Source organism: Pseudopipra pipra, chromosome Z (genome assembly GCF_036250125.1).
Source record: "Pseudopipra pipra isolate bDixPip1 chromosome Z, bDixPip1.hap1, whole genome shotgun sequence".
In the NCBI taxonomy this organism is placed as follows: Eukaryota; Metazoa; Chordata; class Aves; order Passeriformes; family Pipridae; genus Pseudopipra; species Pseudopipra pipra.
In genome coordinates this window covers 65874544-66162901 of record NC_087581.1, presented here as the reverse complement: position 1 = coordinate 66162901, position 288358 = coordinate 65874544, and the positions used below count along the sequence as shown (strand labels likewise).

The following is a 288358-nucleotide window of genomic DNA, read 5'->3' as shown; positions in this document are numbered from 1 at the left end:
AATATACGCCTTCAAAATAAACAGCAAAATTCCCCAGTGTCCTTGCCCTCTACCACTCTGTAACACATGACAAAAGGAAATAATTTCTCTGGCTTCTGTTAAAACTGAGCCCTTGTGTGCTGTGTAGTGGCAGCTCTCTCCATGCTCAGCATGCACCTTGGGAGCAGCTTGCTCCCAGGCAGCCTGCTTGTGGTGTGAGCAAATGGACCAAGGGGCAGTAATGCCCTGGGAGGAGGCCAGGGATGGGTAACAGCACACAGTGCCAGATGACCTTACACAGGGAATTTCCCTTCTCTCACTGAAGCTCTCTTGTGCGTCCTGTGCTAGCAGATTTATCCGCAAAAGCTCTGGTTTGTCCTCAGCAATGGGATTGGGAAAGCCAGCTCCCACTACCCATCCATCATCTGCATTCGTGTAAGTCACCAGCAATGCTGACAGGTCCAATAACCACATGATTGGCAGTCATGCTGGTGTGCAGATGTGTAAAAGAAATTTCTGCAGGAAATATTGGCTGTAGGCTTAAAAGTAGTCTCTAATTCAATGAGTTAAAGGACAAAGGTGAGCACATTTTATTATTTAATCTGTCATAAATGCAATTCAATGCAATTCAAGGTTATTGTAATAAATAGAAATGTTTATCTAATCTTTCTCCATATGATTCCTCGTGAATTGTGTAATACGTTCTCAGTGACACAGAAACATGTAACTATAACCATGAAACAAGCAGATAAGTGTTTTAAAGAGTATATATCTGGTTTTATATCAAACAGCACATAAAGGCAGGCATGTCCTGGGATACAGGTCTTTATGTATACTCCACTGACAGCGTGCTGTGCAGATGTATTTTCACACAGCAACCAAACCCCACAGAAATTCTTCAAAATGTCATCCCGAGAAATTTCACAGACAGCATTTCTCTCTCTCTCTTCTCCCCCCTCTCTCAGTAAGGGATTTCTATAATACCCTTGAGTAAGAGACAGCAATACTGAGAACAATCTGGCTGATGTCATTCACCCTATTTGACCACAGCAGAGGATGTTATTTTGAGTCACTACGAAGAAAAAGCCTTGGTTCTTCATCAAGAGTAAAGATTTGTGTCAGAAGGTGTTTCAAACTACTTATGGAGTGTGAAAGTCTACACTGTGCCTTTTCTCAAGTCTAATTTTATCAGTAAATTGATCTGGTTGATGGTTTTTGAAGAGAATAATCCTTTGCAAAACGCTTTATTTTAACTGAAGCTTTCCATAAGAAAAAGTTATTTATAACAAAATTTTTCCTTTGAAAACTATTTAGTTTTCTTTCTAGTTGTCAATCTTTATTTCTAAAAGAATATTCATTTAAAGATAATTTTGAATTAAGTCTATGATTAAACATTCAGACATTGGAGATTATTGAGAGTAAGTCTATTGTCAAAATCAAACCAAAACTCGTGATGACATTTGGAATTTCCAACTTTTTCCTTTTAATTTTGCTTTTTTTTTTTTTTTTATCTTTTGTCCTAACTAGGTTTGGGACTTTGTATTACACGTTGAAAACTTGATTTGAAGGCAGGAACTATTTTCCTCTTGGGATTTCAAGTTTAGAGAGGAGGTATTTACTTGGTAATTGCACAAAAAGGCACACACACAGAGCAGCAATAAGCAACCGGAAGAGTGACTCAAAACATCTTGCAGATCCAGAGTTTTTTCCAAGATCTCAGTCCTTTTCTTCTGGAGAGTTGCCTTGTTTAATATAAACTAATGGTTGGTCAGGAGAACCAAGAAAATTAATTCTTGGGAAGGCTGACTCTTCCCAAACACCCAGTGAATTTTAAGACATCTAAAAGCTATCTGAAAGCTACCTTTAAGCCCACCGAAGCAAGCCGCACCTTTGGTCTCATTTTTCCTTCTCCAAGAGCAGTGGCAGTACCCTTTAACTGGCAGAAATCCCAGCTGTCAACCATTAAAGCACGATGGGATTGTGGAATGCGGTGGTCTGTCCAGAGCTAAGACCTTTGTTGGACTAGGGTAGGACTTGGATTGTGTGCAGAGTGCACGCTAAGAAGAGGCTGCTTCTGGAAGAGATATGGTATTCCTACACTGTCCCAGGTTGCTTTTTTGGTCTGTTCAAATGCACTGTCAGAGCATATGGGCAGCAGTTGTTTCCAAACCAGAGTGGGGAGAGTCATAGGGCGTAACAGTATAACTGTGATTAAACCCATCTCTGCAAGTGGGGAAGCAGAAGATAATAGCTGTGCAAACTGAGCACCACTTCTCTTATAGATAGATAGATGTATCTTTTAATAAAAAAAAAATCCAGAAAATCCTTTTAGAAGTAAAAGAAAGAGAGTTTTTTCTGTTTTTTTTTTTTTTTTTTCCGGAAAGCTGGAAATCACCTGGAGTAGTTGGAGAAATTACTGTTCAAACAATCTGAAATTATCAAAAAGCTCAGCTGCAACATGTGGGAATAACCTGGGATTTCAAATTGTCTGACTTGAAACAGATAATTGGATTTCAGGGTGCCAAAGTGAGAATATAATTTTAAAGGTATGAAGAACAAATTATAAAGATGCAAAATGAAAATAGTACTACTTCTTGCATAACAAAACAACCCCTCTTTGCTTTTTAAAGAATTCTGAGTCTTTATCACCTCAGGTGTTTCAGCTCTGAGAAATGGCACAAAATTGATGACCTGTAAGCACCGATGTTTTGTGGACCTGTACAACCACAGTCTTTAAAGTGGCTATTCTTTTTCTTTCCATAAAATCAAAGAAAAATAACAGAGGCTAAAGACACAGCCACAGAAATCTACTAGCACATCAACACTGAAAAAGGAGATGAAGAGGTAGGATACTTCAGAAAACATAAACAAAACGTGGTATTAACTCTGCCATATGACGTGAAAAAAAAAAAGTATAAATAGAATGCTATGCATCAATTTTTTTCTTCTATCTTCTCTGATTCCACTGCTGGTACACTACAGAGCAGCAGTTCATCACATGTAATACATGTGATATAGAAAAAACATACTATGACTAAATTGGTGTAAAATTAAAAACTTGTTAATTATTTACATGCAAAGAATAATTAACATTACAATTACACTACTTACACTACTTTGAAATGTCCTAAGCACCTAAACACATTCTACTGGAATAGGTTACACAGAAAATGTAGATTGCCAACCATCTAAGTCTGAATTCATACTGCATTAACAGACATTTGTTTTGGCTGTAGTGCTCTCACACAGAAAAAAGGAAATTCCTCCTCTGAGTGTTTAAAATATGAACTTAAAGATGTTAAGAATGCCACAAGTGTGAAGATATACAGTTTATTTGAGTAAACACTTCTTGTGTTCTCTTTGGTTTTGCATGCTTTTGTTCAACTACTTTTCACCCAGCAGGGATATTCTAACAGTACTATCATCTCTTTAAGGCAGGGACTTCTGGCCAAGAATATGTAATATTATCCAGAGAATATGTAGTAATACCCAGAGCAAAGGTAAATTAATGCCAACCATGACTGCTACATGGTTTTGTAACATAAATAATAAGATTACCATGCAGTCAGTGATTATACCTCCAACTATGCACAAACCAAATTCCTACCAGCTCTGTTTAATCAGTTCAAATCCTCTCCCCATTGCTTTTACGACCTTCTATGTAATACACACAAGCTGTTCCTCAGCTCTTTTCAACATTAAAACACCATCCTCACTCCAGCAAAGTCTGCTTCTCTAGAACAGAGAGTCTTTCGAGCATGCTGCTACTTTTGCAGAAGACAATTTCCCTCCACCCACAGCCCTGACCCTTCCCTCTGTCAGCTAGCTATCATACTGCCTTTGGGTAGGAGAGCGAGGATTTTCCACACTACCTCAGCACTCATTTCATCCTCTAGATTTGCAATGCCTGTGGTGGCAACATGAAGATTCCTGCCAGGAAATAGGGGAATTTTCACAACAGTTGTCTTTGTACTCTGCTGGCGACCGCCTTTCTGGGTGGGGGTTCCTGGCAGCCCCCTCAGGAGAGGGGAGAGGAGAGGAAGAACTTGGGAATGCACAGAGGTTTGGCAGTCCAATTTGGGGGAGAGGTTCTGTCAGACGATGGCATCCCCAGACCAGCAGGAGGGTGGGAGGGGGGGACCCCCCTGCTTGGAGGGTCATGGGTGGGCAGTGCTAGGAAAGACCTGTAGTAACTTGGTGGTGGAAGGTAAGGTCAGGGTGGGTAATGGGTTTCTCTGGGGGTTGGGGGGCTCAGGCTGTGCTGAGGTCTGGGAAGCTCCTGAGCCCTGGGCGGGTGCGGGGACTGGAATGGTTTGTTTTAGCTCAACTGCGGCTACTGCCCAGGAATGGTTTGTTTTGGAAGTATAGCATCCTGAAAGGATGCTCAGGGCAAGGGAATGTCCCTGGGAATATCCCTGGGTCTGAGTATAGGTGTCTGGGGGAAAAGTAGGGAATGAAAGGCTTGCCCTAACCATTTCAGTAGGGAAGTAGCTTGTGTGTCCCTATGAGGTTGCGAGCTATGCCGGTGATGGTACATACCTTCGGCAGGGTCTCCCATGCCAGACAGGTCAAAACTGAAGGGTCAGTTAAAACGTCTTCATGGGCAGGATGGGCTCACTAGCCTCCTGGCAGTCATCCTAGGAGAAGGACAGCTCTAATTCCAAACCCAGACAGATGGAGCTCACTTAGCCCTGTAAGGCCATCCATCTAAGAGAAGGTCACTCTAATTAAACCTACGTCCTGAGGACCCCACCGTCCAAGCTTGCTGGGCCCTGACAGATGAACCTTAGGATTAAAGGGTGGGCCCAGTTCCGCGCATACTGTGTCTCACCCAAAAAAATCTATTGCACAGGCTCAAAGGCCTTACCCACATCTGTAAAGCCCTGTAGCAACAGGCAAGGGTCGAAACGGCAGGTGAAAGGTGCACTGGAAGCCGCAGACCCAACCCTGCATACAGGCAGTTCAGTACATTGGTCATCTGAGACTGATCCTGGAGACGACAGTCTCTTTGGGCAGCACCCTGAATGACCAAGCAGCCTTTTTCAAGGAGAGCACTGCTTGCTCCACTCAGAGAGGGGCCTAGAAAAGGTGGCCTAAGCAAAGCTCATCTCCTTTCTCCACCCAGTTGGTTAACTGCGGCCAACGGGCATCTTCTTCTAATGCGGTCACACAAAGATCAAGAGACAAAGGCATACATCTGCCTCCAAAGGTGTACCTAAATTGACTCTCGCATGCTGGAACATCAGAACCATGCCTGATACTGTGGATAGTGGACGTCTTGAGCGTCGCTCTGCCCTAATTGCCCATGAACTATCACATCTCATTATCTTCACGAGGAAGGCAGCCTTAGAGAACATGGTGCCGGTTACACCCTCTTTTGGTCAGGTAAATCTAGAACTGAAAGGCATCTTTCAGAAGTTGGCTTCATGATCAAAAACTCTATTGTTCCTAAACTCAAAAATCTACTGACAGGTCATTCTGACCGCATTATCTCCCTACGCCTTCCATTACACAACAACCAACACGTTGTCCTCTTTAGCATATATGCCCCAACTCTCCAAGCTGACCCTGCCAAAAAAGATAAATTTTACGCTGACCTGCGCCGCCTTACCGAAAAGGTGCCTGCAGATGATAAGATCATTATCTTCGGTGATTTCAACGCCAGAGTAGGTAAGAATTTTGAAGCGTGGAAAGGTATATTAGGCAAGCATGGTGTTGAAAACTGCAACGGCAACGGTCAACTCCTGCTAGAATTCTGTGCGGAGCAACAACTCACCATCATTAACACTATCTTTCAGCAGAAAGATAGTCTGTAGACAACCTGGATGCACCCCAGGTCTACGCGTTGGCACCTTATTGATTATGTCTTGGTGTGATGGAGAGATGTCCGCGATGTCCTCCATACCCGCGTGACGCCCAGCGCAGAATGCCAAACAGACCATCGTCCTGTGTGCTGTAAACTCAACTTCAATCTCACATTCAAACGCAAAAGGCACAGTATCCCAAGGAGAAGACTCCAAGTTAACAATCTCCAACCAGCTACAGTAAGAGAGAGATTCCAGGCTAACCTTCAAACTAGGTTCGAAAACCATTCCACAGATTCTGCAGATTCCTCCCCTGAATCAACTTGGCACCATATTAAAAACAGCATCCTGCAATCCTCTGAAGAATCCTTAGGGTTCTCCCTCAAGAAGAACAAGGACTGGTTTGATGAAAACAATCAAGAAATCCAGGACTTGTTGAGGAAGAAGAGAACCGCCCACCAAGCACACTTTGCACTGCCATCCTGTCACACAAGAAAAACAGCCTTTTGTCTTGCATGCAGCAAGTTCCAACAGAAACTCCGTGACATCCAGCATAAGTGGTGGATCGATCTAGCTGAAAAAACTCAATTATGTGCAGATATGGGTGATCACAAAGGATTCTATGAGGCCCTGAAAACAGCATACGGGCCTACATACCAGGTCCAAAGCCCCCTACTCAGCACAGATGGTCAAATGCTTCTGACAGATAAAACCTCCATTCTGAATCGATGGTCTAAACACTTTCAGACTCTCTTCAGTACCAACCATGTAGTTCGAGACTCAGCAATTCAGTACATTACAAAACAACCAGTGAGGAATGAATTGGATATTGCCTCCACTTTGGGAGAAACCCTCAAGGCCATACAGGAGGTGAAAATTGGCAAGGCAGCTGGGGTTGATGGAATTCCACCTGAAGTCTGGAAACATGGGGGCCTTGCTCTCCATGCTAAATTTCATGAGTTTGTGGTGTGCTGTTGGGAGCTCGGTGAACTACCATCAGACCTTCGTGATGCAGTCATCATCACTTTGAATAAGAAGAAAGGAATTAAATCAGATTGCTCAAATTACCATGGTATTACTCTGCTCTCCATTGCTGGCAAAATCTGGCAAGAATACTTTTGAACAGATTATTACCTACTATAGCAGAAGGAATTCCACCTGAAAGATAATGTGGTTTCAGAGCCAACAGGAGTACCACAGACATGGTATTTGTTCTCAGACAACTGCAAGAGAAGTGTAGGGAACAGAACAAAGGCCTTTATGTAAGCTTTGTTGATCTCACCAAGGCCTTCGATACTGTGAGCAGAAGAGGTCTGTGGCAGATTTTCGAACGTTTAGGTTGTCCCCCCAAGTTCCTTAAAATGATCATCTCACTCCACGAGGATCAGCACGGCCAAGTCAGATACGGCAATGCACTTTCTGAGCCCTTTCTGATAAAGAATGGTGTGAAACAAAGCTGCATTCTCGCTCCTACCCTATTCACAGTCTTTTTCAGCAGGATGCTCCAAAGGGGCACGGCAGACCTCGAGGATCAGGATACCGTACTGATGGAAGCCTATTCAGCCTAAGGCGACTGAAGGCCCACACTAAGACCTTAAATGATCTTGCTTGGGAGTTGCTTTATGCTGATGACGCTGCCCTTGTTGCCCACACAGAAGCAGCCCTGCAGCGTTTAACATCCTGTTTTGCAGACACTGCTGAGCTCTTTGGGCTGGAAGTCAGTCTAAAGAAGACAGAAGTCAACCTGCACCTCAGGAAGCCTTCCATCATCCCCACATCACCATTGGCCAATCAGAGCTCAAATCAGTCCAGCAGTTTAATTACCTAGGCAGCCTCATCTCCTCGGATGGTAAGATTGACAGGGAGATAGACAACAGGTTAGCAAAGGCACACAGTGCTTTTGGAAAACTTCATAAAAGAGTTTGGCAAAATAAACACCTGAAGAAAAGTACAAAGATCAGTGTTTACAGAGCCATAGTGCTGTCTACTCTCTTATATGGATCTGAATCATGGGGCATCTACTGCCACCACCTGCGACTCCTAGAACGCTTCCATCAACGCTGCCTCTGTACAATCCTAAACATCCACTGGTCAGATTATGTGACCAATACATCTGTTCTAGAGAAAGCAGCAGTCACAAGTATTGAGGCCATGTTGCTGAGAACACAGCTGTGCTGGGCAGGGCACATCTCCAGGATGAAGGACCACCACCTCCCTAAGATCTTGCTTTATGGTGAACTTATCACTGGCTGCCGCAAGAGAGGAGCCCCAAAGAGAAGATACAAGGACTCCCTGAAACAACATCTCAGCCTTGGCCATATTGATCACCATAACTGGTCTACTCTGGCCTCAAATCGGGAGGCCTGGAGACACACTGCTGATGCCTTTGAGAACGCACGCAGGATCACCCTTGAGGAGAAAAGACAATGCAGAAAGAATCGTGCCTTGCAGAATATACCATCTAAGGAGTCTTTCTGCTGTGCCTTTTGCAACCGGTCATGCCTGTCTCGTATTGGCCTTTTCAGCCACCAACGCGCTTGCAACAAACGTGGGTAGAGCCCTTCCCAAATCTTCGTTCGTGAAGCCCAGCCATGATGGTGCAAGCTCAGTATGTGCTACCAAAGTCTGCCCACACTTGGCCTCGGTCAAAAGCTATTGGGTTTGGGAAGATAGCCTCTGTGCCGCTATTTCCCCCAGACACTTCTAGCTATTTATGTTCTTTGATTAATGAAGTAAGTACAAAATTATTGTATGATTCATATATCAAGCTTCATGGATTTATTAGTTTCAAGTGGATGGGCCTCTCTTTCAAAGGCACTAAAATCTTAGCTTGCTGCTCCCACATGTGTTGGTGGGACTGAGTACATTGCTGGCCGTCGTTAATAGATTGGATATCCATTACCACTATATGAACTAATGAAGCCTTCCATTGATTGGTCACACAGCCTAAACTTCTGAGCAATGTGAGGCTGAGATAAGTAAGGACAAACAAGACAGACATTTGCATACAGAAAATCTGTAGGCAAAACTTTTTTTCTCCTGTTAACACTGGTTCTTCAGCTTCCAACACTGTAACTTCTAACTTTTAGTATCAATGGTGGTTCTTCTCCTGCTTGCATGTTTCATAATTTCTCCTTGGCTATGTACTAGCAGTGCCCCTCTCATCAGACATTGCTGTCAGTTGGCAAATGGAATTGGAAAGGCATTTATAAAAAACAAAAATGACTCTGAAGGACTGACCACAAGGCTGTGGGTGGCTACATCCGTTTATATTATTATTGAGAGACAAATATCCAGAGGTTTCAGTGGAAAAAAAGAGTCAGGAGGAGAGAGGAAGTTCAATGTACTTAAAAGATCTGCTAAGCCCTCAAAAATTGTAAAGGAATGATCCGACAAACAGGTAATAGAGGGGGAAATGAGCATAGGGGTTTTTAGTCGTATCCTGTGATTTAGTTTATAAAACATTTAATTTTAGGTAATTTTACTGTAAGTTTTTCTTTATGATATATAAAGAGTTTCTGTTTCAGAAAGTTTTTATTGACAGATCTGGGTTTCCTTGATTCTGTCCCTGGGTGTGTGATCTTTTAGGAAGGACAGAAGATTTAAGACATGTTCTGGCAGATCACACTTTACACTGGGGTCCTGGTGTCTCAAATCTCAAGGAAGCCCCTTCCTCATGTGTTGAACTTAGGCTCAATGTTGTACAAATGGCCATAAACAGCCAAATCACCTGTGTTCAACAGTTCAGTTGAAGATGTTTTCCAGTCGGCCATTGAAGATAAGCAAGAAGAATCCACGGATCATGATCCCTAGTCTTACATTCTCTTTTAACACACGAGAATGAAAAGATAATACAAATCTGGAAAATTGAACATTTAGTGGCTGAATGACTTAAACATAAACTCTTTACTGCTGGAGTTGGCTACAATTTGTATCACGTTACAGGGTCATTAGACACCTAAGCAAAATGCAAACAGGTTTAGTTGGAGAGCTGTTAAGTAACCTGAACTATTTGTATTTACTCCTTATTAGCTGCGTTAAACTAGTTCCACACAGGTGTGGAACCTCTGTGCCTGACACTGCAGAACTGAATGGCAAAAGAGAGATGATCCCAGCCCCAAATCCTTCTGTCTGTAAGTGGATGCTGCCTAACCCTTATGGCTATACATTTCAGTGGGCTCAGAAGAAGTGGCACTCCTGGAAGCTGATGAAAGCCATGGGCTCAGCCCTTGTGGGACAAGCAGACAGAGAACAAACAGAAAATCAAAGCAAAAAGTTCATTCAAAAACTATATAAGATTTTAATGGAATGTCCAAAGTTATTGATTACGTATGCAATGCTTTTACTTTCTCAGATCTCATCTTAGTGAGGAAGCTACGTGGAACACAACTGTGAAAGGTGCTTGTGGATGAATGAGCAAGGCAGTTTTGCATCACAAAGAAGGTGAGAAATAGCTGAATAAGGGAAAAAAACAGAATAATAACAGTGTTGGGACAACTCTCAGAATAGGAAGTCAGCAAGACTTTATATTGGGGTTAGATAACATAACGTAAGAGACTTGGAGAAAATTATAAGTTTGGAATATTATCTTGACCTGGCATTTTGACTGGCCTTGTAGACTGAGAGACAATCAAACAGGAGGGATCTTCAGCATTCAAATTAACACTTCAGGCCTCAACAAGAGGCCGGGGATGGAGGTCAGTGGATTAAATGAAAAGAGAAAAAAGGAAGTAATGGCTTACATATTCAGAGCAAAATAAGCCAAAGATATAATATATGACATGGGAGGGGATAAAGATAATAAAAATAATTGAGAAGGATGTCAGGAACTTCAGAAGATGAAAAAGGAACCAAAATTTAATCTGTCTGGAGCAGAAGCTAAGTCAGAGGTGCTTATGGGTAGAATCTACAGGATGACACAACTGATTCTATGGGCTAAGGAGAAGGCAGTTGCACAAGGGGGGTGGGGCAGGGGGAAAGAACCCAGCTCTAAAGGACAAGTGCTAAATGTTGTAAGTGTGAAAGTGAACTTTGTCATATAAGATATGAAGGAGCAGCAAGATGTCACAAAAGACTGAAACAGAAGAGGAAAAAAAAAGAAATCTACAGCAGGTAATGATTGATAATCAAAGAGAAAAAAATACTTGGAAAGCTTTCCACTCAAAGTACATAAACAGCATTTAATTATAGTGAGTAACAGGAAGAAAAATCCCAGGACTCTCTTTAAATCCAAAATAGGTTGTAAATCCAAAACATAGGAAGAGGAAGAAAGCATGTACAATATTGTTTCCTAAAGCAGTAAAAATTAGACCCATGAGATACATCGAGTGCAACAAGGCATTTGCTTGCATTAATTAAATTTGGATAATGTGTATTGTACTTTCTATTCAGTCTGAGAGCTACCTAGCTAGTGTTTTCTTGACTCTCCTTCCTGCTGTACTTGCTGTCTGGTCACACAAGTGTTCCAAGTCACCAAAATTCTATGTATTGCTGTCATGTCTTGACCTGTTCTTGACTGTCTTTGTGTCTGTGTGTATTCAACTCTGAGTTTCACCCAAGGAAAGCCAGTTGGCAGCAGACAGCTGAATTTAGCTCAAATGCAGATGTTCAGGATGACACACCCTTTATGTAGTAGTACCAATGAACAACTCTTCTGAGAATCCACAGTGGTGGGTAGATCGTTGAGTTTACTTCAGAAGCTAGAAACGGGCAGGTGTTTGATAAATAAGCTTTCATGTGTGTGGTTAGTCAGGGAAGTGGTTGTTATGGTTACTAGTTATGATGACTGTCATTTACTCCAGGCTTTTACGCAGAAGACTAATTTCTGTGGATTGATTGCAGATATGATCACTTTGCAAGTTCAACAAAGCTAAATTTACAAAATCTCAGGTGCAGTGTAAAGTGGATGCTAAGGAGAAAGGAGTGTCTGACTCTTGACCACAAGGCAGCACATCCATAGTTGTAACAGCACACAGACACTGGAAACTATACCTGGATGAACAGCTTCCCTCTCCACCTCCTGCCCCTCTCCATGCTGGGGAGAGACACTGTAGTTTCAAAGCAGTGATGGAGATTGATGAGAACCTCGGTTAGAAGAAGGTGAGGCAGCTTTTAATACAGGGTGCAAATACTGAGGGAGAAGAAAGAGAAAATAGGGCTAGTCAGAAAGCTAGGGACTGTGGAAAGCCTGGTGAGAACCACAATGAGCCAATTATCTGACTGGTTTATTTTATGTCTTATAAAAAAATGAAATCCTTTCTCAGTGAGCCCATTCACCCTTAACAACCTGTAAATCTTGATTTTGTAAGGAAAAGACACAGTTTGAATCAGTCTGCCATCCTACACCCTAGACATGATCATGTTCAAAGACATTTCTTGAAGATACTCACTTTGTCTGATCAAAAGAATGGGACAGTGTAAAATCCTGTGCAGTATAGAATTGAATCCAGTACAGATCTGCTGAGACCCTGGTGCTGTTGTACTAGTTTTATGCCAAATTAAGCACATGAGGTTTTTTTTATACCTGCTTTTTCTACAGGGCACACAGTGCTACCGTGGAGTTACTAAAAGGTAGTTATGAATAGTTAACAATTAAATAGACTTACATAACGAGAATAAGTCTCAGCATAAATTGCCAAGAAAGACAGAAGGTTGTTTTCATCTGGCAATCTCAGGATAATGCATTTTAATAACTTTTGCTGACTTGTCAAAACATCCAACATGTTTCTAGATCTATTTCTCTGACAGACATGTAGCTGTAAAATCAAAAAAAGCCCACAAGAAGCTAGACACATTAAGTGGGCTTTTTTGACACTGCCCTTGGTTTCCTTTGTGCAGGAATTATTGAGGACATTCTTTGAATCTTACAGACAAGGGCTGGACCTCAAATTAATCTGCAATGCTTCTGAAACTACCTGTGCTCTGAAATGCGTGGGCTATTCCCTTGGAACGGATCACTCGATATTGCCCATGGTCCCACCTACTCATGGAAAAGGTAATGGCAATCCAACACTTATTTTGAGAACACTTGTTACTATTTAGGAAGCTCTTCGGATATTTGCATAGAGCCAGGTGATTAGCCAAACTCAAGGTGACTGAAACCCAGTGTTTCTAGAGATATTTGCTTAAATTTATTTTAATACCTTTTATTGCATTATTTTCTGGTTCCACCAGATGAAGAAGATTTGGAAAGTCAGTCGTGCAAGTTTTGTCTGAGTCTTGAGCCAAATTATTGTTGCAAAATTTATCTGAATCAGTAATTTTGTCTGCCTAAAGGAAAACTTAACAATGGAAGAGTTTCATTCATTGCCAACATCCAAATATTTGGATGAATGCACAAAATATGTAAGAGGGGAAAAAAAGAAGACAGAGTCTCTAAAGATGCTTATAGATAATTATGTGAAGGATGGTACTTTTGTGACTTAGCAAATATTGCTAATATTTAGCAATTATTTGCATGTGTGAAGAGGTGTGTGCTCTGACAGTGAGTTTTAGTTACTTATTTCAGGATTTCTCTTTTTCCTTTGTGATGAAAAAACATGCATCAGAAGACAAACAATTTGCAGTGATACACAGGGGAGAGTCTTAAAAGCAGGTCTCTCGACTTGCTGCTTGTATCTAGTGTGATGGTTCATGGAGCTGTCTGTTGTGTAATTTTTTTGAAATTGCTTCAAATAAGTGACAATATTGATGTGACTATCTGTGAATACAGGAATCTTGAAAGAAGGAAGAGGAAGCACAGACTGAAGACAGTGGATAACATAAAAAAACATATCACCACTCACAAAAAAAAAAATATTAGTAGCTTTGACTACTTAGTTGTGTTGTGGACCCAAAATTTTCAAGTGACGTGTTTAGGGTCTGGTGAGAATAATTTTCAAGGAGGAGTGCTGGCATTGAGCAGTATTGCACCAAGTAGGTCTTCTGTGGTAAATGTGAAATCAACAGGGCAGTTCAGTCTTCATGAAGTTGGTGGGATTGGCCAACTGTGAGAGGAGGAACTTTTGCTACCCCTTGACACCCACACACTTCCCCATCAGCACTGAACTCGATAACATGGTGTGTAAGAGACCACTGTCTTCCCTGCCCCTTGCTGATAACAGCATGTACTCCCTACCTAGCACTGAGCACTGCAAACCCCATGAAGACATGAAAATTGTCCTACCAATCCCCCTCTGTTTCACTGCTACTTGGCAGTGATTCCCTTTGCTGTGGAGACATGATGTCTGTCCTGAAAAACTCAAGGAGGAAGAGGAAGGAGCCCAGATCTCCTGTTTTGCTGAAGGGGCAAATCTGTGGGAAGACTTAGAGATGACTGTGGTGACCTCTGAAACAAGAAAGGAGAAAATCAAAAGAAAAACTCTACCTGCTCTTCTGGAGATAACAGAAAGCACACTGTCCTGGGGGCAGCTCAGATTTTCCCATTTGGACCATGCCCCTTGGCTTTCTCGTTCACCCACGCAAAATGCTGGCTGCAGATGTGAAAGACTGGGGCAAGGCTGATGGTCCTGTGGGGGTGAAAAAAACAGCTGTCAAGTTTACTTTCGTTTGCCTGAGCTAGTTATGGGCTCTACAGGCAGCCTCCAGGCAAGGAAGAGGGAAAGGATCTGATGGGGTATCCACAGCACTTGGTGTTAAGGGAGCAGCGCTGTGCTGCGGGATGGTGCCTCTGCAAGGTACCAGGAAGGCTCTGGAGGGAGATGTGGTGGGAATGGGGGGACAGGTAGCACAGGGCTATGATTATGCATTCAATGCTGCTTTTCTTTTGCCGCTAGCTGATGTGTCCTGTTTGTGACTGGAAGTGTACAGCTGGCTGAGTTTCTCTGCCCTGGTGAGGTGGTGTTGTTCTGCAAGCAGGCACGATAAGGCATGTGAATCACACCATCCCAAATGCTTGGCATCCGTGTGAGTCATTGTTTTCCTACCATGTATTACAATTCCTTCCTGTTTTGCAGCATCTGGGGGTTTGTTGTCCTTGTGACCAGCCCACAGTACTTTGAAAACTGACCGAGGTTCAAATGTAAGAGTCGGTTGGGTACAGTATTTTTTGTTTTGTAGGAAATCTGACACTTACAGTCTGTTTCAGAGGAAAATTAAATAAAGAAACCTTTGAAATACCCAGCGGGAATAAATATTTTGAAAGCACCTCCGGCTGATTGGTTTTTTTACAAATTTTGGGCCCTTTTTGATAATAAAATATTGCCTTCTGATAGTAACTATCTTAAGTTTTCTAAACTTCTCCTAAATAAATGCTGAGAATTGCTTGAATTGAAAAATCAGAGTTTCCTTTATTAAAATGTCAATAGCAAATTTTGACACTACCAAAACACAACACATACAAAATCCTAACAATATGGGCCCCGTTTTGAAGTGTGATTTTGACCAAAAATCCCCATTATTTCTATCAAAAGGATCAATCAACACATTTTTGGGCTATCTCTTTGTATATAGAGGCATACATGCAGAGACCTGCAAACAGAAAAATTTGTCAGAAACAAAACACAATAATTCAGAAACATAATAATTGAAATTGAAAACTATCACTGTTTTATATATTTTGAAGCAATTACTGAAATACTTTTCCCATTTTCATTCCATTAAGCTTAAATCTAAAACATTTGACACATCATCTGCTACTTAGGAAAAAAAATAAATAAAATGGCTAGTATTTAAATTCTTCATAAGATAAATATTGGAGAATTACTGAACTGTGAAGAGACTGCATTATGGATTTAACAATCAGATCTAAATATATAGATAAGTGTGACATTGTATGTTAGCTCAGAGTGAGAATGTAGGCAACACAGTTAGATAGGAACAACTGATGAGGTATTTGTGGGTTGTATGTAAGTTCCCCCTGTAATGCCAGTGCCAAAATAGCTTAAGAAATGTATTGGAAAGTATCAAGTTGAAATAAAACTTTTGCCTTTTTTTTTTTAAATTATTTAACATGTGCCACTGATGTAACTATTTCTGCAATACTATTAAAGATGTTCATAAAGCACAGTGTTCATGGAGGAGCCACAGCAGTGAGTAATGGCTTGAAAAACATGTCCCATACTAGGAGACTCAAAATAGTTGGTTTACCAAAGAGGAGGTCAGGAGATGATCTGATCCCAGCCTGCCTGCACTCGCATAATGACCAAGCCTTTGACTTTATCTCTTAAACCTGGCAGATGACAATATCACAGGAACCAGAGAATGACAACTGAAGCAAGACAGGTGAAGATTAGAAATAAAGTGCAGATTTTCGGCAGCAAAGTTAAATACCTTTGAAGCAATGTTTTAAAATATGTGCCAGGTTTTTCAGCTGAAATTTTTAATCTGGAATTTTGGTATTTAAAAAGAAAAAATATGCTTTTGCCAGATAAAAAATATTGCAGAGAAATTTGGTGATCTATGTTATTTAAGAGTCTAACCCAGACATCAGGAGTGATTCCTTTTGGTCTTACACTCTGGAAATTCTTGGTCCTTGTTTACTGTCATCCTAATTTTTTATTCTTTCCACCCTGAAGGTGTGATGGATGGGGTTTGCGTTGCTTGGGTTTTTCAGTGATATATTTTGTTCCATTAAAAAGTGGAGAGGTTGACTTCAATCCTGTGGAAAGAAAAGAGTTGTAGGTTGCTGTTGCCTAGGGAGAGACCAGACCTCCGAACATTGGAGGGTTGGAAAAGAAGAGGGAACTTCCTAGAGGGTAGTGGGAAAAACCTACTACTACTGAAAAAGTCAGTGAGTTGGCTGCAACCACCCATGGACAACAGGATCTGCCTGCAGAGACACAATGGGTTGAGGAAGAAATGCATATACCTTTCTATTCCTAGACCATCTGACTTAGTTGCTTAGAGTTTTCCCAATTATTAAAGTGAAGTGTTTTAATTCTACTTCCATTAAAACTAAGCGTATCTCACTGAAATTGATTTTTAGTGTTTTCAAGGACCTAATTTTGGAGGATGGTCTAGGCACGTGGTCTTCAAGACTCACCAAATTAAGACACCCTTGCATTTTGTCTTTGTATGTTTAATCCACCCAATCCTTCCAGAACTACTAAAAACTTTTATACTGCTTCTCTACTGTGTGGTGCCTATGTGACATTTTGTAAGGTCTAGCAAGTTCAAATGCAAATCATGATCACCTCCTTCCACCTGACAATTATTTGAGAGGACTATTTATTGATTGTGTTTACAATGATGTTTGGTGGAGAGCCTTCACAAACTCCTCAAGTGACCTGAGACATCCAGACCCAACTGATCTTCACATCTCTTAGTGCAGTTTCCCTAACCTTGTGTCTCCTACTCTTTTCCTAGCCTCCCTTTAATCCTCTCTCAAGCAGATGGCTCTACATCTCAAAGTCTTTCTTTATCAGCTTTATTTTCTAGCCCTCTGATCACCTTCATTCTTCTCTTCTGGATCTCTGGTTGTAATGTATGTAATTGTGTGTATATTTCACCTTTCTTAAGGCAGGATGCCAAAAGTTGAGCACAAAAGTAATTTGAAGATGTCTCAGTGGAGCTTGAGCAATTTCTCCCTAGGTTTCAAGTTAGTCACCTGACCTCATGACCCAGGGGGAGCTCTTTTGATTTCGAAACCACCTCCCTGCAGATGCCTTTCTGCAGAGCTCCCAACACTTCCCACCCTGCATTTGTACTATTTGATTGGCATTGTTTTGTCTAGAATTTTGCATTTGTCACAACTGAAAGCTGAATCCAGTGTTCAAAGACCTTTTCTTTAATGTTCAGAACTTACACTGAACTCTAACCTTGCTTTCCAGCACATCTAACCTTGCAGCTCATATCGCACTGATGGTGCAAGAAACACATTCACTCTTCCATCATCGAAGTGGTTAGCAACAATATTGAATACCTGAGTGGGGTAGACCCAAGGAAAACTTACTCCATACATACATCCTGCTTGACACTTGTGTTATCATTACTTGAAGTAATTCAAGTAATTTCCAACTTTCAACTAAATGCTTAGCAACCATCCTAGAATAGTATAATCCAAGCCATATTCACTTAAAAGAATGTCATATAGGACGGCGTTTCTGAAGTCTTACTTAAATCAAGAGCTCTAAAAAACTGAAATGCATGCAATAGTACACCTAGCATGCTTTTAATTTTTTCCAGGACCTAATGTCCTGTTATGTCATGCACATACCCACTTTTGCTTTAATATTAAGTTTATGCTACTTTCAAATATCTAAAATTATGCAGATTTTGAACTACCAAATGGGATACAGAAAACAGAGAACTAACAGTTGGCCCTGCAACCATTGCTTTTTGTTATCTACATGATAAGCACACATGAAAAGCAGGTTATGATTTCGGTTTCTTAGGAAAATTTTCATATAGGGAACAATTTGGATGGCAGCTTAACACAAATAGGATAAAGAAATCCACTGCTCCAGTAATAATACCACGCATTTATAAAATTATTTATAGATCTTATATAATAATTGTACCAAAATATGCCTGAATGGATAAAGGAGAAAGAATGACCGTTACTAACTTGGAATGGGATGAAAAGTTTTAAAAACAGGAATGCCAATAGGAAAACCCTTTTAAATCTTTCATGCAAGGTGTTCTATCTACCCTGAATTTTACATTGATATTTTTGAATAATAATAATAAAAAGCTGTATCAGTTGCAGTCCCATTAGCTGCAAATGCAACAGATAGAAGGAGGAGAGTGAGCTCAGTAATTCTCTGTGGGAGAAGCAAAAGCACAAACAGCAGGATGCACTCATCACCCCAGAGAAACTGTTATTATCTCCTTTCTGCACACCAATAAAAATAGGGCTGTCAGTTGGGTGGATAAAGTTGCTTATCATCCTTTTAAAGGCTGAGACCTCCTGTGTCTTGTCTTCATTGTAAGCTTACAAGGCCTGTACTCTATCCCCACAGTTTTCCTGTCAATCACACAGAGGTTCCCAACAAACATGTGTCATCCTACCCCACAATCCACCAATCGCCCTTGCTTGGTATCCCAAATGGTCTATTCTTGTTACAGAATTGTACAAATATGAGGGGTGCAGTCTGCTCGCTGTAACACCTACCTCTGTCCTCAGTGGTGGAGCTGCAGTCAATAAGGGGCTGGTACCTGGGGACTACAGCATACACAAATTAAGTTCAAATTACTGGAGGCAGTGCACTTGCAGCTGCAGAGGGTGAAATTCAGATAGCAAAACTTGAGGTCCCCTATAAATCCATGGGTATCTCACTCTGCAGTTCTGAAACTAGCTCAGCAGCTCAAAGTTCTGCATGACTCGTTCACACCTTTTCCTCAAGGCAGGCATTCACTCTTGCACAGGACATTTGAGAATGCAGGTCTTTTTCTGGCCCTTGCTGTTTGTTTGAATCTGAAATTTACTATTTTGCAAACCATTTGCACTTATCTGGTCTATTTTCTTGAGCTTCCACTGGCACATTTCCATTGAAGTCCAAGCATTGACCTGAGAAACTGCTAAGTTCAGCTGACCAGTTACTTCAGGGATATTCAGTCTTTGTTTTGAGAAAGACGTGGCTGAACAAGCTTCATTATTTCCCATATAATGCAATTTAGGTGTTAAACAGAAAGTGAGTGCAATGGAATATCTTCAGAGAAGCACTGTGGAAGTGCCAAATGGCTTTACTGAGAGCAGCAGCATCAGACTGTACTTTCGATCCATGTGTATTTAGTCTCACCAGACATCTTTCCTTTAAAGTTTTCCTATGAGGACTCCTGTACATTACAGAGCATTGAGCTCAGTGTTTTTACTTTGGAGGATGCCAGAGCTATAGGATTTATCTTTGCAGTTTCAAGAAGAGAGAACTTCACTTTAATTTTTAATGTATCATTTATGTTAGACCAAGAGATTGACAAGTGAGGAGCTTATAATGATAAAGGTCAAACAAAGACAAAACAAATTACAGGTCCTGTCTGAAGAATACTCAAAATTTCAGCTCCATCACCTGTTCTGCTGATCATCAGCCAAGATAGGGATTATATCCTTGCATCAAAAAGTCAATATTGCACCTTTCTGTGCAAACACTTTCACAAGTGTATTTTTGCTTTCAACTGTGATTGTCAAAAAGGAAGTGTATGGCAAACAGGATGCAATCAGACAGTTCATAAGATGGGCAACACTGTCTCACTGGAACGGTTACAATGAGGTGAATTTACTGTTGTTGCTAAAACTTTGTCCAAATATATTCATGTGTGCTTAGTCTGGGGCTTTGGCAGGAAGCTTTAAAGCAGAAACAGCATGCCCTTCCGTTCTCTGTGTGTTTGAAAGCTCTTTCAGTGTGAGTCATCGGAACCCTGTGGTTTGTGTATCCTGAGAGGAGAAGAGTTCTCTATGATTATCAGACACCATGAAAAAGTAGCAGTTTGGAAATAAAATGATAAGGAAGTTCATTATTTCATAGGAAATATCTACTAATGGCTTTTTTTTTTTTTATTTCTCCTGTAGGTTTACTGGAGTAAACCTTGCGAGTGTACATGGTCCTCTGAACATGGATAATACATGTACATTAATACATGGCTTCAGAGGCATGCATTAATTTTCAGAAGGATGATGGAAGGGGGCTCTCCTTGTAAGCTGAAGAAAAGATTTACAAATTTAGGCTCCTTAAAACAAGGGAGTCACCCTGAATGGCAGTCCAGTTGCTGAACAGACGTGCAGATCTGTGCCACTGTGTAATACTTTTCAGTATCTGCCAAGGTGCATCTTATCTCACAAGACATGACAGAAAAGATGTCCACTGTTACCAACTTTCTGTTAGTGCCCCAGTGACACCTAAGTGGACTAAACCAAATAAGTTTCCCCAAAGTGATGTGGATTTCTTGTTGTGTTTTCTCCAGATGGTCCGCAGCAATCTCACTGATTTGTTTGTCTTTATATCCTGATAAAATCAGGCAACTCTGGCTGTGTTAGATTGTTGAGACAGAAGATATTAACAAAATGTTCAAATGGGATGAAGAATTAAAAATTTAGAATTTTTTCAATCTTCCGTTATGTCCAGAGTGAAACTATCACTGTGTGGGATCTCCAACTTTCAACAAAACTATTTCACAAAAGAGCATTAGAAGAGCACTCTCATTGACACATTTGGAGTGTGTTTGCCTGAGGGGCAGCTCACTGAAGCAGCAGAAGTGCCTTTCAAGAAAATTCTCCTTTTCCTGGAAGAGGAAGAAAAGAGATATAAAATAACTCCATGGAACTACTCAGTGCTGACTAGTTCAGCAAGCTTGTGAAGCTGAAAAACATGTAGGAGAATTGTGTTATGTGAGTTTATTTAGAAAAATAAAGGTCTCATAACCTTTCTAAAGATCTTTCATCCCACAGAAGGACACCTAAAAATTTAGAGAAAACACGAATTCTAGGAAGTGCCTGGAACACCAACACACACATAATACTTGAAGGAAGATTTGAGGAGTCTGTTGGCTGAACTTGAACTGATGTCTCTAGTACTCTTTTCCTGTACTTAAAAGGATAATTTATAAATAGCAATTGAGTTGCTGTTTCACTGGGGAATGTGTGCATGCACCCCTCTTGTTCCCTACCCAAGCACATAGGCTCACTAGCATTAACAATAACTTTGGGAAGGAGCTGATGGCCAGAGCAGGGTTGCAGTGGCATGGACTGCACACTGCTCTGTTGTAAGCAACACCTACACAGGTATTCGGACAAACTTAATGAAGTCTATGGCATTTAAGTTTGAAGCAAAGCTATGTTATGCTATATTATTTAAGTAGGAGTCTCTTAATATGAGAATCAGTAGTCTGCCCAGTATAGTAAATTGTGTTGTAGTTTGAATCAGTAAGAGTCTTTCTTTATGTTCTGAACCTTAGAAGAAGCTTATTCTCCATATGACCTCTATCTTGACAGTCACTTTATCAATAACAATAAGAATGTACATCTATTCTAGAAAATATGATTAGAGATTCAGGGTTATAAGAGGCTGCCAAGTCTTTTTATGGCCATAGGGCATCAATGAGGTCAGTGTCAAGTAAAGTAAAATATAATTTATGTGAACATCTGGATGACATCCAAAGCCTTTGGTTAAATGGAATTGCATGAAGAGAGTTGCAGCCAACAAAATTCTACTAATAACAAAGTTAGGTACAGTTCATGAAATTCTTCTCACATGAGCTAAAAATGGCAGACTACCCTTTAATTTTCATTTAGGCAGCATTTCACTTTAATTCCGAACCCAGCAATTTAGGGAAGAGAAACTTAAAAGATGGTTGATTTGGAAAAAGACAAAAAGTTTTATGAAGCACTACCCAGGAGGATGAAAATGAACTCTGTTTAACCCAGGATCTTGTATAACTCTATTCCATTACAGAGGACTGAACAGTTTTCTACAGGATATTGATTCATTCTTAAATGAAACAATTACCTCCCAAGACATACACAGAAAACCAGTCACGTGCTGTGTTAGTCTTCTTCAGTAACCTTAGAAACTGTAACTTAACACCTGATTTCTCACACAGAGACTGATGTACTCAAAATGTGCATCAGCGTTTGCAGTGGCTTAGCTGTTCATTGTTCTTCCAAACACATAAAACTCACTTTTGCAATCTTATAAACTATTTAGAAATATTATGTAATTGTTAATCACCTGCATCACGTACATTGGTGGAGAATTTGGCATGAAGTGGTTTACAATCTATTGTACATTTTGGAGAAATTTGAAGTTATAAGCTAAATGTCAGCCTTAGAAAGGCCTTTGCTATGGTTGTAAGCAACTGTGTTTGATCTTGTCATATTTTATTGCCAATTAATTAATTCTGAATCACAGAACACAGAGCTCCTTCCTATTTTGCACAAAGTATTTTCCTGATTTGAGTGTTACAAGTGTGCAGGCATGTTTGATTCAGATTCAGTAAATATTGCAATAAGTCATGGTATTTTATCAAAACTGGCCTTCATGTTGACAGTCAGAACTACTCCACCTCTGAATCCTCCAAAATGCCTGACATATGTTGGTGGGGTTCTTTTTTGTCCACATCTCTACCAGACTGATATTTTTACAACTTTCTGTTCCACTCAGAAAGAATATTCATGGAGAATATATTTACGTTCTGTAAATTATCTCCTAGTGGAAAACCTTAGAAGGCAAGTTGCAGACATCAAGCATCTTGCTGAAACAAGAGAAGTGAGATTTGACTCCGAGCTCTCTCCTTCCTTACAAGCAAGGTAACATAAAGCACAAAAGGTGCCTGTAGTCAATGGCACAATTACATAGACCAGTTTTCGACAAGATGCTGTAACTCGTCATTGAGGGTTTTAATGTTAGTACTTGAAAAATCGCACCAATTGCCAACTGATGCAGAGCCTCTGGAGATACCTTGTGATTAGAAGGCATTTAGAAGGACAGTAGACTACATTTTTTGGTAGTTATAATATACTCGCTTTTATGTACACCATTTTGTGACCCCATAGCATGCTAAGTCCCATTTCTTTTGGAGGATTTCCTTCAAAGTGAAATTCCTCCTATCAATAGAAGTGCTTTTCTCAACATGCCTTGCAGAAGAGAAGTGTTGCTTTAAAGCTAAATTTCTTCTGTTTTCAAAAATTAACAGCAGGTAGGAACAAGAAAATCCTACTAATTTTGAAAGAGTCTGAACCAGAGCAGAAATCTTTCAGGGCATATATATTTATATATATGTGGTTGTCTGTTACAAGTGGAGCGTCTGATGCTTCTGTCAACAACCAAAGCAAAACTTCAATGAAAGATATTTTTCAGACTTTGCTGAACTCCTTCTTATAGCCTTCAGCTTGATTCATAGAGTGATCTTTCATCTATCTTTGGTCATGGACCTCTGAGAATCTCTCTTAAGGGCCCCCAGTCCCTTGTATCTCTGTTAAAAACAGAAAGTCATACGATAGCCAGGGCCATGAATATCCCTGCCTTCGATTTCAGTCACCTGTCCTGCTTATAACCTTCAAATCTTCTTTCGTTTAACTAGACATACCAAATTCAAGAGTTCATGGATTCTTTTCCTTGTCTTTCCCCACACTTCTTCTTAGGTGCCTGACCAGTTTCCACAGCAGGATATAACCCTCCCTTCCATCACATGAATTGGTTGTCCGGGGTTTTCTTCAAAAAGCACCAATCTTCCTCAATAAAAAGCTGCGTCCAACCTGTTCATTTGTGCTTTGGACAGAGGAAGAGCGGGACTTGCAGTTAGCTACTGCATGAGAGGTGCAGTGTCCAGAAAGATGAGCAGAGACAGAACCATGTGCACTCTGTAAGAGCATAGAAGGAAATCAAGGATGTTCAGCAAAGTGCAATTAAAGTATGAGGAGCAAAACCAAGAAGTCAACACGGTTAATGTGAAGGAAAGTAAAGAGTTAAGTTTTTGACTTCACCCTGGCTGTCTGAGTGGAAATCAGTTTGCTTTATGATTAAGAACGTTCTTTTCAGGTGTTTGTGAGAAGAATGTGATACTCAGCAATAGAAAGATGAATCACAGTCTGTTGCGGTTAGTTTGTAAATTCCCACTCTGTAGCGTAAGATAACACTCCAAGCCCTGAATTCCTCCACACTGAGGAAGCCCAACAACAAGATCAAGGCAGGCTTATTTCTGCACATATGGATGTACGTGCCTTGAAATCATGGATCAAATTCCTCATAAAGCAGGATCGAAAAGGTTATATGAGAGATCAAATGGGTCACAGAGAAATTAATATACAGTCTGGTGAATATGAAAGTGTATTGTTGTGAGCTGCTTCGTAAAGGGCAATAGATTTTTGTGGGAGACAAGTCTTGTGAATAACAAACATGAAAGATATCTATGAGAAGGATTTGCAGTGTATAAAAATGATACCAATTAGATCAGTCATAGTTTAAAAATATAGGGCATACGTCCCTGAAATGTGTGAAACTCTAAGGCTCACAATAACACACAGTATTTCCATTAATGCTGTGTTAATTGCTGCAATAGTTGACTGAGTACATTTTAGCGGGTTTAAAATCTTGTTGCTAACTTAGGTGTTAGTGTCTACATTACCAAGAATCTTGTAAAATAGATGACTTCCCTGAAGATAACTTCAGACACAGAGACACTCAAGGGAAAAGAACATAAAAGAAACAGTTCATTAAGGACATTTTAGGAAGGTAGCACAACAAACAAGAGTATGAAATACTGGAATAGTACCTGCAGTGTGTTAGATTAATAACCATTGACTGTTTTCTCTTGTACTAATCTAAAAACTGTATCACTTTATAATTTTTGTTGTACCCCAAAGCCCTAAGTTTTGCAGAGTAAAAAGAATCTGAGTTAAATGTTCAATAAATATTAAAGCTTTAATATTCTTGAATCTCTTTGGCCTCAAATTTTGCTGTGGATTCTTCTTTTACAGTCTCCTCATTTTCAGCCACCAACTCCCCCAGGCAAAGAAGGAAGACTTTGCAGTTGGAAGTTCATGCTAGATTAAAAAGAATTATTTTGGCAGCTAAAGTGGGAACTAAAGGTCAACTACATACCGTGTTCTGTCCTCTAGTACCCAGTCTCCAAGTTTCTTGTGCATTTTTACCAAGTTTCTTGTGTATTTTTACCTGAAAGTTTTTAGGAGCCAGGGGTTGCACCTCTGAGCAGCCCAAGACCAAAGCTAATGTGAGGTGAGCTCTTTTCCATGTATTTCACACCTCACTCAAGTCCAGAAATGTGACCTGTCTACTTTGCTGGGGGATCCTGATTCAGAAGCCGCATTCAAACACACTTGAACATGTGATGTTGCACCAAAGAGCATGTACGAGGACAGAGAGGGAAAGAGACATGATGAGTGTGGCCTTCAGACAGAATAAGAAAGAATATCCTTCTTAAAAAAATTACTCATTTTAATCCAAGTCTACTTAATGTAGAATAAGGAAATGATAGTTGAATCAGGGCTGAGAAGAAGAGTTATGCACTCTTTATTTTCCACCAGAACTGTTTTGAGGCAGCATTTTCATTTAAGGGGTGGAGGTACAAGAAAAATAAGGTTCATGACTAAAATGTTGTGTCCTCTGTCTCTGACCTGTGTTTAGTGTTGCTGAAGGTGGGCAAAAAAAAAGGGCATGTGCAAGGGTAAAACTGAGCACTGAACTCTTTTTCACCCATTGCATTCCATCTCCTACTGGTGGTATTTACTCAGACAAATCCTCAAATAGCCATATAACAAACAATCTTTTGTATGATGTCACACTTTCTTATTATTTGTTCTTGTTTTCACACCAGCTTACCTTTAACATAAAGATCTTTTTACCAGTCTAGCCAGGTGCTGTCTGCCTGGCAGCAATATGAAGCAACAAAAATTCCGTCCTGTTATGTAGCAACATTTAACCTGTTCATTAAGGGAAAAACAATATTTGTTTGAAATGCAGGTGCAAGTCTCTGCAGTGGAAGCTATGTGACACCTGTAGGATTTCAGTGGAAACCTGAAGTACACCCAGAACTCGCGGTGCTCTGATGCAGCAAATTCAGCTGTCACCTCTTCAGGACACAGATCCCTGCATTGGGTGTGATAAAAATTGTCAATCATAATTAGAAAAATTGTTCCAGGTAAGGGCTGGGCGATTAATTCTCCTTTGTCATGCTGACTGAATGGGAAGAATTGCTGACTGAACAAGGAATAGAAACCAACCGAAGTCTAACTGAAACAGAACTACTTTCTGCAAAGCAAAACGATAACTACCCCAGATTTAGTTGGGTTCTACCTCAAACCAAACATATTACTTATTCCTACTAACACCTCCTCCTTATTTCTAGATTATTTAACACCTTTTTTTTTTTTACTTCTTAAATTAAGTCCCATTTTCAAATTAAAAAAAAAAAGCATTTTCAAAACTAAAAGTGGGCATTTTTTGAATAGAGGTAACAAATGCAGAACTTTTCTAAATAGAATACATGCAGAAAAGCAAATTGTTTTGAAGTTTTAAAAATCTTTCTGTGCTCTTTTTTAAGACGTGTTTTGATAAATTTACACATGATTTGTGAACAGCTTTTCTCCCTGTGCTACTTCTTTTGAAAGTGAAGTGATAATTTTTTTGACTGTTTAGCCCAGCTTTGTTCCACCCACTTGCTTGCCACATGCAAAGCTGAAAGACACCTAAGCAATTATCTGTGGATCCTTGTTCCTTGGATGTGGTGCAAAGCAAGAAAAGAGAAATCGTCTTACGTGAAGAGCTGTGTGTTAGTTACTATTAATTTCCTGCAAAAGTGTAGCCTAAGCATATCCAACAAACCTCTCTTTCTTGTATGTATTATTCCCAGCTTGATTGTTAGTTTTCCTGCTGCACTGGGCTTTAGAAGATGCTCAGGCAGTGTGCTGATATTCAGGGAAACCCCTAGATTTCCTTCCTTATTATTCATGGGGATTTCCCAGTCTGCTGCAGAAAAACAAGGATTAAAGTGTTTTACATGCTGTCACATGTCTCCAGATTCTTCATCTCACTGAAATGCTTAAGGAGATAAGTGGCCATAAATAGAATTATTGAAACAGTAGAAATGGGAGGAACACAAGCATATTTTACGAACTGTTTTATTAAAATAGCATTCATAAAATAGTTTAAGGCTTTATTTAAGTACTGGGGAACAAAAGAAAGTAAATCTGTTGTTTTATAAGTGTATTTTTTTTCTTATTTTAGCAAAACAAGTAGGAGGGAGACACTACAGCTAGGAAGATGTCTTAAAACAAAATGAATTAGAGACAGGCCTGTGTGTGCTGTTTGAGATCTGTCTGTGTGATCAGCTTGTTTAAAGACAAGGTATTCAACAACATAGATCTTAGAAGCCAAACAGGACATTGGGTTAGAGTGTGGATCTCTGTCTGCTTTGTTTGTAAATACAGCAGGAGAAGAGCCCAGGGTTGCTCTGGATTTCAGGAATCACAGGTCTCTCACCTATGCATCCAGGGTGCCTGACCCTGCCTCCTGTAGCTCACCAAACTGGTTAAATAAATGGCATGTTTAATGCACAAACACACTTAAATGTTCTCTACAACTTAAATGTTGTAAAAAAGAATGCAGTGCCCAGAGAAGGTATTTTCACATCTAGTGGGTAACTGATATCTTGTTTTCCAACAGCAACAATATTGAAAATGCTGATTTTTGATCAATTGCCAAAAGATGGTAGGTCTGTCTTAGAAATACTAGGTGGAAAAAGAAACAAGACAGAAAATTCACCAGACCAAATCTTGCATTCCATTAATTAGTACCAGATAGCTCTGAATTTCAAATTATTTACCTATTCAACCTTGTGTTTGACACAGGTATTAGTTAGAGCAAGAGTAAATGAATATTTAAATAAATAAATAGATAAATAAATAAATAAATGTATCAGTGCTTTTATGGTCCATTAGAGGTGGGAACTCACTGTAGATGTACAACTTATTTGCTCATGTGTTTAGAACAAATGTGAAGTCATGATGAAAGAAGTCAATTTCCCAGCAAAGTTTGATGTGAGCATGACAGACCATATTTCTGTCTAGCATTATGGTGGTTTTACTCCCTGCTAATTTCAAACTTGGCCTTTTTTTCAATGACTCTCATCATATTTTGGTATCAAGTTAAAAGTCAGGAAGCCTATGTGCATACACAATTGATCATAGTCATTATTGTTCAGTTTTTCAGCAGTATAATGATGGTTGCAGTCCATCTGAGAAGTGTGCAAAACCTATCTTGTTTGTCCTTGAATAACACATATGTGCCTGTAATCACACCTAACTTTTTAAAACATGAGAGATTTGAAAATGAAAGAAAGATAACAACTTTGATTCTAGATGAAAATCTGGCCTCCTAAGGGCTGAAATTCACTGCAGTCTGCTTGAAACATATTGAGTTAAATTTCAGAAAAGTTCATTTACATATTCAAGAATAAAAATAGCACATCTTAAATATTCTTCTTTTTTTGCATATTTTGAGAATAATGGGGCAAGTAAATCTTAGTAAGTCAGATTTTATTGGAGTTAATCATAGGCTTGGTAAGTTTTTCCCTCTTGCGTTTGATTCTGCTGAGTTCTGTATATACAAATAACAAAAAGTTACAGTTCTATGCTAAAGTATTAGAGGAATTCCACAGGACCTACTTGTATATATCTCAGGAATGTGAGGGTTTAAAATTATGTTCATTTATTAATTAATTATTTAAGTTAGCCACAAGGAATTCTTGTTCAACCATTTGTCATTGACTTTCCTATTTGTCTTGGTGTTGCCTTCTGCTCTGTGCACAGCCCAATCTCCTTGGCCCTGTGCTTTCATATTTGAATCCCTTGTATAGATTTCTGCAGATGCAGAGCAAACCAGGCTGACCTCACTCTGAGATGCCTGGTGGGAGAGGTTTTTTCCGAGCCTTTATGTCCTTGACTGCTAGTCTTTAGACTAAGGATAGTGTTGGAGTGCCTGGAAAGAGTTTCAAAACCCTTGGGGAAAGATGTAATAATGCATAATACTAATTATTTTTTTAATTTTGGCCTTTACATTTTCTTAAATTACTTGGTCATCAGCATCTTGTTTTCTAGTACAGATTGAAGGACATGGCCTGGCGCATATCTATCAACAAAAGAAACAAAACCATGGGGGACATGAATTATACTGTGGCTTTGAGCCTTTCTGTGTCCATACTCAAGACTGCTTGGGACAGAAATGTCAAAGAAATCTAACTGTACAGCATATTTCCAGGCTGTGGAGAAAGGCTGGAATAAGCTACCTCCACTCACAAGTGCTGCAGGACCAGGAGCGCTTTGCTTTTCTCATATCCCTTCCTAACAGGGTCGTTTAGACTCTCAGACCTCTGTGCTAATAAAGTAACGAGGCTGCAGAACTCCCTCTTCTTGGTGGCACCCTCTGAGGTCAGTTTAGTGAATAGCAGCAATATTCCCAGGCTTGTTCTCTGTGGTGAGGGGACTGAAGCTGGGAAAAAGACCTTTTTCTTGCTCTAATGCTGATTGCTCTGTGCACAAATGTACATATAAAATACACTGCTCGTGTCAGACTTAGCTCTAAAATCTGCATGCATTCAGATGTCATTCTAATCCTTAGAATTCAGAAATTATGAGAACAAACCTTCTCATTTCTTTTAAGTAACAAAATTAAAGTGGTGAGAAAACTCTTATCCTTCAGATGAAGGCATCATTGAGACCAGTCTGGACAGTAAGCTCAAAGGTCAAGAAAGCAAGCCAGGTCCAAGCCTGGCAGCTGCCTGATTTTGGTGAAAGGTGAACACTAAAATTGCCAAGGCATTGTATCTCATTCCTGGAAAGATGGGCTCTGGTATGTGTCATATGTTGTCATACAAGTTGTTCACTTTACACTTAATACCGATGAAGGATGTAGTTACATATTTGGCACCTCTTCCAGTCACCTTTTTAGCTGTTCCACAGTGGTGGGACAAGAGTTTAAGGGTCTGGGACACAATGTGCTTTTTCCAAGTAACAACGCTAGATGGTGTCCCTAAACCTCCCGAAAAACCACTCAGCCTAGTTCGACTTGGAAATCTAAGAGTGAAAACTGTGAAGTGACGTGTTAGGTTTGTGTGTCTCTGTGTTTTAATTCTCACACACTATTTATGTGCTTAGTTAATGACACGTGAAACTATTTTCTCTGTTAGTCCCTGGTAATAACAATTTAAGCACAGGCATGCTTTTCCTTTCCTGTTTTCCGCAAACACCCACGCGGAACCATTGGACAGTTGATTTGAGAACATGTTAACAATATTTCCAGAAGACAGGACAGATGTTAGGGGTTCTGGTCCCAATCAAGGGAATGCTCTCTGTTTAAGGGGCAGTTCTTCTAATGCAAGTTACCTTGAATTTCAATGCAATGTTTACGTGCATGTATCTCTGCCAGACTGTGACCTGCCTGTCCACAAACGTCTGTCTAATGAAATCTTTTCTGCACACTGTGCTGAATCTAGTGACAATATGAATCAATCTAAAGACTTGATTCTGCTTATGCCTGGGAAAACCACACAGAACTTAATTTGTGAGAGAAAAATCCAGTCTGAAAACTTGGATATGAAGGACTTTCGTTTTATAGTGCTTGCGTTTTGTTGGGTTTTTGGAGGTTTTTTTGGGGGAAGGCGGGGGGTTATTTTTTTATTTCGACAGGGAGCACAGAAATTGCAGGAAGACAGTGTGGTCAAATGAGAAATAGACATATTGAACTCCTCCTGCAGCACCTTGCAAGCTCTTGTCCCAAAGATGGATCAACCCAGGACTCTGTTGTGATTCTGGCTCATTCATCTGGGAGCTCTCTCTGTTGCCTGTGCGGTCCTGAAGGAAGTGATGGGAAGAGAGTGACAGAGGCTAAAACGCAGATAGGTCCTGAACAATGGCTTGCTATGACTAACACAGTAGATGGCAGGTCTGCATTTTCTTTAGCATCTTCGCAGGCTTTTCTGTAGTTGTGCTGTAAACTGCAGAGTGTCCTCTGCTGGCGGCGCAGTGGCAAGGCCGGGTGACAGCTCTGGATGCAAGCCTGGAGTCGCGCTTCCAGTGCCCGTGAAAAACAGCGGTCAGCGGCTGGGTCGGGTGCGTTTTGGTTCAGTTCCTGCCCCTGTGCATGGCTGGCACTGCCAGGCGTGCTGAGGGCTCCCTTCCCTGTTCCCACACATCGCGGCCACGCAAGCCCTTTGCGTGCCCGTGCCAGGAGCTTCAAAGGGTGGTTAATTCCCCAGCGGATTGTGGTCAGAGTGTGAGACATGCTGAGGCCAGGGCTGGTGCCTTCTGATTTCAATACTTCCGCTGTTCATACAGCCTGCGGCTTGGTGCTCTGGGGCTAAACTTCATCCATGAGTGCTACTCGAATGAGATAATTATTCTGGACCTCAAGGGGAGGTGAAGTAACTGCTGCAAGGAGAGGATGCTAACAAGCTGTGCAGCTGCTTCCCCTGGCAGCACTCACTGCTGATGCTAGCAAATACAACTAGTTTATATACCTAAGGTTAAGGACATGGTGAGCTTTAGGGAAGATAGAAAGTGTGAATCCAGATAATTTATTTTAGTTTTAGAAGGCGGAGTCAGAATAAGGTTGAGAAAGCAATGCAATCTGATCACAGCATACTTGGGAATGAAAGGTGCTCATGTCTTAGAGGAGGTGACTATGCTGGTCACCAAGATCTTTGTAAGAACTGGTCTTAGGGACAGAGAAGGAATGAACAGAAGAGCAGGTTTCACTTGTATTTTCTACCAAAAAACTGTTTCCTTGCAGCCCTGTCTTCCAACTGAGTAGGTAAACTCTATGGTTGAGATTGCAGTCTGGATTACTAAAGTACTCTGAAAAGTAGAGGCAACCCTAATTCAGGACTATTTTTAGTTAAGAACGCTGAGCAAGGTCAGACCTGGGCTAAAATAGCTTATTATGCGTGAACTATTTCTCCTTTGAAAGAGAGGACCATGGGGAGGGGCAAGAAAGGGCTGGCATACCTGTAAAACTGATCTCCTCTGCTGTGGTGAAAATTTCTCCATGGAAAATGCAATTCCAAGCGTTAGTAACCGAAAATAACTTTACTTCTTGTCTTTTGAGCTCTTGTCATGTTCTTAGTGCTGGTCCACAAAGATAGGCTTATCAGCCATGAACAAACCAAAATAATGAGTGAAATGTTCCTAGCTGTACATTACTCCAGAAAGCTAGAGATGGTCTCCTTATTTTGTTGAGTGAGACATATGTAAGTAGGGTTCAGTCTAATTTTCTATCTTTTAAGTCCCCTTGCTGCAGATTTGTCTTATCCATGTGTGGTGTAATAACAGAGGATAAATGTATATTCCGAAAATTCACTAAAGACCTATTAGAAGTTATCTGTGTGTGTCTCTCTTTAAATACAACCATGCAAACTTGTTTAAAGTCCTGAAAGGCTCTGCCATTTGAATTTCTAAAAGATAGATGAACAAAGAAGGGAATAAAGTAGAAATATTAAGTACTCTGCAATCATTGAATTGTATTCTCAAATGGAAAAAAACCAACTGGGAAGACGCGATGTTTCATAGAAAAAAAGTCCCCTAACTTGCGTTTTGCTGCTCTGTGTGATTTTAAGAGAAATAAATCAAATATTTAGAGGTATAGATGGTTAGATATGTAAGTAAAGAGTCAGATTCTGCACAATAGTGTCCAGTGAAAAGACAAGAGGCAATGGACACAAAGTAAAATTTAGGAAATTCTACTTAAACGTAATTAACATTATTTGCACTGTAAAGCTAATTCAGCACTAGACTAGAGTCTTAATTCGAAAACTGCATAGGACAACCTATCCTGGTTGAGCCTGTTTTGACTAAAGAACTGAACTAGGTTATTTCCAGAGGTGCTCCCAATCTCAGCTATTCTGTCATTGCACAAAATACTTGTTCATACGGAATAACTTTTATGACTTCAGATTAACCACAGTAATATAAAAAGAAGAACTCTCAATACACTAATAGTAAATCGACAAGGGAATTGAGAATGTAACAAATTTAAGAATATATGATTGAGGTTTCAAGACCTAAGTGTCAAAAATCTGTCTTGAAAGCTCAACATATGCCCCATCTGGTTCTATATAATTTGCAAATCTGGACTTGATTTGCAAATGCCCTTGATCGTTTGCTTTATTTTGAAAAACATAGTTCAAAACTGCTGCTTTTCTGGAGTTGGGTGGAAATTGAGCTTTACAATGAAGTTCTGCTCTGATAATTGTGCACACTTTTTAGGCATGCTCTAACAGCTTGGTGTGGTGCCAACAAGCATGAACTGCTACTTCATTCAACCCTAGCTCGGACTGTAACCATTTCTCCTCACTCTATCACCAGATGTTGTGATGCTTAAAAGGATTAGCTGATTACTTTGGGCTTTGCAGTTTGTTCAGAAAAGTTTTTACAGCCACAGACTTGGTCAAAAGAATCAGATTAAGTGTACTTCAATGTTTTCTTCTAGATAAGCTTTTTCAGAAGGTTAACAAACTGTCTCCTTAATTTTATTTGCCATTAAAAACTCAGTAATATTCAGTCAGCACATTAAAAATTCTTGTGATTATAGTATTACAAAATGAGGGGGTACTTTCCCATGTACAAATGCCTTTGTGTAATTGAGCAAGAGCATTGTGCAATGATGTCAAGGATTCAAAGTTCAAAGTGTTTTTGCTGGCTGGAAAATAAGTTATGACTTTTGTTGTTGTTGTTAGAAGTATTACATTACAAGAAGACTGTTGCTTCAGTGCCATGGAATATACACTCATTCATCAGTGTCAGTGTGGGTAACATCATGCCTTACACATGAAAATTTATCCCAGTGTTTAATTCATGCTCCCAGTGAGGTGAGGTTGGTCACCTGTGGGCAGGTATGTCCTCAGGGAGTGCCTTTGCCAAACACTGCAGGTGTGCTCTGGACCACTCCCCTGCTGCAACATGGGAAAGCAGTGCTTGCACCACGGGAGCAGGGAACATGGAACCTGCTGCCTCCTCTTCCCTCACAGATCTTTCAAATCTTCCGTGCTCACAGCCAATTTCTTGACACGTTTTCTGTCAGGAGGACCTTGCCTCGTAGATATGTTGAAATCAGCTATGTAAAAGCCACTGAGACCAGCATGTACCATTTTTTGCTTAGTTTATAAGTCCATAATCCATGTCATGGCACAGATTTCTGTCCAGCAGACCACTGTGAACATGAATTACATGATTAGTTATTTCTGAAATGCACCAGCAAACAGAAGTGGGTTAGCAATTACAAGTCAATGTCAACAAAACCGAAATTCCACATGTTTTCGTAGAATGACACTTGTTTCACAAAGTAGTTAGTTTTCAGGCTGTGGTACTTCTGTAAGCCACCTCTTTGTAACTGAGCAGTAGGATCATGGGGGAATTCAGGAAATGTGACAAGGTCCTGGGTATGTTCATTCAATGAGAACTGTGCATTTATCCTTATAGCGAGAAATTTTTTTGGACGATACCAACATATGCTCTCAGGGCAGTACAACACAGAGATGGTCATTGCTGAGGGACCTTGAGACTGCTTCTCGACTTGCTGCTTGGATTGGAGGTTAGAGATAAAACCACTGAGGTCAGTGGTGTTGCATCAGTGCAAACGTAGCCTGAGAGGATAATCACAGGTTAAAGGACTTGAGAGATCCATGTGAGTCATCCTGTGCTTAGTCCATGGACTAAGGAATTAAAAAGGCTTAGGAGGAGAGGCTGAGGTCACTTGGTTTGTGTACCTTGGAGGAGGTTGAGGGGTGACACTATCACAGTCTGCACCTTCCTCAAGGTGGGCAGCAGCGGGGAAGGTGTTGGTCTCTCTCTGGTGACCAGTGATAGGACCTAAGGAAAGAGAATGAAGCTGCATCAAGGGAAGTTCAAATTGGACATTAGGAAAAGGTTCTTCACTGAAAGGCTGATTGGCCACTGAAACAGGCTCTCCAGGGAAAAGGTCACGGCACCAAGCCTGACAGAGTTCAAGGAGTGTCTGGACAATGCTCCTAGTCACATGGTTTAATTTTTAGTCCTTCAAGGAGCCGGGAGTTGAATTCTATGATCCTTATGGGTCCCTTCTGATTTGAGATACTCAGTGTTTCTAAGAAAAAAACACTTTACCGCGGTCTGTGGACTGGAATTAAGAGTTTCCTGAAAAAATCAGCAATATAAACTGTTTTCTTTTTTTCCTGTAAGAGGAAAACTGAATTCTGAGACTAAAATATGTGTGTGCATACATCATTGAGTTGAACAGAATAGAGTGAATTTCACAGTTTAGGGTGTAGTACTAAAATAAAAGGTCCAGAGGTGTTATTTACATATGACCAGCTTTCTACCAGTTTTAAATATTTCACAGTAGACTGAGGATGTTTGATCTTAGACAAAAAAAAGTCTTTTGACCTTCAAATGAAAGCAAAAACTACCTTTGACATTTGCATAATGAAAGAAGCTGACTACACTGGCAGCTGCAATTTTCTGTTTCCAACTTCTCATAACAGAAGCTGTACAGTTTGTTCTCTCTGTGTCAAAGCTGTGTCCCTTCTGTGTTATGGCTGCACATTACAATTGCATTCTAATCATCCAACCACTCTATTGAAGGATACAAGTCAGAAAGTGGAGAAAAAAAATAGGGTTTTCCATGAACTCCACAATCAAATCAAGTCATTACTGATTTTAAGTATTTATAAATTATATATTTAGTGGACAAGAGTTTTGTGTCATACAATTTTTAAAATAGGGCTATGCAAGAAAGCAATTATGCAGTTTATAGTATAATGGCCAATATTTCTTTATTTTTGACTTAGCAGCAATATAAGGCATCTTTGTTTCTCTGGAATCTTTGGTGTTTGAGTAAACATGTACTTTGCTTGTTCAATGTAAGCATTTCTCATTCATTCACTCAAAGATGAACCCAAAGGTGGGTCAACCAGACACGATTATGTTGTTACATGTAGACATGAACAGAATTATTGTGTGAGTGTTGCTGCCCTTGAGAAGGGTGGTAGAACTCCTGCTGACTTCCACAGCAGCAGATTTTACCCTGAGTCCAACTGAATTATCCTGTGATCAATAGTTTGGTGCAAACAGAACCAACGTGGCTGTACACGACTCCAGTGGTTGTGGCATTGCAGTGCACCCAAAGTCTTTGTTTATCGGCTGAGCACCTGCCCTGCTTATGGTGCCTGTGGGAATCAAGTGTTTGCATGGGTGCAGGTGGGCTTCAGCATCGTGAAAACACTTGATCTGCAGGAAACTTAGCCTCAATGCACCTATGTGGTCAGCAAGACTGTGCCAAAAGCACTGAGACTTGAAAACATGACTGCCTGTGTATTAGGATCCTTGGACCAATGGCTTAGAGCAAGTGGAGGCTGCCAGAGAGACAGCAAATACTGCTGCAATGCCACTAGCCCAGTGCTGCACGTTATCTTGAAACATACGTGTCTTCTGCAGTAACGAAAGGATTAGAACTTGCAGCCCTCCTTGTCTGCTGTTCTCTATCAGAACTTTATGCACTTCTCCTGCCGCAATGGAACCTACCATCTGGTCTCACATTACATTAATTACAATTTAATAATTACATTTATTTAATATTTTCTAATTTATTATTCTCTACACAGTGGATGATTATTGAGGAACTTACGGAAATGGGCAGTTTTAAAAATCACCTTAGATACCTTCTGTAGAAATAAAACTACACTCAGAAAGCTGCTATTCACTTGACTTTTAGTCAAATCTGATACAAGTCTTGATCACCAGAGGGAGTTCCAGCCTAACTTATTAAAACATTTCTCAGGCACATACACAGCCTATTTATCTTCCACAGCAAACACGGGGGACTTAACAAAGCTAATTCATTTTGCATTGAAATTCTCACTTAACGTGTCTTAGCCGCTCACTGTACATACAGTGTTATGCTCTCAGGACCACCAAAGAACTCTTTTGGGTCTCAATGCCAAAGCAACCCTTGCTCCTGTGTATTTTACTTTCATCAGCACTAGGCATGGAAAAACCTAGGCAGGAGTCTGTGCATGTTGCAGTCAAGGACAGTGCGAGGAGTGTAGGATCCATGGGCAGTAAGGTAGGGATGCATGCAAAGAGCCATGCCGAGAAAAGGGCACTCTGGCTCCCACAGGGACCTTGCTTGCTGCCAGGTCTCGCCCTCAGCAGCCCTGCTTCTGTATTTGGAGGAAGTCTAGTCCTTAAACAGAGGCATCAACCCACAAGAAGCCTTCTTACATAAGATTACAATGATGGAAAGAAGGCCTCTGCAGTTCCTGGGTTTTCTTATTGGGATATATGAACGTCCTCTTGGCTTACAGGAAATGCAGTTACCCATGGAAGTCCTGCTGCCCTTTCTCTACCCTGTCACAGCAATCCATGTGCTGCTCTGGCTCATGCTGTCTGACATCAGATTTACATAGCAAAACATGCCAAAGGTTTTTGCAAAGCTCCCCAAATCTCTCTCAGGAAAGGAGCTAGGGAAGGAAGAGCGATGCAGAACAGACATGACATTACCTTATCACCTTTTCACAAGCTGTCAGTGTACGTATCAAGCCATAGAGCAGGATTCACAGACAGGATATATTCCTCCTAAGGAAGCAGTAGTATTTCCCTACCTGCCACAGAACTGCTCTCCTTGACAGAGGCAACAAACAAATATACTCAGAGGCCTCTCTCTTACTTCTGACCATGATCTCATGTTGCCTCTTCAATAATTGCGTCCTCAGGTATTCTGATTAGTTAGTCCTACTTGACATCTTTTGTCAATAAAGGCAATATAATCAGAAAGTACTTTATTTACTCTGAAATCACAGAATCACAGAATCAAATAGGTTGGAAAAGACCTTTAATATCAAGTCCAACCTATGACCAAACATCACCATGTCAGCCAGATCATGGAACTAAGTGCCACGTACAGTCTTTTCTTAAACACCTCCAGGGACAGTGACTCCACCACCTTCCTAGACATTTAACTCCAATGCCTCATCACCCTTTCTCTGAAGAAATTACTCCTAATGTTCAGCTTAAACCTCTCCTGTCACAGGTTAAGACTGTGTCCTCTCATCCTGTCACTAGTTGTCTGGGAGAAGAGACTGACCCCTTTCTTGCTAAAACCTCCTTTCAGGGAGTTGTAGAGAGCAAGAAGGTCCCCCCAAGTCTCCTTTTCTCCAGGCTAAACCAGTCCAGCTCTCTCAGCCACTCTTCAGAGGACTTACCCTCCACACCATTCACCAGCATCGTTGCCCTTCTCTGGGTTCACTCCAGCACCTCAATATTCTTCCTGACCTGACCTGAGGGGCCCAGAACTGGAACAGAACTCGAGGTGCCAAGTGTGAGGGGATAATCTCTACCCTGATACTGCTGGTTACACTCTTCCTAATGCTGATAAAGACCAGGATGCCACTGGCCTTCTTGGCCACCTGGGCACACTGCCGGCTCATGTGATGAGCAACCCCACATCTTTTTCCGCTGGGCTGCTCTCCAACCACTCTTCCCCCAGCCTGTAGCACTGCATGGGGTTGTTGTGGCCAAAGTGCAGGACCCAGCATTTGGCCTTACTGATCCTGATACCACTGGAATCAGCCCATCAACCAGCCTGTCCAGGTCGCCCTGCAGAGCGTTTCTGCTCTTCAGCAGATCAACTTGCCCATCCAACTTAAGTGTCTCATGTGGGTGCAATTGATCCTATCATCCAGATCCTCAATAATGATATTAAAATGGACCGGGCCCAACACTAAGCCATGAGGAAGCCCACTAGTGACTTGCTGCCAACTGGATGCAGCACCATTCACCATCACTCTCTGGGCCTGGCCAGCCAGCCAGTTCTTAACCCAGAAAAGGGTACACCTTTCCAAGCCGTGGGCTGTCAGCTCTTCCAGGAGAATGTCATGGGAGATGGAGGCTTTGTTGAAGTCCAGGTAGACAACATCTGTAGCCTTTCCCTCATCCACCAGGTCAGTCACCTGGTCATAAAAGGAAATCAGATTTATCAGGCAGGACCTGTCTTTCCTAAACTCATGCTGGCTGAGCTGGATCCCCTGGTTGTCCTGTATGTGCCATGTGATCACACTAAAGATGATCTGCTCCCAATAACTAATATGACCAATTTGCTGAATCAGAACCACTGATTATCTGGGTAGACAATATACAAATTGTGAGAAAACAGAAAGGGAATAATTTAGTAAAAGGAAACAATGGAATAATAGAGTCCTACAATAAAGAGCAGTATAACATATTAGAGGTGAGTGAGCAGAACACAAGAACAGGTTACCTCATTTGGACATGGATATGTGAGAATATGTGGTCCTGTTCTTTGTTTATTATGCTGGGGTATCATTTCACAGCAAGAGATTCACTGTGAGCTATGGGCATTTTTTACTGAAATCAGTATTTTTATGCTGACAAATGCATCCACCTCGTAACATGGGAAAGATGCTCTAATTCATTTTGCTCAAAACAAAAGTCATGTAACCCAAGACAAATGGCAAAAGGTACCTGAGGCCCTGATAAATTGTCTTTTCCCTTCACTATCTTGCTCTTTACAACTCTGCCATTCCCCAAGGCATTCTGATACCATATTAACATCAGCATAACGTGTGTTACCCCGTGGAATGGGAATGAGAAGGTTTGACTGCCTGTGAGGAATGACATTTCTCCCCTTCATGGTCATAGGAACACTGGACAACTCAGGCTGTCAGTATCTCAAATTCTAAACTGTGGGCCCTTCCTCTATGTGTCTGACAATAAAACTGACCTGAAACGCAAGCACTGCTTGGAGGAGCATGCCAGCTGTATGCAGACAATCTTGTGAAGCTTTTAGCCTGGAGAGAAAATTCATGGGTTCACTGCAGAACTAGATATCTGTAGGATAATTAAATTCTCAGAAACGGCAATATTTAAGCCTGCTGCAAATTTCGGAAGAGATGTAAATGCTATGCTTCAGATCTGTCTAATCTCTAGCACTTAGAGATCTGGATGAGACACTCAGCTGTCTAACATGAGGGTCTTGCAACTTCCAGTGAAATGGTACTACATGGTGCTGGAAGCAGGATGCTGGACTAAACCAACCTCATATTTCATCTAACATAATAAATCCCAGAAAATCTTGGGACTTAATTTCACCATTTCTTCTTAGACTCAGGGTTTATGGTTATTATCCATTATTTCTTTTGTAGGATAGAAAAGACTAAGTGAAAAAATGAACAACTATCTTGTTACTTCAGTTGCTGCAACCATATTTTTGTTTATGTCTTTTCATCTCATTCTGCATCTTGACCTATTACCTGAAGAAGCTGCAATTACAAGAAACTAAGATAAATTTTTCCTTACCTTTATCTAGGCTGGCCTTTATTTTTTTCTTGTCAGGTCCAATGAAGTCAGACTGAGACCTGCATTCTTTGTTAATTTGTATGGAAAGATGAGAGTTGAATTGGTAGATGGAAAATTAGCAAAGATCTTCCACCACTGCTTTAAACTACCTATGGCAGCTGATAGGCAGCACCTTACCACTGAAATGTCAAAGATTGCAAAATATGGACATTTATCTCCGGGAATTAATTATGTTTTAGTTTCATCTTCATAAAATTAGGGTGATATGAAAGTGTTGTGAAAATGATTGGGATTTAAAAAGTAAATAAGACAGGGAAACCGTATGGGTTTTTTTTCTATCTATGAAAACCTGGTTGAATATTCAAGAAATACTCAATTAACAACCTTATGGAATAATTACAATTCCTGTTGAGATTAAAATAAGAGATGGGTGCTTGGTCTCTTGGAAAAAAGGATGCAATAGCAACAAAAGTAATACTGCAGCTGAAGGAAACAATCCTCCCCCCCAGTGAGGGATTTGTTTTGACATGAGTACTCAGGAATTTTCCAGACACCACAGAGGAAAAAAAATCAATCCTACTGATTTTTGTCTGCATTGCATAGACAGTTGTGTAAAGATTTGAACTGCCTTAATGCTGCTTACTATGGATGTCCTGCCTTCATCACAAGTGTTAAGTGTGATTGCGAAGATCTGTCTGGTTTTTTTTCATCTGTTCTTCTCTCAGTGGTACATTATGAAACCTGCTTCTTGAAGCAAAAGCATATCTCATACTTCACAGTTTCTAAGGAATACTGTTCTTCATATAAATAAAGCTTATTTACATTTTGCAGGTACCATGCACAAAACAGCATACTTTCCCAGCAGCTGAAAACACGTAAGAGAAAAAGAAATTTTAGCATTTTAATGCCACTACCATTTGCTGTGGGACCGGAATTTTCCCACTGGCAGTTATACAGACAATAATTATGTGGACGTCCTTGACTGCAAAGATGTTCTCTTGATCATGCTTCTTAATGGCTTGGCAGTGAGCGCTTATGAAATGACAATATTCTTTTGAAATCATACCTTGCCCCATTTTTGTAAATGAAGTATGAAAGAGTGCACCTCTCCTTCTTTTCCTGCTTTTGTCTGCCTGTGTTTCAAACACCAGGTTTGCCACCTGCTGCTGTGACTAGTTGTTTGTTTCATTAAGGCTTGCAAGGAATGAGGGAGAGGTCTTTAGGACTAATTCATGCATAATGATGTCACATAAAATCTCAGTAGGAGGTTGAAGTTAATATAAAGGATATACCTTCTCAATGTAATAGACAGACTGTATTACAGGTCTTTTATTTCTGTGTAGCCTTAAGGGAAATGGGGTTGACCCGCAGAGTGACAACTGCCAGTTTCAAAGCCTTGGCATTCCCATTTAGTTTTGGTATTCACTCCCAACGTGCTAGCCTTCAGCACCGCTTAAAAAATGGGTCTTAGCAATTCAGCTACATCCCTCAAGACAGCACCATACATCTTGGCAGCCCTGGCAAATTGGCGTGGAGGCTGCTGGGCTATGCAGATACTCATCTGTTCATAGAGACAGGAGCTGCCAAGGCTGCCCCTTGCTGGGCAGCTCTGGAAATTGGGCATTTTTTAGCCCACCAAAACTAAACGGGAATGTCAGGATCCCTTATCTAATAAATATCAAGTGTCAACTAAGAAAAAAAAAATTAAAAAAAATTTTAAAACATCATGAGAATCTTAGAAACTAGCAGTGGAACAGATAATTTTGTTATGTCCTTGTGCAGCTCCATTGTGTGCCTGGATTAATTTCCAGGGTAGTTTTCAGAGATTCTTATCAACATTTTCTTGAGTTTTATTCAAATATGCTTGTTCATGAACTAAGTTTGAACAAAGTTCAACCTCATATGAGGTCGTGAAATCGTCACTTCAGTTTTAATGATAAGACAGAACCTCCCACGTTTTTCTTTATATGTTGTGACTCCAGGTAAACTACCAAATACCTGAGCTTTCATTTTTCAGTGGTGTGCTATTAGGGTTTGTATTGGCCATAGTCACAATCTATTAGCAAGTTCCATCAGGGCTTTGTTGTTGTATAAGGTTTAGTTGGGAAAAAAAACAACCCAGTTATTCTGATTTCAGGTCTGATTCTGATTAACTCCTCCAAAAAAGGCAAGGTACTAAAATAGTATGGGGCAGGCCCTCACCTCTGATAAGTTAATGGAACTTTAATAGGGGTACCTGGAGGAAAAAAAGATGTCAGGAAATGGTTAACTATGAAAGTGACTGCTTCAGGCAAGTTCTGGGAAGGGCTGAGCAAGTTTACTTGCTCAAAACTGAAGGAGTTTTGGGCAAGGATATTCAGTATCTGACACCTCGGAGATACACAGCAGCTATTCAGCAGAAATTTCGATTTCTGAAGAATAAGCATGATATTGTCTTGGTTAGGCGTCATACTTTGGGCTCTAGGCTTTTTCCTTGCTTATTAATGTTAGCCAGTAGAATATTATAAAGCTTTTCTCTTCAGAGGCTTTTTATTGTGCAACAGGTAGCCAAACCTTGGGAAGACCTACAGAAGAAGAGTTGGGACTCTTCAGATTAGAGAGGAGAAGGCTCTGGAGAGACTTAATTGCTGCCTTCCAGCAGTTAAAGGGGGCTACAAGAAGGCTGGAGACAGACTTCAGACAAGGGTATGTAGGGACAGGACAAGGGGAAGTGGCCTTAAGTTGATGGAGGGCTAGTTCAGATGAGATGTTAGGAAGAAATTCTTTACTGTGAGGGTGGTGAGGCACTGGAACAGGTTCCCCAGAGAAGTTGTGGACTCCCTGTTCCTGGCAGTGTTAAAGGCCAGATTGGATAAGACCTTGAGCAACCTGGCCTGGTGGGAAGTGTCCCTGTCCATGGCAACAGGGTTAAAACTAGAGGATCTTCCAACCCAAACCATTCTATCATTCTATGACCCTAAGTTACAGAGTTCCCAGTTGTAACTGGTTTTACTACATGCAAAAACATGCATCGAGGACAGTAATTATCAGCCAACAAGGCTGACACAGAGGATTTGTGTCTGCTGCCTTTTCCTTTTTCGCTATAATATACGATTGAACTGAGGCTGTTGGGAGAGATTCCTGTAACTAGTGAAGGTGCCTCTTACATAGAGTGGTTTGACATGTGTCATGTGAATACTTTGCTTTGGGCATATTAAGCCATCTTCCTCAGTGGAAGCATTCGTGTAAGCTAAGCCCTGTGTTCATAAGCTGCTACAGGACTGGGGACACAAAGCTAAGTCCTTCCTTGGGCTGTTAAGCATTGATCACTGCTAGCACTTTCAAGCTGCTTTTGTTGTTCAGAGTAGAGGGAAAAGTGTCGGTGTGTATGTGTATTTAAAAAGCCTCTACAAATCCCAGTGCTTATGTGTTTTGGTTTTTTTTTGTTTTTGACATTTGGCCAGTAAGTGTCTCCACCAAGTGTTAGGAAAGTACTCAGAGGACTCAGTCAAGCAAAAGGAAATCATTAATGGGTTATGAAAAAGATTATATTTAATGGCACTTATTAAATTGCATTTTTAAAAATGATCCTTTGACTTAAGTATGTACAAATTCATTTGCAGTGGAAAATTTGAGTCATGCTTTAGGGATAATATTTGATAAAAACTTTCTAAGACACTTCAGTAGAAGTTTTTACTTAATGTTCTGATGTTTTATGAACCAACAGGATTTAGAAATGTAGTTAAAAATGTACTCAATGGGAAGCTGTGGTTGGGCTAAATATCATCGTGTACACACATAGGTCCCTACAGTAATTGGCTTTTCATGCTCCCTCTACCCAGCAAATATAATTGACTTTTTACTCCCTTTTTTCAGCTTCCCCCCTCTGGAATTAACAACATGCCCCAATCATGTTTTCCTTATTTTCCCCCATCCTTGTGACTTAGCACTCTTATCTGGTGGCTCTAACCCATGCTCAGTGACACCAGTAAATCAACATTTCCCCCCTTTCAATATTTTCTATCACTTGTCACCCTTGGGCTCCCTGAAAGACCCATTCCATACTTTTTCTTCAGCAATTTTTCCCATTATTGTCTTACTACTCTAGGGGCAGGTCAGGGGAGACCAAAGATTTTCCTGTCAGCTGTTTGCCACACCTGGTAGTTTCAATCCTTGTGCTTCCACCAGTTTAACTTTGAACTAAGGCTGACCCACTGGCCTCAAGACCACTTGTGGTGCTGCACTCTCTGTCAAGAGGACAATTTCTTGGCACCCTCCAGGTAATGATCCTGGGGAAAATCTACATCTGGCAACCTGGAAAAAGCTGGACCTGCAAAATCTAAAGCTGAGGCACACAACCACAGTTTCTGCTCTGAAAATGGTAGAAAAAGGTGATTCATGGACCACAGGAGCAGCATTCTCCCCACCAGCTGCTGGACTAAAAGCAGGATTTGGTGGGTCACTTGGGGATCCTTTCAAGCACCTCGAGAGTTTCAGAGGGAAAAACTAATACTTTTTCTGCAGGCTGACCTAGAAAGATCTGCAAGATCAGCATGATGACTTGCAATAGCATGAGCACATTAAGGCATTCCCAGCACCACAGCATGTTCTCATGTGACAGTGCAGCATCCTCCCAGACACTGCAACCCACTGCTTGTGCTACAGCACCCGGACACCAAGAGCAGGAGCAGCATAAACCAGCCACCACAAACATGTTTGTGAGAGGCTGAACAGGCCACAGACTTGCTGATTTGCTGCACTGTCACCCTGCAAACATTAAGGCAGATACAAGCCTGGGACAGCTGCCTGTTCTCACCAGGTGCATCTACAGCCTGGTTGGACTGGTCCCCACTCTCTGCAGGACCCAGCCTGGAGCCACCCCCGTCAGCAGGTGCCATCCACCTGCTGTACACAGGTGCTTTTTCCCTATGCCAGCTTTGTTTGATAACAGCACGTCAAGCCTGGAGAAGAAACAGGCATAGAGCTTGTTTCCCACTCGTCTTCAAAGCATGGGACCGGGTTTCTGTGTGGCAGGGCTTTTCCCACCCAGTTGCGGCACTAAGTTTGGGGCCTTGCACACACTGTCCCTCTGCTAGATGGAGCCTGAGTGCTAAAATCACTTGTCATTGGTAGATTGAAAGCTGTAACAGGCACTTGTGAAGCCAGGGGCTGAGCAGGAAATGCTCCCTGCTGTGTCTGTCACTGGGCCACCTGATAGCTGCACTCTGCAGGGTGAGTTGGGTGGCTAGTCTGAAGGCTGACACTTCCACCCTGTTACACTCAACCCTGAGGGATCTTCTTGCTGCAGCAGACTGGGTAAACAAAACCGAAAGTAATCCCTGCGAAGTCAAAGTAGGCTGTTTGCCACATCACTAGGCTGCAAATTAAGCAACTTCACTTTTTTTTTAAAGAGGTGAATGGGAACACTTAGTGTCCTTCCTTTCCATACCAGATAAAGAGCTGGCAGGTACAAAGTCAAACCACAATCCCAGTCTCATTACTGGACCAATTCTATAATTGTGCATATTATTTATTTATTTTGAACTATTTATGTGCTCTTGAGGTGTGGATGTGGTGCTTGAGGGTATGCCAAGAGCTACGGGGCAGTGTGGCCTGGGTCTCTGCCTGGAAATATTAGCTCTGCACATGGTTGGAGGGAGAATAATAATTTTGGGGGGGTTGGAGGAAAAGGTTTAGACTTCATGCTTCTAAGAAATCTGGACTTCCCTGGGAGTGCAAGAGACATGATCAAGGGGAAAAATTTAACCCACCTGTTTGCTCATTTTGACATTAAACTCATCTGTTTTTACTTTGTTCTTCTGTAATTGTAGGCTAATGTGCCCTTCTGTGGAAGATAAGCTCAGACATAGATGTCCAGAAGCGTCTGCTTTGTTTGCAGAACTGGAGGGAAACATAGGAGCAATGTACAAAGAATGTAGGGTGACTGATATTGCCATTTAGGACTTATTCACCTGTCTCTTTCTTGCAATAGGAGCTGTCCTTTCCTAATTGGTGTTTCCCTAGATTTGGGGTGAGTAACCTTCACCTGAGTGTGACATTCCCCTAGTCCATATCACTGCAGAGACTTAATATTAAAAGTCCATATGCAAGTCTTTCCTATCCTAGGGCTCTTTGAGAGGGCAGTGATCAGTGATAACACAGCATGGAGGTACAGGGATCATTTAAAACAAGATTTCCTATAACTCCTTTAGAAATAGGTGGAAGAGACAGAAGACTGCAGAGAAGGGATATTGAATACTCAAGAGTAAAGATGGACTAGAGAACAGTAGAAAATACAATGTCAATGCCTTCTTCAAAGTACCTCCTTCTGTCCCCTGCTATCCCCTGCCGTTCCAGTGCAAGCCTATCACTCTGTGGTCTTGTGTTGCCAAGGCTTTAGAAAGCAGGTATCTTGTATTGGGCCACTACCTGTTAGTCATCTGTTTGAATACGATGTATCCACTCTACATATTAATGGTTAGAGGGAGGTTTGCATATGGACTTGTCATGTTTAGCAGCACTTCTGAACTGTGGGTGCTTTCTGCTCTGCAACACGATGGCCCCCTTTGTGAGCCTTCTCCTCCTTTGATGTCCACTTCCCTGATACAGTTTTCAAAAAATTTAAGTACTTCTATCTTTTAAAAACTGGGATACAGCCCATAAAAACCCGCATAGGGCTTTCTGGGGGCAAAAAGGAAGAAGGGGGGTAGGGGATGCCTTTGCTCCTATTTCCTTGCTGTGCTTTCCCTCACCGGCAGCCGCAAACGGGGCTGGTCACAGGCTTTCCAACCACGTGCATGGTCGTTTGGGGGGGGGGGGGGGGGGAGTTTGCTGGGTTGTTTCTTGTTTTTTGGGGGGGTTTTGTGTTTTTTGTTGTTGATGTTGTTGTTGGTTGGGTTTTTTGGTGGTGGTTGGTTGGTTGTTTTTGGGGGGGTGGTTGTTCTTGTGGTTTTTGGGTTTTTTTGTTTTGTTTTTGCGTAGGGCAGACGCAAGCGCAATGCAGCGTTTCCCTCCTGTGCCGCTTTCTGTTTCTGTTCTCCAGCTGGCTTGAAGTTTCTTTTCCCCGTCGCTCCCAGCTTGGGGGCGGCTTCCACTCGCTCCCTACCGGCTCTCGCCGTGCTCTCCCAGGGCTGGGGCGGGTTCCGCGCACGCAGCCGGGACCGGGACGGGGACTGGGATCGGGACCAAGAGCGGGGCCGCCGCCGGTGCGCAGCCGGCCTCGCCATGACGGCGGAGGAGAAGAGAAACCTGCGCTGCTACAGGCGGTACATCGAGAGGATCCTGAACCCCGTCTACATCCTGAGCAACATGACGGACTGGATGTCGGACGGTGAGAGCCGGCAGCGCCCGCTGCCCCCAGCCCCGCGGGTGGGAGGTCCCCGCTCCCCGCCGCCTCCCTCCAACGCCTTCCCCCATCCCTCACTCTCTGCCTGTGTTGGGCTCTTGCTAGAGATGAAGGAGAGAGTGCGAAAGGAGGAGGAGAAGGGGGTGACGGCGGCCGCCGCGCTGTTCCTGGACACCGTGCTGCTGCTGGAGGCGGAAGGCTGGCTCCGGGGCTTTCTGGACGCCCTTGTTGCAGCAGGTCGGTTCCCACTCGCGAGGTGGTTTTGTCCGCTTCTCCCAGCCCTGCCAGAGCCGCAGGTGCCGCCCGCGCTCAGCCGGGAGCTGGGCAGAGCAGCCCAGCGCACCCGGGATGTGCAGGGTCACCACGCTGGCCATGGGCTTCTGCTGTAGGGTATTGCCACACCAGGTGAGATGCTGTAGGAAAAGGCAGGCTGACGGAGGCTGGAAATAAAACTGTTGGAAGGTGTGGGGAGGCGCCCGTGTGTGAAGGAGCTGGATTTGCCAGCTTTCCTCTCTGCGTGTATATTCTATCATAGATTCTTGTTGGTGATATATTAGATATCTTGAACCCCAAAATCTCATTACATAAGCCACTTCTGGTTTAATTTCCTCACTTAACTATTAATAGTTATAGGATCTCAGTGAACAAATATTACAAAATTTCTTATCATTTGGACATAGCCCAGTCTTCCCTTAAAGCAAATAATAGGTCCAGAGCAATTTTTTACCAACCTGTGATAGTCCTAATTTCTGAATTGCAAAAAATTCTTCCTTGAACGTGCTGATAGTGTTCAGTTTGGTGTACATTCAGCAGGAAACTGAAAAAGTTAATTTCCTGATTTCAAGTACTATCCCAAGTACTTGTTAATTGGGCTTGTTATAGGTAAATAAACCAAATCAAAATATAGCAGCTCAACTCCCTTCCCATAGTCATTTGTTAGCTCTTGATTGGGCTTGGGTTCGCGGGCTTCGTTCTGGTTGGTTCTGTTGTAGGCCTATTTTAATTGCCGGGGACTTTCCATTCAATAGTTTTAATTAGCCCAATGTCCTTGGAGCTGAATATGGGAATGGTATCCAGATGATCCAGATGTTCTCCTTGGCTCTTCTTTATCATTTTCATCCTTGACCTTCTGATCCTTGTTCTCTTCTTCTTTTCTAATGAGTACACTTAAACAATATTTTTAGAAAAACAGGATATCGTATACGTGCTCAGTAAAGCAAAATACTTTATCTTTGCCAGCTTGGGAACTGCCAGTTGCAGGACAGTCAACTTTTAATAGTAACACAGCAGTTAACTATTCCACAGCTTACAACTCCCCAGTCCCAACAAAGCATTAGCTATAATATACAGAAAGTACAATATATATATTTTGATGAGTAAATTTTACCTTTGCTTACTTATTACAGGCTCGAGGCTAGAATTTGGGATTAATCTTATTTTTGGCAGATGCAGTGGTAGGCAATAACTAGTCTAAAGACACGGTGGTAAGTGTATACATCATTCTCCTGTTCCTCCAAAAGAAAATAACGAGTCAGGCAAATTCCTTCTGTGTGCCCACAAGTTCCTCTGGGACCCAGATCTGGTTTTTTCCACCCCTCAAGCAAATCATACAAGTCCTTAAAATATGCTTCTTTGCCACTATCTTTTCCAGGACAGCTATTTGATGACTGTCTAGGCTGCAGGTGTCTGCAGTGCTGTCTGTTAAGGACTGACTTGAATCTAATACAGCAGGGATTTTTGAAGAAGGGGGAAGCCAAGGACAGGACTAAAAGATAAAGGGCTGGTAAATAAAAGGGGACTAAAGCAGCTTGTGATTCTGAATAGTATCCTGTGCTGTGGGAAAACCTCTGAAAGAATATCATGGACTGCAAGGATCCAAGGATTGTATGATCAAAAGACAGGGGTGGTTATGGTTGCTTGAGTGATGTGACCTGTAACATTCTGTAACTCTTTTTCCTATTTGCAAGCATTACTGTTCCTTTAGCATAGAGTTTTTTTCATGCTAGGCATACAAAGAAACTTATATTCCCTTTTTCTAAGGGAAAATAGTCACTTATTAAATAAAAATTGTTTGTCGTTCACCTAGATTTTCATCATTTATTGGGCAAAATAATTTTAATTTCTCCAGTGTGGCTGAGAAAGCAGGGTTTTTTTCAGCTTGTTCCTACCTATTCTAGCTGGAGATTGAATTCATAGTAACAATTTGTCTCTTTTTCTGAAAGGTTATACTGGACTGGCAGAAGCAATAGAAAACTGGGACTTCAGCAAACTGGAAAAACTGGAACTGCACAGACAGCTGTTGAAGCGGATAGAAGCAACAATGCTAGAAATTGACCCAGTAGCACTCATGCCTTACATAAACACATGCCTGATAGAGAGGGAGTGTGATGAGATCCTGCAGGTATGGTAAAGTCCTGGTATTTGCTTATTTTTTCTGCAGAGAAGTGCTGGCTGCCTCACCTGTGGGATGAATTGGTGCCTGTGTGACGGCTGGCTGGGCAAGGAGAATGGCTGGCTACAGTCCCCTGGGGAAGGACTTTCTTTCCTCTCCTTAGAAGAGGCCTTGCTGTGTGGCTGCAGCATCCCACAGCAGTGCTGTTTGCACTTCTCATTCTTCACCCCTCTGGCTTGGTGGACAAGGAGGCATGCAAAAGGATGGCAGGCAGGGAAGCAGGATTGGGTGGCTTTGGCATTGACAGTGCTCAGCCGTGTATCTTTGTGGAATCCAGCCTCACATGAAGACATCTCAGGGGCTCTGCAAGGTGCCACATTGCAGGGGAATGGGTGCCTTACTATGCCTTTGAAATAGGCCCCTTTCTGGAGCATTCACACTCCATTAACGCTCCTAAAAATACAGATCAAAGTAGACAAAGTGGCATTTATGTGTTGCCTACATTGATTCTTTCTTGTAATGGGATTTTGACATATTCTATTACCTTAACTGTAGCAACTACTAGAAACTTTGTGTAGCTCTTTGGGTTTTGTGAGCACTCAAAGGTAGAGTGAAATGGAACTTCTGGTCCGAAGTCGTTAGCTAAATCCTGTGTCACAGAATTTGATAGCGTTTTCATTGCCTTTGGATGTGAAGCTGCCATACTGCTACCCAGTTCTAACTCAGTGCTGTTATCAGTGACTGATAATGAGTGATGTTACCCATGATTTACTGGTTAATAATAAGTACCAATGCCCTCTGAAGGAGTGTTGAAGGTGTTCTCACTTCTTATGACTCCCGAGAAGGTTGGTTTGCAACTTTTTTATTTTTAAAGTGCTGTTTCTCTATGGAGGTACATAACGTTTGGAAAGTTATGGCATCTGACCAAATGTCAGGTCTGCCATAAATTTTGTAGCTTTGTCTTTCCCTATTCTGGAATGGAATCATAGAATCATAGAATCAGCTGGGTTGGAAGGGACCTCCAAGATCATCAAGTCCAACCCTTGATCCAACACCGCTGTGGTTACCAGACCATGGCACTGATGCCACATCCAGTCTCATCTTAAAAACCTCCAGGGATGGAGAGTCCACCACTTCCCTGGGCAGCCCATTCCAATGCCTGGTTACCCTTTCTGTAAAGAGTTTCTTCCTAATATCTCACCTAAACCTCCCCTGGCACAGTTTAAGACCATGCCCTCTTGTCTTGCTGATAGCTGCCAGGGAGAAGAGACCAACCCCCACCTGGCTACCACCTTCTTTCAGGGAGTTGTAGAGAGTGATGAGATCTCCCCTGAGCCTCCTCTTCTCCAGGCTGAACAACCCCAGCTCCCTCAGCCTCTCCTCATAGGACTTGTGCTTGAGTCCCTTCACCAGCCTCCTTGCTCTTCTGTGGAGCTGCTCCAGCCCCTCAATGTCCTTCCTGAACTGAGGGGCCCAGTTCAGTCTCAGAGGTTTATGGCAGATACAGCTTATTACAAGGACCTTTCCAGATGAAAATTCACCAATTATCTCAGTGATGTTTCAGAGCTTGTGAATATTTGAGCAAATAGCCTACCTATTGATGTAGTCCAGGTAAGTTTAGTATACAGCTAGGCTGTCAGAATTGAACCAGCAGTAGGTAAATGACTGAATTTTATTGGAAAAGCTTTTATTCAGTGAGAAGGAAATGCAATTTTCAACTGAACATCAAACGTAACAAATCAACCACCAAGCAAAGAACAGTGCTTTTGATCACTCGGAACCTACAGCAATTTCTGTGTGTGGTGCCTGCAGATTTGTGAATACAGAAGCAAAGCAGCGGGGATAACTAAACTCATTGAATGTCTCTGTCGCTCGGATAAGGAAAACTGGCCGAAAAGTCTTCAGCTGGCATTGGATATGGCAGGGTATTACAATGCAAGTGAACTGTGGAATTTAAGAGAAGGTAAATTTTGAGTTGTTTTTATGATGCTCTTTTCCTGTTCTTGTACCAGACAGATGAATTTTTTTTTTCAGAAGAATAAGACCAATTTAAAAGGATACCTTTGGACTACCTTGCTTATTGTTGTCTAAAAATAAAATCCTTTTTAGAATTTATTTGAAATGTCTTTTATGTAATATGAAATACAGGTATTATCCTATGAACAGTCAGAAATTAGTTTTTTGAGTATTTTTCCTCCCATATGATTAGGAATAATGCCTTTTTTTGGTTATCAGAATCAGACAGCACAGGGTCTGAAGACATAAAACTAGCAAAACAGTTATTTTCTTCCTTCTCTTCTTCTGTATTTCCCCTTTTGCCATCTTTTTGGTTGCTTGAGTTGCAATAGATGCAATATTTTCTGATAAAATTTGATTAGTAATTTCATAGTCTAGAGTGATACACTTCTATGATCTACAGAGCAGATCATACAATTTTTTCTTTGACAAATTGATAAGCAGCCCTTACCAAGTGGCTGTGTCCATATTTTGTAAAAGTGCAGAATTGCCTGTCATAAGATTTTGCTTTTGTCATTGAATTTACCTTTCCCTACTTGAAAATTACTGATAAGAATAGCCTGCAGCATGGGAGAGTTTAGAGCAGAATACATTATTTTGCCACAAAATAAATTATTTTAGATAAATTGGACTGTATTTCTTCATACCTGTATTTGCTGTCTCCCAAACCCTAAGTGTTTGTTTAAATTGTTTTAAATTAATGAATGAATTAATTAATTGACTGGGACAAGCTATATTTAAGTGATTTCTTAAGCAATATTTCTAATTTTTAAATGTTTTTATTGCTGTAGTCAAAGGGTGTAATTTTTTATCTGGAGATTTGATTATTATATATGTATAAGGTTATATACATACTTAATAGATTTCTAAATAATTTTACATGTAAAATAATAGATAAGAACAATACCTATATATGTATATAGATATTATTTTATGTAGCTGGTGGCTATAGATATTATTTGGTTGACAGTTATATTTTATAAGTTAAAGATATCACTGTCTTTTGGGGAAACTTCCTGTAACGTCCAGCTTAAAAAAGCCAAAGTCAGCCTGTTGAAGAAACATTGTCCATACTGGAAGCATTTTCCTGGTAGTGGTTAAGAAGCGTTGCTAGTAGAAGCTAACTGCAGATATTGTGTACTTTCTGGAGCTGGACTGGGGTGCAAATGTGCTTGTTCTCCCTCTCCAAAAGCAGCACTATCGTGATCATGCGTTTTGCTTGCAAAGAAACTCTTCATGCAAAGCCCAGGGGTGGTTCTTTGAGAAGGTAATAATTATGAGGTCAAAGAAAATTTTAGCATCTTTGTAATCTCCTTCAATTGTAGTGTAAGAGAAAGAATAGAGATAGTCTTACCATTTCTGGGTCCTTTCAGAAGGTGGGGAGAAAGGGAGAACAGAGCTTTGAATTTACAAAGCTGCTTTGAACTCCAAAGTATTTTTCATGCTTGTGGTTAATGTCCATGTTACACAGTGTTGTCTTGTCGGTAAACACAGAGGATATCACTTTCCTCCCAAACTATTATCTCCTTTGATTTTTAATGGATAGCTACACGTTCACCAAATATGTGGTTCTTTTAAACCCAAGATTCTCAGTGCTATCAATATTCCTTGAAAGGGAGCCTGGATGCAGCATCATTTTATGTAGTCTTTCTATGCCAGCAACCAACTCCATCACAACAAATACAACATTTTAAAATCAAAAGGATCAACAATATGCTTTTTTTTCCCCCCTGATTATACAGATAATGGCAAAGATGTTGATGGTGAAATGACAGGTGCCTCTGAGAATTGCTTTGAAACCACGATAACATTTGCTGAAGAAGCAGAGTGTGATAATAATCTCAGTGAAAATCTTTCTTCGGGTTCAGGTAAGACTTAAGAATTAGAAACAGTTTGTGGTTGGTATTCTCCATTTCATTAGACTCCTGAAGGACACTGATGTGGTGTGCCACAAAGGAAGGTACTGAGGAACTAGTACAAATCTCTGACTTGAGTTAGCTGTCTTCTGTTTTAATGCTTAAAGGATCTCATGCTGGGCATTGCAAATGTTAGGGGCTGCCTCTCATTTATCACATTTCTAGTGAGAAGTTCTTCTGTCTGCTCATTATCAAAAAGGTCTCCAAACACCAGACTGTTGTCGCTGCACCTCTTCTCTGGTATAACTACTTCACACATGATGAGATATTAACCGATTTAAAGAGCTGAATGTGGCTGCAAAGGATCTGTGCAGTGGCTGTCATATCTTGTATGGCAAATTTTGCTCCACCAGGAGTTTCTAGTTCCTGTTCCAGAAGTGCAAACCCTCTGAAAAGACCACAATTTAAGAGAGTAATAACTTCAAAAGTCTGTAGATCAGAAGGCTGGAAGGAATACTGTGCATACATTTGGGGAAAAATAATCCCTTGTGGGTTTTTCCTGAGTTGAAAAAAAGGACAAGATTAAGTGAGAGTTGTCAGCCAAGACCTTTAAATTAGTTCATTTTAGGAAGCACAGTTGAGAGGTAACAAAAGCATGCCATCAAACCTACACAAAATTCATGTTTGGTGCATCTGTCCTGTTGAAAGGCTGTCAGAGAATGCTCTGGATGGACTGCAAGGGCTCTTCTACCTCTATCATTTTACACAGCAGCTGTATGGGGTACAATATATTTTACACATTTCTGTTGTAACACTCTTCACAAAAACATGGTTCTTTCCTAGGAACGGTCCATCAGTCTTCATCTGTTTATGAACCGAAGAAGGCTCGAACCTACCAGATTGAACTTGCACAGCCTGCTATCAATGGGAAAAACACATTGATATGTGCCCCTACAGGTAGGAAAATAGACATTTCTTAGAAAGATTCTCTTAGTGTAGATAGCTATGAAGGATAGGGAAGGGTAAGGGGTTGAGTCAAACTTTTTCAGCTATTTATATTTAAAAGCAGTCTTGCTTGCAGTAGATCCATATCTAACCTGAAATTAATAGCCATGGGCAGCACGGAGACTGAGCAAGACAGGTATTCCTCTTGGCACTTCAGTGCCTGTATTCAGATTTCCATGTTCTGACTTCCACTTTCTCAGTCTCTGGTGTGGATTTTTGAGGAAAAATCAGTCACTGATCTTTGCAGACATTTAAGAAATTTGACTTGCAAGTTGAAGGAAAAATAGGACGAGTTAGCCTGAGGCTCCCCTGTTTTCTCTACTGCAATGCCTACAACATCAAGACAGCACAGAAATTTTGCAGTAGCTCAGGGTTGAGCTAAGAAGATTGAAGTTAGCAGGCAAAGAGAGATCAATCACCTTTCTTTGCACCCATGTTTTCCATGTTGCTAGCCTAATTTTCCCCTAAGCCCTGGAGAGACAGGGACAAAGAAGAACTCTGGATGGCCTGCACAGTGAGCCTGAGTGCCAAAGGAAAAGAAGTGTGTGAGGAGCAAGACTGCATAGGGAAGGAAGGAAGCTGAAAGTGCCCAGTGTCCATGCCATAGTCTGGTTTGGTGTAAGAGCAAAACTAGATTCGGTGATTTCGAAGAACTCAAATACAACTGCAAATGGGTATTAATTTCCCTCTGCTTAGTGGTCCTTACTGACTGAGACTGTGAGAGAGAAAGAGACAATTGCTCACCTGAATAAGCAGCAAGCATGTGTTCAAAAAAAAAGAGAGTCTGGAAGTGTAACAGCCCCCTTGTCAACTCCACTTTGTTACAGAGCATCTGGATGAGACAAGCTACTGCTTACAAATGCACCCTTTCATATTAGTGCTTTACCTTTCATGTTTTTTGTTTAAAGGATCTGGAAAAACTTTTGTGGCGCTTCTGATTTGTGAACACCATTTGCAAAACATGCCCTCTGGAAAAAAGCCAAAAGTTGTCTTTCTGGCAACCAAAGTGCCAGTGTATGAACAACAGAAAAATGTATTCAGACAGCATTTTGAAAGAAGTGGGTAAGTGCAATTCTACCTGATGTCTTCCTCCACAGAAAATAAACTTCCCTTTAGGGACATCTGCTGTGGCAGACTTTGTTTGGAGAATCTGAGGTCTGCTTTTGAAAAGTTTAAGCACTGGTTGTTGCACATCTATGGAAATGGCTGAAGTATCTGTGCTTATCTCTGGTAAAGGGTGAAGTGTATTCTGTCTTGAGATTCATCCCTGCTTCCAAAGATGAGGCAGTTCTAGGCAGCAGCAGTGAGATTCCTCTTGTCATTCTCAGAGTCTTTCTTTTCCAAAGGGAAGGAACCAAACTGCTTTGATTTTTCAACCTCTAGTCAGAAAATGAAAGTCCATCTTTCAGATGGGACTGAAAATTGCTTAGAGGGGCATTGACAACCTATAGCTTCTACTTTGAAGGACCTGATTACTGAACATCAACATATATCTCCTTATAACTTATAAGAAAAGGAGACTGCTGAACAGAAAACAGTCCTGTGATGCCAGACCTATACAGAAAAGGGATGTTACATGAGAACTAACAGATGCACCTTAAATATACAAATTCATCACTCTTCAAATGTAATATATTTCAGTTAATGGTAGTTGAAATCCAGTTGCTTACCCTCAGCAGTTTCCTATCTCAGCTTCTGTGGTCAAACTGCCTGCTCTCCAACTATTTGACATTTAGAACTTAGTAACTACCTTTCAGGCTTGCTAAAAAGTCCATTCTTCTAGCTTTTTTTGCCCTGCAAGATACCTTTTTTCATACCCTATTTTTTGCATCTTCTTCCCAGATACTCTGTTCAAGGAATATGTGGTGAAACAGTTGCAAATGTCTCGGTAGAACACGTTATACAGGACAGTGACATCATTGTGCTCACGCCCCAGATTCTTGTGAATAGCATCGAGACTGGGATCATTAGCTCTCTCTCCATCTTCACTCTGATGATATTTGATGAGTGTCACAACACCACAGGCAACCACCCTTACAATGTGTTAATGGCCAGATACCTGGAACAAAAATTTAACTCCTCTGCAAACCAACTGCCTCAGGTAAGGTCCGTGCTGTCAGATGGGGTGGAAACATGAAAGAAAAGTATTTTGCAAGGCAGTCAGCAAAGCCTGAAGTCTTTCTTGCCTTTTGTGCTGATCCAGTTCAAACTTCCATTTAACGATGGCTGCAAATTGGAACAGTAGCATCTGGAACACTTCTTCATTCCTGGACACCTCCAGGCTTTTTTCCCATGTTACATCTTCTCTGCAGCTGCCAAGGACTGTTCAAGCATGGCAGGGACTGGAGTATGTGAGAGCAAACAGGAAAGCTGAACCGGAAAAAAACATGTAATTTAGTAATCTTCTTGTCACCTCTCCATTGCTGTCTTCTGTGACAATAAAATGGAGCCACTGCCTCTCCTGGCAGGAGGATTTCATCCAGCTGAGAAGACATCTCTTAATGAATGCAAAGGATGGTTCTGGGGGTGGGTTTGCTGTTTCTCTGTGTGATAAGCACTGACAAATACAGTTGGTTATGGGTACAAGTGGCTGGATAATTTATTTTAAGTTTAAATACTCTGAGTGCCTTGGGGAGGGCACAAGTGCAGACAAAATTTTGCTCTCAAGGTTTCATGCTTGCCTCTTGTTTACTTCTGTTGCTTGTTTTATTATCTTGTATTTGAAGATGGTGGCAATTTGGTGACTGGTAATAGTGTCTCCTGTTTTTATTCCATTTGTGACAAAAGAGCAACCACTGCTATTCATGTATGTGCTCAGATTGTAGGTTTAACTGCTTCTGTTGGAGTTGGCAATGCCAAGAACATCAAGGAAACTATAGAGCACATATGTACCCTCTGCTCCTGCCTTGACATACAGGCCATATCCACTGTCAGAGAGAACAAAGAGGATCTGCAGAGATTCAGAAACAAGCCAGAATCACGTAAGCACACTTCGGTTTTATTTTCCTGTGAGATGCGAAGCACCATGATGAAGGCAGCTATCCAATTCCCCTTTTTTTAGATTAAGGTAAAAGCTTAAGACTAAGCTGGAGCTTTGCTTTCTGCTAGCTTGAAAAGAGTTTGGGCTTGCATTTCATTGTTTCCCTGCAGTAAGGCAGTGCTCACTGGGCACATTTTCTCTTTGCTGTAATCCACATTCTCTGTTTTTATTCCAGTTCTGCCAGTGAAGGCTGGGGGCAGTGTCTTTCTGTGCAGCTACAATACTCACTAACAGTAAACCTGATTGTGATTGCATAGAGCACCATAGAGAGCATACTTTTAGACAAGAATTTGTTCTGTGCTGCAGAAAATGTTTTACTTACTTAGGCCACTGACTTCTATTTCTTGTCTCTAGATGTCAGATGGGTTAAAATGCGAGCTCAGAATCACTTTGCAGACATTATCTCAGGTCTGATGTCTGAAACAGAGGTGATGATGAGGAAGATTTACTCGTCAGGTAATGTACTCAGAGGGTAAGATTCTGTAATATGCCTGTACTCTAATTCAGTATTTGATTATATCAGTGTGAATCCTATAGCTGCTAGAACAGTCACTCCTTTTCCACTTTCTTTCTACTTAATTTTTAACTTGCCTTTAACCAGTATTTCCTAAATAAGAGATTACAGATAGGACAGTCAACTATTTTCCTGTTATGTATGACTAGTTCGACAATCAGAAATCTTTTTGCCCGAATTTCAACCTGTGTTTCATGAGCTAAGAATGGTGTGCTATTGACACTGTCAAATCCTTCTGAATTAAAGAATCTGAAGTAAAGGGGCTTGCATTCAAAATGCAATGAGCTGGATTTCTTTGATGAGAGGTATCTGTATGTTCTTATTTAAATATTTCTGCAACTCCTTCATACCTAAGTCTGTCTCTGTTAGGAAAACAAGAAGGGTCACAGTTATGGCGCTACTTTGGATGTTGTAATTTCTTCCTTATAGCAAAAGTTTATTTTCACACTTGCTGCTCTGACGTTTCTTGTATTTTCTTTGACCTCTGAGTTGCACTCAAGAGTTATCTCTAGGGGTGCCCTATCCACCTATTCTGGTCAGCATTCCCTCCTCTTTATGCCTCTGGGTTACCCCTACTTCCACTGTTTACCAGGTCTCCATTATTTTCTACTGAAAAGCATCTGAGGTAGTTTTCTAGAGTAGGATCTGTGGAACATGAACAACACCAGAGAGAGGATATGGCCACCCAAAAAACTAAACAATTGTCAGTAGGATCCCAGCGTCAGGAGCTATAGTGCAAAGAGGAAAATGCATGACTGTGAGAAGTTCATTAAGTCTCGTGATCTTGATACCTAATTCTGCAGTCCTTCAGAAATAAACTGGTCTTTTCTGCTTTTGCAGAATTCTCAAATGGTATCCAGTACGTGGCTATTATAAAAAATTTGAGCTGAAGGGGTACAAAGTAGAGACCCATGGATGGCTATGCTCAGAATCAGTCTTGGTCTCTCCCGCTCTGAATTAAAGGATGTTGTCTGTGCTTAGACTGGCTTTAGCACACTGACTACAGTGCCTTAAGCCTGTTTACCTCAGTTTTAGATTTCCTCCCCTGCCCTCCACTCCACTTTCCAGGTATTTGAGAGTGAACTATATTCTGGGGTAGGAAGAGAAAATTAAAAACTTCACCCAACAAAAAACCCCTCCACTCAACCAAAAAAAAACCCAAACAAAACAACCATCCCAAGAAACCCATCAAATAACAAATACAGTGAGAATTTCAAAGTTCACTTTAACTTAAGCAAACACTTCTGAAGCTTATTTCTGCATCACAGTTCCTCTTGTATGAGTGCCATTGGCTTCTCCCTCTGTGGACCCTCTGATTACTGAAGTCTGTGAAGCACTCAGGCAGAGTATGTAGGCAACAAACAGTTACTGCCTAATTCTGCCTCAAGCACAGGCCCTTGGATAATATGCTTGTGGACTTTTTGACAATGAATACTTAACTGTTGAGTAGCTGGTAATTCAAGGAGCAATGCACATGCAGGTTTTTGAATACTGTAGGCTTCTTATAGGATGTGAGCTCTAATTTTGTTGCCAAAGTCTCTGCAGATGTGTATATGTACACAGATCCTCAGTTGAATTGTACTGGATTAATTTTAGCCTAACATCTGGGTGTATGTTGAAACACAGGGAGTGTAGAAGACACAGACTCTTCACAGATGGTTCTCAGAGGCATGATAAGAGGCAGTGGGCACAAACAGAAATACTTAAACATCAGGAAGAACTTTTCTGCTGTAAGGTGGTCAAACACTGGAACAGGTTGCCCAAAGGAGTTGAAGTCTCTGTCCTTGGAAGAACTCCAAGTTCATTTGGACATGATCTGGAGGGACCAGCTCTAGGTGATCTGCTTTAAGTAGAAGGTTGAACTAAAGGTCTCCACAGATGCCTTCCAGACTCAGTGGTTCCATGATTGTATCGTGACAGTGTTCTTCTGCATAGGCTTTTCAGAGCCAACATTAATGGGAAGTGTGTTATCACTTACTAGTCAAGATGAACAAATGTTTTTTTTCCTCCTCCTTTACTAGATACTATCTCCCAAATCAACAAGAATGATTTTGGAACACAGAAATATGAACAGTGGATAGTTCTCACTCAGAAGAAATGCAGACTGTTGCAGCTGGCAGATAAGGAGAAGGAGAGCAACATTTGTAGAGACCTTTTCATTTGTACTGAACACTTGCGGGTAAGTGTGTATCTTCTTTCCTTCCACACAGAGGTGGAGTCATTCTATTCCTTCTGATACACCTAGAAGCAGGGGTTGAACCTGATTGCTTTATTTAGAATCATAGAATATGCTGAGGTGGAAGGGACCCATCAGGACCATTGAGTCCTGCACAGGACACCCCAAGAGTCACACTATGTGCCTGAGAGCCCAAACTCTTCTTGAATTCAGACAGGTTTGGTGCTGTGACCACTTCCCTGGGGAGCCTGTTCCAGTGCTCAGCCACCCTCTGGGTGAAAAACCCTTTCCTGATATCCAAACTAAATCTCCCTTGACTCAGTTTCATGCCATTTCCTCCAGACCTGTCACTGGTCACCAGAGTGAAGAGATCAGTGCCTGTCCCTTTGCTTCCCCTTGTGAGGATGTTGAAGACTGAAACAATTAGACATAGGCTAAAGCATAGCATGGAAGACTTGTGTCTTAATATACTCACTAAGAACAGATGAATACAGAAGAGACTTTGTAGTGCTTGTGTTGTCATGGAAATGGAAGAACATCACAGGTTTGTAGTACTTAATCTAGGTAAATAAAATCTGTGTTCATCCTGTCCCATGAAAAATGAGGCTTAAATGTGTATGTCTCTTTCTGAGCAGAAATTCAACGATGCTCTCATTATCAGTGAAGATGCACGCATCGAAGATGCTTTAGCCTACCTAAATGAATTTTTCACAAATGTGAAAAATGGACCATATACAGAGTTAGAGAAGCAACTGACGGACAAATTTCAAGGTATTTCCCACAGTACCTGTGACAATTGCAGGGGAAAAGAGAGTTTATGCTAAGATGGTCCAGGTGTTTTCTTCAGAGTAAGTGCAGTTGTTTTTCCTGAAATGGCACTTTTCAGAAGATCTAGTGTCTGTGTGGGTGCAAATGTAGTGTTAGAGTAGGTGGGGGGGGGACGACTTATTTTCTGGGACTGCAAGCCTCTGGTGCAAGAGCTAAGAAAACAGTAGTCATTGTAGCTGGATGCTGTAGTAGGTTCTTAAATGCCTGACCTGGAGATAAGGCAGCAGTATCCTTCCAGGTGGGCCCCACAAGTACGGCAATACTCTATGATCATGGATGCTGGCATCATTAGATAAGCCAACATACAATGATCAGTGCACTGCCTGGCCTCCTGTCCTATGCTCCTGGATAAATCCCAGGCTTCTGGGTAGAAGCAGGGGGCCCTTGTACCCTTCTGATAGAAAGTTAGAGGTGGCACTGTTCTCCGCCTTCTGATTTAGTTAGCAGTGGGCTATATTCCAGCCTGTGTTCTGGTGTGTTGCAGTGTTGATTGCAGTTTTAAATCACTGGGCTGTCTGCCTTTGTGTGTCCATTTTTTCCTAAGGAGAAATAACAGTGCTCTGTGCAAGAACTGATTTTGTTTTGTTGCTGTGTTTTGATGCACAGTATATCACAGAAGTTCTCCTGTCAGTTTGCTACAAAATGTGAGAAATTCATAATTTTGTTTTTCCTGGGGGTTTTGTTGCATTTAACCAACAGCTTTCTCTGCTAAAAAGAGAAGCTAAAGAGAATATGTGCGGTATTTGAAAGTAGGTTTGTGTGGGAGTTCTGCTTTCTGAATTAAAGGAGCTAAATTATTCAAGACACTTCTTTTTTTTCTTTCAGAGAAAGAACCAGAACTGACTGCCCTTTCAAAAGATGAATCAAATGAGAATCCCAAGCTGGAAGAGCTTGCTTCCATCCTGGACGAAGCATACCGCTATAACCCACAAACTCGCACTATTCTCTTTGCCAAGACAAGAGCCTTAGTAGCTGTAAGAATTCCATTTTAAAGCTCCTAAAGTGGGAAGTGGGAAAACATAGTGCCTCATCTGTTACCCTTCCCATTTTGATCTGAAATAGAAAAATATGCATATATTTGATCTTCCTAAATTTATCTTTTTTTTTCTTTTTCTGAAAACTATGGCGCAGGGGTGGTGTCTTTCATCACATCTTACTACATGTCATAGTTGATTGTTAAGCCACCAGATTTTTACTTTAGGTCTAAAGTCAGTTTTAACAAGATGTGTTACAAGAGCTTTGGCTTTAATGTGGCAGTGCTATAAATCAGCAGCTCTATTACTGATGGCACGTCAGGAGGTATTTATACGTTTCCCAGAGGATTTGTATGGGCGTAAAGGAGGTTTGTGTCCTAGCACCTGTTTTTGATCAAGAAAAAGGAAAGACTTTGTAGAGCAGATGTTCTCTGGACTCTTCTTATCACTGATCTATTTCATACTTGGCTAGGATCAAGGATGTAGGCTGGATGACCTTTTTTCTCCCTTCCAGTGCCTTGTTCCCAGAAAATGTTCATGCTTGAAGTAAATGTGCTGCTAATCATTAGCTCCAGTAGCTTTAAAACATTTACTGCAAGGTATCATTAGTCTCTGGCTACTGTCAACAGATTTATCAGCTGAGAGACACAACCACCTGTTTTATCCTCGGGTATAGACATGCTGGACGAATTGCAAACCAGAAAAATATTAAAGGCAGGGTAAAGTCCAAGCTAACAATACCAAGCAGCTGCTGGCAGCTTTTCAATTCAGATTTAAAAGCCTACCATGGCTTGGCTGAATTTTGTTCTTCTGTAAGAGCAGTTTGGAGGTGCTACTTTCACTTTGTAGTGAGAAAGTCCAGTTTGTAAATAGCAGCTCCTTTCCTCTGATCCCAGAGGTGTAGCAGTCAGTGATCTGTTTGTTTATAAGAGAAAAAGGCACACTTTTTAGCAAGGAAGGGCTTATTGCCCTCTAGCCAGCCTTTAAGTTGCAGGAGTAGGAAAAGTGGAAATCAGTTGTGGCATGGTTCAATCTGGCATCACAGCTGTGACCTTTCCTTTCTCACCTATTATAAATATTCCCTCCTGATACACAAGTTCCACCTTCTTTTCTGCTTTTAGTTCTTCTTCTGGAAGTATTAATTTTCTAGGCAAGCATAGGCAAGCTCTACCTGTCTATCTCAAACTAGCATTTAACCTAGACAGAGGATCTAACTCCCTGATTTGCTTTACAGGCTTTGAAGAAGTGGATGGAAGCAAACCCTCTACTTAGCCACATAAAGCCAGATGCATTGATGGGTCAGGGAAGAAAAGAACATAAAACAGGTACACAGATTTGCACTGAGATATAACACAGGTTAAACCTATGGAGGCTATGCTGCTAAAATGGTTCTGCTTTTCCTGTGTTCATCTTCTGTGCTCTTAAACAGAGGAAGGTCATGCAAGTTTGCACTTGTGTTCTTCATATCTAGAAGACCTTTAACCAATCCTAAGTAGACCCTTGCCTTTTCTATCCAGAATCTTTAGTTAAAGCAGCAGTAACACTGTCAGTGGCCCTTTTCTGCAAGATTCTTTAGCTAGTTCAAAAGCAGTTTAGAAACTTCACTATCATGGCTTCTTGTGATTAATTCTAGTGTTTTCCCTGTTCCTTTTATAGATCCCTCTCTTATTTTGTGTTTGATAGAACAAAGACACTTTAAGGTAAACAGAAGTTACAGCCAAAATGCTTTATCTACAGCTTAAGTCAAGAGTTAGCTTGGGTTTTAACTAAGCTGTATGGGTCTCTCCAATAAAGATCAGCTGGGTGTTTTGTCTGAAATGGTGTTTCCCAGGATGACAATTCCTGTGACACAAGAACAGCAATCCCTGCTCAGTGGGTATAATACATACCCAGCTGCATATGCAAACGTAAAGTAGTTTTCCAGTTCAAGAGGACATACTAATTTCTAATCACTTAAAGAAGAGCAAATGCAGGTATCTTGCTCTTCAAGATAGGAACTCTTCAGTGCTTTTTTTCCTGCCATTGTTCTTTATTACTGTAGGTATGACCCTGCCAATGCAGAAGGGTGTGCTGGATGCCTTCAAAACCGACAAAGACAGCAGACTTCTAATTGCTACATCTGTTGCTGATGAAGGCATTGATATTTCTGAGTGCAACCTTGTTGTGCTCTATGAATACTTCGGTAATGTCACCAAAATGATCCAAGTCAGAGGTATGGAAAGTTAGAGTTATTACTTTAGAAAGCTGTTTGGGCCTAGAAATGGACATGAAGTGCTACTGAGTGGCACACTGGAAATACTGTAGTAATATGTGCATGTCTTGCTGTTCTTCTGTGCCCCAGAGCAAAGTCAGATGAATGATGGGACATGACAAATTTGTTCGCGGAGCCGCATCCTTGATGTCGTGTGACTTTTCTTTTGCCAGGCAAATTAGCCATACTGCACTAGGCTATTGAACCATTGAGGACTGATACCCCAAGTAGATAATTTTACAAGTAAGCAGAACTATGGCTGGAAGAGCTGTAGTCAGAAATAGTGCAAATCATTCTGTGACAAAGGACTGCTGTAATGGAGTTTAATGCATTGCCTTGGCTTCTGAAGGCTTTCCCCTGCTCACTTACCAACCCAGCTCCTCCAGGGTACCTGAGCCCTTCACATGTGCAGACCTCTTAAATTTAAGACCAAAAAAAGGCAAAAAAAGGCAATATCTTGGCTTGTCCAAAGAAGTATGTCAAGAATTTGATCTTGAATTTTGGTGATTTTACAGTACGGCCAGCGGAGGGGAATGAAGAGCCACATTAAATACCCATTTGTACTTAACATTCCTAAACAGCATAAAACTGCCTAGTCATTCAAGAGTGGATCTGAAATATTTTATCCTCTCACCCAAGTAGTTAACATTGTGACTTGAGAAGAAGTGATCTCCATTGTACTCGGTCTTCTGTTTTCAGGGTTTGTGTCCTGTGATTTTCTTATCTTTGTCTTATAAGGAAATAATTGGCCCAGAATTCACCTGTATGGGTGAAAGGATAGTGTTTATTCATAAAAAGCCATAAAGAGTCCAAAGAAAATGGGTTATGTCAGTTTTAAACCGCATACAACCATGATTTTTGTGGAACTGGAGCTCGAGAGGAAATGTGAACACTTTTTATAAGTGAAATACTTCTAAACTGCTATAAGATCCCTGTAGTTCTTAGTTTGCCTGTGTATCAGCAACAAAAACCAGGCAGGCAGCAGTCAGCTGGCAGAGATGGCACTTGCTTTGTTGTCTCTTTTCTTGTCAGCACTGTATATCCAGTTTCTCAGGTTTTTGTGATATACAGGTTTGGGGGTTTTTTAATAGACACCAATTAGCAAGGCAGAAAACTAATAAGTAAGACTGAGATGAACTTCTTCCCTTTATATTTTTATTTTACACCACAAGAAGAAAGCAAGATGCTATACAATAATTGAATTTTAAAGCATGCCTGAATCTAGCTGAGGGAGGCCACATAAGCAGGCACTACAATACTGGCTGGGGGATATCCATGAGGATACCTGGAATGAGACATCTTGTTCTGGTTTGTTATTGAAGAAGAAAGAGCTGAGAGAATGTTTTTTAGAAGTAGCATTACCTGAATCTGAACACTGGAAACAAAAGCAGCCATGCAAAAGGCTCTTATGGCAGAGCTACCACATTTGCAAATGTTGTTAGGAGTAACTAAAGAGAAAAAAATGTGTTGCTGTATAGGTCGTGGAAGGGCAAAAGACAGCAAGTGCGTCCTTGTGACAAGCAAAGTGGAAGTGGTTGAGAATGAAAAACAGAACCGTTATAAGGAAGAAATGATGAATGCAGCTATTGAAAACCTGCAGAACTGGGATGAAACAACATTTGCAAGAAAGGTTTGTGATCTGTGCTGTTTTTATACTCAAATCTCACAGGCATTACCTACTGAGCCTTCACCTGTCTAGGGCCAAGTAATAACCTGAGGAAAGTGTTCATTGTGTTTGATTTCAGACAAAGGCTAGATCAGCAGAGAAGGCACAGTGTATACTGCTCGCTTGCAGAATGTCAGCTGTAGTGTAACTGCAAAAAACTTACAAGCTGAGGTAGAATTTATGACCTGTTGCTTATGAACAGAGAAGGACCTGTGGGTGATGTGACAGTTGGAGGCTGTCTTGGGCACGTGTACAAGGATGCTGTGTTGTTACGCAGCCAAAAATCAGAAGGGCCAAAGCCCAACTAGAACTTCATATGGGTACTGCTGTAAAAGACAATAAAATGTTACTGTAAATACATTAACAACAAAAGGAGGACTAAGGAGAATCCCCATCCATTACTAGATGTGGGGGGAAGCATAGTGACAAAGGATGAAGAAGAGACTGAGTTACTTAATGCCTTGTTTGCCTCAGTAAGACCAGATGTTCTGGGGATACCCAGCTGCCTGAGCTGGAAGACAGAGATGTGGAGCAGAACGAAGTGCCCATAATCCAAAGGGAACTGGTTAACGACCTGCTACACCACTTAGACTCACACGAGTTTGAGATGCGATGGGATCCACCCACGGGGTACTGAGGGAGCTGGCAGAGGAGCTCAGAGAGGCACTTTCCATCATTTATCACCAGTCCGGGCTAACCAGGGAGGTCTCAGGTGACTGGAGGTTGGCCAGTGTGACCGCCCATCCACACAAAGGACCAGAAGGAGAATCCAGGGAACTACAGGCCTGTCAGCCTGACCTTGGTGCCAGGGAATGTCATGGAACAGATCATCTTGAGTGCCATCACCTGTCACGTACAGGACAACCAGGGGATCACGTCCAGACAGGATAGGTTTAGGAAAGACAGGTCAAGCTTGACCAGCTTGATCTTCTTCTAGGACAGGGTGACCTGCTAGGTAGATGAGAGAAAGGGTGTGGTTGGTGTCTGCCTGAACTTTGGTAAAGCCTTTGACACCATTTCCCACAGCATTCTCCTGGAGAAGCTGTCTGCTCATGGTGTGGGTGGGTGCACTGTTCATTTGATAACAAAATGGCTGGATGACTGGACCCAGAGAATGGGGGTGAATGGAGTTAAATACAACTGGTGGCCAGTACCAATGTTGTTCCCAGGGCTCAGGGAAGACCGGAATAAGCCAGTGGCAGCCACTCCAAATAAAAAGGCTTTATACACAGTTCTGCCATATTCCCTTGGATTTACAGATTTCAGAGACTGAGCTGTGCCCTCTGGCCTTGGCGAAATTTCTTCTCCCACCTCCAAGGGTTGGTATGGCTGCTTCTTCTCAGAGGATTCTGTTTCTGCATTTGGTTCCCAGATCCAGTGGTTGTTTCTTCTTTCTCTACCTGCAGTTTCTGTGGTCTCATGCTTGCTTTCCAAACCAAGAGCTTCCCAGAGCAGCAGCACTACCAGTGCTGCAGGGAGTTTCACATGACTTAGTCTTCACACAGACTTAAGAGCCTTACAAGCAGAGAGGTCATAAGGGGCTAGAGGGGAAGGAGGAAGAGACAGCATAAATGCTGTCCATCACATAGTCTTATTCTAGTCCTACATTCTAAACCTGGCAAATAATACCATGTTCTTTCTTTGGTATGAGTTGCTAGAACAAGGCATGTTTTATTTTCTTTTGTTTGCTTTAATTAATAGGTTCCTAGATGTTACATATCCTGAGTCATGTTCAAGCTGACATTGGGGCTTCTCTTATTTCATAATGATCTTGATTTTTATTTATTAATAAAGATACGTGACCTGCAAGTGAAGGAAAAGGTATTACGAGATTGCAGGAAGAAAGAAACTATAAAACATGAAGTAGTGGAAGGGAAAAAAAATCTTCTGTGTGGAAAATGCAAAGCCTATGCCTGCTGTACAGATGACATCAGAATTATAAAGGTATGGAAACACATCCATGAACATCAGGGAAGTCAGCATTATTGAACCAACAGCATTGGTAATCAGTGTGGAAGTTTGCTATGTTGTGCAAACTGGACCAGAAAAGAAATTCTGAGTAAATCAGTAAACCACAGGAAGAGGTGTGACTTCGATATATTAGTTGATGATGTCTAAGGTGTGCAAATATATATGGCAGAAATCACTTCAGTTTTCCTAAACCCCTTTGAAACTGACAAATTTTGTGGAAAACCACCTGATCTTCAATTGCATAACCTATTAGTGTTACTGCTGGATATTTACCTTCCTGATTAGTGTGAGATTGGAAGTCTCCCTGCAGTTGAGAGATTTCTCCCACCATTTCTGTCAACTAAAAATTACCCACACAAGGTACTGAGATCAGCTCACTGTTTAACTCCTTGGCTTCTGGGCCAGTTTTCAGTTTTGAAAAGCAAGGTAAACTCTGGTTTCACAAGAGGAACCCTTTAATTCTTCTGTATTATTTTGTTTTCCATTCTTTAGGTAATTCACATTGCTTCTATGTATCTTACAGAGACATTCTGATTGTACTCTTTCTGAACATCAAGATGTTTTCTGTAGAGCAAAGAAGGCAATACTCTCTACAATGCAAAGTGATGATCATGGAAGAGAGGCTTTTCTGGGCACTTTGAGCCTCTATAGTTCTGCAATTTGTTCTCTTGAAGCTGCTTCTATTTGTCCTGCTCTTAAAAGTGCAGTTGTGATGTGATAAGAGGCTTCAGGCCACAGCTGAGCATTACAGAGTGTTTGCCTTCAGGCACTTCCCTTATTCGTCAAGAAAATATTTTTGTTTTTACCAGCTGTTTTTGGGATGTAGAGGAGTTCACTACTCCTCTGCACAGGCAAGATGCATGAGCAAGAAGTTGGGAATAGCTCAGCTTTGTGAAAACCTGGTTACATTTCTTTGGCAATTCTCAAGGGGTATCTAAAAGCACCTCTGACTTTTACTTCATTTTATGCTGCTGGCTTATCACCTATACCTGTGCAGATTGATCCAAGAGCTCAGAAGACTCCTCAGTAAGAGTTTTTGCTTAGTACTCTGCAAATAACCCCTCAAACCATTTTAAATAATGCCTACAAACTGAGTTCTGTCATAGTTCAGCCTATATATTTTATGGAAATGCATTTTCAGGAGGATCTAGCATTTTCAGACTCCAGCACAAATTATAAATATGCTTTCAAGTACGGTTTTTAATTTCTGCAGTCTTTGATTATATATGTTATAAGCATCAACTGTAGCTCCTTCATCTTGTTAGGGCTGTTTTTTCTACCACTCCAAAGTGATTGCATCACCCCTCATGGAAAGCAGGAGTCTCTCAAAGTTGTCCATTGTCTGAATAACTCTCTTAGTTTTATGCACAAGGCATAAAACCATGCAAGCATGGTTTCCTAAAAAGCTTAGTAATTTCAAATATATATAAGCTGGTGACTGGTTATACAAAGCAATTGGTTTTGGTTTTGATAAGCCTAGGCCTGGGCCCTGGTATTCAATGGATTGGGGGAAAAAAGAGCAATGAGCGAAAGGGGCTGGAAGGTGAGCCTCCTGCATGACAGGAATCACCTTAGCAGGGAAAACATACTTGAGAAGGGAAGAGGAACATCAGAAAAAAATGAGCAATGTTGTTTCTACTACTAAGTACTTCTGCCATGTGTTGTTTCAGGACTCTCATCACACTGTCGTAGGAGATGCATTCAAGGAGCGTTACATAATGAAGCCTCACCAGAAACCACGTCCATTTGATGTTTTTGAGAAACAAAGCAAGATGCATTGCCAGAAAACTAATTGCCAGCATGACTGGGGGATCACAGTGAAGTACAAGACATTTGATAATCTACCAATCATCAAAATCAGAAGCTTTGTAGTAGAGGACATTGAAACTGGGACACAGATGGATTTTCAGAAATGGAAAAATATTAATTCTTCTTTGAAGAATTTTGATGATGAAACATCCAGCTGAACTCCTCATTTTAATGGATATATCACCTACTGCACTCAGCTGAAACACTGGATGATCATTTTTCATGTATAAAAGACTTTGTTCTTTATGCTGATATGCTGGGCCCCTTGTCCACATCCGGCTGGACTATAAAATGCTAGTATGGCCACTAAAAAAAATTTGCTATATAATGAAATATTTCACTAGAAGTTTCATGAGAAGGATAAACATTGCCTAAGTATCTAGATCTGAATTCTTGTGGCTACGAAGAAGCTGGTCTGAAAAAAAATAAGATCAAGATGAACGACTAACATGAAACATCTAACTTTAGGTGACAGGCCACAACTTCAAGAATTTTTGTGTGAAACAGCATCTTCTTTGTTACTAGTATTGGCTGGATTACACCTCCATGCAGACAATATGGCTTACACTTACAAACACTTTAGGCACTATTCTAGCTACTTTTAAAAAAATTACTTTTAATGTTATTTTTATGTATATATTCCTTCTCTCTAAAAGATACAAGGACTCCCTGAAACAACATCTCAGCCTTGGCCATATTGATCAACATAACTGGTCCACTCTGGCCTCAAATCAGGAGGCCTGGAGACACACCATCTATAACGCTGCTGATGCCTTTGAGAAAGCACGCAGGATCACTCTTGAGGAGAAAAGACAACGCAGAAAGAACCGTGTCCTGCAGAATATACCATCTAAGGAGTCTTTCTGCTGTGCCTTTTGCAACTGGATATGTCTATCTTGTATTGGCCTCATTAGCCACCAGTGTGTTTGTAACAAATGTGGGTAGAGCCTTCCCAAATCTTCGTTCGCCCAGCCATGAATTCCTTCTCTCTAGTCAGATTCCAGACCTTTCTAGGAAAAATGGAAATTGCTACAATTATGAAACATTGTTATTCTTGTACCCTTTAAAGCACCTGCTGATTCTACACGTTTTCAATGAGGTTAATATTCAGTATTTCTGGAACCAGGAAGAAAGACATTTGCAGTTCACTTTATGCATTTGATAGTGTAATAAGGTATGTATGTAGAAGAATTATGTGTCCAAAACACCCAAACTCTGAAAAAAAAAACCCCAAAACCCACCTTGAAAAGGAACATAATTTAAGAGTCCAAAACCAGTTTAAACTACCTAAATCCTAGTCAGTGAGGCCTGCGTTCTGTTAAAGTGTTGTGTGGCATTAAAAGCAAAAGAACTTTTTAAGCACTGCTTCATGTTCCACCCCATGGAAGTCCATGCCTTTTACTCTGAAAGCTGTATGCACTTTGAACAATGAATAAAGATGATTTATGTTTGGATAATGCCTTCCCTCCAAAAGTAATAGGAATAACAGATTTTTGAAAAAGGCCATTTTAGCACTTTCTAATTAAAAGTACTTGGAAAATCACAGTCCTTAAGTATCAGTTTGCTCTGATTTTTGGCATAAAAAATAATCAGCCCTAAATTTCACAGCTTAGAGTAATAACTACTGGGAAGTTACAGAATTTGAGAAGTTCTGGTATTTTCCTATTCTTTGAAAACAAGAATTTCAGTCTAAACTTTGCAGCTCAGCCTAAATAAGTAATAAAGGTTGACGGGGTAACACATTAATAAGAATTCAAATTGATATAACAAGCCTTCCCTTCAGTACACGGTGGGGATGGGAGGGTGGGGAAGAACACCAGCGCTCTTATCTGACCTTTAAGAACATCTGATTTTTTTTTCATTGAACCCCAAGTTGCATATTTATTACTAAGATTGTGGCCATATTAACAACTCTCTGTTAAGATGCTTCACAGAATCACAGAACAGCTGAGGGATCTCAGCCGGGAAGGATCTCTAGAGGTCATCTTGTGACCCAAGGCAGTTTGCCCAGGACAATGTCCAGACAGTATCTGAACATCTCCAAGAATGGAGACAACACACACACACATACAGGCTCTCTTGAGCAGTCTCTTCCAGTCAGTGCTTGGTTCCTCAGCGTGAAACAATGTTTGCTAATGTTCATAGGGAACCTCCTGGGTTTCAGTTTGTGCCCACTGCTTCTTGCTCTGTCGTTAGGCACCACTGAAAAGACTCTGGCTGTATATTCTTTTGTGCCCTCCATTCAGATATTTGTACACAAACAGCGGAGATGTCCCTGAGCCTTTTCTTCACTGGACTCAACAGTCCTAGTTCTCTCAGCTTGTCATCAGGAGAGATGCTCCAGATCCTGCAACGTCTTAGTGGAGGTCTGTTTGTTGTAATCAAGCAGGTACAGTGCAATCTCTATCCCCTCCTTTAGTCTCTTTGCTTCTTTCAGAACTATTTAAATAGTTATTTTTTATCCAGAAAAATATCCAGAGCTGACTGCACTAAAAATACATTAGGATATTACTTTGAAAGAATTTCTCCACTGTATTACTTGCTGTGGCAGTTGCTCTAAATACAGTTAAGATGAGAATTAGTACTATAACCTTGTCTATCTCCAGGTTACAGGAGATTTGTTACCACTGTAAACAGATTCATGTGGTATTGTTGAATGGGCAGTCACTGACTTCAGTGAATGCTTTGGTGTAATTACTGGTTGCTAACTGCCATAAAAATTGCTGACGAGGATCTTGAAATTATGGAGATTGTCTTCTTGAGGGCACAAAACAGAGGGAAGTACATCACACCAGTGTTCTGTTGGGTTACAGAAGACTACCAGTATCTGATAGTATTTGTATTCATCCTGTCTCATGCAGACTCTTTAATGAAACAAAAATGAAACATGAGAAGTCGAGACTCTCATGACTCTGTTCATACAGGGACAATGAGAAGAGTTTAAAGTCAAAGTTTTGTTCTGCATCCCAGTACTAAGGATAAAATGATAGAAACCACCAAATTTCTTAAAAATAAATTTAATTTTATCCATTAGAAATATCCCCAATAAGTCCACCTTTCCACAAAGGCTTAGATTTTAAACAGAGTTCACATTTTTAAAATTAATAAACAGCTAAATAATTTCAGTATTAGATTCAGATTCTGACGACTGAATCAGAAAGCAAGTCAGTATCAGGTAATCAGGAAGGAATAAAAGTGTTTTATACTATCAGTGAACTTTTAGATCACTGATGCGAGCATAATTAACTTCAGAGTCAGACTAAATGGACCGAATATATGAATTCAGCACATGATCTCCAATAGTTCTAAAGATGCCAGCAGTATCTTAATGACTTTTGCACTGTATTCTAAGGTAAGTCAAGCCAACTGCCATACAAAACAAATAATAAATGCTGTTTACTTTATATGGGCCTGTCCAGTTTCCCAATACACAGAAAAATTCATCATTGTAAACAAGCCTTCTAATACAATCCACAAAAAAAAATTGTTCACTTTATGGTTCACACTTTCAAATGCAGGATTACTACAGGTTTATTGCGCTCACTGGAAGCAGGCTTGAACCTGGACCTTTTTGCTTAATTTTTTTTTAATTAGGATGCCATTTTACGGATCATGTAGTTCAGAATGCCGCCGTTGTGGAAGTAAGTGAGCTCCACATCAGTGTCAAATCTCATGATGGCCTGAAAGGTTTTCCCAGTATCCAGCTGTTGGGGTTAAAGAAAATCATTTAAGCAGCAGAACCTTCCACATGTCACTTGACATCATAGTAAAATAAGGACCACTAGGATAGTTTTGCCATCTTAGAAAATTGTGACAGAAAGCTAAAGTAAACAGGCACCACTATTTCTTTTCACACTAGACTACAGGTAGCTGCTGAAGAGGAAAGTGGTATAAAACCAACCATAATAAACATGGTATAGAGTCTCATTGCACTTGCTGCCTCATTTATAACTGAGACAGAAGAATTTATAGTGGGTTTTGAGAGACTGGTCCAAAACACAGGATGGCTTTGTGTTAAATAAAACAGTTTGAGCATCATGCTTTTATATCCCATTATAGCAAACCATAAAATCATAGAATGGTTTGGCTGTAAGGATGACCTGTAACCCCCCTGCCATGGGCCAGGAACTTTCCACTAGACAAGGTTGCTAAAAGCCTCATCCAACCCTACCTTGGACCCTTCCTGGGAGAAGGAATTCACAACTTCTCTGGGCAGTGGTTTCAGTGCCTTATATGTTGTTATTCATATAGCTAGTCTAATTCTACCCTCTTTCACTTTAATCCCTATTAGAATTACTTTTTCCTACCTCTCCACCATCTCAATTGTCCCTTTCTCAAGTGAGAGAAGCTGACTGACATAGGACAGGATATTTTTTGAAGAGAAAATTAATTTTGGGTGAAATTCCAGTGATTCAGAAAATTCAGCTCTTTGATGTGTCATACCTTAATCTGGATGTTCATCTGTGGTTTTAGTTTTTCGGGAATGATAATCGTGTAACGCTCCCGTCCAGTGAGTCCTAAAGTCCCTGCATCCTCTCCAGGTAAATACTGCAGAGGAATCACTCCCATCCCTACTAGGTTGCTTCGATGAATTCTCTCATAGCTTTCAGCAAGCACAGCTTTGACACCCTGGGAAACACAAAACAGGTTTACTTATCTTCATGGTTCAGGACAGCCTTTCTGTACTCACAAGAAGAAAGTTGGTTCTTTTGTGTTCCCCTCCATTTTATTTACCAGCTACTGGTAGAATCAGCAGGTCTTTCTGACAGCAAACTGTCCAGATGACTTGATTATACATTAATTTTCAAACAGCTTTAGAAGAAGCCTAACTATCAAAAAAAGTTACACATGCTTTCTCAGAAATCCTGCATACTACTTTAACATGTCTTATGTAGAGCACCAGTAGTTATTTCCATAACTCTTCCTAATTCAGTGTTGCCCTCCTACGCTACAAGCTCCAGGGTGCAGTTTAAGTAATTTCTGAAATTTTACATGTTAATACAGTTAACACAAAAAAGCATCACCGGAGAAAACTCCAAAAACTTAACTGAACTTAAACACTAACTCTCATAAAACTTTTTCTAATAATACACATAAATTCCATACCAAGAAAGTTTTAATCAGAGTTTGGGCTGGTAAACACTATAGGACTGGAAGACAAAGAAAGAAAGAGATATTTCACTGTATGTGGATCTCTATTAGACTCCCATGGTGAAGCCATGTTACATTTCTTTTTCAGTGATACTACTTTTCTCTTACACTTTCTAGCTTCTCTGCTAAGTGAGCTTAAGGAGGCAGCTGAAAGCAGACCTGCGGTTTATGGGGTTATGGGAAGCACAAGTAAAGAAACTGGCCTTTCTGGTGTAGGTTTGTGGATTTCTGAAGATCAGTCAAGCCTTCCAGTCTGAACAAGATCTATTAATACTTAAATAGCTTTTGCAACTCTGCTGTGGCTCTTGGAGGCAGCTGAGATTTCAAAACAGCTCTTGCTACCTAAAGTGGGAATGAGCTACCCAGGTTGTTGCTCATAAACTAGTCTTCCTGACACATTAATGCACTTTCAAGTACTGTTTTCGTTCTAGTTTACTGTAGCCACTCACCAAGAGGAATGGTCCTTTAGCTGCCCAGTCTCTGGAACTTCCTGCACCATATTCCTTCCCAGCCAGCACAATCAGAGGATGACCAGCCTGCTTGTATCTTTCTGCAGCATCAAACACATCCAGCTGGAATAAAAATGGTAAACACTTTATAAGCTTTTTGAGGGTGGAAGAACAGTTCCCGAGACAAAAGAGGAGAAAAGTGTTCCCACATAAACGGTTGAAGCCCACACCTTCCAACAAGCAGCACTTTAAGGATATTAACCATATAGCACTTTGTGGCTTCTAGTCTAATCTCACTCCCAACACAAACGTGCACCTTCCCCTGCTGCTTCTACAGTGGTTATACCCCCCACTGACATGCCTCAAAGCACCGTATTGTAGGTACGTGTGACCTGCTTCCCGAGGTCAATACAGCTCCTCTCCCCTCAATTAGCTTTAGTGAAAAGCACTTGAGTAAATGACCTAAGCTGTAAGAAGAAAAGCCAGCACTAACACTCTATTGTCAATGAGCCCCAGTTAAGAGCAGCACGTGTACTTACTATTTCCCCAGAAGGGAAATGGATAGTCTGAGGTCCTTGTTTATCAATAAATTTGTTGACCAAGCGAATGTTTGCAAATGTCCCTCTGGCCATGACAGCATCATTCCCTCTGCGGGAGCCATAGGAATTGAACTCCCGAGGAGTCAAGCTATTAAAGGAAAAGAAAAATGGAAATGGTGTTGTTTTTAGACTAAAGCACTCTGGGCTTCAAAAAACAGAAGCAATGAACTGGTGTTTCTGAAGCAGGTATGTACAAGTTCCCAGCTTGGCAATTAGCTAATACTTCTACTTTTGAGATGTTTGGAAGGAAGGGAAAAATAATTAAAACACAGTTACAGTTTGGTCATAAAAAGGAGCTTCCATAGTATTCTCAATCCTTGCCCTAGAGAACAGGATCTAGTAGTGATGCAAGGATATAATTCATATTAAGACAGAAGATGCAACAATTCTTTTCTTAATAGCTGGCTACTGAAAATTCTCCTTGTTGTTTATATTACTATAGCATCTAGAACAGACACAGAGCACTGTACTAAATACCTAAAAGGCAGCAAGGACGCCTGCTGAAAGTTAGAACTACAGAAGAAGTTCATTTGCAAGCAGAGATATGAGAATGATGGGACACTGCAGCCTAACCAGTAAACAAAAAATGTGCCAAAATGTGACAGAAAATTAGGCTGTTTGCATTGGGCTACATCCAAAGAGCAGCTACGACATACAACAACTGTTTTGTAATGTGTGTAGGACTATTCGGATTTTGAAGTGACAGATAGCAGGGGTCAAAGAGCCCAGAGCAGTTAGTTTTCAGTATATTACACTGTTTTAATCCATTTTCTCTTCAAAATTATGAGGTCTAGTGGGTTGATTTTTTTTTTTTTAAGTCAGTGCTGTTCTTCGAAACACCACTAAGGTTGTAAGAAGTGCTAAGCCAGAGAATAAAAGCATTATATTGTCTGTTAAAACTGGACAGGTAAACTTGGTAAGTCGTAATCTTGTCTTAAGTTGAATCCCAAGTACTAAACTGACAGACTGGCCATAGTAAAAGACTAATATTTTACAGGATTTTGGACTCCAGCCACAACAGATCTGCCAGTTTTTGCAGCTGAGCTGAAACCTAAACTTTGAGATGTTCTGTAGCTCCTAAGAGCCTTGATCTATGAAATAGATGCACGTGCTAGAAATGAATATAAACCCAATTTCTGGCACTAAGGACCACGGTCCTTTTGCTTTGATAGGGAGACAAATCCTGATTCCCTTATTTATGAATAGATGTACTGCAAAAATCAGCATGAAAGTTATCTTCTTCCCCTTTCTCTATAAAAATGTCATCAGCTCTACAGTGCTAACAGATTCACACATGCTATTCAAGTTCTTACACTTGGTGACAACTGCTGAAGTAGCAGAAAGAGAAATGTTTTTCTTTCTTAATTTATGTGTTCTCTGGGCAGCCGTCAAGGTACACAAGGGCATGTGAACAGACAGAAGGTATGTGTGCCTGTAACATGGTATAGCAATTGTGATTTGCTTCCTCTTCTCAATTCATAACAAAAACAAGAAGTAGTGCTTACCCTCTGCTGGTCAAATAACGGGCTGCAGGACTGTTTCTGGCTATGTTCCCAGCTGGAGATATGTGGTCAGTTGTCACAGAATCCCCAAAACTCAACAGGACATAAGCACCTTCTATTGCTTTCGGGGTCTGAAGAGCCAAAGTCTAAGCCATCATAAACACAAACAAAATAATTATTATATGAAAAACAATTACTTTACCTTTCTTAAAAATTGCAAATTGCAAAATAAAGTCTCCCTTCTTATACAGGTTAGGAGAAAGAAAAAAAACAACCCTATTAAAAATGTTCATGTTCTTGAACAAAATATGATGCCCTGGCTGTCTGTCAGCAGGTTCATGCATGAAGAAAACAGATGAGATAAGAAAACTAGCTGAGGCTTCCTGTGATACATGCATGAAAATCCAGGGTTCCTAAGCATTTGCATGCATTAAAATCTACATTTTCTTTTTAATACTGAAATAGCAATCTGAACCCTGAACCATTTGGTGCAAAATGCAAACAGGCAGAACTGTGTATTTTGTTTCCTGTTCTTGTTCTTCACTTGCTCTGTGACCATTTAAAAGTATTTCAACTTAAAAGGTAAAGGGGACTTTTCAAAAGCCTTGAATTGACAGGGAATCTTTACAATTTTCAGATTCACTCACGCCTTTGTATTAAAAGGAACACAATATTGCAATTCTAACATCAAAGAACCAAAGCCTCGATAAGCTATGATGGATGCCCTTGTCCTCAGACCCCTTGTCTTTGCTTCACCTTTAAAATTAGTCAAGGTCACTACACACTTTGGCTTGATTCAAAGGGAAAGCATGTACGTACCAGACCATCAAAGAAAGGAGGAGACTTGATATAGGTAGACTTGGGATTCCAAGTATACAGTTTATCTGAAGGAGCATCTAAGGCATTCCAAGATTTGTTTACTGTCTGAAAAACAAAATACTCCCATTGACTTTTAAGTTTTCAGAAACAACATAATAAGGAGCAATTTTCAGAACATGACTGTAAGAATTAATTAGTCAGAAGACATTTTTTTAAAAAAACTCATTTGAATATTTGCTAGAACAGAAGAACAGCAATAGAAGAAAAAGGTTCATTTCATTATCAAGACCATCTTATTTAATACTTCAGAATAGCACAGTACATCAATCAATTACTGCCCAGAGGATTAATTCACCTCTATTTTTTGGTAGACCTCCTTGAACATCCCAGGAATAACAAACTGACGCTCAACAGCCTGAATTTCATTTCTTGTTGGCCAGATATCTTTCAGGAAAATCTTCTTCCCCGAAGCATTTATTCCTGTAGAAAATGGTATTGTCACGTTTGTTCCATAAATTTTCCATTAAGAAGAAAGAAAAGCTCATCATTGTGTCCTCTAGCTATGTGTTCCTTTTAACACTCACAAGACACACTTTATTTTACCTACAGGGGTTTGACAGAAAAGTGTGTCATAAACTTGATAATGCCTGTACATTATTCTGTGACTTCCAGTGGCATTCTAGAATAATTTATAGAATCATTTTTGTAGGAAAGGATCTTTGAAGGTTGTCTAGCTGAACTTCCTGCTCAAGGAAAGTCTACTAAATCAGGTTGCTTATAAAAGCTAAGTCAGGTTACCATCACCCAGATATAACTAAAAACATGCCCCAGTGGAATAGAGTATTGCTCAGGCTTGGCTTCCTGCTTTCTCCATCCTACGGACTCCTTGTTGCTCTGTTTCTTAACAACTGCATGTTTTGTCTCCCAGAGATACTTAGTACTTTGAAGCACTTCCCTACGACAAATGTTTCTGAAGAGCTTAATTCCAACCAGTTTCGTTTATAAGCTGTCAAAAGAAGCATCCTGACACTGTCTTACCTAAAGGCTCTGTCTCAAAATCAATCCGGACGGTCCCTGCAATTGCATAGGCTATAACCAGTGGGGGGGAGGCCAGGTAGTTAGCACGGGTGTTGGGATGGACACGCCCTTCGAAATTCCTGTTGCCAGACAACACCCCCACTGCAACCAGGTCACCCTGTAAGAGAGAGTGTGAGACAAAGATAGCTGAGATGCCAGCAGAATTCACACACCCAGCAAGTCTGTAGAGCCTCACTGCACTGCAACAGCAATGACTGGACAGTTACAAATCTGTCTCCTTCCAGACTGTTGCAAAACATTTCCCACAGAAAAGAGAATACAGACTGAATTGACTTCACACAGAGTTGAGAAGAGGCAGCGCACAGGATAACACAGCTCAGAACAGCACACAGTAGAGAACAGCCTACCTAGATAAGCTGTACAGGAAAAACTGCTTACCTGTGTAATGGCCTCAACAACAGACTCTGGTAGGGGTCCACTGTTGCCAATACACGTCATACAGCCATAACCCACCACATCAAACCTAAAAAGAGCATAAAAAATCATCAGTGAACAGAAAGATATTTTGGAGCAAGACATTTAACCCTTTAGCAGGTGGTAATGGTTACTTTCAGAAGATGTACTGCTTTAACAAATTAATTGCTGCTGAAAACAGCATTTTCGAGGATGTCCTCTACTTTTATCACTGCAGTCACTGTCCATGCACAAAGAATGGAGCGAGAGGAACAACAATATAGTGTAATTTATACTATTTCAAAACAATTAGCCTTGAAAATAACCCATTTTTCCTGCTTAAGAACTTAAGTCTTCAAGAAGTTACAGCAGGCCTTCTTCATCATTGGTACAAAGCCAGCCAGCACAACAGCAATGCATTAACTCAGGCAGGATCACACCATAAGGTACCTGCGATATCTTTTAAGCTGCACAGAGAAATATTTTTTTGCATTACTTGTTCACAGTGCTTGTAGTTAAGCAGCCATAGGACAACAGTAAGAAAAGCACTCCTACCCTAGTTGGGAAAGGTAACTCATAACTCCACTCTCCCGCAGATAGTAAGTGACGACCCCGCTTCCTGGGGACAGGCTAGTTTTAATGTATGGCTTCACTGTCAAACCAGCTTCAACAGCCTTCTTAGCAAGCAATCCTGAAAAATGCAAAGGATAGTTGCAGTTTTCCCTGGAAGCGAGACAGTTTGGCGAATCAGTAGATCAGGTTAAGAGAAGTACCACTGAATGACTGGGAACAGAAAAGGCAGCATTTCCAGCAATGAAATTGTACAGCAAGCCAACAGCACTAATTCCCTAATAATCAGCTAGACTCAAGACCTCTGTTGAACTGTAGATCCAGACTGCAATTTCTGTTCCACTAGGTTGCTGGAAGTTGCATTAAACAAGATGCACTCACACTAGGGCAGCATGTAGACATTCAAAACTCAGAATGTTCTTTGTAAGACAAGTGTCTCACAAAAATGCAATGAAGAATTATTAAGTTCCCACTTACTGTGGTCTAGTAGGTGCTGAAATAACTGCTAACATAAGACTTGCTGCTCTCAGAAGAGAGCACCAACTCTAGAGTTTCACACAAATTAGCTATCTCACATTCTACAGCTTGTTGCAAGAGTGCTGATTTACCATTCCTGGATTTGTAACACACATAGAGATGTTTCAGTGGAGCATGTTACTAGAAACACATTCATCCTAAATTCCTTCTTTTGAAACAAATTATCCATTGCTGAATGTTCAGAAAACTAGTCCACTCCAGCCCTTTTCCAGGATGAATATAAAAGAAGCAGCAGATATGCAAACTATGCAAAACTTCACATTCCCACGCTGCATTTTCTGTCTCACACATCACATCCATTTAGATAAAGTATACATCAGTTCTGCTTTGATCCAACATGATCTCCAACAGGAAGATGTCATCAAATTGTTTTGCCTTTGTCAGGTGTTTGGCAGCTCTGTTATACGTGACCTGGAGACCTCCACTTTTAAGTGTTGTGTGAAATGGCCTACACATATGAATTTAAAGCAGCAGCCCCATTCCTGAAACTGCTGAGGCTCCTTAGGTACCAAAGGAAATTGCGGAAACTGAAGCCATTGGATATTTTTGAAAATGTGACCATGAACAAGTGATCATCATAGGACCTAAGAGACTGACAGCCTGTCTGAAAGTGTTGGCTTCTGTCTTCTTGCTCACATCAGGTCTGAAAAGAAGGCAAAGTCAAACTCTTAAAACTGGCAAGGAAATGCCAGAACTTAAATTGGTTTGAGCAACCTTAATCCAATACCTTGTAAAGTCAGATTAGACTGTCAAGGCTCCTACAGCATACATCACTATCCCCACAGACACACAGTCCCTGCTTAGTGCACAAGATATACAAAAATATATATCTGAGCGCAAGATCATGAGGACTACACTCTTCAGGCTGCTATGCATTTAGCAGTAGTGAAGGCACTCAAAGTACCAACTTTCCATGTATCTGCAGAGCATTCCACACTTTAAACCCACAGAGCTATTAAGCCAAGCTGACTGAAAGATCAGCATGCCTGCTGTCTCAGGGAGGGTTAAAAATGCATGCCATTAACCTGGGAGCCAAATACTTGAGGAAACTGTCCTAAACAGGTGGCACAACTGAGGGATACACCCACTTAAAACTAAGGGAATGGGGCAGAGCAAAGATAGTCTGCCTGGAAAAAACCTACTTATTGGTTCTCAGAAGAAAAAATACAGCTCTATGTCTGTGATCAGGATCAGAATGGACCTGAGGAAAGGAGTAAGCTGATTTGGCTGTCCTGTCAAGGGCAAGTAAATTGGGAGACTTTGTTCAATTCTGTTCCTCTCAAAGGGGTAAGGAAACAAGCAGATCTCTCTTCTGCTTCCCTTTCTGCCCCACATCTTGGTTTATGATGGACTTTGTCCTTTTGCTAGAATTTAAAAGACCTTTTGTGCCTGGGAAGGCAGTGAACTGCTGGTACTGTAAAGTATCCAAAGATAGATGCTACCCTAAGAACAGGTGACAAATACCATATTGAAAAACCAAAAACAAAGTGACTGTTGACAGAGGCTGTCGACAAGCCAAAAACTTCCCAGCACTATACAGGAATAAGGAAGACAAACTACGTGACTTCAGCCAGGAAGGCTGGTTAAGGGCCTTTGTACTGCCCATTGCACATCCCTTCTGACCCTCGTAGGAAAAGTCTCCATCCCACAAACAGTCTGACAGTCTAGTAAATCCTAATGCAGTGACAATCCTATAGTGACAGGTACCATCTATGCATATGCTTGCAGAGGAAAGAAATAAATATGTGAACATGTAGCCAAGCACCTGGGAAAGTGGCCAGACTTGTCTAGTATATACTGACCTCTTAGAGCTGACACTCTTCATTCATATTTTGTTGCCAGAAGCACACATTAGGAATGAGAAATTTTCTGCACAGACTAACCAGGTTAAAAATGAAAAACCTCCTTACCAGAAATTTAGTACAACTAAGTCAGACTAACTCTTCTGTAGTGGGGCATACAAAGTCCACCTTCAACCATTCTTGTGGATGAAGTTAAGGTGTAAATGAAAAGGGTCTGAAAGATGGCCATCCCTGAGAACATAATATTCCTCCTCTACTCATCCCTAACATACCCTCAGACTCTTGTTGCAACAACTATATAGGGCAACCTCTAGGTAAGTGTGTGTTTCGTACTCTGCTGACAGATCACAGCACCCTCAGACTTAAAACCATAGACAGTTCTTCACTGTCCCTCTCCTTGCAGCTTTGACCTTCAACAGCCTCTTCTCAGCTCTATGTAACAGCTTCTGTGCATTTAAAAAGTGTCAGAGGTGTTGGTTTATTAAATTCCATCTTGCTCTATATAGAAGACAGTGCAGGAAAAACACTTTTTCATCAACCTAGATTTATAGCTACCATTTCCATAAGTCCTTCTGCTACCTTAGAAACTTTTAGCACTCCAAATGACAAAACCAGCACTGTTTTTGTGCTAGAATGTAGAATTACATCAGCATCATTGTCTTTAGCCACAGAGCACACAGCCAGAGCCACAGAGAACCTACTGCACATTAGGCAAATAAACTTACCTGCACCCAACATAACTGAGGGGTTACTGGTGTTTGTACAGCTTGTAATGGCAGCAATCACTACTGAACCGTGAGCAAGCTCGAAGTCAGAGCCCTCAAAATTAAGTTTAACTATGCTGTTGTGTCGGTCTGGGGCAATCTGGAATCCCTTGAATCCTTGCTGTAGGAGGAGAAAATAACCAAAAGGATGTGGGGTTAAAAATAAATATTTTGACTAAAAATTAGTATGAGCTGTTTTTTTCACCAGTGAGAAGCATCTGTCAGTTATACCCATGCTTGTGCTTCTAGGTCTAGTGGGGAAGACTTGTGTCTCTGGTCAACCAAAGCGGTGGACAAAAATAATTTTTTCTGAAGTTTATCCCACTCTCTGCTTACTCGTAAAGGAGGCAACCTTTGAAGAAAAATTTGTATTTTCTTCCTGCACGAATATATCCTTCCTCAGATTGTTCAGGTGGCTTCTTGCTTCTGTGTGTTCCAGATTTCTGATCACATATAGTCTTAATACGTAAGCTAGTCCTGAGATTTGAGCCAAAACACATAAGAATTTTAAGCCATGATTATCAAAAAGCTCAAACTGATGCCAGGAGCTGATCTGAGAGGCAAAAGCCTAACAGCCGGGAAAAATACAGCAAGAAGGCACTGTTCATGCCATGAAAAATACATTTAGAGATCTGAAAGCATAAGGTCATTTAATGGAATTTGGAAAATGTAAGAGAACAAGAACTATTGGGAATTGCTGTAGTTCAGGTGTCTTGAATTAAATCACTGGAGTTCTGTACTGCCGTTAAGAAGGATGGTTACTGCATAAGGTAAGGATTCAAACTGATTTAGAAAAGTGTCTGGCAAGATTAATTTAAAAATAAATCTTGCTCTTCTTCCAATAACCACTTTGACTGGATGACGCAGAGTGAAGACATCATTTTCTGTCTTTACCACCACCATCACAGAGTCACAGGGACACATGCAGTTTTGATCTGCTGAACAGATTCAATACTTAGTTGAAAACTACACTGTGGATCTCAGGGCATAACCTGCTTGGAAAGCTGGGTAGTTAAGCTTAGAGCTCAGTGCACTAGGTACTTTGTCTCCTCTATTAACAACCCCCCATCACAGCTAGTTCAGAAATCTCTAGTGTATGTCTCAGCTGTGTTAGACATAAGGTCAGGAAGAATTACTACTTCAATAGGACATAAACACTATTATAGAAGAGAAACAAACCCCCAATTTTATACTACTCATTGCTGCTGTCATCTTCGAAACCGCATTCAAACATCCTCATTTTCCAACTTTTCAATAGGCAAACACATAATGCACAAGTTAACACCAGAATGTAGTTTCTGAACACCAGACACCTTTTAGAAGCACGCATTAGTTCGTATGCTCAAACATCCCCAGTCCCTACCTTGGCTCCCAGACAAGTCTCAAAGTCCTTCTTCATATCTGACACAGCAACTTTGTCCTGAGGTCTTTTTGGTCCACTGCAGCAAGGCACAACAGTATGGAGATCCAACTCAACAACCTATTCAAATAAGACCAACAGAGAGTGGTTCAGCACTGCATGATAAATTGAAGCCAGTTAAGCCACAGGTATTCTTACCTCTGCTGTTGAACCAATGCTAAGTCTGCACATCTTTAAGTCTATTTCCAGCAATTATCAAAGACACACAAGAAGGGAAAGATCAGAAGAAAAAGAACAGTTCTGCTTTTAGACACTGCCACCTCACAGGTATGGATATCAAAAGTACTACAGTTACTGAAAAACCTAATGTGACCAAAGCATCTAAGCAATAAAAAATAATTTTTTAATTCCTCCTTTGACATGCTAGCAGCAGGGAAAACAATGATATAAAGAAATCCTGGTACTGACACAAACCAAAGCAGATGATTTATCTATTCCTCACCCATGTCCCAACCTTGCTTTTATAGTGCGCTGAATCTTTCCATATCTACTAAAGTTTTTGAATAATCATGCAAACCTAAACACAAGTACAAGATAAGATTTTACTGTAGAGAAAACCAGGAATATTCTTGAGTTTGCTGGACACAGGGTAAGATCTTGATTTTCTTGGATAGAAAATGACTTGTGTGGTCTGCAGTTACCCCACAGAGCTTTCAAGTGTCCTGATTCACGAAGTAAAGTAACTTGCTGAACAGAACAAGGGTAAAACTGTAACAAGGCTTACACAAATAACATCCACATTATTTTCACAGGTACACTTGAGTCTGGACAGGACTTCTCAAAACTACTTGGAACAAATTGCAGAATCTGCACCAGCTTGAGGTCAGTTGAGAGCCATTCTATACCTATGCCCAAGCTTTCACAGCTGAAGAGCCAGCTGATTCCACTGGGCCTGGAAGACAGCTCTGAGAACCAAACCAAAGGATAAGGAGTCCCTTGACTATTTCTTACTTTCCGTGAAAAACATACAATTGTCACAATGAAAGAGGACAGGGCATAAAGCAAGGAGTCAGAAGGCAGAGTAGTTTCTAACCTGCGTGAAGTCCGGATCCTGAGAGGAGTTCTTGAAATCTCTTAGCATTCCCACAGCCTCAAGATACTTTTTTGTGCACATAACCTTCTCTTTATCACGTCCTAAGATGAAAGCCAGATATAGCAAAAACAAAATGCAAATGTAACAGAGGAACTACCATCTGACAGAACAAGAAAGAATGCATAACAAGCTATTTCACTGTTCACACTGTACATAGGCTCTTTCATTAGAGATTCACTGAAAGCAAAGCAATTGAGCAGACTTAGTGACTTTTGCAGAAAAAAATCTTAGGTTCCTACTTCTGTCATCTGGACAAGCCAGGTTCAGGCAGGGCTAAGCAGGCATTTACCTGCCAAAAGTCTAATACCCAGCTCTTCCTAAACACAGAGCAAGACACAGCCTCAATACGGAAATATCAATAAGAAATGAACTGAAGCTCAAAAGGCTCCACCTGATTCAATCCCACTGTTGACTACACCATATAGACCTAAAAGCCTGCTTTCAAATACGCCTTTAACTTGTGGTCTCTTCTCACACTCACCAGTCTGTATCAGGTACCCAATGCTAATATCATCCACTGGGAAATAGGCAGCTGTTGCTCCATACTCTGGACACATATTGGCAATGGTGGCTCGGTCAGCAATTGACAGCTGGGCTACACCAGGGCCAAAAAACTCCACGAATTTACCCACGACTCCAACTTGGCGAAGGTGCTGTTATAAAAATACAGTGCCTGTCATTGTTATGTGTCAAACAAGCTGAGCATGTCTGTTATGAAATCCAGATTTCTGCTTCAGAGCAACCTCTTATGAAGGTTTCTATAGCCATGTGAAACCAGGAAGCTTTTGGTAAACTAAATTATGAAGATGAGAACACAGAGGTGTAAGGTTTCAATAATAAAGTACAACATCAGGACGCATTCCTTCTAAAACTTGCTCTTCCTCTCATTTAAACTAGACTCTATTTTACAACAACCGTATTTTTGTCAACATCATGTTCTAAGAAGAGGAGAACTGTGCGGGGAATGTTCAGCCAGCAAACCCAGGAAGATGAGGAAACAGGGAGAACCAACTGCACAAGTACATGAATTGAATTGAACACACACACATCCAGATGAAATAATAAGAAAATGTTGGCTTTCCCCATTTGGAGGTCTCTCTAGAGACAGCATCCCATGATGAACTTGTGTACCAGATTTCTGACCTCCAGCATCAGGGCTGACCCAGTAATACTCTTAATTCAGTGACAATGCAGAGAGTGAATAAACGTACTGTGAACATATGGCGAGTCAAACACCTGCACATCTAAGAAATCAGACTGCAGTGCTTACTGTCTGTTTTGTGGGGGCTTTACATTGCCTTATTTTAAGTGGGGACTTCAAAAACAAGTCAAGGTGTTTCTTTTGAGGCAGAGGAGAAAGCATTGTTGTTCAAAAACATTACTGAATTCTAAAATATCCCAACATATATTTTGTTGGGCTTCTGGAAAACAGATTTGCCTAGCGAATTGTCCTCACACAGCTCATTCCAACCCACACAGAGTGACAGAGCTTTAAAAAAGTCCAAAATTACTACATGGAAGCACACATAGGGTTCTTAAGCCTGCAGTACAGTGGCTCTGCCCTACAGAGCACGCATAGCTCTTAGCAGTAACAGAAAAACATCAAACCTTGGTAATTTACCTTGGTAATGGTGAGCACAATGTCAGTGGATGTTACCAGTGGCTGAGGGTTTCCTACCAGCTTATAGCCAACCACCTCAGGAAGCACCATGCTGATCGGCTGCCCCAACATCACTGCTTCTGCTTCAATGCCACCCACACCTGTATGCAACAGGAGTACACAATGTAACTATTCAGAAAGACAGTAATGTGTCAAAGATAAACACATGACATCAGTTACTTGATGAGTATTCTGTTTAAGGCAAAAAGAGGAGAAAAAGCAGACAGCCTCAGTCTTCTGCTAAGGGGCAGTCCTCATCTTGCTCCAGTTTCTGCAAGGCTGGGCTTTTAAATTTCTTTTTGTTTCATACTTTCATCCTTATTCCCAAGTCATTAGATAGGATATTAGGTAAATCTAAGTAACTTACTCTAGGATGCTTCACTTTTATAATAGCAGATGTAAAAGTTTTATTTAATGTTTAAGCGTGCAATGCACTAACCAAGAACCACTGACATGGCACTGAACATGATGTGCTGTGAGTGAAACATATGCAGACCATGAATGTTGGTCACCAAACAAAAACTCAAAAGTTGTTTGGAAGGAAAGAAAGATTACTAAAGAATACTAACAGAAAAGATACTTGTTAAGACAGAAATATCTTCCCTTATGTCTATTAAGTTTCAACAGGGTTTGGCCATGTGCAGGTGGGAACCTTTGTGTAAGCATACCTTCACTATTAGAGGAATGTAATTCAAGCTACTACTTAATTTTGCTAATTTAACCAAGATGTCACAGCCATATGCAATCTAATAAACCCATGATGTTTACTAGCAATTAAGCAGATATATAACTTTTTTGCCCATAGAAAGTCCCTCTTACATTTATCTTCTACTTTCAAACTTTCTTCTACCTTTTGTTTAGCTTAATTAATACTGAGCTAGAACAAACTGCCCGTAATAGTTGCTTATGTATGCCAAACCACTACTCCAATCCTTTTTCCCATTTAATCTAAGAATGGTTCTGAAAAATAATTTCCGTTTCATTTTATGCAAAATAATATACCTATGTTAATATAAAAGATAATTCTGTGACAGATCCAATCATGTGACTCCTTTCACTAGGTGTTGAATCTTTTTTAAACAGTCAAGTTAGTAAACATGACTGACAGGCTACCACAGGCAAGCATGAAGCAAGTTCACTACTACCAGCCACTAGAAAGAAATGTTGGATCCAAGAGTAGGCACTTTAGGCTCATATGGCATAGATTATGCCCAGCCTTACTTTTCAAATTCTGGAGAAAAATGAGGTTGAGAGTCACACTGTTCCAAGCAGCTATTGGTGCTGCAACATCATCTAAATTATGTCTCTGTGTATGGTACAATCAAATACAGCATAAGAGAAGCGTCTAATCCCAAAGCTCTCATGCTTTAAATAGATTGAACTTGTTTACATTTGTATTCTAAGCCCACAGGAACTCTTTCACCCTTGACAGAAAGTCTCAAAAAAACAATATTGCTACAAGAGTATAGGTGGGATATTAAAAACACAAAGTCCCATGTGGTACTCAGAACTTCACAAGCACATTTGTGAACAAACGCTAGCAAATGCTCTTGAAAAACACGTGTTCTGTATTTGTACAATAGCTGTTTCAATAAGCTCCTATCACCATATCACAGGAAAATAAAAGCTCAACTGATGTTTTTGCTACCATGTGGGATGACTGCAAATACTTTCATTCCATAGGTACTCATTTATTCAATAATTCAAGCACTGCAGTTCACCACTATGAGCCAAATAAATTATTTTTATTTACTCCTGTAACAAGTATTCTGTAGAGTACTGGTATGAGAACATACTTCACAGTCCTGTTTTTCACAATGTCCTCTCTGGCCATATTTAACTGTCTCAGATTAAATTTTCAGCACTTTCAATCCAAGAGATTAGTATTTGCAGTACTTTTTTGATACATCAACACTTTGAAAGTAGCCAAGTGACTAAGAAACAACTGGATGGTCAATGATGCTTCAATCCCCTTCCTTTATTTAATATTTTCCTTATCTACTTCCTTGTGATTTAAATGCAGAATAGAAAAAAATATGTGAAAAACCCAAACACAAACCCAACAACACATGTAGCAGAAATCATCTGAGGCTGTTACCAGAACAGGTAGCTTACTTAAAAAGTCTTAAATAACTGTAAGAGACTTTATCAGGTTACTTGCATTTGGGGTTAGTAACTTTTCTTCATAGCTGACCATATAGTGCTGTGTTTTAGATTTACGACCATACCAGTGTTGACAACACACCAAAGTTTGAGGTATTGCTAAGCAGTGCTAACACAGTCTCAATATATTTTGCTTCTCATTCTGCCCCTTAGCAAGTGGGTGGGCAAGACATTGGGAGGGCAAGACACTGGGGGGGGCACAGCCAGGACACCTGACCCAAACTGAACAACAAGATACTCCATGCCATAAAACATCATGCCAAGTATAAAACCTGGGAGGTGAGGGGTGGGGACAATTTTTCCAAAGAACCCACTGCCCAGGGACTAGCTCGGCTTTGGTGTGCTGAGGGGAGGTGGTGACTGACTGTCCTTGTATCACTTCTTTCATTTCCTTTCCCTACACTCACCCCTCTTCACTTAAATTGTCTTTGTCTCCACCCACCAGTTTTATCTTGCATTTGCCCTTCCAGTTCTCTTCCCCCATTTGCTAACAGGAGGAGTGAGGGAGTGACTGGGGGCTAACCTGCCACCCAGAGTCAATTCACCAGAGCCCAAAACACAGCTTATTCAGCACATATACACTTATACACTTCTGCACATACCCCAGCCAAGCACTCCCAAACCATCTATCATGGTGGTGTGTGAGTCAGTGCCCACCACACTGTCTGGATAGTAGTAGCCATCCTGATCCATCACCACTCTAGCCAAGTACTCCAGGTTCACTTGGTGGATGATCCCAGAGCCTGGTGGAATAATCCTCAAGTTTTTAAAAGCCCGAGAGCCCCACTGAAACAAAAGGAACAGGAGTCAAAAATTTTCAATGCACATGAGCACTGACAGAACTTCCATTCACTGTACTTTTTTCCACACAAATAAGATTATTTTTTTCAGTACCTTTAAGAATTCAAATCTTTCTTTGTTCCTTTCAAATTCCAGGTCCTGATTTTTTTGCAAGCTGTCTGATCTGCAAGTGAAAATAATCAGCTGTCAGAATCAAAAGCATCCGACTGAAATTTATGTCTGGTCAGATACACCCAAATGTTGAAAGAAAAGAAGATTTATTAGCTAATGTGAATGCTGATCAATCACATCTGTTTAATATCACTGCAGGCAACCAACGAAAAGAATTTAAGAAATCTTAAGAGTTAATACCTGAACTCTGCTTCAAATGGGAGTGCTAATCTGCATATTACATATGCAGATTAGCACTAAATTTGTAGCTTGAGAAAAACAACACTACATGTTAGAGAAATACAAATTTTCCAACACTTAAATCAGAAGTAATCAGCAAGGCAACAAACACAACTGCCATGCAGCTTCTGTTAAAAAAGGTTATCACTATGATATGGTGCTGCCTGAAGCCTCCTTGTTTCAAAGCAGAGTTAACAAACTTTTCACTTGAAAAAGTGAAAAGCTGCCTAACTTACATCTGCAGAGTTTGAAAGAATTGAAGCATAGAGCTAGCCAATGTTCTCTCTATATATACATGAGTCTAATACAAATAAAATGAGGCTGTGACAAAAAACAGTGACTACCAAAAAACGATCTATATTAAGTCCTGGATACTACTGATAACATAAAATGAATTTTTTTAAAATAATATAGAAAAAGAATCATAATAGTTGATTTTTTTCCTATGGTAAAGACATAATCATATCTTGTTCACAAAGAAATACTCTGTTTCCCAAATATCTTAAAAAAACAGAGTAATGCAAATTAGAAAGAAAAAAGGTTAGGTTTCCAGTTTAATATATTAGTGCTAGAACATCCATTAGCCCCAAGATCAGTCTTCAGGTGCTTATTTCTCATTTTGCATCTGTATCTAAACTCTTTAGGGTTAAGAATAAGAAGCAGCACCTCTAGAAAAAATGTCAATGGCAGTTGATTTTTACAGTTACATAAGTCAAAATTTTTTGGCTTTTTTCTCCCCTCTCAACTATAAAATCTCAACCATGAGAATTTCTATCTTTATTAGTCTACACTTAAAAAAAGTATGAAGAAAGCTATATTTGAAAACTGACAACATTCTTCTGAGCAGCAGGCTTTGCAGTATATTTCTGCCCAGAAGTTCAGTATGTTTATTTTAAATAAACCTCTAAATACTGAGAAAGGGTTCTTATGTTCTTTAATTTCCACCTCCCAGGAATTTTTTTCTTTGCAGTGCTATTACTTAAGTGGCCAGTTTCAAAACTCCTTCCTCTGTAGGACAATAAATACAGTGTATTTTAGCAAGAAGGTAACTGCAGACAAAAAAGATGGAAGGGAACCATCATAAAACATGTAATTGCAGGATCTGTTTGGAAGATCAGTTCAGTAGGCCCATATTTATGTACCCTGGAGTGTAGAAGGACCTCCATGCAGAGGTCTTGTATTTCACTGTGGGTCTAGTGACTGCTAGTGAGTGTTTGTCTCTTTGTAGCATGGGGGGGACTTAAAAGTGTTATGTTCCTGCCCTGTGCTTAGAGGAGACACGATAAGCAGCAGCTGAAGCTCTTCTGCTTGGAAGCACTGAAGCAGCAAGCAGCTCCTCAGAGCTGGGCCTACGGTAGCTTAGGTCTATTCTTGGAGAAGTAAAGAAGAAAGGAGACATTTGTGTTTGTCCTTTCCAAAAAGCCCTACGGGGTCAAAAAAGTGCATGTGGAAAAAAAAGCTATTTCTGAGCAACTACTAATAATGCAGTATTATTATGGAAAATTACAATCATCACAGGTCTGGGTTGAGCCTGTTTCTATTAACATTCTAGTTTCCATTAGTCCAGGCTCGTACTGCTAAGAGATGTGCCACAGAAAAAAGAAAATTCGCCCCCATAAACCACAGCAACCAATACAACAATCTAACTTTAAGTTAGATTATATCACTTAGACTTCTTAAAGTCTGTTATAGTACAAATGCTAAGAATATCACCAGTGGAACTACCTTGATGATCAGTGCGTTTTATTTACAACCACTAAGAAGTAAAGAGTAATTTTGTATCCTTACTGCCTGTTAAAATCAACCTGGATGGAGTGATCTATCACTAGATCAGCAGGACAGATAGGATTGATCTTTTCAGGGTCCCCACCAAGTTTCTTCACAGCATCACGCATCGCAGCAAAGTCAACCACGGCAGGCACCCCGCTGAAACAGAGGATAAATAAGCATGGTGAAACAATTCGGAAAAGAGGGGGAAAAAAAAACCCCAAACCAAACACAACTGAGATCCAGGAGATGCAGAACAGACACCTACTGTCACATGCAAAGCAAACCACAGCCATATCCTCAGTCTTGAGATCATTTCTCTGTGGAAGGGACCCTTAGGAAGACAAAGTCAGAAGAGCAAAAGGGACAGAACTGTACCTATATCCTGAGCACTGCAAAAATAAAAAGCTAAACTCTAAATTCATCAAGTAACAGAAGCAGTTCTACATGCTTGGCTGAGAATTTGGAAATTTGTTCCTAGACAGCATTCCTTAGGGACCTTGAACTGGTTACTCTTCTTTTGCTCTGTTCCCCTCTCTCCTCCCCAGTTTAAAAATGAAGTGGGGAGAGGGAAAACAACAGTGTTATTTTTTTGATTCTTTGCTATGTTTACTTAGTTGATTTTAAGGCAAGAGTCATCTCTTCCAAGTTCTGCAAGGCACAGGAGAACCTTCTCTGTAACCTGTATGTTCCACACTTCAGGTGAAACTGGCAGAGCAGGGCATGAGATTTCCTAAGTTACAAAGGACTTGACTGCAAAACACCTTCACAGAATAACTGTATTTTCAGAAGTGGATTTAACTGTCCTGGCAGATCACTGGAAAACACAAAGGCAGAAATAAGGTGCACCATGCATTCCTACTAAAAAATTCTTGTACTTATGACTGACAAAAGACCTTATATCACAAATGGCACTCAGACAGCTACAAGCCAACATTCATATTGTTATGAATTGTCACATATCTTGTGACCATCCAGCAACCCCTTGAACTCCAAATAACTCAGAAAAATGTTAACAGATCTTTTCGTCTATGTTTGTATGTCTCATTCAACCAAAATGATTTTTAAATCCCTAAATTAAGCCTGCCTTCCTTCCTTCCTATGTGAGGTCAGTAAACTGTACAAAAGGTCAAAGTAATGCACCTGAGAGTCTCTCATTCATCCTCCATTTGCAATGCATGTTTATTCATAAGCAAATAAGGAGTGAACAACCAGAACTTTTGGCCTTTCAACACCTGACTTACCTAAGAGATCACACACATTTCAATATTTATTTTAATGAAGCTTCTGATGCTTCGCAGCTTCTCACATTGTCAGCTTCTATTTAGGTATATTTTACCATGGTATTTTCAATCAACTTGGGAAACCCTCTTACATATCTGCCTATCTGATTTTGCTGGCTGATGAGACAAAAAGAGTTCTCTGATGTGCACTCAAGGATCTGGCATCAGTCAGCAACCCACTGAAAACACTACATTTTTGCAAGAGCAGCCCAAAGCAGTAAGAGTTTATGTTTTCAACTCTGACTGTATGGAAGCTATTACCATTTGAGCATACATCAGAAACAATGCAACAAGAACAGTAAAATCTTTGTAATTTCCACAGAATTTTACCTTGAAAATCCTGAATATTTACAAAAAATAAACAGCAAAAAGGGTCCACATTATCTAACCTTAACACAATTAATTGATATTGTTCAGCAATGTGAAGCAGTTTGACCTCCCAGGATATGCATATTACAAGGAAAATAGCAAATATTATGTAATGCTACCTAGGGGAATTTGGGGGAGGGCAGGGGTGGGAGGGAAGCAGTGGAAGAGTTATTTTGCCAGCATGGAACAGACACAATGTCCATCTACAGTATTTAGAAGAACTCAGAATAATTAGAGAATGATCCAAATAGGGAAATTAAATAATTCTAAACGAGGACAACTTGAATGTAATTGTATGGCTTTTGGAAAGTTGCCAAAGCTGCCTTATTCAAAAGATTCCTCAGAGGCCTGTCCAAGAGCTCATTTTTCAGGAATGCAGCTGCCCTGCATACTTCTAGGCAAATTTTTAAAACTCAGCAGAAGAGCAGGGGGCAAGAAAAAATTGTAGTAACAGAGGAAACAACATTTACTTGAAAGTTCAGCTTTCTCTGTTCTCCAGCTTTTCAAAGTGTTAACAACAGCCAGCAGGTGAAAAATAGCCAGGAAATCAGCACTTCTTTCAGTTGAGGTTTAGCCCCTTTTTCCTAATGCCTTTAGGAGCTGAGTTGTACTGGGTCTCTAGCACTTGGATAACCTCTACAAAAATGCCAAACAGAAGGTATGACAGCTAAGACCCTTTGCTTTTGAGAAAGAAAATCAACTGGCAGCATAGCAGCACAGGGCTTACCATGGATGAACTAAACCGTTCTATAAAGACAGAGTACGAAGGTACAAAGAACAGTCAACTTGCAAGTCAAATGCCTTATTAAAAATAGTTAGAAGTTATTGTTCAAACTGAAAAATGACTTTCCACATTTACCAGGGACTATTACATGATTATTACTGACACATGGGGGCTAAACACACTGCAATAACAAGTCCCACTTTTCAGAGTCCATTAGGTAGGAATCTCAGTTTGCACTTCTGGGAAAAACAGACATTCATTTTTTTAATAGCAGAGAAGTCTATAAAAATGTATTTGAAATAATACTGACTTGGAAGAGAAAGTAATGATGCGGGTTAAAAATGAGAACTGAAAAGGGTAGAAAATTGAAAGCAAGAGATCCTGGGGAACCAAAAACAAACAAAAAACCAAACAACCAAAAAACACACAAAAAAATACAATACTCCCCTTCCCTTCAAAGAACAAAACCTCTAAACTTTGGATTGCCTCATTTGGATGCAATCCAAATGCATTTGGATGCAATCCATCACATTTTCTTCCCCTCTGTTCTGAAGTTATGTAAAGATATTTATTTCTACATCCCAGAAGAGTTTCACTCAATGCTTTTACCCTGAGTGTCTGCCTCTTCAAATGTTGTCTGTAGCATGACATCAAGGAAACTTGAAAAAAGCTTTTCCAAATATCTCACTGTTATTTTTTCCCTCAGCTCATCCCTCCACCCCAAGCTGAGCATTGCTGCACTCTCAAAAGCCCCCCTTCCGAGCTTTGGAGAGCATCAAACTCACGTGAAGTCCTGCAGAATAACTCTTGCAGGCTTAAATGGCACTTCAACATTCTTGTGTTGCACCTCTTTCCAGTTGAGAATATTCTCAACATCTCCCTTCTTCACTAGGAACTCATCACAGTTACGGATTGCTGCTTCCAAGAGGATTCGAATAGAAAATGGCAGGCGTGCTGCATGGGGAAGAGGCAAGAAACAAATTCAGTTTTACCTTGAGGCATATGTCAGCAAGTGCAAAGTTCCATGCCTGGGGCAGACAGTTCTTCAAGTGCTGACCCCATATTTTCACAAGGCTTTATCCCAAATTATCCAATCCTCTTTTCTAGCCTCTGGCTTTGTCAGGAGGTCAGTACTAACTGACCTCTTCCCCTCAATTCTTTGAGTAGATTTATCACGTCAGCTCCTGTGAGACCATAGACATCTTTGCTGAAAGGACTTTTCCACAGCTTTTCCACCCTCCACAGCAACGCTACTTGGAAAACATGCTGTGCTCACCTTTTTTTTCTGCAGTTTCCTCTCATTCTTGCCACTGAACACAGACGTACAAATGCACTAGAAAAACATAATTTTCTACCAGACATGTTGGAAAGCACAGCTTTAGTGGTCTATGCAGTCTCTTCTTCTCAAGAGATGGAAAATGAAACTGAATGGAAGTTAGACTGTGCATCTGTTAATCTATTTCAGATTAGACATATTTGTAGAAGATGACACAAAATGCTATTGGAGCAGTACTGACAGCCTTACTACAAGCAATGGGTGTGAATTAAAAAAACACAAGTTACTCAAGACTTGCCCCTCTTGTCCACTATAGATGTTTGATTGCCTCTCAGAATATTTATATTTCAAAATCTCTTGAGAAGTTTGTCCCAACTTTCTACACAGGGGCCCTGAGACATAAAAGTCACTTAATCACAGTGAGACCTCATTACTGATATTATTAAAAAAAACCCCAAACAACTGCTATTCAGGATACAGTAATTCAGAATAATTTCAGTTGCTTTTGTTGTCGTTTTTTGTTTTGTTTTGGGGGTATTTGTTTGTTTGGATTTTTGGCAGGTTATTGTTGCTGTTGTTGGTTTGGGTTTTTTCCAAAATATTCTCCTGTCCTTCCCTGCCCCATTCTTCTGTTGCTAAGCTATTCCATTTTTCTGCTGGGTAGTGAGAATTGCATCTTTTTTTTTTTAAAGAATCTCTTGCAATCCCTGAATGGATCAATTGGTAATGCCATGAGTGTATTTGTCTACTTCTTAAGACTCATCTCTTCTTTTCACACACCAAGTCTGACATTAATTGATTTCTCACACACTATCTTAGCCTGTAATTGATATTTGTTGCTGACACTCAGAGAAAATGTTCTGCCTGTTGCTTCCTAAATTTTCCTTAATCACCTGTTTCCTTTTTGAAAGACCAAAACCATGTAACATAGACAGCTTTGAGCTATAGGTACCCCCTTTCTAACTCAGTGGCACAGACTGTAAAATTTTTACCAGTGCCACATGAAAGATCTGTGAAGTGTCAGAAGAACTAAAGAAAAAGCCTCCTCAGAAAGGATTCTCCTCAGAAAGGATTCTCTAACCAGCACTGTTTTTAAAGCTGAATTATCTTTCTGAATGATTCAGTCATATCAGTGTTAGATCCTTTCCAGCCTTTCACAGTAGCTCAGTAGTATATTAGAAAACTTGTGCCCTTAGTTTTGCCTAGCCCTCCTTATGCACTCAGGAAAAAACAAGATTGCTGTGTGCACAGTATCTTGAGAAAATGTTACTGTGATCTTGCCAATATTTTCGTAGTTCTAAATTTATAGAAGTAAATTTTCCTCAAATTTTGTTTTAAAAAAATATCTTTTGAATTCATAGTTCTCTTCAGAGACCAAATATCATCTAATGTGGCAATACCTGTTCCAGTTCTGTTCAGTGTAAACAAAACATTTTCCTTATGTTGTCAACGTACCATATCTCACATCTCCCAATTTGCTCAGATTAAAGAACTTCTTCAGAGGCTGTTTTGGGTCCAGCGGCTCCACAATCTGTACAAACGGGTTGCTCATGGTTGTTCAAGACCCTTAGAATCCCTAAACAAATGAAAAATCAAAGATACTTTCATTACTCGTGTCCTGCATACAAAGTACACGTCCCACGGTCCACAGTGTATCTGTTCCAACTTTCAAAAAGGCAAAACGGTACAAAAAGACAATAAGGTACAAAAAGACAATAAGGTACTGTTAGTCATGCCCTTTTCACTACAAATATACATGCAACACTTCCTCAGAGACAAAAGCATCGTGAAAATACGGATATACCACATGGTTTAGTGTCACAGAAGCTTAACGTTGGAAATAACTTCTAAGATTTAGTCCAAGTGTTAACCCAGCACTATCATGTCCACCACTAAACCATGTCCCCAAGTGCCACATCAACACATCTGCTGAATACTTCCAAGGGTGGTGAATCCATCACTTCCCAGGGCAGCCTATTCCAAGTCCTGGAAGACATTTTTTCCTAATGCCTAATTTAAACCTCCCCTCGTGCAACTTGAAGCCATTTCTTCTCATCCCATTGAGATCAACCCCACCTGGCTACGACGTCCTTTCAGGTTGTTGTAAAGAGCAATAAGGTCAGCCCTCAGCCTCTTTTTCTCCAGGCTAAACAACCCCAGCTCCTGCAGCTACTCCTCGTTAAGACTTGTGCTCCAGACCCTTCATCAGCTCCATTGCCCTTCTCTGGACATGATTCTACAAAGAGAGTTTAGTGTCTTCACTATTCTCTTCTTTTCACTGCTTCCAGACAGCTCTTTGTGCCTCTGTGATTCATGAGCCACCATGAGAACATGGCCCCATTTCTTAAGTGGGTTTTGGTTCAACCCCAGGCAACTAAGCACCACACAGCCACTTCCTCACTCTCTCCTGGAGGGGTCAGGGAGGCAATCAGAACAGTAAGAGGTAGAAAACTCATGGGTTGAGATACAGACATTTTAATACATAAAGCTCTTGTCTCTGTGGAAGCCCTGCTCAGTGGTAGCAAAAGCATCCCTGTGATATCAACCCTGTTTCCAGCACAAATCCAAACCACAGCCACATACTACCTACTAGGGAGAAAATTAACTGTATCCTAGCCAAAACTAGCAGAAGTGGCATTGATCTAAAGCTAAACAGACAGGCATTTGCATTCAAAATTAAAAACAATTAAACCAAAACAGAAAACACTATTGTTTTATTTGAGAAGAATTATTACAGACTAAGAATACAAACCCTATCAAGTGAAAAAAAGGAACCCTCCTGATTTCAGAGATTTGTTAAGGTCACCATCAAAAAGAAAATTTAGGCAGACTCTATTGTAAACATGATTTTAGTTTGAGATATTTTGTCTTTTTTTTTTTTTTTTTGTGGCTATCCTAATGCCTTACTGGGTTAGAGCATTCTACTGGGACTTTTAGGGTCATTTAGGGTTCATTTACAGAAGTTGAGATATTCCCAATATCAAGGCCAAATACCACAGAGGGGCCTAAATTCACTATACAAATATCTCTCAATCTCCAGAAAAGGTTAACTGCATGCAAACTGCCTAATGGAACAGTTCCTAGGACACGCTGAAGACTTGAACTCTGCCCAGGCCTCTTCTGAGAGCACTGGCTTAGGCCAACACATGCCAAGGATCAAGCTAATGATTTAACAGTAAGAAGAATTCTCTTGCAGTGTCTGGCAACATTCCCAGTCATGATTAAAATTTTTTTAGAAGAGAAATAATCAAAGGTCCGATTTCCAGATCTGTTGATGTTTTTCCACAGCACTCTTTCTGTCTTCATTCAAGTAACATTATCTTCCCTTGCCTCAGTTTAAAAAAAAACAAACAAACAACAACAAAAAAGAAACCAAACACAACAAGGCATGAGAGACACATCCTTTGACAGGCTTTGGAGACTGGTGCAAAAAAGATGCACAAACAGATAAAGCAAGGTCAAAGAATGAATTAATTTATCTCACCAGCCAGTTTCATTGACTGTTCAGGAAACACTACTATATGGAATATATTTCGGGGAGATTTTTAAATTATTCCACTATTTTTGAAATTAAAAATTCATATACTTTGAACACAACAACCAAGGAGAGATGGCAAAAATGATTACAAAGAAAGGTCCAGGGTGTAAAGCAGCAAGATACAATAAAAGAAAGGAAAAGTGATGGATATTTCTAGATAAAAGCTGAACGGCCAGGGAAGTTGAAAGGCTGGCAAATGAACAGACTGCAAACATACACCCTCTCATATGTATCACCTCACATGTTCCCATCCACAAATTATTTTCCAAGATTCCTCCTCCCAGCTTTGCAGATACTCATCCCGCACACAAGCCTATCAAGTTTTAGATGTCATGATCTTTAAATAGCATGGACCACTCAGCTATTCCTCTAAGAAAACTGTGCTTCTATGATTGAGCATGATCAAAATTAACTTCTTCCTTCCTCTCCTTGCCAGCTACGCTCCTGATGAGTTTTACTTTTTTGCCTCCAAGCTGAGAACATTAACTAATGCATATTCACTTCTTATGGGAAAGTCTAAGAGCAGCTGAAGATAGGAAATGTTCAAATATCCCCTAACAGATAAACCAGCGGATCATTACTTTGATATGACCATAATGAGTCCACTGTACTCAGTAAACATATTCTCATCCAAGTGTAAATTGCAGCTCTAACATTTCCCATCCAAGTCCATGTCTGAGCAAATCAAAATGTTATGACGCATTATCTGCATGTAAACATTTCTTTACCAGATATCACCCTCTCCCCTGAACAGAGCTCTTTTAGTTCACAGTATGAAGTACCACAGTATAAACCTCCTCTCATCAACTGAATTACAAAGAAGCCAAACTGTGGGCTGACCACAGCACAATCACATGTTCTTTTCACCTTCCTGGCCCCACTGATATGAACAACTCTATTACAAGCCTGGAAGCCATTCAGAAATACCTAGAAAGAGGTAAAGTCTCTAGAAAAATACCAACTAGCAGCATTGCTGTAGCAAATTTCACAGAGCCAGAGAAGCCTCAGTCACACCAACTACTACTTCCACACAGTAAATTGTAAACCAAGTGGCCACAGCACTGAACTCAAGCTGGTCATCTGCCAAAAAAGACGCCAAGGAGCAAGACTCCGCATACTGAGGATACAAAAATTTTTAAACCAATCACTGTGACAGATACAGATTAACTTTTTGATTAACTTGATACAGATTAACTTGTGATTGCAGCACAAAATATTTATTTTGCAGGCATCAAAATGTAAACATGCAAACAGGCTAGCAGACAGAGGAGAAGACATCTGTCTGCCTGGGACTGGTGCAGTACACAGGGTCACACGTGTTGGCCATGGCCAGTGCATGACCACAGTGCACATGACCTGGTCAGACATACCAAAACAAGCCCAACAACCTTAAAACTGTTTGAGCGGAGGTCACATCTGAAATTGTGGATTATCTGAACCTGAAAATGTGGAATAGTGGCCCTCAGGAAGGCAGAATTCCTCTTAAGAAGTTTCTAATGATAACAGCCACCCACACAAATAGTGCTCATCCAGGCCTTGGAAAACAGTAGCTACTCTAGCCCAAGCAATTTCCCCTCTCCAGTTATCCAGACAGATGTTCTTTAGTGTTTGTACAATTCTTGACATAGCCCTAGGACTCCAGTGGTTTCAGCTGACTGAACCTATGAAAATGGTTCAACTGGGAAAAAAAAAAGGAGCATCTCATTGCTGAAACCTTCTCAGAGGTTAAAGCACTTCTATAAAGTGCACCAGACAAACAACCTTTATTTTAGCCCTTGCTGTGCCTAATAATACCCACAATTCGGCTCATACTAATGCTGATCATCTTTAAATCTGTACTCCCTAACTATCAATATTGGGTTTCACTCACCTTGTTACATCAATGCAATAGTTTATCACTGTGCTACCCAGCTCCATCTCTTGTCAGAGTATTTCTCAATTCATCCAGATTGTATATCAGCTCATCGCTCTGTCTGATCATCAATCAGTCTGATTTCTGGCTTTCCTCTCTACCAATTCCAATTCTCTCTCCCCCAGAGAAGCAACACTGCAGAAAGATTCTAACCATGAACATCAGGAGAAGCAAATTTATTTCAATGAGGTCATAACCTTCAAATTTCTCTGGAAACACGAGTTTTACATTGCAATACTCTAATAAAGCTTTTGCACTAACAAAATCTGTATGCAAAACATTCCTCACTTCATTGAGTGAGCCAGCAAACTCAGCTTTTACCACGAGAGCTCAGATATTTACTAGCACCAAAAGATCAGCGCAAAAACAGCTGGCTGAACTGTCTGTGGGAATCTCTATTGTCCTGAAGACCATGATGATCATGACGTAATAAACATGCACAAGCCCAAGGGGACAGAAGGAAAAAGGTGTTTGTCCATCCTCTTTCCTTGTCTTCTCTTGATAGTTAACTAAATCAAATACATTCAAAGCATATTGAAGTCTCATGTGGACCTCCACAAAAAAGATTAAAGTATGTAACTAAGACTTTTTACTTTTTTAAAAAAAGAACACTCACAGGAGACTTAAGCATATGTTTCATGTGCTGACTTCAAACCTTCAGCTGCTGTAACTTCTCTGAGTGTCCAATATAAACACAGTACTAGACAAATCATAACAACATTGATTGGAAAAGGACTTGGTTCAGTTTAAAGCACATTCTTGATTGACTGTGGCCCCTAAACTCTACTTCAGACCCTTTTAAAAGCAGTTGTGTGACTTGGATCAATGATAACAAATGAAATTTTACCAAAATTAATGGAATTGAGAAAGCATGCTTATATATCCTGTAATTTTGCACTTGCAGAAATTATCTCACAAAGACTTGGGAAAAAATTTGCTGTTTAGCCTCTCACTATACCCCAGAAAAAAATCTGAAAACCGTTCCAGACATCACTTCAACATACTATTCTACTCTCTTTAGAGTTGAAGCTGAAACTTAATACAGCTAACCAGGCTAAAAGAAACTATCTCTTTCACACCACAAAAAAAAAGATTATTTTTAAAAAACGTAACTGCTCTTATATTCATTTGTTGTAGCCAGATCAATACCAGCAACAATACTGGTTTGGGGTTTTTTTAGGGATATCAGAGCACCCTACTTATCTCTCGCTACCCATAAAAAGAGAAAACTGTAGCACACAGAGTACTTTCCTGCTAAAATACATGCTGACAGTAAATCATTCTCTTTCTGTAGTACATGACACAAATGTTTACAAAAGACTCCCGATTAGAAATAATCACATTTATTACATAAGTTCCTGAGGACAAACTAAGGACATGGATTTATTTTGTTTGACCTGCACAAAGTAAAAAAGGAAAGAAAAAGATTTTAGATGAGATGACTTCCTTCAAGCTTCAGGCCATAAAGGAGGAACAGAACAGGCACAGTTATCCAGCATTTTCGTACAGACATATTAATCTCACTTGGTGTGATAAACTGAGAAAATGATTCGGGCTAATTAAAAGAAAAACAGTGTAAGGTCAATATGACGTGGAGAGAGAAAAGAAAAATAAATCATAAAACTTAATTGGGCCCCTATAAAGACATACAACAAGTTACCTCCCTTTTATCTTGTGTAAGATTTATAGTGAAAGAGTTTTGTTTAGTTAGCTGGATAATAGCACCTTTCTTAAAAATTTATAACTTTGTATAGATAACAAGCAAACATCTGCTGAATGTCTGACTTGACAGTGTATTATGGATGCTTATAGATAATATTCTTGTTTAAGAAAAACATCTGTTGAATGTCTGACTTTAAAATGTGTAATGTTTTTGCTTATGTATAATGAATATTCATGAATCAGCTGGAAATAAATGTAGAACAACTGTCTTCTTTGGGTGTGACAGGCCTTGGGAGTTGTTGAAACCCCTGCCTCATCACCCACTGCTGAATTTGCTTTTATCATATAATAAATTCTAATTGGAAATCACCCGACTCTGGGTTTCTATTTATCACACTTGGGGAAAGGTAACATGTTCAACTGCCTTTTCTATTCCATCTTTGATTTCTTAGTTGCTGTCTTTCAAATTATGAGAGGGTGCCTACATTATTAACAGGAACAGGTTAACTTTAAACACTTCTTCATAAAACTAAACTCCTAATAGCTTAACTAAAACAGATTTCAAGTAGTCAATGCTCTTTTTCCTGAAATGTGAGTAAATTCTTGACCACTACTGGGAAGCGCACACTCAGTAAAGAACACTCTAATTAATTTGAACACTCTACCAGACACTAGAAATGCTAAAAAAGTTACACTCAGCCAAAGAAAAGATGGTATTTTATCAGTCATCAAGAAAAAGGGGAAGACTCAGACTTGCTGGTACTCGCAGGAAACTTGGGAAGAAATATGACAAAATATGATGTTTCTGTGCTGAAGCTTCCAACTGAAAACTGGGAAAACAAGAGGTGAGCTGGTAGGACTGCCTGGTGATAAGGCAGAGGACATACGGAACATTTTCCACTCATCCTGAATCTGATCTTACCACTTTCCATTGCAACTATCATTCCTACTCCCTCAAGTTGTTTCCTTTAGTTTTGTCCACTCATTGTGTGTATGTATGTATACGTATCTGCACTTAGCTGCCAAGTATGCAACAAGCACCTCTAAAAAGCAAAAAGTAAAAAGTAACTAAGAAAATCTAAAGGAAGCTGCAGCAGAGCAGTGGGTTACTGAGCTGTAAATTCATCATCACAATATTGAGCGTGCACTTCGTGACACTACTAGCAGTTACATATATCTGAACAGCACTTGTCAAATTAAGGGCTATTGCTCAGTTCCCCTGAGCCTCTAAAACTTCTCATGGTTTCACATTCTACTCAGCAATGGGCCTTCATTAAAATTAATGACTGATGACTACTTCCAGTTTACAGAGGTTACAAATGGTTTAGCCATGAACAAAGATCTAGCAAGTCTGGCATGTAGGAACTTCTGTTCTATTGGAATTGCAGCATGCTCTGTGTACGCCTACCTTCCCTGAAAACCAAGGAAGGAAAATACACAGGTTAGCATGTTGACAGAAGTCTGCATTTTTGATATGGAAAGGCAACCTCTCCAATACTACTCAGATGTCTGCAGGAATAAAATTTTGGTACGTAAATCCATCCAAAATTCAGTTCAGTTTGGGAAAAAAACCCTAATAAATATATTTGTATATTTGTAGAAAATATTTTTAGTTTAAATATCCTAGTTGCCTAAGAAAAATGCTTCTGTTACCCAGGGGAAATGTACCGATGGACCAATGTACCAATGGACAAAGACAACACACCAAAAACCCCCACCCACCAAAAAATGGAAAAAATACCCACCAAGAAGCCACGAAAACCCTAAACCCACACATAGACTTCAACACCACTACTAGAACAGGTAGAGTCTTGTTTTATAAAATTATGAAATGCTATAATTACTTCTGGATGTGCAAAGAACAGATGAGTGCAACTACCGTTGCAATAAACAGAGGTTTCTTGTGATTCAGAGCTCTTACTGTTTAACACTTCACCTGTGACAGATGAGGCCACTATGCAAAAAATATACACTGTTGTATTGCTGTCAACAGTCAGTGATGAGATTTCGGTGCTAACAGAGATCGGAGAAAGAATCTTTGTGTTTCTTCATTACATGTAGATCATTACATGTAGATCCTTAAAAAGAAGTCCTTTAACAATTTGATGACTGAGCAACTGTTCTGCTAATATAAACTACACCATTATTCCACACTGGAAGAAAATGCAGTAATACATAAAGGAGGTTTTTTTTAAACAATCTCTAGGTAAAGTTTCAGGGAGCCCATTTCAACTCTAATGCCCAAGAGGAACTCAGTCACTCACACTGAAGAAACAGGGCTGCAGACTTTACTTCTTTCTGCTGATAGCCAAAACTGCAATGCTGAAATACTTATTTATTCAGAGCGATAATGTGCAACACTTCCAATGCACTGGACAGGTTACTTACTAATTGCATATTCCTGTAATTCATGTATTTCACAGGCTGTCATAAGCACTTCGACAATTTCACTTTGTTAGCAGTGCTATATTGCACATGTAGGGACTGAAAATTCAATTCAGAGATCAAGCTTGTAAAATCAAACCTTTAGGTCTTAAAGTAACTCCAGCTCCAAGCAAGCTGGAAGTTTAGATGCATGCCCAGTTCTAAGATGTAGATATTAAACTCATGCAAGTCATCCCTCCAGAAAGCCAAACGCTACCTCCTCCCTCACTTTAGCAGTTACTGTGCACTTATGGCTTAGAGGGACAGTCAAAACACTTCTATAGATCTCACCATGCTTTTGGTAACCTAGGCAAGCACACATGTCTAGTATCCTCGACAGCCTCTGGAATGCAATCTAGTCTTAACAAAATCCAGATCATAACTAAGGAGGTGTAAGTGTTAAGGGGGTGCTGTGTCAGCAGACTCACCACTGAGTGTCCCAGTTAAAAAGCAGAGATTAATTTTCCTTTTTGCTGCAGAAAAATGACCAGATATGCCTGAGAATACAGGGAGCCTTATCTGGAGACTACCAACATCGAAAAATGAAGCCTTGAAGGTTTTTTCCCTCCTCCTGAAAGGGTAACTTTGAACTTTAACCTACTTCCTATCTCTGTACAAACTTGCTCCTCTTTTACCCTATGTTAGTAGCCTCAGACTGTTCATTAACAAATATGCAGCTTGGACCAGTTTTAACAAAGAAATAGCTTTCAGTGTTAGTTAAAAAAAACCAACAAACAAACAACAGAAACAGCATGGAAGCAACTGCAAGAAATTTGGAATACAGAGAGTGCTATAACTGTGTACAAGGGTTTGCTCTGAAATTTGGGTTCAATTTCAGCAGGCAGATTAAAAGACATCTCATTGGTCTGTTAGTTTCAAAAGACTCACGTGAAGGGTGAAGAAACACTGCAGAGGTGCATAGGAAGGGGAAACAAAAGGCGAGTATTGTGAATCAGCTCTCTACTCATGCCATTACCATCACACCAGCTCTGCGAACTACTGTCCCTGCACCTTGAAAACTCCTTTTTCTGTAGCTTGCCATCTGAACTGTTTCAAAGCTATCAGAGATATGCAGGTAGAAGGAGTCTTTTCAGGATAAAGAACTGATGAGGGGATGTATGAAATGGTATGACATTGTGGGGAAGAAGTCCTAACTTTTCACACCGTTTCAAGACAAATCGTGAATTTGTGGTCTGGAAATACAGATAATTTTCTCGCACCAAAAACTGTAGCTTTCAATCTCAGTAGCTATTGAACTATTCACACTAGACGAATTCAGCTTTCAAACACCAATGGCTTCAGTCTGTGAGCCAAACAAGGGTGTATCTGATACAATTTCATAAATTCAAAGTAGCTGTTAGCAGCGTTTACTGGCCAGGCTCCATGAGGAGGCAAATTAAGTTTCCAAAAAACACTTTTAATTCAACCTTTTGTGGAGCAGTTTTCACACAAAAAAGATATAGGGGGAAAAACCCCAAACAACGAAAACTAAACACCCTCTTTCACAAGTCCTGACCCTACAAATGTGGGATGTCCCAATTCCTCCAAGGAAGCACCAAATACATAGAGAAAATCTTTTGAACTAACCAATATCTAAGGCAGGACTGAAGGCAAGAACCCTGAAAAAATCTTACCTCCTTTTCACACAAATGGAGCAGACTCTCTGCCTCCTCTGTATTTAAAAAGATGGAAAGGAACCACTCTTCAAATCATATCTTTCCAGTTAATTTAAGTGGATTGTTACTGCAAGGAGGGAGAAAATTTCCAGCTCTTAAATGGTAAAATCCTACTGTGACAGTCTACGTTGGAAAACACTTAGTGAAAGAGATTTGCTGCACTTCTTACTGTTCAAATATGGTTTCTTCTCTAATTTTCTACATTTATTGTTTCAGCTCTTCCACCATTAGTATAAAAACTTCATTGAATAGTATCAAAGTCGGAGTGTATCATCCTCGGGCCAAAAGGAACCAGAGAGAAAAAAAGATGCTAAATTACAAATGTGATATGACAAAAATATGCAGCTTGAAAGCCCTACAGTTTTTTCAGTTCAGCAGTAGTCTGCATGATATAGTCTGCAAAGCACAGCTTAATGATCAGACTTCTTCATACATATGTATATTTCTGGCTTCTTCAAGCATTTCCTCTATCTTACAAGATTCAAGATAAGTAAAGTATTGATAATTTTTCAAATAATTCCTCACACACCATACAGACCCTGGAGGGCACAAGAATCAGCTGCATTTCCCACTCTGTGTCCATTACATTCGTCTTACTTTCTTTGAAGCAGTAACAATCCCCAGAAGTTTATTAGGACATTCTGATGGAGCACAATCACTTTTAAGCAAAGCAATACTAAATAAACATTCCAGTGTTAATATTTCTCTGTGGTGGTCTTCCTTTACTTAGGTATTGTGGATTGATAGAGCTAGTCTGAACAATAGCAACAGCACTGAGTGCTCAGAGATATTAATTCAATTCCAATTGTTTGGAGAGAGAATCCTCTGTTTTAGACCAAGTTTCCTGCTGATACTAAAGAATATCGAAGTCCAGACCTCTCCGTCTTCCTCCTCCCCCCACCCCCCACCTACACTAGCTTTAGGGGTGGAAACTAAATAGCAAAGTACAACCTTGAGTTAAAAAATAAAACGGAACCACGGTGATGTTATGAAACATGGCGATGTGGTGAAAGATACACGGGACCAATCCAAACATACACCTGATCCCGATTCTGAAACGAGGTATCTCCACAGCCACAGTCCTCAGTCAGGTTAGACTAGAAGGCTGCAATCTGGGCTACAACCTCCATAGCTGTTATGGAGCACCTGCACCTGCTGTCTGTACCATGAATCTGTACCAAAACAGACGATTTTGTCTCCTAAAATACTTAAAACCTGACACTTTCTAGGCTTCATTTTCCAATAAGTTTCTTCCATCCCTTCCCCGTCTCACTTACGTTGCAGATCTATTGGGGTTTTTGCAACAGCGGGGTTGCTGCGTGCCTTCTACGTACGCTATGCACTACCCTCTACTACTTAGATACTACTGAAATACCAACAGACAAGGTTCGAGTTGTTCCAGCAGGAAAATTCACTCAGATGAGGGCAGAGCAGCACAACTTCTCTTCCACGCCCGCTCATCTCATCAAGCTACACCTACTCCTCGCTTTCCGCTCTGCCAAAGCCGATCCCGGTACCTGGGTGAGCCGGCCCATAGCCGGGCGTTGGAGAGACCCGACTTCTGCCGGCCGGGGCCCGGAGCCGCGGGGGCCCACACAGCTGCTGCTGCCGCCTCTCCGAGATGGTGCCTCAGGGGCCGCTCCGCCTTCCCCCCGCAGAACACAGCGACCCTTTCCAGCGCCCGCCGCGGGAGCCGCCGGGCCCTGCCAGCCGCCGGTCCCCGCCCTCCGCCCGGCCCCGCACCCGGCCCCGCACCCGGCCCCGCGCCCGGCCCCGCACCCGGCCCCGCTCTGCCCCGAGGGGCGCCCCCTCCCCGCCACCTCTCTCCGGGACCGCCGGGCAATGGGGTGCCGGGGACGCGGCTCCTCGGCACCGGGCGGGAGCGCAGCGGGGCGGCGGGGCCCGCACTCACCGGGAGCGAGGAGCACCAGACCGCCGCCGCTCGCCGTCAGGGGCCGCCGGGCGCAGGCAGGGAAGGGGCGGTGGCGCGCGGGCCCCGCCCCGCGCCCCAAGGCCGGAGCCGCGGCGGGATGGCCGCCAGCCGCCGGAGCGGGAGGCGGGAAGCGAGGGAGGGCAGCCAGGCAGCCAGCCAGGCAGCCGGACGGCGGGGGCGCGGAGCGGGCGGGCTTCCCCTTCCTGGCCGCAGCCCTGGCCCCGGCTCGCCCCTCAGCGGGCCGCTGCCTTCCTCGACCGGCGCCCCTCCCTGGATGTGGGAGGAAGAGAGGAAGAGCTGTCAGTGCAGAGGGCAGGGTGGGCAGGGGGGTGGCACCGAAGTCAAGGTCAGATCTGCTGCGGGCAGAGCCACCTCAGGGGCGGGCGCTGTAACGTGGGCTGCGGGGCGCGGGCTGTGCTGTTCCGTGTGCGGGCTGCGGTGTGCAGGGGGTGCCGCATACTCCGAGCCCGTGAGCTTGCTCTGGCTTCAGAGTCCAGGGGTCAGAGAGTCACGGAGTATGCTGAGTTGGAAGGGACTGACAAGGGTCATTGTGTCCTGGCCCTGCACAAGACTGTTCCCAGGAGTCATTGCCCGAGATCATTGTCCAAATGCTTCTTGAACTCTGTCAGGCTTGGTGCTGTGACCATTTCCCTGGGGAGCCTGTTCCAGCACCCAACCACCCTCTGGGTGAAGAACCTCTTTCTAATATCCGACCTAAACCTCCCTTGGCACAACTTCAGGCCATTTCCTCAGGTCCTGTCACAGGTCACCAGAGATCAGTGTCTGCCTCTCCTCTTCCTCTCACAACAAAGCTGTAGACTGTGATGAGGTCTCCCCTCAATCTTCTCTTCTCCAGGCTGAACAGACCAAGTGACCTCAGCCACTCTTCATATGGCCTGGGCCTGAAAGACAACTGGTGTTGCTCAGGACACTGTCTGACACACAGGACTGCATCCTCATCCTTGCGTCAGTGCAATAGGAGTGGGACCTGACGTTGCTTCTTGGGGCTGGGGGAGAGCTCACTGGCCTGGCTGTTGGCAAAAACAGCTTTTTACTTACAAACTGGTCAAGATCAATATGGTGATGTCAATACTGAAGAACAATGTCAGAGTACAGGACATTCCTAGAGAACTTTATTTACATCAACCCCACAGTCGAGTGCTGTGGAGTGTTCATCAGTGTCCAGTGTGTCCCCAGTAGAATGATGTACAGTTTGGGCCTGAATAATATTGAGTACATTCAGTGCAAGTAGCTCGATGTGCAGCTGCAGTGCCAGCTGCAGGTTCAGGTGGTGCCTGACCCTTTGCATAACAAAGGACACAGGGACCTGTGGGCCAGACAGGTGACCAGACACTGAGAGACACAGCAGGAGCTGACAAGTCAGCTGAAGACCCCAGACTTTCACACAGACTTTTAAACTGTGCAGGTAAACTCAGGGTTTGCTTTGCTCAAAGTCTCTCCTAGAAAGCACCCAGCTTGAGTTGTTATTTTGTTGCTGCACTATAATTAAAGTATTTTAAGAATCCAGAGGCTTCTGGTGTGGAAAACCTGGGGTCAATCTGGTGAGGAAACCTGGTCTGATTGTGTAACAGTAGGGTGTGTAGGGAGTCAAGTGGGGCACCCATGGGCTCACTGGAGCCAGCCACTGCAAAAGGACCTTAGTCCCAGCTCACGTGGTGCAAGTGTGACTGCCGGAGTGGCTCCTGGATGGTCAAACAGGAAAGTTTCCTTAGCAACAAAGTAAACTAAAACCCATGTAATTCTAGGAAAATAATTGCATACATAGTAAAGGGAAGTTGCATGGAAGGAATGTAAATGTCTTACAAGTCTGGGGAAGCTCTTTGTCATGGTTTGAGATAGCCCCAAAATCCAATCCCCTAGTCCTAGCCCCCTTCCCCATCTCAACCTAATGGCTCTTATCTTTTTCCCCCAATGGTTCGCAACCATCCTCTGCTACCATATGTGTCATGGTTCTACAACATGGCCACCTCACCCCAACAACCAAACTACAACTCATCTCTTCCGGTGAGCTCGTGATATGTTTACATTTTTGCAGGAGCGCCCATTGGACAGAACTTCAAAACTTCCAGGGGTTTCCAATCCTTGGGGTCTACAACTTTTCTTAGCCTCTGGGGGAAAACAAGATCCAAACCACTACAACACTTTGAAAGCAGTGGCTAGGGGACATGCTAACCAATGAGAGTTAAGGAAAAGACCAGTAATGCTTTGTTTTTTACCTGAAGAAAACTTAGGCTAAGAGCAAACTGAGTTGATTGCTGGCTTTGCTGCACAGGAGTAAGTCTCAGGTGAGCAAACTGATGCAAAGAGTGAAAATGGAAGTACTGAGCTCTACTTGGAAAGAAGGATGAAACACAGAAAATGCCCACAATGTCTCTCCTGGTTGTTTGTGGGTTGCATTCCTGCACACCAACCTCTGCTGGCAGATCCTCCTGCCAACACACACTGTCTAGCTGGAACTGGCAGACCAGGAGAAATCGGTGGTAAAGACCCCATGGTCTGGACAACAAGATAGGTTGTGTAGGATTTTTTTTTTTAACTAAATACTGAATCCTGGCTTTGGCACATCTGCTACTGATTTTACTGTAACAGTTAAGACTTCTGGGGCCCCTTGTAGTTAAACCTGCTATTCTCTGACTTGATACCTCTAAATGGCCTGTAATCTACAACATACAGTACTTTTGAGTTATCGTTCAAAATCTTTTCCAGGTTGACCTGTTTTCTGTTCAGCACAAATACCACATGCTCTAATTCAAATGCACTTTTTTTTTTTTTATTTTCCTTTTAGAATTGAATTAGTTTTTAGAACACAGGATTTGCTTTAACACATGGTTAACATGGAACTGGACATTCATTAATAATATTCTTTTCACATCTTTGGCCAGAGAGGCTCACAAGATTGAGTTTGGTAGAACAAAGTCATGTGTGTAGTTTGGCTGTTGAAGGTGAAGGCCCATATTTTCTACAGGACACCCCAAGATAGTAGATGACTCTGATGGTCTGAAAAACCAAAGAATTTCTAAAACCTCCTAGTGCTTTCCTTAGAACTGCAGATATTTCATTATTGGATAGATTTTTTTATTTTTGTATATTTTTAATTAATAGTAATAAAAGCAGTTCAACTCTGTTCCTCTTTGTGATATAAAGTCCTATAATAACTCTTTGGGTCACTTCCTTTAAAAAAAAAAAAGGATTGTGATATTTTTGTTGTTGTTTTTTCTAACAGAACCAAGGCCCACATCTGTCACTAAGTTTTGAATCATGAATAACATTCTTCATACTTACATACCAAAGGAATTGCTGATTAACCTGATAAATCTGATTAACCTAAAGTCTCCTGGGCAAAAAGCAAAGGTTATTGAAATCACAGGTCAGCAACAGAAATGGGAAATCCATACATCAGGGCTGACTTCTATCGCTGCATATCTGCAAGGTTTGTATTTTCTGTTCTGTGGGGAGGGAAGGTGTAAGGGGGGTACTTTTGAATTAGATGATCAATGGAGCATAGAGGCATGAGAACGAAATCATATTAGGATGTGAAACCAGTTAGAGTATGGTACAATGTAACTTATGGCAGAAGCTAATTGTAAGGTCCATTGTGCTTTTCAACAAGTCAGCTTGTAAGGTCCATTGTGCTTTTTAGCAAGTCAGCTTGATATCCCCTATTATCAGAGCTGAGTTCTTCCTTGGTTTTGCTACATATTGCAAGATAGATACATCTACCCTTGAAACACAATGGTAGAGGTCATACATAGGGGTGAGAAAGATGATGATGGGAGGAAGGTTATGTGGGCAGGGGTCGCTCGCCCCTTGCCCTACAAGCAGGGCATGCGCAGACTGTTGCCATGAGGTCATGATTAGGCGGTGTTTGGCTGCCATTCAGGCATCACCTTATGCTACGTACTGGCCCTACATAGTGTAATGTGGAACTGATAAAAATGGGGTGTCGAGACTGCTGAGCTGAGCGATACTCATCCTACCACCGAGACTGTGTTGCTCCGCGGGGACGCCCGCTAAGCATGGGTACCGACCAGCTGCTGCAGATCCTGGCAGCCCTGGCCTGTCTGTGTGGGTAAGCACAGGTTATTGATAGGAAGCAACTGAGAGAACAAACTTTTTAATATCCTTTTAGTGTTCCTTTAACTCCCCTTTTATGTTTATAGTTTTTTTTTTTTTTCTTTAGTTTCCCCTTTTACTAACCAATATCGTGTTATCCATAATATTGTGTTAAGATCCTTTTTTGGTATCCCTTTTTCACTAGTTAATATTGTATTAAATGCTGTTCGTAGTATTTGTTTTAATGCCACCCGATAAGGTAGTTATTTTGTATCCTTTTTTAGTTTTTTATTCCTCTTGCTATTATTACTATTATTATTATTCTCACTGTAATAAAAGATATTTTGTGTGCTTGAGTATTTTTTGGCACTTGTCTTTATTCCGGACATGTATCCGAACGTACTGCTACATAAATTGGCGTAGTCGGCAGGATACATGGAGGAATAAGCAGTGCCCCAGGGAATTCGTTGGTGGAGTGCTCAGCTGACGTTTCTCTGTGTATTGGTGGGAGATCTTCAGGTGGAGTGCACAGCCTGGAGAGCCGCGTCCCTGTGTGTGTTGTGTAAAAAGGGAGATTCTCAGGTGGGGAGCATAGCCTGGGAAGCCGCGTCCCTGTGTGTGTAGTGAACTCTGTGTGGGTGCTGTGAGTGCCAGTTTCTGGGTTCATATCTTCAGCTGGTTTTACTTTGTTTTAAACTGGGTTTTGTTGTTCTTGTTGATTAAGATACTACATGGGTGGCAGTGCTTGTGTTTTATATGCTTTGTTTGTTTTTTGCATATGGGAGGTAGTTCTGAGCAATTAATTGTGAGTATACCACATTTCTTGAGAGCTAGAATTAAGATTTGTCCTTTTTGCAATTGTTGTTTATATGTACGACTTCGTTGTATTAATCGTAATAAATATATCCTGGGACCTAGAGGCAGCCAGGAGATAAGGCTAGATCGGACTTTAAATTTTTATTGTATTCGGTGTGGAGCGAATCAAAGTTTAGAAGATACCCGGTGGATTAGGTTTTATTGTTGTTTCACTCATAGATATGTCTTTCTGAGGATTCATTCAGAATTACTGTAGAGTGTGTATTTGGTGGTTGGTATATAGAGACTTTAGATTTGATGTGTATGTGGAGTTAAGCTTGTTTGTGATGTAAGAGCCACAGTTTGTGGATTGGTGTGTCTCGTGTTTAGCTTGAAAATTGAGAATTTTTTTGTCATTGTTTTGTTAGTGAGAACGTTAGAAGATTAAGATGAAAAAGTGGTCAGGAGGGTCAGCCGCAGGTGACAATGAACCCAAGAGAGCTCCTCCCCGTGAATTAATAGAACTGGGGCAGGAGCCATGGATTACTTTGTGGAGTAAGTGGGAAGCATGTACAAAGATTCCTCTTGAATACTGGGGGCAGCAGACCCCGATGGAGGTATTGCAATACTGGGAGCAGTCTACCCCTACTAGTAAATCAAGCAGTCGTCTGGAACAGGCTGGACGAATGGGGGGTGCACTGCTTACTGCATATAAGTTAACTGTGGAAAAATGTACAAAACTGCAGGAGCAGCTGAATGCTGTAAGAGCCACTCAGTTGGTACAACACCAGACTTTACTTGACCTTCAGGCCGAAAAGAACAGGGTAGAAGATAAACATGTTACTTTAGCTGAGAAATATGCTGTGAGAACTGTTCGGTGCAGACAAAGGAAAATAGACCGAAGTGATCAGAGACCATGGGTGTGAGCTATAATCACTTCCCCTGATTGGGATCCAGAGAAGTGAGATAGTAACATATAGAGTAGTAGTGATGATTCTGATGAAGACGATTTTATAGAAAATTCAGAGAAGTTATCAACATCAGATGAGTTGGCACACAGAGCAAGGGGCTGACTCTGTGATAATAGACAAAGTTGATGCCACGAAGTTTTTAGGGTTAACTAATGATGTATATGTACAAAATGCCCTTCGGTGTTTAAGACAAACACTGGGAGTTGATAGAACTTTGGTTTCAGTTATTGCTGAAGGTCTTAGTGACCGTTTTACTCATGATGGATCATGGCAGGATGGAAGTCCATCCTGGGTAACTCTTCATCAAGCAATCAAGATATTAAAGGGGGAAGGGATGAAAGTAGCTATTGAATTGCAGAGCCCTGAACTTTACATGCAACAGCCTTTAATTCTAGTAATGTGAAACAAACTGTTAGAAGGCTGTCCTGTACCCTAGAAACCATACATTATTCCACTGCTAGTGTCTAACTCAGAGGCACCCATAGAAGAGATCATAGAGAGGTTGCAGCAACTTGGTGACCTTCCAGGCCTCTCACCCACAGAACAAAACCTTAACTTGATACAATTATACTGTTGTAACCAGGAGGGGTAATATGACACCTCAAGTAAATATTAAGTTGTTAGCATTTGGAAGGGGGGAGTTGTTTGTGTTTTGTCTCCCACAGGACCCTGCTGGCTTCCAGCATGTTTGACGAAACCTTATCATGAGCGGCAAGAATTCTGGACAGAGATCAGTGAATGCTGAGCAGCACAAGACCAGCCCGAATATCACATGGAAGAAAAACATATCCTAAATATAATTAATTGTGTCTACTAACTTTTGCTAACTGGCGTAATGACTCAGTTATCGTGTACCTGTCTCTTGTGTGTCTTGTTCACACCTGATGTTGGGATTCATATAATGAACAATGTCCTAGCCAGAGGCTGGGGGGATATAGCTACCACAGCCATGACTATTCTTGCATTAACCTATTCAGTGCAGGTTATGTATCTTGAATAACAAGATGGATTAGTTATTCTTTTCTGCATAGCAGGTCTCGTGTCCCAATGGATCCCTGGATCTACTGCTCCAGAGATAAGAAGGTCTATATTTTCTTAGATGAGTTGCACCAACAATCTGTATGCTTTGTTTTGTATTACTAGTAAGCAACAGAATTAGAATATTATTCCTGAACTGTGTGCTGCCAAGTTGTTCTGGCAGCAGTGTTAAAGGTAAAGGCTAAAGCTAAGCCCTGGCTTCAAGAAATGAAGGACATATGTGATGCTGTGTGCAGAGGGACTGCAATTGTGCTTGATTTTGTCTCCTGGGATGGGGCAGACATGCCACTAAGGGGGGAAAGAAGACAATGGAAAACTATAAAACTTGTAACATCCTGAAGCCTAATGGTCATCACTGTATAGAACGATCCGTTTTCTGTGCTATTCATGTCACACCAGTGATGTTTGTGAAGATCAGGCAGAATGGTGTGGTTTGGGAATTCTAAATCAGACACTGATTGTTTTGCAGTGCTCATATTTGTATGTGTTTCATCCCAGTAGTGTTACAGCAGGTGGCAAGAATTATTTGGAATCAACAAATGACAGAAACCTTTTGGCTTACGAGTCTATACAAGAATATATGTGATTGTGAAATAACCATGTGTGAGGTGCTGGGCCTCGCAGAAGAAAAGCTTATGTTGAAAAGCTGGTTGGCAAGACTGCAAATGAAGGACTGATGTTTGTGGACCTCCCTATGGGCTCTGGCTCACATCATGTTTACAATTTTCTTATGATGAACTGGTAATATTCTAGTTAAGTGCAGAAATGATTTCACACTCAATGGTATAGTTAATGTGAAAGTGGATAAAATTCTTTTATAGCATGGAGGCAAGATATAACCTGTACTATCACTCCATGAGGTGAAGAGGGATTGACTGCAGTCAGGGGTAAACTGGGGCAGGACGGTTTGCTCCCGATGAGGCCTGGAATCTGTACAGAGAGTGCAAGCTTTCTGTGGGAGCGGTTGGTGAAATCAGGATGTTGTCTGGTGTTGCATCAAACTCCAGATATACATTGCCTGTGATGACTCCTAACAGGCCTATAAATGTGTGACTGGCAGTCAACCACTTCATACTATAAAAGATGAATCCAGACTATAAAATTCTGAAATGAGAAGTTCTGTTGTACTAGACTTTATATTTTGCAGAAATTCCTGAGCCCATATGATTGGACACACCTGTCCAAACTTGGAAACTAGGTCTGCCAACCAGGAAAAGATTATCTCAAGTACTGTTGACTCCAAGTAAATAACCACTGTAATCAGCTTAGATCTCCTCACTGGGGATGGACATGATTATATTATTGTCTGTATTTTCGCTGTTACTCAGTTGTTATGTTGTTCACATTTTTAGAAATGACACTTCATCAATGCGCTGTTCGAGTCATTCACCAGTGTCATGGTCCAACCATGGACCACGCGGTGGGATGGAATCCAACAGCCCCCAGGAACTGGTCTCTCCTCTGAGGGTGCAGAGCAGCAGGGCCTCTTCCTGACCCAACTGTACCTTCCAGAAAGATATCAGCTATACTTTGCTTCTTTGCTAACTTCTGTTTTAGATGTCGATGTGTGGACCACCCTGGCCAACGTGACGAAGACAGACGTGATATGTGTGTCCATGGCAACTCCCACGAGTCCTTTTTGCACCTGTCTGGTTGGAGTACCTATTGATAACTACTGGTGGGGAACTCTGTATAATGAGACCGTGTTAGCAAACTGCAACTCGATGCTTCTACCTAAACTATACGTCAGGTACCAAGGTTAATGAAGGAGGAGTTGACATTTTTCCTAGAGATATATACCAGAACGCATCAGCTGGGTGCAATGAGACTCTGCAAAAATGATTTATTCCTGGATCTGATGTGATAGGTCTCCCAAATGATCTGTTTCTCATTTGTGGACAAAGAGCATGGAAAAGTATTCCAAGAAAAGCTGTAGTAAGCCCTTGTACCTTTGGACAATTAACCTTTTTCCATCCTCGCAGTGTAACCTTGCCTAAACTAAGAAGATGCAGACATGACACACAGCGATTTACTCCGAACTGTAACTCTGATGTAGAGTTTTGGAATAAGGCTGAAAGAATAACTGCTAGTATAATATCTCAGATAGAGACTGCTCATGCTTTGGCTTCTTTAAATAAACTAGGATGCTGGTTGGCTAAAGAAGCTAATGCTACTTCTGCTGCTTTGAGTGCATTGCTCACAGATGTAGACTCTGTTAGACATGCAAGTTTACAAAATAGAGCTGCTATTGATTTTTTGTTGTTAGCCCAGGGACATGACTGTCAAGATTTTGAGGGCATGTGCTGCATGAATTTCAGTGATCATTCTGAATCTGTTCATGCTAGCATTCAGAAATTAAAAGCCCTTACTCAACAATTACATGTTCATGATGAATGGAACCTCTTTGGTGATTGGAAATGGGGATGGCCCTGGTTACGAAAAACGTTAATAGGTTTGTCAATAGTTGGATGTATAATAACATGCATATTGTGTATGATTCCCTGTATACTAACATGTGTACGTCGAATGATAAACACCAAGCTAAATGCATTGCAATCTCGAGTAGTTCGTTATCATCCTCTTGCTACCATTGATCACGCGGTGGTATGTAAGGGGGGTACTTTTGAATTAGATGATCAATGGAGCATAGAGGCATGAGAACGAAATCATATTAGGATGTGAAACCAGTTAGAGTATGGTACAATGTAACTTATGGCAGAAGCTAATTGTAAGGTCCATTGTGCTTTTCAACAAGTCAGCTTGTAAGGTCCATTGTGCTTTTTAGCAAGTCAGCTTGATATCCCCTATTATCAGAGCTGAGTTCTTCCTTGGTTTTGCTACATATTGCAAGATAGATACATCTACCCTTGAAACACAATGGTAGAGGTCATACATAGGGGTGAGAAAGATGATGATGGGAGGAAGGTTATGTGGGCAGGGGTCGCTCGCCCCTTGCCCTACAAGCAGGGCATGCGCAGACTGTTGCCATGAGGTCATGATTAGGCGGTGTTTGGCTGCCATTCAGGCATCACCTTATGCTACGTACTGGCCCTACGTAGTGTAATGTGGAACTGATAAAAATGGGGTGTCGAGACTGCTGAGCTGAGCGATACTCATCCTACCACCGAGACTGTGTTGCTCCGCGGGGACGCCCGCTAAGCATGGGTACCGACCAGCTGCTGCAGATCCTGGCAGCCCTGGCCTGTCTGTGTGGGTAAGCACAGGTTATTGATAGGAAGCAACTGAGAGAACAAACTTTTTAATATCCTTTTAGTGTTCCTTTAACTCCCCTTTTATGTTTATAGTTTTTTTTTTTTTTCTTTAGTTTCCCCTTTTACTAACCAATATCGTGTTATCCATAATATTGTGTTAAGATCCTTTTTTGGTATCCCTTTTCACTAGTTAATATTGTATTAAATGCTGTTCGTAGTATTTGTTTTAATGCCACCCGATAAGGTAGTTATTTTGTATCCTTTTTTAGTTTTTTATTCCTCTTGCTATTATTACTATTATTATTATTCTCACTGTAATAAAAGATATTTTGTGTGCTTGAGTATTTTTTGGCACTTGTCTTTATTCCGGACATGTATCCGAACGTACTGCTACATAAGGCCTCTGAGGTTGAGGGGTAGGAGGGAAGATTTTATACAACAGAAAGAGAGGCAAAACTGCTTCAACCTCTGCTGGTTCTGTATAAGGACACAGAGGCCATCAGGGGATTGCAAGACAGGCTGATTGTTCAAGGGTTTATGGTAATGCTGTCTGAAGGTTATTGCAGGCTGACACATTATGAGTATTTGAGGCTGTCCTTCTTCCCAGTGGGGATGAGTTTACAATAACTTAAACTTTGTTTTAGGATTTGCCTCTCTCTCAAGTCTGTTAGAAGGTGAGAACTACATTAGATCCATTGTTTGTGAGGAAGATGTTTACTGAAATGGGTTCTTGGTTTTAGAATCAGATTGCAAGGATGTCCAAGAGTTTTCTTGGGCAATCATGCACTGAGCTAAATTAGGGTTAAAGACAATTACTTTCAGTTCTTGCAGTGAAGATGAACTCAGATAGGAATAACAACTGCAGTCATGAACATCCCAGTACTCGTGACTTCCTGCTTTTAGGATTTTTCATTAAATTATTTCACAGTAGATGAGGAACTATGTGTCAGTCCTTTGTCCTTTCTGTCTTACTGAAATCCATTTACAAGAAGCTCAGTCTAAGCTCAGATTCCTTCTAGAATGTTCTGTAAGATTATTCACCAGTGTCCTGGAAGTCCAGGGAGCATATAATGTCTGTTTAATTCCTATCTGACTTCATTTTTTTTGTCTCTGAATATATTTCACTCTTTCTGATCCTATTAAGAAGTTACAAACACTTTGAATTCCCAAGGGGCAGCTTTCAGCTTATTACAGCCAATAAAGCTTTAACATATGGCAGTAGACTTCTGTGTTGTGCAGGATTGCTGCAATCAGTCTCTAACTGAGCTAGGACAGAGATGAGGGGGAGGCAATAAAATGGAATTGTCAGCCTAGAGGACCCAGAGCTGTTTGTCCTTTGAAGTGGTCATCCCAAAGAAGTGTCTGACTGTATCCTCCTGCTTTTCCTGGCTCTGTGCAGTATAATGAAAATGCCTGGTGAGGTTTGTTCTGGAGTGCTGTGTCCCCATAAGCAGCACCTAAGGGTACATCATTTAATGTAGTATGTCCTACAGAGCATGATATGAATTTATATATTCAAATGAATTCAGCACCTGGTAAAAGTGTTTCACTCCAGGAAGCCATCTGTGAATGAGTGTGAGAACCGGTGTGATAGCCTGCAGGTTATGGCCTACAGCTTGTCCTGAGTACAGGAAAATAAATTTGTTTGGCGGCTCACAAAGGAGTTCATGCTCAGATTTCATTGTCAGTCACAACTGTTTTAAGCTGTGTTGAATTGTTGCTGTGCAACAGTAGTGCAAGTCTGAAAAGATGTAGTGTAATATCTCTCAGAAGACATCTCAGAAATACCAGAGTGGGTTCTGGTTATTGACCTAAGTGACCTGCTGCATCTCCCTCTTTAATTAGGTGATTGTGCATCCTCTAAAGGAAATTATGTTGGCATATTTTAACAAATATATTATAATTTGCTTCTGGTCTTACCACTGATTTACTTAATTTTCTATTTTAAAATAAATCTTCACAGAATTACCGTAATGTTTATTGAATTTCAATTTCAGTAGCAAAACAGAGATTTAAGTTCTGCCATCTACTGGTTAAGTGGAGGCACAGTATCATTCACTACTAGTAAGAGAGCATTGACCTGGGGGCTCGGATCCTGATCTTGCTCCTGAATAGAAACTCACACTGTCAAGGAACAGTACAGTTCTCTTGCAGAATAAAAGCACTTGTTTGACTCTGACAGAGGAACTGAAGAAAAGGTACTTGAGGATGGGATTATGTACCTTGTCTGAGACAAGCAAAACTGTTGTCACTTGACTGTCCTCACCATGCCTTCCATGCCAGGCAATGCCAATGCTTTTGGAGAATTTCTTCCAAAGTGAGTAATCTTTGACCAGTTGCCGTAATCTCTTATAGTTGCTGTGCTGAGCATTAGAAAGACAAACTGTTCACATTGTAGAAGTGGAAGGAATGTTCTTGTCCCTTTCGACATTGTATAACTTGGAGTAAATGCAGAAGTTTTTGATGACCACCAGTGTATTTATCTGCATGGCTGGAATGGTGTAGACAACTTTAACCCGGACTAAATCCCTGGGAATGTTCACCTGAAAACAACCCATATTCCAAATATTCTTTAAACTTTTTGTGTATCTGCAATGTATAATAATCTTAGTTAGCCTGGACCTGTACTGTTCATAGTTTGTATTGCAATCGCACTAACACTCCCTTACTGAGCTCAGGACTCTGACAGAAAATGTTACTCATCTGATACAGCTGAAAAAAGATGAAAGGGGAGAAATCTAACGCAGAAAGTTGGTAGAAAAAACAAACTCTGGAGCCCAGGCTGCTCTACCATCTACCATGTGACTAGTCCAAGGTACCTGCTTTCACTTTGCTGTTGTACTTGCCTAAAGAACTTGCACACAGTCACTAACCCCCACCTAAGAGGGATCTGCTTCCTACTACATGCTCTCTGCATGCATTTGGTGACTGGTAAACGTAACAGCCTCAAGCATTTGTACAGCACTACCCTTACATTCCCTGTACTGTTCTGTTTAATATCTTTATCAGTTCTGTTTGATATCTTTATTGATGATCTGGTGAGGGGATTAAGTGTACCATTAGTAAATTTGCAGATGACACCGAGTTGGGGGAGCCTGTTGATCTGGTGGAAGGCAGGAGGGCTCTGCAGAGGGACCTGGACAGGCTGGAGAGTTGGGCCGATTCCAGTGGGATGAGGTTCAACAAGGCCAAGTGCCGGGTCCTGCACTTTGACCACAACAACCCCCTGCAGTGCTACAGACTGGGACAGAGTGGCTGGAGAACAGCCAGGCAGAAAGGGACCTGGGAGTCTGGATTGACAGGAAGCTGAACATGAGCCAGCAGTGTGCCCAGGTGGCCAAGAAGGCCAATGGATCCTGGCCTGGATCAGGAACAGTGTGGCCAACAGGACCAGGGAAGTGATTCTTGCCCTGTACTCAGTGCTGGTGAGGCCACCCCTGGAGTGCTGTGTCCAGTTCTGGGCCCCTCAGTTCAGGAAGGACATTGAGGGACTGGAGCAGGTCCAGAGAAGAGCAACAAGGCTGGTGAAGGGACTGGAGCACAAGTCCTATGAGGAGCAGCTGAGGGAGCTGGGGTTGTTCAGCCTGGAGAAGAGGAGGCTCAGGGGAGACCTCATCACTCTCTACAACTCCCTGACGGGAGGTTGTGGCCACGTGGGCGTTGGTCTCTTCTCCCAGGCAACCAGCAGTAGGACAAGAGGGCACAGTCTTAAGCAGTGCCTGGGGAGGTTTAGGTTGGATATTAGGAAGAAATTTTTTACAGAGAGAGTAATCAGACATTGGAATGGGCTGCTCAGGGAAGTGGTGGATTCTCTGTCCCTGGAGGTTTTTAAGATGAGAGCGGATGTGGCACTTAGTGCCATGGTCTGGTAACCATGGCAGTGTTGGATCAAGGGTTGGACTTGATGATCTCAGAGGTCTTTCCTACCTGGTTGATTCTACGATTCTATGACTAGTAATCATTTGTAGTTGCCCTGACATTTGGAACTTGGTTTACCCACTTCTCATGGGCCCTGTTCCAATAGGTTCTCTCCCTTCTAAGTAAAGTGATGATGAATTTCTTTTTTATAGCTCACAATTCAGGAGTTCTCCACTTAAATAGCAGGGAGAAACAATAACACTTCGCTTTACTTTACATTTTTGCTGCAATGCAGGTACAACTTCACATTCAAAGTTCTCTGTAATGATGTGTGCATCATGGGTTAGGACTAGCTGGTATTTCAGAATATTTTACAAGAGCTGCATAATTTTACACATTTAGCCAAAGTGATGTGCTGTTTCCATAAGCGAACAAAAGCATACAAACTTGAAAAATCCTGTGCCTTTTCCCTTTAAGAAACAGTAATTTTCAGGCATCAGTTAATCCCAAAGTCAGGGAGAAGAGGGAACCTTTGTGACCTACCTTTAGCACAGCTGAAATCAGTGCAGTCTCTAATCTCAAAGGCTGTCTTAATCTGGGTTGGTAGAGGCCTAGGTACTTCATTAGTTACGTCTTTCTTCACCTCCATACTAGCCATAAACTAAGGAGAAGTCTCACAGTAATTAATTCAACAAATATTAACTATTTTTGCACCAGCTGAAAACTCAAAGTCTGTAGTTCAACTTGATAAGATCCACACTGTTGTAGCTACTTTGCTTTTAGAGGAGCTGTTGTGACTTACACCAGCCAAGGCATACTGTCACTTTTCCCTTTTACAGACTGCTCAGATGATATTTTACCTTGCAGTGAGGGACTTATTGCACAAAATTATGTACAAAACTTGCCGTAAACCTCTGAGCACCTGGGCCTGAGGACAGTGTTCTTCTTCCTGTACCTCTGATTTCTGATCAGAAAAAACATCCAGATGTGTCTTACTAACTTAGCAAAGGCTCTGCATTTATATGTGACCTCTGGAGTCCCTGTGGATAATAATAGTACTAAAATGGAGCAGTAAAGTCTTGCTCTAATAACAAATAAAAGCTACCACATTAATAATGAAAGATGCAAGAACAGCAGCAGGGATTATTTCACTTTCCTTAGGTGTCATTCATCTGTGTGCTGACACCTTGTGATGATGTTCAATTCAATGCTTATTTAGGCCTTATTTGCCAAATACCATTTTTACCCTTGGACAACTCATTCATTCATAGTAGAAAATTGTGCTAAACTCTTTTTTCCAGAACTGAGAGGAAAGTGGAGCCAGACTCAGCGCAGGAGCTAAGAGCAGACACTCACTATCCTGCTTCCTACTTACACGGAGATGGAGGAGGAGAAGAAAGCATCTGAAAATAAATGTCACTGATCTCTCTAAAGTATGGGAAGTGATAGAAAAACTTGTTTTCAACCTGAAATTCTTAACTTTCCAGGATTTCATTCTCTCCTGTGATTATCCATTTACATATTCATGCCAGAAGAACTGCTGATGAAATAATTTCTTCAAAGTGTGAAAATTGACACCCATATGAAAAGCAAACACTTAACCATAGCTGTAAAAAAAACCTGGCACATTATAGAAAGCATTAAAAACATGCTTCTTGAAAAGAAGTCCAAAGTTTATACTGCCTACATCTGTATGTTTTGCTCAAAGAGCAAAGATGCAGAGAAAAGCATCAGAAATTCCTTTGCTCCACCCTAATGGTAGACTATGTTTGTCCATAATATTTTGCTTATCTTTATGCCTGAACATGACTGATTACCTGGTTTTAACTACTTTTCAATGAAAAATTGGATATTGCCTATTTTTAAAAAAATGTTTGTACTCATACTTTGCTTTCTGATTTCTCAATTTTCCTGCAGCAAGTTAACATGTTAAATAAAAACAGCAGTCGCAATTTAAGAATATACCACTTAGTTTCTTCCAAGGCTTCCACTGACCAAACCAAAGCAGATCACTTATGATATGGCACAGTCAGGATGGATGTTTCCCTGACATATTTTCCTGCCTCTGAGGGCAGATAGTAAATGTATCCCTGCCCCCTAATGAAAGTGAGAGCACAGAGCTAAATTACACATCACATCAGGTACTGCAATACTATTTCTGTTTTTAAAAGTTGTCTTATTTTGCCTCTTTGCAAGTAGTTCAAACCATTCCATACAACTAAGCCTGCAGTAGGATCTGCTTCAGTAATTGCACCAACCAACAGGGCTCACACTGAACACGAGGATAACATAGCGAAGGAGACAGAGGTTGGTGGGGTTTTTCACCCTGTTTCTTAGCACAACATTTAGATGCCATGAGAATGGATAATCCTCTACTACTGCTCTATGTGCAAATAGTACCTCCACTGTTAATCTCTGTTTCAGTGAACAGACTTCCTCATTCACCACAGACCTTAATCAAAAGCAGTGATTGTGTCAAGAGAAAGCTACCCAATGGGACTTACTATGAAACATTAATTTGTATGTTATGAGGCTCTCAATGCTTCATTTCCATCAGTGAAATCATTCACTTTTTTTTTAATGCAGTTCAGCACTCCAGTGCTTAGACTTCCATGATGCCAGTGATCTGTGGTGGGAATCTGAATGGTTCATGGCTTTTCTGCCCTGTAACCAGCCTGCAGATGGGTCCCTGGGTTTAGGCTGTGCAGAAAAGCTCTCAGCTACTCTCCTAGGAATTGCTTCCAGGCCCATCACAGCCTTGGTGCTGGAGGTGCTGGTGCCTGTGCCCAGGTTGTAATGCACTGGTGCAGAATCACTGTTAACCTAGCAATGGACTACTTTTTGAAGTTGGGTGTTCATTTCCTCTGGCCTGTAGGGTGCTTAAGGACATCAACCTATGCAGGGATAAGGGTCACTGCCACATTGCCTTCCCTACCTGGCCTGCTGTTGTCCGAGCTATTGGCTGCCCTGCACACCTTTAAAGCTTCTATCCACAATCACCTGCTTGTCTCGCCCAGTTACATCACAAGGCACACAAGCAGATTTTTAATTGTTTTACTTGCAGCATGGATTGGAAAACTCACATTCTTTCCGAAATCTGGAACTGAGTTACACATTGTAAAGTTTTGTCTGTGTAACAGGGTGATAGAGCAGGTCAGCAGCCCTCCTGGGAGAAAGCAGGGAATTGCTTTCGTACCAAAGCTGGATATAACTTTGAGGTTGCCCCTGCTCTGAACTCCAGAGTCCTCTCCTATCCTGTGTTATTCAATGAAATAGACACCTGCAAAACCAGTGCTTTCAGCACCACTCACAGGATGTATCTTTCCATGAATCAACAGAATCCACCTTAGCTATAAACTTTATTACAGAGTAGAAGGATGAAGTGTAATGTTAACCAGGGGGAGCAAATAGGGACCTAGCACTTAACAGACCATTTTTTTATTGTTCACATATGCTTCTGCTCCTGCTTCTGTTTTCCTTATTTTGAAACACAGCAGATCCAAGTCAGTGGTTTCCTGGTCAGGGGGTGTTTGTTTCCGTCCAGCTGTACCAGAGGAAAGTAGTGATCAGGCTGGTGCAGGGGAGCTGGCTCAGCAGTCCCATAACAAGGGAAACCAAAGGGACACAGATATACCACTGAAGACTGTGCAGGACAGCTGAAGCCAGCATGATAGCATGCTCCTTAGCACCAGCCCAAATGCTGCTCCGGAAGAAGATGGGAGGCCCTCCTGGTGTGAGGTTATGTGGAGTGCCTGTCCATCTTCCCAGGATGATACTGGCCTCATCCAGGGGAGGTTGAGGTGCAGGGCTGCCTGCTGTGGAAGCTATGGGGAGGGGGCCAGCACACCACACATCATCAGAGAAGATGGGCAGGAAAACAACAGGATCGCTCCAAGGAGGTAGTTGTGCAGAGGTGAGTGCTGGAGCCCTGTGCTGTGGTGGCAGGTCCATGTGCTCTGACTGAGTGAGAGCATTTCGGTTCAGGCAGCACCGACAAGCAGGTCCAACCAAAATCAGCCGTGATGCGCAAACCTAGAGAACTGTGACGGGCCATTATCTTCTCAGGAACCAAGGAACCTAGGCCACAGCTTATCAGGAGGTGACAGAATCAGCCTGAGCTGGGACTAGACAAAATTACAGCTCCTCTGGCTGTACTCCTGCACCTAAGCGAGTTGACTACAAATCAATCTCATTACACTGTAGACATTTGTAGCCCCACCCTGAGCCCATTGAGCTCTCCTGTACAGCTATTTTTTAACTATATTACTATTTAATTATCATTTAATTACTGTTTAATTCTAATTTTATAACCATCAATAAACCCCTCAAACTTCATGAAGATTAATTCTTGAAAGAATTCATCTGCAACAGCTAAGGACGACTAAAGGGCGAGCTTGAGTTTGTAGTAGGCAGGGACTCCCCAGGTGGGAAGGTTAGGAGCTTGTGACTCCTGGCAAGAGGAGAATGGCTCCTCTTGCTCATGCAGGTATGAACTGAGGACACTCAGGTGCAACACTCTGAAAACAGTTAAGCAGAAACAAGCTCAGTCAGGAAAAGCATCTGAGCCTGAAACCCATCCCCTCACGAGGACAGAGTGAGTGATGGTGGCTGCAGACTCTGCTTTCGCTGACCACAGTTACTGTCTCAAAAGGATTGCTGTTTGCCAGGACCCTTAGTCTGGGATGCCCTTAGACCATCACCATCCTGTCAGCCATGTGGGCACCAGTGACACAGCCAAAGGAGTGTCTCATGTGTGACCACATCGCTCTGGAGTCTAGCACAGGTGGTGTTTCCTTATATTCTTGCTGGTGAAGGAGTACATTTATCCTGTGGACTGACAGGTTCTATCAGACATAAAGAGAAATAAGGCTATATATAAATATGTATATGTATGTATATATATGTGTGTGTGTATATATATAGGAAAGAAATTATATATGTATATATATAAATGGTGTTTCATATACTGGGTTTCTGATACATGATTAGAGTGTAGAATCAGAAGCTGCTATGTGGTTCTAACAACATCAGACTTGGACATTTTATTTTCAGTTTGCACAACCCTTACCTAACCTTAACAAAAATCTGTAACATGTGTATGTTTCTGCATATTTCACAGTTCAAAACACACTGACTAAGCTACTCTATTCACAAGAATTGCTTACGTGTTCCCTACATCCAGAGAAAAAACATGATCAAATAAATTAAACTAAGAATCCTTTACAATAAATAAAACAAACCGTAGTTGGTTTTCTGTTTGGCTGGTTGGTTGTTTTTTTTCTCCCAGAGAAGTGATTCCTTAATTCTGAGCAAATCTCTTATGCTCCTCATCAGAAATTTATTTGTTCTAAAATGTAAGAGCCGGAAATAAGCTATTGAATGTTAAAATCAGTGTATTTGAAGCACAAATAGCTTGCCTGTCATATCATCATATTTGCTAGCTGATTGGACATAAAACTTCAGCCTCTTGACTTCACTATCTTGTTACATAGTTTTCTTTACTTTCAGTTCTGATAAGGCTTATTATTTACAAATCTCACTTTTGCTAGCAGAACAAGAGAAGCTCCTGTGACAGCAAGAAGTGTAAATGCTAAAATATTATATGAGTTCAGCAGTTATGTCTGCCTGTGATAAATTTCTCTACCTTTTTGTTAAATATTTACTAGTGCTGACTATAATGATTTTGGTAAAATAAAGACATATTACTTGATGTGGTCTCTGTAGGGTTGTTTTTTTTTCCCCACAGAAGATGGATGAATTTAAATTGGAGCATTTTCTTCTTGTACCCATGTGAAAAGTGGGTATATATTCGATATATAAATATTAATATGTACATTTTTTTTAGATTGTGTAGTCTAATGTGTTCTATATTATACCTTTTATCTGAAAAGGTATAATCTCTTAATCTGGATAAATAAAGAAATAAATAAAACGCTGAAAGACATACCAGCTATCTTACTGCATAACTAGGAACTGAGCCAGAACGTTGTGTTAGCTTTCCATATAGAGCTTTTGCTTCTCTTAGTCAGGGGCAGTTGTTGGTGCTTTTAACCAACAAGTCTGTACTTGTCGTAAAGAATTTTTTTTTTTCAGGAAGTAAAAAAGAAAGCAAAAAAGCTTGAAGCAAAAAAGAAAACATACTAGGTACCTCCCTATACTTTTTTGTAGTGTAGGTATAAAAAGTTGAATTTGTCTTTTGTTTTCCATCGCACACAAAGAGTGCACAAATGTGATCTAACACTCTCCTTATCTCTTCAGTTGTGAGATTTTTTTGGGGAAAAAAAAAGGTATCCTATTTAAATGAAGATCAGGATTTGCTTTTTTTTCAGACATCACCAACTTGGAGAGGTAAAAAAGCTACAAATCTGAAACTTCTCTTGCCTATGAAGCTGATACTTCATGAGCCACTTCATTTCATGAGCCAACACATTATCTCTCAATTTCCAAATACTGATGTGGACAAGCGAAGTGCTACAGATGTCATTTGTCTGGACTTCTTTAAAGCCTTTGACATGGTCCCTCACAATATCCTTCTTGCTAAGTTGGAGAGAGATGGATTTGATTGGTAGACTGTTAGATGGATAAGAAATTGATGGTATCCAGAGGGTAGTGGTCAACAGCTCAGAGTCCCAATGGATATCAGTGACAAGTGCTGTCCCTCATGGGTTCGTATTGGGACCAGTGTTATTTAATATCTTCATTAATGACACAGATGAAGGAATTGAGTGCACCCTCAGCAAGTTTGCAGATGACACCAAGCTGAGTGGTGCGGCTGACACACCGGAAGGACAGGATGGCATCCAAAAGGACCTGGACAAGCTTGAGAAGTGGGCCCATGGGAATCTCATGATGTTCAACAAGACCAAGTTCAAGGTGCTGCACCTGAGTTGGGGCAACTCACGCTATCAGTACAGGCTGGGGGAGGGAGGGATTGAGAGCAGCCCTGTCAGGAAGGAGTTGGAGATGCTGCTGGATGAGAGGCTGGATGTGAGCTAGCCGTGTGCACTTGCAGCCCAGAAAGCCAGCTGTATCCTGGGCTGCATCAAAAGCAGCATGGCCAGCAGGGGGAGGGAGGGGCCTTTTTACTCTGCTTTGGTGAGACCCCACCTGGAACACTCTGGGGTCCTGCTCTGAGGTCCTCAGCACAGGAAGGACATTGACCTGTTGGAGCAAGTCCAGAGGAGATCACCAAGCTGATTAAAGGGATGGAGCACCTCTCCTGTGAGGACAGGCTGAAAGAATTGGGATTGTCCAGCCTGGAGAAGAGAAGGCTCCCAGGTGACCTAAATGCAGCCTTCAAGTACCTGAAAGGATCCTACAAGAAAGCTGGAGAGGGACTTTTTACAAGGGCACGTAATTATAAGACAAGGGGGAATGGCTTCAAACTGAGAGTATATTTAGATTAGATATTAGGAAGAAATTCTTTACCATGAGGTTGGTGAGGCACTGCAACAGGTTGCCCAGAGAAATTGTGGGTGTCCCATCCCTGGAAGTGCTCACTGTCAGGTTGGATGGGGTTTTGAGCAACCTGGTCTAATGAAAGGTGTCTCTGCCCATGGCAGACGCAGTCAGATGATCTCTAAGGTACCTCCCAACCCAAACCAGTCTTTGATTCTATTATATCATTCATCTCTCCTGCCTGTTCAGGTCCCTCTGGATAAAAGTGTAATGACTGTTCCCCCAGCCTGGTGTCATGTTCAAATCTGCTCTCCATCATCTTCTTTATGTTCTTGATAAAGGTGCTCAATGCAACAGGTCCCAGGAGAGACTCCTGTAGTACTCCTCCTATTATGGGCCTCCAGGCAGAGTTCAAGTGTGACCCACTAACCCCTACCTGCTGTGCTCAACCATCTAACCAGTTTTTTACCCATATAGTTGTCCACCCATGCTGAACCATAACGTTCTGGTTTGGGTACATGTTATTGTGGGAGACCAAATCACAAACCTTGCTGAAGTCAAGGTTCCACTGGTGTCCCCTCCTACACAGATTTATCCATTTGTCATGGAAAGCAATCAGGTTGGTCAGGCATCACTGACTGCTGGCAAATCCATTACTGGCTCCTCCTCATCGTCTTCTCCTCCCTGTGCCCAGAAATGTTCCAAGAGGCCTTGCACCATGACCTTTACAAAGACCAAAGCAAGGCTGAGTTTGTGGAAGATGGGACCTATCATTAAGGGCTTTGGCTCATTCATTTTGAAGGTGGCAAACACCTTCAAAGGTTTCACACTGCTTCCCTCTTCCCTATTGTCTTGTATATCTGGGACTTGATAAATCTCTAAAGTATCTTGGGTATGTTTTCTAAATCATGTTTTTAGGAGCAATTAGAAATATTTCAAAGCTTTTGTATCTAATTGCTCACTCTTTCTCCAACCATAAAAGGTCATGTTATGCTTTTTTTGGTCACTTAAGTTGTTTCTATTGTTTCTCCTTGAGAAGGTCAAATCCTCCTGATCATAAATACATTCATATTAACAACGTGGAAAGGAGATGTAAAATAAGAGTAGGAGAAATTAGAAGAAGTTTTAGAAGGACTTCACTGCTGGTCTACAGGACAACAGGATGGTTTATTACACCTTTCACCAAAATACAAATAAATCAGGGCCAAGAATGAAAAATTTAAATACTCTTTTCTTGCCTTCGTGGCTTAATGAATGTATCTGGATGTGTTTCAGATTGTCAAAAGAGATTGTCAAAAGCTGAGATCAAGGACCCAGTCTGACAAGCAGAGATGTGGACAGCATACATCTATATACACAAAATCCAAAGGCATAGCCTCCTTTTTTGTCCCAACCTACTCTAGCTGTCTAATGTAATAACATTCAAAGAAACAAGCATTCCAGACACTAGCAACAGAGAAACACCCGGGCCTGTAAATGCTTTCCAAACTAGCAACAAGAAGTGAACATAAAGGACAAAACCCCCTATGCTTCAGAGGAAGGAGACTGCTCACCAGAACCCCTTATGTCTTTTCACAAAGGCAGAGATGTTGAGTTTAGAAGGCAAACCCTATGGCAAATCATCTTCTCCCAGTGTAGCATCAGAAATCCTGAGGTGGAGCTTTGTGTGCTCTAGAACAGTACGAGGATGGGGTAGCAAAACTCTCCAGTTTAATGTTGTGGTAAGACACTGGAGGTCTCACCTCTGAGTCCAGAGGAGAGCAACGAAGGGTTTGGAGCACAAGTCTCATGAGGAGCAGCTAAGGGAGCTGGGGTTGTTTAGCCTGGAGAAAGGGAGGTTCGGGGGGTACCTTTCACTCACTGCAACTACGTGAAAGGAGGTGGGGATGGGCCTCTTCTCCCAGGCAATTAGCGACAGCCTCAAGCTGTGCCACGGCAGTCTGAGTTCGGACATGAAGAGGAATTTCTTTCACAGAAAGGGTGGCTACGCTGCGGAACGGGCTGCCCGCGGAGGCGGCGCCCGAGCAGGGAGCGGCCGCGGCCCTGAGGGCGCGGCCGCCAGGGGGCAGCGCGGCGCCGCCCGCCCGGGCGCTGCCGCGGCCCCGCCCCCGCCCGCCCCCGCGAGCGGCCGGGGCGGAAGCGCGGGCAGCGGCGGTGCCGCGCGGAGCGGGCGGGCGGGCGGCGGGGATGGCGGACGGGGCGCGCTCGCTGCGCGGCGGCGGCGGGGGCAGCCCGGCCTCCAGCCCGGTGCTGGGCGGGCGGGGCCGCGCCGCGGCGGGGGGCAGCAGCCCGCCGGGCCACGGGTTCCGCAGGGTTACCCTGACCAAGCCCACCTTCTGCCACTACTGCACCGACTTCATCTGGGGGCTGGCCGGCTACCAGTGCGAGGGTAAGGGGCTGCCGGCGCGCCGCGGGGGTCGGGCGGGACCGGCTGGGGACGCGTCCGGGGCCAGGTGCGGGGGGGGAGGAAAAAAAAATTACTAAAAATACTGCTAATGAAAACTCTAATAGTAATGGCTAACAACAAACTGTGTAACACTAAAATATACTAACAAAGCATAATAATTAAAAACCGATCCAAAAATGTAATACTAAAATGCAGGGCTGAAATAGAATATTGAGATATGTTAATAAAATATGGTGCTAAAATACTATCCAAAATATAACTATGAAAACAATACATTCTACGAAAAAATTTCTAACAGTAGTAATAAAAATTTTAATAGTAATAGTAGTAAATCGCAGAAATCAAGTCCAGAAACAACAATACTGAAAATTCTACTCCTGTTAGCAAGTGATGAGAATTAGTTCTGACAATAGTAAGTCTAGCAATAATAATTTTAATAATTATAATAAATAACTACAACCCTGGTAACGATGATAATAAAAGTTCTAACAATAATAATAAAAAGTCGGAGGTGTGGCACTGCTCACTCCTTTGTGGTGGCCTCGGGTGTTTGCCATGGTCCAGCAGTGCCACGGCCCATCCTGGGGTGGACCCACTGTGAGCCACCAACCACCTGAGCAGTTCACAGTGGATCCATCCCAGGCGTGCCCCTAGCTGCGGAAATGCCTGATGGCATGGAGGAGCTGAGACCAGTGTGGAGTTTGAACCCTTTAAACCTCGTCTGACGCCAGGGAGGGGAGAAGGAATCGGTAGCTCTCCTTGTCCGCCTGCATGACCTCAGCTGAGGTTCTTGAAGGTGACAAAATCATGGCTCGTTCTGATGCAGCGAAATCAAGTGGTGTCATAGGGACAAGAGGGGATCTCTGTGTCCCTCTTTAAAGAAAAACAAAAACCAAACCAACCAAACAAAAAAAGACCCAAACAAAACCAAAACAGCACCCTCATGTGTTCATGAGCCTATGCAGCCCAGCCAGTTTGGGTTGCAGCTCCAAAACCACATCTGAAAGAGTGGGTTTGTACAAGAGCCTCATTGTTTGGGTGGGTATCACACAAGGCTGTAGAACAAGTACCTTGCAGTTCTTGATATATCTCCTGCCTTTGTCATTGCTGTGGGTAAAGAGGGTGCGCAGTTAAGTTGTGTGGAAGTAGTTTCTGTGTGGTGCAAAGCAAGTCCTGGAAGAATGGTTTAATATTTGCTTAAAACTTTTCCAAGGGATGTGTTGTTCTGACTGCATAGCAGAAAGTCACTGCTTACCCTAATTAGCCAAAAAGCCCCAAACTCAAGTGAAAATTTCTTACGTTGGGAAAATGCACAAAGCTGTCTTCTGTGGTCTCTTATTCTATCGCTGACTTAAAAAAAATGGAGTTAAAAAAGTGGGCATTCAGGTGTCACTTTTGTCACTTGAAGAACTGAGTGGTTTTGGTAATGGTAACAGATAGAAAAATGTGAAAGGCATTTGCCCAGGATGTCTCACTTTTTTTTTCCATTCACGCATTATATACTAAAAGGTAGTGCACAGCTGCAAATTGAATTTACGGGTTTTTTCCTAGTTTGAAAACTGCACTGACAGTTTGTATCTTGGAATTGTTTTTCCCCTTTGGCTTTTCAGGCAGAATTCTGGACAAGGATCACTAGCATCACTGTCTAATGACCATATGTTGATGAGGCACTTCCAAGTTGCACTGTTGTTATATGTATTTTAAGCCCACCTCTGAAATCTCCACCCCAAACAAGTTGCCTGTGTGAGGAAATACTCTTAGTTTTCATTAGCTGTAACATTCCTTGCTCAGAGCATGTGAGAAAACCCTATAATGCCACCTGGCACATCAGTGTTTCCTTTGGGTGAAGAACCGACTCATTTGTCTGTTTTCACCCAGCTATTCTTAGTGTTATGTTTGTCCTTCAAACAACTTACTTCTAAACAACAGCTTTAAAAAATACCTGATGGGTCATTTGCTCAAGGTGGCTGCTTTTGACAAGTTACTTAATAAGTGCTAATATGATTTCTTGAATGATTTTAAGTAAATTCTGTTTAATGGTTACCTCCTTGTCATGTTTACCCTAACCGATGGAGTTTGATCATTACTCTTTAGGAAGTGATTAAAGGGTGATCTCTCAGAGTGCTATGCTGCTAAAAAAAATTAAATAACTCACCCAGCTATTAGCGAAGAAGACATTTGCTATAGATTTGAAAAACTCGGTAGACAATTCCTATCTCCTTTTTCTTCTCCACAGAGAGTTTAGGGTTGGAAGTGTAATTGCATCTGAGCTGGTATTTGGATTCCCTTTGATAAACCATCCACAGGCTTCAAAATTAAGCCTTCGAGGGGCCTTTTTCTCAGTGAATTTACAATGGTTGCTGTTCCAAATCCTTGGGTTCAGATGTTCAGTCTCCTGATGCTATTTATGTTGATGTTCACTGAAGTTGGTCCTCTCTTCAAAACAGAAAGTTTTCAAACTGAAGCAGACCAAGCATGCTGATGACGAGACTCCATCAGTTACAGAAAGGAGAAAAAATCCACACACACAAAAACAAACAAACAAACAAAAACCCCAATCCCTCTTAGCTGTTATTATTTTGAGTATTTATGTGGCCTAAGTGACCTGGATTTGAGTTTTAATTGTGATTGACCCTTGGAAATGTGAATATATACATATGTGTGTGTGTGTGTGTGTGAATTACCAAGTCTATGGAGTTTTTCAGTACATGTGTCAGCTACTCAGCAGACTGGCATATGCCCACGTGGCTTACATAGCTGCGTAGCAGAAACACAAGTAAATAAAATGATTTCTCAAAACACTTCTAACAATGCAGGCCAAGATAAGTGGTCTTTTCTTCTTGTGAACTCGGAAAGATACGTAGAAGAGATGCTCTGATGCTCTCTGTGCAAGGCACAAAGTGTCCTGCGTCTCCCTTTTTTTTAGATATGAGATACTGCTTCTCTCTCCAGTTCAAGGCCAGAACCACTGTTGCCAGCGCTTTGTAAGGGATTGAAGGTACTCCAGGGGACAATTGCAGCTCCCTTGCTAGATCAACAAGATGTTTTTACAAGTGGAATTTTACAGGGATTGCAGTAATTTTGCTGTGTGGATTACGTCTCCAGTTGGGTCTGAAGATTTTACAGTATTAAACTTCTGTGCATGTACTTATTGTAATATCAGCCAACTAGATTTGCATCTGTGGTTTATTTTCACACCCTCCTCTACCCCACAAATTTGTTTTCTGTAAGCCCTTTGTAAATGACTACATTTCTTACCACGTTACTATTTGTAGCTGTGACTTCCTTTGTTAAGTGTGTGCACGTGTGAAAGAATAAGTGATGCTTGAATTGTAACATGAAGAATTGCTCTCTTATATTGCCTTTGCTTTCCAAAGTCAGGTCATTTCAGGTTAGAGTGGGTTTAATTTTCCTCAAGCCTGGCAAGGAAAAGGCAGTGTAAGTGGCTAGGGTTTGTGCATGTGTGTATGTATCTTAAAAATGAAAAATATTAAATATATGAAGTCTGTATAAGAAGTAAAGAGAGCTCTCATTGGTAGTTTGCAGAAGAACCAATTTCATACACTAAAAGATAGCTAGCAGATATTTAATTTGGAGTTTGGGTTTTTAGCCATCAATAAAAGCACTTTTCACAGTGCTTTTATTTTACATAAAACACTTCAAGAATAAAAAAGTAGGAAGAATTGTGAATCTGTACATTTTGAGGGCTGCAGATATTTCCAGTATTATAAAACTTTCTAATGTGAAAATGTTTCTGTTTGGTTTATTTTAGCCAAAGCTAAAATGTAAGGGATTTAAGTAATAAGCAACTTTGTTTGCAAATTTAACAATTGTTTAAGCATTTTTATGTTCTTTGTATCTATATATATTTAATAAGGACATTTATGGGAAGCTGCTGTCATGGACTTTTCGGTATGTTTTGTGTCTGTTTCTACTAGGGAAATGTCATTTAAGCAGGTAGGGTACTTGTCTTGATATGAAAGCTCTAAGTTAAATAATACTTTGGGGAGCAGCATTCTTGTTTTCTGTTTTTGTATTTATTTTTTGAGGTTTTGGGCATTTTGAAATTATTTTTATTTTTAGGCTTTGTATTCAAAGCAGAACCTCCAAATATATTCCAAGGCACATAAATCTTTGTTTCTCCTAATCTGATTTAGATGTTGGCTGGCAACAGTGCAGCTTTTCCAGAACGAAATGTAAATGGTGGATCTGAGTTATATTTGTGCCATAAATCTCTGATTTGGCAAGACAGACTTAAAGCTGCTGTGATTCGTATGGGCATGTCCCAGATATGGGCAAACCGTGTTGTTCCTTGCTGGTGTAGGAGAGTCTGGAGATGTTCAGACAACATCTCTGCAGCGGTCTGCAGGTGCATATTCTGGGCATGTTTTGAATGCAGTCTACTATATTTAAAGGCTGTTCTAAGAAATTAGATAGGGAAGGTGTGTTTTCGTTTAAGGCTGGGAGTCAGATGAACAGGGAGTTTGTTGAGATACGGAAATAGTAGCAGAGAATAAGGAGACAAGGAGCAATCCCCTTGAACTCTCATCCTTTCTAGTTAGTTCTATTGTTGAGACAGACATCTGAAACATATTTGACCCTGCAGGTTTCATTCAGCTTTGTTTTGAAGGGAAGTGAGCAATGTATGAGATTCCTGCAAAAGTCTTAATGCTTGCAGTTCAAAAGGAAGACAAACTCTTTCCTTCTTGTGACGAGCTTGGCTTGCTTTTGAAGCATTTTGAACTAAATGTAAAAGCTGCAAGCAGGTAAAACCATAGTAAAATATTGCTTCTATCCTCCAACCAGTTTGAATTTTCAAGACTTGCTGGCTTTATTCTGGTTTCCTTGTCAGTGGTGGGTCCTTTCCATGCAACAGTAAGATGATTGATGTTGAGATGCAGTTTGAGTTTGTGGTTGAGATGCTGTTGAGTGGATGTGACTTTGCTGCATTTAAAACGTAGATGAAGCCATATGACTCTGAATTCATCTTGGGAACAAACACAGACTGTCAAAAAAAGAAAAAAAAAACCCTGAAACAAAAAAACACTCCCCAAAATAAAACCTAACACAGAAACTTGGCTCAGTTCTGGTCAAGCTGAAATGCATGTTGGGGAAAACGTTTGTAGCATTGACTGACACATTGAAAAATGCAACTTACTGGTCTGGATTTAAAGGATAATGCATTTTGTACAGAAGAGAATTTATGCTTTTCTTTTCCCTGCCTCCTCCTGACGGTGTATCAGAGGAAAATATCATTGTCACCATCAGTGATGCAGAGAAAAAGACAGGGAGGTTTGTGAGGATGCACACAGCTTCTGTAGCTGGAAGCTATAGTTTGTGTTGATAGCATTAGTCCAAATTTCAGTCCAGAAACTCAATTAGGCAGTAAATAACTTACTACAGAAAGTGCTAAAGCCAGTAATCCAATACCAAGCTTTGCACAGCACTTTCATGTATCGTCTGCTTTACTGCATCAGTCTGACTCGGCGATGAGTTCCAAAAGCACTGAAGGTGGTACTCATCAACCCCTCATGGTACAGACTGGCTGCTGATGGTGCTCTGCAGGTTTTCTTTCTAGATGATGTTTCATCAAATATTGCTTAGACTTACTATGTTCAGGTGTTCCTCAGCCATTCTTAAGGCTAATATCCACTGGTTGTTTTAATCTTGCACAGAATTTTCAGTCTTCCTCTGGGGAGTTTCCCACGGACCATAGTTCTTGCAGTGCTGTGCTAGGGGTCTAAAAAGCTATTAATTCTCTCTTGCAGTTGTGTGGGAGATAAATGCCTGACTAGTTTTGTGATAAACAAAGAACATTAAACTCCAAGGGTTTCCGCATAAAACATTTTCTAAGTACTGTACTGAGCCACTTAACAGCATTTTCTGTAAAACTTGTGCAGCATTGCAGTCAGAAGTGGCTTCAGAACTTCATGGATGGAGAAGCACTTGCCTGTTCCGATCTTCTGTGATGTTTATGTGTATTTGGTGTGTGCTGATGCACTCCTTGCTTCACATTTGCCTTCTTTTTGGAAACCAGTAACATCGTTCCTTGCTCTGAAGATGGCCTGCATTCCTTCTTTATAGATGTAGAAGTTTGTATTAAAATAGGTTGTGGTGCATCTTGCTCAGCAATGCACATCTCTGTGTGATTTCTCAGTTTATTGTTCAGCAGTTCTTTTCTGGTGGTGATGTTATTTTTATTTCGATGTTTTCCCAGTAATTTAAGTGTCCTGGGGTTTTCCATGTAAGATAAGCCCATTAAGCAGTCACTTTGCATTGACAATTGCTTTATAACCCAGTCTGGGTCATTACCCAATTGTAATTGTAACCCAAGGTGGGGGCCTCCTGCTTCTACTGTCAGGAGAATGGCATACAAGACATACAACGTTTTACTTTTTGTTCTCCTCTTGGCAGCTTGTAACAAATGTTTCTGTTTATTCCACCCACCACCAGACTTATTGTGAATTATTAGTCCAGGGATAAGGAATTTTGATTTATTTTTTCCAGTGGGTTACCTCTGGGCAGGGTCACTTTGCTTGTTTGTCTGTTTTCTCCTTTTTCATTACAAGGCCTTTATAACTTGTCAGTAAGTTACTTTGCTACTTCAGGATTCTCTTCCTGATTTTGGAGCTCTCTTTTCACGGGGAAGCTTTGAATTATCATTCAGTCAGGCTATCCCTGGGGGGGACCTTTGCTTTTTGGTTATGTCACTGGTTTCTTCCAGAGTTGTTTCTAACTCTGCATCTCAGTAGCTCCAACTGACTTTCTTCTGGGCTACTTGTTGCTCAATTAGGTCCATCCTGAGCTGGCTCACAAAAATCCCTTGGGCAAAACTGCTTTTGCAACATGTGTGGAAAACAGGTGACTAAGTTACCTGAGCATGTTTAACTTGACTCAGCTCCAGTGGGGAAAGAGTAGGTTGTATGTATAGCATATACACCTTTCTGAGGGATAAAATAATATGTGCTGGTCAACTCCTGTTCTTTTTCATTTGGTTTTTTTCCCCCAGCGTTTTTATTTCATGGCATCTTTCAGTTTTGAGAGGAGCCTGTTAGGAAACACTCCCAAGCAGAGCACAAAAGCTAACGTGTGTATCACAGTGTGATAAAAAATGCATTGGAAGTGTACTTCTTTTGTTTTGGTTTGGTTTTTTTAAGTGTGCTACCACAGTATTCTTCCTTTTAAACCATATTGTTGACTACTGTTGTCTCCCGTGTGGGAGTTTGTTATTCAGTAGAGTACAGTCAACCTCTAATTTCACTTCCTGTTTTTATTTAAATATTTTTATTTGCTTGACTCTAGAAGAATGGGAGTGTGTACATGTGTTTGTGTATATGCTCATACATATATATTCATATCTATTTATGTGAAGAACACATGTATTTGAAACTTTTTTATATGTTTGCTTTTTATCCTGTTTAAAATTGAATATGAGTTATTTACTTGGAAATATGTTTAGGATTATGAATGTAATATGCTGATATCACTCACTTACTTGGCTTCCTTTTAAATACCAGTTGTATGATAGAATTGTCATGTCACTATTGTAAAAGTAATGTTATTTAAGATCCAAAGAAGCTAATAGTTAGAATAAACAATGCTGTATTTGAACCACAATTTAATCCATCTCAGGAGTTTTATATACAGAATAGTGTTAGAGATATTCTGAATACTTGGTTAAACAGATTTTCTTGTAAGAAAATGAATTATTTGATCTTCAGGTGCTAAAATGGGAGCACTGTGTTGTTCTGCAGGGTAGTATTAGATTACAGTGGCTAGAAAATTGGACATCCAGTTTAAGTGCAAGAATACTTTAAAAAATATCTCTGTTCCTCATTGCTTTTCTTTCTGCTGGGCAGATTGTGTCACTCTTTAGTGTCTTGGTTTGTCATACTGTAATTCAGTCTATCCTTTTTCTACAATACTTTCTCTACAGAGTGTGGAAATAATAACTGATAAACTTGGTTAGCCACTGAACATAGGAATACTCTACCATCCAGTTCCTTAAGTGTTTCAAACAAAAATACTTCCTCGGTGCTGAAATCATTACATGCCTGGGATCTTCTTTGCTTGGAATCTTCAAAAGAAGGCAGAAGAATACAAGGAAATTGCTAAGATTCCTCTCAGCATGAAGATGGCGTGAGGGAGGGATCTGAACTTAAAGTGAAAAGGCTAGTCCTATTTGAGGCTGTGGATGCTTTCTTTCAGAATAAAAATTACCTTTTGTGAGATGATGGATTTTCTTCAGAATTTAGTTGGGGTGACAGAGTGAGTGTAAGCCATCATACATAAAAATTTGCATGGGAAACTGACTGGGACTAGCAGTCCTGGAATGTATCTGCTGTAGAAGGAAGCCCTCAGACTTGAAATAAAGATGTGGGCTGAGTAATGACCTAGGCAAAACTGCTTTTTCACATTCAAGCTCTTCTCAAAACAGTGTGATAAGGAGTACTGGAAAAGCTGATTTCAAAATTTTCACATGTTCACAAATATTTAGATAACTTGAAACTGTCAAGACACTTTTGCAAGTTGATGCCCCAATTTTGGGTGGCCGTAGATGCTGTTGGATACGCCGGTGGCATAAGTGCCACACTGGAAGTTGTGCCTGGAAGGTGTGCACGTGAGCTGTGAGCAGCAGTGTGCCTGCCCTCACTGCTGGAGGGTTGTCACTGGTGGTAATAGCAGCCCTTCCAAAAAGTAGTCACAATTCTTTTACCCTGAAGAGGGTTGAGACTTCCAGAAAATGGTGCTTGCAATTATGTTTGATGCTCTAACCCTCTGTCTGGATGCTGGGCAGACTTAACTCTGTAAAGAGAAGGTGCTGAGTGAGAAACCAGACATGTGATCCAAAATGACGAGGTGTGGAAGATAATAGATGTAACCTTAAAAACAAAAACAAATTAAAAGATTCCTGTTTTGATTTCTGTGCCATTGACTTACATGCCTGTAGCTTCTTGTGTGAAGAAATTAATTAACAGCAGCTGAGACTTGTTAGACCTCACCAGATGAATCCTTTTTTCAAAAATAGGCCAGAGGAGGAGATAAAAATACTGTAATGTTAAAAATACACTTCAAAACAGCTAAATATTGTTGTGTCCGTTCTGGTTTTGACCTCTCTTATTCTATTCCTATTATATTTTCTTTGCTCCAGAATAGCTCCAGTATGGCATGTGCCTGGAGATTTCTTGAAGCTATTGTATTCTTCGTTCAAGCACTTTTTCTTCAAGAAGGACAAACAGATTATTTAAAAAATAAATCCATAAGATAATGGGGATATATTACACTTTTTCAGTGTAACTTTCTCACTTTTTCTTTTGCTCAGTGCAACTTTTTTCTTAAATCTGCTCTCATGGGAAGCCTCAAGAACCTTTCAACATGTGTTGGTAATTCATGTGTATAAATTAATAGCTGATGCTGTTGCATAGTAAATTAAGAGCAAGTGCTACAAGAACTTGCCCTGTCAGCCTGATCAGCTGAAAGGACCACACCAAACAACACCAAACCAAAATAAACAAGACCTTGATATAATTTGGTCCCTTTTCGGAAAGATTTATAGTTTTTCAGGGATAGATTTTGAATTTTACTGTTTTGTGAGCAAAGCTATTATGCCTTGGAAGTACTGGTATATTTGTCAATGGTTTATATAACCTGTCACTGCAGGCTTCTGTTCTCTGGATAGATGTAAATGCTCAGCATCTATGAATTTTGTCTGATCTTACTGATGTGAAAGGACTGTTCCTTTAATTCAAGATAAATATAGTCCTGAAGCCTAAGTGGTGGAACTAGAATCCTCACACTTTCTTAACAGGAATCTTATTAAAATGCTTGAAGTGAATAAAATTAAGAATAGGCATAAAAAAAAATCACAGAGATTAGCGCTTTCAATTTGCTAGCCTTTCTGGAAATAGTGCCTTGTGTGTTTTGTTTTCCTGGTTCACCACTCTGTGAATCATTTGCCTTTTGTTTCCTGACCATGTCAACAGCTTTGTAGTAACCAGATTGGAGAAAATACTGAATGTACTTACCCGGTTTGCACAGGACTGTTTCTTAGCTTTTTGCTTTTTTTTTTTCTCTCTTCTTTCCAGGATTGTTTTTTGTTTAGTCAAATACTATAGTTTTATACACTTCTCCATGTGATGCAGCTTGGAAATGAAGCCCTATAGGAATGAGAAGTAGAGGTTGCTATGGCAACTGGGGTGTCTTGTTTTCTGGCTTGTTTTGTTTTGTGGTGATAGGAAGTGTTGAGATGCCCTAGATAATCCTGAGATTACCCACATTAAAAGTTGAAGAAAGCTTGTTTTGGGGTTATGTAGATTAACAATTTTACCTACATTTAATTGTATCTAACATTTCTTTAAAAATTGTAACAGTGCTGTGGAGGTGTGTGTGTGTTATTGTAGCTAAGATTAGCAGTGTTTTTTGTTCTAGTACCTTCAGGATTTTTTAATATATTTTTATGTTCTTTTTTCAATTTTTAGGAGGCAAGGTGGAAGAGGGATTGCAAACCTCCTGCTTACATCCTGTTTACATCACTGAAATGGAAAGGGCTGGGTTTATGTGAAACACTGACTGTCTCTCCTTAGTCCACTCAATATCTTATGTGTGTTTTGGAGGGAATTCTTGGTTTCCCCTCCTGCTAAGAGCACAGGGCAAACTCACTGGGCCTCTGTGGGATACCTGTGTAGCTTACATTGTGTACCTCTGCTGATAGGCCCCATAGGTGAGGGCTATGTTACAGCTGGTCTGAATGCTCCAGTGTTGAGAATGTCTCCAAGTCTTTGAGTATTGTGAGAGTGTCCAGGCAACTGTGTCAATATCACATTTTTCTGACAAAATACTGTCACAGTTTATGAAGTCCTACTGTGCATTAAGTTCGGCTGCAATCCACTCTGTTTATTTAAGTAACTCAAATTCTTCTTTTTTAAAGTAAGATGTGTTACTGTTATTTCCTTTTTATACATGGAGAGGCATTTGGGCTTGAGTATGTCTTAACATTGCAGAAGTATTAACAGGACTGGTTTTTCACTGGAGACATCTGTGTTGTTACTGAAGTATGACATTTACACGGTGGTGTGTGAATTTATGTGTGCTGTACTGGGTAACCAGTGATAGTGGTGAAGGAGGCCACATGTGTGAGGGCTGGAACCTTGCAGTGTTTATGGAGGTTGCCTAGGCACGATAACCTCATGAAGTCAGCAAGTCCAAGTACAAAGTGCTGCACCTGGCCTGGGGCAATCCCAGACATGAGCAGAGAGTAGGAGAAGTCATCCTTTGAGAGCAACTGTGCAGAGAAGGACTTGGGGCTCTCGTGGGTGAAAAGCTGGACACAAGCCAGCAGTGTGCACTTGCACATTGCCAGAAACCAAGCACATCCTGGGCTGCTTCAAAAGCAGTGTGGCCAGCAGGTCAAGGGAGGTGATTCTCCCCCTCTACTCTATCCTTGTGAAACCCTCACCTGGAGTACTGTGTCCAGATCTGGGGTCCTGAGCACAGGAAAGACATGGACTTGTTAAACCAGGTCTAGAGGAGGCTACGAAGGTGATCAGAGGGAGGGAGCATCTCTCCTATGAAGACAGGCTGAGAGCTGGGCTTTTCAGCCCAGAGAAGAGAAGGCTTAAGGAAGACATCATTACAGCCTTCCAGTACCTTAAGAAGGGTTACAAAAAGGAGGGAGAGGGACCTTTTATGTGGGCAGATAGTGACAGCACAAGGGGCAATGGTTTTAAACTGGAAGAGAGCAGGTTTAGGTTAGATGTTAGGAAGAATTTCTTTGCTCAGAGGATGGTGAAGCATTGGAAGAGGTTGCCTAGAGAAGTTGTGGATGCCCCATCCCTGCAAGTGTTCAAGGCCAGGTTGGATGGGGCCCTGAGCAACCTGGTCTAGTGAATGGCAGGATGGATTGAAACTGGATGATCTTTTAAGGTCCCTTCCAGCTCTAACCATGATTTTATGATGAGTTTCAGTTGCAAGAACACTTGCAGTAAATGTCAAGTTGTTTTAGTGCATTTTCCTTTAAACTGAGGGCTGAATCAGTCTGCCTTGTGTTTTTTGTTGTGCTATTTTGTTCTGAATGCTGTAAGCTATAGCTCTTTGTTTTGACCAGTTGCTGTGAATCAGCTGGAGAGTGCTGATAAACAACTGACAAAGTTTCTCTTTGTAAAGCATCATCCTGAAACCAGTGACTTGGAGAAGCTGTTGCAGACAACTGCTGCAGGGAGCTGAGTACCATGACTTTAGCATGGCAAAGATGCTGGTATGTGTGTGTCCTGCAACAGGTGGTTCTGTGGACCAGCTGGATCTTTCTTGTCACTCTTCTATTTTTAACCATTGCATGTTTCTCTGCCCCTGCTGTCTTGTTGCACTTACAGGTGCTGCAGAGCTGGCACATCTTTGTTCCAGCCACTTGTTCAGCTGATTGCATGGGCAATCTGCAGCAGAAGACAAAAGAGGCACCAGCTTAAGACAGAGCCAGAGGAAATTGCTGATCTTTAAATGGTCTTCAAGAGGCTTGTCTGTACTGGTATCTGGGGTACTTGATTTTCTTCTTACCCCCATGGCATCTTGATGACATTGAGTTGGGTGCCATTGGGGGACCTTTCCTCTCCCTTGAAGGTTGTTAAGGAGCCTTTCACTGCATGTGCAGTGAGTGTGATCAAAAGTTTTCTCTCAGCCTTCAAACTGGCTTGACCCTTTCTGGCTGTGTAAAGGCTGTAGTCTGAAAGACCTGGGAAGAAGTCATAGCTGTGTTACATGGTCTTGTATCTGGCTTGTACAAAAGAGCTACTGGAATACTTAATGGTTTGCCCTCAGATAGACAGATTTCTGTGGCTCAGAGACAATTTCTTTTCAGATTTCTGTCTTCAACATCATTGAATACTAGTGCTATTCCCTTAACACTGGGAGCTTGTGGTTTCTCCCCACTGGAAGGAGAGTCACAGCCATCCCAATGGTCTGTTGCACTGTGGGTGTGACTGACCATTACTGTGCTGGAACTACACAGTGGAAAGATAAATTCAGTGAACAGAGGGCAAAAACTGTGTCCTGCCAGCCTCCCTCTGCAACTTTACATTGTGAGTAGGAGGCCTCTTCCACTGTGGTATCTTTTTTTATGAAATTGTCAGAAGATGAGTTGCTGAGCTCTCTCCTGACGTTGTAGACCTCTTGGAGATTTTTGTTTTTCCATCAGTGAACCAGTGCCTTGTCCTAGGGTACTGTCCTGTCTTTGGCCTAATCCTCAAGAAAAGAAAAGATATCGGTGCTTTCTGGATTTGAATGTGAATTTGACATTAGTCATTTTTCATGTCTCAGAAGAAGAAAACACTCTTAATGTTGGGGACCTGTTCAGTACTAAAATCACATGCCTCTGAAATTCTGCACTCACCTTAGTTTTGCAGGGAAGTGTGATCCAGCTGTCTTTCAAGGGGGAAAACTGAAGCCTGTGTAGAATTCATCTTTCTCATAAAATTTCATAGAATAGAATCATAGAGTAGTTTGAGTTGAAAGGGACTTTAAGTCCAACACCCCACTTCCACACCCCTCAGGGACATCCTCAGCAAGGTCAGGTTGCTCAGAGCACCATCCAACCAGGGACAGCCCCATCCACTTCCAGGGATGGGGCATCAACCCCTTCTCTGGACAACCTGTGCCATTGTTTCAACACCTTTATCATATCAAATCAAATCTCTTCCTTATATCCAGCTTAAAACTACCCTCTTTTATTTTAAAACCATGACCCCTTGTCCTATTGCAATGGCCCCTGCTATCTTTCTTATAATTCCCCCTTAAGTATTGAAAGGCTGTAATAAGGTCTCCTTGGAGGGTTCTCTTCTTCAGGCAGAACAGTCCCAACTCTCTCAGCCTTTCTTCATAGGAGAGGTGCTCCAGCCATCTGATAATTTTCGTGACCTTTCTCTGGACCTGCTTCAACACCTCCATGTCTTTCCTGTGCAGAGGACCCCAGGGCTGGATGCAGTGTTCCAGGTGGGGATTCATGAGTGTGGAGTAGGGGTGCAGAATCACCTCCCTCAACCTGCTGGCCACTCTTCTTCAGCTTCTTATACAACAGCACCCTCAAGTCCTCTCAGCAGGGCTGCTCTCGATCTGTTCAGCCCCAGCCTGTGCTGATAGCAGGGGTTGCTCTGGCCCAGGTGCAGAACCTTGAACTTGGTCTTGTTGAACCTCCTGACATTCCCATGGGCCCAGGGTCCTTGTCCAGGTCCCTCTGGATGGCATCCCATCCTTCAGGTGTGTCAACCACACTACTCAGCCTGGTGTGGTCTGCAGACTTGCTGAGTGTGCCCTTGATGCTGCTGTCTGTGTGAAGACATTAAACAGTACTAATCCCAGTGTGGACCCCTGAGGGACACCACTTACTGATCTCCATCCAGACATTTTGCTGTTGGCCACTACCCTCTGGATGTGACCATGGAGCTAATTCCTTTCATCAAAGCTGTATTCAGACAGACCATTTTTTTACTGGCCATACTGTACAAAATGGAAGGAGAATGGACTACAGCATCTTGAGTGGAGTGGGTGGACCCCTCTTCTTTGTATAGGCACAGCTGGTACAGTGTCTAGATTCAAGCAAACCTACTATAACCAAATTGTTGCATTTATGATTGACCGTTCAAGTATATCATTGAACTCATTTGACTGTTTCATTTTTTAGTAGCTTGTTTTCACTTGTCTTGTTACGTTGTTGTTTCCTAACAGCCTATCTGAAATGCAAATGAATAGGAATTCAGATGTGTTACCTTGAAATTATAGAGCTCAAATGCTATATAGAATATCTATATACAGGGATATCTATACCTGTAAATAGAGGTTGTTCTCATGTAGACAATTCTGGAAATATACAGTACAAGGCAATTCACGTTGCTTGGAGTCAAACTGCATTTTTATTGGACAGGGTATATACTGGTGTCTCTGTTTAAAGCAGAGGCAGGTATGACTGGTTAGTTAACAAGACCAGAGAGTCCTGGAGAGAGAATAAAGCAGAGAATAAAGCTGGCAGATACAAGTGATCTATAAGGACGCTCAGTAATTATCTGAAAAATTGTAACAGGGTTCTCATTTCCTCTGGATGTTCAGAGGAAGAGGATCTGCAATGTGGTCTCACTGAACTGTAGGACAAGCAAAAGCCCAAGGTTTCTTACCACAGTGAAAAAGAGGAAAGTGTTTTTAATGCCTGACTTCTTAAAGCTTTCAGAGATTTTTCCATTCCTGTCTTGCCGTTGTTTGAAATGTTCTGGGAAGACTAAAGCTCCTAGTGACAGCTTTCCTGGTGACATTTAGCAAGCATTGCACAACAGACTTCTAACTTAAACTAGGTTGTGTCTTTGCCTGAGAGAGCACACCAATATTGCATACAGGTCTGTGCATGTTTCTACTGAATTGGGAAATAAGCTGGCAAGGTCTGTGTACTGCATCCAGCATTCCTTTCAGTGAATAGTCACAGTATTCAGGCTGGCCTGTGGTCACAGTCCTAAACAGAAAAGCTAAATGCATCTGTGTTGGCAAGCTGCTACAATGGAAAAGGAGCTCAAAGTTGTGTAACAAATGTAAAATTGAAGTCCCACAAACTTCCAGTGAAATGAAAGTCTTGCTTTTGAGTTCCTCAAGAAAATAGTGTCTCCTCCACTGGCTTGAATGGTTACACAAACAGTGTGTTTTATATAATGTAATTTAAGAACATTGGGATTAAAAATAAAAAAGTCTGTTTCTCCAATCTGTGACTAATTAGCCTGTGGGCATTTTCTAAAAGCTATTGTCTTTTAACTATCAATGGATCTCTTCAGTGTATTCAAAGGCAGTCCTGCAGAACATAATGAGCCTGCTTGCACACCAAGGACAACTTCAGAAATTAGTGATGTCCTGAAGGGCAGAGGCACTCTAAGATTAAGCCTCTATTTTGGCTTCTGTTATATCAGGCACATGCTATGTGCAGGAAGAGTAGAGGAAATAACCTAGTCCGTTTTGACTAAAATAAAACTGTTTTGATAGTTAGACTGACTTGGCCTGAATTGTCGTGGTGCTGATATGCCCTTTAAGTCCCACTGATTCATTGTTTGGAAAGTAGAGACTGTTACTGTTGTCTTGCATAACAGCTTTGAAGCTTTGGTTTATTCCCTGGCTCTGCTAGATTTCTTGTTTGTTTTGCTCTGTCCATCTACAGTTGTCCTTCCTCCTCCTCTCTTTTAAGTATCCTGCAGTAGCTATGCCTCCTGCACGGGGCATCTTTGCCTTTATGTGCATAGGGGACTTTTATTAAACTAATTTGAGCAAGCTGATTCTTCCATGTCCAGATCTTCTGTACCTGTCTTCCTTCCCCAGGCACTCATCAGCAGCCTCTTTATATAAACCAGTGCTGCTGTTTCATGACTGCAAGTCCTGGCAGAACCGGGGTGGAACCTAAGACATCTCTATGACTGATGGCAAACTAAATGAGAATTTTCAAAGCCCTTCCAGGTCTTGGAGTAAAGCAGTTTTGTTTGCTGATCCACCAGAAGACAAAGGATTCTGCTGTGTTTCTGGGCAACCCTGGGGAAGTTGGCTGGACTGAACAAGTGTTTGCATCCCCTTCCTGAATAGGAGGGGCAGTAAGAGAACATCTTGTTTTCTCTTATTCTAGCAGTGATTGACAGTGCTTTTAAAAAAGAGCTGTTTTTTCACTTGCTGAGTGCTATTTTATTTTTCAGTGAGGGGAGGGTTGAGAATAACCGCTTGAAAAACTGTGGCATAGGCAAGTTCAAATACTTCCTCTTTTTCTGGGTTGTTGAATGCCTTATATAAGTTGGTGACGTATGGAACAAAGATCTGTAACAATTGCATCTGTTTAAGAGAAATATTTGTGTTGCCAGAAGTACTGATGGCTATCTGTTCAAAGCACTAAGCTTTACAGGAAGCCTGGTAATGTTCTGAGGGTTTAGTTTACCCCTAATTCATTCTTTCATCATAATAAATTAAGGTATATTCTACATGGTCAAATTTATAATCTGCTGTATTGACTTGAAGTTAAAGAACCTTGGCTTCTGTAAGTTGTTGTGCTTTTAGCAAGCTGAAAATAATCGTGCTGATTACAGTATGTGAGAGTCTGACCTTGACTCTTCAGACTCGTAGTTAGATGCAGTTGTAATGCACTCTTAACAGTAATGCTCTCTCTACTGGAGTTAATGAAAATTACTGCAAGTCTTGAAAAGACATTGAAAAATTCACCCTGCTGGAGTGAATTACTCCTCTGGAGTAAATGGCAAGAGCCATTATTCTTGCTGTAGTACCTGTTGCATTTAAAACGTAGTCACACTTGGCTATGAAGCACAAGGCTTGACCTGCACTGTGCTTTGTGCTGCTAAACTTGATGGCTGTGAATTATTGCTCAAGTTGGCGGTCTGTTGCACCGGGTGAGTGGGAGGGCAAAAAATGCCTGTGCTGTCACCTTCCCAAGGGGTCCATCAAACCCCAACAGTTTCCTGGAGAAACAGCAACAATGTCCTGCTCTTGGTGCTCATCACCCTGGAGTTTGCAGCCAGGAGACAGTTGGTTCTCGGAGCTGTCTGCTAGCAATGCAGGCCCTGGCCAAAGTTACCACAAGGTACATGTCCTTTTGCCACCTGTAAGGAGCTAGACTTCTTCTTGTGTCAAGACACAAGAAGTGTCTTCAAACAATTACCCTCTTGGGGCAGTCAGAATTTGGGGCAGTTGTGGCCTGTTGCAGTCAGATACAGCTAAGTCTGGAAATATGTGGTGGGAAGTGTTAAGGGGCATAGTCCTCTCTTTTGAGAGACCTGCCAGTCTTTGGCAGAAAATGTTGCTTCTTGCAGCTCCTGGGACTTGTTCAGATAGAAAAAGAAGAATTTGATTACAGATTAGTTTTATTTGATATAGAAGATGTAGCACTGGGTTGATGGTTGTCATGTGAAAAAGAAGGAGAGAGATTCCTGGGGTGTGGAAGTTAACCTGTGAGTGCAGAGACACAGTTCAGAGTAGGAGGAGTAAAGTTACACTGTAGGTACCTGGTGAGGACTTTGTCCACGTTTGTCCATCCTCTGTTAAATCTTCTTTTAAAGGTAACTTTTTAAAGATGTTGTGTTTAGAGAGGGATCATCTATAACACTTGCTGACACATGTTGAAAAAACCCAAACTGTTAGGTATTTATTCTGGTAGAAACTTTTTTTCTCTTTTGTCCTGTAAAATTTCCATGTACTTAGGAAAATATAGACAACATTACTGTGGCTATCCAAGTCCAATGCCAGAGTCAGTTGCTAATCATAACCATAGCCTTCTCTTAGTCTTGTTTTTCTGAGCATCATGGCAGAAAACAGATATAAAGGAGGATATTGTGCATGGAAGGTTCCCAGTGGAATTGAAAGTTGGCATTCACAGTGTGTGAAATGCTGCAATAAAAAGACACTGACTGCATGCCTGTGTCCAGGTGTCAGACAAAAGCAATAGAGGGAAGCAATGAGCTCAGGTGAGGTTGCACATGGATTTATGTCAGGGGTGTTGTAGTAGGCTGTTGTGCTACACAACTCTTCCATTAACAGCCCACGACCCCCTCCATAAAGGCCAGTAGTGAGGTGAGACACCAGCTGCTGAGGACTGCAGAAGAATATTTTAAGTGAATTAATTTTAATCTATCATTTTATTGCTTGGAGTGGTTGAATGTAAAGTGATGTTTATGAAGCAGGAAAAGTATTCTTACGAGTTGATGGGCCTTGAGTCAGCTTTTACAGATAGGCAGGAAATGAAGTTAGAGTTGTAATGATGCATCTGGGGAAATATGTGTCCATTTTGTAATTGTCAAAAAAAGGCAAATGGAATGCTAGATATTATTAGGAAAAGAATGCAGTGACACAAAATTATGGCCAGCTCTGTGCCATAATATAAAATCACAGTGCGCACATTCTCATTTCTTTTTTTTTTTTTAATCCCCCTTGTAATTCTTTCATGTAATCTATGTGCATTAATAGGGCTTTTTGTAGAGGACTCTAGAGATTTTTCGTTTATGTAATACTCCTACGTATGTCAGGCCATCCATTCCAGTAAACTCTCCAAAAAAGGGACTGCTTCCAAGTCTTATATTTAACAAGATACCTCAGAGAATTACTGCTCTTAATTTAGTTTTATTTATATTCACATTGATAAACTGGGTATGTTCCTTAATGCATTGCTCTCAAGTTTTCCAGAAATGAAAAATTTATTGTGCTCTCAAAGCTGGGCAAAACAATTCTGATTTAAGATATTCCTGACTGATTTAATGGTTTGTTTCAAAAGCAAGAATAAGCCCTTTAGTGTCAGCTAGGTCATTCAGTAATCTGTAACCTTTGTTAAAAGATTAGAAGGAACATTGGCAGGCACTTGCTGGGAGTTATAGTTGGTGAAAGCAAGCAAAATGCGAGTGAGGTACAGCACTCCTAAGTAATACCAAACAAAATGAAATTATTATTTGCCAAGTCATCCAGGCAATGTTGAGGAGTCGTCGTATTGTCAGTTTATGTCAGAGTATGACATTTTCCCTGTGCTGGCTCTGTGACAGGCAATGCCAGTTGGCCAAAACCAGCGTGTTGTTGGGAGTTACTGAAGTTGGCTGAAGGTGTGTGCGGAGGGAGCGCTCAGCTGCTGGAACCTGCCTCTGTCTTCGGGTGCAGGAGCTCTCTCTTTTTCGGAGTCCTCAATATGACCTGTGGCCATGACAGTGTCGATGGCTCCTGTGTGAGTAGCAGACCACAACGTGCAAAACCCATGAGCGATGGCACCCTGCAGTGAGTTCAACCGAAGGGAATTGTTGTGAGAAGGAGAGTGAGAAGGAGAGTTTCTTAATGCTGATTGTGGCTCCTGCTGCAAGTTAACTGAGAGGCAGAAACGCGAGGCAGAGGGGCAGGAGGTGGCAGGCAGGACAACAAATCCAGACAACAGAGGGCTTGGAGGAGGAATTGCAATTTACCTGGCAGGTGCTTTTGTTAAGCTCAAAATGAGTTCTCACAGTGAATAGATCCACAGTGAGTCTTGTGTCACATTTCCAGGAGAGATCAAATCGATTTTGGTTTTGTGTTGATATTCCTTTATCCTCCTTGGAAAGCAATTTGGTAGCTCTGCTTTTAAAAGTGTTTAAGAAATGTAAAGTTAGATTTAAAAATACAATTGTTAAAGATAAAATAAAAATTAAATGAAGGCCAACATGTTAAAATGCAAATTTACAAATAAATTTATATTTGAAAAACAGCAAAATTGAGATATGGTATTGCCCCAAAGAGGAAACAAAACTAGTTTTTAACATCTTGCACACTTTTCCTCAGGACTGGGTGATCTCTTCAAAAAGAGAAAGAAGATTATGTGTTAAATTTGTTATTACATCATAAGCAATTCTCACCCAGACATCATTTGCATAGGACACTGATACATTGCTAGAGTCTGTACAGGACATAATCCACCTTTTTCTTCTTCATACTTTTGAGTTCTGCTTTGAAGTCTGTCTTAAGGATAGGGACAAAAACGCTCATGTGAAAAAAGTGTGATATATTGGAGGGAGTAAATAGCCCTCACTTTTCTAGGATGAAGAGTTACAGTGATTCCTAGATTTTATCTCCTGTCTTCCTAAGGAGGGCTGGAGAGAGATGTTTTCTGTTTCCTTTATAGTGTATGTTGGAGGGCTACTGGCTGCATGTTCACTCAGTGTTGCCATATGTACACATTGCATTTATCTTTATCAAAACACCAAGGGAAACAAAATGTGGTAGGAAAAGCAATGGCTTATGGGCAGAGACTGCTGTAAAGCCACATATTGTGCTCGATGTGGATAGGGAGCAGCCCTGTGGTGCCTGATGGACACATGGCTTCTTGCTGTGTAGTGGGAATTACTAATCTTTCACAAGAAGGAGGTAATTTGCTATTGAATGAGGAAGGGAACAAGGGAAACTTGTCAAATATGGTTGCTGTATGCCTGAGCATATAGTTAGGTGCTTGGAGAGACCATGTAAAGTCCCCTAAAGCTTTAAGTAAATGAATTTGTAGATTCTGACAATGTCTCTTGAAATCGTGGCTGTTCATCTTCTGTCAGTGTTGAATAACTTCATGCGGCTTAAACCTGGATATAGGTGCCTTGTATTCAAAGTCCAGTTTGAAGGTTGCAGGCACTGTTTTCTTCAAATACACTTTGTGTGTTTGTCTCTCCCTTCATCCATGCTGTTGGGTACTTTTGACAGTGCTTAAGATGCTTAACTAAAGAACACAGGGAGCGCTGCAGGCCTTCAAGCTTGACTGAGACCATCGGTTTTGTATAGTGTGTTTGAAAGATGCAATTGAAATTGCTTTGTTTTGACGTAGGCAATTCATAGTTGTGTCTGCTTGTAGCTCATCACTAAGTTTGTAGCATCAAGAAATCCTCTTCCTCTAAAGAGAACTGCCTGCCTTCTTCCTTTAAATGCTTTTTCCTCAAAATTTTGCATTTAATCTCCTGAAACTTCACACACAGTGTATTCTGGCTTGTTTTCCCTAATAAAAGGTCACCCTTTAAAAAAACACAAACTCCCTCCTGGCTGTCAGAACTTCAGGCTTAATTGTGTTGCCTCTCTGGGACTATTGATACGAATTCAGGATTCCCCTGCCCTCTACCCCTATGCTTCAGTTTGACTTGCTGCCATTTTGGGTTTATTTCTTTCTTTGTGGAACGTGGAAAATAAAAACAAAATGGTGACTTGTAGGAGTAATTTCACCTCCTGAGGAATGTGACAAGCAGAGGAGGGAGTGTGTGAGTACCTCCTGAAAAAAATGTGTGAAAATCTTTTGTGGAGAATGTTGCCGTGTCTGTTTGGGCACTCCTTATCTCCCACTGTTTGTCTTCTGATATTCCTTAATTGGATTATTTGCAAATGCTTCAATTTTTCAGTTGAAATCTTAGGGAATTAACTCTTTTGCGTGTTGGTTTTTTTTCTGTATGTACTTGAACAGTTAGAACCTTTATTCACCTTCCTGTTTTACTCCTTGTCTGAAACTTTTTGTTTTTACTGCTTCTCTGAAGCTGCTGGTTTAGTGTATTTTTTCTGTGCCATGAGGTGTTTTCTTAGCTGAACCGTGTATTACTGTCTTTATGCAGGTCCGTGTTTTGCTGAGTTTGTCACTGCAGAGAGAAAATTGAGTGGTATTGTGTAGTGACTTGAGTTGTCTGAATAAGTAGAGAACATCTGTCAAGGTCTGTGCAAGAAGCATCTCATCTATTGATCGGTTATTCTCTGAATTCCCTGAGCTGTTTGTGTAGGGCTCAGTTTACTTGTGCATTGAGTTTGTGTGCACTTAAATCTGGTAGCCAATTGAAGATAGTGGCCTTGCAGACTTCAGTTGCCTGCTGCTCCTTGCAGATCATAACATTTCTGTGATCAGTCTGCAGCACCTTGCTCTGTTCCTTCCTTTCTAGCCAGCCTGCTTCTGAATTAAAAAAAATGAGAGAAAACAGTGTCATTTCACTGAATTTCATTAGTCATTGCTGCTTCCTCTTTGACTACACCTCACCTCTTCATGAACTTCTTGACATCTGCCAGTTTATATTCAAAGCATCATTCTCTGCCTTTCTTGGTTTGAAACCATCAGGACCTTTGTCACGATGATTCTGCCTGCAGAGGTCAGTTCCCTCACTTCTCCAGGTTTCAGCTGAGCTTTGGGCACCACCCTGGGATAGTGAAGAGGCCACTTAAACAAGTGGCTGGGGCAGATGTCTTCCGCTGGTGATGGGACGTATGTGGTAAATTTCAGATTAGCTGATAATGGGATTTTTTCCTGTAACTTCTGCAGACCTGCTCTCACAGCAAGCAGGTGACCCTCCTAAAAGCATCAGTAGAAATATTGCTGAGACCTCAGGTAAGTTTTGGTGTGTTATCATTAAGTATGTTATCACTACATGTTGAGACAACATACGTAAGTGATGAGAATTCACCACTTCTCTGTGTGGAGTTATACCTGTTTTCTGGAGCAGGAGATTCACCATTCTTCTGCCTGGACAATGACTTTGTTCTCTTTGGTCTCCTCTGCACTGAAGGGCTGTGCGCCCCTTCCACCATAGAGACCACCTCCAAATATGGTGAACATTTGCATTTTCAGCTCTGAGAATCTGCTTTGTCATCCTTTCTTGACTATTTCCTCTCCTTATTTATGCCATTTTGGGGGGCATTCCCACTCAGGAATGCCATCAGCCTTAAAGACATGCATAACATTTCATGTCACCCAGCAGAAGATTTGTTTCTGCTCCTTCCTACTTTATTTCATTGGTGCAGTAATCACTCTGGGTTCAGTCGTGGATGATGAACAACATGTTTGTACACAGTAGTGACTTGCAGTGCTTCTTTTTCTGACTTGCAGAGTAATGAAAAACAAACTCTGCCTACTGCTGACATTAAGATGAGTGCCAATGGGAAAGTAGTCATCCTTCTTTTTGTGCTACCAAAAGGAAAAATTACTTTGCACAGGCTGGCAGCAAGTTGCTTAGAGAAGTGGACCTGGATTTTAATGCTTCAGTTGGCATGGAAGAAGGTGCAGTGCAGTGTTGTGCAATCAGAAGTCAATGAGCAGGAGAAGGGGGAGGAGAGGAATTTGACTGCTTTTGATGGCACTAGCCATCAAAAATACAATATATTTGTATTTTTACTAAATACAATTGTATTTAATACTAAATACAATCAGTGGCAGCGATGGCCTACAGATGGGAAGTCTGAAGCACTTGGGGTGTGAAAACCCCCTGTGTACAGCAACAGTTGACACTGGCAAGTGATCCTCTGCCCAGGCACTGGGAGAGGTCTGCACTTCCACACAAGAGGTCAGGGCCTAAGCATCTGCATAAGGCTTCATGCTTGAACTGGTAGAGAGTAATAAGGACAACTCTAAATCCAAAGCTTTGTGACTTATTAGTTCCTAATTAATCTGAAGTGCTGGGAATGTAATAAAGAATCCCTTCTTTTCTTTGCACAGCTTAATGTAATGCAAATCCATGGTAAGAAGCTGTGGAAAATACCCCACCCCCCATGAGAAGTGATTTTTTCAAACACTGTCATGGTTGAAAGCACACTTTCTGGTGCTTGGATGGAATTATAAACCTGTAATAAGAGAAACAGTTAGTTGCTCTTGACTTTCAAAGCTGCGTGCAACTGGTAACCTTTAATTTTGTCTCCTTCATCCGTTCTGCTCAGTGTGTAACAATACTTTGTTTTCTCCCATTTATTTATGTCACATGCACTAGCTTGTACAATAATTCACTTTCAAGCATGTCCATCTGCTTTGGCTACATCAAAGAGCTATTTTGGACTGTTTAAAACTTCTTTTGAAATTCAAGAGCTCGTTTTGATACTTATGGAGAGAGAGTGTGGGAGGACATAACTTGCCTGTAATGCATTGGGATAAACTCTCCTTTGCTTTTCCATTGCCAATATCTTAGTAACAGAACATGCTGGAGTTCACGCACTGCACAAAGTGCAACAGTCATGTACGTTCTCAAACCCAGGGTACAGCAAATATGATTAAAAAAATGTGTTCCTAATTGTTTTTTTTACTCCATATGGGTTTTTGTTTGTTTGCGTTTCGCAAAGTCCCTTGCTTGTGAAGATTCGCTCATGGTTCTTATTTTATTTCCACAGTTTGCAACTTCATGTCTCATGAAAAGTGCCTCAAGAATGTCAAGATACCATGCTCATGTATTGCTCCCAGCCTTGTAAGGGTGAGTAAGCTCACAGTGGCTTGTCTCTTTCTTTGGATAATAGCCGAAATTTATCACAAATGAACATGATGTAGTATAGCAGTGGGATTTTAATATCGTAATGCATAAATTGTGCTAGTAATCACTGAGGCTTTTATAGCTGCTCAAAGCCAAAGCTACACTTCCTTTGAAAAGCCCCTGCTATGGGGAGCTGTAGATAGTCTGTCTTTGAAGACCAGTTATTTGCTTTGTTTAAATATTACTAGGTGTTCTTACTGTGTGTCCTTATCTGGAAGTCTCACGATAATGAACTGGAGAGACTGATTGATATCAGTGCTCTCTCAAAACTGTACCATGTGTCATAAAAACAAACTATGCACGTCAGCAACTTTTTTTACGGAAGTTATATATTACTGGGAAGACACTGTAGCTTCTCTGCCTAAAAAAAAGGCTATATTTGTTGCTGCATCCTAAATAAAGTCATTGCATTAAAAGTAGAGGATTTCAAAGCCAAAAAAAGAGGGCAGGACTTCAACTGATGGTAGTACTTCAGAATTTATTTTGGTAATTAATAAAGTACTTGTCTTCACATGGCATGTGACTGTCTCCCATAAGACTTCATGCTGAAGACGTTGCTTCTAAAGGGTGTAAAAGATGAATCAACTTTACAGAAGATAATAGGATGCAACTAAGATATTAAGAAGCTAAATTGAAGAGAAAACAAAGTGTATTATTCACTTGGGAAAGGATGACAGAAGAGGAACAGATAGGAAGAAGGTCATGAGAAGCTTACTAAAGAAGTAGTAAAACGCTACAAATACCTCAAGGAGCCATATGCAAAAGTCAGATGAGACATGGCTGTAAAATCAGCATTACAGACCTTGCTGACCAAAAGCATTTATGGGAATCCATTGTATAGACCTGTGAAGGGGAGCTGATTCTCTTCTTTGTGTCCTAAAACATGTTTCCAAGTTCCTTTATATTGTGGAAGCCTGTGCTGGAGCCAGGACATGAAAGTTTAAGCAATATATAGCTTGGGTTATAGGAATTGAATAGAGAAAAATTACCCATCTGTTTTTCTGAAATATGCTTTGTCTAGATAGTAATGCTGCAGGCTCTGCCAACGTGCTGCTTCTTCCTTACGTAATTTTCAACTTGAGAGGTTTACCTTAGGCATCAAAAAGGTTGACATAGAAAGCTGCCAGTGAAATAGTAAGAAATACTGCTGTAAGTCTTAGAACTTCCCTGGTAAAGGGAAATGTAGGTAGTGAGAAATGGTTTTACTAAGAATTAGCATCTACTGCTGTTTCAGTATCCTGGGAATCAGTCGTTGTAGCATGAGAAAAGGTGTAATCAATCAGATGATATAGGTGTCTTTGTAAGCGCCTTTGGGGTGGATGGCAAACCCTGGAAAACAGGGATTTAATTCAGAGGGTCAGAGTTATAATAATTTCTGACTGCTTCTTTTTTGGATTTGCTCTAAATTTAATTCACTTGTCAAAATAGTATTTATTCCTTTGCTTTTATATGGTAAAAATCCTACATTTAAACTTACTAATGTTTCCATCTGCATCAGTTGTAGATGTCAGTGTAACTTTTTTTTTGCTCTTTTGGCAGTCCCCATAATCTACCTGCCTCAAAACATAAAATTTATCTTATGATTTTATGTGTAAACGTTAAGCCTGAATTTTACTGCACAGCAAGGATAGTTATCTGGGTGGCATTGTCAGTCCTTGAGACTGTCTGCAGTTCAGTGTTGCTGTATTTAGCTGCAAAGAGCCTTTTGTGTTATCTGTCTTGAGCTATAATGATTATGTTTTGAAAATTCTGGATTGTACGTTTCGTTCTGGACAGTCTTGTCCTCCTTGACGTGGCCATCCAAGTTGCATTAATCCTGGTCTGCTTTACAAGTGACGTCCACCATATGGGAGATATCATTTTGCATGCAAGCTCTGTCAAACCAAATACTGAACTTGGCATTTGCTTAAAGAATATAACAGAGCAAAAAAACAAATGACAGTCATTTATACAATTTGTGGAAAATTTATTTGCTTAATCTCTCCTTTCAGATTATTTATTATTTATTTATTAAAAGGTCTGACGTAGGAGGGAACACTGGCAGGATTTTTTTTTTTTTAATAATTCCTTCAGCTATGTCAATATTCAGTGTATTACAGAAATGGAATTATTTTTTTTAATTGCCTGGATTTCATTTAGAGAAGATGGCAATTGTTAAAGCTCATCTGAGTGTCTGTCATTTGATACTAAGTCAACCCAGCAGCAAATAATTTTTCAGCAGATGTTTTGTGGAAACTTTTATTCCTGACAGTAGGGTTTCCTTCCCAGGGTCAAGTGAAGGCCCACAGAGTCATAAGCATGCTACAACTGCATCCAGCCTCAGATCACTCTTGAGGAATTCGTTCTTAAGGCTGCCCTAGGAACTTTTTGCACTTTTTGTAAATCACTATCATCTGCATTTGGTATTCCAGGTCATGATGTTTCAAAACAAGCCTTCGCAGATAGGTTTTCTGAACAAGTTTGCAGTGGATATGATTTGTTCCACTGGTAAGGTCTCGGAAACTTTTCCAAATTCAAGCCCTCTCTTTCCTGCATTCCCATAAGTATTTGCCTACTCTGTGGTACATGTTTAAATAAAAAGGGGGGAATGGGACAAAAAAAATCCACCCTCAAACGCCCAAACAAAACAAAATAACAGTAAAAATAAGACCTCTTTGGGTGTAAAATGTAAAGCTTTGGTTTCCCTTATTAGGTTGGAATTTAAGCTGTATTGCAAGTTTTTTACCTCTTAGATTTGCTGTAGAAGAATGTGTGTGTTTTGTATATAACTGCTCTTTGAAAACTAAATTGAAATGAGATCATATGAAAAATGATATTTTATTGAAGTATTTGCTATGCTTGGTTTTCCTTATTGGTGTGTTGGTGCATTGCTGGTATCATTGGTAATGATTTCCTAAGTATTTCCATTTTAAGAAGAGTTTATGGACTGCTCACGAGACTTCCTTGCATGCTTTTATTCTTAAAGCCAGGTTGACTATAATGGAAAAATGCTAGTCTGGGTCATTATCTTCTCCTGAAGCTTTTTATGCTAAAAATAAGACTTTCCTTTGTAAGGAAAGCCGCTGCGTTTGTGGGCTGTGATAGTGAATGGGAAGGTCGTGGCTCTTGCAGGGCAATCTGCTCTTTTCCTTGTCAGCTGACCTGAGTCTCTCCCTCTGGTTGCTGAATTCAGCTGTGGGCAGGGTGGTTATTTGGGTCAGTTCCTAACGAATTGAAAGTAGAAGATCTTTCTAGCAGGGCCTGTAGTGGTAGGACAAGGTGGGGTAATGGTTTTAAACTAAAAGGGGATAGATTCAAATTAGATTTAAGGAAGAAATTTTTTACTATAATTGTGGTGAAATGCTGGCACGGTTTGCCCAGAGAGGTGGTAGATGGTCCATCCCTGGAAGTGCTTAAGGCCAGTTTGGATGGGGCTCTGAACATCTGGATCTAGTTAGGATGTCCCTCCTCACTGCAGGGGCGTTTGGACTCGGTGGCCTTTAAAGGCCTCTTCCAACCCAAACCATTTTACAGTTCTGTGATTTTACCTGGGCTCTTGGTGGATAACTCTGACCACCTTCTGGCCAGAAGGTCTGTCTCTAGTTCTCCAACACCTGACTCATGCTTGTGTTGTTTCAGCAAGGCAGTAGCTTGGAGTCAAACAGCCACAAGGCATAATTTTGAATCCAAACGAAATTTAAAACTGATCCCTGGTAATCTTGGCACTGCATTGATATTTCCTCCTTTTCCTCCCTGAAGTGGAACCTCAGAGTTAAAGGGAAGGGTTAAACCCTTCCCTCGGGGTTAAAGGGAAGGAAGGGCTAGCACCTCCTAAGTTCATAAACTCAGGAGAGCTTATTATGCTCTATTGAAACTTGATGCAAGCTGCCTGGGAGCCTGTAAAGCTCTATCAGTGACTCTTCAGTTTCAGAAGCATTGTGGGATATCACTGTGTTTGTTTCTTTTAACTCTTTGTCTTGATAAAAGGAGGTGGACATTGATTTCCTCTGTAGCAGTAAAAGCAAGAAGTGACTGACTTTTGCGTATCGTTGTTTCTTTCCAGTACAAAAAATACTAGTCCAAGCAACTCTTAGTTGTAGTGGAAAGCTTTTACACAAGTCTTACTTTTGAGTAGAAGTATCATATATTCCTGGTTTGAAATTATATAGTTCCCATTTAAAGGGTCCTTGAGAGTTTAGAGTAGATAAGGCCAAATGTCCTGTCTCAGAGATCTGTAGGATGGAGAAAAATAATCCTGGATATGGTGAGATTGTGTATGAATGTATGCATTATTCCCTTGCATTAGCCCCAATTAATATTTTGATAACTAAGTAGTTGATTTTCTTGTCTCTCCTGTTCTGTGGTATGTTGGGACACCATTTAATTTCGTATTCTTATCTCACTTCAGAACTACCATACAGAATGTGTACTTAAGTTGCCTTTAAACACCAGTTGATATATCAAGAGCTCAGAGGAAGAATGTCAGTTTGAATGCAACTGATAGGCATTGTCCCTAAAAGGAGAAAAAAATAGGGAGGGCATTCAAGAGCAAATAGTGTGTTCAAGTTGCAGAAATATTTTGCTTCTAAATCAGAGAGGTTTCAAACAAATAAAGAGGGCTCTTTGTGATTACTGAGTAACAAGGAAGTAATTCAGAATATGTCAATACTGGGAAAAGTTGAATCACAAAGTTGATAGCTTCTCTCAGAGAGGATGTAGTCTAGAATATTAATCTAGACAGAACAGTCATGGGGTGTAGTCAGGTGTGATCACCCTATCTACCTCCCTAGAGCAAAGGTTTATGTGTTGGAGTGAACATTAGAAACTTTAGATAGGGAAGTACTTTTGCATTGAAACATCAGAATCCCTACATGTTTTTGTTTCAGGAACACCATTTTAATTGTTACCAGCAAATTTTTTTTGGTCCTGTGTTGAAGCAGCCTTGGTGCAACTACCCTTCTGGGCATTTAAAGAAGATGGTTGCTTCCAAGCTCCTTGTGCTTATCCTTAAAATGCACAGCATTTTTGAACTGAAAACTAGTGACCTCGAGTTAAATTCCTTTTACTCAGTCTCTAGAGGCTGTTGTTGAGAGTGTTTGTGTCCTTCTTTCTGTGTACCTTTCCTGTTTGGAAGCTGTTCAGCTCCACACCACTTCAGGTCCTGCTGACCGCTTTCTCAATCTCTCTGGTGTGTGTTACAAAGTCACGCCGAGCGCGAGTCACCCTGATGTGATGGGGAAGAAGATGCATGGGCAAAATAATATCTAGATGTAGGACTAGAAAAAGTTTTTAGTAGGTGGTTCTTTTTTCAGACTGCCCAAGACAGCAGCTGTCACTTTGGCATTTGGTATATCTCTATTTCTCTCATTCCCCTTTGAGCCTGGAAGTTTTTGCCTTAGAATTTGAACTAAAACTTCCTTCTGCTTGAGCTGGTAGAAAAGAAACTGCTGCTGGGTGAAAAATAGGCCTTCCTGGAGCCGTATTTTTTCCCTTGCTGGAGTATCCTGAAGGCTGCTGTAAGACGACCTGGCCTGACTCTACCCACAAATCAGAGGGTGTGGATGGTAGCTGGGCTGCTCTGTACAAGATGATTCTGCCTTAGTGGCAGAGCACTTAAATTCATGATAAACTCTTGGCCATATGTTTGATACCCTGTGGCCTTTCAGGATAAGGAACAACTTTAAATGGTACTACCAAAACAAAACAATTCTATCCTTTCTTTTCCTTCCAAAGTTTGGATGTTAAGAGCAGTTTGTTGCTGTTCTTTTCTTAAGACGCAGAACTGCCATTCATTTGCACAGATTGCACTGAAGGAGTTAGGATTTAAGTTTTAGGTTTCTGCAGGATCAAATTTTATTACAGGTTGATAGGAACTTTTACAGAAATGCATTACATTCTCTAATGCCTTGCATTTCTTAACAGAGGGCAGGAAACAAAACAGGAACTAGGAGTATCTTGTCCATGAGTGCAAAGTCATTCTGGAGGTTATGGCAGAGTGTTCCATTATACTTTCTGTTGATGTGCTTCGGATCAATATTGCAAGGGCATTTAGATGTCATTTAATGGTATTACTAGTAGAAATTGTCTGTATTTTTCTGTGGAAATTGATTTTAGTGGTTTTCATAAGGTAATTTAAGTAGTTGTGTTGCAAAAATGGTTTTAAACTCTCATAAATTATTAACTTTTTCTCTGTAGGCCACCTTATGTCTCTGTACTTTCCTGCAGTTATACAGGTGGATATAAACTAAGAAATAATATCTAACATTTCGTATTCTGACATGCTGCCTTACTGGCTTTCCCAGTCTGAGTTTTGATTTTTTTTTTCCCCCTAATGTATTGGGTGCTTGGAACTTGTTCAGCAACAAAAAAATGTTGGGAGAAGCATTATGTAATTGATGTGTTCATTGTGTTGTACTTGCTCTTACTTTTTCTCTTTTTCTGTCTTATTCCTATCCCATTTTCCATCAGACTCTGCAGCAGTTTAAAAAGTGTCACTTCTAAGGCAAGTTAATAATAACACATATAATAAACAAAGATTCTTTGACTTGTTTCATAAAGGAAGAAGTTGAAGAAACAAATTTTTTTCCTTTTTTTTTCCTTTCTCTCCCCCCACCTGCCTTAAAATGTCAATCAGCAAATTTTTCCCTTCTTTTTGGCAATGACTTGAGACTTCAGAGGATTGTCAGTATGGTCTGAACAACTGCAGAATTTAGACTTGGTCTTCTTCCTTTGAGTTTTCTAGATAAGTACAGTCAGACCCTGAATAAGTTTGACTTCTGTCAGGCTCATGGCCAGCAAAGAAGAGTCCCCTGTGTTTCAAACACAGGTTGTTGAAGGGATTGGTTGCTCATTCTGGGTGTCCAACACAGTTTGTGCACCAGTTCAGAGCTAAAGGAGGTCTCCTCTGTGTCTCATTTCAAGGGGAATTCTGCCTTGGGGACATCTGGCTCCACCGTGCCTGGGGCTGTGGCAGGGGTAGGGCAGGCACATGACTTAAAGGTGACACTTGAAACCTGAAGACACGTTGGGATGTGCAGAAAAGCTTACTGGAAAAGAATCCCAAAAGGGCTTTTCAGTACTCCTTGCAATTGCAGTGTCTGGCTGAGATTGTGCTCACAAAGCTGTTCTCATCATCTCTTTCTGCACATCAATTCATTTTGTAGGGTGAATTTCATGGAAGTAGCCTTCTCCTACCAAACCTTAATTTTTGGAGCCGCTAGAGCAAGAATACAACTCTGACACTACCTCCACAATAGCTGAGCCAGACAACTTTTATATTACTGTACAGAAAGGTTTAGATTTTTCCTCTCTTGAAGAAGTAAGATGAAAGTGCAAGGAGAGTGGGCAGAGATTATGAGCCTTGAGCTTAATCTGAGATTGTTTAATTGAAGTTCCCCAGGCTCTCCAGAATATTTTTTTCCCACCAAGAACATTCTTTTTTTTAAATTCTTTTTGTAAACGTGCATTGTATGACTAGAGAATTCTGATTTAAAAAAAACAAAAATAATGCAAGTCAGCTATGAACTTTATGTCAGTTAGAGCTGGAGGGCTGCAGAGAATGATGGGAGTAGGATATGGACCCACAAGAAGGATTTGTCTGTGTTTTTAAAACCTAAACTTGTATGTTAGGTTAAGAATTGAAGCTTTTGGAGGCAATGATGTTTTTTAATATATCATATTGCAGACACTAACAGGAAATCCTTTTGGTAGGCTAGCTGGCAGCCCAGCCTGGTGTGGAGCTTGAGATCTGGAAAGGCAGTTCCCTGATCAATCAGGGACCAAGAATTGCTTCAGACAGCACAGTCTGCTGAAGCAGTGAGTTGGTGACTCTTCCACTGGTCAGCTGCTGTGCATGATTTTGTTCATGCTGGATAACATAGGCGTATTTTGTACCTCTCTTTATCCTCTTTTATCTCCCAAAGCTTAATTCTGAGGAGGACTGGAGGAACCACATGCTTTGCAGTTTGGGTGTTACTGATTTTTCTTAATCAAACTTCCAGCCATGTTCTTTCCTCCTTGTATTGCACCTGGCAAAACTTTATCTCACTTCTTTCTTTGTGCCTGCTTGAAATACAGGATTGTTTAGTGTTACTGTCCCTACGCTTTCGGAGGCAGAAATACACATGGGAATCTTAGACGTTTATAACTGGAAGTGACTCCCTGGGGTCATCAAATCATGTGTCAGATTTGCTGCTAGTGGTTCTCAGGAAAACCCTCACATAGAAGGAGAAAAATTCAAATCCTGCTGAATAACTTTGGAGGCTTGTTTTAATGTCCATCTGGGAAGAAAGGAAGCCATCTGTGACTACGTGTATCTTTAGTCATTATTTCCAACTTTTTACCAGAAATGATAAATTTCATGTCATGCCTAAATAATAATTTGTCAGCTTTTACTGGAAATATTTTTTTTTTGGTGATGCAAGAACTAGAAGACAAGTCTAATGTGTTTGTCATAGCAAGAAGGGCCTGTGAGATGTGTAATACTAAATACCTACATCATGGCAACCTCATGGTACTCATTTGGATTCTAGGACTTTAAACATGCCATTAGGTTCCATCCTTCTAATGTGAATGTCAGTTTAACAAAGCTGTGCATCTTGTAGGAAGAAGTCTCTAGAACAATTATAAAGCTTAAGGATGTTTCTTAGTCTTCATTTTTCTTCTCTTCTTCTGTAGTTCTTTTGGTACTGTCATCTTCATTATTATTCACTAAGCAAGAAAAAGCCCCTGCATTTTCAGATAAGTGAAATACCTTTGCTAAAGCTATTGATACAGCTCTTGAAAGAGGGTATTGTAATGTGTCATCTTGCACCTACAGTCAGCAGGAACCTCCGTATGGATGTACTTAGGAGCTGGATCTCTGTACCATTCAGCCTTTGAAGTTTTGGATGGGGTGGGGCAAGACCAATCAATGCCTTGGTCCTGATCAGCCAGTTGGCTGAGCTGTACTGGGAGAAGAGGTGAAGGGCATGTGGAGAGTACTGAACCGTGGCAACACTGAGATTTTAAAAACTGTCTCGAGTGTGCCTTTAGAGTATTTTGTTTGCCGTTGCAACTGTTACTCTTTAATTGTCCTTGATTCAATTAAGAATACTTAGGAGAAGAAATGTGTTTGCAGGTAAGTCCCAAAGGAAGCCTTTGGATTCATGTTGCTGTGAATCATCAAGAAGCTGATCAGCACTGAAAAATATATACAACACATATTAATACCCAAGGATTTAAAAAACAGTTAAGGTATTTAAAATATATTTTAAGTATGATTTCTTTTAAAGGATGATTTGCCCGTGCATTTATTCTTGTGCTTAGTTAAGTCTGTATTGTATATACTGCCCCATGTTGCAAGATAAAGCAGCTTCTGTGAATTTTACTGACGCTTCGGAAGTTGAAGTTGATGATGTCTTATGCATTCTTCACTGGCAGGTTCCAGTTGCACACTGTTTTGGGCCTCCAGGACATTACAAAAGAAAGTTTTGCACTGTGTGCAGGAAGTCACTGGAGTCACCTGCCTTTCGATGTGAAGGTAACTTAAACCCTCCTTGTACAGCTGTCTGTGTGTTCTCCAGTGACAGTGCACTTTCCTTGCACTGCATACCTCCAGGGTGTGTGGGTATACACACACATGCTCTTGCAGCATTTGAGAAGTTTCTGGTTTGTTTATTATCTGTTCACTGATCGTGAAAATTTCAGGTTAAGGAATAATAAATCAATCACCTTGAATAAAGCACGAACTCTGTCAAACCTGTACGCTCTTTTCATCTTTCCTCCGACTTACTTTGATTAAGTCTGTGGTGGTTATGGTGTGCAATGAATGCGTGCCTGAGATGTGCAAAGGATGAGAAGCTATGATAACAAAAGACTTGTCCTGTTGAGGTAATTTATTTCTGTTTCCAGTGGAAGCTTTTGATACAGGGAATCATCAGGTATTCATGTTTCTAGAAAAGAATGTAGAATTTCCTGTGTTACTAGTTTCAAATGTCTGTTACTTATGAGGATGAGATACCTTCAATGGAAAGATATTTGAAAATATTATTTGTCAAAATAGTACTGCTCTGAGTGTTCTGACATGGATTCTCTGAAAAAACAGTAATTAAAGAAATCACCCAAACACTAGAATTTTTATTTGAAATACATATTGGCATGAGTACTTGACTGATTTTTGATGTAGGGTAGCTCCTTAGTTCTCTCTTGTCTCCTTTGTCTTAAATGTCTATTAGTTGTTCTTCGGTTGATGTTGTGAGGTTAAATAGAATTTAATATTTTAAAGGAATATTACCTGTGAACTGTTTAAAAAAAAAAAGAGTCTAATGAGTGAAGAACCAATTCTGCAGGGGATTGAAGTGCCTTCAAAATAGCTTTTATGCTAAAGATAATGTCTTATTTAATATGGTTTTCTCTGTGTATTTGTAGGGGAAACATTCCTCTTTGATCAGGGTATTTAGACTTATAATGGTGCAGTATTTCTGTTTCTGCTTTTGTCTGCTGAGTTGCATAACGAAACCAAACTATGTTCTTCTGACTAGTGTGAATTTGTCACTTAATATAGTTACCACAGTGAGTTGGGTGGTTTGGTGGAATGGTCAAAGAAATACAGAGAATTTTCTGGTCGTCTGTCTTAATAAGACTCAGAACCTGTGTGGCATGAGATAGAAAATTTGAAAAATTTTGCCAGCTATACCCTCTTAACTGTTGAAAATAGCTTCTGTTTAGTGAGCAGTTTTAGTTCAAGCTTTCTAAATTTTTCTTTTTATGTTCTTGCTTTCTCAATTCTACTGTATTAGCGTTGTATCCATTTGTCATGGTTTAACCCCAGCTGGTAACCAAGCCCCACACAGACACTCACTCACTCCCCCACCAGCAGGATCAGGGAGGGAATCGGAAGGGTAACAGCTAGGGAGCAAATGGGATGAGATAAAGCCAGATTAATAAGGAAACCAAAAGCCACACACACAAGCAAAGCAGAACAAGGAATTAATTCACTGCTTCCCATGGGCAGGCAGGTGTTATCCATCTCCAGGAGAGCAGGGCCCCATCAGGTGTAATGGTTACTGGGTTCATTGGAGGTTCTGAATTGTGTTCCTCAAATATATTAAACAGTTTTCTTATTTTGTGTGGTGTGACTTGTTTTGTATTCCTTTTTCCAAATACCAACAAGGCTACAGCTTGTTTCTCTGATACTTTTCTAAATGTATCTTACAAGGGACAGTTGAAGTTCATAAAATGAACAAGATTCTTCCTTTACTCTTCAAAATGCTTTTGGAATTTGTTTTAGAAGTCAACTGTTTTGAGCTGTAGAGCTTTTAAATCCAGATGAGGAAGTTGAACTTTCTTCCAGTTTTTTGCTTACTTCTAATGACTTAGCTTAATATTACAAGTCTACTGTTGGTTATGATGTTCTCATCTGATACTGAAATTAAGAACTTTTCCTGGACTCTTAATCATAATTAAGATAAAACAAATTTTCCTGGAAGGAAATTGAAAGTTTTCAGGCAAGTATTAAATGCTGAGGGTGCACAGGAGGTCATCTGTTCTCAGAAATGAGCATTCATGTATATTAACCCCTGGTGAGATAAGTACATGCAGTTCATTGGCAAAAATTACAATAGTTGGACTCCAAATTTTGCTGACAATTTCTAATTGCTTTGGATAGCTATTTTTACTACCAGAATTCTGGTATTAGTTGAACTTGGACTCATGATGGTGAGAGTTGCTCTCCCTTTTCTTTCTGAGAAGGGCTGGAAAGTAAGAAAGAGAAATAGGAGTAACCCAAACATTTTTTTTAGTGTTGAATCCTTTACAAAAGTTTCTTATTAAGCATTGACCAGGAGCAGCAGATTTACTGGAGAAGGAGGCAGCTAACATTTTAAACATTCTTCTTCCAAGTTTATGTATCTGAAATTAATCAGCTTGGGTTTTTTGGCAATCATAGAGAAATCCACTTTCCTGACTAGCTTGAACAGAAGATCATCATTCTGAGTTAAAGAACTATGAAAGGGCTGATAAAGATGAATTTTCTTTTTGTAGGGCCTCTGATTTGACTTTATCTTTACATTCAAAAACTGCATCTTTCCCATAGCAGGATAGCTGGGGAAGGGATTAACTCCTGAGACATTCTTGCCATTCACGTGAACACATTTCTTATTAGTTCTGAGTTTAGATTGGTGTTAGGAGCAACAGATGTGAATTAAACTAAGGGTAAAAACCCCTCTGTCTTCTTAGAGAGCATAGCAAAGGAAAGAGTGTGCCTGAGCTAGCAGGCTTTTGTTAGTTCCTCGAAGCTGTAACTTGGTCTACAGATACTTTTACCATTACCAAGGATATGACTCAAAGCATCTAGCTTGCCTGCTAGTTGAACTGGCAAAATGGTAAAATATTTCTGTTATATCTAACGGGAATATGTGGAGAAATGTGAGTGAAGGAGGGACTGTCACGGCTTGTATGGAAGTTCTTGAGTGCAGCGAAGACACGCGATATGGGCAGCTGTACGTGAAAGTTTGTGGTTGAGTTGGTCAAGAGTCTGCTTCGGTGTGGTGGTAGATTATGATCTTCTGTGGTCTTAGAAAAAGACAGTATTAGTTGTGATCACCTTTTCTAGAGTCCAGAGAGTGATTTCAAAATAACATATTATTCTCTACTTTATTTAATACTGTTTTCAAGGTATTTTCAGATAACGTGGTTAATGTGTGCAGTTGCTGTCTTCCAATCTTCAGGTTATAGTTTTCATATTTTTTTAATATACTTGGAGAAATAACCTGTTTGACCAGTATAGAAAAATATTTTAAGAATTTGATGCTTGTCTCTTGCTTTCATTTACTTAATGAAAAATCAGATGCCTTCCCTGAACACTTGTATACACAAGTATTTACAAATCACCTACAGGAGAATCTTTTTTATCCATCTCTGTCTATGAGGTCCATAAAGAACCTTCCTAACTCTGGCAGTAATGAAGCTTTGTATTGAGATCTTTTAGTAGTATTTTTTTTAGTAAGTCGTCCTTTGCGGCATAGCTGCAGATTCTTTTATTTCACATCTGATATTTCCAGTCAGCTTCTAGATAATTAAATTATTTTAAAACCAAAACTTGCCTAAACCTTTATAAGATTCTCTAAAACTTCTTCCACCTACAGTGTCTGGGGGAACAAGCTGAGTCACCCTGCACCTGCATTTAGTTAATCGGAATCAAAAGGGAGGATCGACCTTGGCTAAGTGCTTTGAAAGAGAGAATGCTGTGTTTCTCAAAGTTGAAAACCACTTTGAAAGGTCTGCATGGGTGACGTGTGTTTTTCTCTTGTGGCTGAGCACAGCCACCGTGTGATGTGAGGTGGATGTGTGGGATTGAGGCACTGGTTTAGGACGATCCTGGGAATTCCGGTTAACTAAAAGAAAAACACCAGGTGCTGTTTACGAGGGGATTTGAATAAAATGGGAACACTGAAAAATGATCAGTGGACAAGTCCCGAAATCGAACTCTGTGTGTGTGCAGTTCCATTTTCTTTCAGCTCCCCTAGTATCTAACATGTATTTTGGAAGACAATGTTAAGCTTACTTAGGAGAGTGCTCTGAAAAAATTATTTCCTTTCCATGACAATGAAACAGTGATTAAATGGTGACTACAGACATACTTTGGACAATTATCTGCGATTAATATACCCGTTTATTTGGGTCATATCTAAAATTGAATGCACTGAGCATCATCTGTCAATAAAAAGGATTTATTTCCTCCGTAAAACATGCTTTCCGGCTGTTGCAGTCTCCCTGGGATTGACATTCTCCAGTCATTCTGCATGTTCTGATGTCATCTCACTTCACAAACACAGCAAGTCCGTGCTGGTGCAGACATGCCGTGTGGGTCCATGGCTGATCTCACCTCTGACGTGTCTCCCGTGGACCATGGCTGTGAGCAGGAGAGGTGGCTACAGCCTTCCTGCTCTTTTGGCTCCATGCCCCTTGCTTTGCTGGGGCTGATACTAAAACATACCTTGTCTTTTGTTTCCTTGTGCTCCTAACAGCTCCAGGAGTGGAGAGCAGAAAAAGCATCTGCTGCTTTGAACTCTTTCATCAAGTGCTTGCCTGCTCTGCAGCAGGGCTTGGAAAAGGCTTTCTAAAGGGAGTGGAGTATTGATTCAGGAAGACCATTGTTTTGTAGTCAGGACTTGATGATATTTGGATGCAGAAAGATAATTCTGTTAATGCTTCTATCATTTGGTGGTTTTTTGGATTTGGTTAAACCAAAGTAGTCTTCAGGCACAATTATATTGGAGTAGGCAGCAGTTCCTGTGGAACTGCAAGACAAAGCCAAGCAGTTGTACAAATTTAACTTGCTGTATTGGAGGAAATATGACAAGTGCTTCTTATGTGCAAAATTAGCTCAGCCTTTCCTTATACTTGCTACATCTTTTTAACACAGAGCAAGTGGAGCAACACACAGGACAATGCTGATAAACTTCTTTAATGTCTATCTTTGCTGAATGTAAAGGGTGTGAAGGAGTGAAAGTATGGTATGAAAAAGTGGAGGAGTATTGGAGGGATGGAGGCCATGAGGGAGGGAGGGAGGAAGGAGATGTGGAAAACCCTGTGGTTTCCAGCCTAAGGAAGTTTTCTTGTTTTTATGCTTTTAGTTTGTGAGCTACACGTGCACACAGACTGTATCCTGTTTGCTTGCAGTGACTGCCGACAGTGTCACCAGGATGGGCACCTGGACCACGTAAGTGCAGATGCCTCTGCAGGGCAAAGTGGTCATGCATTTTTGGTGTGAAAACCTGGACTAGAGGAGGGGGAGTCTTTCACATGCTGCCAGTTATCAATGCACTTTTATTGGCACGCAAAGGAAATGTATGCTTTCAGAATGTCTCACAGACAGCGAAATGAACTTAAATGCCGATATATTCGCGATGCTTCTGAACCCTTGCTGAAAAGTCTGTGCAATACATACAATGTCCCAATTAAAAATTTTAAAAAAATTAAACATCTTCTATTAAAATTTGCATTGCAGAAGCTGGCATGGAACTCTTTTTTCTCTGTGTGTTGAGCTGTTGGCTGCACTGCATCCCTGGCAAACATTATCTTGTCCTGCAGTCTGACCAAGGCAAAACTGCCTAGTTTCTTACCTTCCCACAGTAACATACTGCAAAATACTGATATTTCAGGATTTTTTTTAAAGGATTTTTTTTTTTAGTGGCCTAGGAAGAAAAAACACTGTGATTAGCTTCTGATAGTGTTAACAAACTTCTTTTGGCAAAATGTGAGATTGTTCAGATTCCTGTTTATCTTGAGAAAAACTTAATGTTCTAGTCTGTGTTAGTTTCTTCAGGGCTGTTTGAATTGCTGATTTTAAACTTGGATTGAAGATGCTTCTGTATCTGTTTGATGTAATGCTAAGTCATGATGTGTTCCCTCAGGATACTTACCACCACCACTGGAGAGAGGGAAATCTTTCTTCAAGTGCTCGTTGTGAAGTTTGCAAAAAAACCTGTGGGTCTTCTGAGGTGCTCTCTGGCATGAGATGTGAATGGTGTGGCATCCTGGTATGTTGTGCTGCTGCATATATTTGTGGGAACCATATATATAGGTGCATGTGCTTGTTTAAACACTTGATACAATTTATTTGTACACTGTATAAATATGTTTTATGTACACTTTGTAAATATACTTAATTTATATAAATATTTATATTTATGTGTTAGATGGAAAATCTTCCTCACAGTCATTTTAATGAGCAACTCTCAAAGTTGCAGTTAAGCTTTATGTAAATCCAGTGGAAGTAAAATTTAGCAGGGGCTAATCAATATGAATTTGTGCTTAGAAGCCTGAAGCCACTTTTTCTGTGTTAAATTAGAATTTCTTTCAAGTCACGTAAATTCTGCAAGGTCAAAGAAAAGACTTACCATTCTAATATGTTTACTCATATTTCAGTATAGAATAGGTCTTAGCCTGTGTGGTTGGGATTTTTTTAAGTTGTCAGTATCAGGTTCTGTGTTTTTCCGTTCATATGACACATGTCTATTTCCTGTGCAAGGTGATGGTGCACTTCAATAATCTTCATGGAAACCACAGGTTTTCACATACTGATACACAGTGTGCTGTGTAGATAACAATTGGCCCATCCACTTAATGCTACCTCGTGTTAAAATATGATGAAAGTGCAAAGTAACACCTGATGAGGTGGGAACTGAAAAGTATATGTAATATATCATTAATTTGACACTTAATGCAAGATGAGGTAGTCTATGTAATAATAATTTAAAATAAAACTCTGAGGTTATTCAGTATTTCAGGTGTGATTTGAATATTTTTTTTCATGTTGTGGGGTTTGTATTTTAATCTGGTTCATAATTTCCGAGGTGGGAGGGGCTGTCTTTGAGAAGAATCTAAGAAATGTAACATGCTGTATGGCCATAGATACAAAGGTAAGCGTATTCAATAATGGCAGAAGATCTTGCAGCAGTGTAAAGGCAGAAACCAGCCAGTCACATTTTGGAATAAAACTTAAAACACTGTTATCTCTGAATCTGCAAGTGAGTTAAGAGGATACTGCTATTTTCAAGCTATTCAATTTAACCTGTGCACCTTTCCCATTTGCCCCAGTAAATATCTATATGGAATGGAAGATTCAGAGTTTGAGACCAAAACTTTAAACTTCTCCATGTTGCTGTATAAAAACCTTCAGTTTTTGATAGACCAGGTTTGTGATCCTTGAAAGTTCTTCACATATTAAGACTTCCCACTGTTGGTTCTATAAAAACTGAAATGAACAAATGAAAATCTGGGGTGAAAAAACGAGCCATTCATTTCATGAAAGTGATTAACGAAAGATCTATATATGTCCTAACCTGAGTTATGCAATTCCAGTCATATTTTGTTATAAACAGATTTGCTTTCTTTGCGCGTCACTTGAGTTCTTAACTGATGCTGTTATTTGTAGGCTCATGCTGCTTGCTACATAATTGTCACACCAGAATGTACCTTTGGAAGATTAAGGAATATGATTCTTCCTCCAAGTTGTGTGCAGTTATTTTCTCGCAACTTCAGCAAATTGCACTGTTTTCGAATATCGGAAAATTTGCAAACCGAATCAGGTAAAAATTTCAACGTTGAGTGCAACTAATTGATGAGTATATTTAACCTAGTGTTGTAATTCACCGAAGCATATTATTGCTAATTTTTACTGGCTTTTGTGGCAATACTGTAACTTCTTGCTATTTATGGGACAGGTTAGAGGGTTTGAAATGCACGCTGTGTGCAGAAAGGAGAAACTTCTCTTTACTGGTGCAGGGCAATTTGTTAACTGTTCTTGAAACACTAAGTGCACAGAAAGTGAAAAGCTGAAATCAAAAAATTTGCGGTGTGTTATGGTTGCTACACTTATTTGTCATATCATGCATACGGATATTTTGACTTGTCTCTTGAGTTAAGCATCTGTCTCTTTAAGATCTTTGTGCTGAAATGAAACCATGTGTCTAGCCGGGGTAATGTTCTGCTGCCATCTAGAGTGAATGTTGAACAGCTCTTTAAGGACGAGAGAATTCTTTTTTAAGTATTTTGCAGTTACTGAAGTATTTTCCAATTTATATTTTGGTTATTATGCTCTTGTAAAGCCTTTTTTTTTAGTGCCTAAATACAATAGGAAAGGAAATAAAAGGTAGGCAAAATAATAGCTCACGAAAATTAAATATTTTCGACTGCACTTTTCTCAGCCTGACAGGTTGCTCTTGAACTTTCTGCTTGGAACACGTAGGTTTGGTTTTGGGCAGGGGAGCTGGTTGCTAGGAAGAGCCATGTGTTCTCATGTGCAGAAGCTGTAGCAGGAGTCCTGTTTCTGCATAAACTGCATGACCCTGGGTCTGCGTGACCCAGATACACTGAGTGGACCTACAAAAGTGCCCAGGCAGAGAGGAGGCGTTAGCTTGCTTTTGTGGATTGTTTTTTTTTCAGTGACTTATTTTTCTTGTTAGTGAATTTGCTTGCTAGTGGGAGAAGGTGAAGTACAGCACCCGCTTGAAAGTCATGGAATTTTAATGCTTCCAGCATAAGAAATAACAGAAATTAAACAGTCTGGATGGGCTTGATTTTGCTGGAAGACTCGTTTTGAACTTTGATTCAGGTCTATTGTTAGATATTTCGCAAGTGTCCCAAAACTTAAGTGACAATAGAGATGTGTTATTATTACTAACGAAAGTTAATCACAAACCTCTTAGATAGTCTTTTGGTATGATTTTTCTGATGTTAACTAAGTTTATCTTTTAAACAGTGGTATGTTCTTTTAATATGTCAGAATTAAACTTTCTCACTTTTTAATTTTTAAAGCACCTCTAAGTAACAGTTTAATACAGAGTTTCTTGAGTGAAAGAACCCAAGTTATAGCAGCACCTTCTAGTCCCTTTCTTCAGTATTTTAAGTGATGGAAGAAGGTTTGCCATTTCAGGACTTAAGCTACATGCTAAGTATGTGAGATTATGTTATCTGTATTCAAGGATTTTTAAAGTAATAATATTTTTTTGTATTTCTTTAGCCAAAATGTGTGTCTTGTAATTTGAATTGAGAGAATGCAGCCATTAACTGGTGGTCAGAAGCAGACACACAGAGATGGAGAAGTATTCACTAACTTAATTTGTGCCATTTCCAGTGATTTAGTATGATACGAAGGAAAAAAAAAAAAAAACAACAAAGCAAATAAAACCCACCATATTTGGAAAGCCAGAATGCATTTTTATAATCCTCACCCTGCATATAACACAGCAACACCCTGAAAAATCTCTTTTGTAACACGAGGTCTCTTCTCTGTGGCCTGTGAGAATTTCTGCCCCTTGGGCTCAGCTCCCTGTCATCCAGTGGGCAGCAGCCTCCCAGGAGGGAGCAGCTGCTGATACCCGGGGGAGCAGGGGCTGAGCCATGTGGATGCTCCTGTTTCCTCCTGCTGCTGTTCCATGGCACACACGTGAATTTGGTGGCTGCCCCCAGCAGTTGACATCTTCCTTTTTATCATGGTCAGTGGGCCACAGCTGTTACTCAGCACAAGGCATGAAGAGTAATATTTGTGGTGTGGTACCTGCCTTGCAGTCTGCTGTGCATAAAGTGTTTTGTTCTGTTTTTCCTTGCCTGATGATAGTATGTGATGCTTGGTTTAGCACCCAGGTCCTGAAGGTGCAGGTAGTGGTCTGGTGTCTTCACATGTGACTCCTTTTACACCATCCACGTCCTACTGAGCCTTGCTGGAGTTTTGCCATTCTCAGTCATCTGCTAGAAATCTGTCTGAAAGTGTCTGCAGGTCCCCACCAAAAGCACCAAATACATCGCTATATGGTCTTTTTCTCTGCCCAGATTCTTCCTCAGAGGTGGAGCCAAGAATTTTCTTAAACTAATTCTCACATCATCTGTGTCAAGGAAACTCAGTGCTCTGGCCTCGTGGTCCTTTTTGTACCCATGTTCACAGAACAAACCTGCATTTTCTTCCAAAAACCCTCTAGCTCCTGGCACGTGCTGAGTTAGTGAGATGTGTCATGAGTCCAGCAGCTCCCTAACACTCTGTTAGGATGTGTTTGATGCTCCTTTGAGCACAAAACAACTCAGGACAGCTGCCCCAGGAATTGCTGCTGCTTCTCCAAGTGAAGGCATAGGCTCTGGGTGGCAAATCACAGATCTCAAAGATTGTGTGCCTGTTAGGGATGTTTCAGGGGAGCAAAGTGCTCCTCTGTTGGAGAATAATTAGCACTTCTGTGGGACCTGTTGTGGAAGCACACTTGTTCAGAAGTTCTCACGTTCAGAAGGGGCAAGCTCGGAGGGTGCTCTTCTATTGCCACAGCTGACAAAGGACATCACTCAGATTATCCTGAAAAGACCAGTCTGAGGTACCAAACAAGTGTTGGCAGTTGCCTGGATGAGTTAAGTGCTGCAGGCATAGCTCTTCCCACAATGGTGTTCGGGAAGTGCCAGTTGCCTTGTCGCATGCAGTGAATGAGCACATACATCATCCTTGACCTGCTGGGGACCATTTGTCCAGATTGCCTTTGCCACTGCATAAATGCTGAGCCTCATGTCCAGCATCTCTATGCTTTTCAAAACTCTTGAACTACCAGGGGAAGCAATGGTAGAGTAGTTATCTCCCCTTCCTACATCTGACTCCCATCTCAGTGAATTTCAAAATAAGTCATTGAACTTCACTGGAATAGTTTCAAGATGCTGTTAGTATACATATCCCTACTATCCTGATTGAATGAGAAAGAGTAACAAAACGTGTCAGCTTCTTCCCATCTAAACTGAGAAGAGGGTTGGGAGCAATCAGGAGCATTGATTTCTTATTGTTGTATTTACTTACTCTTTTTTTAACCTGATTTTGTCTGAAGTGAAATTCAAGAGGGCATTCAGCTTCCTTTTATTTCAGGGTATTTCAAGCCCATACTGTCTAAATTTCTCTCCAATTTGAAACTTGATCTGTTTGTCAGCTGTAACAGGGAAAGTATTTCAACACTTCTTTTCAATTTTAAAAGCCACAGCCCAAAAGCATTATTGTTGGTCTTTCTTGCAGTCACTTAAAGCAATACATAAATGTTCAGTAAGTTACCTGGTGTCAGGACTCCTGCCTAGCAACCTTCTTGACATGCTGTGATTCTGGTTCTTTGAAGGTTTCCCTGCTCTGGTATTTTGACTTCCCCAGTACCTCTTTTGCTCTGAAGATCTGTCTTTACTGATTTGATTTTATTATTTCATTCTTGTTTTGTGCTTTGATTTCCCGGTTTCTCCCTCAGCTGCAAGGCATAGTTTTTTTAAGGGTGTTGCCTGCCTTATATCTTTTGAGAGCTTTGCCTGCATCCGAATCAAGACTGACTGGGAGTTTCAGTGGGTGTGGGTAATACCATTATATGATAAGCACACCAAGTTGACTTGTGTTGCATGCTACTGCTACACTTAGAGAAGAAAAACTGATAATGTTTGGATTTGCACTGGCCTTCTTGTATGGCCCTGAGTGTCAGGAATGAGAATGTAGTCAGCTTGTTACCTTCAGAAGCAGATGTTCATAGCATTTATTTTAATCTTAGCATTTTATGTGTAATTTTAGAGGGTGCATTATTAGCTGACAAGTTAGCTCCCAGCTTTCAGCGAGAGTGATGAGCTGCTGTCAAAGTCCTCTTCTGGAGAGCAGCAATTTCTTCCTCTTTGTGTGTCTGCAGATTTATTTTTCAGTTGTGGAAATTACTTACACCTGTATTTCTGACTGTAAGGCTGTTGCTGCAGTTCCTGGATTGATTTGGTGATTGAAAACTTAATGGAAACCATATATACTTCAGTCATAGATAAACATTTCAGCTTTAGAAAGGGATGCAATGCAGTAGTTGCCATATTAAAGCTAATCATAGAAGGATCTCAGGTATGCCTTCTCTGTAGTTACATGGCAATGCAGATTTGGGTTTTTCAATGCTGTTTTTATTGTATTAATTACTATAGGTAGAAAAAGAAAGTGTGCTTTTCTGTCTGAATCCTTTTGTGCCAGCTTGTTGGTGGAAATTGCTATTAAATGACAAACACCTTTTCCCTCCCCCGTAGTTCAAATTAACAGAAATCCTTTCTTTAAATGTTTCTGTTTTCACAGATGAAGATGATGATGTTGATGGTTCAACACAGGGATCAGCAAAAGAAGTCCAGATTTCAACAGATTCAAGTAAGCACAATTTTAGTAAGTGGTGAATAGTCACCCATTCCAGTCCTTATTCATATAATCTTAACTGGTATTGCCTTATGACAAAATTTTAAATGCCTATTTTTCTAATGCTAGGTTTTAATTTGAGGTCCAAAGTTTTAGTCCAACACATTTATCCAAGGCCTTACAAATATCTTAACTGCTATTTTCAACTGGAAGATGGGCATAATTGATAATCTGTTTATTATCCTGACAAAGAAGTCATTTCTCTCACCTTGGTAACTGAAGAAAGAAAACGTGATGCTAACAACCTGTAGAGATAAGCAACTAATTTAAAGGGCAGACAAAGCCTTTTCTTTCAAAGCCTTTTGCTTTTAGAATTACTGGATCCAAATCTTACTAAGGACACCAGGTGGATTTTTTTTTTTTTTTAATTGGGCATGTTGCAGTAATCAGGATTGAGACGGCCTAGTTGCTTCCTGTTTGGTTAAAGTCTTAAACAACTCTGCAGAGCTGCCTGGGGTTGGTATCAGCCAAACTCCTAGTTTTCAGGAAATGAAGTAAAACCACAATTTAAGGGCATCCTACCCCCATATACATATTAGTAACTAGAACAACATGGTGCTTGCTACCTAATGTAGCTGCGTGGATTGTTGTAAAAAAGGAAATTTCAAATCAATAATTTTTTTTTTTTTAATCCTAAAGTTCTTACAAATTAGGAGGCTAATTGTGCAAATGCTGTCTGGATTTAAAAAAAATTCAGCTCAGTAAATAATTCAGTTATGGAAGTGATCTCAAGCATCCTCTTATTTCACTTTTTAAAATTTGAAACCAGTGTCTCTTAATGATTCTAAGTAATGATTCACCACCATGCTTCCTTGTTGTGGGAAAAGGCTCTGACTAACTGCAGTTTATCTAAGAAACTTTCACTTTTTCCAGTGTTTTGAGTGGCTTAAGTGGTTGAGTGTGAGGACTTAGGCATTTCAACAACTAAGCCTATTTCCCTATTGACTGTCAAAGAGAGCAAATTAAGTATCCAGATATTCAGCTGGATTGATTGAAAGTACTAGTACAGGCCAATTCAGCTTTAGTTTAGCCTCTCCAAAAGAAGGGGAAAGATGTGAAAATTTGGGGAAGGATGCAAACTTCAGAATGTCATTTGTTCATATACACTGTCTGTCTTTGGACTGGAGAAAGCAGCAGTAGATGGTACATTTTCAAGGCTCGTGTAAAGCCATTACTTCTGTTTTAAATAGAACAGTGACATTAAAAATATTTTCACAAAACATAAGACAATGCAGGGCCCAGTAACTTTGCTATGATTTAGAAAGCTCAGTAATAACCATACTGACAAAAAGAGTCAGAAATAGCATTTAATGATAAGACAGGACAGACTGTGGTGATCAGATGCAAGGCAGATGCCATGCAGTACCAATGAGCAACCTCTTTAAATGTGACCAGCTTCCTTTATCTCCTTATCCCAGTATTTTCCCATACTTCTTTCCCAAACCACCTTGATCTCTCATTTCCCCTGCCTTTGGTTCCTCTCCTAAACTTCCCCAAACAACTCTTAATACCTCACCAGAACGCTTTTCACAGGCATCTCATGTAGCCCTACCACCTGAACAACCTCCTTGGTCAGTGAGGTGACTCCCAGAACTTCCCCTGTGGACTCATCTGGGGAGTGCCACCCCCAGACCATGGGATTGAGGACCTTGAGTCAGCTCAGGACATGGCTTCTCTGATAACTTACCTGATAAAGTCATTAGGGGTCACCTTGTAGCTATTGTGCTTTTGTGCCTGTCTGTGTGTATAAAGTCATAACCTATCAAATTAAACACAAGTGACATGGTTGTAGTGGGCTGGACCTCTTCCACCTGTCTCTAGATAATAAATATTATAAATTTTGTTACATTTGTATAATAGGAGTCCAGAGGAAGCTGCTCATTAGCTTCTGTGTGTTGACTCAGTACCTTTGCCACATCTTTTGCAATGTTACCATGCTCTCCCTCGGGAGTGCCTGAACTCAGTTATATTCCAGAATATTGTAGCTTTTCTTAATTCCAGCTCTTTGTGTTTTAGGGGTGCATACTTTTAAAAATAGTGAAAAACAAGTCAGAAGAAGTTGAATAATATTGGTATGTGAAGACATGCTTTTTCCATAGGAAAGAAGCCAGTAGAAAAGGATGCAAAGCCTGTAGACTAATACTGGAAGAAGATTTGAATTAGTGGTCTGCATTCCCTTTTGTTTCTTTCTGTTGTAATAGGCTTGTTGAGTGAAGTCTAAAGTTAAAAGATCTAAATCTTAATTTTGGGAGCTTAAATATGTTAAATCAACCATGAAATTTAGTCTACCAAGATACTGAAATCAAAAGCACAAAATTAACACAGATTTAATAGGCACATGGAGCAGGTTTGGAAAAGGACTCTCCCTGCCCTGTGAGTCCATCAACACTCACTGGCTCCATGTGAACTGTCCGATTCAGTGTCTGTCTGTCTTACACAGGACAAAATTCAGCCGTCCAGAGAAAACCCGTTCTGGAGGAGGTTTTCAGAGAAATCTCTTTGAGGGAAGAAATGGGGACTGCAGTGTTGTCAGCAAACATAGGTTTCACAGCACGTCCTTCCACAGCCTCAGTTTTGCCCTGACGAGTAAGAGATAAAATGGTTTTGTGTTAGATAGACCCAAGTCACTGGCTTAGAGCTTGCTTATGTCTTGTCTCAAACCTGCTGACAGTGCAGAGCAGACCTTCACTGTAGACCTGCAAGCAGGAACAAACTGTTTTCTGGAAGAAGGAAAGACAGCATATGGGGAGGCATTTTCCCTGTAAAGATACTTGGGAAAATGTTCAGCTTTCATAAAAAGGGTCACTGTGTTCTGCTCTAACTGCTTACAGATAACATGTCACATTTTTTCTCTGAAACATTATTTGAGTGGATTTGAAGCTGGTGAAACCAGATCGAGTGGTGATACATATGGCAGATGCTTGGAGAAGCTCTAAAAAGCAAGAGGAGAAGGGTGAAGAAGTGGCAACCAGAATGGGAGGATGGCTGTTAATGCAGATTTCTGCTTCACAATTGTCTTGAAAGTAGGGGAGTTTGAGCTGCTCATGAAAACAAGTTTAAGAGAAGGGACACACCTGCAAATAGCTCTCCTGGAAGATGAAGAGCTGGAGAAAGCAAGAACCTAGGATTCTGAAAGACTGTCTTCAAGGCCAATAAGAGAAAAAATACACAGTTCTTAAAAAGCTTAATGCTGCCTTGTAGCTTATGAATACTAATACTGAAATAAACCAAATTTTGTTAGTCCACTGTTGTAATATGAAGCAGCAGTAGAGAAGGAGAGCAGAAAGCATGTGGATAACAGAAGTTTTGTTTGGAAGAATGGTTCTTGTTAAGCTGTGTTGCTAGAATTTAGTCTTTTAAGAGTGATTTTCACCAATAGGTTTGGTGTAGACCTCTAACTTTCTTCAGTGGCAAAAATATTCAGGACTGCATCGTTTTCCTGTCTCAGTCTCAAGCCACATATAAGTCTTTTCAGAAGCCATGTCCTGTCTGTGGGGATTTGGAAGTCAAAGGGAACATGAACTTTGGACTCATCAAATGCTGTTTATCCTTTTCCCAGGAAGACTTGGTATCTTAGCCTCCAAAATCAAATTCCGTAATTTGGTAAATTATGCCTGAAGTTGACCTTTTGTAGTTATTTCCCCTTGAAAAGCATGAATAACAGGTTATTTTCAGCTCAGTATCACATGCTAAGAAAGAAATTAATGTGTTTTTCAGGAGAAAGTCCTGATACTGTGTAGTCTAATCCAACAGGAAAAGATAAGACACTTACCAGTGAAGTGTTGGTATTGCAGAACAGGGAGTAACTCCTTTAAATACCAAAATTTGATATGTGCATCTGTTGCATATTAGCCCGAGTTTGTTATTTTTAATATATATACTAAGCAGGGGTATGTAGACTTCATGTCTGTAATTGGATCATTTTCCTATATTTAAAAATTGCAACAGGTGGAAGAAAAGGCCTTATCTAACTTTAGAAGTGGTTATAGTTGATCTTCTTGCCAAGGCTATTTAGACAAATCAGGCTGGCATGAGACGCCCCTTGACTTACATGTGTTGGATGTGCTCTTCACATCCCCACTTCAGTGGGGAAGTGTCCTTCTAGATGACTAGTTGCAGTATTTAGCTGTTTGTTCTTTTGTTAATGTGTTCCCAGAAGCTTGTGTGCAAGCAAGCCATCTTTCTTCAGGTTGCAGTAAAAGTGTCCCTTGTGAGGACAGTGGCAAAGTTGAACATGATTTCTGTTTTGTGTGATGGATACCAGATTACCTTAAGGAAACAGGGCTGAGCATAAATGTGTATTTAGCTAAGGAATGTGCTTGAGCTTAGGACACTACTACTGCTCTGTAGATCTAAACTTCTCCTTGTAAACCAGTTTTATATATAAGAGTCAAGCCAGCTTTTTGAAACATTCGACTGGCCTTAAGACACAGAGAGCTCATAAAAAATTCTCATAAAAAATGCCAGCTAGTATCTCATAAGAGCAGACTACAAAGGCACTTCGAATGAAAACATGTACTAGAACTTGGATGAATGTTTTTATTCTCAGATGGTTGTCTACCCTCTGGATTGCTAGAGATAACAGTGGAGATTTTGATAATGTTATTAAAGTCCGTACTCAGAACATCAGTTGTGCTGTCAGTAACCAGTGTTTGCTGTGTTTTTTCAAGTTGTGTTAGCTCTAAAGAAGGTCACATAGGACACAGTGTGTCTTTGTTAAAGTTTGTCTATGCTACAGTTACCATGGTGATCACTCTGGCAAAAATCTGTTTCTAAAAGATTTTCACTTTGTCTGGCATAAATCTAGGAGGGTTTAGAGGGGTGGATCTTCTGAGGCATGCTATAGTCTCAATGGAATGGCAGTAGAGTTTCAAGGGTACTTTAGAAATAAAAGTTGATGGTATTTAAATCTTCCTTATATTGTGACTAAAAAGAATTTGACAGAAGCAACCACTGCATAGATAATTGGAGAACTGAAAATCCAAATTCAACTGGTAATACTACTTTTCATATTAACAAAAATACTTTAAAAGTCACAGTGTGTCATACCATATGTCCCAAACTCACTTCTCCAGTAGCATTATTCATTTCCATTGCTGTAAAGAGTGTACATTGCACATGGAAATTTTGTCATTATTTTCCTTAAACAGACATAAAAAGTTTCAGATAACTACTTTCAAAAGAGTACTGAGGGAATAGTCATATTGGAAAGAAGAAATTAGAGCTGTGCTTCCAAAGGTCATTCTTCTTGACAGGGGCCAGAAGTAAACCTGCACAACCAGAAACCCAAAGATCTGTAATGTTGTAGATACTGTGTAGAAAGAAGGGAATTTTTTTTTTTGTCCTTCAATTTGGCTTTCATGTAGGATTTAGCTGTTTCCCTTCCTGCTTAAGCCCTTTGTGCTTTCATATTGATGTCCAAGAGAAAAACAGTAACAAATGGGCCTCTGTGCTGGGACCAGACTGTTTAATATCTTCATCAGTGACAAATAGTGGGATTGAGTGCACCCTCAGTAAGTTTGTGGATGACACCAAGCTGAGTGGTGCAGGTGCACCAGAGGGAAGGGGTGCCCTACAGAGGGACCTTGACAGGCTTGAGGAGTGGGCCCACATGCAAACCTCATGAAGTTCAACAATTGGGACAACTGCAAGGTGCTGCACCTGGGCTGGGGCAGCCTCCAGTATCAATACAGGCTGGGGGATGAAGGGATCAAGAGCAGCCCTGCCAAGAAGGACTTTGGGGTGCTGGAGGATGAAAAATTGAATGCAACTCAACAGTGTGCACTTGCAGCCCAAGGAGCCAGCTGCATCTGGGGCTGCATCTAAAGCAGCATGGCCAGCAGGACAAGGAATGGGATTCCGCCCCCTGTTCCAGTCTCACGAGACCCCACCTGGAACACTGCATCCAGCTCTGCGATCCTCAGCACGGGAAGGACATTGACCTGTCAGAGTGAGTCCAGAGGAGACCACCAAGATCATTAGAGGAATGGAACACCCCCTCTAAGAGCTAAGAGAGAGGCTAAGAGAGCTGGGGTGGTTCAGCCTGGAGAAGGGAAGGCTCTAGGGGCACCTTATTGCAGCCTGTCAATACTTAAAGGGGGCTTTAAGTAAGAAGACTTTGGAGGATGGGAGGTTTTACTGGTGACTACTTTGCTGTGTGATGGGTTCTTTGTTACCTAGTGATATCATCCTTGTACACACATTGTGCCATGCCCAGTGGAATTGTTAATGAAGAAAGGCCATAAGAAGTGAACGAGTCTACATAGAAAAAGAAGTTCAAGTGTAGCTTTCACGTCTCAAAATAAAGAGACATAAGTGTCATGAGAATTAAGGTAGAAGGATTTTTCTTTGAGGGTTAATCTCATTTTAAAAGGACTGCTTTCAAACGTAGTATTAGATGAACCTTTAGTTCTGTGGTGTCTGCTTTCGAGTGACTGAAGTTGCAGAATGTGCACTGAAACAGGAATAAGATTGGACACAGTGTGCATTCAGGTGGTTCGAGAAGGGTAGCACTGAAGTGTCCTTGCAAAGTGGTTATTCACTGCAGTCTTGCCTCATACCCTGCCACTGCAGCATTGACATACCCCATGATGCACATTTCTGCCTGGGAGTCTTACTTGCTTTCTTCAACCATTGGTTTAGGGGTGATTTGGTGGTTTTGTTCTGCCAGTTACAGCTCTCCTTTTTAATCCTTCTATGGCAAATGGTAGTTGGCTCATGTGTTCCATTGAACCTAAATGCCGATGTTATTTGAGAGGAAAAGTATTTTATTCTGTACTACAAAGTATTTCCAAGCTGTAAGAAAGTAGACTCCAGCATGTAATGGATCTCTTTTACCATGTTAACAGACTGCATGATTAACCAGTCATGTAGGCATTGCAGCTGGTGTATGAGGCTTTCACTTAATATTTCTAACATCTCAAGACTGCAAGTGATAGCTTCTAGTGATTTTATTACTTTGTGATGAATGCAGGTGTACAGATTTATGATGAGATCAGAATCTGTAACATTGTGCTATATATACAAAGAGTGACTTCTGTTAACAGTTCAGTCCAGCACTGCAATAAGAAGGGCAGATTCTGTCAGTGAAGAATAGTCATGTCTGCTGTAAAGCATGAGCTCTGTGGGGAGAGAAACCTGCAAAGAACAAGCAAAACTGAGCATCTTATCAGGTATCTTCATAAAGATGTGATCAGGAGAGGACACAAGGTCTGTCTTCATGAAGTTTCCTATTTGATCTTGATTGGTTAATTTGCTTTCCTTTCCACATACAGGTGGTAAGGACACATGTAATGGACTAGTAATATTAATTTGTTCCTAAAACCTCTCAAAAGCTTCCTGTTCTTTGAGAATTTGATTGCACTTTGCTATTGCTCTTAAAATAGTCACTTAAGTAAGAGAGAGACTTTGTCATACAGCTGACTGAGTCATAACTCATCTTTCTCAAAGGTGAACCTGAAATCCTTCACTCTTCACCCTTTCAGAGATGTCTGTGCAACAACCTGTGCTCGACAGCTTGAGCATGGACTTGATAAAGCTTTAGTGAAGTGAAAGACAGCAAAGGGCTGAAGTTCTTCATTTGCTGTACCTTCTTTCTTCTAGATTTTCAGTTGTGCCTGTATTTTCTCCTGTTACCTGTACAATTAACCAGCTATTTTAAGGACTTTCTTCAGAAGCATGCTCTCAGAACTGTCAGTGCTTTGGGAGCTGTTCTGAAGGGGATGGCACTTGTGTCTTGGTCTTCAAGTTGTTCAACTGGTCGGTTATAAATTCAGTCTTGAATGGTGAGGATGAAGAAGTGGAAACATAAACAGTATAGTTATATGTAAGCACTTATAGCAAAAGCCAGGATAAAACTATAGTTAGTTGAAATACTCTTTCCTCTGTGAATTTACCCATGTTTTAAATGAACAGTAACAAAACAGAAATGAAAATATTCAGCCTCAAAGCTTGTCAAGAAGAAACATTTCAGTGGGATAAAACCAGATTTTTAGTAGTTCCATTATACCCTTTCTATTCAGGTAGCTTTATGATTCGTGGGTGTGTTATTGAAATGCAATAATTGTTTCCATTTAGGTAAACAAACATTGAAGATATTTGATGGGAATGATGCAGTGAAACGCAATCAATTTCGACTGATTTCAGTTCCAAGGATTGCAAAAAATGAAGAAGTTGTGGTAAGATACCTGGTGCAGGTCAATATTCCAAGGTGATAAAGGGGCATATGGTTACATGTTACAGTAGTCAGAAGCTAACAGTTTTACAAATCTAAATCAAAACCAAGAAAATCTGTAAATGGGCTGTCTAATTACAATGTAATTAATGTCTTCATGTAGTGCTCTTATTTTAGAGCATCTGAAGAAAGGGTGGCTTACACATCTCTAGTATAATGGGGACCACAGTGTATCACATTTTAAGCAGTCGTTCTTCTCTGTGTCTGATATTACTGATGTGAGCAATACTGGATAACCAGCTCCTTGGATCTTGCTCCTTCACTATAGTAGTTAGTGGTTTGATGTTTATCCTGAACAGCCACCCATATTGCACTTGAGTTAATCAGCTGTGAGCACTGAAGCATACTATAGTTATCTCTGCTCCTTGGCTGTGAAAGTAATGAATTATTGATCACATACTGGCCACTCACTGTTTTTTCCACTGCTCCATCTGGGGTGGAAAAATTACTCAGTACTAAATCAGGTGTACTGTACAGATCATAATTTACTGGACTAGGCAGAGACCCCACACTGTGCAGAAATAAAGCCTGGAGGGGGAAGGGGGTGGTGCACAGGAGAACTGAGCATGCCGAGGTCTCAAAGTCATAAAGGACTTGGAAGAGTATTCTGGAGAATTTATTACTTCAGAATTTGACAGTTTAAAACTAAAGGTCATTAGGATTTTTATCTTGATGCTGTGCTGAAAATCAAGAGGAATTTTGAAAATGGAGTGTAGTGTTCTGCATGTCTAAGATCTTTAAGGAAAACTGTGCAGAGGGCTGAAAGCACTTTTTTATTTAGGAGTGCTACTTGCCTTTCAAGCACATTTTATCAGACAGCTGTTTTTAATACCAGTTCTCACAAGTGAGTTTCTGGGCTGTATTGACTGCAGCATCTGTGTTAGCAGAGGTGCTGCAGGCATGGGCATGGATGTAAAATTCCTGTGACTGCATGCGTCTTGCAAGGACAGATCTTACTTTTTCTCTTCAGAGGTGTTCAGGGCAGACTTGTGGCTGAGAAACTCTCTAATTTTCTATATCCCCTTAGTGCAAAAAGATTGAGTAGGCAGAGTTGGGCACGATCAAATGTAATTTACCATTTTCCTTGTGCAGCAAGTGTAGCTTTACTGGTGCTGAATTTTTATACCTGGTTTTAAAATTACTGTCATTTGCCAAAAATACTGTGGACTGTGTTCAAATCCATTGATATCTCAAGTTTTCTTTTTTCATGCTCACTAAAATTTGTTTTCAAAACTTCACTCTTGTTTTAGTTTTTTGCCATTGCTGTTTATCTACAGCTCTGAGCTTAAAGCATGCATTAAAGGTCCATTTCACAAATAAGGTATTTATAAATGTCTGTGGCTACACACGTCTTAATGGTGTCTTTTCAAGTAGATGTTAATTTATCTTGCTGTGTTTTAGGAGGCTGCTTTGAGGGCGTACTATATAAATGATGACCAGCAGGAGTACGAGCTGCAGACCTTCACGCAGCAGGTGCTGCTCTCTGATGATGTTATCAACAGGAACGATGCTGCAGAGGACAGCAACTTGGGCTCAGTATTCCGAGAATCCGTTCCTGAAGCTTGGATCATCAGAGCCAAACCAAAGGACGAGGAAGTGATCAGAATTTATCCTGCCTGGCTAAAGTGAGTATTTTCCTACTTGATCACAAGGCTATGCTGCTTGGCTACATTTGTCTGCTGTAGTTTAGCCCTGTTTGCTTCAGTTATTGAAGCTGCAGAAGTATAGCAGAGAATGTAGTTTCCTTTTCTGTGTTTCAGGATCCTTCTGTTCATTTCTTTGAATGAGTAATATGCATATTATTCATTTCCATGCCTGGAAAGTCTTGGGTTTCTTTACAGGCATGGAACATAGTGTACAGCTTCTGCAGTTCTATTTTCATGTATTTGGTCAGGAAGATGCAACTTCACATTAACTATATATGTAAACAAATGATGGCATGCACTTGTCACTTGAAAAATTGATTGATTTTTTTTTAAGAAATATGAAGTAGGAAGAACTACAGTGTAAGTTCCCATGTGAGATTAGGAGGGAAAAAAATAAAGGAAAAAAAATAACTGTTCCATTTGCCACTGAGACAGTATAAATTTTAAGCATACTTGGCAGTGAAAACAAAATGGTCTGGTGACCTTTCCATTTCTGAAGAGCTTTGGAATCGATCAGATTTAACCATTTGTTCAGTTTGCTGTTGCAACTACACTGCCAAATTTTATGAAAGACTTGAAGGTAATTTTGTGTATAAGAAGAAACTAATTTGCAGTGCTACAATTGTAATTACCAGTTCCTTGAGATGAAAGTCTTTTCTTGTCTGTAGCACTGATACTGCATCTGCCATGAGTCTCAGTGAACAACTTTCTTCAACTAATGCAAATATGACACCTATAAAAGGTACACACAGGATAGGTCAAATGATTGTCCTAAAATAAGTATTTCTTTTCTCTTAGGGTGGGAATGGCATATGTTTCCCTACGAGTAAATAAGGATAGCACGGTGCAGACTGTGATCAAAGAAGTGCTTCCATTACTTGGAAGGCAGGTAACTGAAAGATCCCAAGCCTGTCCATATACCACCTGAGTGACCCTGAAGTGGGGTGCATATATTTTTCTCTTCAGAAGAACTGTAATTCCTTCGTTTGCAGTTAATGTACATGATTTTAGTGTGGCAGGTGATCTCGTGTGACTGGCACGCTGCTCAGAGCTTTATGCATTCTTCCTGGTAGGCACAGTTCCTCTGTACTGGAGGGTACCGTCAGTCTTTCTGGGTCAAGCAGATATTCTTGTATGAACACAGAACCACTGTGTTCATACACTTCTAATCTTACCTTGTTAGGAAACTGGCAAGTCACTGTTAGGATGATCATGCTTGTCTCATGATTCTTTGTGCTGCTCTGCAAAGGAAATCAAAGAATCACAGAACACCTCAAGCTGTAAAGGACCCATAAGGATTACCAAGACCAACTTCTTGTTCCTTGCAGGGCTACTTAAAACCAAAGTGTATGACTAACAGCATTGTTCAGACATTCCTTGAATTCTCACAGACTTGGTGCCATGAACACTTCCCTGGGGATCTTGTCCCAGTGGTCAGCCATCCTCTCAGTGAAGAACCTTTTCCGAATGACTAGTTCGAACTTGCCTTGATGCAGCTTTGTTCTCTTTCTTTGGGTCCTATCACTTGTCACCAGAGAGAGGAGATCAGCACTTCTCCCTTCGCTGCCTCCCTTCAGGAAGATGTTAATTGTGGTGAGGTCACCCCTCAGCCTCTTCTTCTCCAAGGTGAACAAGCCAAGTGCCTCCTAAATCCTGAGCTTGAGTTTTTTCATCATCTTGGTCGCCCTGCTTTGGACACACTCAAATGGTTTGATGTCCTTCTTACATTGAGGCACCCAAAACTGCACACTGTACTTGAGGTGGGGCTGCCCCACTGCAGAGCAGAGGAGGACGATCATTTCCCTCGACTGGCTGGTGATGCTGATGCCCCCTAGGACACAGTTGGCCCTCCTGGCTGCCAGGGCACTGCTGACTCAGATCCAACTTGCCATCAACCCCATCCATGAGGTCTTTCTGCAGGACTGCTCTTCAGCTCTCCTCCCCAAGTCTGTATTTTTAACCAGGCTTACTTACCCATCCTAGGGGGATCTGACAGTTGTTCCTGTTAAATTTCGTACGGTTGGTGATTGCCCAGCTATCTAGCCTATGCAGATCTCCCTGTAAGGGTCCCCTATCCTCAAGGGAGCCCACAGCTTCTCCCAACTTAGTATCATCAGCAAACTCACTTCCTGTTCATTTGATGCCTGTATCCAGACAATTTATATAAACATGAAAGAGTGATGGTCCTAAAATTGAGCCCCAGGAAACCACACGGGTGACTGGCCACAGTAACCCCATATACTCTAATGCTTTGAGCCTGACCTGTCAGCCAATTGCTCACCCAATGCAGTATGGACTTGTCTAGCTCTGTTCTGGACAGGTTATCCAGAAGGATATTGTGAGGGACAGTATCAAAGGCTTTGCTAAAATCCAAACCCACTACATTCACTGGCTTCCCTTGGTCAGCTAGGTAGGTGACCTTGTCATAAAAGGAAATTAAATTTGTCAAATGCTACCTTCCCCTCACAAACCCGTGCTGACTGTGACTGATGACTTCATTGTCTCTCCAGTATTTTTCAAATACTCCCCAGAATAACCATCTCCATGATTTTACCAGGCACTGAAAGAGATTGACAGGGTCTTCCTTTTTGCCCTTCTTGAACAGTGGAACAGCACCTTGCCATTGACTGGGACCTTTCCAGATTCCCTAGACCATTGAAAGACAATGGAGAGAGGTCCCATGATGACATTGTCCTGGTCTTTCAGTAGCCTGGATGAATTCCATCTGGCCCTATTGATTCATGTGCACTGGGCTGAAGCAGCAAGTCTCAAACAAGGTCAGGGTTGGCTGGGAGTCCCAGAGCTCATCACTGGTGTTGGACGAAGTGAAGAAGGCATTGAATGTCTCCACTTTGTTTACATCCCTATTTTTGAGGTGACCAACCTCATGAGGTAACAGATCAATATTATCTCTGATCTTACTTTTGCTAGTGATATATTGACAATATCCCTTATTGTTGTCTATCACAGTGCTTGACTCAATTGGAGTTCAAGGCCAACTTGAACTCCAGTAGAGCTTTGGCTGCAGAAATTTTCTCCTTTCGGTGGCAAGCAGCATCTCTGTACTCCTCAAGGACTGCAAGGAAGGACTTGAGGCTGAAACAAAACCATATTCTTTTGGAAATGATTAGATACATCTTGTACTCTTGTAGATGCACATGTTTTCCTCAGAAGATGGTCTCTTTTCAATCTGCCTGCCCTTCTGTCCTTCTTAGAGTTGGTGCCAAAATAGCGTGACTTTTAGGAAACATTTTAGTAGAATTTTAGTAGAATGGAGACACAAAGCTGTAGCATGCATGTTTCATTTAGCAGCTGGGGCTTGTCAGCACGCCAGCAGATCAAAACACCTCTGCTGCTCCATGGAACAGCCATCCTTCACAGAGGGTGACTTCTGCCTTCCGTGGTTATTTACAGGGTACACAGGAACATGCGTGTGGCTATCTATCTGCAGTAGGTGATAAGTGTAGATCTCTGTCTCGGTGTACCCAGCTGTGTAATGCAGGCAGCTTGTTTTGCACCGTAGCACAGTTCTAGGATTTGTTGACAGTCCATTTCCTCAAGTGCTGTGGACCTTTTAATAAAAATTTGAACAGCTGTCTGCAAAATTTTGTCTCACCTGAAAAAAGTAACTGTCAAACAGTATAGTTGGATACTCTGTTTGGAAAAGATCTTCACATCTATGTGTTTGGGAAGCTGACTGTATGCTGTAAAAGACTCAATTCTTAGGCACAATTGCGATTTCTCCAATAGTGATAATTTTTAAAGGCTCTTCTCATTTCCCTGTAAAAAGATGCGCATACAGGAAATTTCTTTTTAATATCCAGAATTTGCCCGTGATGAAGATCCTCTCCAAGTCACTTTCATCAAATATCAGGCAAAGCACATGTAGGAAGTTGAGGCTCTTAACACCCTCATTCATGGCATGTAGGATTTTTCTCTTGAGTTTCAAGGCCACAAATTAAGGCACTTCTTCAGTCCTCAGAGTCACATGTTTTCAGGGTTTCAATAATTGTAGTAAATGGTTCAACTCTTGACTGTGCCAGCTTTTCTGGTCCAGCTGCAAGGCACTTGAGTGGTGTCTGGCAGAAGCTTGGAGAAGAGACTGTGGCACATGTAAGAGATCACTGCCTGTGGAGTTGTCCCAGGCGAGGGAGAATGGTCAGCTGCTTTTGCCAAGCCTAGTCCCTGGGCCGTGTTCTCAAAGAGCAGGTTTATTCCCAGTGCTGCATGCTTTCTCTGGAAGGGCACTCAGGAAACACCCTGGATGAGCTGCTGATTGCTGAAGCAGGAGTAGAATTAACTGTGCTGGCCAGGTGCCACTTCATAATGTGGCTGCAAGGATGCCAGTGTATTTAAGGGCATGGGAGCCTGGTGCCATGAGCATGTAAAATGAAGATTATTCCTGACTCAGATGGAGTTGGTTAGAGGAAGAACGTCGTGATTTGATTTAAAAATGTTTAATTTTCATGCTCTGTGTGTACAGTGTATAAGACAATAACGTAAACATCTGGCAAAATTATGTTGTTCAGAAACTGCATTTACATGTTGCATCTTTTGGCAGACAGAGTGCCTCCAGAATTTCAAATTGGTAGAAGTGCTTATGGGCAGTAAGCAAGGTAAGTGAAGGAGCATTGGTCAAAGGCACACCTGTAACTGATCTTCAAGGGGTTTTTTTCCCATTCCAACGCAGTTGCAGTTCATTTTTTACAAAAAAAAGACACAAATGAGGCTTCATAATGATGTTGAAATACTTCATCAGAAGTGATGCTGGTCCTCCTCAGTTTTGTGTGTCCTCTGAGAATAAGGTTCCCTTCTCTTTCTTTGTTCTCACATAAAAATTTACTTGTGGTTTCTGGTGGGTATTGACACTTTGTCCTGTTTTGGGGAGCTGTGTTTGACTGACATAATTGCAGTTATTTGTTAAAGATTAATTCTAAAGTTCAAATGACTCCCTCCGTCTCTCTTCTTTCCCCTGACACAACCCCCAAACAAGAGTAAGTTTGAGTCCTAAGATAGTCTGTAGATAGTCCAAATAATATGTGTGTGTGTTAGGAAGTACAGAAATCTGCAGTCCTGGCATTGCTCAAGTGTTCTGTGATCCTGCAGGAGCTGTGCTGGTGTTCTCCAAGTTCACGTCCCTTTGTGCTTCAGTATTCTTAAGGTTGTACAGAGAGATAAATAAAGCCATTGAAGTAGTCTGATCTCTGACCATAGCTTTGTAGTTCAAGAACTGGCTCGATACTTTTCTTTATGTGTGAGCATTATCAGGCAGTTGTTTTGTAAGGTTATTGTAGCCTTGTGAATGTCTTAACCTTGGTTGGTTTCTGGTGCTCGATTTTAAAGTATCATTTGCAAACTTACTTTGACTGGAAGTTGTTAGAATTCTTTTAGTATTTTGATAAAACACAGGAGTAGGTTATTAATGTAGCTGTTAGTGAATATAGTTTTAAGATCTTCTGTCAAGGAGTTTAGACTGTTAATTAAAGTACTGCTTGTATTTTGAGTAGGTCTAGGCTGTTTCTGCCTTTCTTTAAAGGAGGATGGTGTTTAGGAACTGTGAAAAAACTCAGACTGTTCCAAGCACCTAAGTGTTTTTTCTGTTGAATAATGAGTAGTTCAGGTCACCATGGTCTTTTTTGTTGAAGTTAGTTATATGCAGAGCTGTACTTTTTCCCTAATTTTTTTCTTTCTTTCTTTCTTTCTTTTTTTTGTGTGTTTAATTGAGCCTGATAATAATTTACATTGCTTTCTAACATCATCAATGTTCTTGCTGTCTCCAGTTCAGCGCATGGTTTTGGACAATCAGGAACTGATTCTTAACAGATTCAAGGACATACGAAAGGTAAATCTGAAAAAAAAACCCCACAACCATGATCCTTTTATTTTATAGAGAGTCCCCTTTCTTACAGAAAAAGTGAGTGTTCATTTACCCCCCCAAGCTGTAGAGAAGCTAAGATCTTGAGGTTTGCTTCTGTTTGTGATATTCTTTAGGCATAGAGGATGTGATTGCTAAGGGCAGAACTGTTTTGGATTTTGTTTCACGGTATCTTTTTGCCAAATGTCGCGTCATTTATTTTCCTTTATTTTGGTAGACTTCAATACGTCAGATGAATCAAACAAGATTTTACATTGTGGAAAACAGTAAATCCATTGTGCAAGTAAATTTATTTGTTGGTGGCCTTCCACCTCAGCTTTCTGCTGAAGAATACGCAAATATTCTCAAGGAAGAATTAGCTATCAAAAGTAAGTAAACAGGTGCATTTTCAGATACTTTAACTTGTACAGAACAAAATGTAGCATCTATTGCTCCTTTTTATTTATTTATTTTTTTCTGACCTTATTTAAAAAATTATTCTGCCTCGTACTCTCATGGAGGCTTTTTTTTCTGAGTTAAAAGCATCACTCTTTTAAAGAACTGTACGTACCTTAAACCATTCAGATTATGCCAATGCAGTTTAATTCCCTGTACATGAATGTCCCTTTCCTTTATTAACCTCTGACACTTTTTGTGTGGGTTGTTCTCCACATTATTCTTGGACTTCGTGTCTGGTCATGGAGGAGTGTGAGCAGTGTTTGTACACATATATGGACAAGCACATATATGCACACATATATGGACTCAGGGAAAAGAATTTATTTTTCTTTTTCAAAGAAGTGTAATTGATTTTTCGTAATAGTCCTTCAACCAACGCTTTCTATAAGCAGTGTCAGGAATGCATCATGATTTGTGTTTCGGGAAACGAAGCGTTTTTCCCAATCTTTTATGTAACTTCAAGAGGAATTAAACTTAAAATGCTAGAAAGAATTCATAGTCACCTTTTATGAAAATCAATTTAGCTTTTCTTACTTGCAAAGTAAACTTAGGAGAGGGAAAATGTTAGCTGGAGGTTCTCCCTATATTTGTATAACTTTTAGTATTTATTTATATTGTATTTATGTAACTTTTAAAAATACTTTAAATATTTACTCTAAATGTACCCAAGGTTTTATGTGTTTATATTTTTACCCTTTGCAGCAAATGTAGTATCTGTGAGTCATGTTTATCAAGCACAAGGTAAGCATTAAGATTTTTACTCTTACAAACTATGTCTGTTTTCAAAACTGCAGCCTAATACTAGAGGTTTGAAGCTCAGAGTATGTTAGTTCTACTGCATAACCAAAAAGCCCTTCAGGTAGAATGTAGCACATTGTATTTATGAAGAGCAGTGGATTAGTGTTGCCTCATTAAAAAAAAGTTAAAAGGTTGGCTTCATGCCTCGTGTACCAGAAGGTGGTAATATTTCATCATAAAAATGAGGTTTGAAGTTGCACTTCAGCTGAACAATCTAACACCACAGAACTGATGAAAACCCTTCAGGTGCTCCCTCTTTATTTTGACTTCTAAAATACTAAAGTTTGGTAGTGCCTTTGGACTCAATGGGATTGTTTCACAGTCACTGTTTCCTAGCAGAGTGTTAATAGCTAGCTGGAAGTTGTAGAAAATAAATACGTTCATCTCTGTTCATCCTTTGAGCTTTTGCTGTACGAATTTTATTTCAGCAAGGTCGGAGAAGCCGTGTGGCTTCTGAGAGCTGGAGCAGCAGTGGCTCAGGGCAGCTTTAGTGCAGTGGTCAGATGGAGATCTGCATTTGGTAAAACTCAGAAGTGTGGAATTTTCTCTTTCGTGTGTTTAGGCATCTATATTTGAGATGTTTCACATCCTTTGGCAGGCTTAAATTTCACATGTCTGCTAAATGGATCTTTCCATATCATGGTTTTGAAGACCGTTGTGTGCTTCCTTTGTGTATTTGCTGTCTCCACATGGCTAATTAATACTTTTCATAAGGAAAACTATAAAGCTTTCAGATGTGCCTTCTCCTTTTAATATTTCTTAGTGGAGAAAAATTGGATTTGTGATGCTCTTCTCATGTCACAGCTTCATTGAACCAAATTTACATGCATGAGTTTTTTAGATGTTTCTGTTTGTACGTGATTTTTTATTGTCACTTCCTTTAGTTTGTATTTTTGTGTTTTTTATAACTTCCTGACTCTCCCTTTTCATTGCACCCAGGTTATGTGACCAGTTTACATCTCATATGCTGCCTGTTATGCACTTTGATCTTATCCTGCCCCATTTTCTTCCTCATTAAGTCTCTCACTTTAAACTAACTTAACAGTACTTTATTTTATTTTTATTTCATTTTATCTTTCTCTTTTGTCTTCCCTTCTTCCCCAATTTCCTCGTGCAGGACCTAAGCCAACATAAAGATCTAAAACCAGATTCTCAAACCAAATCTTTCCTTGCAGTAATTCTTACAGAGATACTGTTAATGAATGGAACTAATGGATTTTTAATAATGAGATACAGAATCAAACCTGATACCTTTGTCACTTGTACATGATGAGAAAAGCATATTAGTTGTGATAAAGAGTATGGAAATACTCCCTGCCTCTGAAGCTCAAAGGAAGTCTTTAAATGTGCATCAGTTCTGTGCTGCAGTTCTTGCTTGTCTTCAAACTACTTTGCTTTAACAAAAATCTGAGGTGTGTTTTGGGCTTTTGAAGAAAGCTTTGGAAACAGAACAGCCCAATTCACTGATAACAAACAACCGTGGAGTAACTTTTGCTGAATAATGTTCTGAGTAAACTGAATGAACTTTTGCTGTGATATATGAGACCTATTTCCGATAATAATAGAAAATATAAAAAATAGTTCTGATGCCTCTTTACAGGTGCTGTTGTACTCCAAATTTCATGTTTTTCTGAAGCTGAAAGAATATATATGCTAGTTAAAGATACTGTTATCAATGACAAGCCTCTGAATGCTGTGGTGATTCCTGAAGTTATGGTAAGAGATGGGTTTGAACAACTGCCCTAAAAGTCTTTCTGCTGGAACTAAATGAAAATACTTTTTATTTAAAGAGGCCATAAGCGATTTTCTCTAAGTAGTGTGATGAAAAAAAAATCCTTCAGAGCCTGTACTTGACATAATGATATACTTTTGTGATTTAAATCACTTGTCCTTTTACTGTTGAATTGTCAATATACAACTGCCTAACTATGCAACTATAAAGGGGAGAGAAACATTTTTTTTCCCCTTTTTATTTCTTTCAATGATGAAAAAGTTGGTTGCGTTTTAGTTTTAGCTGGCATGTCTGAAAATGTCTACAACAATTTTATTTTGGGGACTAAATGTGTTTCCTCACTAACCATGAGGTAAAGTACTATTGCTTATCTTCACATTTACAGTATCTTTGTTTCCCCATTCTGTAGCAGAGGGAGTCTGACCTTGTTCTGACCTTGTGGATTTCAGAAGAACATAGTCTTTTGAAAAACTTAGTGGAAGAGTCTTTGACAAATTCAGGCTTGATTCTGAATTATTAATTTTTATGATTACAAATCACTTTTATATGAATCAGTTGGTTTGATAATAGGCTTCATGTTAAGAAAGTAGAGTCAAGGTGAAAAGAGAGAAATTATTAACTGAGTGAAGTGATATTTTTAGGCAGGATATGATTGATGTAGGTTCTGTCCAAAAGAGAGTGTTGCCATAGTTAGTTTCTGCTCAGCTGTTCTGTATCTTGCAATTCACTATCTTTCTGGAGTTGCATTATGCCAAGTGAAGTGAGAGTCTTGTTTGACTTCTTGGAACTTCACAGAATGTCAAAAACTTTTAAAAATTACATAATTAATGGGAATTATGAAACAACTTTAGATGGGAGGGTCTCGAGTTTAGTAGCCATAGTTGCTTACTTACATACCTGCTTTTACCATTTAGAAATGAGTGCTACACCTATCAAAGTTTTCTGAAGGCAAATTTATTTTTTTGTATGAGCAGATACTGGGGGTAGTGCTTAAATGCAATTGGCAAGATTAAAAGCTGTCCCCCCTCCTTGTTCTTACGCATACACAGGAGTTATGTTTTATGAAATCCTTAGAAACCAAGGCCCCACCTCGTCCAAACTAGGTTTCACAGTGCCTGTTATGAGAAACAGAAGGCATTATGAAGATGGAATTGCTTTTGGATACTTGTTTTTGGTGTTCTTCAGGCAAATGCATCATGAGCCTATGTTCGGTGTCTGGTGTGTGAAGTTGAACATACTCCACTCTGTTGATTACATGTGTCTGTTTTTCTGAGACTGGATGTGTTTGAAGTGAACTTCTTGATGTCAGGAAAATGTGGATAATATTAACTGTTATCTGGTGCAAGATATTTTTAGAAACTCCAGGGGACTGCTAGGGATTAATTTCGAATGTGTAAGAAGGAGAAAGGGACTGTACATGGGCACAAACATTCTACTTCCATTTCAGCATGTATTGTTTATATTTGGTCATCTCACTGAAATAAGGCAAGAGTTAGCTTAAATGATACTTGAAGTGTTGTTTTTATATGATTTGGCCACCCAGCTTATGCCATTCACTAGTTACTCAGGGTAAGCTAATGAGTGATTGATGACTCTGCTTTGGGTAGCAACTGAACTAGATGACCTCCTGAGGTACTTTCCAACCTGGACTATTTTTTATCCTGTGATAATATTAGTCTTTGTTTATAGATGTGATCATTTAAATACAGTACCAGGAAATACACAGGAACTGAGCACAATACTAAATTTACACCATGTTTGACATTCCTTTTGTGAGTTAAATACAAAGAAACTGGGAATGAAGGGCTAATGATTTTTGCAAACTGCAATTTACATTTGAAAAAAAACCCAACCACCAACAATAAAACGGCCCTTTTTAAAAGTTGATAGAAGTACTGAAGTAAACTGGTGGTTAGCAAGCTGCTAGTTCATTTTTCTGAGGTGAGATTTGCTTACTCTGTGTCTGAAATACCTTCTAAGGAGGAGGCACAGTTCTGGTCTGGCATAATCTGGTCTACCAGAAGCAATTCACCCTCAAATTACCATTACTGCAAAGTTTGAATGCAGAATCAGTTTGTACCAAGTGCTTATTAGAAAGTCAAGCAGTTAGTGTTATCAGATGTGTTGATCCGTTCTGCTGTTTCAGGCCCTCAAGAATTTAATCAAGCACTTTTTCATTTCACAATATTCAAATAAATGAAAATACTCTCTTAATTGGAGTGTGAAAAAAATACAGTATTTTACAAAGCTATGTAGCTGCTCTGTGTGAGGAACTGCAGGGACAGTTTGGTTTCACTCTTTGGTATGATCCCAAGGTGAAAGACCGTGCAGGGCTGAATCTTTGAATTCAGAGTTAATTTACTAGAACTTCTTTTGCAGCACTGGCAAGAAAGAAAGTCAGTAGAGAGTTGTATGAGGCCAATACCAGCACATGTTTTTGTGCCTTTATCACTAATGCCTTTTATTAGTGGAGTGCCCTCTTATGTTTAGGTTCCTTTAGAGTAATAGAAAAAGATGTGGGAGATTCCTAAATAGATGAAAATTCCATTTTATTCGTTCCACTAATTCCTCACACAAATACTTACAACTTAAAAGCATAATAGTTTAATGAGCCTTTTTGCCAAAACACCGTGGAAGATTACTTTTCACCCCTTTGAAAGGCTGTCACCCTTTTCACCGTTCAATGAAAGGGTTGTCAAGCACAGGAGTGGGCTGCCCAGGGAAGTGGTGCAGTCACCATCCCTGCAGGTGTTCAAGAAATGACTGGACATGGCACTTAGTGCCATGGTCTAGTTGACAAAGTGGTGACCAAAGGTTGGAGTCGATGATCTTGCAGGTCTTTTCCATCTTTAATGATTCTATGATTCTTCCATTTCTGCAATATGCCAAAAAGTAAAGAAAAAGCTTGGGAGTTGACCCAGCTGCTGCTCCAGATGCATAGAGACACCTTGCACATAATTCCTCATGAGATAATGAGACCTTTCTGGCCAGGGTGGAGGCAGTTTGTGCTTGGGCCATCGTGAGTCCTTTCAAATGGGATGTGCTGCTGGCACAGATGTTGAATTTTACTTGACACTTAGAGATATCTGCAGTTCCTGGAGACAGCCCACCACACTGGAAGATGTGCCATGGTTGTCATGCTGGTAGGCCTGTGGCTCAGAACGCCTTGTTCTGCTTTGTTGTGAGATGTGATTACACTCAACAGAAAGGGGATTAGCGCAGATGATAAACATCTTGCCCCAACCTGAAGCCGTGTTGTGCTAATCCTGACAAATTAAGCAATTCAGGGTGACTGTCAGAGTGTCTAAATCACACAGACTCCTTCAGCTGTCTCTAAGAAACGAGCAATAAATTCCTTCCTGAACGCCAGCCAACACAAAACCCCTCTGCAGATTTCACTCCTCAAGCAGAGCACTGAAGCCAGCGCTAAAGGGGGAAGGGAGTCCTCAGGCTGTGAGTCACACACTGTCTTCTGCCCTGTAACAAACTCATTTGTATGTCCCCAGTGAGGCTTTACTAAGGGTTTTAAAAAGATTCTGCAGCATAAAGGTGCTACCCTTGTGACCATCTGTAATTGTAACAGAGAGCGTACCTTTGAGAAAGCTCAACAGCAGCCCTGCTTTGCTGTACAAACCACCGTAGAGTTTTTAACCCCCACCAAAAGATAATTGTTTTCTGAGAAGCTGGCCTTTATCTAGGGATTTACCAGTGTTTATTACTCCTTTAAGCTTAATGAAGAGTCATGATAGGAAGCAAGTTAATGGTAAGGATAAGCACTTTCTAGAACACTTTTTTATTCTGCATAGATGCATCTGGTACTAAATGAGTATAGTTAGGAATTTACATCAGAAGATATTTGAATGAGAGTAGTTTTGAGTAGTAGGGCTGCTCAGTATACACTACATACAGATATTTTTTTAGCTCCAGGCATTCTCTGCAGCTGCTTGTGAGTCTTAGTAGCATTCAGGGTATATGTTTAACTTCTTTTTTTTTTGGGGGGGGGGTACAATATTGGCACTTGATGGGAAGTTTAGATGGCAGTTTTGTAGAAACTGTAATACATAATTGCAGTACTTCATATTTACTTGGGAAAGATCTCAGATGACTTTACTAAACACAGCTGTGCTTTTGAATACTTTAGAGTTCACCATGTCTCAAAAATCATTGCAATTCCCTGAAGTTCCATTTGAATTATTTTAGTTACTTGGTTTTAAACCTAGAGCATTAGAACTTGCCTGGAAAAGCAAGTAATATAAAACACATATTCAACATGTCACTTCTATATGTCCCAAACCAATATTTTCAGAAAGTGATTTCCTTAAAACCAGAAGATAATCAAATATTCCTGTCACATTCAAGTAAGGTAATTGTTGGACTTCATTGTTGGGCTGTTTTCTTTTCTCTCATTCTTTTTTGGAAAAGTTTTTATTTACTTTGAGCTGCAGAACTTAGTGTTTTTTCTTTTTATTATCTCTTTAACCCCCATTTTTTAAAGCCTGCAAGTTTCCAGGCATTAGACCAAGCCTGTGGTTTCAGGTTGCCGTTATTGTTCAGAAAATTGAAATGGCTGGAGATGATATTTAGGTAGTAAAAAAAGCTCTGAAGAGGAGGAAATGGGGTATGGTCAGGAGGGAAGGTAGGGCAGAGTAGAAGCCGGACAAAGAGTGCAGGAAGGGAACGGTTTGCTCTGGTACCCCATGGGACATGATGTTTCCTTTCAGAGCTGCTCTGCCTTTTGTTGCTTGTGGGATTTAACCCCACACAGTGCTACAGGCTGGGAGCAGAGTGGCTAGGAAGTGGCTCATCACAAAAGGCCCTGGGGATGCTGTCGGCAGACAGCTGAGCATGAGCCATCAGTGTGCCCAGGTGGCTGAGAAGGGCAATGGTGTCCTGGCCTGTGTTGAGAATAGTGTGGCCAACAGGACTAGGGAAGTGATCTCCCCCTGTACCCAGCACTCGTGAGGCCATACTTCGACTACTGTGTTCAGTTCTGGGCCCCTCACTTAAAAAAGGGCAGGGAGATACTGGAGCGTGTCCAGTGAATGGCAACAAGGCTCATGAAGCGTCCAGGAATGGCTGGGGGGGCTGGGTTTGTTTAGTCTCAAGAAAGGAGGCTCGGGGGGACTTCATCCCTCTCTACAAGCACCTGAAAGGAGGTTATAGCCAGGTGGGGGCCGGTCTCTTCTGCCGTGCCTGCAGGGAAAGGACAAGAGGAAATGGCCTTAAACTGAGACAGGGGAGATTCAGATTAGATATTAGAAACATTTTCATTGTCAGGGTGGTCAGACATTGGAATAGGTTGCCCAGGGACGTGATAGAGTCACTGTCCCTGGAGGTGTTCTAGTGCTGGGTGATACAATATTTAGTGGTTTAGGGGTCACAGTGGTGGTGCCAGGCTGACACTTGGACTGAATCATCTTAAAGGTCTCTTCCAGTCTTGACGATTCTGTGATTGTCAAAGGACTAGGCAGGATATGGCGGATGGTGGTGCAGGAACTGGTGGAGTAACAAGATAGCCTTTATTTCTGGAAAAACCAGAGCTCTGCTTACTCTTTCATTAATGCTTGGAATGGCTCAAGGGGAGGAAATCCACTTGTCTCTTTGGGTTGTGTGGATCCTTGAGCTGTTAACCTTAATACTCAAGAATCCTTCCTTTTTGTGACAGCGGCATGCATTGTTTTCCATAGACTTCCTTTGCTGTCTACAAGTAATCCTTTTCATGTGCTTAACAGAAATGACTGTATTACCCTTGTTATGTGTTGGACATGCTTTGAGTAATTGCTTCTCCCTTTCCAATAATATCTGAATATAGAGGCAAGAGGTGTTTTGACCTCAGTTGTCACAGTTCAGCATGAAGGTGGTTCCTTTGGAGAAAGCTGTGTGCACAGCTTTCCAGCCTCTGTCTCACCAACCTACTTGTTTTGCCAGCAGTGGAACCTTTCCAGTAAAACAAAATTTTGAGGCTCTTTTGGCTCTTTGTCCCCCAAAATAGGCCTTGTTTGGCTAATTTATTTTTCAAGAGAACAGATGTATTTTCAAAGTGAATGTCTCTGGTAGAATCTAAAGGATAGGGAATGAAGGGGTAAGAGAAGTGTGTGCCTGCTCCACCAGCCTTCTTACTTGCTTAGTGTTCCTCTTCCCAGTGTGTTTTCTCTTTTTCAAGGGACAGTTCACACTGGATAACAGAGAACATTGCAGGCAGTGTTAGAGGAGAGGGATTTTTATGTGTTTGTGGGTATCTTGACACATCTGGCAGGGTGTGACTTGCAGAGGATTAGCAGCCAGCTATTTTAAGAAAGGAAGATTAGAGGAAATCTCTCAAGTACTGTGAAGCCCCAAACAAACATTCGTTTTTAAGTGTCTGTATCAGCTCACAGGTATGGTCTGGGGTAGCTCAGGTAGATGATGGTCTGGGGTAGCTCAGTGTCAGACCCCATTTTGCATCCCCATAAACTTAACGCATTAATTTGTCCTGATTTCTCCACTGTTCACCTCAGATCATGCTCTCTGGTGGTTGCTCACGGACAGCAGCAGTCAACAGGCTCTCTGGGTGCTGTCTCCTCCTCTCTGTAGCTGTTGGTATCTCTCCACATGCTTGCACGCTGCGGTCATGCTGCTGCCTCACCGCCCCCTGAATCATTCTTGTCTAAATTGACTTATATTTAGCACTGTTGTTCTGTTCCCTGAATCCATCTGGTCAGCTGCGTGACAAATCGCTGTTCTCTGAATCCTGTCCAATGTGTAAATACAAATTATCACAACTTAGGGACTGTGGCAAACGTTTCTGTTTTGAAGAGCACTTGTTGAAATGTCCAGTGAACTTTTCTGGCACGTACCTGCCCCCAGCCCCGTGGCAGGACAGATGAACAGTGTGCCAGAGTCTTCTGATCTTTCTAGAACTATTTACAGGTCGTTTTACAAAATGATTTGTGGGCAGACTGGCTGGCTGAAAACCAGCCCCAAGGAGGTGCTTCTATTGGCTGGAAGTTTTGACATCCAGCAAGGTTGCAAGTACAGTTCCTGTGCAGTCCATGGAGTGCCCCAGGAAATCCCACCTCTGCCATGTCCATTGGCTTCCTTTGCAGTGGTTTGTGGATGGGTACCAGACTCCACTGCAGCATGGCCATGCTTTGAGAGCCCTTTCTGCAGCAGCTTCAGTAGAGCGTAAGATACTGGCACTCCTGATTAAACCCTCCTGATACAAAAGCTTTAATTACGTATTTTTTAAAGAAGCTTTCAGCCTCTTATTTTACAGGGAGGGGCATGCCAGTGTCTGCCCAAACATCCTCATTTTGAAATGTTTTGGCCTTGTAAATTAACATGTATTCTAAGACAACCACCAAACTAAAGAAAAAAATTTCAGCTGGTTTGGGGAGAAGTTCTGTCTTTTTCTATTGAAAAGCTTTCTCCTTTCTCTGTTTGAATTATACATGACTCTTATCCCTTACGCTGTTCTTTGGCATAGACTGTTTACTGAAAATGTGTAAAAAGGGCTGTTTACAATGACTTTGTTTCATGTTGGCTCCACTGTGTAGTTGGAGTGGGTTAAGGAGACTTCAGTTCCCAGAGCATCAAGAACAGCAGTTAACCTGTCCGTTTCTGGACATTGACTCTTTTTATTTATAGAATCTGGATTTTTTTTTTAACTAAGCATCAAGGAAGCATCAGGTAATATTTCTGAGATGCAGTAGTAATTTTTCTTCCTATTCGTGGGTTTGGCTTATCCTTTTCTTCTTGTTTTCTTTCAGGCTTCCAAGATACCACAGAATTGCTGCCCACTTCTTGTATTTGTGAATCCAAAAAGCGGTGGGCTGAAAGGTCGGGATCTGCTGTACAGTTTTAGAAAGCTGCTAAACCCACATCAGGTCTTTGAACTTACCAATGGGGGCCCACTTCCTGGGTAAGTCATCATATTTTTAAAAAAAATTTTTTACATTGTTATGTTTTTTTAAAGGATGTATTAGATTTACTTATTTTGAAGATCTAAATTGCTTCTGTTCTATGCCTGAACGCCAGGGCAGTGGATCACTCCCTTCTGATTGGTTCTTACTGTGAGACCAGATTTAAACTTTGAGGTTCTCTAAAGAAAAGAGAATAGAGTAGTTCCTGATATATAGATTTCTGTCAAGTCTAGCAGAGTCCGGTCCTGGGAACGTCAAATGCCCTTTACAATAGCATATCTTTAATAAATATTAAAAATATCTTACATTTGAATGGTGATGGACAGAGAAGTGGCACATTTCTTCACAAAAGCTGATTTTTTTGCTTTTGTTTCTTCTGATGTTTCATGGGAAGTACTAGGAAAGTGTAATAAAATTTTCTGTCTTGACTCTTGAAACTTGGCCACAATTGCAGAATTAACAGAGCCTGTCTGATCACAGCTGCAACATTTCTACAAGGAACAGGACATAATGTGCTTGTAGGGGGGCAGGAACTGCTGACTTGATTTAATCAACCCCACTTTGTTACCAGCTTCATAAAACTGAAAGTGATGCTTGTAGCCTATTCCTCATTTCTTCAGCACTGCTTTAATAAAAAACTGTCAGGACAAGATCTTCAGAACAAAAGCTTTGTTGGAAGAAATGCAGCTTATGCAGGAGGCAAGATAAACAAATTACCCAAACTAATTTTTCTTTCAGAACTGTATAATTCTGTTGTCTTTCTAATGCAGTTCAAGCTTCAATTTCAGTAATTAGTTCATTTGGTTTTGGCCTTGGAATCTTTCTGTAGCTTTACAGCAAAATGCTCCTACTTGTGCAATGGGAAATAAAAATTCCTTTGCATGATATCTTTGTATGCGGGATGAAAAACCACAAAAGGTAAGAGTCACCAGGAAAACAGTACTGTAAAGAAGAAAATGTACTGTGATTCCTATGACCGAGTAAAAAAACACCACCACTAATCAACGTCTCCTCTAGGATTTAAAGTGTTATAGATGTTCGCACTGAAATGATGACTAGTTAGATCTCTGTGCCTTTGAAAATGGAAGTGATTAACCATTTAACTCTTGAAGAGGAGTGAAGAATCCTAGAGGAATGTGGTTTTCTTTTTTTTTAAATACAACTGTATCTAAAATTTCCTATTTTTCCACTCACTTTGTTGAAGTTGTTGATCCTGAAACAGATGGTAAAGTGGGGCGTGGGGCAGAATTCCAATAATACCGTGTTATCTTAAATAGCATGTCAGGAGACTTTGCAGTTCCTGTATTACACTGTAACATTTGTTTTCCCATGTGCTTTGTTCTACAATGAAGGTTTCACACGTTCTCCAAAGTCCCCTCCTTCCGAGTGCTGGTGTGCGGAGGGGACGGCACCGTTGGCTGGGTCCTTGGTGCACTCGAGGAAATCAGGCACAAGCTGGTGTGCTCAGAGCCCTCAGTTGCCATCTTACCTTTAGGAACAGGTGAGAATCACAGCAAGAACCATTCCTCTTCCAAGGGCAGAAGTCCTCCAGAAGCTTTATCTTTATTTTTCTTTCTGACGAAGAACTCAGTTCTGCAGCAGAGATGCTGTGATCAGTGCTGGCTGGTGCTGGAGGGTAAATTGCAGTATCAGCTTTTCAAGGAAATATCAGCCATGCTTTCTGAAGGAAAAGCAAGCAGCCAGAGTGTATGGGGTATATGGGAGTGGGCAGGAGTTGAAGACAGCAAGATATTCTCCTCCTGACAACCAATCAGCCATTTCTCTAAACCAGTGAACTCAGTTGCTCCCTGACATCTTAACTCAGTCACAGGTTTTTCCATTTTTTTGTGTGTGTGAAAACATTCCAGATGAGAATGTGTCTGTATGTAATAGTAAGCACACGTGCAATCACAACAAAACTTAGATATTTTTTTCTGCTTGTTGACTTTTTGTTCCAAACTAACTATGGCTTGTCTGGAGCACCTTAATGCAATGTGGTTTGCAGAACAGGGCTGATGCTCTAATTGTGAAGTACAGTCTTAATTTGGCATTCTTTGTTGTTGCCCAGGTAATGACCTGGGGAGGGTCTTGCGATGGGGAGCTGGCTACAGTGGGGAGGACCCATACTCCATTTTGGTTTCTGTGGATGAGGCAGATGATGTTCTTATGGACCGCTGGACTATCCTTTTGGATGCGGAAGAGCCGGCTGAAGGTGCAGAGAATGGCATTGGAGAACCTGAGCCTCCAAAGGTGAGCTGAATACCATTTGGGTTTGATTCTTAGGAACTGTTGTTCTATCAAAAACCACAAGGATGATGGATATTAACATAGTTTAATTTTTTGCTCACTTGGCTTCGCGCTTGGGCCTCACTGAGCTGTTTCTTAGTGAATACAGCAACATCTGGATCTAGTGTTTCAGTCTGGGCAGGACTGGTTGGCTGCAGAGCACAATTCATAGCTGTTTGGCAAAAAGCATCTGATAGAGGATTAATGAAAAGATTCACATGGCAATGGCATACCTGTCTGCTTCAGCTGGAAAGAAAGTTATTTCTCAAATAAGAGAAAAGTTTGGAAAAAATGCCAAACACTTTCCAGAACACTTGTAAAACTGGAGTGTCAACCCAAAAACACCCCCCTCCTCAAAAGGTACTCTCATCTTTCCTTTCACAATTTAAGAAATTACTAGTTGTTCCTAGCATATACAGGAAGTAAATCCTTCTGCCATCTTACTGCCACTGCATGTCTGTATATGTGGCATCCATTATTTGCACTTTTTTGAATGAAAGTCACTGTTCCTTGGTTCGTATTAACTTGTTTCTGTTTAGGAAAATAAAAATGTTGGTTGTAGATGTTGACTTTTCAGAGCTGTATGTGAATCCTGGTTCTGTCTGTCTTCAGACAAAAAGAAGAAATTGGACAAGGGAGTGACAAAAAAAGGAGGAAATTGTAACAATGGTAGCAATTATCTAAGCCTTTAGTCTGGTCACTGGAAAATCCTAGGCATTATGAGTCAGCTGGAGGATTTAAGTTACTCAGGTTCCAGCTATTTTTCACTTGGTGGAGACGGGGGTTGATTTTCCCTGGGTGCCTAATCTGCTTTTTAAAGGTGAAGGGTGGGAGAGTCAAGGACTAGGATAAAAAAGCTATGGCATGCAAAGGAAGAATTAATGGCAGAAATGGTAGAAATCTGTTGGAACTGGAGACTGGCATATAGAGAGCTATATAAAACACAGCTGAGTAGGTGAAGTCAAGTTCTACACTCTGATGTAAGTTGGTCACCTTCCAAAGTAAGGAAGAGCATCTTCCTAGCGATGTGATGATAAATCCATGGTTGATGCCAAAAATAATAGTGGCATTAGTGTCCAGCAATTTGTGAAGTTATTGTCCAGTTCTTTGTGAAGAATTGCTTTGAGAGGTTGATTGGTTTTATTTCTGCATTAGTTTTTATTTCTGCCTTATTATGCCTGTCACTTTTAATTAAGATTAAACTTTGAAGTTTCTGATACTTTGGAAATAATGACTGCATATCAACAGTTTTTTCTACAGCTTTATTTTTAGTGCAGTGTTTCTGGAAAATGTTTTCCAGAATCTAGCAAGATGCAAGTGACTTGGAAGGATCATCTGCAAAGCTTGCTTTTGTTGAAAAACTTTGGAACTTCTTCGTTTATGAATGTAAGCAGGAAATAAAACCTTTTTTTTTTTTATCAGATTGTACAGATGAACAATTACTGTGGTCTTGGCATTGATGCAGAGTTGAGCTTGGACTTCCATCATGCTAGAGAAGAAGAACCAGGGAAATTTAATAGCAGGTAATCCTGGGGAAACCAGGTGTGAAGATCAGCTCTGTGGTGTTGCATTACTTCCAATTTACACTACAGCTGATAATCTTAAATGCTACAGTTATCCACAAATCAATATTGCTTGAGGCAGAGCTAGGACAGGGAGGAATTAAGTTAGCCAGGAACTTGTAGGCACAGAATTTTGTTTGCTTTGGTTTGGGGTTTTTCCTCTACAAAGAGAGAGCACCAAAGCAGTTTTTGGAAGCCATGTCATTGTTATTTAGTATTCTTAGTTTGCAGTGTTCAGTGAAATTTTGAGTGAAATTGAGTTCAGTGAAATTTTGAGATAGTGGAAATATCTCGTGCTAAAAGTCTTTTCAAAACTTCTTCAGAACTTCTGTACCTTTTACACCCTTGCTTAGTGCTGTGGTAGCACCTGCATGCTGGTATTAAGGATAAAGAAAAAATCTCCATCTCAAGCGAGACTGTTATTAAAAAGGTATTGAGAGAGACCTTCCTCCTTTCTGGCATGCAGACCAACCAATAATGGGACTTTTTTTCTTCTCATAATCACTCAAATTGATGAGCAAAAGAAATCACAATTGTGTAATTAATCCGTAATTGCTTGTAGAAGCTGTTTTGTCTGCTTTCCTCTATGATTAAATGTCCTCTAATTTGTGTCTTGGTTGCCAGAGTTACAGTCAGTTACAAGTGTGCAGTGTCCAAGCTATTAAAAATATCCTCCAGCTGGTTATGAGTGTAATGATGTGTAATCCCACCTGTCTTGCCGTGTTCTGTCTGTCATTACAGGCATTGCTCATGGTGTTTTTCTTAAAAACTGAATAACACAAGATATTGTTTCTATGGTTACTATTAGGCACTGGTTTGCATTTTCAGTCAACTGGATTAAAGACATCATAGGTAGTAAAATCAGGCAATAAGTTAGTGTATGGCAGTGCCTGTTCTAGTATATGAAACTTTTCTAGATTTTCTTTTGCAGTTAATATAATGTAAGAGTTATCTTCATTCTTTCTTCAGAATAAACTCCTCTGTGTTTGCAAAGCAACAGTACTTAAAAGATATGTCCTTTTCTTATTGCCACTGCATATAAGGGTTATACTTTGATTTCTGTTGTCCTATGTGCTTTTCATCCCTGTAATCTTTATCTCAGCCAGTCCCAGTGTGCAGCACCTGCAGCTCAGTGGGCAATGACTTGGTACCGTTCTTGAAGGGCTTGTGGGAAAGAAGAAATGATTCCCCCTTCCCCTCCTTCAAATCTGAAGGGCTATATATTTCTGGAAAAGAAATCTGAAATAATTATTGAAACTGAGGTACGTTTTCACAGAAGGCAAACAGCTTGTGCAGGTTAACAGTGCTGACACATGATATTTACCTTTGACTGCCTGTGACAATGACTGTTAAAAGGGCTGGCTTTTCACTTTCCCATGGTAAGCAAGTGCACAGTCTTGTCAGCATTATTAGCGCTTTTTAAAAATTATTTTTAGTAAATTAACTAAAAAGGGTATCCGATGCAGCAGCTGCTGGCATGTGAACTGGCTGCTCCTGAGTGCAGAACAGGAAGTTTCAGGTTGTGGCAGCAGAAATTCCAGGTAGTCCTTGGGAGAAATATGGGCTTGAGTGCTCTTGTGAAGCAAGACCTTAAAATGGAAAATGTCCCAAAAGCTGTGTGCTGTCTTGCCTCACTCAGTGGAGTCTCTTTATGTGCTCAGGCTAGCAGCTCAAAGTGCAGTGACGACTTCCCTGTGGGAATTTAATGCTGAACTTGCATTGCAGGGCAGATAAAAATAGTGTATGTTGTGACAGTGATGGTTTTTGCATTGCTGAGTGCCAAGCTGTGTGAGTTCCTTTCTCAGTGTAAAATTTAATGATCAGGATTCTGTCATTCACAGAATCACAGAATGGGCAGGCTGGAAAAGACCACAGTGGGTCATCTGGTCCAACCTCCCTGCTCAAGCAGGGTCATCCCAGAGCACTTGGCACAGGATTGTGTACGGACAGTTCCTGAATGTCTCCAGTGAGGGAAACTGCACAACCTCTCTGGGCAACCTATTCCAGTGCAAGGTCACTCACACAGTAAAGAAGTTCCTCCTCATATTCAGGTGGAACTTGCAGTGCAGTAGTTTCTGCCTGTTGCCTCTTGTCCTATTGCTTGGGACCACCAAGAAGAGCCTGAGTCCATCCTCTTCCCACCCAGCCTTCAGATACTTATACGCATAGATGAGGTCCCCTCTCAGTCATCTCTTCTCGAGGCTGAACAGGCCCAGCTCTCTCAGCCTTTCTTCATAAGAGAGTTGATCCAGTCCCCTGATCATCTTTATTATCCTCCACTGGACAGGAGCTCCTGTCTCTCTTGTGCTGAGGAGCCCAGAACTGGATCTCAGCACTCCCAGTGTGGCCTCTCCAGGGCTGAATGGAGGGACAGGATCACCTCCCTCGACCTGCTGACAAGGCTCTTCCTAATGCACCCCAGGATACCATTGGCCTTGTTGGCCACAAGGGCACACTGCTGGCTCATGGACAGCTTGCTGTCCACCAGGACCCCCAGGTCCTTCTCCACAGAGCTGCTCTCCAGGCCTGTACTGGGGCATGGGGTTATTCCTCCTCAAGTACAGGACCCTGAACTTGCCTTTGTTGAATTTCAGACAGTTCCACTCTGCCCAACTCTCCAACCTGTCAATATCCTTCTGAAGGGCTGCACAGCCCTCTGGGGTTATCAGCCACTCCTCCAAACTTTGTGTCAGCAGTGAAGGCATCTACCCCTTCATCCAAGTCATTCCCACTGGAGCAGTCTTTAGGATGGCCTATCACAGAAGAGGCCACATCTTGTTTGTGCCATCCAAAATGGCAGGAGAGAATATTCTGCACAATTTAATGCACGTTTAGAATTGTTTTACAGTTGTTTTAGACCAGTGTTCTGCAGTTAGGGCACTGTGTTGTATTCTTTCAGTTTCTGCAGGCTTTCTGCTTCATGCAATGAAAATTAATACTCCTTGGGGATATTTAAAGTATTATGTTTCCTAGTGATATTCCAGTATTTTTCATTTGTATCCAAATTAGACAAAACCTTTCTTAGCATAGACATGTGTTACTGTCTTGTCTGGAGGAGAAGTATATGTTAAATGGTGTTACATGAGGTACCTTTAATTCAGTGCTATTTAAAACTGGTAGGACACAGGACTAATTATTCCCAATATAATAATTTAAAATAACTGAAAAAGTCTCTGAAGAGTTGACTAGAACCTGCATGCTAAACTGTCTGTCTTCCCCATTTGAATATCTACAGTATTTAGACATAATGCTAGAGAGATTCTGCAGAGTTGGATTCCAATGACACCCATGTGCTAGTAGGGTCAAATAATGAAAATTTATGATTCTTATTTTAAGGTTGCCCTGAAGACCATATATCCAAACGTTTCCATTATAGAAGAAAATAGTCTGTGTGTTTAACTATCATTTGTTTATGTTATTCTTAAAATATTTTGCCATAAAAATCCTCATCTTTTTAATTCTAAAATTAGAGATGTTAGAGCTCTGTCACAAATTAACATTCCTAAGCCTGTTTTAAGTTTCTGCAGCAAAGTATATTTCAAATTAATGAGCAAAGATTATAAAATGTTTTTGTGCCATAAGTGTTCTAGCATTGCATGAGAAAACACTTTACAATGTGTCCTGAAGACCTCTAAAAATATAGTCTTCCAACCCAGAAGTTTACATTTCAAAGAGGCATTGCATTCAGGCAGTGCTTTAAAAGGGATGATTTTTCTGTAATAAAATTTCACAATCTCCACATGCTTCGACAGCGCAATCATCTCTTAAGTAAAAGGTATATAAAGTAGCAGTTCATGGCTTATGCTTTGTTTCTGCAGTAAAGCTAGAAGAGTTTGAAGAGGATGCTAATTGAAAAAGTCTTTAAACATACCTGCTAGAGGACAATACAAGAAGAGTGGTATGCTGGGCCTCACTTTTTATTTACAAGATACCTTTCTGCTCCTAGGTTTCACAACAAAGGAGTTTACGTGAAGGTTGGGCTGCAGAAGATAAGTCATACTAGAAACCTTCACAAGGACATAAAGCTGCAAGTGGACCAGCACGAGGTGGAGTTACCAAGTATAGAAGGACTCATTTTTATTAATATACCCAGGTAAAAAAGACGAGGAAGGATCCCTTGTGGAGGCATGCCTGGCTGTATGTGTGGAATTGCTGCTTGGTATTTGAACATCAAATGTCAGATGGTTAGATAAAATGTTAAACGGTTTAGATCAGTAGGTGTATTACTGGGTATTTTTGATTACTGCATGACTTGCTGGCTTTGCAACTATGTGTAAAGAGCTAGTTTTTAATACTATTTTGACATTGGTTTTGTGATTCAATGAAACTCACAATTTCATTCCACATAAAGGTGACGTTTTTATGATAATAAGGTTATACCATTCCTGTTTTCCCAGTGAAAACCCCATACATTTGCTATTTCTTCTCTGTCTTAGCAGTAATTTGGAATAATTTCCCCACCAAAGGTCTTCAGAATTCTTTTGGCACAGTTTCCTAGCAAAAGATGGCTTTTTAGGCATGGCTTTAGGCCCATGACTTCTGTCCACTGTCATCTTCCCCTGTCCCTCCCTCCACTGCTCGAATAGTTGACTGGATTTCACAGTGAAGGCCAGACAGAATTCAACTGTCAAACACTGCCCAGGTCATACAGGCAGCTGGTCAATATACATGGAGCCTGTGATGCTGCCTGGGTAGCTGTTGAAAACCCTCAGTTCAGCTACCTTTTGCGGGGTTGTGGGTACTGCCCTGATACCTGCAGGGAGCTAGACTTACTGCCATGGAAGAAAGGAAGCCATATCTGCAGAATTCTGGCTTCCTTAGATGTACTGTTGGTAGAGGAAGGTTTTTTGTTTGCACAAAACCAGCAGGTAATTAGTGCTGCCATAGTATTATTTTTCAAGTACCCTCTTATCTTAAGCAACCCGTATCTCTTTGCATTTTAGTCTGAAAATGTTTCAACTTTTTATTCAAATACGTATTTTTACGTGTATACACACCTGTGCATACACATACACAAATATACATTGCACATGAGAACTGTGTGGAAGAAAAAAATCACGATTAGTGACAAGCAGTCCATGCACAAAAACAATAAGCGAGTGATTTGAGTGAGGAGGGTCAGTATTGCACGGAAAGGAACATGGTGTTTAACTGTCAGAAGCATGTCAGAGGATTGAAGTGCATGAATACCTGCTAATAACTGCAAGTGAGTTTGGCCAGGTACAAGAATAAAAACTTCGTACTTGTTTTAGCTTTAGTTTCTGTTCAGTAGCTTCTGTGAATATTGTCAAGACCAGTAAGAGCTGTGTTAAGTTCTTAAGTCTTGAAAGGTAAGGGTTAGTGAAGCTGTAACCTGTATTTCCCAGCAGACTAAAACTATTCAGAATGACTTTCTTCTTACTTACATTTTTTTTCTTTCCAGTGGAAACTATTTACTTCACTCCTTCTTTTACCACCAAAAGATCTTATCAGAATTCTTCCAGATTTTAGCTGCAGTCCCTCCAGCTGATGAGGGGAGCAGAGTGTCTGGCTTTGGAAGCCTGCCAAACCAGCCACCCCAGCAGGGTACCAGGGAGGGTGCCCTGAGGCAGGGGTGGGTGGTGACTGTGGTGTGTTCTCCTCACAGCTGGGGCTCTGGAGCCGATCTCTGGGGCTCTGACAGCGATAATCGCTTCGAGAAGCCGCGCATCGACGACGGCCTGCTGGAAGTTGTTGGTGTGACTGGCGTCGTTCACATGGTGAGTTGGCATCCCAGTAAGCACAGAAGAAGCACACATTCTTTCAGACAGGCTCACTTCTGTAACAAACAGTCCGTTGCAAGTGCGTAGTCCTAAAAATGATGCCTCTTCGTTAAGGTTGGATAAGAAGTAATAGGAGTGTGAAGAACTTGTTAAAAGCAGGTGGGGTAATGCTTCATAACTCGACTAGACTTTGAACCAAGTCCAGAAACTTACATGCATACATATATATTAAATGCATATATACGTATGTATTGTAGGATGCACTTGCTTTCTGGTAACATGGTGTCAGAACCAAACAGTTCATGGGATGAAAACAAGATCTTACTCTAATACTACAAAAACATGCACTCTTCACCTAGTGTATTTGCAAAAAAATCTTGTTGTACCTCATTGCAATCAGGGTGGAGATTCCTTCTAGACAGGTGGCTTTATAATTTTCTGCCACAGGGTTTCCAGCCCCTGTTGCTGAGAATCTGGTGCTAGCTGCTCTTGATCTGAATGCTACGTGAAGCAGATGGAATGCCATTCTGCAAAGAATATTATGACTCAAATTATGGAACTTTAATTCTTTGAGGTATGACATGTTACATAGCAGGCCTGCTACTGGTAACACAGTCCTGTAGAACGGCAGGTTATTTTTGTCTTTTATTCATATTTTTTTCACTATTTAAAGAAATCTGCTGCTGAAAAAGTATATGTGGTCAGGTAACTAGAGATAACTAATCTATAAAACAACCAAAAACTGAAAGGTGAGTGCTTAAAATTTTGTGCAGCTCCATCTTTGGTGTTGGCCAACTTTACCATTTTTTAATTTAGATCTTTTAAAAGACACTGAAGAAGTATTTTGGTAGAGATCCTTAAATCTTTCATGAAAGCAGAAGCAGCAAGGAGTGTACCTGTTGCTTTGGAGTACAAACCACTTCACTGTGGAAGTTGTTTTGCCTCCAGCAGCCTGCAGGGGTGTCCAAGTTCTGCACTAACTGAAATAATTAATGCTAGGGCACTAAAGGCATCCTGTGCAGATTTTGCCTAAGAAGTTCTTTTACTTGAAACTTAGAATGTCAGGTGAGAATAAGATACTATCCACCCAGTTTAATCACAGCTAGTATTTGTGCTTCTTGTTAATTGGGGGTCATAGATATCCTGGCTTTTACTTCCTAACAGGGTCAAGTCCAAGGTGGTTTTCGATCAGGAATCCGCATAGCCCAAGGCTCATATTTTCGTGTAACACTCCTTAAGCCAATTCCAGTTCAAGTTGATGGAGAGCCCTGGATTCAGGCCCCTGGCCAGATTATAATTTCTGCTGCAGGACCAAAGGTACTGGCTGTAGGTCTCTCTTAGCAAGATGACTTTGTTCCTCTACTGGATGTTATCATATTATCTTGCTTGTCTGTTGTGTTCTGGTGCTCAACCTTAAAGGAGCTAGTCAGCACATGTGGTTAACTGTTGGATAAATACACAGCAGTTCCTACAGAATGTATTTTGAGGGGTCTCTCCAGCGGCTGAGATGAGGCTTGTGTTTAAAAAAATAGTCCCTGAGCTTCAGCCTAGTGACTTAATTTTTTCCTCTGTATTGAGATTTCCAGGCAGTGTTGCTTGCCTTGAAGCAGGTCACAGCTATAAGGACCATGATAGCACTACAGTGTGCAAAGTAGGCATCAGTTTGCTGGAGAAGGGAAGGTTTGTCACAGAGTAGCAAAGGAGAAAAATGAATGATGGATGAGCAGGGTCTGCAAAAAAGAAACTTTGGAGTAATCAGTGTCTGTTTTTCCTTGGTATCTCAATGTGTATGTAAAAGGAAGACAGTGTCAGCTGCCTAAGAATTTAGCTTCTCTATTGACTTCGAAGTTGTGAAATAAACATTTTGCAGTAGTTGACTGTGGTGCACACCAGTCTACACGTTTGCCTGCTACTTTAAGAATGCCTTTTCAACTTGCAGAAATGTGTTGCTACAGACAGTCTTGACAGCCTCAGAGAATTGTAGCTCTCCTGGAAGAGCTACCAGGACAATGGTCCTTGCAGAAGAAAAATGGCTGAAAGAGAGGGTCATATCTCAAAGTTTCAGAATATGTTAAACTTTATTCTTTTCCTGAGAAGAAGGGGGGAAATGCAAAGAAAGAAGGAGAACAAACTTAACTTACCCTTCAGTGAGAAACATTTCTTATCTTTCTATCAAGTTAGTGACTGGTACTGTTATCTGTATATATGTGTATGTATATGAGTGTACAGGAATATATATATGCACATACATACATATACATCTATATGCATACATATAACATGTGTGTATATGTTTATGTTAAAAAAAACAGTTAATCCTGTAGCTTTATAAGGATAGATGCGTCAGATAGTCGTGTATTTAAATGTTTTTCTGTGGCAGTTCCAGCATTTTACTTGGTTATTAGTTAGTTGCCTTAGATCAGCTTATTGTTTACTACAGGTCTTTTAATACTCACTCACTAAATTTTCAATTTTAGGTCCATATGCTGAAAAAATCCAAGCAGAAACAGAAAAAAACTGGAAGCCTGAGGGAGATGAAAGTGGATAGCATGTCAGTCTCTGAAGGAGGACGCTAAGTGGAGACCTGTGTTCAGAAGTGATGCAGCACACCTACTGTAGATACCAAGCTGGTTCAGTAAAACCAAGTGCAGACAACTCCTGAAGAGTGTTGCCTACGAGCGTGCCTTTCATTACATTTTGACAGTACTGGGTTCTACTTTGTCTTTCAAAGATAGTGCCTCATTGTCACAAATATCATGTAACACTTGTCTCATCTGAAATGTTTACTTTGGGTTGCTTTTCAATAAGCCATTTCCATTTTCCAGCCAAACAGAGATTCCAAGACGCTGAGATTTCTGCATCTGCCTTCACAAAGACTCCTCCCCTCCTTCTAGCTCCTTCTTAAAATCATTCCATAGATAAATTTTGGTGAGTTGTTCCATAATTGAAAATGTGTTCCTTTAAATTAATGTTCGCAATAGCGTCCTAACCAAAAGAAGGCAAAGACATGAGCTGCTGAGAACTTGGATCAGTCCAAATAGCACAGCTGAAACAGTACTACCGTAAAGAGAAAAACACAAAACACAGGAGAGATTATTTCTATAAAAGGAGCCCAGTGCACTGGAAAGAGAGAAAGTACTAGAACAGTTGAGTCAAAATATTTCGGAGAGTTTACTTCAACAGTACTTGGGCAGTATGAATGAAGGGGAAACAACCTGTAGAACAATTTTTCAGCTGCAACTTAGTTTCTCATTAGTCAGCCAAAGCCTGTTTTAGAAGGCATTTGAATTTCAGCAGCTACAACGCTAACGTAAAAAAGAAATAAGAATACCCAGGACAGTATTATGGTATACCAGTTTTTTTCTGTCACTGAAACCATTATCTTTGACACCAGAGTTTTCTTCTTGTCTTTAATTGTGCTGTTTCTTTTTCATGAATTTGTCACAGTTGGACTATTATATAACAGCAAGCTCAGAGACTAAAAGAATCATCACTAATTAGTGTAAAAGAAGTACCACTTAGTGTTAAGTGAATTAGAACAGTCATCTGTTAGAGATGAAGTACAGCATAGCTTCTCTGAGGAGCCTTGGGCAGTGTTGAAGCCTGTAGTGTGCATGTAACATGCTGTAGGCTTCAAATAACTGGGAATGTGAGAGCCATCATGAAAATTCACTTACCTGTTTGGGCTTCTTTATTAGGGAGGGTTCAGAGCATACTGAAATCTGAAACCATGACACCATTGAAAGCTCAACAAAACTGATATTTATTACCAAGAGGTGGCCAACAAAACAAACAAACCTGAAAGTGAAGAAGGAGGAGAGAAATAAGCTCCCAACACAACCTCCCCAGTCACCCAGCTGTTGCCCATAAAGTTATCTTGCCGACCTAGCGTGCCTATAATTACCCATTGCAGAATCTGCATCCTTGGAGAGTCAGTAAGTTCACAGATTGGCAGGCGTCCCCACCAAAAGGCAACATTATCCTTGATGTGAAGCTTGCTACCCTCCAAGAAAGAGCTTTGTGCTTTTATACAATTAACTGAGTGACTTCAACCTAGGCAGGTGTGGCCAGCACTGCCCAGCCAGAGGCCCCCAGTCCCACCCCTCGTGATGCAAGTCATATCTCTTCTACGCATGCAGGGCTTTCCCCGCGCCTGCGCACTGCACCCGGGGGATCTCTTCCAAATGAGTCTAGAGGTTTACTTCATACCCATAGTCTTCGGTTTCTCCTTCGAGCAACCTTGGAGGACGATCAGCCAATCATAAAATAGCAGTTAAATATAGTTTATACAAGAACTTTCTCCAAGGACGAAGTTTCTGTTTTATCAGTGCTTGTTTTCTCATAACTTGGCAGGGAAAGAACAAAACTTTTACAGGTGGCTGGGCCAAACATGGACCAAAAGTATCAGCGTAATTAACCCCTGATACAGCTTCTCAAGTCCTCGATGGTGTTGGTGGTGTTGTTATCAGGTGTGGGCCCAGGGACGCAGTGGCTGTCTTTTTTCACTTGGATGAGGGTGTGCTCTTCAGATGCTCTGCGTTTATTCATCTGCTGAAGGTGTGGAGATCTGGTACTCCTTTTACAGCTTCGTGCTAGAGACTGGTGCTGGAGCAGGTGTGCTGGTCCTGCCATGCACGTGTATCTGCTGTCCATGGCTTGTGGTCATGTTGTTCTTCACTCACATCTCTGCTGGGCTCATCTCACCTTCGTTCTCCAGGGACTGAACCTTTCACCTTGGGTCATCATCATACTCAAGGGGCCCTGTGAGCCACTTGTGGGCAGGGGGTGGGGCCTGCATTATTTTGCCACTTGTATCTGCTGCTTGGAGCTACTTAAGCCATGTTGCCTAGAGCCCACTCAGCCAGACAGTGGGCTTACTTGTCCTCTGTTGCACAGTAATAACTAATTCAGCTATGGGTGGCATGAATTCATCACTCAAGTGTCAGCTTTAGGAGCATTCCTCCTGCCAGTGTGTCTAGAAAAACATCTCCAGCTGCTTCAGGGGACTTAAATTTAACTTTTAAATATGCAAAAGCCATTTTGTGATGGAGCCAGTTACGTGCTGAGGCAGTTCTTACTGGGTCTTGTTGATGAGTCTGTACTCTAAGCACCTGGCCAACTTAAACAACACCTGTGCTTTCTACTTTCCAGTCGTGGTGCAGACAAAGGTGTGAATGTGGGTGCTACAAGAGAGTCATCTGTAGGAACAGAATGATACAGCTAAAGCTGTAGAGACAAAACAGCCATGGAAAAATGGCAGGTGCCTGCAGCCTCTCCTTCCTATCTAGTGATTCTGTCTGTTCTTATGTTCTGGTAGAGATGCAATTGGAGGACTGACTCCTGTTTTCAGTGAAACCTCTTCTTAATTGTTTAAATTCTTAATTTAATTTCAGGGATGTTCTTCAGGTACCACAGTGTGGACTACAGCTTAACTTTTATTTGACATGCAAACTGGATTCGTGCTATGAAGGAGATAGTTTGGATAGTACAGAGCTAAAATCCTTGTCTTCCTGATCATTAAACACAGGGTTGTCTGCTTCATTCCCTGGGCATGAAAGATCAGCTGGAGCTCTTCTGGCATCCTGGTACCAGCAATACAAGTAGGAGGAATGAAGTGTTGTATTTGAGGGTATGCACTCCCTGGATGAATCTCACAAATTAGAGAGGAAATCTGAAATAGAATGCTGCTTCATAATTGTCCAGAAAGACAGAGAAAATGCTTTGTATCCTTGGGGCAGCAGAAAGAATGCATGGTCTTACTTTCCAGTTGCTGACTGTAACAGAAAGGAAAACTTGACTTTTTGTTACAGAAAATGTGCATAAATTTTAAGATTGCTGGTGCCGTCTTCTGCAACCCAAGTAAATAAACCTGTCTTATTATTTTCCAGACATATATAACCCTTCACCATGTAGCTGACAGTGTTTCAAGTTTTTGGCTTGTTAAGGACCTGACTGTCTCTCCCTTTTGCTCAGTATCTGTTTTCTGAAATAACACGAAACTCGCAGATCACAGTATTTTAATCAGAGGTCCCCTTAGTGTGGCATGTCCTTCCCGGGAGATTTTCCATCCCTGGAACTCTGTACAAGCCTGTCTCGGGGTAGCATCATGGAAGCAATGTGACACTGAAGTATGAATGTATTCTTTTTGCAACTTCCAGAGGAGGTCCTGGTGGAGGACAATGTGGCATATTAATATAATACGTAAATGAATTACACGGACCCGGCTAGCTTGGTTGGGGGTTCTGAGCCAAATCTGCTTTATTCAAATGAAACAACACCTTATATATGTGGGTTCAAAGTAACACGTGACTCCCTTGACCCATCACCATGGGTTTCTCACTGCCCATGTGTGGGAGTACTTTGGGACTTTTATTTCCCAGGATGCCTCATCCAGCATCCTTCCTGTAACCTGACTCCTACAGGACAAGAAGTCTCTGAGTTATGTTTTTCTTTCTCTTTCTTTTTTTTTTTTCCCAGAAAGCAGCTGCCATATTGTTTGAGTAGATGAGTGCCACACTGGAATGAAAATGTATCTTAAGAAAAAGGCGCTTGGCCTCTAAGATCTCTATGCACTGTAAAGTGATGTTTATTGTGTTTTGATGCCAAAATAGATTCCTGGGCAGTTGAGACAGGAAACCCCCTGTAAAACTTTTGAAAAGAGAAACTCACTCTTTAGCCCCTCTATTAAGATGTTCCATTTTCAGGTTCTGTTTCTTCTTTTTTTTTTTTTTTTTACATTTTCATCACACATACTGTCTGAGAAGGCCTAGTATTGTCTTGCGTAGTATGTAAGACTTGAATGAAAGAGGGAGATAACTCTTTGCAGTTAATACAAAACATTTAGACTCGGTCTTTACATTGAACAAAACAATGCAGTATAATTTTCATGACAGTGGGCAGATAGATGAGTCTCCATACTGACTCTTAGAGTAACATTGTATGAGAACCTAGTGGTCACAGGCCAAGTACTTTAAATAATGCAGTAGCAATGGTGGTGGGGAAGAGGCTCAGTTTAGTTAAGACAGGTGTTAATGAATGTGAGGGACACAGGACCAGGAGCTGTAACTGTAGACAGGCTCATTGCTATCCTGAATACACACTCCTTCATTCTCTCTCCATTGTCCTTGCCTGTAAATCATGGCAGGCACGGATAGCACAACTAGCATCCCTCCTGCTGAGATACACTCTCCTGACCTTTTACTAGTGTCCTACTTGAGCTTTGCCAGCGCTGGGGAGAGAAGGGTCCTGAAAATCATGGTTCCTTTGAAATAGCCCAATGTCGCATAGGAGAGAAGGTGATCAGTTGGTTAAAATCTGTTCTGATGGGTAAACAAACCTCTGCCTTGAACTGGGAGAACTGAAATTCAAAAGCTCATCCCTGAGATACAGGTGCTACTTAGAATATTTGCTGCTTTTTTCCCCGTGGCTTTTACCCTTGATTTGTATAATTTAAATTGCTGGTGTTTTCACTGCATTGATTTTTAAATGAAACTGTCATTTTGCCAAAAACTATTTATGTATGTGTATATATGTGCGTGTACATACATGCATATACATACATGTGCACACACCCTTTGAAAATACGCCTTATTGTATTTCCTTCCACAGTGCCTAATTGTACAGCTTTTGCTCCGTTACAACATTCTGATAGCACTCACTTCTGGATCTTTCTCTCACCAGTTTTGGACAGGAGGCAGGACTTGCGCTTTCCAACAAGACACGTGATGGCAATACAGTGAAAAACACAACTGTGTTTAGAGTACAGTCTCTGTGCATGTGCAGTTTGAGCTCCTCTTGCTCTTTCTAGATTTTAATCAAGTCTTTGTGTGTCTAAAATCAATGGCAATGGCTATTGTAGCATTTTAAAATATAGAAAAAGCTGAGCATAGTCCACTGCAAGACTTAACTAAGGAACAAAACTAATTGAACTGTTCCAGAGAATTGTTTGTTAATCTTCACAGTTACCCTCTTACAAGTATTGTACAGATTTCGTTCCTTTAAAGAGCAAATAACGCACTTGTTTTGAATACCAGCTGTTTCGAATTGCTAAGTATTTATGTGTGCATGTGACTCTGTAGCAGTCTCTTGACATATAAACGTGTCATTATCAAATGAAGCCTCATTTTGTGGGAGGAGAAGGCAAGTGGAGCTGTTGTGAGACTTAAAAGGGCTTATGTTGAAGACACGGCAGATTTAGCTGCATATGTATTTGATAATGTCCTGAGCAGGTATGCTCTGTGCTGCATAGCCTCTGGTCCATATTCCAGCACTCCGTGATAATGGGGGTGCATTGGAGTTGTGCCCTTGAGAGACCTGGCAGTAGATACCCTTTCATTCTGCACCCCATACCTCTTCCTCACAACCTTCAGTGTAACTGTACGTCTTCTGCTAGGCTGCCCTCTTGCCCTTCAGGCCTAGCTCTGTACAGAAACTGGTACTAAAGGCATGAGCCTGTGATGGTAAATGTGCATGGTGAGTGGGGGAATGGAGTTCCTGCTCTAAAACACTGCTTTGTTAATGGGCTTAGACTATTTTTTAATTTCTGCTTCAGCTTCTACTTTAGCCATTTAACAGCTGTGCAGTAAAGGCTCAGCAACTACTGAACTACCTTGAATTCATGGTGATTACGTTGCCTCATTTTCAGGCTTTGATCTTATATGCACAGTGCACATATAACTTCATTACACTTTTTGCACTTACTAGAAACTACACGTTAGATAGGCTTAGGCTGTGACAAAATCACAATGTTTGTACTTTTTGTATAAATATGGGGATGATTCTACAGATACAAAGATGCACTTTCAGGTAGCAATGAAAACAAGTTTGTAGAATGCAATTGTTAAGGAGTTTCTCTGACTGCAGTGTTCCTGATCCCCATCCACATCTAATACTGTGTTCTTCTTGAAAGCCTGTTTGGGAATGAGAGATGGCTTCTTCCTCCCATCACAGTATGTATTTACAGCTGACTGAAAGTTCATGTATGCTTTTGAGCAAATTGGCTGCTATTCTAAGTTTTAGGTTTTAAGTAACGTTCAAGTTTAATTTATAATGTCAATATTTACTGATTTGACATTTAGTTGCAGGAGAGATCCAGCTCAAAGCCTTCATTCCTTTTGCTATTTAATGTTTTTGGGGATTTTTTTTTTTAACAATGTAGCTTTTTTATGTGTGGAGTGCCGTGAAATGAATGCAAATTACTGATCTTAACCTGCAGTTAGAGCAGCAGTTTCAATGTTTACAGGACAGTGACTATTGATTGTAAATGCATACGTGTTCACTGAAACAGTGCACTCTGTGTGTTTTGGAAGCATTGTTTCTGCTTACCATATGTCACTTTGGAGAGATTTAAGTGCAGATTATGACTTTTCTGCCATGGACTCACAGGACAGAATTTCTACTGATAATGTTGTACTGAACATGTTTTCTGAAAAAGTGACTTTTTTTTTGGTGAAGATAATTTATAAGAATGTTTTATAAGCAGATCAGTGTTCTTGTAAAAGTTGGTCTGAAGTCTTGAAATAAATGTGTGTAGATATTAAAGACCTATCCCAAAGCAAATAATTTTTTAATAGGGCACTGTTAGTGGTGTAGTTACCCCTCAGAGCTCTCCTAGCAGCACACCCACTTAGCGTGTCACTGTGCACTGCTCAAGTGTGTTATTTAGGGGACAACTTGATTTCAGAAGATGTAGTTTCATTTATGTTGTGTGTATCACCTGCTATGCCTCTGGCAGCAACTCCTAATATAAACATCAGCTCTACAAGGCAGAACTTCTCCCCAAATGGATCAGGTTGAAGAGCAGAGAGCCTGCCCTTGTGCTTGACTGCAGGAAGGTTACACGTCTGGTGGCTGGCACTTACAGTCCTCTCTCTCTCACTGTCACACAGTGTTCCACATGAGCCCTTTTGCTTTCTGAGGGCAGGCAGGCAGGCACAAACCAGGAGTGCCTGAGTCAAACTGCTAGCAGTTTGGCTCACCATGGCACCCATTTCCTAGTGCTGCTGGTCTTGCCAAATCGAGTAGCAGGAGGTGCTTGAAGAATTACTGAGTATTTATTGTGTAATTTTAGGTGCGTATAAAGCCTTCACTGCTATTTTAAAGCACAATTCGGGGATCTGTAGCATAGCAATAGCTGTACAACTCCAGCATTCCAAACATGCCCAAAGCAAGTTATCCTTGTGATAGTTTAATTAGCAATGGTGTAGCTAGTAGCAATCAATACCTTGAAGCTGCAAGTTCTGATTATTGGAAGAGAACATCTCTGCTTTGAATGCAAAGCATCAGAGTTTGCTATAGATTTCAGTGTCCTTCCTACTTATGAACAACCTATGACATCTTAATTCAAACTGTGGCTTCACTATTGCTTAAATAACTGTTTTTCACCTCTGACTATTTAAATTATCCAAATTCATGCAGTTGTATGAATGTTGTTTTATTATCAGGATACTCTTAAGGTGTCTCATAGCATTTCTTGTGAATGTTCTAATACATTGGTAATAAATCATCTTGGCCCAATAAACTAATGTAAGATGACAAGTTAGTGTCTAGTGCTTATTCTTTGTGCACCTGCCTAATTCTCAGAATAAAAAGCGCCTAAGCATAAGCATTAAAGTGGTTGAAAACACATTGTGTGCCTCAAACCAGTAATGCATTATCACACATGTTTACTTGTGGATTGGTCTCAGAAACTGGCTTTGAGTGATGTAGCTTGTTTCTCAATGCCTGCCTTGCAAATGAGACATGTCACTATATTGTGGTAACTTGTCTACAAATAACATACCTGGTGTAATAATTGGTTTTTGAAAAAGTAATTTATAAAAGGTGGACTTTTCTGTTATATTTAAACATATGATTGTCCTTGGGTTCTGTTCTTAGAACAATTCTGTATATATTTTGCAATATGTGTTTTGTGTTTGACTGTACATTTTGCACCAATTTGAAATTCTGTATTCTAAATATAATTTACAAGTTCCCAGAGATCTGTAACTAGACTTTGTCTGTGAAAAATACAACATCTCTTCTGCCCTGGATGTTTTTGAAGTAGTCATGCTTTAAAAATAGTGAAATACACTTACGCAGAGACAAACATACTTTGTCTCAGCTGCACACTGCTTTTATAGGAACTCTCTAGCCTTGCTGGTTGAGATTGGGTCATGCCCTGTGAAAGGGCGGCTGTGTTCTAAAAGTGTGATTTCATATGTTTTCATTTTGAGACGACACCTACACACTGAGTTTGAACCCTGCAACATTCAAGCATCTCTAGAACCCTTATTTTTGTGGATAGCACTTACTGTAACTGGTAGAGTCTTTCTGCAATAGCACCATAGTGTGTTAAGCATTTCTGGTCTTTCGAGTTACTTTAATGATGATCCAGCTTTTCCAGGGTAGTTTTGTACATCTGCTTGCCCTATTTGCCCTCCTCTGGAAACACATGACCTGGTTTTGTCAGGTTGTGGAGAACAGGCCCACTCATACTCTCGTTGTGCGTGGCTCTGGTGAGCAGTGGGGGGACCTGGCCTGCACAACTCGAGCCAGACGTCATGGGCCTTGGCTTGGAGGGAGTCAGCTGGGACAAGTAGGAGGGCTCTACAGTGAGCTGGATCCAGGTGGAAACTGCCCCACTCTGGGTGCACAGCCCACCCCTCCCTGGAGGTTAAGATCTGCCTTTCCTGGCTGATGGGGGGATCCATCAGCTTGGCACGTCCACTTGGGGTGTCCCTGCTGCACTAACCCTGCCTCTGGCAGTGAGCAGTTGGTTCTCCCCACTCTATTCAACAACTGATTGCAGAACAGGGGAGGGCTCGGTTTTGCCATAGCGTCTCAGGGTAAACCTTACTGTTCCTTGCTGGACTGCAAATCAACAAGATCTGAAGCAGCTACAATTATATTTAAAAACCATACATAGAAAATTGCAGTTTGAGACTACTGTTGTGGGAAAAGAGGGGAAGCATCCAAAGTACTGACCTTCATGTAGGGGGGGAAAAAAAACCATAAAACATCCAAGTGAAGTGTTCACCATTTAATCAAGCTTTACACCAAGTGGCTTGCCTTAAAAATGGAAGAGAAATTGTTCTTTTTCCCTTAACTGAGGAAAGCAAAGTAGCATTTTCCACTTATTCCCTCAGGTCCTAGTGGTGGTGTGGCAGAGTAGAACATAATGCTGTTCACACCGCATGGACTTCTTTTCAACTTCTACATGTTGCAACCCAGCACTTATTTCAAATAGACTAATACAAGAGCCAGCTGAGCTGTCTAGTAGGTAAAACAAAGGCATCTGGAAGGTATCTCTGCAGGTGCTGAATGTGGTGAAATCCCTCCAAATGGTGCAGGTGGGATTGCGGTACACCTTTGTGAGACAACAGCGTGCAGGAGCTATATGAACTTGTTTTTCAGGAGACATGACCAAAAAATTCATCTTCATACATAGTCCCGAAACTGAGAGTATGATGTAATTCTGCAGTAACTGGGAACAAGTGAGCAGTGATGAATTCATGATCCTCCTTCTTAGCAGAGCACTGCTAGAGGCTCAGGTATCACACCTGACTAACACCTCCTCAAAGCTGTGGGAGTGGCACCCAACCTGCCAACAGGAGGTGCAGCCAGCACACCTAAGCTGTGATGCCTTGTGTGGCTCCTTTAAAGTTGCTTAGTGAGCATAAAGGCACAACCTCAGTGCTACCCATGTCCAGGGAGGCTTTGAAACCTTTACCCAGGCCTAAATGAGAGTGCTCTAACTGCCAAAGGGAAAGAGGAAAACAAGCAAAGAAATACAAGTGGAGGGACTTCCTAGCTTGGGCTCCAGATGGCCTAGAAATTGTTGGAGGGATCTGGGGGAGAAAGGTGTGTGTGGGTACCCAGTGGGTTGCACCCCATGTATGGAGTGTACTTCAGTGCATGGAGTACACCTGAAGTGGCCTATGTGCAGTCAGGAAAGGTAGCAGGTCAAGTTGCCTGCCATTTCAGAGTGAGACACCATAGGCTTCAGTGAAGAATTCATATTTACAGAGTTCAATACACATTCAGGAACTCAGGTACTTCCAAGATGCAATGTTGTTCTGCCTATACTGGTGATGATCTGCCAGTGAATTCTACCCCTGCCCTCCTCTGAGCTGAGAAAAGAACAAGAATCTGTTTTGCAGCTGGCCAGTTTGAAGCAGGACTGGCAAGATCCATGGCCAGTGTCCTTGCTGCTGGGAATGTTTTATGCTTCCTGAGCTACTGCAGTTGCTTGTGCTTTGGGAGTTGCAGGAGGGAAAGCTTCTTTGTGCCAGCAAGTCCTGACCTCAAAGTGGTGTGCAAATGGGTGGAGCTGTGAGCAGCATCCTCGGAAATCCTGGGCTCACAGCAGCCTCAGGTAGCTGGCACAGACTTGAGGGCACTGTTCCAGCAGTGGTGTCAGCACTTGCCTGTGAGAGTGGCTGCTTATGATAAATGATCAATTTGATTCACAGCACAGGTTGGCTGAGGGAAGCCCTGAAGGTGACAGAGGTTGTCCCTACCCCATTTTCCAGTCTGGGATGAGGCACTGTCTGTGTGAAATTTCTCTGGATATTTTCTGATGCCTACTTTGACCCTGACCCCATCTTATTACAAGGGCCCCATATTAAGTCAGCAGGCTCCTGGTCAGAGCACTTGTCTGGGCAGACTCTGTGCCTGACCTGTTCTACTCTTTAAACTCTGTCTATAACTGTTTTTGTTGTTGTCGATTTTCTCTCCTCTCTCTCTCTCGGATCCCTAGGAGAATTTCAAGGTGGATTTCTTGGTTGCAGTGTGAAAGCCAGATTCTGGATAGACCAAGAGATTACGGTGCCAAGTTGAAACAAATTAGTTATATGGCCACTACACAACCTTGCATGGGAGGTCCTGCTCCCACATCTTTCTGCCACAACAGCTTGGTGTCCTCTGCTATAGCAGCCTCCCCTACAAAACACGGAGCAGCACTGGTAGCAAGTCACCTATGACTCTCAGTCTCATATGCCACAGTCCTCACAGCCAAACCCCATCATCTCCAGTCTAAACAAAAAACTTGAGAAGGCCATCTGACAGAGTCTCAGCATGTCTGCAACGAAGATGTGGAAACAGTCCTCATCTAGGACATGCCAGAACTGAAGAGCCTCCATCAGCTCTGTTACAGGAAAGGAGATTCCTTCAGTTGAGTGGGTGACATGTTTTAATTCTTTGCTCTGCCACCTCAGCTTCCCAACCTTTAGTCCCTGCTGGTACCTCCATCCTCTTCCTAACTCCTCATCAGCCATTCCCATTTAAAACTTTTTTCAGGCTTCTTTGGGTTATAAGTGAACATTGTGAAGATTTTTTTTCAGTACCTTTACGTTTGTAACTGTGATGTGCTAGCAGTTCTGATCATAAACTTTAAACTGCATCCTGCTAAAATGTGTCCAAAGTCTCAGCTATATCTGCCTGTTAGAAGGAGCTACTTGAGTTTCTGTTAATTATAAATATTCTCCCAGGTGTCTGCCAAGTTTTATGATAAGTGTTGGCACAAAAACGGAGCAGTGTCATTAAAGTATCATGCTACTAAAACAGGGATTTTAGGTCTAGTGAGTCTTTTTTAATACAAACAAGGACGTTTGCTGCTGGGCACTGACAGCTTCACGATTTTGCCGCCTAGTTAACCCACAAAGTGGAGATTGCTGCCCTCTTGCTTTCTAACTGAGGATAGCAAAACCCTCACCTGAATTATGGAAGGCTTGAGGAGCTGCACAGACACTGGATGTGCAATTGCTGCGATTTAAAAATTGTTGTAAGAGAAATGTTGTGCTGTAGTTATGTAAAGATGTTTATGCTTTAACTGTTTGGTTCATGGATTTAAAAATTTTATTCCGCTTTTTTTTTAAGGCATCATCCTCTGAAATTATCATCAGTTTGGGGAAGAAAAAAAATGGCAGTATGATGGCGTACTGAGGGCATAAGTTTCTAAAGCTGCTTTCCCAGTGTTGATGCTGAGGAGCATGTCACCAGCAGGTGACAGGCAACACAGCAGCAGGTCTTGCTGGGTCTCTTTAGGCAGTGAGGTGGCCCAGCCCTCAGAGCAGCACTCAGCACGGCAAGGAGGAGCAGCAGGAAGGTGTGGGGTGCTGCTCAGCAGGTGTCATTCCCCTCTGGAAGGGGGCATGCATGCTGGGGAAGCATTGGCAAGATGTGCCCTGGGGGCGGCCCACACAGGAAGGGAACAAGGGACCCAGTCCCCTGTGGGGGAAAATTCAGCATGGGGAGTTCAGCTCTCTGAAACCTGCCTGCAAAGGGACACAGGGCAGCCCAAGGCGTAGCCCTACAGCCAGCCCTCATGGTGCTGGGCTTGAGGTGAGCTCAGAAAACAATGTTTCATGCAGCCTGAGGAGGGGAAGCATGAGGGCCAAACCATAGCATTCAGCAATGGAGAACTAAGGCCAGCACTGCTCCAGGGCCAGCTCCAAGGTCGCTGAGAGTTGGGCAGCCTTGATGGCAAAGGTCTGCCTGCCTTCAGGAAACTCTCATAGTGCTCCTATCAAGTAGGAGCCTGAAATTCATGGCCCAGCATGGCTAGAGGCCAAGGCCCACAACACTCTGCACATGGGTGTGGTGGTGGATGGTGATTGCACAACCCCAGCCAGACACTACTGGCTTGGCCTGGACAAAAGCGGGGAGAAAAAGCCCTCAGGAGCTGTGGTGCACAAGCACCAAGAAGTTGCTGGGGCAGGGTCTGCATGGTCCAAGGACTAGGTCCCAAAGTGCTGGGCTCAAGGGGGGCCTGAGGTGGAAGGACCTGCAGAACAAATCTTTCCTGTGCAGCTGGATGGCTTGGTCCTTCTCAGCACGTCTCTCTTCCCTGGTCTCTACCTCCAAGACCTCCACTCCTCACACAGGCATGCCAGCTCCTGATCTCTTCCCTGGCCTCTACCTCCAAGACCTCCAGTCCTCACACAGGCATGCCAGCCTTCCTCCCTGATCCTGCCACTTACCCCCTCATGCCCACCTCAGTTTTATAGTCTCTGGCTCTGCAGTAATCACTACCTGCCTCCTAACTCCTCCAAATTTCTGCCTGGGTGCCTCCAAACAGCTGCTGCTACAGCCATGGTCCAGACACAAGGAGTGACTCCTGCTCCTGAGAAGAGCCCTGCCCCAGAGCAAAGCCCCAGCAGATCCACCCTGCAGTCCCAAGACTGCCTCCTCCTCCTGGGGCACTTGCCCACTCCATCAGCACTAGCTGGGAAAGCACAACAGGCACTGCCAAAGCAAGGGGCCCTTTGTGGATGAGCTGCTGGAAAGTTACAAGGCAGTGCTATCAGCCGTCAACAAAACACTGTGGTTTCAGGCACTAAAGCTTGGGCAGCTGCTGCTCTAACGAGTGCTCCAAGCACATCCTCCTCTCCCAGTCTGGCACCCTGACCCCAAGGCACACAGGACTCATGCAGGTGACTGGGACAGGACGTGCCTGCTTTCTGTGGCTCTTCCAGAAACAGCAGGCACCACAGCAGGATTAAGCTGTCGCGCTGCTCCGGGCCACTTCATACTATGCCACCATGGAAGCAGCACACCACTGCCTTTTCCATTCAATGCAAGTCTGGCTTCTAACCCAGCCCGCTGACCTGCAGAGGATTACCACCACAATCACAGCTCCAGCGGACTTAGCACAGCCACAATGAGGGAACAGCAAACACTTTCTCCCCCCCATCAGCTGATGGCCCACAGCAGCCGAAAACAACACAGAAAGAGAAATGATGGGGCAGCAGCTGCCTAAGCCACCTGGATTAGGGAGGCTCAAACCGGCCTGAAAACCACCATGGACTGCTAAGCCAGCAAAACTGCAGCTCCAGCCCTCGGCTCACTTCACCCAAACACACTCAGGCGGCTCCTGGCTCCCAGCACACTGACAAGGGCCACAAACACTCATGCTGAAACACAGAGCTCAGGCAAGAGGCAAACATCAGCCACCTACACACAACCATCACCCTGAGCACGCACCAGCACCTGTCCCCTGCACACAAACCTCCTCCTGCCTTCTGTCACACTGGCCACAACAGCTCCCTCCTGAGCCTGGCAGGCTGTGACAGCCCCGCACTCCCTTGCTGGGACACCTCTGGCCAGCTTTCTCTCCAGAAGACGGAGCAGGCCAAGAGCACTGGGCAGCTATGGCAGCATCCAGAAAGGCAAAGGGTCATCCGTCTCCTTCCTGGGATACCAAACCATGTTCAAACTTCAGCATCTCCAAGTGTGGCAGCCCGGATTCCCACTGGATCCCAAAACACACTGCTGGCATAGCGGCATCCAAGGGTCCCCCCCACTTCCTTTCACCTTGCTCACACAAGTCAAGGAGGCTCTCAGCCACAGCTGTGGGTCTCCCTGCTACAACATTGTGGCTTGCACCCAGAGACTCACAAACTACAATCTCCACCACCACACTGCAGCAGGGAAAGAGACCCAGATCCCCTTACAGCCATATGGCTGCCAAGTGCCACAGGTCAAATCTCAGGTATAACTCACAAATCAACACTCACAGACAAAGGCTTCACACTGCAAAACCACACACTTGATGCTCTCCACACCTCAACTCTGCCTTTAAGGTGGTGGTACAAGCTGAAAAATGGCCTCCTATGGAGCCAGCACTGCTACCTTCCTAATTATGGCTCCAAAAAACACAGGGGTTGACAACTCAGCACAGGAGAAGGGCAGGAGAAACTCAGGGACTTGGCCAGCACCTCTGAAGTTTAGCCAATGGCAGTTCTAGAAAGGACCTTTTCTCACAAGCAAGGCAGGGCAACCAAAGCAAAAGAACTGAGTGCCAAGGCAAAAAAAAACCCCAAGAGATTGCTAAACAGCAACAACTTCTTCAAGGGCTCTCTCAGTCTCCCAGGGAGACCCAAACAGCCCAGAAAAATATGGGCAAGGGATGACAACATTAGGAACCAGGCAACACTCTTGGCCTCCACCACCACACTCCAGCTCATCATAGAATCATAGAATCATAGAATAGATTGGGTTGGAAAAGACCTCCAAGATCATCAAGTTCAACCCCTGATCCAACTCCAATTACTATATCATGGCACTAAGGGCCACGTCCAATCTCTTTTTAAAAACCTCCAGGGATGGTGAATCCACCACCTCTCTGGGTAGGCTGTTCCAATGCCTGATAACCCTCTCTGTAAAGAATTTGCCCACTTCTGGTAGGGCCATGGGATGCCCACAGCCAGCCCCAGTGATACGCTCTGCATGACCATCCCATTGGGCTCTGCCCTGCCATGGAGCCTTCTCAGCCTGGCTCACGGGACAGATCTCTTCTGGACACAGGACAGGGCGTTTGCCCAGGCCTGCCTGGTGGCCACCTCACAGTGGTCCATAGCCCTCGGACACGTCCCAGTTCTCTGTGACACTTCTTAGGTGCTCCCACAACACGTCAATGCTTTCTCTGCAGCCACGCAAAGTGGGAGGCATGAACCTGCCTTTTACTTTTGTGTCATTACATTTCATTCACATCTAAGGATTCATTCCATTAGCTCTTTAGAAAGACTGCTTTATCTACCTTATGCCTATAATTTTACCAGCCTATTTAATTTATATACCTCTAGAAACACACATCATCAACATATCTATGTACACATATATATTGATACACTCCTTCATATACAGATTTCTAACTCTCTACATACTGTATGCGTTGTATAAAAATATTTTGATATCTGAATACTTCCTGGTACAAGGAAGCAGGAGTTGCAACACTGACAAAATGGCAGCTCCCTTGCACAAAATGGTAGCAGAAACCCACCAGCCAGGGCTCCTGCCTGGGAAGCCTGGGCAGTGCAGAGGGTGGTTCAAAGTGGGGCCAGCGCCACCTAAAGCCCTCCCAGACCCCTCAGCTCACAGGCCTGCACACACTGGGGGCGTTCCAGGAGCATCCAGCTATGGAATGCCAGGCAGCTCCAGGCAAAGTGCTCCTGCACAGGTGTCCTGCTTGCAGGCCCTCACTCGCCACAGGGCAACTCCTGCCACAGGAACTGCCCCCCACAGCAGGGGACTGGACCTGGATGGAGCTCTTGCACAGCGCAGGAACAACCCTGCTCTCCAAGCAGGTGCTGCACGCAGGCTCAAGTCCCAACACTCATCACACTCACCTGCTTCAAACACCTCCTCTTCACCACCCACCAACTAATGTCTGCAACACCAGCACAGCCATCACCTCACTCTCCTCCAGATGTTCCAGCTCAGGACACAACAGCAGAGTCCCCCACTCCCCAGAACACCAAGGTGAGAAACTGCTGCCCACGGACCTGCACCATCGATGCTCTCCCTCAATGGCAGCAGCGGCTGCAGCTGCAGCGCCGCCGTTCCGGACTCTGCAAAAGGCTGGGCTGCACTGCTCTCTGCAGAAGCAGCCCCTCTCCTCTCACAGCTTCCCTTCCTGAGGAAATCACCTGGGGCAACACACCAAGGCCAAAAGAAGAAGAAAGCTCAACCTCAGCACATTGCAGGTACCACCACACACACTTCAGTCACTCCCTTACTGCACCCAACTTCGTGACGGCCCAACTCATGGGCCGGGAAAAGAAGGACAGCATTGAGTCCTTTTCTTCACCTTTCCCTGAACAGGTTTACTTCAGGCACACACAGCACTTTACTTACCTGACTGTGTCCCTCTGTGTGTACGCTCAGATTTCCACACAGGAACACCACGTACCTACACACACAGCACTGCCTATACATGTGGTCACACGTGCATGGTTCCTTAAACCCTCTGCCCTTGCTGGTCCAGCGTCCTTCACTGACTGACCGTGGAACAATCTCTGCCACACCTGCCCTCACATCCTCCCCTGCACAGCTACGGGCACAGCGGTACCGCACCCAGGAGGAGGAGCACACGCTGAACTTGCACACCTCCACACGGACACGGGCAAAAGCTACACTGGGCTCTTGGATCCTTCTCTCATCCTTTTAGAGACTTCGCAGCAGGTGAATTGAGCTTCAAAGAGTGAGAAGATGTGGTTGTCACCTCCTAGAATAAAAAGACAGAGGAATTCTGTATCTGTTGGACCCACTCGTGGAGATGTCATGTCTTGGAGAAATGCATGTCTCACCTTGGTTTTATAGCTTTGATGTTAAAAAACATTCAAGGTCCTCTTCTTGTACATCTACCTACCCATTTTCGCATCCTAAGATCATCACTGGATCTCATGAATGCTGTAGCTTTAAAGGATGTGAGGGAACTAGCCCTGCACTGCCACTACCAGTAGTTTTGGTTATCTGCCCTGCAGGTCCAGGTTTGAGTTCTTTGCACTCCAAAGAACCACAACCATGGTGAGCTTAGGGGACTGGGAGAAAAAGTTGTTCTCATTTTCCCACAGCAGAAACTTCCTATCAGACCGATTCCTGGTGGTGTATCTGATTACCAAAGCGTATGAGGTCTGTGTTGTGAAACTCGTTTTGTCAGGAATTTTTTCACACAGTCCCGGAAATGCAAGACTGCAGAAGACTGTGCCCTGGGTGAACATGTCCATTCACCTGCTCAGACTGGCTGAGGGCCAGCAGCGGCCTGTAGGAGCGGCTAGACAGACCACACCAGCCACCTGGATGATAGAAGAAGAAGAAGAAAATATTAAAGCAAAAATATTGTGGTCCTGAGTGAGCCAGAGCTAAGATTACTGTGTGTGTGAAAAGAATCTCAAGGTCAAGCTGGAAAGCTGCTTGAAGCATGGTTGTTCTCTGTGGCTGAAGGCAGCCATGGGAGTGTCTGTATGATATGTGTGCAGATAAGGAAACATCTTGCTAGCTGGAGAGCTCGGACCCAGGGTCAGTAGAGAGTCTGTATATAGGTATGGAGTAATAAAGTTACAAGAGAGTTCTTCTTGAACAAAAGTCTGTCCCGCTTGAATTCATTTGCCACAAACAGTGCAGAGTGAGGGACTTTTTTCTGCACACGGGGCACCAGCAGCCTTTGCAAAACAAGCCCTATCTTAAACCTTTGTGCATATATTGATATTCCTTTTTTTTTTTTTTTTTGCATGTTTATTGAGACAGTGACTTTTAAAATTCTGGACAAATACAAGGCACCCTTATAATAAGTGCTTGGCACTACCCAACTCTGTGAGATCTCCCAGAAATTTCCACTGCTTTTCAGATGCCTGCATGGGACCAAGGAACACACTGAGTGTAACCAAACGATTGTAGGCCAGTAGCTCTTTGTATTCACTCCTTGTGTGACACTCAATCTGCGGCAAGACTGTGCTGCATGTCCCATGGACTAGCACAAACAGACATGTTCCCAGAAATCAGTAGAGCAAGATAGCTCACAAAGCTGTCCCTACCCACTCCTCACAATTCCAGCCACATCGGCTTGGTCCAGGCTGGAAGCAAGCCTTCCCACCTCTGTGGCTCACTTACCAGCAGCTGAGAAATGCCCAGGAGCAGCTTCCTAAAATGTCTTTCAGCTGTTCAGGCATGCTCTAGAGAGTTAAGGAGAGGCTCCATGTCCTTGAGGCTTAGGAGACAATAATGGAGTGATTGACCATAACTGTTACAAAAAAACCAAAACACATTTCAATACCAGAGGGAACCAGAGGTTATCTTTGTTTCAGACAGACTGGCTGAATCAGATAAGCATAAAGAATACTTATATAACTGTCTCTGACTTTAAGAAATGCAAACTTCATGCAGAACTAGTTTTGGAAGCATACTTGCTGTTAAAATAACACAACTTGTGTATGCATTAGATCTGTTTAATGCTATGACCTTATGACTCCAATCTAACTACATATATATGTAATTTTTTTTTTCAATTCAGGCAACTATAACAGGTATTTAACTTATTGTTTTACAGTTTCTGTAGAGTCCTGCCATTCTCTTAGCACAGGACTTTTCCTGCTGTGGCTCCACCTGTGCTAAGAGCTGGAGCAGTGCAAAACCTACAAGCTCTGAGGCAAGCCTGAGGAGCAGAGCTACACATCTTGACAGAAGAACCACACTCCACAGCAATTGTAATTTCAGATTCCATGTACATATGGCTTGCTCCACCAGGCCCAGAGGGTGAAGAGGGATGAAATATGCTCCCCACTGTGATGTCTTTTAGACAAGTTCTTAGCTTCATGAGTTCTCAGCTTGTATTTATTGTTGAGAGGAGCCAAATACACACTCTCTATGCTGGCCTGCTTGACTTAATTGCCATGGAGCCTGCAATGTGAAGTCTGTGTCCCATCTCTTCCCACTTCATATCTGTACTCTTTTACGATTCTTGCTGTAAGTTCTCAAGGCCTTCAGAATCATGCCAGGCATGTATTTCTCTTACTACATCATTGTGTTAGTGCTGCAAATATCTCATTTGACATAGAACAACTGTGTCCAACTATTGTCTTTACAAAATTATGGTCATGTTGGACCAAGATAAGGAAAAATAAAAAAGTAAGACCTGCTTTTGAAGGCCCAGGATAGAGTTCTGGGCAGTAGCATGAGTACTGAGTTTACAAGGCCCCAGGCTACGGGCTGTGAAGTTTACTCTGAGTGAACTTCTCTTGGCCTACTACTCTGTTTTTCTTGTTTTAGCTCTGACAGCTAGATTTAGTGCAATTAAGTACAAAAAATGTCAAAAACAATGAACAAAGGACCTTTAAAGAGAGAGTTCCAGGCTTCAGCTGGCTGCAACATACATAGTCCCTCCTGGAAGTTAGAGACAGTCAATGTTGTAACAATACACATATTCTAGAGACCAGTTATGAGATTGACAACTATATTGTGATTTCATAATATATTTGAAATGCAATAGTCTGCAAAATTTAATGTGTATTTATACTATGACTGCTGTATTACCCTATTGGATGGAAAACCCTCATAAATGCAAACAGCTTCAAATGAGTAAACTTTTTATTAAACATTGGACCCTCCATGTGTGGATAACCTAAAAAAGCCTGGTCAGAGAATCCTGGACTCTGATGGCACCCAGTCTCCAGAGGCTGTCATGGTCATAGCAGAAGGTTGTTGTCACTAAGTATTGGTGGTAGTCATCACTGGGAGCCCCTTGAAGGCACACCCCAGGTGAGTTTCAGCAGCTCCACCTCTTGCCTGGCATGTGTCCCTACAGGCTCCCTCTGCAGGGCCAGCTTCTGGCTTGGCTTTGGCGACTCTCCATTGTCATGCAACTTGACCTGATATAGCCTCCAGTCTGGCTCTCAGAAGTAGACATCTGCAGAGAGGGGAACAGCTGGCTTTGACCAGCTGTTCAAAGCCGAACCTGTGGGATCTACAGGTTTGAAGTACGGAGCAATGTGCAAGGTGCCCATGCAGATGCACAGCACCTGGAGCTTGGCAGCAGGCTGGGTGTGGGCTGAGCAACCACAGCCCTGCTGAGAGGGGCTGCAGGCCCAGGGTACTGCAGACAGGCACCTGCCAGTACCTCCTTGACGGAACATGCAACCATGCAATGTTTTTGTACAGATGAAATTCAGTGAAGTTTTCTGTACTCAGAAATGAAGGCATTTAAGTGAATTAATTTAAGACCTGCAGAAGTACTGTGTACAGTTCTGGTGTCCCCAACATAAGGACACGGAACAGTTGGAGCAAGTCCAGAGGAGGGCCACGAAGTTGCAAAGAGGACTGGAACACCAGCCTTCAGAAGACACACTGAGAAAGCTGGGGCTGTTCAACGTGGAGAAGGTTGTGTAGAGACCTCACAGCAACCTTCAAGTATCTGATGGGGGTCTACAGGGAAGCCAGAGAGGGACTCCATCAGGAACTGTGGTGATAGAACAAGGAGTAATGGGTACAAACTGGAAACAGGAAAAGTCAGGCCAGGCGTTGGGAAAAAATTCTGTACTGTGAGGGTGGCGAGATACTGAAAGAGGTTACCCAGGGAGGTTGTGGATGCCCCAGCTCTGGCACGATTCAAGGCCAAGGTTGGACAAGGCCTTGAACAACCTGGTCTAGTGGGAGGTGTCCCTGCCCATGGCAGGGGCGGCTGGGACTAGAAGACCTTTAAGGTCCCTTCCAACCCCTTAAGATTCCGTGACTTTTTGGTTCTCTGCAGGAGAGATGCACTGAACAGTCATTCCTCAGCCTCTCCCTCAAGAAGTTGATTTTGGCTGCTGCCTTGTGACAGGACCCAGGGCTCACCGGCCCCGTGGGAAGCGGGCACGGCGACCTGCTGCGGCACGGCCGGGGCAGAACCACCCGCACCCTCTGAACCCGCGCGGCCCCGGGCGGGACAGGCGTCGGCTCCCGGGAGGGCAGGACGCGGAGCCCGCAGGCGGCCCAGGCCGGGCGGGCGGGGCAGAGGCGACGGGCGGGCCGGGCCGCCCGGGCCGCGCATGGGCGGGCGGGAGCGGGGGCCGGGCCGGCGGGGCGGTGGCGGCGGGAGCGGCCGTGCGGTCCCTCAGTGCCAGGCCCCGCGCAGAGAGGCGGCGGCGGCGGCTCCGCCCGGCCCCGGCCCGGCCTGCGCCGGCGGCAGCGACAGGGGAAGAGGCTCTGGCTGGTGTCTGAAAGCCCCTGGGTCAGGAGGTGGTAAGGAAGCAGCGGAGCCCTGCTGGGTGTAAGTCCTCGCGGAGTGAGGGGACAGGCAGCGCGGAGGGACGGGCGCTGCCTGCCGGCGGGAGGCGGCTCCTGCTCTGGGTCTGCGTGGTGACAGAGAAAGTGTCCCGACCTCAGCGGGTTAGTGACTGCTTTGTGCCTTCGGAAGAGACCTGTGTTTGTAGTCTGCTAAAAGCGTGGCTACCAGGGAGTGCGTGGGAGAGCTGTCTGCACTTCCTTTTTTTTTCCTTAGCCCGGCTGATGATCCGCAGTGCGGACGCTGCTTTGCACCGGAGCCTGCTCATCTGTTCTGAGCAAACTGAAAAAAGTTTCGGTTCAGATGCTGGCAGAGATGGTTTGAGCGATGTGCGCTGACTTAGTGGTGATGAGGCGGCTCGGGCTGTGTTTCCAATGAAGTGTCCTCCTGTCCGGAGGCAGTGAGCCGCTGGGGGAATGTCATAACTGCTGAATGACATAATCCTATAGCAGCTGACCACAAAAAGGATTTTTAAAAAGCCTCGGAAATCACTCTGAGCTATGTAGCTTTGTGTTAATTTATCGGTGTTGTCATCATTACAAGGAGTAATGGGTACAGTCTTGAAAGCCTTGCAAGTCCTTCTGTATTATTGCGGGGTGGGAATGGGAAGGTTGTCAGGTGTAAGGTTAAGACTGGATTGAGTTTAACCTTTGTACCCTAGAATCTGCCACCTCGTTGAACTAAGGGAATTGTCCTCATGACTACTCCTCATAATATAGTTTAGGAGGATATAGTTTATGGTATGCTGTTTGCTGCTTCTGATCTAATTCAGCTCTCTATTATTGGTATACAACTAACCTGTCTGATAATGGCATGATGTCATTCCTTCATGATCCTACTCCCTTTCTTTTTTTAGTGAACTTTCTTCATTTGAATAAAATTTTGAAACTGCCTTCCCAGGTTATTGTAAGTTTTCTTCATTGTCACTCTTTCCCTGAGCAGAAAGTTAAACTCAGGTAGTTTGGATACGAGGACTTCCAAGAGCCATGTTAACCAAATAAGAATTTGGGTCTGTTATTTAAAAGGAAGAGTAAAGGCCCTAAAAAAGGTTCTCAACGACTTTTCTGTGTCTTCTCTGTGAATGTGGCTTGGAAAACAACTGTAGACAGAACTACACTGTTTGGTGTAGTTTTCAATGCTTGAGTGTTTGGTTTTTGTAAATGGTCAGAACTTTAAACCACGTACACATTGTCTCACACATGACATCCCCATGACAATGAGTGGATCCAAAGGAGATATGAACCTCCTGAGTGTTTTTCTTCCAGCAGGTGACAACCATGTCTTCTCACTCTTTGAAGCTCAGTTCACCTGCTGCAAAGTCTCTAAAAGGATGAGAGAAGGATCCAAGAGCCCAGTGTAGCTTTTGCCCGTGTCTGTGTGGAGGTGTGCAAGTTCAGCGTGTGCTCCTCCTCCTGGGTGCGGTACCGCTGTGCCCGTAGCTGTGCAGGGGAGGATGTGAGGGCAGGTGTGGCAGAGATTGTTCCACGGTCAGTCAGTGAAGGACGCTGGACCAGCAAGGGCAGAGGGTTTAAGGAACCATGCACGTTGACCACATGTATAGGCAGTGCTGTGTGTGTAGGTACGTGGTGTTCCTGTGTGGAAATATGAGCGTACACACAGAGGGACACAGTCAGGTAAGTAAAGTGCTGTGTGTGCCTGAAGTAAACCTGTTCAGGGAAAGGTGAAGAAAAGGACTCGATGCTGTCCTTCTTTTCCCGGCCCCTGAGTTGGGCCGTCACGAAGTTGGGTGCAGTAAGGGATTGACTGAAGTGTGTGTGGTGGTACCTGCAATGTGCTGAGGTTGAGCTTTCTTCTTCTTTTGGCCTTGGTGTGTTGCCCCAGGTGATTTCCTCAGGAAGGGAAGCTGTGAGAGGAGAGGGGCTGCTTCTGCAGAGAGCAGTGCAGCCCAGCCTTTTGCAGAGTCCGGAACAGCGGTGCTGCAGCTGCAGCCGCTGCTGCCATTGAGGGAGAGCATCGATGGTGCAGGTCCGTGGGCAGCAGTTTCTCACCTTGGTGTTCTGGGGAGTGGGGGACTCTGCTGTTGTGCCCTGCGCTGGAACATCTGGAGGAGAGTGAGGTAATGGCTGTGCTGGTGTTGCAGACATTAATTGGTGGGTGGTGAAGAGGAGGTGTTTGAAGCAGGTGAGTGTGATGAGTGTTGGGACTTGAGCCTGCGTGCAGCACCTGCTTGGAGAGCAGGGTTGTTCCTGCGCTGTGCAAGAGCTCCATCCAGGTCCGGTCCCCTGCTGTGGGGGGCAGTTCCTGTGGCAGGAGTTGCCCTGTGGCGAGTGAGGGCCTGCAAGCAGGACACCTGTGCAGGAGCACTTGTGCCTGGAGCTGCCTGGCATTCCATAGCTGGATGCTCCTGGAACACCCCCAGTGTGTGCAGGCCTGTGAGCTGAGGGGGCTGGGAGGGCTTTAGGTGGCGCTGGCCCCACTTTGAACCACCCCCTGCGCTGCCCAGGCTTCCCAGGCAGGAGCCCTTGCTGGTGGGTTTCTGCTACCATTTTGTGCAAGGGAGCTGCCATTTTGTCAGTGTTGCAACTCCTGCTTCCTTGTTCCAGGAAGTATTCAGATATCAAAATATTTTTATACAACGCATACAGTATGTAGAGAGTTAGAAATCTGTATATGAAGGAGTGTATCAGTATATATGTGTACACAGATATGTTGATGATGTGTGTTTCTAGAGGTATATAAATTAAATAGGCTGGTAAAATTATAGGCATAAGGTGGATAAAGCAGTCTTTCTAAAGAGCTAATGGAATGAATCCTTAGATGTGAATGAAATGTAATGACACAAAAGTAAAAGGCAGGTTCATGCCTCCCACTTTGCATGGCTGCAGAGAAAGCATTGACGTGTTGTGGGAGCACCTAAGAAGTGTCACAGAGAACTGGGACGTGTCCGAGGGCTATGGACCACTGTGAGGTGGCCACCAGGCAGGCCTGGGCAAATGCCCTGTCCTGTGTCCAGAAGAGATCTGTCCCATGAGCCAGGCTGAGAAGGCTCCATGGCAGGGCAGAGCCCAATGGGATGGTCATGCAGAGCATATCACTGGGGCTGGCTGTGGGCATCCCACGGCCCTACCAGAAGTGGGCAACACAGGCTGCAAAAACAGAAGGCCAGAACCAAATCCCAGTGTCAGAGGAACATGTGCCTGGGGACCTCTGTTGGGTTTTCTCTCTGAAGAGCATCAGTGGATTCAAGGCATTGTGCGCCTGTGGGTAAGAAATTGCATGGCCCGGGTGCATGTGTTTTCCGTGGTGGAGTTGACATGTGGGCATTGGTGTGGGGTTGCAGGCTCAGGTGAGGGACGAGCAGCCATAGCGTCACCATGGGGTAGGAGTGCAGGGAGTGCTGGGCGCCAAGGTGGGGGGTGGTGGGCCCTTCTCCCACTTTCAGTGGAAGTTCTGGCCATGCAGGTAGTAAGGTGTCATCAAATCACAGTATATTCTGAATTGGAAGGGACCCACATGAAGTCCCAGCTCCTGGCCCTGCACATTGTCCAAACAATTCTTGAACTCCAGCAGGTTTGGTGCTGTGACCACTTCCCTGGGGAGCTTGTTCCAGTGCCCAACCAGCTGCTGGATGAAAAACCTTATCTTGATAGCCAATCTAAACCTCCTCTGACACAGCTTCAGACCCTTGGGTCCTGCCACTTGGGTCCTGTCACCAGAGAGAAGAGAAGCCTGCCCCTCTGCTTCTCCTTGTGAGGAAGTTGTAGACTGTGGTGTCTCCCCTCAGTCTCCTCCAGGCTGAACAGACCAAGTGACCTCAGCTGCTCTTTGTGTACCTTCCCCCTTCATGATCTTCCTGGCCCTCCTATGGACACTCTCTAATAACTAAATATCTTTCTTACATTGTGGTGCCCAAACTGCACACAATATTCAAGGTGAGGCTGCTCCAGTGCAGAGCAGAGCAGGACAGTCCCCTCCCTCGACCAACTGGCAATGCTTTGCCTGATGCCCCCCCCGGACAGGGTTGGCCCTCCTGGCTGCCAGGGCACTGCTGACTCAGATTCAGCTTGCCATCGACCAGGAAGCCCAGGGCCCTTTCCACAGCACTACTCTCCAGCATCTCGTTCCCTATACACGCAGCCAGGGTTACCTCGTGCAATATCCAAGCACTTGTCTTTGGTGGGCCAGTTACTTAGCAGGCCCTGCCCCTCTTCTGGCCATGTGGTCTGTCGTGGTGGTCTGGCAGAGCCAGCCCGTGCATGAGGGTTACTGTGCTCCTTCAGTAGTGTTTTTTGACAACGTCATGTCCCGTGTGTTCTGTACCACATGATGCTTGTCTGGCACAACCAGGGCCCTACAAGCCTACCCAGAAGTATCACAGTCTCCACTGAGCTGCTGAATCCTTGCTTGTTTAGGGAGGGAGATTGAATAGTTAAAGCTGCTAGTTTTAGCCTCTGTATGTAAAAATGCTTTTTTCTTTTTTTTCTTTTAGGGGTGGTTATAGGTGAAGATGCAGGAGCCAGAACTTGTTGTGAAAGCACTGCGAGCTGTTCTTCATGCCTTTAAAAATGGTGTACGTTTGTCAGAGCTTCAGAGTGAATACAGATCTCTGACCAATGAGTTGATTCCCTTCAGGCACCTAGGATATGACACACTGGAAGGCTACTTGGAGAGTATCCCAGGAGTGGTCAGAATGGAAGAGAACAAAATGGGAGAGGTAAGAATCAGTTACAGTTCAGAAATGGCTTTTGTGTTTGCAAAGTGTTCGTGGTTCATAACTTTATCTCTTTTTATGCTGTGGATTTCTGAGAAAAATACCATAGTGTGCATATGGTGCTGGGAGAAGTGGAAGCTGTGACACAGATACCAAGAGCCCCTTATTTTCCTGCCTGCGCATTCCAGCTGTGAAGCTGTGTATGCAAAAGATGTAAAGTTGCAGGGTTCTTCCTGGAGGTGTGTGTTATGGCTGGAAAGATAGTTTATGTGGCTTTAGAGCTCTCATTCCTCTCTCAGCATTTCTGACTCTGGAAGAGGTATTGATGGTTTGTCCTGGGACCTTAAAGAAGGTTAACTTTTACGTGTGTGTGTAGCTTGACCATCTCTTCTGGGTGGGGTTTAGCATCATCTTTTTCCTACAGTGAAGCTATTTTGAATGCTGTTGCTTATAAGCCTGACAGTGCTTGCTTTGGGCCTAGGACTTGTTTGTCACAAGTTGCAGAGTGGCAGGACTGTACAGACATGTTGAGGTGAGGAAGAACCCATGCAAGTGAGGTGCCTTGGTGCAAGAGTTGCAATTCCTCAGCTTAGCAAGTGTGCAAGGGGCAAGGAGTCATCACACAGGTCAAGGAGACAGTGGAACAGAGCTTAGCAGAGAATTAGTGTGATGGGAGAGTTGTCCCTTATTCCTTGGCCTTGCTACACTAGCCTGTGTCTCTTGGTGGCTACCACCTTGGAAGCAGCTTGCTAGGACCACAAACCTCCTTGTCCAATAGTGTGGCATTCCTGGTTTTGAGTCAGAATGCATTCTCTTGATAGTTGGTGTAGCTGCATAACATGTAAATGGTCTGTTGGAGTGGAGAGCTTGCAGCCTCTCCCTCACTTGGAGCCATGTCTGGATTCCTGAAGTCTATGTAGACTGGGGTAGAGCAGAAAGCTAGAAGATGTTTGGCGCAGTGTATGGCTGTCAGAGCAGATCTGGAGACACAGGACTTAAGGCTGAGCTTCCTTGTTTGCTCAGCTGGATCGGGATGGCATCTGAGAACTCAGAACTAAGTCTCCCTCATTACTGTGAAGAGTGTGGCAAGAGTCATCCTGGGTTTTGTACTGATATCTGGAAATGTGGCTGTTTTTAAGCAACAGGTTCCCTTGCTGCATTTTTACAACTCTCAGAATTTGCCCATTTACAAGAGACAACCACGTTTGGGATTCTTTTTCACTTGTTCCAAGCCTGCATTGGCTGCAGCTACATCAATAGCATGATTGCAAGTACCTCAGGTCTGGGAACATTTGTGATCCTGCAATTTAATGCTTCCTCGTGGTAGTTCTGGCACATAGCCATCTGTTTCTAACTAGGGCCTTGCAGAGTGTAATCTGGTATCCTCCCGTTCCCTTGAGAGCCTTGTTTATCCTCTAATACGATGTGTGCTGAGGGCCTTGTGGGCTCTTGGGTGGCACTAGAGGCAGTGACTTCTTTGCAGCAGCTGTAACAAGAGTGAAAAGTGACTTTAGGAGATGAAAAAGGAGAAAGTGACTAAACAGGGTTCTTTAAGTAGTTGAGGAGCACTCGCTTTGGTTCAGGAATGCCAGCTATGCTCTGCATGGCTGAAGCAGCTGAGAGGAATCATCCTGTGAATACCTGGGAGGCAGGAGAGGCACAAAGACTGATCCCACGGTTTTTTTGATGACCCTCCTGTTGCCACTGTCCATAGTGTCCCCATGGCAGACATTAAGCAGAGAGTGGCAAGTGTGATTGTGCACTAGTTTTAGCTGGTAACTACTTGGGACTGCTCCTGCATGCTTTCCTGATACAGGACCTGGACCATATGTCACTATGAACTTTTGCTCTTTGTTCATATCTCTCCAGAGTACTTGAGCTCCATTATAGGCTGAGACCATATTTCAGAGTCCACACAAGCCTGCTGTGAGAGCAGGCAGTCAGTCAGCCTCTCTTCATGACTCTAGGAGTACTCTGATCTCCAAAATGTCTGTCAAGACCCTTGCCTCTTCCTTTAATCTCTTTGTGAACAATGGTGCAGGAAAGCAAAGGCATGCACATCGAGGGGTCTACTAGCAGCTGATGATCCTGACTGCAGGCCAGGACTTTCCTTACTGCTAGTGCAGCTGCCCAAGACATACCATAAAAATTGCATTCAACAAGGAATAGTATAAAGTAGGCAATAAATAATACAAATTGATCTCAGATTGTCACATGATACATGCTGCTTAAAGTATTTGTGTGAGGTGAATATTGGCTAGGTAACTGATGCTGAACAGACTGCATCTGTTGGGAAGGCAATGATACAAATTGTCCCTTATTTCTTTTACTACTGAACACTAATTTAGCTGTCTTGAATCTAGGAAAGATGAAAGCTGACAGTTTTTATTTTGTGCAGTAGATATGTCTTCCAATTTCCACAGAAGATGAGAATTAAATTCAGCATACAGAAAACGCTGCAAGGGAACTCACATTGAAATACTGTGCACCTGCAACAGGTGATTGTATCATTTCAAGGAACCCTGCTTTGCTTTGCTTTATGTTCATTTTCAAGATTGTAGTTGCACCTTTCTGTAAGAAAACTTTGACTTCTGCTTGAATAACCAAGCCCCTCCCAACGGAGGAAATTGAAGACTGCTTTTCTGTGCTCATCCATGCCATCTCTTTTTACATCTGAATTCATCCTAACATCATTTTTGCTAAACTTAAAATCACTGTGATGTGAAAACAAGGGAAGAAAATGCTGAAAATGACTTACAGCATTAGCAACAGGAAAAACCTGAAATGTACCTGAAATTAGATGTGAAAATGTGCATTTATGAAACTATGATAAACTCTATGAACAAAAAACCTTTTATATTGAGAGTTTGAGACCAAGGTTCAAGGTGATCCATCCCACATTCATCCACTCCTGTGAGCTAGGAGGATGAGGAAAGCTCTCATACCCTTCTCTGGAAATGGGTGGATCTGGGCACTTCTCTGAAGTGCTGGTACATGACTATCCACAGCCTGGGACACAACCAGGAGAAACTGGAAGCCTGCATGCTGTTCAGGGCTGTGATCTCATTGAGGGTCATGGAAAGGTGTTACAACAACACACACAACTGACATGCTGCTGTGGATTGACACAGGCTGCTGAGGAATGATGGGCTGCAGTGGCAAGTAGGAGGGGTTTCTGTGAGCCCCTCCAAGTAAGGGAGCAGTGGGGATGCTGGGAGCTCTCCCTTGGGACAGATAATGAGACAGCAAGAGCTTATGAGTACTGGAGAGAACAGTGTATGGGCAATGTGGTGGCTGTCTGTTACAAATGCCCTAATTGGGAAGAAGTGGTAGATAAAGCAGATGATGCCTTTTTCTGACACCTGGAAAAAGCCTTGCGTTTATAGGTCCTGATCCTCACGGAGGACTTGAGCCACTGCTGTACCTACTGTAGGGACAAGACATCCAGGCATAAGCAATCCAGGGTGTTTCTGGGGTGTGCTGATGTCAACATCGTGACACAAGTGATGAATCAGTGAGGAGAGATGCTCTGCTGGACACAGTTCTTAGAAACAAGGAACAGCTGTTTGCAGATGTAAAGGCTGGGAACAGTCCTGTCTGCAGTGGCAAGATGACATTTGTAAGCCTGAAATGAGGGAAACAGAGCAAAAAGCAGGATCAAAAATGCAGGACTTTGGGAGAGCAGACTTTAGCCTGTTCAGGAATCTGCTTGGAAGACTCCTACGGAATACAATCCTGAGGAGAAGAGTGATCCAGGAGAGGTGGTAGTCTTTCAAGGATTGCCTCCTCCAATTTCAGGAATGGTCTGCTCCAACAGCTGGGGGAAAAAAAGCAGAGGAGCCAGGAGCACTGACAAAACTGAACCATAAAAAGGAAGCATGCATGAGGTGGGAGCAGGTAAAAGCATGCTGGGAGAATTATACAGATGCTGCCAAACAAATGTGCATGGGCCTAAGAAAGACTGCATTTATTACTGACCATTTCAAGAACTTGAAGACCAAGACAGAGTGCTTCCAAAGCACTGACAGTTCTGAGAGTGTGCTTCTGAAAAAAGTCCCTAAAATAGCTGGTTAAGTGTATAGGTAGCAGGAGAAAATACAGGCACAACTGAAAATCTAGAAGAAAGAAGGTACAGCAAATGAAGAACTTCAGCCCTTTGCTGTCTTTCACTTCACTAAAGCTTTATCAAGTCCATGCTCAAGCTGTTGAGCACAGGTTGTTGCACAGACATCTCTGAAAGGGTGAAGAGTGAAGGATTTCAGGTTCACCTTTGAGAAAGATGAGTTATGACTCAGTCAGGAACAGTCAGCTGTATGACAAAGTCTTTCTCTTAAGCAAGGTTGCAGGAGGGACACATGGTGAAGAGGGAGCTCTTGACTTAAGTCTACCATTAAAGGCACGTGCACAAGTGGCAGAAGCAGAATTGAGTGAAGTGGAAAGGATATAGAGGCACTGTGGAAATATGCAGGGATGGGCTGAGAAGAGTGGGAAAGAGCAGGGCAAGGAAGTCATAGTCTTCTTGGGAAAGGATTAGGATAGGGAATATTTGAACAAAGTGAACGTGCACAAGTCCATGGGTTTGTTGTGGTGCACCCGTGGGTGACAGTTATCTTCAAGGATAGTTTGTAGGAGGTTTCTGAGGATTGAAAGGAATTTACCAGGAAGTGTGGGAAGAAGAAACTGCAGGCTGATCAGCCCGACCTTGAACTGTGGGAAAGTTACTGAGCTGCTAATCTGGAAAGTTGTTCCAGGCATTTGAAAGAAAAGAAGGCAAGTCAGTGTCGATCTATGAATTGAAAATCGTATATGACCAAATTAGTACCCTTCCAAAATGAGAATACTTGCTGAATAGATGAGAGGAGAGCACTGGATGTGGTTTATCTGAATTTTAGTAGGGCTTTTAATAGTCTCTCCCATAACAGTGGCACAAAACCCATTGGGAGACCAGTTACCAATGGAACAGGAAGAACCCTATGAAGTTCAGTAGAGGGAAATGCCAAGTCCTGCACCTGGGGAAGAACAGCCCCATGTTCCTGTATAGTTTTGGGGCTGACCAGCTGAAAAGTAGCTTGGCAGAGGAATTCCTGAGAGTTCTGATGGACACAAAGTTCACAGTGAGCAGCAATGTGCCATTGCAGCAAAGGACATAACAGCATGCTGGGATTCATTAGGGAGAGTGTTACCAGCACTCTGATGGAGGTGATTGTTCAAGTTGCAAGCTTCCCAAAACAAAGAGAGACATGGACACAGTGAAGGAAGTTCAGTAAATGGCCGTGAAGATTATGAAGGGACTGTGGAACAGCTTTGATGCAGGGCTCAGAGAGCTGTGACTGTTTGTGCTGGAGAAGAGAAAACTTGAGGGAATCTTATCCATATGTACTAATGTCTGTTGGAGGGAGTAAAAAAACATGGAGTCAGACTCAATCTCCAGTTCTCAGTGGTATTCAGTGAACAGACAAGAGACAACGGAAGTAGAGTAAAATACAAGTAATTCCTTTTAAACATTAAACCACCCACTTTTTACAGTGAGACTGGCTAAACAGTAGAAGAAGTTGTCCAGAGTGGTTGAGAGTTCTCTGTCCTTGGAGATATTCCACCACCTGACTGAGTAACTAGGTCTAGTTGATGCTGCTCTGAGCAGAGATGCTGTATGACATGGACTACAGAGATGTAGTCCTCAATTTCTCTATGATTCCTGGCATTTAATCACTGCAGTGGTGTGGATGGTGGATTGCTGTTTGTATGGGTGTTGACTGCACAGCAGGTCTGATTTCTGAGCAGGAGCCCCTGGATAGGAGAGCTGTCCCTCAGAAGAAGAGGCCCTCCCTGCAGTGGCTCTGTGTTGAGCCAGCCCAGCACACACAGTGGGTGTGCAGTGGAGGAAGAAGAGGAGGGAAAGGATGAGCTGGAGGGTGGTGGTGGAGGCCAAGAGTGTTGCCTGATTCCAAATGTTGTCATCCCTTGCCCACATTTTTCTGGGCTGTTTGGGTCTCCCTGGGAGACTGAGAGAGCCCTTGAAGAAGCTGTTGCTGTTTAGCAATCTCTTGGGGTTTTTTTGCCTTGGCACTCAGTTCTTTTGCTTTGGTTGCCCTGCCTTGCTTGTGAGAAAAGGTCCTTTCTAGAGCTCCTGTTGGCTAAACTTCAGAGGTGCTGGCCAAGTCCCTGAGTTTCTCCTGCCCTTCTCCTGTGCTGAGTTGTCAGCTCCGGTGTTTGTTGGGGGCATAGTTAGGAAAGTAGCAGTGCTGGCCCCATGAGGGACCTTTTCTCAGCTTCTGTCACCACCACAGACTGTGGCTGAGAACACAGACTTCAGTTTTTAACTTTTGGGGTGACTGCTTGTGTCCTTGTGGAGCCCTGGAGGAGTTCTCATCCTGCCTTTGCAGTAGCTGAGTGGCCCAAAACTTTGGGCTTGCATCTTCTTTGTGAGGCAAAGTGCACACGAGACATGTGGTTTGGGGGCTTGCCAAAGCCAGGTTCTGTATCCATTCAAGTGATGGCCTGTGGCAAGGGGATTCTGAGGCAAAAGGCCATTAAGTTGGGAGGGAGATAGCCGTGGGTTTGTCCAAGGCTGGGCTGTTTTTGGGGGCCAGTTCGGTGCCTGTGAGGTGATCTGTGCAGCCAGGATAGTTGTGCTGTTTCTTGGGTAAGCAGGGCAAAGACAGCTCAGCTATGCAGGGTCAGAGTGGTGCCAGAGCCCCTAGTGAGCCTTGGCAAGAGGAGCATGAGCAGGCTGGAAGCCCGTGGCTTCCCAATGTTGTAAAGCAAGATTGTGGGCCTGTGGTATGGGAGTGAGAAACCAGGCTGTTTCTTGGAAGGGCTCAGCCTAATTTGGGAAGGTGATGGAGAGGCTCTGGCTGTCTGCTTTGCTGCTCTCTAAGGTTCACTGCAAAAAGAGAGGGAGGTCTTCAAGATCAGTGTCTGCCGAAACCTTTCCTGAACTGCCTGCAGACCTGCATGACCCAGCAGGTACAGGCTTGGAAATGGATGCAAGTCATTATGAGGGCTGTGGATGAGCTTGGGCCTCACTGACTGCTTTTCCCTGTCCCCTTTGTGCTCCAACAAGGTCGTTTGCCATGCTGTGAGTTGCAGTGAAACTGTGCGAGTTGCTCAACTGGTGGCCCGACAGAGGAGTTCCAAGAAGAAAACGGTCCGGCAGGTGAACTGTCAGATGAGGCTGAAGAACACATCTCCAGTCAGTTTATCAGGTAAGCCATGGGCCTGCCTTTATGAAAGAACTGTGCAGCTGCTGCAGCAAAAGTCTTCGCCAGGAGGGTGCATCACTAATGGCCATGAGCTGCATGGTCCTGGTGGAGAGTTCCTGGGTGCTTATGCTTGAAAGTCATGATTAGAGAGGAAGCCCTTCTCAAGCGTGTATGTGAGATGCAAATGATCTTGAAAAAAAAAGTTCTTAGAGGACTCTTGGCTTCACTTTCATGTGTCCCTTCTTCTGTGAGAGGTGTGGTTGAGATGTGGGCAAGAAATGTGGCAACGAGCCTGCTCATTTTCTGAGGCTGGCTTTGGCCCATTATGGAGTGGCAGGGGTGAGCCATGCCCTCACAGTGAGAAGGAGTCTCTGCAGCATCATCTGTGGCTGTTTTCAGGAGCTCCTGTTGCTGATGCCAGTGCACTAGTGCCACAAAAGTTCTGATGCCCATTACCTGCTCTTTTTACCTCTTACCTTTTGTGTAAGCTGTAGCAGTGTTTTCCCAAAGGTTGTGGGTCAGGTTTCCCTCACTGCTGTGCTATTGTGGGAGTGGGCCCAGGATTAGGCCCAGGCAAGACCCATCTGCTTGCAAGTTGGCAGCTTGGAGCAACAGTGGGTCTTAGTTTGTTTGTATTCTCCTCTTGTCTGTAAGGAAGGATTTGCTGCTTCTTGCTCTCCTGCAACCATGCCAATAGTTCCCTCTGGTTGGGAAGCTGAACTGGTGACTCATACCCCAGTTAAACAACAGTAATTATAAAGGCACACTGGTTTACTGTCTTGCACAGCAATACCCCTCAGAAGTGTTTGAACCCTCCAGAATTGATGTGGCACAACCAGCACATAAACCTCAAGGTGACCAAGAGCTTGTTTATCCCAGTGTTGCCTGAAAGCCAGCGTGGTGTGTTTCCCTGTGGGTGTTGTACTTGGTCACCTGTGATTTGTGGTGGGAGTTTGGGTGCCTGCAGGCCAGAGTAGAAAAGAAGAAACCCTTTGGACAGCAGTGCAGGAGGTGCCCAGGGAGGTGGAAATAGACTGGTTGGGTGGAGGAGAGTGCTGCTCATGGCTCCATCTGCAAACTCTTTAGGAAAGCCCAAAGGAACTTTGCGACAGCCCCGGTCTTTGAGTGTGCCAGAAGAAGGCAGCAGGAAGCCTGTTTCTCGCCTGCCCAGAGGCAGAGAAGTGACGTCTGGAGCTGTGAAACCCGTTGTGGACAGTGCCCGGTCTGCCTTGCCTTCAACTGCTGGGAGTGGATCACCTAAAGAAATCCCCATGCAGAGGCATGTCACTGTGGTAAACAGGTCAGTGTGTGCATGTGTGTGTGTGTGAGCAAGGTGAAAGGAAGTGGGGGGGACCCTTGGATGCCGCTATGCCAGCAGTGTGTTTTGGGATCCAGTGGGAATCCGGGCTGCCACACTTGGAGATGCTGAAGTTTGAACATGGTTTGGTATCCCAGGAAGGAGACGGATGACCCTTTGCCTTTCTGGATGCTGCCATAGCTGCCCAGTGCTCTTGGCCTGCTCCGTCTTCTGGAGAGAAAGCTGGCCAGAGGTGTCCCAGCAAGGGAGTGCGGGGCTGTCACAGCCTGCCAGGCTCAGGAGGGAGCTGTTGTGGCCAGTGTGACAGAAGGCAGGAGGAGGTTTGTGTGCAGGGGACAGGTGCTGGTGCGTGCTCAGGGTGATGGTTGTGTGTAGGTGGCTGATGTTTGCCTCTTGCCTGAGCTCTGTGTTTCAGCATGAGTGTTTGTGGCCCTTGTCATTGTGCTGGGAGCCAGGAGCCGCCTGAGTGTGTTTGGGTGAAGTGAGCCGAGGGCTGGAGCTGCAGTTTTGCTGGGTTAGCAGTCCATGGTGGTTTTCAGGCCGGTTTGAGCCTCCCTAATCCAGGTGGCTTAGGCAGCTGCTGCCCCATCATTTCTCTTTCTGTGCTGTTTTCAGCTGCTGTGGGCCATCAGCTGATGGGGGGGAGAAAGTGTTTGCTGTTCCCTCATTGTGGCTGTGCTAAGTCCGCTGGAGCTGTGATTGTGGTGGTAATCCTCTGCAGGTCAGCGGGCTGGGTTAGAAGCCAGACTTGCATTGAATGGAAAAGGCAGTGGTGTGCTGCTTCCATGGTGGCATAGTATGAAGTGGCCCGGAGCAGCGCGACAGCTTAATCCTGCTGTGGTGCCTGCTGTTTCTGGAAGAGCCACAGAAAGCAGGCACGTCCTGTCCCAGTCACCTGCATGAGTCCTGTGTGTGTCAGATGTCTGTTGTGCAGAGAAGAGAAGGGCCAAGCCATCCTGCTGCGATCCAGAAATATGAGAGCAGGTGTGCACAGGCCTTCCCTTTTCCGTGTATGTATATGAGTTGCAGTTTTTTAAGTGGCACTTCCCTAAAAGGCAGAGGTCCTTTGTCCCAGACACACAGAGCAAAACCAGCACTTTCTCTCCAAGTTAGTTACTGGAAGGCCAGGTACTTGAAGATTCATAATGTGTGAAATAAAATTAAGTAGATGTCAGTCCTATTCCCGGTGTTCTAATGGAGTGTGCTACATCTTGTGTTGTTATTTTGTTCATCTCTCTGCTCCCATGTGCTGCTTTAACGTAGGTGTTCTGCTTTTGTTTCTGGTGTCTATTCCTGCCCAGTTGTGAAGGAGAAGCTACAAAGTGAAGTCTGCTTTGGCCCAGGTAGTTTTGGAGGAGAAGATACCTTGTGCTGTTGCAAAGGGTTCAAATGCTGTCCTGTTAGCTTCACATACTGAAGGGAAAAGAAAGAAGAGGATCATACTCTGTTTGAATGCAAGGTTGTGTAGTGGCCATGTGACTGAATTAATTTGTTTCAACTTGGCCAGTTTGAAGCAGGACTGGCAAGATCCATGGCCAGTGTCCTTGCTGCTGTGGACGTTTTGTAACTCCTGAGCTACTGCAGTTGCTTGGGAGTTGCAGGAGGGAAGGCTTCTTTTGCCAGCAAGTCCTGAGCTCAAAACAGTGTGCAAATGGGTGGAATTGTGAGCAGCATCCTCGGAAGTCCTGGGCTCACAGCAGCCTCAGGTAGCTGGCACAGACTCGAGGGCACTGTTCCAGCAGTGGTGTCAGCACTTGCCTGTGAGAGTGGCTGAGCATTCACGGCACAAGTTGACTGAGACAAGTCCTGAAGATGTCAGACTGTGGCTGCCCCATTTCCCAGTTTGGGGTGAACCATTGGCCATCTGTGGTTTTTGGTTTTCTGTTACCCACCCTACCCCTGCATTTACCCAAGTTGTAGCAAATCCGTACTCTTATGGTTGCACTGAAAGGTCTTTGTTTTCTCCTTTTCTGTTGAACATTGGTCCTGCTGTGGTAGATTTGTGTTACTTGCCTTGACAGGATGTCCTGCCAGTGACAGACTTTGCCTGTTATCATGTAATGAAGCCCCACCATGAGGATGAAAATGGCAATTCACTTTGTGACTGCCAAAGTCTATGTCCCACCTCTGTAGCACTCAGTGATATTTTTCTCAGAGGATTTCATGACTGCTGCATCTGTGACTATGTAGATTGGGTGGTAGGGGAACGAGATGTTTGTCCTCCCCGTTCTGTCACACTCACATGACAACAGGTAGTTGCTGAAGGTAGCTGCAGTTGTGCCAGGTTGTTTCCTGCTACCCTTCCAGGCCTTCTTGCAGATGCTGCTGCAGATCTGAGAGGCTGTCTTTATAGGATCAATGACTTGAGTAAGTTCATGTCATGACTGTGTTACTGTGGACCTGCAAATCCCCAGAAGCCGGGAGAGACCTTGCTGGTAAGGTTAACTGCAGAGATCCTTGAGGGTGGAAAGCAGCCGCATGGATGAGAACAGGCTGAGATGCTTGTTGACCTCCTCACTGGAAGCAGCAGAAACCATTCACTGCTGACCACTGCCTGGCCCTGCTGCTGAGATAGCACTGTCCGAGGACCAAAGAGCAGATTGGGATGGCACAGGCGTTACCAAGGTTAGGCAGTTGGAAGGGAAGGGCATGGCTTCCCTTCACTGTGAGATGGTGATGTCTGAGAGTGAGATGTAGCCAGCTGCTCAGCTACAGCTACAGGTGGGTGACTTGGCAGGGCTGTATGGCTGGTCAGGCATTTGTGAAGGGCCAGGCTTCTGGTGTGGCTAGGAGGCCCTCTTGCTGGGAGCAGGTTTCTAGCAGCTGAGGAACATGAGGCCTTGCAGGCAGCTCAGTTGTCCACACCTGCATGCTGGAGAGAAGTGTGTTGGCCCTGCCGCTGTCTGGCTGTGTTCCATCTCGTTGCTGGGGACATAAGGCCATCATGATCTGTGTGAGCAAGAAGCGCATCACAGGATCCTTGTCTAATTGCAGGGCTTGAAACTGATGGTGACTGGGCTCAAAGCTGATGTTAGCACCACTTCATTCCACAGGAATTTGTTGAACCATAGCAGAAAGCACAGGAAGACACCATGTGAAGTTTCTTAATACTGAGAGGATCCCAAATCCAATTAGCTTTCACAAGATACATAAGAGAATCATCAGTCTGTTCCAAGTTCCTTTCCAAGGTGTTCCAGATGGCATGGCTTGAGAGGGGAACATCTGCCCTTTTCCTCTCTGAAACCTTGCTGCAGTTCCTGCTGCCCTAGCCTGCACTTACGTCATTCATGTCACCTCACGTGTGACTTACGGTGATACAAGTGATGTGTGCCACTGAGGACTAGAACACAGCTATGGATTCCTGTTGGGAGATGGCTAGCAGGACAGTCTCCATTAGCTCTATGTAGCTAGTTCATGGAATTGTTTTGCTTTCTGACTAGCAATGGCAGTAGTGTCTTCTGAGTCTACTTCCATTAAGAGGACTTCTTTTAGCTTGGGTGTCTATCCAGCTTGGAGTTGTCCTTACTGGTACATATACGTACAGAGAAGTGAGATCCTGGATTTCTTGTAGGGTCTGCATAGCCAGTCACAGCACACCTTCTAAGAAGAGACTGCTGCTGCTTTGTGTGGGCATCTGAGCTGTGCCCAGAAAGTCAAGGGTTTTCCTGTGATGCAGGTAGAATGTTGGAAGAGTCTTTTCAGATACCCAACAAGTGCACGTTGTGAATGTGTGTTTTGATTTTGTGTGGGTGGCTTTGCTGTTGCACTTTTTGAGTTTCACACATGTGCTGCTGTCTAGCACTTCTGGGCGTGACTCCTGTTTTATTAATTGCTGTGCTGGGCAGTGGCTGTCTTCACTGCTAATGCTGTGAGACATGATTCAGAACAGAAGTATTATTTTTGGTACAGATGACACCACATAGCTGATGAGGGAGCAGTGGTTTCATCTCATGGGGACACCAAAAAAGCAAGGGAGACAAATTCATGTTAAATTTTTTAAGATGTTGCTTAGAACATATGTGAATCTTTCTGATTCATGGACCTGCTCTGGTGAAAAGTCAGTTTGGTGGCATATAGAGCTCCTTGGTCTCGGCTCCCCATGGCTGCTAGTCTCAACATCATACTTGAACAGCTGTCCTACCTTCTGAGAGTCCAGGTGAAGCTGGTGTTTCTGCAGCTGGTGAAGTTTTTGTTTTGCTTCATAGTTGTCCCTGAACTCCACAGTTCAGGCCAGTGTTCTTACTGGCCCCTGGGCAGAGGTCATCTGCAAAGCCTGCCAAGTGCATTTGCAGGGTCTGCTCTGGTCTGGAGATACCTGGTTCACAGCAACCTGCTGTGTTTTGGTGGAGAGCTGTTTTGTTGCCACCCTGATTTCTCCACCACAGTTCTTCCTTGCATGTGTGACTTTGGGAAGTGCTTGGTCCTAGTCTTCAAACTTTTTTCTCTTTTGCTTGCAGTGTATGTAATTATTTCACAGGCGATTGTTTCCACGTCTTAGTGAGCTACACACAGCTGTGATCTCTTCAGTGTCAGGAGCTCATCTTGGTGTCTGTGCTCCCAGTAAAAGCTGCTGCTCTCTGAGGCACCTCAGAAGGTCCTGCAAGCATGACATTTTTGTACTTTCAGTGGGAGGTATCATCAGAGAGGAATCTGTTAAATGAGGTAGCAACAGCATCCAGAAAAAGACCTTAAGTGCCGTGTGTCTCTCTGACTTCTGAAGCCAAATACTCTCAGGAAGCACATGGCTACCAAGCAGATTAACATAATCATGTTCAAGAGCAAGACTGAGATGCCATCCAGATAAATGACCAAATAGTGAGACTAAATGTATCGAGTGTAAGACCGTCAGCTGTTACTAGGTCTAAGTGCTTTTCTTTTGCTAATGTCTCTTTACTGTGTGTTTTGTTTCTCACAATAATAAGGAAAATAAGAAAAAAACTAGAAACCACTTCTTGATCTGTACTGTTACTGCTCATCAGGTTGTCTTCCAAGCAAGGACATTGTAATAATCTTGTGCAGAAGGCCTTCTAGAAGTGTATGGAATTTGTTTTATGTATAGGTCTTATAAACAAATGGAATATTTAGAGATAGGAGAATGATTTTAAGCAATTTTCTTTGCAATTTTAGGTCTGAGAAGAGACTGACAGTCCCACCACGGTTTCAGAAAGAGTTGCAAGTTCACCTGTCCAGAAGCTCTTCCACAGAATCAAACGGTATGCCCATTAAGAAAATTTTTGTTGACTACTCATATTAGACTGGGTGTCATCTTAAGAAAAATCCATCTTAGTACTTGTTTTGAATGAAATAGGTTTGGGTGAGAAACCAAGTCCTATGAATGAACCTTCTCACTCTCATTTCATTGTGCTGAGGAAATGTGTGTGTTCGCTTGTCTGCCTCTCAGTCTTTTGTGAAAAACATTGGGTAGTAAGTGTCAAAGCCAATCACAAAGCTAGTGTAAGTAGCTTGGAAACAGGAGGAGTAAACTTAACTTCACTGCCAGGTTAGGGATCTGGTAGAAGAGTGAAATCCTGGGTTTCAGAAGTAAGCAGCACACTAATGTATCTGTCCAGAAAATACCATCCTGCCTGCCTGATTCACAACAGTTCTGCAGTTAGTGAGCTTGCCAAGTGATGGTTGTTTTCTTTGAGACCTGTGAGGCTGATTTGTGAAGCTTCAGGACTGGTAGCAAACATACTCCTTCAAAGGAAAGAGAGGAGCAGAGATGAGGGAGCAGGCAAGCTAGTGATGTGAACCTCCCCCAGAAATAATGACTGTCTTACTCCTACACACGGTGTATGAAACTGTCCAGAGCACGTGGACAGTTGTTGTCTCTTCTGCTGCTTCGTTGGAGGGCTTCCTTGGATGCAGTAGCACAGAAAGGCTGTGTGCTGGATGGAGACTTTTCGTCAGGACATATCTTGGAATGAAAGGGAAATGATTGGTCTGAGTTGTTCGCCTGTCTGAATATAGAAGAACATTCTTAGTTGTTTTGCTGTGTCTTTGTTGTGTGTGTATTCATAAAGAAATTATCTTGTGCCCCCCTTGGGATACTGCCTTAGTGAAGCTTCTCAGCTGCAGTGGGGCTGAGGGTTCTACATCCTCTTCCAGAATTTCTTCAGAAGTAAAATTTAGCAGCATCTTATGAAAATAACTATGGTGATTGAAAATGCAGCTTTAAGTCAGTTACTAAATGTCTGAGGTTTCCATAGCTCTTTCTAATAGAAAGTCACTGAACTAGCCGTGCTGGGCAGGAGAGACACATTTTAGAGCTGATGTTACAGTGGCAGCTCAGGTGTTTAATTTTTAAGTAAGGAGGTAATCATCTGTATTTCTCTCTGTTGGTAAGGCTGTGTGTACTTCAAGGCTGTATTTTTTTAACAGATAACTTAAATACATCCACTGCAGAGACACATACTGTTTCCTCTGGCTCTTCTGCTGCTGATGTCAATGAACTTCAGAGTCGCATTAAGGAGCTTCTGAGCAAGTACAGCAGTGGTGTGAAGGTGTCAAAGATGCCACAGATCTATCGGGAAATGTTCTGGGAGGATCTTAGCACAGAAGTGCTCCATCAGCTTGAGAACTGGCCTCATGTGTGCACAGTAAGTATTGAATGTCATTTTTATGGAAGATGCCAATACCCTACAGATTTCTGAGTGTTCATATTTTATCTATGCCTACATTTCATTTCATGATTGTTTCATGTGACAAAAAAACAAAACAAAACAAAATCCTCCCACCCCCCAAATTGTAACAATGCCTTTGAAACCCAGAAGATCATTGTTGAGTGGACTAGCATTGTTATGGAGAAGGAGGTCAGCCTCTGTGTTGTCGTGGAGCAAATAAGTGCCTGGGGTTGCTGAGTTGCCACCTTTAACTGACTCCAATAGTGACAACTCAAACAGCTGATGACACGTGCTCTCCCTGCCATGCTTTTTGTTGTTGGGTTTTGTTTTTTCTCTGTTGCTCTCTATACTTCTCCTCGTTGGTGGGTTTATCTCCTCTTAAACCTATAAGCTACCAGCAGATCCTGTGTGAACCATCTGAGGTCTATCCATATTTTTCTGTAGACTTTTCTGTACGTCTTTCTCACATCCTAAGCCAAGGTTATGGAATTTTGCTGTGTAAGTTAGGCTTGTGATACAATAATAGATGAAATTCAAGTGTGATAGTGTTGGGGGGAGAGACTACAGCTCAGCCCCTTCCTGCTCTGCTCCTGATGTCTGTTATCTCTTGATCACCAAGGGTGTCTTTGTCCTTCATATTAGGGACTGATATCAGGATGAGTATCCACTTCCAGATCTGCTGTGTGAGTTGCCATCACCACTGGATTGAGGGTCTTCAACTGCTGGACTTTTATCTCTCCTTCTACATTTATGGTTCTCTGCAGCTTTGCATCAAATCTTTGTTTAGGTTTACTTTAACAGGCCAGTCATACCAATGAACACTTTCAACTTCTTCAGTTATCTATCGAACTGTGGCACCAGAAGAGTATTGAAGTAATGAGAATACTTATCTGCTTGAAGTGACTTTTCATGTATGTCCTGCTAAGTATTTTCTCATGTAATAACTTCAAATGCTAAAAAAAAGAAAGGTTTAACTGAGATTAAATAGTTGCTCTTCAGGAATAACACCATTTGCATGCATATATGCTCTTCTCACAGATATGTAAAACGCGTTCGTGACAGTTTATTACAAACACCAGTAACACATGAAGTCAGCAGCATTTGTTTTGATGGTTGATGATTGGTTCCTGTATAATCCATGGAGCAAGCTCTTACATCTTGAGTTACTTAATTCATGAAGCAAATTTTTGTCTTTTTTTGTAGCTAATGTTTCAGTCAGTCCTTTTCATCCAGGATCTTCGCTCTGTGTTCATTATCCATTTGCTTGTTATCTATTGGGTCTATCTCTTCTCTCTAGCAAGCAAATAAAGTCATTTTAGCGTAAATGTGCAGTCATTAAATCTGTGGAAACATTGTAATACAGTGGGCACAGTACAACAGCAGTCAGAACTATCAAGTTATCTTGGCACAGTCAGTCTTATTGTGGAGAGCTGTTAATGAGCCTGTAAAGCCTGTCTCAGTTTACTGACTTATGAAATCGCAGTCATGGCTCAGGCATGGAGAAATTTGAACTGGGACTTCCCATACTGTGCATCTCTTAAATATAATCAGCGTTTATTCCTGATTCAAACATATTGTCTGCAGGTGTGCGGGTCCACAGAAACTTTGAAATGCCAGAGGACAGACTGTAGTGTCTCCAGTATCAGTAAAGATGCTTCCGTGACTAATTTCTGAATTATTTCTGCCTTGTGGTTACTTACACTGGGAGTGTTTGCCAGGCTGAGAACAGAAAAAAATGCCTGATGTTTCTCTCTGTATTTTCTTAAAGAGACAGCAGATACTCTTCTTTATCTCATGGTGATCAGTAGTAGCATAGTTACAAACCAGCAGGCAATAGACCTTGTAATACATTTTCTGCCTCTTCAAGCTTCTGATTTGAGGACACTGCTTTGGACAATATTATTTCTGAATAACTTGTATCCCTAAACTTCTGTCGGAAATGAAGAATTTTTTCTAGCAAATGGTCATTTCTATTTTAGGTTACAACCACCATTAATGGACATTTTTCCTATCTAGTGAGCTGAAGTCTCCAAAAGTCACTATAGTTGACTGCACTAAGGTTGCAGATTGATGATCTTGATTTCAGCCTTCACCTTTCAGGGAAGAGGACATATTACAAACTATGGAGCCTGACTTTGTTCTCCATTGATCTGTTACCTCCCTTCTTTAGGTTAGCTTGCTTGAGCATCTGACTTGTAGCAACATATTTTGCACAGCTAAGTGCAAAAGTACAAAGGAAGTAAGTAGTGGCAAGGACTCCCAGATTATAGCCAAGCCTTCATGAGCAATGGGGCTGACAGTAAATATGCTCACCACTGTTATATAATAACCCAAAAATCTTTGCTGTCTAGACAGGCTTCAGTCAGGAGAAGAATCTGCTTCAACAGCTATGTCAGTCAGATCCATGGTGTTGCTGAATTGTTTGCTTTCATCTCCAGCAGGACTCAAGCTTTGAAAAAAAGCGATGACTGGTAGTGACCCTCCCACCTTCATCTTTTTATTTTAGGATCTTATACCTTTCTGTTTGACGAATTACTTTGTCATTATTTAAGCAGCTAGTGATCCCTAATTTAGACATTCTACCCTGTCTCATTTCTTATCTTTCTAAATATTTTTCTCACAAGTCTGTCTCAGAACTTAGCACTTTTCTATGAATTCTGACCCAAAGTTACATAGCTTTGCTGTGTTTGGGTTCAGCCTTGAATCCTTGGGATGCAGACAACTGAACCCCTGAGGGAGAGAGAACATTACAGCAGAGGTGTGAGAGGGATGTAGGCACATAAATTAAAAAGTTCTCTTTTTTTTTGAAAGTCACAGCCCAAAAAATAATAATAAATTTATTTTACTGATGGTACCAAATGACTGATGGTTCCCTTTGTAGTCTAAATATAAACCTCCTTGCTGAGTGGTATTCATGTTTAAAAGACTTTTTCCTTGCACATTCTCAGCTCTCCTCAGTTACTTGAACTCTGTGAGTGATTTAGAAGATGGTGATTCACATATGGCAGTGCAAGAGAAGATTAAACTTTTAGATATTTTCTCAAAACATTTACTTGAATTTCCAGAGGTGTTTTGCAAAAGCTTTTAGAGAATTAGGCAGTTCTAGGGCGTTAGGGAAAGTCCTTGCATGGATATTTAACTGATTAAAAGACTAGAAATGGAGCAAGGCAGAAATGGTTTACCTTCAAAAAGGCATGAACTCATGGTGGGATTCCACAGAGGCAACACATGGAAACATGCTGGTCAGGACTGTAGTAAGTGAGATGGTAAAGGGTGCAAATACAAGTTGAGCTGGATAATAATACAAGGTTATTCAGGCTTATGAAGAGCAGGGCTCTCTGAAGAACTATGTAACCTCCTTATACCAGGTTGCTGGCCCATAAAATTTCAAGTGAGACTTAGTTACAGCTGTGTACAGAAAGGACTCACGTTAAAAAAATGTAGGGGTTTTGTGGGGGAGTTGCTAAGCTTGGGAAAAGAGATCTTGGCATTTATGCAAATATTGTGTCAGTACAGAAAAATGGAAGTGATAACTACTTGAAAATAAATAGAAAAGAAGTATTTCAGTCGGAAGGGATTCATCAGTGATCATCTAGTCCAGTTGCCTGACCACTTCAGGAATGATCAAAAGTTAAAATGTTTCATTAAGGGCATTGTCCAAATGCCTTTTGAACACTGATAGGCTTGGGGCATCAACCACCTCTCTAGGAAGCCTGTTCCAGTGTTTGACCACCTCTTGGTAAAGAAATGCTTCGAGCATCAGTCCTAGAGCCAGGTATTTACCTCTTGGGTTCATCTATTTTTTCCAGAGCTTCTCTTCATTACTGGGAGGATTGAAGAAGATACTGCCTGCGCTTCTGAACTTTTAAACATTCTTCCCAGGGCTCTGAAATCTCTTTTGATCGACCTTAAACTTTTTGTTGCAACATATTTGGTACTCACATGAAAGTGCAGGAGTGGATAAGAGTCCAAAGCTATACTAAGCTATTCAGTTGTCCGGTGACATCTCATCTAGATTCGGGCCCCAGGGGCCCCAGGCAGCAAACTTCCCTCTAAAGACTTCCCTGTTCTCACGAACAGAGAACAAAATAGCAAACACTGTACCAGTGAGTAAACCTATTTTGTAAGCACATATCAGAATCAAATATGTTCCTCCCATCTCCACCCAAAAAATACACAAACAAAAATTGACTGAGAGACCAAGCAGAGTGAAAAGATGATTCAAGAGGGTGACAGGTAAACGTAAGTACTGAGTTCTATACAAGCAAAAATTGAGTTAAACGATTTAAGTGGGGAAAGATGGAGATATGGGCTATAATATAATAAGAGACTTGAAGAAGGTAGATGGGGAATGTTAATCATCATGAATTCAAAAGCAACTGAATACATGCACTGGTGATCTCTGGCCTTAGTTGTCATGAACTACTTCATTCCAAAGAAACTGTCACTAGTAGTGCCTGAACTATGGAGTATCCAGAATGGGAGGAGGAGAAGTCCCTACAACCATTCTGTCACTTATGGTTTTTCCTGGACGCCTGCTGTTGTCAAATAGGATGTTAGGCAAGGAATATCCTTGTTCTGACCCAGTACAGTTCCAGTGCACTAAATCAGTCTGTCTATATGTAATTATTGTAGAGTTGTAGAGTTGTTTGGGTTGGAAGGAACCTTTAAAGGCCATCTAGTTCCAACCCCCCTGCAATGAGCAGGGACATCTTCAACTAGATCAGGTTGCTCAGAGCCCCATCCAACCTCACCTTGAACACTTCCAGGCATCAACCACCTGTCTGGGGAACCTGTGCCAGTGTTTCACTGCCTTTATTGTAAAAAATGTCATCCTTATATGCAGTGTAAATCTCTTCTCTTTTAGTTTAAAGCCATTACACTCTGTCCTATGGCAACAGGTCCTGCTAAAATGTTTCTCCACATCTTTTTAATAAGTCCCTTTAGATACTGGACACCTGCTATAAGCCTTCTCTTCTCCAGGCTGAACTACCCCACTTCTCTTAGCTTCTAATTTTCAGTCAGTCTTGGTGCTGCATTCTTTCTAGTAGCTGCCTTTTTTCATCCTTTTATATCAATCTGAGATGATGACAAAATATGTCAGTCCCCTATGTTGTTTGCCAGGTGAAGCTGTCTTCTGTCATCTTTTTTTGCACTTGTCTTCCCAAGTCCATTCTTGCAGTTAGAAAAGGGTAGAGAACAATACTAAGCAGCCACCTTTTAATTAACAGAAAGAAGGGATGTATGCCTCTAGACTTGCTTCTAGAGGTTTCTTTTAATAGTGGCTACCTTAGTCTTTCTGTTGGTTTTCTGAGGGAGTTGGTAAAAAAATAACACTGCAATTCTGAATTTGCAAGTTCCACTTGTGCTGGAAGAGATATGTCTGCTTTTCAGCAGTTCCAGAGCAAAGATGATGTTCTTTTTTGTAAAATACCCTACTGGTCCTGGCTACATAGCAGATTAGTCTGTTGTCATCAGAGGATAGTTTCATCTCCAGTAATCTACCATTTCTCAGTCAGTTGTCTTACTGCTTTTTAATAAGGCTTTGGCTAAAAAATATGGGTATTTTAGCCTGAGCATATTTGTCAGTGCACTCAGGCACTGTATTGGCTGATACTGTGTGAAAAGGCTCCTCAGTCTGGAGAACATCTGCCTGGCTATTTGTTCTGAGGAGGGGGCTTTACACAGTAAAGGAAAGCCTAGTGTTCTTCACTTTATCTCTTGGATGTCTGGGTTTGTGCTGGACAGGTGCCACAGTGTGTTAGTCTTCTTGAAGATACATAATTAGAAAAAAAATCAGAGAAACGAAGGGGAAAATTAACATGCTTTTTTTCAGTGGTTTTGGGGTGTTTGTGATTGCTTTTTTTGTTCGTTTGTTTTTAAGTAGTTGTTACAAGGTGAAGTTTGTCATTACAGGAAGGTAGATTTTTTAGTCAATACTGGGACTTGCATATGTTGCCTAGTTGACTGGTAGGATATTTTGTTTATTTTATTTTTTTAGCTGTTTATAGTTCTAAGAATAGTCTTCATATTTTACAGAAGTTGTGACTGTTTGCAGAAAGTGAAACTACAGGCTTAGGAGGATGGCGGGATCAACTGGTAAACAAACTGACAGAAATAGGATTAGGACTGTTGTTTCCTGAATCTGTTCTTGGGCAGTATACCATCTCTTAACAAAATGGGTACTACATACTACTATATATGGCAGCTGAGTTTTTACTGTAGCATTCAGAGTCAATTAAACAGGTCTGCACAGAGAAGATAAGGATTGCCACAGCCGGTTGTATTCCTTGAGCAGCTTTGGTTCTGTCAGGTCTTTACTCTCAGGGAAGGAATTCCTGTACCCCAATTAGCTGAGTGAGGCAAAAGTCATCATTCTAAACAGAGAAATGGACTTGAGAGAATAAAAAAATCAGCTCTAATGCACTTTGCACATGGAGTAGACAATGAAGCAGGCTGTCCTGTCTGGTAGCATGTATGGATGAAAGCTTGCACAGTTTTACACAAGCCCTACAAACTGTTTCCTATAAATGAGCTCTGGGATTATGATAACTTCCTTTTGCCATGCTTGTTGAAGAAATCAGTGTTTGATCTGACAGTTTGCTTTAGTGGGTATCTCAGGACAAGACACAGAGCCACTAGCCATTTAGAATGGAGTTCAGTGAACACAAGCCATGTTCTACCTAAATTTAACTAGATATGTTGTACATACTACAGCACAGGGCAAAATACAGTTGGTATCAAGCTCACTGAGAAGATGCTGTCATAGCATGTGTGGAAATGAGCCAGTTGAGAACACAAGATCCAGAATAACTTTGCTGTCCAAACGCAGTGTGGGAACAGGCTATAACTCGATGTGCCTGAAGCTCAGTCCTAGCAATACATGGTTAGACAGCATGATGAGCCACCAAATGAAGTCATACTCCACTTGACAGCATCTTCCCTTGTTCCTGCAACCCTTGCATCTCCTTGTGTGTTACATCTTGCAATTTTCTGACGTTGTAGGAGGGCTTCACTGCATTGTGAGGTAAAGGTTAGTACAGCCAAAAAACTGCTGACAGAGATGTCTGATCCTCAGAGCTGGCATATGGATGTGAGGAATAAGGGCAGCCACCAACTGTACGGAGTTCTTAGGTTGACTCCCCTGTCTTATTGCATAAGAGTTTTATTTGTAATTTTTTTTTTCCGAAGTCAGAGTCTCAAAAGCACAAGAAACTGTGAGAACAAGTATCTTCACTATGATGTGCAGGGTAATGAAGTGGGAGGGCAGAGAGGATGGGGCAGAAGGGGGCAACCTAAAGACACTCTTGTGCTTTACAGAGCTTACCACTCCAGCCCTGAGCACTAACTGAATCTGAACAGGGGGTATCTTTACAATAGGGATCCTTTAGTCTAACTACAAAAAAAAATACAAAAATATACCCAGTATGACTTAATTTTAACATTTCGGTTAAGTACAGATACTGATCTCTTCTCTTTGATGACCTGTGATAGGAGCTGTGGGAATGGCATGAAGTTGTGTCAGGGGAGGTTTAGTTTGGGTATTAGGAAAAAGTTCTTCACCCAGACAGTAGGTGGGCACTGAACAGGCTCCCCAGGGAAGTGGTCACAGCACCAAGCCTGACAGAGTTCAAGAAGTATTCCGACAAGGCTCTCAGGTACATGATGTGGTTCCTGGAGATGTCTTGTGCAGGGGTAAGAGCTGGACTTTGATGGTCCCTTCTAACTCAGGATATTCTATGATTCTATGATTGTGTGATTGTAATGATGTCGACCTGAGCTCATTTATAGTGTAGGAATCTGAAAAGACTTACTGAAATAGCATTTTTGCTGTCTCTAAATGGTTTGCTCAGTCAGCATCTACAGCTTCTTCAAAACTGAAGTTCAGTGCCTAGAAAACCTCAGAGCTATTATTGGAGTTAAGAGGCTTAAAGATCTCTGAGGATCTTCTCTTCTTAGTCTTCTGCCAGTCTTTAGTGTGTAAGGGTTTATAGTCCTGTCAGCAAATATTTATTCAGCTCTGTTGCAGCCCTATATAAAGAGTGCTAGTCAAGAGAAAGGATGCATGAAGGTAGACTCTGCATCCAGCTTCTTTCAGGATGAGCTGCCATACATCCCAACACAGCCTTCTCAAACAAATTGTTGTCCTGATAATGCCAAGTATTTTCTGGAGCTAAAAGTTTCTTTGGCTGGTTATTTAAACAAAATTACTCAATCTTGTGTGTAGACACAGGGGACATCCTTACCAATTCCTCTGTATCTGGGATGTCATTTTCTGCCAAGGTGGTGTGCACTGATTTCTTTTTCTGGGTCACTTGGTATTCTTTGGTCTCTTGACTGTGTATCAAGGCCCTTGCAAGACTTTGATGCGTTTCTGTTTGGTTGTATTTTTAACCGAACTCCTGAGGTACAAGGGGCATAATAAAATTCCCCATATCAGTGTACCTACAGATGTAGATTCTCTGTGTCATGAATCATTGAAGGCATCTTTGATCCTTCTAGACTGCATGGCCAGACATGTTTTGTCGTCTCTTATATCAACCTGACTAGCAAGATGCCTAAGACCTTGGTGAATTTACCATCCATTATATGATTTGTTTATATTTTTTCCTCTAGTAGATAACTGTTCTTTAGTAAGTAGATATCTATAGGACACTGCCTCTCCTCTCCCCCCACAGAGATATTAAGAGGGAATGTCTCCTTGGTTTAGTGAGCTTACTTGGAAAGACTGGAATCTTAAAGCTTGTTTGACTCATTCACATGAATCTGAGGAACTGAGGGTTGTTAGATGGCTTTGTTTGCCTTCTTATGTCTTATTCTTGCAGAAAATACTATTATTTTGGTTTTCACCAATAAAGAATAATTCAGACATGCCACCAAAAATGTGTGAGAGTTCTCTAACCTGGCTCATATTTTTTTATATCTATGAAAACTATTTTCTTTGTGATGATTTTAGATAGCACACATGCTAGTGTTTGTGGAAGTTGACCAAGACCTACTCCCAAGAACCATTTCACACCTTGCTTTGGCACCAGCCTAGACAATGTAATGCAGAGCAAGTGCATGGAAATCCACTTCTGTAGTACATTTGCTGATTCTCAACTCAGGTCATCACGTGGCAATTTCATCTGAGTGTGATGAGGTGTACATAGGACAAAACACATGGTTCTAGACACGGAAAAGGCCATTTTAAAATTTTTGTCCATATATTGTAACTCAGTGTTTGTGTCTTGTTAGCGTTATCTTGCTAATGAGTGACTTGTGTTATTCTTAATATTGTAAGACAATACCTGAAGTCTTGTTCACTATGCTTCCGTTGTATGTTGGTGGGGCAGAAATGCAAAGAATTACTTGGGCAAGGTTTACAAAATTCTGATGAGTATGGACATCAATAGTGTGGAGGCAAATGCTACTCCTGAGTAGGTGCAAGTAATTCAGCTGCTCCGTGTTTTTTCATTGATCTGCTTCTGACAATTACTTTGATGAGAGTTGTTTCCTCTGAGGAAGGAACATCAAGGTGGAGCTACATAAACCTCAATAACTTTCTTTATTGCTGGAGTTGTTCTTGCTTAGGGACCAATGTAGAAACTCTAAGAGCTTTTGTTATCTCAATTTTACGTAAATTCCTGTTAAGTGATGGTTGGATCTGTCTAGGTTGAGGAAACGGAATTTTATTGTGAGTTTGTTGCTACAGTTCTCAAACGGTGCTTTCAAGATTGTGACTTCAAACTATGTGAGATGCTTATTCTTGAACATAGCAAAGACTAGAGACATAGGGACTGGCAAAACATCTGTCTGGTTCTGGAGGAGGCTGTGAGCATGGCTTAAAAGGACCTAATCAGTCTTATTACAAAATTTTATTATGATACAGACATTTCTTCCTTGATTTCAGAACTTTCATACTGAAAAATAATTCCCTGAGCATGACAGCAATAGTCTGCCTGACAGCACTGCCTGGCAAGTGTCCTCTTGTTTCTGAAGTATAGAATCAAATCCCATCTCCCTTTTGTTTCTGATAGGCTTACCTGTGTGAAAGGTAGTGGGGGGGTAATGTGCAAAAGACCTAAGTTCGTGGAGTGCATCATCATCTTCTGGTCCTCCTGGGAGAAAAGAGAGATTGTACTTCTTTGGAAGCAAGTTCCAGTTGTATTGTATAGATTAGATACTTGCCCTGTACTGATGTAGTCATGTGTGTTTGGTACCCTTCAAAACAGAGGAGGAAGCATTACAAGAAATACTACCCTGTAGTAACCGCCTCAAGCTTAGTTCCCCGTGGATGTCCACTTCAAAATCTGTGTAAAATGCATGTCATAAAAGTGTAATTGGCAAAACTTTTTAGACTTAGAGATACAACTGATTGTTGGCTCTATTTTTTGTTTTACAAGGTGGAGAAAATACACAGGGGTGATCAGATGGATGAACACCTTTATCCTGCAAAGAAAATACCACCGGCAGCAAAAAGCGATACCGATCAAGAAAAGGCATCTCAGAATGTTACGTCTTCAAAAGCAGACCCTTTGTTAAAACCGAATATGGAGACCACGTCTGCATCACTGAGCAGCGACTTAAAGCAGAAAGTTGTTAGCATCTTGCTGAAATATTCCAATGGTCTTTGGGCTCATGCACTTCCCAAAGTGTACCAAGACACTTACCAAGCAAAATTTCCAGAAGACGTTCTCAGTAATCTAGAGTTGCTCTCAGATGTGTGTACGGTGGATTATGTATCTGAAGTCCCCAGAAGGGCTATCCTCTATGCTAAACCCCAAAGATGCGTTGATGAAAACCTGAATGTCACTGAGAAAGTCCAGAGTCGTGATGGTGTGAAGGCCACAGCTGAACAGCAGGATGAAGAATCCAAGGACCAGTATCCAGAGAACATAACTGTTCCTTCTCTAATCATTCCGTCGGAAGGATCTGTGTCCATCGTGGTGTTAGAACTTAAAAACACTAATGAGGTCCTGATTAGGCAAGTTTGTATTTTGGAATCTATCTTTTTTGCTTTATTTATAAATCCACACAGTAACATTGTATAGATGTGCCAGAAAGGAATTGCTGAAGAGGAGGTTTCAGGGCTTTATTATTTACTTAATTTGCTAATGAAGCTTAAGAATCCTTTTGTTTGCCTAAATGGAAATTTTCCAAAACTTTTTCTGTCCTGAACTGATTGCTTCTATCACTGGCTTATATGAAATCAAGGCAGATTTGACTTGCCATTGCAAGACTCTTTAAAATAACCCTACTACAACACGTAATAGTATTCAGATATTATTGTTGTTCTTACTAAAATACTTTTTACTTCTATAACTGACTTACTACTAACTAGATGTGACTTGAGTATGCTCAGATTCCACTTTGATTTTCACTTCTGGAAACAGATAAGCTTTCATCCAACAATAGATAACTACTGCTTCTTGATTTGGTTGCTGATCAGTCCAGCCTTAGAGGACAGTGTAAGAAGTGGATTTTAATGGCTGTCTTAGGTATATGCTATTGTACTGTTCCAGGATATACCATAATAAGCTTTGTATACTTCATTGTTAGAGTAAAGTACTAGAAATCCTAGCAGTTCTTTAAAACTTAAAAAAAAAAGTCAAACCCTAAACATTTTCATAGAGGATACTTCACTTTTAAAATTGTTTTAAATTGACCCTAGTCTTAAAAAGTTTATAGGTCACTTCAAGAGGATGAATTGAGCGACTGTGTGGTCATATGCTACAGTGACAGATTTCTGTTTTTTTCCCCACTAATTTCTGCAGTTTCTGCTTTGGTTAGATAGCTTCAGTCATTCTCACATGAGGATTGAATTAAGTATGTGTGCAGTTTCCTTACAGATCCTATTACCCCATTCCTCATTGCTGTTTGGCAGTATTCAACACACTGGGCTTATAGCTGAAATCTAGATATCCTTTTTCTCTTTAGGTCTCAGTAATATATTGTCTTGAACTTCAGGTGTCACTCCACTGTTTTAGTTTCTTGAAGTCATGGAATCTCAAGGCTAATAGTGTGTAGCAAAGATCCCCTTACTTAGGGGTTACCAGAGGAATTTCCATTTGAGAATGTAGCCATCTTTGTTTTAGCAGCTGTTACCATTCCTATATTGTGCTTTTTCTCATATAAGCTTCTGTGTGCATTGTTTATACATTTATTTTGTATACTGGTCTCACCACAAAGCGTAATTTAAGGCAAGCTTCTTCATCTGTCAAAAAGATTTGTCCTGTATCCAGCTGAACAAGTCAATCGTTTTAGCAAAGAAGACACAGTTGGAATTTGTGAGTGACCCTCAGCTTGAAAAAAGAAATCACAGAAGAAAGAAAAAGAGGCTTTATGTTTTAGGTTGTTCCTGAGAGATCTCTTTGAAATTAGTCCAAAACATGAAATATGATGAAGATCGATAGTGGCAGGAAAGACAACCCATTTGAGACATAAGTATTCTGTAGGCAGAGATACAGAAGCAGACACAGTGCATATGTTTTGCATTGGGAAGAGGAGGAACAAATTACATCTCTTACTTCCAGCTTGCTATGCAGGTGGAACTCTTCAAAACTTTTTCCTTCTCCCTGTACACCTTTTAATTCTGGCAGCATTGATAACTTGCTGCAGATGGGAGTAACAGTTCTTAGCCTTCTAATCTGTTATTTCAAGCATGTTTCCACTAATTGTTTGGGAGGAATACTATATGACACTGATGAGCTGAGGGTGATTATATTAAAATTTCTCTGCAAAGCAGCACTTCCCAAATTTTTCTTTGGGAAACACTGACCACATTTCTTGGACAGTGTTAAGGTTTCTGAATTTGTCAGCTCCGTGCAGGTACCTGACGAAAATTAGTGGTCTCTTGGCCCTAGGTACGGAAATTACTACTTAGGGTTATGGGCAAGGTCTTTTATCTTGATACGATGCAACTAGCCCTGAAGGGAATAATTTTTTTGCCATGACAAGAAAATGTTCACGTGAACCTATAGGAAGGGAACAGTGCATGGGCTCATCTGTCCTTACATGTTATACCAGTCCCTTTCTGCTCACCTACACAAGGACTGTTTAGGGGCTGTTGGTTGATGTTGGTTTTTGTAGGACCAATAAAATCAAGATTCCTCTTTCAGTCTTGGGGAGGGAGCAATATCTCTTTAGTGTGTGGCTAAGTATTGTTTGGCTGAAACCTCTCAAATGCAGTAGTAATGAAGGCAAAGCTGGAAGGTTTGGTGCTGTTTCTGTTTTGAGGCATGGAACAATTCAGTGAGAATTCCGATGTAGTCAGTATGAAAGTGAGGTGATAGAAACACTCCTAGATATTTGCTGTACATGCACAACAATGTGATTGAAGGCAGAGATGATGCGCTAGGTGCTGCATTTGAATTCTCACAAGAAATAATTAACTGTCATGGTTTATTCTCAGGTACTTTAATTTTCTGTGCTACAGCTTGGATACTGTTTTCCCCTCGTCTTTTTGCCTAGATGAAATTGTGTTGTATGTTTCACTGTGGAAGCATACTCCTCTGTTCCTTTCACAGTGGAGCAGCAAACATTACTGGACATGTGAACTGGTTCCAGTTGAGAAAAAGAATGTTGCTGAATGCACACTTGTAGTGCCTGGCTACCTGCACATAGATTAGCCTCTAATACACTTTTTTTGAGGTGGCTTTACAGGATTCTTTTCTAAAAAAAATCTGAAAAATAATTTTTCAATTGGCTTCGAGCAACCAAAAATTTCTTCAGTATGAGGCTCACCAATTACTAGAAAATAGTGAATAAGGCAGGAAATTTTGAGAAATTCTTCTACTTTCTGTTGAGCTACTCCAACTGTCTATTAGGTATCCTTATGAAATAAATGTTAAAGAAACTTTTAAGTAGCACATACATGACTGTCACCCCACTTCATCTCTCCTTTGAAGGAGATGAACATTGTTTTGTAGAAATAAAAAGGCTGTCATCCTGAAAAGCATGAGGCTGTCTTTGGGAAAATGAGGGTTCCCCTGGAATGTGATCAGATTTAATTTAATTTAATGAAGTTACCATAGTATGTCATAGTACAATATCTGCACTAATTTTGGGTATATAGCAGGCCTTCAGAATAAACTCAGATGTTTATAGGATGATGATCTAAACTACGCTGTAGAACTGTGCAGTATCAATGACTATAGGAATATGCTGAAACAGTAGCTACTAAATACAAATTTTTATGTTTCCTTTTGTCTTCTCTAATCTGACGTGTTTCTGAAGCCTTCAGAACTTCCTATTTGGAGTTTTCAGAAAGTTTATATACTTCATTACGTACAAACTGCTTCAGTAGGAACCATTAGGTCAGCAACCTAATGCTGATTGATAGGGAGGGAGAGAGTAAACAGCACATGGTTGAACAGCTGATTTTAAAAAATATTTTAAATGTGTTGTTGTGGATCAACCTTAGTGAAAACCAGATTAAGATAGTGTTTGTTAATGATGGAGTAACTTTCTTTTTTTATAGCCCTGTTAATGGGAAAAGAGTTTGAATACTAGTGTACTTAGAAAATGTATGCATCCATAATTTACTCCTATATTCATATATGCATGTAAATGTTCTTATTCAGCTTTTTTGAAGTTGCATCCTAACTCTCGTGTTGGTTTTTGTTTTGGTTCTTTTTATAAAATACTGTAGGTTTGTGGGCAAAGATTATTCTTCTGCCCAGGAACAAATGGAAGATGAGATGAAAGCATACTATAGTCAGAATAGTACAGTGTCAGCAGCTCAGTCTCTGAGTGTTGGGCAACTTGTTGCAGTACATGCTGGAGAAGACACCTGGGTGCGTGCTCGGATAATTTCTCTAGAAGACAACAGAATAAAGGCAAGTAATTACCTCTTTTGGCACTTGGAGAAAGAATTGAAACAATCTTGCATTTTAGATACCTGGTTAATTCTTAAATATGCTGCACTAGCATTCTCTCTTTTCTTGCCCTGAACTGCTTCTGTTTTCAGTTATGTGAGAAATTAAGACATTTCTGAAGCTATATGATGGCCAAAATTAAATGGTCTATCAGGTTTTTTTCCATAAATGATTTGAGTTTGGGGGCTTTTTTGAGTTTTATGTGGGGCTGGGCCCTATAGCACTTTGGTACTGAAAATTTACCTCTGTTAGGAGGGACACTGTATTACCACTATTTGGAGTGGGACAGAGGAAGGGAAAGGGAAGGACAGAATGCAGTTGCTGCTAGAGCTTTCTGAAGTCTTGTACTGAAGTATCTCTAACGTGCACTAAATAGCAAAAAAAATGAGAAGGTTATATTTTCCCCTTCCAGGCAGATCTGGTATTCTGGGAGTTACATGTAGTATGCATTTTAGTTAAAACCCACTGAGATTATTTGACTCCTCTGTTAAACTTTCCCTGGGCCAAGCAGACTCTTCTTGTTATCCGCAGTGAAACTACAACATATATTAGAAGTTTAAAAGAAGTTTAAGACTTCTCAATTATTTCTTGCCTCGTCAAACACTGATTATATACCCTTTTAATTTTTTTTTTGTTTCTTCCCTCAGTTAGGTGACTTTTTATCTAGGTCTTCTTAACATACTTACAAAGTTGAACCTTTTCATAAATACTTAAATAGCACATGTATTAGAATTGAGGGTTTTTTGAGAGTTAGTATGATACCCTTCACTGGAGCTTGTTGGAGAGTGTCAGAACTTGGTTTTGAAAGATTGTTGGTTTTAGAGAAGTGGCAAGGACATAGGTGCCATGCTTGCCTCTAATTTCTCCCTAACTAGAGCTACCAGCCAAAAGAAGGCTATTGCTTTATTGAAGCATTTCTGATTATCCTCTAACACAGTGTTCAGACCTCCTTTCAGTATTTGATAATCAGATGTTTTGCATGATAGAGTTTAGAAAAAAAGTTGTAGAAAGTCCTGTAAAGCCTTCTTTCTCTTACTTTAGCTCCAGTTATTTGCTAACAATCAGCAGTTTCCATAATGGTTTCTTGCACTGACTGTAGTAATCAAAGTTAAGACAAGCATTAATCAAAATGATTCTCTTAATGCTGTAAAAACAGTAGGCAAAACTTATAATGGCATCTAAGTGGTATATGACTTTTCAACAGTTTCAAAACTTTATAAACAAAAATTGCCACTTTATTCCTTTCTTCACATGGTTTGAGGTAATGCATGCTGAACCCTCCAGAAGTGGTCCTATTAAGAGCTGAGATTCTGTAGAACAGTTGAAGAGGATGGTTTTGCAGAGATCTTGAGAATGAGGCTTTCCCTGAAAACTCTGAACATTCAGGCAGTGAGATAAATATGAAATTAATGGTCTAATATTCTACTAAATGAGCAAACTGTAATTTTCCTGTGGCTGCACAGAGAATGTGGTAACTGAATGCATCTCCCCTAGACTCAAGAAAACATATTTACAATTATATTGATGATCTTATGCCTTTACTCCCTTTTCCATTTTCAGGTACGCTATGTTGATCATGGCTTCACTGAGTTTGTTGAAAGCAACAGTGTGTACAAACTACAGAAACAGTTCAGTTCGCTTCCTTTTCAAGCTGTAAAGTGTAAACTGGCAGGTAAGAGAAAGGCAGTGCTGACTGTACATGATTTATGGATTGAAGCATCTGTGAGTCTGGGAGTTTTGATCCTTGATCTATCTGTGTATGATAGATTTTGTCCAGCACAGCTAATCTAAACAGACATGGGTAGACATGGAAAGAAGAAAAAGGGAGGAAGAAAGGATGTGAAGAAGAAGAGTTTTATAAAGAACCCTTGATATTAGAAGACAATTATATCCAGTATCTATGTAGTCGAGCTTAGTTGTTTCTGCACTTGGATGTTTTTGTCCCTTTTATGTATGTGAGCCTAAAGAAATAACAGAATAAAGAAATAACATGTGTGAAACAATGTACTAACACAACACCTTTTCCAAAATGAGGCACATCTCTTGTGACCAGGTAAGGCAGTATTTCTAAATATGGGCCTATTTAGTTATTTTAAAGTGATTCTTCCCCTTTCAATACTTGCATACCTACAGACTTTTAGACTCTGCTGGAATTTATTTACCTTTCTAAAACTGGTAGGCCTTTCTAAGTTTTTAAAAATATTTTATTTTTAATGCGTAAAATTGCTGCAAATGAGCTTGGCTTTTTTGTTTGGTTGGTTTTTTAATACTTCAATACATTCCTTTGTTCTCTACACATTTGCCTCAACTCTTTCTGAAGAGGATCTTTTCTATTCTGCCCCACCCCCGAAGATGGCTGTCTATGTTAAAAAGGCAGAAATTAAGTAGAATTCAAGTAGGGGTGCAGTACAACTTTTCTTTGCCTCATCCTGGTTCTTGGAAATATTCCTGTTGTGAACACAGACCTAGTTATTGGTTTTGCCTTTGAATACATCGATTCATAAAAATATGGTGTGTCTTACAGGACTGGAAGCCTTTTGTGATGATCCTGTCCTAATAAAGACTGTGGAATCACAGACATGCTTCAAGATATTTGCTGTGGAAATATTGGAAAAAAGTGATATTCCTCTTCTTGTTCTCTATGACACGTCTGGAGAAGATGATATCAACATCAATGCTACTTGTCTGAAGGCATTGTATGACAAGTCCCTTGAACTGCACCTGCAGGTACCATTTTCCTTCTCAATTCATTAAAATTCATTGACTGCTGAGGTCTTAGATGGACAAAAAACAGTACTAAGAAATTTGCTAAGTGGTTGTTTTTCCCCTTTCATGCCAAAATCTTACTGTTGCAGGTAGATGCACTATATACAAATGTCAGAGTAACCAGTGTTTTCTCTGATGGAACCCTGTATTGCCAAGTGCCATCCAAAGGCTTGTCTAGACTCTCTGAAGTATTGCAGAAACTAGAAGACTACTTTGTTTACAAGGTAGGTTCTGTGCTGAGGGAAGTGGTGAAGTCATGTAGCCTTTCTTCAGACTGTACCAATCATTTTCCCTGTACATAAGTTCAAGTTTCTGTAGTAGCCATAGACTGTTCAAAAAGGCTATAAATTCTCTTCCTCATTTGGGGGTTTTTGGGGTGCATCTTTCAGCATGAGCACTGTCTTTTGACGCTTTCTTGTTCAGAAGCAGTCTCTAAGGCTTCAGTAACTACTTCTAAACTTTCCTTGAATAGTTAGAACAGCAACAGTATGGCTCTGAATGGGGAACTTCCAATGGAAACTGTGTCAGATTGCTGTAAAGCCTGGAGAGATACTGCCGTATTTTTTTTGCTGGAAATTTTACTTATGTGATGGAGTTGAGATGCGTAAACAGCCTGGCCCAGAGCACATTGTGCAAAGTGGCAGCAGCATAACCAAGATCTGTTCTTTTAAACCTGTCTTTAACCTGGAAATTCAATGGCTTTGCTCTGATATGCCTCATCACTTGTCCCCTTGTCCCCTTAGCTTTTGAATGTTGTTGCTAATATCAACTAGAAGTGATGTACAGGAGACATTTTCTGAAGTCTTAAGTTGCTTTAAAAAGGGTGTGTGGCAGAGAAGTCTGACATTCCACTACCCATTAACAGACACATGCAGCAATCCTCACTAGACTCAAGAAAATTTATGCCAAAGAGATCTTAAGAGAATCTAATTTGTTGATAATTCAGCTGAGCCTTGCAGAATCAAATCATGTAATGCAGATCCTTGAAGATCCTGTTAGAACTGCTGCTTGTGACACTACTCTGTTGAAAGTGTTTTTAGGTGTGTTAAGTTAAGCTTTAGACCTGTTGTGGAATCACCTGGAAATATTTTGTATTAAACATGTCTCAGTTATCGAGACTCAGTTTCAAGTGAGCTCAACCCTGAAAGAGTAAAGAACCCTGAAAGGCTTAGCAAAACAAAGGAAGGCAGTCAGACAGGTATTTCAAAAGTTTGTGGTTTTGGGAGAGAGTATGTGTTATGTTCTTGTTGCTGTTGAAGAGAGACATTGATCTTCAGGTTCTTTAGTTAACAAGGTAAAAGAAGCAATCTTGACTTTGCAGCTAATCTTGAGAGTTGTTTTTTCTTTTATTTTGCCTGGGCGTTTAAACAAACTAAGCAGCTGATGGTTCTTCAAATCGAGTTTCTTCTTGCCTTTTATAGTGTGCCCATTGTCTTGTTACGTTATTTAGGATTATCATGGTGAATGTCACCCCCCTGAGACTTTCATTTGAGTCAGTAGTAAATTTGGTTTGCTAAATATCTCAAGAAATTATATGATTTAGAATATAACCTAGGAGTTTCTTCAGTTTTCTATCACAACTCTAAACTGCTCTTGCTTCTCAGAACAGTAAAGTAATTATTGGTGATTTCATATACTGTGTTTCCAAGTGTTGCTTTTTCCCCCTGACACTTTGTATTCTCTCAGTTTCCCTGTGAGATACAGAGCTTGGAATTAAAGTTTTGCCGATTGGGGAAGCTTAAAACAACGTGATGAGAATATGTTTCTGAGTCTGGAAAGAGACTTTATATTTGAAACAGCGTTTTTGCTTCTCAGAAATATTTATGTCATGTGTGGCTTTTGAAATGGTTAGTCGAGTGCCAGATAGTAATAGCTCCACGCTTTTTAATTTCTGTTTTTGTATTTGCAGCAGACTTCCGAGTCCAATGTGTTGCTGCCTTTCTGTGGCAAAATCTGCTTGTTTCCTTCCAAAGGAAAATGGGCACGTGTAGAGGTAAGAAGTATTCAAAAAAACAGCTACAGTTTTCCCACATAGAAATGTCTCTTTCTTTTTTTTCAACTCAGTCTGAATCTTTAGTTTCCATAAAACATTTTATAGTGTGTGTCAGTGAGTTTTTTAACCTCAAAATTATGTCCTTGCCTTCTTCTTTCAGATAAAAATTATTCACACTAGACGGGCACTGGATGTGCAGTTCATGGATACTGGAACTGTTGCAACTGTGAAAGTATCAGAGCTCAGAGAAATCCCACCACAATTCCTGAGAGAAGTAATTGCAATACCTCCTCAGGTATAAAGACATGTTAAAGCCTAACCTATATTAGTTCTCTTGCCAGTGTTTGTAGTGCTGCTATTTCAAGTTTTATGTAAGGAAATTTTGTTTTGTTTCGTAGCATTCAACATTGCAGTGTATTTCTTTGTGCATCTTTGCCTGAAATAAGTCACAGTGTAGTCCTATATATGGACAGTATGTTGTGTATGTTTGATAGTGCTGGTTTTGCATGTTGGCCCTGTCCCGTTCTGTTTGTCATACATTGTTGAATCTGTCAGCATTGTCCTGTGAACTGGAACTTGTGGGCTAATTTTCGTATTTCTAAATTATACCTTGTGTACTTAATTCTGTTTGTAGGCTTTAAAATGCTGCCTAGCAGATCTGCCTCCTAACACTGGCATGTGGACTCCAGATGCTGTACTGTGGCTGAGAGACACTGTAATGAATTGCCCTGAATTTAGCATGAAGGTAAATAGTCAAAATGCCTATGGGACTTGAAATCCACAGGCGTGGGAAGAGAGCATTGGAAGAATAACTTAAAAAATTTAACAATTCATCAAGTTGATTTTTGTTATAGAAATGTAAAAGTTTATAACCAGCTATTGGACATAAATCCTATACAAAGTCCTTTTCTTAGGACATTTGACATAAAACTTACTTGCTTAAGTGTGTTAGAATCTTCTCTTTTCTCCACAAGAGTTTAGCAACTTTCACAGCAGCTTTTCACATTTTGCTGTCTAAGCCCAAATATGCAGCTAGAGTTATTTTACCAACTGATAAGAAAGAAACACAGTTGTTCACGTTTCAGCACATAAAAACATGCAACTTTTGAGTTAATCTTGAATTACTTTTATGCCTCTTGTTAGCATAGCTTTTTCTCCTTCTTGTCTTTGAAATCAGCTTTATTTTTTGTTTGCTTCTTCTAATCAAGTTTGATTCAATATGTGCTTTGTATACTTAGAATTTTTCTTATCTTTGAGGTAAAATTATTTCCATTTGCAATGTATCCTAACCAGTTCAATTAACTGAAAATACACTTCTAAAGAAAATCTATTACTTACTACAGACTAATCAAAACTAATTTCCTCAAAAATTTGATTCCATATACTGTCAGAGCACTTCGAAGAAGTGCTTTGTAGCTTTCCTTAACTTTTTTGCTTGCTTTAGTCTAGACCTCTAGTCTGAGGCTTATGCCTGTTACATCTGACTTTTCTAAACATCTGCTTCCAAGAGAATTTGTGTTTGGTGCTAATTTTTGCTGGATTAAATAGGAGACAGCAGATGTGTGCTTTAATTGTGGAAAGTTTTTATTCCTGGCTAGGAACATAAACGGAATAATCTCTAAAGACATGTTATGTAGTTTCTGAAATTAAAATTTCAGTGCTTTACTATTAATAATGGTAGCATATCTGATGTTAAATACGAAATATTTTTATGTTGGTGCTTGAAAATTATGCATTATACAAACCTGGAAGCTTTGTTCATCTTTATTTTTTTCCCATCCGTAATTTAGTAGGCTTTACTTCCTGTAATGGCAGGAAGATATTTTGAAGGATTATGTGTTAATATTTAATAATTGTTTAGATCTGTATGGACACTGGCTACTGTTCCACTGAAAGCTAGAATTGTATAATGCAGTATTGGGATTGAACCTGTTCGGCAGAATAAAGCTCAGTTCAAGCTTTGTACTTGCTTTACGTGAGTGGAGTAGCTGCAAGTGCTCTTTTTATCTGCTGTGAGTGGTCTACTCTCCATGACTTCATTAACGTTTTTGGGAGAATCTTGAAAATACTTCTGTGCATAAGTGCAATGAACTGTTGCCACTTTAGTCTTCAGTACAAAATCAGACGTGCATTTAATAGTTACTAACTGGATATTAAACTGTATTTTGTGTTCCAAGGTGATTAAACAGGATGGTTCAAAGGGAATTGCACACGTTTACTTATTCGCTCCGGAGAATTTCCCAGACATGGATCGAAGCATCAATAGACAGATCAAAAATGCAGACTTGTGGAAGCATCAGAAAGATGTTTTCTTGAGCGTTACACCCAGTGGGACTAGCTCCACAAAAGTTATAAGTGACGGTGTTTCAGCTCTGCAGTTAACTGGTGGGAAGCTGGAGAAGAGTTTCTCTGATTCAGCCAAGGAGCCCAGCAGTGCAGTGTCTGCTATCGATATGCCTCCTCCTCTACCCTTGCCAAAGCCTGGCGAGCTCATGGACATCTATGTCTCAGTGGCCTGCCATCCAGGTCACTTCATTGTCCAGCCTTGGAATGAGCTAAACAATCTGTATGCCCTAATGGAAGAAATGATCTTGTACTACAGCAGGGCAGAAGAGAAACCTGTGAATATTGAAAAAAACAAGCTGTATGCAGCTAAAATTGGAGATGAGTAAGTAGATACTTAAATTACTTAAAATCATTGAAAGCAAGCTTAACTCTGCTAAGCTAGGCAAGCCTAGCTTTGCTTAGTCCGCATTGTTAACCAGGTGGCAGATGTCCAATGATATCTGAGAGATTAAGGGAGTAAATGAGGTTGCAGTCCCTTCATGCTTCCACACTGTAGTTGGAATAGTTGACTTTTATTCAGCTAAATCCGGATCTGGGAAGCCTCAGACATGGTTAAGATCTTTTGGTTGTGTATTATTTTTTCCGGTGCCTTGACAGTGTGTGAATATGAATTCAAATTGTCTATGCTTGTTCTCCCCCTTTTTTAGGTGGTACAGGGTCGCAGTAAAAGGAATTCTTAGGAACGGTTTTCTGTCAGTGTATGAGCTGGACTATGGCAAACATGAGTTTGTCAGCATTCGGAAAGTACAGCCACTCACGGATGCATTTAGAAGACTGCCCTTCCAAGCTATAACAGCTCAGCTTGCAGGTAGGTAGCAAGCTTTTACAATTGTTTTTGCTCAGGTCTGCATCAGTGGGGATACCAAATGAGCAGAAATGTAAAGTGGACAAAATCACAGATTAGTGGCGTAATTGTTTTTTTTTCTGAAGTGCACCTGCTTGCAGAAACATGCTTAACACATATGTGTTTGTGTCATCTGAGTAACTCTGCTTTTCTTCTTGGCACAGGTAGTGATAATTCTGTTTTGTTATTTGTTTGTTTAATTTAATGAAGCACTTTTAGTTATCATGTGTTGAAAATGAAGATTGCTTAAACTTTCCCAGCAACTGCTTTTTATTGCCTTGAAATTTGTCATTTAATGTGTGTGATATCTAATATGCAAAGGACATGGAAATCAGAACTAAGTGGTTTTTTGGATCCTTTAATGTAAGCAACTATGAAGTATGAAAGTTATGATGTATCTGTTGATAAGAATGTAATGTTCTGATTATCCTAGTTTGCATAAAGTTGGGAACCTAGATGCTGAATTTCTGAAGAAATTTTACATATATATCTGGCCCCATTGTAATTTGCAATTTTGCAGTGCATATTTGGAATCCCAAATTGCCTGAAATATATTGGTTTTCTCAGACAAATAAAAAAACTCCACAAGAGAAGTGAGGGCTTTTAATAAGCTAAAGTAAAATAAATTTCCTTGAGAATATGAGGCACAGAGAATGTGCATACATCTGAGACAATTAAAAAAATAAAACTTGATCTCTTCTTGCTGTCTTTTCCAAATTTTTCTTTCATTTCCGTGTTGCTTTCAGATGTATGCATCTCATCTTAGTCAGCTCCTGCTTTCTGCCGCTGTTTGGTCAGCACTAGTCTAGATTTCAGTCACAGAATGTGCTTGTTGGAAGTGACAGGCCACAGGGTTGGTGCTCTGATCCTGGTTTTCCTTCTGTGGATCTGCTTTCCTGTATGGCCTCAGTGTGACCTTGGGGGTTGCTTTAAGCTAGTGATGATGGATGTGTTACCGACAGGCTGGGTCCTGGGAGTGCAGTGCTGTAATGAAGCTGATTTCTAGCTGTGTCTGTCTTCTGGGGTAGTACAGGATCCAGCTGAGCAAGCCTGCAAGTCATCCACTTTTCCTGCTTCACAGAGTTCCCCAGGTAGCTAGTTAAGTTTGCCTCTGAGATGCTTCATATTGTCAAAGCAGGCCAACTGAGCCTGGAAGACCGGTAACTATTGTCTTGCTATTCTTTCACTTCTTTCTCTCTGTTTTCATGTCTCCTACCTCTTAGTCTCTGGTTTGTTCCAGTGTAAAATCCCATTTGCTTCCACAGCAGCCTTTCCTAACATTAGTTAGCCTTTCTTAAGTGTTGATTAACTGTTGGCTTCTAATTCCTTTTGTAATCTTCAGGCAGCTGTGTTACCGTGTTGTCCTATCAGTGGCAAGCTGCTGCTAATAGTAGAAGCACAGTATTGTCACTTTGCTGTTCTACTTTTACCCACAAGCTGGTTTTTGTGTATTCCTTCATGATATTTGAGCCCCTGTGTCTAAATGCTGTACATTGGCAGTGAGTGGTCTGGGGAGACTGAATCCCAAGTCTGCATGAGCCACTTCTTTCTGGGTGGTTTACAGCCGTATTTAAAAATCTGTTCATGTTCTAGCAGACTTGACTTTATGGGATTTTGAGACTTTGAGGGATTTTGAGACTTTACTTTGCTCTGACTTTGACTTTGCTCTGAAAAAAATAAGAGCAGTTGTGAGGCATTTAGGCAGAGTTTTAATTCGTTTCTGCCCTCTGCAGAAAGTTTGGGACTTGAAGGCTTGGTTGATGTTTTAGTAGCTGATGCTGCCTTGGAATGAAGAAAACTTAATCTAAAGAAAGGCCAACAGGACAGATAATTTCAGCATCCTCAGGCTGAAGACAAAGAAATTTTGTTTTGAAAGGAACTTTCAAAAAGGTTCCTGATATGCCCTAATCATGCAAGGCAGCTGATATGCTTTGAATTTCTCAGTGAGTCAGTGCTTTTGCCTTTCACTCTCCATATCTTTAGACTTCAAGAAAAAATAGATGTCCTAGTCTGCGTAATAATTAAGCTCGTTTGTGTGGGAGATGAGTGAGCTTGTTTTTCTTTTCTAGATTTAAGTTGCATTCATTAGCACTTTAGCATCTGTTTTCTCAAGTATTTAAACATACCCCACTTCTTTATAAACGTAATAATTCAGATTGATCTAGTCTATAAATGACCTTCTGTTTTGCTTTACATTTGTCCTAGGAGTGAAAAACCAGCAGTGGTCAGAAGAGGCATCGATAGTGTTTCGGAATCTTGTAGAGAAGAAACCCTTTGTGGCACAGATACAGGCAGTTAATGAAAGCACTAACTCTTGGGATCGAAAAATAGTGACTTTTCTCGTGGACACATCTCTTCCACATATTGATACATGGATTCATGATTTTGTGTCACAAAGTCTTGTGGAATTTTCAAAGAGTGATTAATCACCACTTCTGAAACGTAGCAGCTTAGAGATGAAATAAGTAACAAGCTTTGAAGAGAAATATAACTACTACATGGCCTTGAAGACATAATGGGGATAAAACTGAAATATCTGTGTTTGTTTAACAAGTTTGGTTTCTGTTGACTTCAGTTGATTTTCTGAAAATTTTCATGTTGTTTACCATTGTAATGCTAGAATATTTAGATTAAAATATTTAAGAAGTTATTTATCAATAAAACAATGTTGAATTTTGTTCTTGTGATCATTTCCTAATTTTGGAGGGGTTTTTATCTCATAGTATTATTCAGAGCCACTTACTGGGTAGTCCTCCCTTTAACAAACATTTTTATTACTTGTGAAACATGGATGCAGTCGTCAATATTTCTGAGTTTGTTGTCAGAGACATGCATTGTTAGTGAGCTTTTCCCCCTTCCTTCACTTCGTAGGCATTGAATAGTGCCTTGTTTGGGATACTGCACTTGTGGGGCTCAGTTTTCACAGAAGGGTTTGCGCTTTGTCTGCTCACTAGTCTGTTTGCTGTTCTTTAGCAGTGATACCATTTCTCTGAATTCTCCTCTCCCCTTCTCACCCCACCCCCCGACCAGTTGCTAAATGTGAAGCATTCCTTTCCCACTTTTTTGATGGCTTGTTTTCATGTTTGCTTCTGAGAAACTTTAAAGGACTGCTCCCTGGAGACAGGAGCAAGCAGAGTCCTATAAGCATGTGGATGGGTGCTTAAAGTCCTCTGAACATGGTATTTTTGGACTACTTTAGAACCTACTTCATTTTTGGCCTTAGAAATATTTAGAGGAGTTGTAGACATGGTTATATTTTGTAGTCTGCTGCCTAGATTGGAGTTTGCTTGCCATAGTTCCTTCAGATTGTTAAGCACCGTATTAAAGCTTTATGCGATGAATGCCAGCAACGGGATTTTCTCTGCTGCGCCTGGTCGTATAATATTTCAAGTAGTGCACAAGCTGAGCTAAGAAATTCTGCCCTTAATGCTGTTTGCAGGAGTACAGGAGACTGGGCAGAAAGGAAACCAAGACTGAATGGTGAGGTGCATGTTAGGGTGGGAGAGAGAAAATGCATACAAATACTCTGAGTAAAAAAGCTATGTAAGCATGTAAGACATTTGCACTCTCAGTCTGACTCTGGTATAGTTCTGGAGAAGGTCTGAGCTAAGCAGCAAGGAGTCCTCTAGGGAGACTGGTGAGTGTCTCTCTGCCTGGACTGTATGCAGGGTATAGCAGAGCCCTAATAAATAGAGTGGGCAGTGGTAAACTAACAAACTGCTAGTCTAATGCAAATTGCTACTTCATGGTCCTCTCCATATCTGAGTATGCTGAGGTTTGAGTCAAGATCTTGAGTGTACTTGTTGAGAGAGGTAAATTAACCATGAAAATACCGTTATTTTTCCATATTAATCAACTTCTTCTTCAGCTGCCACAGCGGAGTAGGTGAAGAACACAGGTGAAGGAATCCATGGGGTGATAACTACTGTAGGATAAACTTCCATGCAGAAGTTTCCCTCTGCATAGAATATGTTCTAAGCCTGAAAATTTGAATGACAGAGGACACTAGGATGAGACAAGCACTTCCCTGAGCTCCTCAAGAGAGTGAGAATTTACCTGTGTGTCTAACATGTCACCCTCATTTGCAGTCATGCAGTCTGATGGATAGAAGCCATTGTAACAGCACAGTGCGTTTTGCTGGAGCTATTTTGAAGTTTGGTTTCATGAGAAATACCCATGCTGTGTTTGCATCCTTTAAGGCCTGGGCATCTGCTCTTTGCCAGAAGTTCATTTGCACTCAAGATGGTTTTCAAGCCTGTCTGCCCCTTCTGGAACGTGCCTCACCCTGTCCTTGGTTGTCAGTGGCTAAGAAGCCCAGATCAGAAGTAAGGACAACAGTCCTGTGGTCTCACAGCTCAGTGCTGGAGTTCACATGGGTAAAACAGAGTGCAGTGTAACTGATGAGCAAACCCAGGGACACCACTCTCCATGTGGTGAATTGTTTTGTGCCTGCGTGGAACATACACCCTACCCCAAAGTTAACACATTGCTGCGTTCAGTTCATACACTGTATCCAGAGAGGCTGCACTGAGATGTCTCTCCATTCCCACTATGCAGGACAAACTCTCTCTTCAGTGTCTCCATTACTAGTCCATTACAGTACAGGTACTGTGCTGTTACTGCCATCTCCTTACGCTGTGATTTTGTTTGCAGAACTATGATTTTACGCCTGCTTTTAATGTTACTCTCTCACTGACCAACCCGTAAGATTCTCTGATAC

General features: G+C 41.5%; 4 protein-coding genes and 2 long non-coding RNA genes across 11 annotated transcripts; 5 read left to right on the top strand and 1 right to left on the bottom strand.

The window, feature by feature from the left end:
* Positions 1-47502: 47502 nt before the first annotated feature.
* RIGI (RNA sensor RIG-I) lies at positions 47503-71879 on the top strand. The gene is made up of 18 exons (XM_064642082.1): positions 47503-47821; positions 47942-48073; positions 50059-50237; positions 52041-52191; positions 53987-54112; positions 54944-55057; positions 56014-56167; positions 56948-57206; positions 57924-58086; positions 58500-58601; positions 60681-60838; positions 61471-61606; positions 62489-62637; positions 63872-63962; positions 64679-64849; positions 66367-66518; positions 68349-68498; positions 70196-71879. The coding sequence occupies exons 1-18, from the start codon at positions 47716-47718 to the stop codon at positions 70490-70492; spliced, it is 2790 nt and encodes a 929-aa protein (XP_064498152.1). The 5' UTR covers positions 47503-47715; the 3' UTR covers positions 70493-71879.
* A 1456-nt stretch (positions 71880-73335) lies between these two features.
* On the bottom strand, positions 73336-110240 carry ACO1 (aconitase 1). Of its 2 annotated transcripts, none has more exons than XM_064642083.1 (21): positions 110089-110240; positions 98420-98540; positions 96474-96642; positions 93334-93471; positions 91249-91318; positions 90957-91140; positions 88153-88292; positions 87013-87184; positions 86472-86572; positions 85382-85498; positions 83980-84139; positions 80901-81036; positions 80331-80415; positions 79893-80049; positions 79210-79334; positions 78855-78959; positions 78039-78181; positions 76474-76621; positions 75935-76057; positions 74778-74963; positions 73336-74038 (listed from the first exon to the last, which is right to left on the bottom strand). In XM_064642083.1, the coding sequence occupies exons 2-21, from the start codon at positions 98514-98516 to the stop codon at positions 73925-73927; spliced, it is 2670 nt and encodes an 889-aa protein (XP_064498153.1). In that variant the 5' UTR covers positions 98517-98540; positions 110089-110240; the 3' UTR covers positions 73336-73924. The 2 variants fall into 2 exon arrangements, with proteins under 2 accessions (XP_064498153.1, XP_064498154.1); XM_064642084.1 differs by lacking the exon at positions 110089-110240 and adding an exon at positions 109694-109838.
* Positions 110241-113675: 3435 nt separating this feature from the next.
* Positions 113676-114542, top strand: LOC135406539 (uncharacterized). The gene is made up of 2 exons (XR_010426324.1): positions 113676-113718; positions 113753-114542. It is a non-coding gene; the product is annotated as an uncharacterized LOC135406539 (long non-coding RNA).
* A 3278-nt stretch (positions 114543-117820) lies between these two features.
* On the top strand, positions 117821-120543 carry LOC135406538 (uncharacterized). The gene is made up of 2 exons (XR_010426323.1): positions 117821-118230; positions 118340-120543. It is a non-coding gene; the product is annotated as an uncharacterized LOC135406538 (long non-coding RNA).
* Positions 120544-133642: 13099 nt separating this feature from the next.
* Positions 133643-227529, top strand: DGKQ (diacylglycerol kinase theta). Its single transcript, XM_064641997.1, has 23 exons — positions 133643-133844; positions 158478-158557; positions 168014-168113; positions 173209-173294; positions 173989-174114; positions 175512-175665; positions 180174-180242; positions 188364-188464; positions 189922-190145; positions 190965-191055; positions 194728-194782; positions 195947-196008; positions 196259-196409; positions 197182-197220; positions 198878-198993; positions 206758-206909; positions 208263-208411; positions 208979-209160; positions 210619-210719; positions 214705-214851; positions 216385-216496; positions 217664-217816; positions 218977-227529. The coding sequence occupies exons 1-23, from the start codon at positions 133643-133645 to the stop codon at positions 219073-219075; spliced, it is 2751 nt and encodes a 916-aa protein (XP_064498067.1). The 3' UTR covers positions 219076-227529.
* Positions 227530-240812: 13283 nt separating this feature from the next.
* Positions 240813-286315, top strand: TDRD7 (tudor domain containing 7). Of its 5 annotated transcripts, none has more exons than XM_064643287.1 (17): positions 240813-240973; positions 245467-245691; positions 252752-252893; positions 253977-254190; positions 259336-259421; positions 260590-260807; positions 271217-271797; positions 275464-275650; positions 277250-277361; positions 278214-278416; positions 278545-278679; positions 280365-280448; positions 280609-280743; positions 281083-281193; positions 282626-283116; positions 283442-283602; positions 285844-286315. In XM_064643287.1, exons 2-17 carry the CDS (start codon positions 245485-245487, stop codon positions 286062-286064), a joined length of 3288 nt encoding a protein of 1095 aa, XP_064499357.1. In that variant the 5' UTR covers positions 240813-240973; positions 245467-245484; the 3' UTR covers positions 286065-286315. The 5 variants fall into 5 exon arrangements, with proteins under 5 accessions (XP_064499357.1, XP_064499355.1, XP_064499354.1 ...); XM_064643285.1 differs by having other exon boundaries at positions 240813-241001; XM_064643284.1 differs by having other exon boundaries at positions 240813-241120.
* Positions 286316-288358: the final 2043 nt, after the last annotated feature.

Bases quoted from the DNA above. Each gene is read 5' to 3' on its own strand.
- RIGI (XM_064642082.1), top strand. From the start codon at position 47,716: ATGACGGCGGAGGAGAAGAGAAACCTGCGCTGCTACAGGCGGTACATC. The intron at 48,074-50,058 runs GTCGGTTCCCAC...TTTTTCTGAAAG, and splicing joins GGACGCCCTTGTTGCAGCAG to GTTATACTGGACTGGCAGAA. The intron at 64,850-66,366 runs GTATGGAAAGTT...GTTGCTGTATAG, and splicing joins CAAAATGATCCAAGTCAGAG to GTCGTGGAAGGGCAAAAGAC.
- ACO1 (XM_064642083.1), bottom strand. From the start codon at position 98,516: ATGAGCAACCCGTTTGTACAGATTGTGGAGCCGCTGGACCCAAAACAG. The intron at 86,573-87,012 runs GTGAGTGTGAGA...CTTTCATCTTAG, and splicing joins TGGGTACCTGATACAGACTG to GACGTGATAAAGAGAAGGTT. The intron at 78,960-79,209 runs GTGAATTAATCC...TTTGTTTTTCAG, and splicing joins AGGTCTACCAAAAAATAGAG to ACAGTAAACAAATCTTGGAA.
- DGKQ (XM_064641997.1), top strand. From the start codon at position 133,643: ATGGCGGACGGGGCGCGCTCGCTGCGCGGCGGCGGCGGGGGCAGCCCG. The intron at 191,056-194,727 runs GTAACTGAAAGA...ATCTTTTGGCAG, and splicing joins TTCCATTACTTGGAAGGCAG to ACAGAGTGCCTCCAGAATTT. The intron at 196,009-196,258 runs GTAAATCTGAAA...TTATTTTGGTAG, and splicing joins GATTCAAGGACATACGAAAG to ACTTCAATACGTCAGATGAA.
- TDRD7 (XM_064643287.1), top strand. From the start codon at position 245,485: ATGCAGGAGCCAGAACTTGTTGTGAAAGCACTGCGAGCTGTTCTTCAT. The intron at 252,894-253,976 runs GTAAGCCATGGG...CAAACTCTTTAG, and splicing joins ATCTCCAGTCAGTTTATCAG to GAAAGCCCAAAGGAACTTTG. The intron at 277,362-278,213 runs GTAAGAGAAAGG...TGTGTCTTACAG, and splicing joins TGTAAAGTGTAAACTGGCAG to GACTGGAAGCCTTTTGTGAT.